This window comes from Vespula vulgaris, chromosome 3 (assembly GCF_905475345.1).
Source record: "Vespula vulgaris chromosome 3, iyVesVulg1.1, whole genome shotgun sequence".
Lineage (NCBI taxonomy): Eukaryota > Metazoa > Arthropoda > Insecta > Hymenoptera > Vespidae > Vespula > Vespula vulgaris.
In genome coordinates this window covers 8,652,622-8,930,935 of record NC_066588.1, presented here as the reverse complement: position 1 = coordinate 8,930,935, position 278,314 = coordinate 8,652,622, and the positions used below count along the sequence as shown (strand labels likewise).

General features: G+C 32.2%; 27 protein-coding genes, 2 long non-coding RNA genes and 1 pseudogene across 60 annotated transcripts in view; 9 read left to right on the top strand and 21 right to left on the bottom strand.

Moving 5' to 3' along the window:
* The first annotated feature begins 7,291 nt into the window (after window positions 1-7,291).
* Window positions 7,292-29,439, top strand: LOC127062643 (putative fatty acyl-CoA reductase CG5065). Of its 5 annotated transcripts, none has more exons than XM_050991238.1 (6): window positions 7,292-7,760; window positions 24,674-25,273; window positions 25,514-25,762; window positions 25,982-26,331; window positions 26,424-27,020; window positions 27,105-29,439. In XM_050991238.1, the coding sequence occupies exons 2-6, from the start codon at window positions 25,061-25,063 to the stop codon at window positions 27,244-27,246; spliced, it is 1,551 nt and encodes a 516-aa protein (XP_050847195.1). In that variant the 5' UTR covers window positions 7,292-7,760; window positions 24,674-25,060; the 3' UTR covers window positions 27,247-29,439. The 5 variants fall into 5 exon arrangements, with proteins under 5 accessions (XP_050847195.1, XP_050847192.1, XP_050847193.1 ...); XM_050991235.1 differs by having other exon boundaries at window positions 7,292-7,791; XM_050991236.1 differs by having other exon boundaries at window positions 7,292-7,817.
* A 142-nt stretch (window positions 29,440-29,581) lies between these two features.
* On the top strand, window positions 29,582-41,116 carry LOC127062640 (protein tramtrack, beta isoform-like). Of its 2 annotated transcripts, XM_050991230.1 has the most exons (7): window positions 29,582-31,044; window positions 31,724-31,867; window positions 31,980-32,232; window positions 32,338-32,487; window positions 37,793-38,064; window positions 38,136-38,486; window positions 38,576-41,116. In XM_050991230.1, the coding sequence occupies exons 2-7, from the start codon at window positions 31,742-31,744 to the stop codon at window positions 39,200-39,202; spliced, it is 1,779 nt and encodes a 592-aa protein (XP_050847187.1). In that variant the 5' UTR covers window positions 29,582-31,044; window positions 31,724-31,741; the 3' UTR covers window positions 39,203-41,116. The 2 variants fall into 2 exon arrangements, with proteins under 2 accessions (XP_050847187.1, XP_050847188.1); XM_050991231.1 differs by lacking the exon at window positions 29,582-31,044 and having other exon boundaries at window positions 31,753-31,867; window positions 31,999-32,232.
* LOC127062646 (uncharacterized) lies at window positions 32,247-37,445 on the bottom strand. Its single transcript, XR_007781176.1, has 2 exons — window positions 37,307-37,445; window positions 32,247-34,639 (listed from the first exon to the last, which is right to left on the bottom strand). It is a non-coding gene; the product is annotated as an uncharacterized LOC127062646 (long non-coding RNA).
* Window positions 41,117-41,412: 296 nt separating the features above from the next.
* LOC127062645 (CUE domain-containing protein 2) lies at window positions 41,413-47,425 on the top strand. Of its 4 annotated transcripts, none has more exons than XM_050991239.1 (5): window positions 41,413-41,725; window positions 42,690-42,779; window positions 42,866-43,202; window positions 43,285-43,458; window positions 43,585-47,425. In XM_050991239.1, exons 2-5 carry the CDS (start codon window positions 42,691-42,693, stop codon window positions 43,843-43,845), a joined length of 861 nt encoding a protein of 286 aa, XP_050847196.1. In that variant the 5' UTR covers window positions 41,413-41,725; window position 42,690; the 3' UTR covers window positions 43,846-47,425. The 4 variants fall into 4 exon arrangements, with proteins under 4 accessions (XP_050847196.1, XP_050847198.1, XP_050847199.1 ...); XM_050991241.1 differs by having other exon boundaries at window positions 41,450-41,514; XM_050991242.1 differs by lacking the exon at window positions 41,413-41,725 and adding an exon at window positions 41,732-42,121.
* Window positions 47,426-48,065: 640 nt separating this feature from the next.
* Window positions 48,066-50,306, bottom strand: LOC127062642 (uncharacterized). Its single transcript, XM_050991233.1, has 5 exons — window positions 50,050-50,306; window positions 49,833-49,974; window positions 49,370-49,748; window positions 49,009-49,293; window positions 48,066-48,932 (listed from the first exon to the last, which is right to left on the bottom strand). Exons 1-5 carry the CDS (start codon window positions 50,113-50,115, stop codon window positions 48,239-48,241), a joined length of 1,566 nt encoding a protein of 521 aa, XP_050847190.1. The 5' UTR covers window positions 50,116-50,306; the 3' UTR covers window positions 48,066-48,238.
* Window positions 50,307-50,642: 336 nt separating this feature from the next.
* Window positions 50,643-56,457, bottom strand: LOC127062639 (probable cyclin-dependent serine/threonine-protein kinase DDB_G0292550). 3 transcript variants are annotated; one of them, XR_007781175.1, is made up of 5 exons: window positions 56,195-56,457; window positions 54,595-55,777; window positions 52,310-54,513; window positions 52,152-52,227; window positions 50,643-52,040 (listed from the first exon to the last, which is right to left on the bottom strand). XR_007781175.1 is itself a non-coding variant. In XM_050991228.1 (5 exons), exons 2-4 carry the CDS (start codon window positions 55,525-55,527, stop codon window positions 52,357-52,359), a joined length of 3,015 nt encoding a protein of 1,004 aa, XP_050847185.1. In that variant the 5' UTR covers window positions 55,528-55,777; window positions 56,195-56,457; the 3' UTR covers window positions 50,643-52,227; window positions 52,310-52,356. The 3 variants fall into 3 exon arrangements, 2 of the variants coding, with proteins under 2 accessions (XP_050847185.1, XP_050847184.1); XM_050991228.1 differs by having other exon boundaries at window positions 50,643-52,227; window positions 52,310-54,239; window positions 54,315-54,513; XM_050991227.1 differs by having other exon boundaries at window positions 50,643-52,227.
* Window positions 56,458-56,547: 90 nt separating this feature from the next.
* On the bottom strand, window positions 56,548-59,957 carry LOC127062641 (DET1 homolog). Its single transcript, XM_050991232.1, has 8 exons — window positions 59,078-59,957; window positions 58,869-59,006; window positions 58,624-58,768; window positions 58,451-58,559; window positions 58,171-58,366; window positions 57,792-58,075; window positions 57,494-57,700; window positions 56,548-57,421 (listed from the first exon to the last, which is right to left on the bottom strand). Exons 1-8 carry the CDS (start codon window positions 59,483-59,485, stop codon window positions 57,238-57,240), a joined length of 1,671 nt encoding a protein of 556 aa, XP_050847189.1. The 5' UTR covers window positions 59,486-59,957; the 3' UTR covers window positions 56,548-57,237.
* A 3,208-nt stretch (window positions 59,958-63,165) lies between these two features.
* LOC127062358 (endoribonuclease LACTB2) lies at window positions 63,166-65,711 on the top strand. 2 transcript variants are annotated; one of them, XM_050990383.1, is made up of 4 exons: window positions 63,166-63,378; window positions 64,029-64,339; window positions 64,463-65,093; window positions 65,165-65,711. In XM_050990383.1, exons 2-4 carry the CDS (start codon window positions 64,197-64,199, stop codon window positions 65,297-65,299), a joined length of 909 nt encoding a protein of 302 aa, XP_050846340.1. In that variant the 5' UTR covers window positions 63,166-63,378; window positions 64,029-64,196; the 3' UTR covers window positions 65,300-65,711. The 2 variants fall into 2 exon arrangements, with proteins under 2 accessions (XP_050846340.1, XP_050846341.1); XM_050990384.1 differs by having other exon boundaries at window positions 63,259-63,276.
* On the bottom strand, window positions 65,389-95,358 carry LOC127062343 (nuclear factor of activated T-cells 5-like). 3 transcript variants are annotated; one of them, XM_050990354.1, is made up of 7 exons: window positions 79,889-81,385; window positions 72,167-72,447; window positions 70,921-71,227; window positions 69,945-70,463; window positions 69,372-69,839; window positions 68,734-69,300; window positions 65,389-68,655 (listed from the first exon to the last, which is right to left on the bottom strand). In XM_050990354.1, the coding sequence occupies exons 1-7, from the start codon at window positions 80,040-80,042 to the stop codon at window positions 66,968-66,970; spliced, it is 3,984 nt and encodes a 1,327-aa protein (XP_050846311.1). In that variant the 5' UTR covers window positions 80,043-81,385; the 3' UTR covers window positions 65,389-66,967. The 3 variants fall into 3 exon arrangements, with proteins under 3 accessions (XP_050846311.1, XP_050846310.1, XP_050846309.1); XM_050990353.1 differs by lacking the exon at window positions 79,889-81,385 and adding an exon at window positions 95,109-95,358 and having other exon boundaries at window positions 65,389-69,300; XM_050990352.1 differs by having other exon boundaries at window positions 65,389-69,300; window positions 79,889-81,383.
* On the bottom strand, window positions 93,682-94,217 carry LOC127062359 (uncharacterized). The gene is made up of 2 exons (XR_007781121.1): window positions 94,118-94,217; window positions 93,682-93,777 (listed from the first exon to the last, which is right to left on the bottom strand). It is a non-coding gene; the product is annotated as an uncharacterized LOC127062359 (long non-coding RNA).
* Window positions 95,359-95,929: 571 nt separating the features above from the next.
* Window positions 95,930-107,666, bottom strand: LOC127062355 (uncharacterized). Of its 3 annotated transcripts, XM_050990376.1 has the most exons (9): window positions 107,481-107,666; window positions 106,068-106,118; window positions 102,769-102,904; window positions 101,803-101,889; window positions 100,522-100,877; window positions 100,064-100,204; window positions 99,805-99,945; window positions 99,381-99,536; window positions 95,930-98,598 (listed from the first exon to the last, which is right to left on the bottom strand). In XM_050990376.1, the coding sequence occupies exons 3-9, from the start codon at window positions 102,842-102,844 to the stop codon at window positions 98,485-98,487; spliced, it is 1,071 nt and encodes a 356-aa protein (XP_050846333.1). In that variant the 5' UTR covers window positions 102,845-102,904; window positions 106,068-106,118; window positions 107,481-107,666; the 3' UTR covers window positions 95,930-98,484. The 3 variants fall into 3 exon arrangements, with proteins under 3 accessions (XP_050846333.1, XP_050846334.1, XP_050846335.1); XM_050990377.1 differs by lacking the exons at window positions 101,803-101,889; window positions 102,769-102,904; XM_050990378.1 differs by lacking the exons at window positions 99,381-99,536; window positions 106,068-106,118; window positions 107,481-107,666 and having other exon boundaries at window positions 102,769-106,055.
* Window positions 107,667-108,590: 924 nt separating this feature from the next.
* On the bottom strand, window positions 108,591-115,331 carry LOC127062342 (transcription elongation factor SPT6-like). Of its 2 annotated transcripts, XM_050990350.1 has the most exons (12): window positions 115,038-115,331; window positions 114,868-114,949; window positions 114,572-114,759; window positions 114,389-114,508; window positions 114,287-114,304; window positions 114,005-114,165; window positions 113,676-113,925; window positions 110,556-113,590; window positions 109,967-110,483; window positions 109,641-109,881; window positions 109,125-109,554; window positions 108,591-109,025 (listed from the first exon to the last, which is right to left on the bottom strand). In XM_050990350.1, the coding sequence occupies exons 1-12, from the start codon at window positions 115,074-115,076 to the stop codon at window positions 108,824-108,826; spliced, it is 5,283 nt and encodes a 1,760-aa protein (XP_050846307.1). In that variant the 5' UTR covers window positions 115,077-115,331; the 3' UTR covers window positions 108,591-108,823. The 2 variants fall into 2 exon arrangements, with proteins under 2 accessions (XP_050846307.1, XP_050846308.1); XM_050990351.1 differs by lacking the exon at window positions 114,287-114,304.
* Window positions 115,332-115,452: 121 nt separating this feature from the next.
* Window positions 115,453-119,110, top strand: LOC127062353 (phosphatidylserine synthase). Of its 3 annotated transcripts, XR_007781120.1 has the most exons (7): window positions 115,456-115,586; window positions 115,969-116,435; window positions 116,526-117,350; window positions 117,542-117,764; window positions 117,870-117,942; window positions 118,313-118,487; window positions 118,631-119,110. XR_007781120.1 is itself a non-coding variant. In XM_050990374.1 (6 exons), exons 2-6 carry the CDS (start codon window positions 116,185-116,187, stop codon window positions 118,366-118,368), a joined length of 1,428 nt encoding a protein of 475 aa, XP_050846331.1. In that variant the 5' UTR covers window positions 115,453-115,586; window positions 116,117-116,184; the 3' UTR covers window positions 118,369-118,572. The 3 variants fall into 3 exon arrangements, 2 of the variants coding, with proteins under 2 accessions (XP_050846331.1, XP_050846329.1); XM_050990374.1 differs by lacking the exon at window positions 118,631-119,110 and having other exon boundaries at window positions 115,453-115,586; window positions 116,117-116,435; window positions 118,313-118,572; XM_050990372.1 differs by lacking the exon at window positions 118,631-119,110 and having other exon boundaries at window positions 118,313-118,572.
* On the bottom strand, window positions 118,560-123,006 carry LOC127062344 (neprilysin-2-like). Of its 2 annotated transcripts, XM_050990357.1 has the most exons (15): window positions 122,772-123,006; window positions 121,667-122,696; window positions 121,477-121,584; window positions 121,314-121,419; window positions 121,050-121,245; window positions 120,832-120,972; window positions 120,675-120,767; window positions 120,422-120,601; window positions 120,223-120,354; window positions 119,995-120,156; window positions 119,748-119,860; window positions 119,482-119,678; window positions 119,187-119,353; window positions 118,953-119,105; window positions 118,560-118,836 (listed from the first exon to the last, which is right to left on the bottom strand). In XM_050990357.1, the coding sequence occupies exons 1-15, from the start codon at window positions 122,982-122,984 to the stop codon at window positions 118,618-118,620; spliced, it is 3,210 nt and encodes a 1,069-aa protein (XP_050846314.1). In that variant the 5' UTR covers window positions 122,985-123,006; the 3' UTR covers window positions 118,560-118,617. The 2 variants fall into 2 exon arrangements, with proteins under 2 accessions (XP_050846314.1, XP_050846312.1); XM_050990355.1 differs by having other exon boundaries at window positions 119,482-119,860.
* A 37-nt stretch (window positions 123,007-123,043) lies between these two features.
* Window positions 123,044-126,969, bottom strand: LOC127062345 (zinc finger protein 341-like). The gene is made up of 10 exons (XM_050990358.1): window positions 126,629-126,969; window positions 126,407-126,508; window positions 126,209-126,283; window positions 125,857-126,130; window positions 125,508-125,778; window positions 125,223-125,417; window positions 124,562-125,125; window positions 124,201-124,470; window positions 123,908-124,120; window positions 123,044-123,833 (listed from the first exon to the last, which is right to left on the bottom strand). The coding sequence occupies exons 2-10, from the start codon at window positions 126,435-126,437 to the stop codon at window positions 123,651-123,653; spliced, it is 2,076 nt and encodes a 691-aa protein (XP_050846315.1). The 5' UTR covers window positions 126,438-126,508; window positions 126,629-126,969; the 3' UTR covers window positions 123,044-123,650.
* A 98-nt stretch (window positions 126,970-127,067) lies between these two features.
* Window positions 127,068-229,887, top strand: LOC127062351 (flotillin-2). Of its 4 annotated transcripts, none has more exons than XM_050990369.1 (9): window positions 127,068-127,385; window positions 148,865-148,919; window positions 219,865-220,161; window positions 220,494-220,726; window positions 220,945-221,064; window positions 221,190-221,404; window positions 222,370-222,553; window positions 222,928-223,074; window positions 223,160-229,887. In XM_050990369.1, exons 2-9 carry the CDS (start codon window positions 148,889-148,891, stop codon window positions 223,187-223,189), a joined length of 1,257 nt encoding a protein of 418 aa, XP_050846326.1. In that variant the 5' UTR covers window positions 127,068-127,385; window positions 148,865-148,888; the 3' UTR covers window positions 223,190-229,887. The 4 variants fall into 4 exon arrangements, with proteins under 4 accessions (XP_050846326.1, XP_050846325.1, XP_050846324.1 ...); XM_050990370.1 differs by lacking the exons at window positions 127,068-127,385; window positions 148,865-148,919 and adding exons at window positions 217,814-217,951; window positions 218,588-218,799; XM_050990368.1 differs by lacking the exon at window positions 148,865-148,919 and having other exon boundaries at window positions 127,069-127,385.
* LOC127062164 (uncharacterized) lies at window positions 128,026-136,668 on the bottom strand. The gene is made up of 6 exons (XM_050989914.1): window positions 136,260-136,668; window positions 135,718-135,838; window positions 132,587-134,746; window positions 131,282-131,326; window positions 130,613-131,192; window positions 128,026-130,177 (listed from the first exon to the last, which is right to left on the bottom strand). Exons 3-6 carry the CDS (start codon window positions 134,450-134,452, stop codon window positions 128,877-128,879), a joined length of 3,792 nt encoding a protein of 1,263 aa, XP_050845871.1. The 5' UTR covers window positions 134,453-134,746; window positions 135,718-135,838; window positions 136,260-136,668; the 3' UTR covers window positions 128,026-128,876.
* Window positions 136,939-140,352, bottom strand: LOC127062350 (glucose dehydrogenase [FAD, quinone]-like). The gene is made up of 3 exons (XM_050990366.1): window positions 140,087-140,352; window positions 139,688-140,001; window positions 136,939-139,488 (listed from the first exon to the last, which is right to left on the bottom strand). The coding sequence occupies exons 1-3, from the start codon at window positions 140,222-140,224 to the stop codon at window positions 138,102-138,104; spliced, it is 1,839 nt and encodes a 612-aa protein (XP_050846323.1). The 5' UTR covers window positions 140,225-140,352; the 3' UTR covers window positions 136,939-138,101.
* LOC127062163 (glucose dehydrogenase [FAD, quinone]-like) lies at window positions 143,028-145,059 on the bottom strand (annotated as a pseudogene).
* LOC127062347 (glucose dehydrogenase [FAD, quinone]-like) lies at window positions 146,701-158,282 on the bottom strand. Of its 2 annotated transcripts, none has more exons than XM_050990361.1 (5): window positions 158,050-158,282; window positions 154,488-154,641; window positions 149,932-150,721; window positions 149,053-149,236; window positions 146,701-148,927 (listed from the first exon to the last, which is right to left on the bottom strand). In XM_050990361.1, the coding sequence occupies exons 3-5, from the start codon at window positions 150,340-150,342 to the stop codon at window positions 147,612-147,614; spliced, it is 1,911 nt and encodes a 636-aa protein (XP_050846318.1). In that variant the 5' UTR covers window positions 150,343-150,721; window positions 154,488-154,641; window positions 158,050-158,282; the 3' UTR covers window positions 146,701-147,611. The 2 variants fall into 2 exon arrangements, with proteins under 2 accessions (XP_050846318.1, XP_050846319.1); XM_050990362.1 differs by lacking the exon at window positions 158,050-158,282 and adding an exon at window positions 154,860-154,891.
* Window positions 162,149-164,286, bottom strand: LOC127062162 (glucose dehydrogenase [FAD, quinone]-like). Its single transcript, XM_050989913.1, has 3 exons — window positions 164,152-164,286; window positions 163,753-164,066; window positions 162,149-163,553 (listed from the first exon to the last, which is right to left on the bottom strand). The coding sequence occupies exons 1-3, from the start codon at window positions 164,284-164,286 to the stop codon at window positions 162,149-162,151; spliced, it is 1,854 nt and encodes a 617-aa protein (XP_050845870.1).
* LOC127062348 (glucose dehydrogenase [FAD, quinone]-like) lies at window positions 171,035-177,829 on the bottom strand. Its single transcript, XM_050990363.1, has 4 exons — window positions 177,609-177,829; window positions 174,789-175,618; window positions 174,011-174,194; window positions 171,035-173,885 (listed from the first exon to the last, which is right to left on the bottom strand). The coding sequence occupies exons 2-4, from the start codon at window positions 175,203-175,205 to the stop codon at window positions 172,591-172,593; spliced, it is 1,896 nt and encodes a 631-aa protein (XP_050846320.1). The 5' UTR covers window positions 175,206-175,618; window positions 177,609-177,829; the 3' UTR covers window positions 171,035-172,590.
* LOC127062346 (glucose dehydrogenase [FAD, quinone]-like) lies at window positions 182,592-189,917 on the bottom strand. 2 transcript variants are annotated; one of them, XM_050990360.1, is made up of 5 exons: window positions 189,717-189,917; window positions 189,621-189,653; window positions 186,094-186,877; window positions 185,392-185,575; window positions 182,592-185,269 (listed from the first exon to the last, which is right to left on the bottom strand). In XM_050990360.1, the coding sequence occupies exons 3-5, from the start codon at window positions 186,505-186,507 to the stop codon at window positions 183,957-183,959; spliced, it is 1,911 nt and encodes a 636-aa protein (XP_050846317.1). In that variant the 5' UTR covers window positions 186,508-186,877; window positions 189,621-189,653; window positions 189,717-189,917; the 3' UTR covers window positions 182,592-183,956. The 2 variants fall into 2 exon arrangements, with proteins under 2 accessions (XP_050846317.1, XP_050846316.1); XM_050990359.1 differs by lacking the exon at window positions 189,621-189,653.
* Window positions 192,425-195,505, bottom strand: LOC127062161 (glucose dehydrogenase [FAD, quinone]-like). Its single transcript, XM_050989912.1, has 3 exons — window positions 194,788-195,505; window positions 193,866-194,049; window positions 192,425-193,740 (listed from the first exon to the last, which is right to left on the bottom strand). Exons 1-3 carry the CDS (start codon window positions 195,202-195,204, stop codon window positions 192,425-192,427), a joined length of 1,917 nt encoding a protein of 638 aa, XP_050845869.1. The 5' UTR covers window positions 195,205-195,505.
* On the bottom strand, window positions 197,718-200,903 carry LOC127062349 (glucose dehydrogenase [FAD, quinone]-like). Its single transcript, XM_050990365.1, has 4 exons — window positions 200,701-200,903; window positions 200,373-200,606; window positions 200,184-200,252; window positions 197,718-200,074 (listed from the first exon to the last, which is right to left on the bottom strand). Exon 4 carries the CDS (start codon window positions 200,016-200,018, stop codon window positions 198,144-198,146), a length of 1,875 nt encoding a protein of 624 aa, XP_050846322.1. The 5' UTR covers window positions 200,019-200,074; window positions 200,184-200,252; window positions 200,373-200,606; window positions 200,701-200,903; the 3' UTR covers window positions 197,718-198,143.
* On the bottom strand, window positions 203,162-221,255 carry LOC127062638 (uncharacterized). The gene is made up of 11 exons (XM_050991226.1): window positions 221,112-221,255; window positions 214,418-214,633; window positions 213,806-213,976; window positions 212,144-213,638; window positions 211,613-211,726; window positions 211,134-211,542; window positions 210,233-211,053; window positions 209,879-210,161; window positions 208,856-209,632; window positions 203,774-203,880; window positions 203,162-203,296 (listed from the first exon to the last, which is right to left on the bottom strand). Exons 2-9 carry the CDS (start codon window positions 214,611-214,613, stop codon window positions 209,255-209,257), a joined length of 3,867 nt encoding a protein of 1,288 aa, XP_050847183.1. The 5' UTR covers window positions 214,614-214,633; window positions 221,112-221,255; the 3' UTR covers window positions 203,162-203,296; window positions 203,774-203,880; window positions 208,856-209,254.
* Window positions 229,888-230,182: 295 nt separating the features above from the next.
* LOC127062356 (E3 ubiquitin-protein ligase Iruka) lies at window positions 230,183-237,019 on the bottom strand. 4 transcript variants are annotated; one of them, XM_050990380.1, is made up of 8 exons: window positions 236,640-237,019; window positions 235,504-235,638; window positions 235,147-235,340; window positions 234,095-234,205; window positions 233,246-233,406; window positions 233,053-233,168; window positions 232,866-232,963; window positions 230,183-232,776 (listed from the first exon to the last, which is right to left on the bottom strand). In XM_050990380.1, the coding sequence occupies exons 1-8, from the start codon at window positions 236,721-236,723 to the stop codon at window positions 232,686-232,688; spliced, it is 990 nt and encodes a 329-aa protein (XP_050846337.1). In that variant the 5' UTR covers window positions 236,724-237,019; the 3' UTR covers window positions 230,183-232,685. The 4 variants fall into 4 exon arrangements, with proteins under 4 accessions (XP_050846337.1, XP_050846336.1, XP_050846339.1 ...); XM_050990379.1 differs by having other exon boundaries at window positions 233,246-233,418; window positions 236,640-237,017; XM_050990382.1 differs by having other exon boundaries at window positions 235,189-235,340; window positions 236,640-237,012.
* Window positions 237,020-239,865: 2,846 nt separating this feature from the next.
* On the top strand, window positions 239,866-246,574 carry LOC127062354 (leucine-rich repeat-containing protein 15-like). Its single transcript, XM_050990375.1, has 2 exons — window positions 239,866-240,876; window positions 243,132-246,574. Exon 2 carries the CDS (start codon window positions 243,144-243,146, stop codon window positions 244,521-244,523), a length of 1,380 nt encoding a protein of 459 aa, XP_050846332.1. The 5' UTR covers window positions 239,866-240,876; window positions 243,132-243,143; the 3' UTR covers window positions 244,524-246,574.
* Window positions 240,831-243,103, top strand: LOC127062352 (leucine-rich repeat-containing protein 70-like). Its single transcript, XM_050990371.1, has 2 exons — window positions 240,831-240,954; window positions 241,358-243,103. The coding sequence occupies exon 2, from the start codon at window positions 241,366-241,368 to the stop codon at window positions 242,842-242,844; it is 1,479 nt and encodes a 492-aa protein (XP_050846328.1). The 5' UTR covers window positions 240,831-240,954; window positions 241,358-241,365; the 3' UTR covers window positions 242,845-243,103.
* Window positions 246,575-262,487: 15,913 nt separating the features above from the next.
* LOC127062856 (alkaline phosphatase-like) overlaps window positions 262,488-278,314 on the top strand; it is a 123,047-nt gene continuing 107,220 nt past the window's right edge. Inside the window, exons 1-2 of one of the 5 annotated variants that reach the window (XM_050991778.1) lie at window positions 262,488-263,401; window positions 263,641-264,874. In XM_050991778.1, the coding sequence (XP_050847735.1) occupies window positions 264,784-264,874 (91 nt within the window). In that variant the 5' untranslated portion in view covers window positions 262,488-263,401; window positions 263,641-264,783. Of the gene's footprint in view, window positions 263,428-263,640; window positions 264,875-278,314 lie in introns of all 5 variants that reach the window. The other 4 variants (XM_050991777.1, XM_050991776.1, XM_050991775.1 and 1 more) reach the window with 4 other exon arrangements.

The following is a 278,314-nucleotide window of genomic DNA, read 5'->3' as shown; positions in this document are numbered from 1 at the left end:
AATCGAATATATCAGCAAAAATAAACAATGTTCAATAACGCGAATAATTAAAATAATAAGTACATTATAGTACATTAAAAATATGCTATATAACAATAATTAATTGTTGTTAATCATTTTCGTTTTCGTCATAAATATAACAAAAAAATTTATATTTACGTATTTATAATGCTTATGTAAACTATTTATATTTTAAAGATTAGCGAGGTCAATTAACTCGTTCTCACTGATTTCAAAATTAACAGACGCAATATTTGATAAAGATTAAATTTTGCAATATATTATATAACAACATTGTTGACTGTCACATCATCCAAATACTGATAAGAGTTTTATTTGTGTAATTTGAATTAAATTAAGAGATAACTTGTAAGAGTATTAAATAATTAAAGAAATATTTATATATGTGGTTAGATATTTTTAATTATCTTTTAATTATCTACAAATATATAAAGATATTATATAAAGTCACAGTGATCTATTTTAGCACAGTTAGTAAGTTTCGATTTTTTAAGCATTTTTCTGACAGTTGTAATAACCTTAAGACTATTTTTATTTCTTTTTTGTATTTATAACAAAATACGCATATAACCTTCAGAATTGTTTCTTATCATCAAATTGTATTTTTTCCTTTTGTCAATTAACTAATGATGGTTTTTAACGAAGTTACAAAAGAATGTGTTAGAAATAAAAAAAAGCTTCGTCGATATATAATTTACAATCGTAACGATAAACGGATTTAAAACTCTTATTTTATCAATTTACGATAAAGAGTTAACGTATTAAAATAATAACTGGTATGAAATATTTTGACTTATAAATTATTGCAATAATTTATTATCGAAATGTAATATTGAACGATATATACCATCCAAGAACGATAATAATCTATCAAGAATAATCAAACGCAATGATTCGCTATAATGTTTATCCATGATAGTCAATAAAGTAAATAGAAAGATGCTATGAATATAAAAAAGCATAAGGTCTTATTTAACGATAAGACGTAATGATTTATTATTATTATAAATTTATAATCATGAATATTCTATTATGTTTTTCATAAGATAAGACGTAGAAAAATCCAATGACAATTAACGATGTGTTGATAATATATATAAGTATATTTCTGTATGTATAAAGAAAAAAAAATAGATAATTACGGTTAATCTCTGTTTGTTTAACAAGTTCGTTTTTAAAAATTTAAGATTTTACATTTATTAATAGACATTTGAAATATGTTTTTTTAACGGATGCTAACTAGTGGAATGTAGTTTACTGAAAGTTCCATCTATACGAGTACGACGAAGGAAGTTATAATGGATTAGAAGAAGAGGAAAATAGGAAGTAGCACAGTGGAACAGTGTTTCTCAACTTCTTTTGATTGTATTTCATCGCATCTTTTCCATTTTACATTTTTTTTTTTCGAAGCTTCGTATTCTATACGTATTACCTTATTATATTTTAATAAATTTTAATGAATACGAATAACTTTATTATTAATCCTCAACACCCGTGTAACTTCGAATTCACATACTTAAGTATACGTAATGCCTGTCCTAATAATAGAACTTACAAGCTTAAAATCCTTGAAATTAGAAATTTAATAAGAAAAATTAGAAATTGAAAGTTAAAAGTTTAATAAGATAGATTTATATGGTTCTAAGTTAGCTGCAAAGTATATGTATAAATATTTTCTTTTTGTCTCGAGATTATTAATGAAGGTCAATATAATTTTTCTTTTTTTTTTTTTTTAATGAATGCTTATGATCTTTTTTACATATTTATATAATTGTGCATATTTACAATTAAAATTATATGCGATATAAAATTGCTACTATGCATATTAATGAAATAAAGAATGTCTTAAGAACTAAAATGATAAAATCAAATTTTCATAACACGATGTAAAAACCAATTATCAGAATTGTCAGACTACATAATATTTTGAAATCGGTTTGATCGGTCGGATAGAATCATTGACCTTCAGCTCGTCAAAATACACAGTACGATTTGTGTGTAGTATAGAATATGAATTAGTACGAATGGTTAGTTAATCGTTAAGATATATGTATGTATGTATTTCTTAAATCCTATTTCATTTTATCATCATAAAATTGTATGTTTATATACGAAGTTTTTAATGATTTTCTTAAGTCTCACTTATTCTTAATATAGTATATAATAATATTATATTATATATATCAGATGTTAAAAATATGACATTACATATTTTTATTTCGTAAACAGCATTTTTGAAAAAAGATTTTCGGATAAAAGTAATCCGATTTCAAGAAGGAAATATTATCGCATTTATTAATTTTTATTTGGTGGAAAATTTTTAAATTTACTTTGGATTTTTATATAGAAACCTACAGTTTTTTTAATAAACATATTCTACATAAAAGAACAAGTAATTAAATTGTCTGAAATATTTTTTTATTCCAAGTCCGAAAAAATCAGTTTATGGAAAATTAAATTATTTAATTTTTAGTAATGAAACATTTAATATACCTATGCATATATTCTTCTTCTTTTAAAATGATTATCACCAACCAAATTATAAATATATAATAAGATATTATTACTCACATTGAACGATAATATACTTTGCCTTTAAACGATAACTATTTGTTAAACATTTCTTCGTACGGCGCTATCTGATCTATTTGGAAAATATAATATTAACATTGGAGATAAATTTTTATTTCTTTTTGTCATAATTTTAACATATTTTATCATAATTGATAAATTATCATAAATATATGTATTATATCACTGTTTTCTGAGAAGAAAAAAAAAAGGAACTAAACTTTGAACGTTTAATAAAAAAATGGACGTTATTATATAGCAAATAGAACACTTTGTGTTGGTTTGATTACTGTTTTAAATAATCGATTATCATTATTCAAATAAATTATCCATTCGAAGAGATAAAAGTTCGAATATACTAGTTAAAATATAAAATCAAGTCATTCTAAATATTTTGATGCACACGTAATAATACATGACAGTTTTCACGAAAAAATATATTCTACCTCCTCTATACAATCGCTCTTAATATTGTTTGTTCATGCATGAATTTTTTTGAATTTTTATAATGTCTTTTTATTAGCCTACTTTTTACAATTATATCACGAAAATCGATCTAGCAAATATATCACTCAATACGACATAATATCCAAACTATATCATATAAAAATAGATAAATTTACAAAATGAAAAAAGAAATTGTAGAGACACTATTATTTTCTTTATTTCATTCTGTAAATTTTAAATTTAAGATATATAACACATCATAATCGTAACATTGACGATATGATTATTATATTTAAAACGTAGAAAATGAATTGTACTGGAATATTTCAAATAAGGCTGTGACACTAATAAAGTGAAAGAGGCATGTATATTCATTTTACAAGGCGCTTTCTCCGTTTTCGCCGACTGTTTGCAGAAGCATTGTTATATCCTTATAACTAGCACGTAATTTTTTAAACATTTGTTCCAATTGATCTTGACAAAAGTTATAGAATATTAACTATCCATGCTATAGATTGTACGATTATGGAGAAAAGAAATAAGAAGAATTAATTTTTTAATTAATTGTATTTACAAGAATTTTCTTAAAATTAGAAATAATACGTCAATCAATCAATAGTATTTAACAAATTTTTGAATATGAATTAAAAATTTTTACATTCATTTATGTCATTTTCAATCCAAAATGATGTATTTTTAAATCATTGTAGCCAGGAAATAATAAAATATTACAATAATAAATAAAATAAGATCGATGACAAATCATTAAAACAAAAATTTAATATATTTCAATCTATGTACAAATATAATCATATTTGTAGACTTCGATTAACGATTTTCTATTATAAATTATGTAACATTGAACTGAAACCTAATATGTAAATTATTCTAATCGTTTCTAATCTTAGTGAGAAAGATCATAATAAATATTAATAAGTCATACTTAAACAGCATAAAGTATAGATATTTGAGTAAACTAGTACAAATGAATATTATTTTTAAGTTGTTATTTACTGGAATAGTAAATTTTTAAACATTTTTATTCAGTATTTTTAAAAAATAATAAGTATTTATAATAAAATCTCAATATGCAATGTAAATAATCAATATTACATTACAATTACAATATCGATTGATACAAAAACTGCCAATATTTTAATAAAAATATTTTAAATTTTAACAACCTGGCGGTATTTTAAATAAATGATCAGTATTTATAATAAATTCAAACGCAACACTAACACAAATAAATAAAAATGCTAATTATAAAGAAATTACATTATCTTTATCGTTGGTAATAAACGTTGCATCTGATTAGTTAAAAATAGCAATGACTTAAACTTTTTGTAATGCGTTCAAGCGACATGTCGATAAAAAAAAAAAAAAAGATAGAAAAATATAAAATAAAAAGAACACTAATTATAGAAAATCGCTCTTTTTATTTATTCATATGTTGAATGCCATCTTTTTTGTTCCTATATTCAATAAGATTCTCTTTTAATTTTTTGTCATACGACAATTTTATATATTTCGCAATGAACACAAAAGAAAGAAGATATTTCAATGATGAAATATATTCTTCGGTGCAAATGAAAAGTTACTTCACAACCAAGGATTATTTACAGTGACGTATCTAGCGTAAACAGAGTCTAGAAATATTCCATATTTTCTTTTCTACGTCATTGTTAAATATGATTTTTCTTTTTTTTTTTTGAGACTGTAGAAAAATTTTTATCGAATCTTTTTAAAATTCATTTTCTTTGATAAAAGAAAAAAAATATTTATTTTTTGGCTATTTTATATTCCTTTTTGAGAATCGACGTGCTCTGGTTGTATAAAGTACGTACTCTACTTGTCCCACTTTAGATACACGTATAATTGTTTGTGAAATATCATTTGTAACTCGCTAGATGTCACTCGCATATCAAACAACTGTTACAAATCAAAAAATCTTACGATTTGATTGCTACTCAATGCGTCAATTTTGTCTTATAAAAATTCATGAAATAAAATTGACAAGTGAACTTTGATTCAAACGTGTCAATGCATTCAAAATGAAGTGAAAGTTAAATCTGTAGAATTTATGTATATGAGATTACAACACTAACAATAAATGTCTAATGAAACTTCTCTCTTACAATTTTATATATTTTTTATTTCATATAAAATTGCATGCTTCTCTCTCTCTCTCTCTCTCTCCCTCTCTCTCTCATCGAAATTAAATCGAAATTAAATCGATAATAATAAATCAAATACATTTTATTTCGTTATTGAAATTACAATCAAATTATAAAAAAAAATTTGAATTTAGAAATAGAAATTGATATTGATCGCGAGTAATGCTAAAAGGTCAAATTGAAACGTTAAATATATCGATAGGAATAATAACCTCCATTTAGTTTGCATTAGATTTCTTCGTAGTAAAGTTAACTATACCGAGAAACAGTCGTAAAACGTATATTTTCAAGATTTCATAAGCGAACGAACTAATACGAACGTTTATATGGCCAAGCAAACGACCGTTTAATCATAGTGATGAGCTAACGACATCGAAGGTCTCCACTTTTCGTTTTCGAGGACTTATGCATGAATGTACAACGCGACGTTTATAACAAAAGCAAAGATCACGGTTCAAAGTTAGTTTCTAAGGATGATGAAAAAGAAAAGAAAGAAAAAAATATATAAAAAAAAATGTGGCCACGCTTAATTGACTCATTAATATATTGGCTATACTATACTAGCTTTCTATACTAGTTAAAGAAAAGTCTCCTTGTAAATGACTCTTTTAAAGAGCGGAAATGTTTCTCAATGTTATTTGCATTTCTTAAATGCCATAAAAAGTCAACACTATCTTAGCGATGAAAAGATCTTATCAATATTTGTTGCTTATAAAGAGTATCTTAACGTCACATAAAATGATATACATCTTTGTAAACGATTCAAATGATATGACGTAATTGTTTTTAATATTTCGTTCTAGATTTGAAACAAAAAAGGGAAAACAAAAAAAAAGAAATGCGAAAAGTGTTTCACTCGTTTATTCAATCAATTTATAAAAAAATCGAATCGACAGTGTAAACGCTATTAAAGAATCTTTTTCAAACTATAATACAAATTAAAAGTACATCTTCATGTTTTATAAATTGATTACACCGCTGTTACTCTCGACGACAGATGCTACGATGGTACTGCCAACCGAAGAGACCAAAATTTTATTGAAATTTAAATATCTTCGAACAAAAATATATACGAATATTTTCAATGTTCTCTGTAAATGTTTATTTATTGTCAAATATAATAAATGGTTTCATAGTATTCTTCGATATTTTATAAAAATTCGTTTTCATTGTGAAAAAATAAAACACTGATAATCTTATTCGACTAGTTACCGGCATTGAGACCAATCACATCGCGACGCTACCTATAAAGTTTAACGCGGGAAATTAATTCGTTTTGTTTTTTTTACAAACAAACGTTTTCTCGAACGAAAAGGGACCGACAATGTAATTTTTTTGTTTTGTTTCTTTTTCTCTTTTCTTTTCTTGCATAATAACCTTTTTTTATAAATAACGAGATCTATTGTTCGTAAAGAAAAAGAAAAGAAAATCTAATGTTTTCTTAATCATAACGATAAAATGGCGACTAGCAAATATTGGATTAAAAATAATTATTAGTTTATATTTTCTTAATGGGTTAAGAAAGAAATTGTGAAATTAATACGAAATGAACATAATTATACGTCTAAGAAACAGTGGAATTAAAATTGTACAAATATTATGGACTATTCGAGGTTACACAATAACATTTTTATTAGCTATGTTTTATTATGATATAAAATAGAACACCGTACCTTTCACAATCGTTAGCAAACATAGAGTACTTATTATACAGGCGAAAAGAAGAAGAAAATAGATGCATTCCGCGGAAACAATGTTGCAATATGATGGTGGTACACCTGACACAAGAAAGCGAAAGATAACAATACGGCAGTGCGGTATAGATAGACGAATATATGGGAACATGGTTGAATAAGAATATACCTATATACGCAAAGAGAAAAAAAAACATAATACGGCAAAAAAAAAAAGGAAAAAGTAATATGGGACAAGAAGAATGTGATTTGTTGTGAAGTATAACGTACAAAACGTTTCTACGAGGAGTCGTGGATGAATATTAATCGATACAAAAATAGACATCTTATCGGTTGATCGGAAATATATTTTCAACTAGAGGTAGATAATAGTAGTTAAAAAATAGAGAGCAAGTCGAACGGTTCGTACGTATCATTGCGTAGTGAGAAAGGATAACGAGAGCGAGTGAGAGAGAAAGAGAAAGAGAGAAAGAGAGAGACAGAGAGTGAGAGATAGACAAAAAAAAAGAAAAATAGAAAGAAAGAAAATAAAAGGAAACAAAATAAGGAAGGAGGAAGAAAAGAAGAAGAAAAGGAAGAAAGAAAGGAAAAAGGAGTGAAAGGGAGGAAGGAAGAAAGAAAGACAGAGAGAAAGAAAGACAGAAAAAAGGAGGAAAGAGAACATTTAAAGCGTAGTAAATTTTCAAGACAGACGATTGGCCGGCCTGCAGGGATTTGGCAGTTGCCCCAAGATGGCGGACTCGGTTGGCGTGCGACGGGCACGAGCTGAAAAGTATCGTGAACGTGAGAAGTTCGCGATCCTGTGTTAAACCGGGGGTGCTAAGGACGCCCATAGAAGGAAGAATATTCGGTGAGCAAGTGGGAACGTTCAGACACGAGAGGTAGGAGGAATATCAGTGACATAAGCGTGAGTCTTCATCGCGCGGCACGGGCCGAAAAGCCGCGCCTATCCATCACACGCACCGTCAAGGTGCGCGCCTGATCTCTCTATCTCTATCTCTTTCTCTTTCTCTCTGTGTTTCTGTCTCTCTTTTTCATTCTATCTCTCTTTCTCTATATTTATTTATCTATCTTTTTCTATCATTATCTTTTTTTCTATCTTTTTATCTTTCTTTATATCTCTTACTTTTTTACATTCCTCTTTCTCTCTCTTTCTCTCTCTGTCTCTCTCTTTCTCCCTCTCTTTGTCTCTCTCTCTCTCTCTCGTTCTGTTCTTTTTATTTAGCACATCCCAGACGTTCTCCCTGCAAACGTCCCGGACGTATTTTTATCCATTACAATATAACAAGAAAAGACTATCCTTCTCTCGTTCTATCCTTTTTATTTGGCACAAACGTTCTCCTTACGGACGTCCCGGACGTATTTTTATCTATTACAGTATAAAAAAAAGAATACACATCACACATGTTTCTCTCTCTCTCTCTCTCTCTCTCTCTCTCTCTCTCTCTCTCTCTCTCTCTCTCTCTCTCTCTCTCTCTCTCTCTCTCGTTTTGGGGTTCCAACCCCTCGGCAATGATGCTTTTTCTTTTTAAATATACAAATGTCTAAAATATTAAAAATGAGATCAACACGACTTAGTCGTTTATGAGATAATATTGTCAGAGACAGAGAGAGAGAGAAAGAGAGAGAGAGAGAGAGAGAAAAGAGCCTTACGTACGTAAGTACTCTTGCTCGATACTCTGCGCAAAGTGAATACGGAAAAGAGACAGACTCATAGAACTTTCTCATTCTGTCGTTTGTTACAACCGTAATGTATTTTAATTCTCCTGTCATATTCGCGTAGGAAATCGTTAAAACAATATACTAGAAGAATTCTATTTTCTTCGGTGCACCGAAACTCATTTTGCCATAATTTAAGCTACGACAACGTTCATAAACGTTTCTTCGTATTCAATAACCGGCAAGAAAGATTCCGGTATTATTTCTTTATCTTTATCACGTTGAGAAAGAAAAAAAAAGAATGATTGAGAGAGATAGCAGACGATCTATTGTCTGTATGTATGCATGCTGATCTACGTATATAATATATATATAATGTGTGTGTATGTGTACTTCTATACATATGTGCACGCTGTATATACATACGCGTTTAACGCTGCTTACCACCTCTTGCCTTCTCTCTGAATCATGTGTGACTTCAGCGACAGATACGGATAAAAAAAGAACTAAAAACGCGTTAGGGAAACATTGTCCCTTCTCTCTCGATTTATTCTAATACTATGTACGTTTTTTCGAGCAGATATCTCGCCGTTTTCTTTGGATGTGTTAAAAAAAGAAAAAAACAATGAAGAAAGAGAAAAAGAAAATAAAAGAACATACAAGTTACAGAAGCTAAACAATAGATACTATCGTATTATTCACTTGTTATTAGATAAGTCTTTATATCTTATTATACAAGGTGTATCAGATAATCGTCGAACTTTAAGTCTGTTCTTGTCACTTTAAGAATAAAAAATATGTGGTATAAACATGATTCTGAAAATGCTTTCTTTATAATTTATAATCATTTTTCATTTATGATAGATATTTAGAACTTTTGAAACAGTTAGAACTTTCATTACGAAAACTACTGAAAATAATTTTCTTTCGTATTAATCCACGCCTCGCATCGGAGTCGATAATAGATTGTCGATGCAGAGTATGCTATTTGATGTAAATAAAAAAATGTTTATCATTTGAAGATGAAACATTTTTCAAGTCTATACATATATGATTTTTTTCATTCTTACTATTAAATAGAATATACTTTTAAAGTGTGGCGATCTATTTATGAAACACTGTGTGTGTATATGTATACGTACCATATATAAACTTTTTTTTATATTTCTAATATATATATATATATTAGGAAACAAATTTTTCTTTTATATTCAATATCCCTTAAAAACATAAAAATCGACTCTTCTCGTATTCGATTAACGTTACATTATTTTTTTGCAACCGTCTATGAAATAATAGTTACATAATAATATACAGGATGTTTCAGATGTATGTATAATTTCTCACTGGTGTATTCAACCCATTAAAATAAGAAAAAAATTCATATAAACGTATGTTCGATATGTTACATTATTTCCGAGATGGAACCATTTTTAAATATTGCATTCTCTCATTTTAATGGATTAAAAAGTGATTTTTATATGAACGATTCCCTAATAAGTAATCGGTCGTAGAAGGCCAATTAATTGATCATCTCGATCATCGGGTTTAAATTTAATAATTTTTTATCTATAGGACCATTTAAAGCATTAAAAAAGTTTATGTAACATAATTTAATATAATTAAAAAGTTAATATATACAATACAATAGTAGATAATTTATTAAGTTGAGATATTCTGACAACGTATTTTGGAGATTGTCAAAAAATAAAAACTGTGCCAAGTTACTTTGAACAAAATCTTAATAATTAGATATCTAGAATCTTGTATTCTTATTGAAATTGATCACTTCAAGCTTTTTTTAACCAGACGACAATTGATGTAATAAAAAAAAAAAAAAAAACCGTATCTCAGAACAAAATCATACGTTTATATGTACTTTTTTCTTTATTTTAGTGTACTGATTCGTATCAATGGAATTATAGCCGCCATATAAATGAAACACCATATATAAAAATAAAGTAATATTAGATATTGTCTATATAACATAAAAAAAAAAGAGATATATTGAAATTACTCAAAGCTATCTTTTAGATAACAACAAATTAAAAACGAAAATAAATAAATAAATAAATAAAATAACAATAAAATGCTTTATGCAAGTTAAATGTTATCACGGACGATAATTCGTTATTTAGATTTTAAATTTTTAACTAGTTAAATTGATAATACATGTATTCTTTATATATTATGCACGTACTAAAATAAGGGGTAGAAATGATCGCTTTTGGTGCATCGATTATATATTGCAATTATAATTTTATCTATAAATACACAAATAATCAAATAATGAAGTTCATTAAACAGATAATAATGGTCATTAGACAATTATGTTCTATACATAATAATATATAGATAATGACAAATAATACAAGCAAATAAATTATTTAATTTTCTTGATACATTTAAGTAAGTAGCGTTCTAAAAATGCTACCTAAGAGACTAAAAGGACGTTGACCAATCATTATATTCAACCATTATATCCAAGCGAATATATATATTTATGTATTAACGTATTTAGCTAACGCTATCAGTGAAATACATTGAATTCACAAATGTACTAGTCTTTCGCACTACAAACAATTTTCTTGAAAACACTACCAAAAGAGATACAAGGCTGAATAACAAATACAATCGTGAAACAATTTTTTTTTTGTTTTCTCCATTCAAGAATTCTTAAATATATTCCTTAAATCGTCCTTGAGAAATACTGGGAGTGAAGAATCACCCCTAGTGACAGTGTGACAGTGACAAGGCGAGGTTAATACTTTCTAATGGCTTTAAGAAATTCTTTAACGCGTTCTTGTAATAATATGTGATTCTAAGTGATGTAATAAGAGACATATCCAATATCTTTTTCTATTTTTATCTTTTTTATTTATTTATTTATTTATTTATTTTTTTTTTGTAAGTAATATCGTTATTATAATAATTTTCTCGATATATACTCTTTTCGTCGGAGTTGTTACGATACTGACAAATTTGACTAGCTGAAATGATCGCCGAGTTTCGTTTCTAGTTTTTGTTGATTTATCGACCTGATCGTCGAGTTTCATCTTCTAGTTTTTGTTGATTTGTCGATCTGGTCGCCGGTAACTAGTCGAGAATGCGCAAACGACGCGAAACTTATTCTCTCGAGCTACGTGTAAAAGTCGTCTTTCAATCAGATATTATTGATCTACATAATAGAATTATTTATTTGTTTTTAATAAATAGAATAAATTAATTTATTATAAAAATATAGAAAACGACGATATTAAATCAACGATATTATCGAAGACAATAAATATAAACAGTTGATTAAGATAAACTCATAATTGTATATATACATATGTATTATTATATCAAAAGTCAAATTTATCGACTATGTTAAAATGATCTAAAAAAAATAACACGTGCAAAATTTGGATAAATATAATCGATAAACTAACTAATAGACATGCGAGATTAAAACTCATACTGAACAATGATATATATTTTTATATATCATTTTACTTTATATTTCATTTTAGCTTACATATATATTTCTATATATCATTGTATATATTTTTAACTATAATATATATTTTTTTACTATAACATATTTTTTTATTTAAAATATTTATTTTTTGAATCAAAATTTATTTATTGCTCATGTTATTCTAAATCATTTCATTTTATATAAAATCTATAGTTTCTATCTTTCTTCGAAGTAACGTGATAAGTAAAAATTACATGGCAATTACATTTTTTTTCTTCCCGAGATAGTATAGTATGATACTAGTATAACCACATGATAGATTCGTGCATACTAAATAAATTGCATGGTATAATATGTATAATGACGAACCATTTTATAGTATCTAATCTTGAAAAAATATTGAAACAAATTACGTGTGTAAAGAATGCAAATATTTGGAATTGTTTTATATATGGACAAAAACGATTATCGAGAAATAAAACAATAAAAAAATAGTCTCGTATAATAATACTTTACTTATCAGCTATATTTATGAATATCAATGAAAAATAGTGTGTAAATGAGTTAACACATTAATATCTACATATTCATAGAGAGTAAAAGAACTATTACACTAAAAAATAACTACAAAAATAAAGACTTGAAATTATCTTTTTCGATTTTCAAAAAAAGAAAGTTATTTTTTTTCCCCATTCTTTTTTCGTATGTAAAATATATTTTCGTTCGATTCAATACGATTTTTTCATAGAAAATAACATTCGTCTAAAAATATCATCAAATTGTCATGTCGTGTCTTCATCTTTTATCTTTCGAATGAATTCTTGATCATCAAGATCTGAAATGCGTATTTCTTTTTCTTCCATATATATATATATATATATATATATATATATATATGTGCGTATGCATAAGGATTGATTTTTGTATGAATTCATTCATTTGATAAGTCATTTGATTCCAAGAACGAATTTTTCCACAAAATTTCTCGATCGATTTAAATGCGCCAATTTGCCAAATTATATCGGAACTTAAAAGAAATAAAAGGAATTCTTTGTTTCTTTTATTTATTTTATTTCCTTTCCCTTTTAAAATTGTAGTATATTGTACCAATCATGGTAAAAAAAAAAAAGTACAAAAAGGAGAATGCAAACATTTCGATCATAAAAGAAAACCAATCATATCTTGCTTTTAATTTCTCTCTCTCTCTCTCTCTCTCTCTCTCTCTCTCTCTCTCTCTCTCTCTCTCTCTAGTATTTTTTTTATTTTTAATATTTTACGAGATAGAGAGAGAAAGAGAGAAGATAAAAATAATTTGTAATATCGAACGAGAATAGTCAATGTTTTTTTTTCTTTCTTCTGTTTTTTTTCTTTTTTTCTTTCTTTCTTTTTTTCTTTCTTTCTTTCTTTTATTTTTTTCCCTCTTAGTGTCCCCAAGGTTTTATTATCCAATGTTGATAAATAAGAGCGAGATGGTACTCATGGGTGAATCAATACGAGATAGGAGCGCGCGTTACTTCTGCATTCGAACGTGCGCGTACGAAGTGTAGCAAAAAGACGAGCTCCGTTTACTTCATGACGAAGTTCATCTTTCGTAATTTCTCCCTACTCTCTACCTCCATCTTTCTTTTTTCTGTTACCTCGATTTGAAATGCATACAAATATAATCACGTGTATTCTTCAGGTTTTTCTTTTTATTTATTTTTTTTTATTTTTTTAACAAACAAAATATTTCACAATTATTATTAGTTCGAAAGGGATTATTTTCATTACAATTTGTATTTTATATATATATATATATTATGTTATATGTTATATATATTTAAAAAAATATAAACATTATTTAAAAATAACAATCATTTTATTATTGTTACAAGTAGTTATATTCTTTTTTTATTATTATTATCTTTTTTTGTTTTTTATTTTCTCTTCTTTCAATACCGAATATAATATATTATTTAATAAAATTAATTGATCACGAGAAAACTTTCTCGAATCATTTTGATAATCACTTACTGATTTCAATGATTCTCCTTTGCCAAAATCGTGAGCTATGAACTCCAGATCATTTTTTATGGATTCGTTGACACATTGACTGTCGGACTAATCTCGACATTGGTAGTCAACCTATGGTAGTCAACATTTAAAAAATAAATGAATTTTATGATAAAGCAAATCTTGAAACAACAACTGCGTCACTTCGTCGAATTATGCTCAACGTATAAATGCCATGACGCGAGCTCTAATTGTGTTAACTGAATGACCAGTAGTGATAATTGACGATTATACGAAACGGAAAGTGAAAGAGCAGGAAACTGAGAACCGTGATCAGGCAAGAAATATATTTTGGAACATTCACCTAAAAGTAGTTTTGTCGATAAGAAGAAATGTATATTTCTGAAATTTTTAAAATTAAATTTATATAATCAATTGATATTGAATAATTATAAATATTTATTAGATTAAGATATATATATATATATATATATATATATATAGATTAGATTAATTAATTAATAACGAAACATCATGTGTGATTTTAAAGATTAAATTTCATTTCAATTATTAAATTAAAGATACTATTTTAATTATTTGAAAATTTAATCGGGTCGTTCTACGAAGATTAATTCGTGAAATATTATTTTGCGTTTTCGTGATTTCGCATTAATCGTAATCATTAACGTTTAGTTTGTGTTGAAGATTTGTATTTCTTTCTCATCTCGTTATCATTTATATTATTTTCAATTAGACTCTAGTGACGTTATCTACATATTCAAGCACACATCCACATGAATAAAAATATAGTGCATATATTTAGAATACATCGTATGTATTCCTTCGATGATTTTTAAATGATGCTCTAATAAACGATTATGTTCACGAATAGACATAGACAGCATATCCAAATTATATTCATATTCTTATACTTTCTCTCTCTCTCTCTCTCTCTCTCTCTCTCTCTCCTTTTTATTATTATTATTATTATTATTATTATCATTATTATTATTATTATTATTATTATTATTATTATTATTATTATTATTATTATTATTACTATTATTATTACTATAAACGATGTTTTTTATGACAGTTTTATTGAATTAACACTCAAGTTTTCAACAAATTCACACAGTCAAGAAATCAGTAAAATAACTTTTTTCAATAATAATAACAACGAAAGTGCAAATTTTTTAAGTAGATATATTATTCAGTGTTAATTTTTGAAAAGTTTCCGATTTCAACTACGACAAACTTACGTTACTTTTTACGATAATTAGTATTGAGTACATTTTTCCGAATAAAATATAATATAAATGCAAATGTAATTTCTGTCAGTACGATGACGTTAATATTTGTATTCGCTTCGTAATAATCGTTGCATCTTGCATATGCAATTTTCTCACGACGTATTTCTTCTCGGGCAATGTCTAAATACGATGCAAATTTAACATTAGTGAAAATTGTTTGCGCGTTATCATCGTTTGTATAGTGTAATTAGTAAATTTGTTAACTATACCTTATGCATATACACGTTATTGTAGTTTCTATCCGATAGATACGTGTAAATGTCTCAAGAAAGAAAAAAGAAAAAGAAAAACATGCTATATAAATAAATATCGTCAAGTTAAATCAATCTTAACATTTCGAAGATGGTAGATTTCATGCAAAGATTTTACCTTAACGTTTATCAAAACACGGACCGTGGTTCAATATTGGTCTCGTTAAATTTTTAATGGAGCGCGGAATAATATTTGCAATCTTCGTCAAAACATGGATATATCAAAACAAAGAAAATAATCATTTTGTAAAAGAATTTCAGAAATTTCTCTTATAATACGAAGTAATTGCAGAATATCGTAGTAATAGCCGTATCTTTAAAAGTAATACCATTTTATTAGATTCTTAAAAATGTTATATTATAATCATTTGAGCCGTAGTACCATTACAAATTAATGTATTTGACCGCACGACATAAAGGTTGAAAAGTGCTGCTCTAATTTACCTGCTCGTGTGTATATATATACATGTATATGTATACATGAGCAGATAGTCATATTTATACTCATATATTTTGATAAATAGTAATTGTAAGGATTGATAGGATCTAATCAAAAAACAATTGTTATTCCATAACAAACAAATTCAAATTCGTAATCTCCAGTAATTTAATATATCGTTCCGGTTATTAATCATTGACAGTACAATTACGTGAAGCCGGTCAATAATCACTGGAAGAGGGAAGCCAACATGTGTGAAAGGGACTGTCAAAGTGTTAAGATTTACTTGAAAACACAAGTGTGACGATCTAAAGGAAAAAAAAAAGTACGAATTCTAACATTTTACAAATATAATATATTTATAAAATAAAAGTATTTTATGAAATATAAAATCTATTTGAAAATATAATGTAGTATATGTATGAATGGAGTATACTTACGTTATTATAATATCATATTACATGAATAAAACATTACTATATATTTCATTTATTATAATAAATAAACGGGACGGAAAGAGACATTCATATTAAATAAAACTAACATCTCCAAATGATAATTCTTTTTATTTTAAATTCACAATTCCATCTAACATATGTATGTGGTTTACATAATAGATCAGATTATATCGAAACGAACTGATGAATCCATATTATAATTCTGAGGACGTCATGCAATCGTGACGTTCGATCCCGATCGAATTTGCCTATAATGCTCTTGCTTATATAAATTATGTATATATTTATAACGGTTCTGATACGAGTGAGATAAAAAAGTAAAGAATATAATAGTTTGTCGTCACAATATAACAAAGGTGCGTGTACCGTATTCTCTCTATCCCGATGTAGTTTTGCTATTAATAGCTTAGAGCAAGACAAATAAAAATAGATCTCGCGGTTGTGGAGCAAGATTATCGGGTAGGAGGCGAAGGTTCGAAGCTGTTCTCGAATTTTTCGATTTCAAGCTGCTTTCTATTTTTTCTTTTGATACGTATGTAAAATTCATATCGAATTAAAACGATAAAAATAGGAAACTTGTGAAAAAACGTGTAAAGGAAAAAATATAATTAAAGTCTCGACAATGTACGAACAAAATTTTGGGCGAAATTATTTTTAAGAGCATGTTTTTAATTCATATATATATATATATATATATATATATATATATATATAATGAAAAAATTAAAAAATATATTCTATTAAAACAAATTTAATATGTATTTTCTATTTGTCAATACGTATACTTAAATTAATTAACCTTTACATAGACAAAGTGAAAGAAGAAGAAGAAGAAAAAGAAAAATAGAGAAGAAAAGTTTCATTACCGATGACGCACGTAAATGACTAAAGTAGTGGGGAAATCTCTTTCCATTCTATCAGCCAACAGGTATAAGGAACTCTACCTGGATCTCAGGTAGTTCAGTTGAGCTTTCGTTGACCGGCATGTCTCTTTCTTTCTCTCTTATAATAAAAGATTAGAAGCGCTCCGAACAACTTTGACTACTCGCTCTATTTGCTTTTCGCTTGGTATCGTAATACTTTCCTTCGGAAGACCAGGAAGTTGTGGAAAAAAAAAGTCTTTACGTAAAGAAGATTTTTTATTAAATATTAAAAATTCAGAGAGAGAGAGAGAGAGAGAGAGAGAGAACAGAAAAAAGATAAAGATAGAAAAGAAAGAAAAATTTTCTTCGGTTGAAGACCATTATCTTGTTCTCAATAAACCAATCCTGAAGATCAATAGAAGTATTCACAGTTGTGCAAGGAAAAGGAGATGGGGTAAGCTAGGATACGTGTTGTGTTGTTACAATAGTTCGTTGGCCTCCGTTTAGTTCTCTTGGTCATTGGTCACGGCATTGATATTGTTAGATCATTGTGTGTCAGGTTTATCGTGTTATGCAATTCTTACTCGTCGTAAAGGAAAATAAAAGAGTTTGAAAGAGTTAAAGAGGAGGATATTTTTTGATGAGATAAAAACGAATCGAATACATTATCTCGCGTATCATAATAGTCGACACTTGTGTGTGTGTTTGTGTGTATATATATATTCTAATTAGCAATAATAATCACTTTTAAAATTCATTTATCTTTTTTTTTTTTCGGCACAATTTCATCGTCGAAAAAGTTTCTTCTTATATTTTCATGATATAATGATAAATATAATGGATGATTATTTGCAAAACTATCCGAGATATTCAAGAATCTTCTGATATCTTTACGTTTCTTATTAAAATCTAAATGAGTGCGTGTATGATGTGTGCGTGCGTCTGTGTATATGTGATGTGCGTATGCGGAGGGGATGAAAATAGAGAGGGTTGATTCTACTCAACTAAATAGCTGGATGAATTGAATTAATAATTGTATCGGATATAAGATCTCTTTCAACAATAATTCAAAATTATTTCCAATATCAAAATAACGATATTTTTAAAAAATACAAATACAAATATACATACACGCATATATCTATAAATATATAGATTTTAATATGAAACATGAAGATTTAAAAGTTTTTAAATAATTTTGGAAATAATTGTTTGTTATTATTCGTTATAATCCAGAATATAAGGAGAAATTCATAATTGGCGCGGTCGTGCTTTAAAAAGAAAAAAAAACAAGTTAAAAAAGAAATTAAAAAAAAAAAGTTAAAAAAGAAATTTACAAAAAAAGTTAAAAGATGGAATCAATGCGATATCGTACGTTCGCGAGTGTCGAATTTCCTCGATCCGAATATATCCGGAACATCGTGATTCGGAATTACCGGAAAGCCATTAAGCGCGACGAATTATTTGATTATTGGAAGTGATTCCAGGTCAGGAGCTATTGCGAATGTGCGCGTGATTCACTTCGCGAGACTTTGAAAGTATAATTTCTTTGTATGTATTAAATTTACGCATTAATTCATGTTACGCTTTAATTATTCATCGATGACAAACTATTTTCAATTATCGATAGAATTTTGTAGATTGTGTTAATTTATGAATTACTCGAAGAAATCATCTTTTATGTTTTTGTTCTGACAGTATGTATAAAAAAATATTTTTTTTTTCTTTTTTCAATTTTGATTAAATATATATGATTTATATCGAATAAATGCGTTGATAATTTGTTTATCTATGATTTTATGATTTTAATAAGAAACTACAATATCATAGATCTTGATTACTTGATTTACCGCTTGTCGTGATCAGTAACATACTCCGAGTTGTATCTTGATACCTTCTCATATATATACCGAGAAACTTTTATCTCGCTTTCTTTTTCTATTATATTATTTTCTATTACGTTATTTTATCCAAGTATCTTGTAGTGCCCTGATATAAACCAGTTTTTATGTAATTCGAATGGAACCGTTTCCGTATAGGTAGGACCGATTTCTCAATTTTTTTTTTCTTCTTTTTTCTTTAATCCGTCACGATTTTCATTTCATTTCTTGTTCTTTTTCTTTTTATTATGATTATCATCATCATCATCATCATCATCATTATCATTATTATTATCATTAAATTATCCACATGCGTTTAATTGTGTTTTTCTACGGAGTTGTTTTTTCCTATTAAAAGCAAACAAAAAGTTACAACAAGATTTTTGTCAGTAACTGATACGCTAACGTGATGATAAGCGGATTTTGACATCATAGAAAACCTCTGTGATCACATAATGGATTATGGAATATGATATCAAATTTTTGCATTGTCTATATTTATTCGGATATATATGTTTCTCGATGTAATCTTTCTGTCACGATGTAGTTAACCGCCAGAAAGTCACTGCTGCATGAGACTCCGTGACATGAACGTAAAGATATTTCGAGTTTCTTTCTTACGGTTTGGAAAATATCTTTAATAATAAAAATTAAAAAAAAAAAAAATGAAAAATCGAAGAACAAATAATACGGTATGGATAAAAGATTAATACATCGACGAAATAGATATTTGTTATTTCAATATTTAAGCGTTATATATCGAGGAACTATAGTCGATTGTAGTAGCGAAAGAGTCGATCTAATCCTTTCATTTGATCTGTCGATTTTGATAATCAAATTTTTCGGGTCTCTAATCTCTATCTATACTATTTTAATTATCTTTATATATTCGAAAATTCATAACTTTGGAAAATCGCGAAAGATATTTAAAGAATAAATCCTATGAAATTGTACGACTATATTCGAATAAGACGATCATATGATTTAAATATTCTTTAATAAAAGAAATCAGACAAATATAGAGTGATAGAAGGGATCAATAGAATGCCTCTCTTTCCTGGTTGTATCTTTCGGAACATCTAGTTGGCTGTATGCCAAAAAACAGATATCTATGTTCGAGCCATCAATAACAAAGATTATGTATATATTTCCAATCCTTAGTAAAGCTATTAGAAATTCAATTTGAAATTATAATTATATTGAAAATATTATACGATAACTAACTTTTATACCTATCAATTAAAACTCAATTCGTCTTATTAGATCGTTATCATATAGTCATGTATCAATGAAATGTTTCAATAATTCTCATGATCCACGTTTGAAGTATATATCAATGAAAAAATATACAAACCAACATGATACTAATCTGGAACAATTGATAGAAACATTAATAGACAAAAGGAGATTTATTATAAATGGATTAATAGAAGAAACTAATTTTTGTTTCTTCTTCTTCTTTTCTTTTTTCTAAAAACGGAAATGAAACGATACAGACGAAGAAGAAAAAAAAATAAAAGAGAGAAATATGTATACAAAAAAAAAAATTAAGAAACATATATGCGTGTGATGGAACAAAGATGGCCTTGACAAAAAATAAAATAAAAGAAAATAAAGCGAAGTGAAGTGAAGTGAAGTGAAGTGAACTAAAATGAAGTAAAATAAAGGGGGAAGGGTAAAAAGAGTCAGTTAGTCGGTCGCTGTCGTTGCACGTCGCGTAACGGGTTTTCATGTAACGAGGTCGACCGACGTTCCTCTCCTCTTTCTTCTTCCATCTATTCCCCCTTTCTTCTCTTCGTGGTAGGGCGGGCGCGCGCGCACAAGTACATTGAAAGGAGGCGGCTTCCGATGACCGCTTCGAGGCCGGAACGCTGACCTAGAATTCCATCAAATCCCTTCCTCTTTCTCTATACCGCAAGTTTCGTTGTAATCCTCTCTTCCAATTTCTTCTTATCCTTTCTATGTAGCTGTTTTTCTCTTTCTCTCTCTCTCTCTCTCTCTTTCTATTTTTTCTATTCCTCTCCCTCTCTCTTTCTCTCTCTCTCTTTCTATTTTTTCTATTCCTCTCTCTCTCTCTCTCTTTCTCTTTCTCGTTCTCTCTCTCTCTCTCTCACTCTCTCGTCCTATCTCTTTCTCTCTTTCTATCTCTTTCTATGTCTCCCCTTCTCTCTCTCTCTTTCTCTCTCTTTCTCTTTCTGTCTCCCCCCCCCCCCACCCCCTCTCTCTCTTTCTCTCTCTTTTCCTCTTTCTCTTTTAGTAGGACGCACGTACAAAATCTTGATTCCGATCATACACTGACTAATACTCGAAACTTTCTGACCTCTTTGAATCTCATTGCTTTGATGAAGAATGAAATAAATTACAATAAATTATAATCGTTTATAATTGAATTTTCTTTTGTGTCTTTTACGTCTATTTAAAAAAAAAAAAAAAAGAAAGAAAAAATTCTTAGTATTGAAATTATATTAATAAGTATTAAAATATATACTTATAATCGGTATAATTATAGTGTAATAAATGTATAGCTTATATTTGAAAAACATAAATAATTTCCTAAGTAAAGTAAACAATTAATTTCCTAAGTTGACAATATATCGACAAATTGAAATCAAACTTACGAAATATAAATGTGTGATAAGTTATATCTATCAAAGTTACATGATCTTTAAAGAGAATGAGATGAGCATCTTCGAACTAGTTGACAGAACCAAGGTTAACAATGATTAAAATCTTTGATATCTCATCACACTAATTACATATGTATTATTACCTATCCATCTTTGAACGTTTTTATTTCGCTTTCATGTTGTTTTTTTTCCTCTCTATTTTGCATATTACTAGTTAATAAATTGCGCTAGAACGAAGCAGAAAAATATAGCAGTAAAGATTCACTTTGACAATGTTTCATCCAGGAAGTACTTCAGTCGTTATGATGCATTAAATTCCAAGATAACCAATTTTGAAAAAGACACAGTATTACATTATGATAACAGACGAGAAAGTTTTAAATTCATATAAAGTATACTAATTTTTGAAAAATGTTCATCTTTGCCTTTTTCTTCTTTTCCCCTTTCTTTCGAAAAAATTAATTTATATATTATATACTCATCGATCAATATTCTTAACAAAGAATATCAAATGGATCATTACATTTATAAAAAAATAGAACACTGTAAAGAAGAAACTTTTTTTTTTCAGTATTGCAATTTAATGCGTGACACACTTAACGAAACGCTTCATGAATGAAAAAGAAAAAGAAATCAAGAAGAGAAAAAAGAAATTTGAAGGTCAATATAGACATGTAATTAGAGAGAGATTGAAAATTCAATAATTCTTTTCAGATCATTTGTTTGACAAAGATAGAATAGTTCGATGTATCTCTTCCCCCCCCCCCCCCCTCTCTCTCTCTCTCTTTCTCTCCTTTTTGTTATTTTAAACACTAGAACTACCGATAATTATTCAGGTATATTAATATATTACAGATAAATTATGAAATATTTCGAATTTTATATATATATATTGATAATGAAAATAAAACGGATAATTTCGAATGATTTTGAACTAAAAATAATTGACCATTTTATTTTTTCTTTTTCCCCCAGTTTTAGTAAGGATCATTGATTAACCCTCTGCAATCCGATTTTTCTAAATATATTTCTAAATATATATAAAATACTTTAAAGTTAGATGGGTAATTAAAATTACGTGGCTATAGAAAGGATTGACAAAAGATAAGAAATAACTTAAAAATATTAAATATTTTATTTACGAAAGGTATATCTCATCTATTTCAGAAAAAAGTAAGAGAAAAGAAGAAAAGGAATTTTTTTTAATCGTTCATATCTAAATATACCTATACAATAAAAAAAATAAATATAACGCTAAAATTAATATAAATACGTATGATGAAATTTTAATAAAAATATTTTTATAAGAACATTTGAAAGTCAATCAATTCGACTGGTTGATAGATCTAATATTAAATCAAAACTCAAGACTTATTCTAATTAATTTTTTTTTTTTTTTTTCTTTAAATGAAAAAAATTAAAAAATGAGATAAAGATGACCCTATAAGAGCCATATCCTATTACAAAGTTCTTCAAACGTGTTCTCGTGATGTACGCGTAACAGATGCTTCCTTTCCAACTGACGAATAATTACATACATACATAGAACGGCGGTATTCCGCCTTCGATGCGTCGCGTGTCTTACGTTCTCTCATCTAATTTTATCTATCAGCGTTCCGTCTATACTTACATCGTCCACTTGTAGTATATATACCTTCTACGTATAACGTTTTCTAATCTTTGAACGTAAAAAAGAAAAAAAAAAAGAAAGAGAAAGTAACAATTTCCAACTTTAATATCTCATACGTTTCATAAACGTCATTCTGTAGAACTATATCTAATTGGATTTATTTTGATAACGATATCATAACAAAGTTTGTCATCTAAAATATACACACACACAGAGAGAGAGAGAGAAGAAAAATTCTTTTTCTCTTTTCCTTATTTTTATTAAAAAAAGCACAAAAAATATATTTCGCATGAAATTATGAATTTCTTTAAAGCGTGAAAAAAGCTGATGAAGTATGTATAAATGAAATAAGTTAATATAATGAGAAATAAAAATATAATTGAAAGAAATAGAAAAATTGTAATATCATCTTCGTTAAATGCCGTTTAATGCTTATGTAACGTTGTCACTATAGAGCGGTCCGATGGATTCCTTTGAATGCTATTGGATACAAGGACGCGAGGGAAGCCCTTTAATGTAGAAAAGTGTGGGAGATCTAAATCTAAAGTAGAGAAGGAAAAGAGAGAGATGGAAAAATAATCAAACGATCGTAGGGTTACATATGTATGTATAAACAATACAAATGCATTAAAAATTATTAAATGCGTATAATAATTAAATGTGATCGAAGATATATATATATATAATCTTGCATCTCTCTGTTTTTCTCACGAGACTACATAAACCCTTAATCAAATACTCGTTATTACTTCTTATATATTTCTCGTTAATACGTTTAGTGATTTTTATCATTACGTAAATATAGAATACTACTATAAGTAAATTAGAAATCTCTTAGAATATATCGTAATTAAAGATTGAGTAAGCAGAACATATAGTGGGATCGTTTTCTCGATAGATTCATATACGTTATCGTTTCTTCGTATTGGTTAATCATCTCTAAGGATACACGTCTTATGAGTAAGATAAAGTTCGCACATAGGAAATCAATTCGGTGATATCTAGGTACTGTCGTTATCTTCTTCGCAAGGAAATAAGATCGTGCGATTAAAAGAAGAAAGAAAGAAAGAAAAGAAAAAGGGAGGAAAAGAAAGAAAGAAAGAAAAAAGGAAGAAAGAGAAAGAGAAGGAAGATAATTAATCCGCTTTTTTTCTAATCTCGTACCAATCTTTTTTGTATTTTTTCTTTCAGGACAAAAGTCGCAGTTGTAAAAGATACGAAATGAGTCGAGTAATCGTGCTCGCTTCTCGTTATCCCTTTGGAAAATCTTGGAAAAGCAAATACGTGTGCCAGCCCGTGCCGCACCACTTACACCTGAGCACGTTTCCTCGTATCTGAAAAAATAATTTGAAAGAAAATCGATGTTAGAATCAACGATAAGGATAAGGTAGAAACAAACGTAAGAGTTATTAGACTCGATTTGTAACGAGAAAAAACGAAAGAATAAATAATAAGAAAGGGAAAAAAGGCAGGATAGACGACGAGAAAAAAAAGAAACAATAAAAAAAAAAGATAAAAGGAAAGAAGGTAAGGAAATAAGAAAGAATCATTGAAGATCACGGGAAAACCGAAAGAGACATGGCCACTATGGCTGGTAGTGATTACACGTCCGTCAAGGATTTCTACAGAGACCGTTCGATTTTTATTACTGGTGGTACCGGTTTCATGGGCAAGGTCCTTGTTGAGAAACTCTTGCGTTCGTGTCCTGGTATAAAAAATATTTATTTGCTTATGAGGCCAAAAAATGGACAAGATGTGCAACAGAGGTTGCAAGAATTACTCGATGTACCGGTAAGATTTTTTGTTTTTCTTCTTCTTCTGTTTTAGTACTCAACGATTTATTGTTTATGGGTTCATTAACATCCTTTGAGATAACTGTCTTTTTATTGGAATCTTAAACGATTTTAAGAAAAGTAACATATAAGAAATTCGTGTCACTCGTTAACGACTCCTTTTAAAAAGTTTATTAAAAAAAAAAAAAGAAAAAAGGATAATAACAATAATAATATCTTTGTTAATTATTTTCAACAGTTGTTCGAGAAGCTACGACGTAATTTCCCTCATGCTCTTTCAAAAATCGTGCCTGTAGCAGGGGATGTTACGGAACAGGAACTCGGCATCTCGGAAGCGGATAGACAGACACTGATACAATGTGTATCGATCGTCTTTCATTCGGCCGCAACCGTAAAATTCGACGAGGCCTTGAAACTTTCGGTCACTATAAATATATTAGGCACCCAACGTCTCATTCAATTGTGCCATAGGATGCACAAACTGGAGGTAAGAACTTTTTTTTTCTGTCTCTCTCTCTTAAAAACAAATGGCGGAAGTATGCTAGTAGAGAGATCTTAAACGAGACGAGATTTTCGATATATTTTCACGTTATTCGAGTGGACGATTCTTAAAGCTAACGATATTTCAACGCGTTCAACGTGAATACGTCAATGAATAACTAACATCCGATGGAAGCAAAATGGCAAAAGAAATTGTTAATTACAGGCTCTCATCCACGTGTCAACGGCGTATTGCAACTGCGATCGGAAGGACATAGCCGAGGAAATATATCCACTTGCTAAGGATCCCGAACAGGTGATCTCATGGACCAAGTCAATGGACGACGAGATGATCGATGAGTTAACACCGAAATTGATCGCGAGTAGACCAAATACTTATACTTTCACTAAAGCTTTGGCGGAAAAGATGCTACAGGGAAAAAGTGGTTCACTACCAGTCGCGATCGTTAGACCTTCGATCGTGTTGTCAGCCTTGAGAGAACCAGTCGCTGGTTGGATAGAAAATTGGAACGGTCCTACTGGGATCATAGCGGCAGCTGGAAAAGGATTCTTCAGGTACGCGTTACGTAGATTAAGCGAATAATTTATGATACTACATTAGCATAGAAACGTGACGACTAATCTTACCTATATGTTTCCATTTGTAGAACGATGTTGTGCCACGAGGATAAAGTAGCCGATCTAATTCCAGTCGATATAGTGATCAATCTAATGATATGCGCTGCATGGAAGACCGCGACGCATCGTACCGGCACCATCACAATTTACAATTGTTGTTCCGGTCAGCAGAATCCTATCACCTGGAAGCAATTCGTCGATTTATCCTTCAAATATAGTCGAATGCATCCAGTGAACAACGCATTTTGGTATCCAGGTGGTCGTTGCCGTAGTTCCATGCTTTTAAACAAAATGTGCGTGACCTTCCAGCACATGCTACCCGCGCACATTTTAGATCTTCTAGCTCGTCTGAAGGGCTCGCGACCGATAATGGTCCGTATACAGGCAAAACTTTGCAAAGCCACTAAATGCTTGGAATACTTTAGTACGAATCAGTGGAACTTCAGGGATTCTAACGTGAGGAGATTAGGGGAACAACTGAGCCTCGAGGATCGGCAGACGTTTATGTTCGACGTCAAACAGATCGATTGGCCATCGTACTTGGAGCAATACATATTGGGAATTAGACAGTTCATTCTGAAACAGAACCCAAACACACTGCCAGCTGCCCGCTCACATATTACAAAGTGAGTAATATAGTCTAGCCTTTAGCGATCTGCTTTGCATTTCGTTAAAGCGGCTAATCTTGATCTCCTCTATGTGTGTTTCAGATTATATTGGCTTCACAAAGCAGTACAGTTTGGAATGCTGTTGATAGTACTACACGTTCTGCTGTTACGTAGCTCTATAACCCGTTCTGCCTCTTATTCGCTCTTGTCTATCATACTCCGCATGTGCCGCATGATTGTTTGACGGCTCAGAACCCCGGCCAACGAATGCAATAAACATAATACAAAGCAGAAGCTGATCATGAAGCATAATTTAAAGGTGCGAATTGTTCTTCGACCATATTGCTCAGCCTCCCCGACGATAAAGCGCTATCTTTACTCCCATAAGTTGGCCTTTTCGACGTTTCTATTCGTTCGTAAATATTAGTAATGACTAGGAATTATTTAATAAAGAATGTCGGTTACCGAGCAATGCAAGAACAGGGTACGAAGTAGGTGAACGTTCCCGCAATATGGTAGTGATATAACAATAATTTTTATGTCGATAAGAAAGTGAGAGATAGTAATATTTACAAAAGGCGTAGGCAAGGTTCATCGTTCTCGGTCGTATTCCACTAATATTTCTTTACTAGAAACTAAACATTATCAATTAAACGTAATAAATATCGATACGCTGTAGACCATTCTTTTTATTATCATTGTTGTTTCGTATCCATCGCCGTTGTTATTATTTTTTATTATTATTATATTATCTTTGTTATTAGTACTACTACTACTGCTGCTACTACTACTATTACTACTACTCTACTACACTACTATACTACTAACACTACTATACTACTACTACTATTACTACCACTACTACTATACTATTACTACTACTATTCTACAACTACTATCACACTACTATTGCTATTACTATTACTACTACTAACATTAATATCGTGCAATCTACCAAATTGTGTAATAACGGTCGACGTACATACGTTCAATTATTTTCAAGTAGATATAATGATAAATACCCCGCTATATACCAAACCTTTAAGCATTAGCGTCGTGAATTAACAAAATTCATTGTTAATGTTGATGTTTTACGGGACAACGTCAATTCTGAAAGAATATCACGTGATAGCAACAACAACAAGAACAACAACGACGACGACGACGACGACATTTACTTCTTATTAAAATAGACACATTTAGAGTAGATTTTCACGCGTAGTAGACTCCGATGTCAACTACAAAAAAAAAAAAGAGCGAAAAAAATAAAAAGAATAGGAATAAAAGAAGCAAACGGCACACGTTATGGTAGATCATACGGGGAACATGCATTCGTCATGTTCTTATATTGTCGGTATCTGACATTTTTTTCTTTTACTCTGTGACGTAAGATACCTAGGTAGATATTTTGCTACATCCATATGACGTAATGTGATAACGCGTCGTAAGGCATCGTCGCTATGATTTAGAATAATTCTTAGAAAGGAAGTCCTTGAGTCCTCCGTAATGCATTGGCGCATACGATGAATTATAACGATATATAAAATGGCGATATACATACATATAGCGAAATGGTAAAAATAACCTACATATACATATGGAAGCTAGAGTATTTCGTCTTTTCGAGAACTGCCAGAGTTTTGCTAAAGAACTTTGGACGAAATTAATGCATTTTATCCAAACAAAAAAAAAAAATAAATAAATAAATAAAAATGAGAGAGAGAAGAGGTTAGAGGGGAAAATAAAAGTAATGGCGGCAGATCGCTTGGAGATGTTCTTTTGAAAAGAATGTGCGCGCTAGGTAGAAATATTCTTTGATATAAAATATCTCTACGTATCTTACAAATTTTATTGTCACGATATTCAACATTCGGTAAACGATGGAAAAAATATGGGCGGAGAAGGGGTACGGTAAAACACAAAAAAATACAAAGGAAGAAAAGAAGATAAAAGAAAAGCAAAATAGAAATTTTGAAGGCATCGGCAACTTTACGTCTATCTTCCATTTATCTACATACATGAATCGTAAAGGGAAGAACAAATAGGATTAATATATTTGTAGTTGAAGTGCAAGCGTAACACAAGTGCGATACACATAAATATTTATTGATTATTGATCTTAATAATTGTACTATGATTATTATTATTATATTATGTCTATTATTATGATTATTTAATAAGAAAATGACGTCTTTCTACTCTGACTGCTTCCCACGTTTCAACGTATACATTAGGTTCATTCATGTCTTGTACTTTCAAATCCATAAAATCGTAATGTAATACTATTTCGCTTTAAATGATACATGGATTTTACTTTTGATTCAGCTTTGCGGTCTATATAAAATTCATTGCTCCGTTAATATTTTCTAACAAGATACGTCGAACGTTGACAAGATCTGTTCGAATTAAAAAAAAAAAAAAAAAAAGAAAAAAAAAGAAAAAAGAAAAGAAAAAAGAAAAAAGAAAATAAAACCGAAAGAAAGAAAGAAAGAAAAAAAGAAAAATCTATTTGTATCATTATTGCGATTTCGTAGGTTGAAATATAAATATGTCGAACGAAAACGCTTTAAAAGAACTTCTAAAAGGAAACGTCTAAAGAATTTATACGGTCAGACATTTTTTAAAGAATTGTTATATATCCACTAATTGCTTTTATGCTCCTATTAAACGAAAATAAAGAATTAAATTAATAGATACGGATATGACGATAATTATGTTAAGCGTTAAAAAAATCATTATAACGTTATCACATTTTTCGACGCAGTATCTAATTTGCCAGGTATTTCTTTCTCTTTTTTTCTAATTTCTTTTTCTTTTTCTTTTTTTTATCATCTCACCTTACGAGCTATGTATTTAAATTAATGAAAGCCCATAGAAATTGTTTTATATTTTTACAATAGTAATCGTAGCTTATCGGTTCTGTGCCACGCGTTGCCTGTGCCTTTAAGATAAGAAAGCTGCGAATATTATTTAATCTCATTATTGAATTTGATTTAATAATCCTTAGAATAAATATAATAATAATAATAAGAATAAGAATAAGAATAATAAGAATAATAATAATAAGAATAATAAAAATATTAATAAAAGAAACAAAAAACAAAGAGAAAGAAAGAAAAGCAATTTGTTATCTAAGACAGAATGGGCTTCCCTTAATTATTATTTTCAAGTTCTTACCGTTGAAATGCTGCCAAGATGCGACAAAAAGGGAAATGCTTGAAACGAATGGAAGGGGGTGGGAAGATTAGAAAGAGGAGATAGATAGGATAGACTCGATCGGAAATATATAAAAAGTTATCTAGCGATGTAAGGTAACGTATAAATAATTAATTAGCCAGCGCCGGGAACGAAGGAAAGGTAGCGCTAACGAAGGTGAACACCTGCACGTCTGTATTGTTATCTGATCACACAAAGCATACAAAGAAAGAACGAAGAGAAAAAAAAACAGCAACAACAAACAATATTTAATATAATTGACGATTTCATTAATATTGTACCGTACTATTATAAATTACGTTGAAAACGATGAAAAAAAAAGGGAGGATTACGATTATCTAAAGACCTATCCAAACTACCTTGTGACTTCCTTCCTTATAAAATTTTTATAACAATGTCATGTTCTTTTTCATCGGGAAATGTCTTGCGATTTTTTGGAATATTGTGAAGAAAGGAAAAAACGGAAATTGCTATATTCTACAAGAATAAGGATTATCTTGTACATTTGACATTGACCAGTACCGTTTATCGATTGGCACGAAACGGGGTGCCATGTTTGCGAGGCGCCACACACGCGGTAGGCCTCTCTTTCATTGCAGGCCAACGGTTCTCGTTGTCCATTCGTGTAACCTAACGTTACATCGGTGCATCTCGTTTAGTCTCATAAACGTCGAAGATAAATGATTTTTTAATCTCGCCGATCTCGACGGTTTCATCATCGAAAAAAATCCGATCGATACACCATACTTATCGGCAGTTCTCGACCCAAACGAAAACTGAGTGCTCTTGAAGCCCATTCGAACAACGAACTTCTCTCTTAATTCACGTAAGCTTGATGTTATTATAAAAAATAAATAAACAATCAAGAAAAAAAATGTTACTGTTCGATTAACAATTTATCGTAGTAAGTTGGTGTATTTGGATATATATTAAAGTTAATGATGTTTTTTCTTTTATCTTTTCTTTTTTATTTATTAATTTTTTTTTTCATTAGCAGCTTGTTGATGTTCGATGATTGTATTCAGTTTTAGTATTATTGTTATTGTTATTGTTGTTATTATTATTATTATTATTATTATACGCATTTTGAAATGAAAATCATCGAATCAAAGATGTACGTGTTAAGTCTTAAAAAAAAAAATATATCGAAGAACGGGTTCTTTGATCACACATGCGTCAAAGTTTGCATCTCTCATACGCTAAGAAATATATTTTTGACGATCTTCCTCGGAAAGCCAGCCGATCATATCAAGTCACGTGCACGCGCGCGCGACCTCAGAAATCGTATCAAAAGCCAACCATCTGTCCATCGAAGTTATTTTAAGACCGTAGAATACGTGGAAATGTTCTCGATGAATTTCATACTGACCGAAACTTTGATTTTCTCACTGCAAATAATGTCATCGTCCAAATTTATTATCTTCTTATAGGGCATTATATGAATAAAAGTAGTCAAACGTTTTCGATACAATTCAACGTTTTTACACCAGCATCTTTCGTTGCAGATAATACGTTTAAAAATAATGTCACGAAAAAAGCAATCGTCTTCGGACGATCGTTCGATGAAAAAAGATCAAGATGACTTGAGTGGTTCCGTGGTAGCCTCACTGGAGCGCGAAAATTTAAACGAGGACGATTCCGTTCCCGAGGTAATTAAAGTTTGATTACAACTATCGTCTGTAAATGAAATAATCTCTTGCGTTATAGATATATTTGGTACGTTTGCTTGCTTTTTTTATACAACTAAAAATTTTTTAACAGATCGTTTTATCGAACAAAGGTGGTCCAAAATTGATTCACAATGGTTACATGTACACGATGCACAAAAAACAGCCACAACATATCCGTTGGAGATGCGTCGGTAGAACGACCTATTGCAGAGGAAGCCTCATAACAACAGAAAATTGTACGAAGCCGCGAATAAGAATGGAACATAATCATAAACCGGATTTCGCAGCTGCTCAAGTAGCAAGAAAACGTTATCTGGCACTTGGGAAACCACGTGTATTGATGAGTGAGTTATTAACGTTTATTTCGTTTAATCATTAGATATATTAAGTTCGTAAGTGTTCCTGTCTGTATGGATATACTATTATTCATAAGATAATGTTCTTGAAAGTGTCGTCTGAAGAAAGAGGAAACATTCATCAACCATTCGATGGGACGGAATCCGTCGCAATCTTATCTAGAAGAAGAACAGACGAAGTCGATAAATGTAAAAACCATGACGATCGTCAGCGATGGGAGAAGCGTACAGCTATACGAAAAAGTAAGTATTCTGATATTACTCGATATTATTCAACAGGAATATATACAAAGACATTCCCTATTTCGAATTTTGTCAATCATCTATCGTACAGTAACGAACAATCCCACGATAGAATCGTATTCGAACATTTTTCAAGTTTACGCGCCACGTAAGACGCGTGGACGTAGTACGAAAGAATCGTTCGTCGTCGTTTGCAAAAGATGGCGTCCCCCACAAAAGTAACCTGCTCGATCTTTAGAAGGCATGCTTTTGATGGGGAGCGGAGGGGCGAAGAATAAAGGGCGAGAAGAGATAGTTGGAGGGAGAAGAGAAAGGATAGGAATGGTGGGAGAGGGTTTAAGAGGAAGCAAGGGTCTAACGAAAAGACAGAGGGTCGGTAGGCGATCGATGAGAAGATACGACGTTGGAATATGAGAATTGGCGCGCGAAGTACCGAAGGAACGCCGGCCGGCTGGCAGATTCGGCTCCAGTCGACTTCGCTCGGTCGTGTTCGGTTCGGTTCGGTTCGATTCGGTTCGATTCGGTTCGGCTCGGTTCGGCTCGACTCGACTCGGTACTTGCGATTGGCCGATGATAGACGAGGCGATCAGCTCGGTTAGTAGGTGAGCGCGCACTCAAGAGACGCGCGACAGGAGGCAACCTAGTAGGCAGCAGAAAACACAGGCTAGCTAGCGAAGAAGGAATCAAGTTAGGTAGCTAGCTAGGCAGGCAGGCAGGCAGGCAGGCTGGCACACACAAGAGAGCGCGAGGCGACACACGGGACGCGGACGGATAATATGCGTCGACGACCGGCGGCGCCGTCGCACATGCGCGCCCCGACGCGCCCCTGTGTTCGTCCACCGATTTCGATTTTAGTCACTCCCGGGTTCGGCTTCGGGGAAAATCGTTCCGCTCTCTCGCTCTCTGCGCGTCCGAGGACACCACCCAAGTGCAGGACGCTCTATTCTCGTTTTACGTATCCACTTATTATCTTTCTATCGGCGATATTACGAGAGTTCAACGACGGTGTCCCGCCTTTTCTCACGCCGGGACGACGATTTTCGCGGTATCCTTGCCCGTCTAATCGTACACATAGTTGCACACACATATATATATATACATACATACATACGTGCATACATCATCTATATATACGTCCATACATATATCCATACATATATTCATAGTATATTCATACGTACATCGATGCATACATACATACATATATATACATAACATATGTATATATATAGATATACAGATAGATAGATAGATAGATAGATAGATAGATAGATAGATAGATAGATAGATAGACACAGATACGTCCATCTTCTTCATTTTAATCTTCTTCCTCTATACTTTTTTCGTCATCATTCTCCTTTACATGTGTAAGCAAGAGAGAACGAATTTTACGCAAACGATTTCGGTCGTATAAATACATATATATATATCTCGTTAGACTCGTAGCTATCGTCGTGCCGCTGCTTACTTGACGCATCGTCGATGGACGCGAGCCGATCTTATGCGGATCGAAAATATGAGGGAGGAGAAAGAGAGAGAAAGAAAAAGAAAAAGAGAAAGAGAAAGACAGACAGACAGACAGGGATAGCAAGCGTACCGATTATAAAAAGAATCGCGCGATTCGACCAAAACTAATCCTGGTGCGTGCTTCTCGTGTTATAGAGAGGAGGAAAATAAGATAGAAAAAGAGAGTCGAGGCGGTATCAAAAAATTCTACATCGTATTGTTCCGAGAAAAATAAAACGCGTCCTCGTGAAAACGCGCACGAGGGTCGATAAAATCGTCGCTGCTACCGAACCGGTGCGCGCACTAGTGATTGAACCGGTCGAACAACGACGTCAGTGCCTTTTTCTCTCCTCCTCCTTCTCCCCTCTCCTCCTCCTCCCCTTCCCCTCCTCTCCTTCTTCTTCTTCTCTTCTTCTTCTTCTTCTTCTTCTTCTTCTTCTTCTTCTTCTTCTTCTTCTTCTTCTTCTTCCTCCTCCTCGAATCCCCGCAGGCCCGCCCGCCCGACATTTGGCTTCGTTTTATCTTCTCTCTCGCGGAAATCTTTTTGTATCTTTCTCCGTTTCGACGAGAACGGACGAGAGCCAAGCGGCAGCGTGGTGTGTGCCGTGTGTCGTCGCAACGGTTGCCATTTTATAGCCGATCGTGACTTTCATTCGTATACGACCCGCGTGGAGGGAGCGAGAGAAAAGAGATAAAAAGATAGAGATAGATAGATAGATAGATAGAGGGAGGGAGAGAGAGAGAGAGAGTAGGTTAGTGCGCGTGGTAGGAAGCGCGAACAAGATAGAACGATGCGAGTGGGTGAGAAGCTGCTTATAGACAAAATGAGTGTGTGAGAGAGAGAGAGAGAGAGAGAGAGAGAGAGAGAGAGAGAGAGAGAAGAAAAAGAAGATCCGCGACAAGGTCTAGCGGGGAGAAGGGAAAATACGTAGCGCGTGCAAATGTGTTCCCCCTTGTACGCCTTAGGACTTCTTCTCGAAATCTTCTTTAAAGCATTTACGTCTATATAACATCTAAAATACACGTAATCTTAGGATAGAATATCGCGTGATACTTTCAAATATCCGAGTAGTACGAGGATGGTCTTTGTTCGAAAGACATCGATTATGGAACTTAACGATATAGCGGGATGGCTATTTCTGATCTACGAGGTTACATATCGGAAAAGAATTCGAAAAGAATTAAAAAAAAAAGTAATATGTTATATAGAAGGATGATAATCTATTCGGTATCTTGTTAAATTCTTGAAAAACTTTCGACTATCTTACGAGTAGTACACGTAACTACTTTAGGTACTACGGTTCGAAGAGAAATCGTTAATACACGTTCTCGTCGCCTTGCTTTCTCGGATGGGGGAAGGGGCTATTAAGGGGTAAAAGACGCGCGTTGCTGCACGCTTTATCGGCTCGCCGAGGACGATTATCGTCGTTGGCGCTTTTTTTAGAAGCCTTCGAAGCGAACGACTTCCACGATAGCTTCGAACGACGCTTCTAACGATCGCGACAAATTTCGACATTTTTCACTTTTTAAAATATCCTATCGTATTAACGACAGATTCCGATGATGTTTTTATTTAACGATTCGTATAATACAGATCTGATTTTAAATTATTTTTTGTTTGATAATAGTTTACAATTTTCGAAGGGAAAAGAAGGACATTTTCGCGTGCGCGTTCGTAACCCGCGAAAATCGTTTTAACCGATCGCTTTACATCTTATCTACGTCATCGCATACATTATGGAAGGTATCGTTTGCTTTCCTTGGACTAATGTACGATATCAATGACACGACTTTGCATATATATATATATATATATACATATATATATATGTATATATGTATGTATGTATTTATGTATGTATGTATATATATGTATATGTATATAGATACATACATATAATATATATATGTGTATGTGTATATGTGTATGTATATATGTACATATAATAGCATTAATTCGTAATTTAGTATGATATCAATAGACAAATATTTGATGAGTAAGTCGATTAAAATATTTCTTATACGTATTACATGTGTTTATTCTTATTTTCTGAATCTGTATAAATTAGAATTATTGTTATTCTAAATGTCAAGGTTTCTCTGAACATTTTGAAGTAGAATAAAAGGTCTAGATTCGATCACTGCCTTGTAGTATGTACGTACATATATATAGCATAAAGTGTAGAACGTATAAAGGGATCCCACACAGTGATTGACCTTGACACCAGATAACAAGGTTATGGAAATTTCTCTTTTCGAAAATTCATTCGCATTATTAAACATTCACATTCGACGACCGATTATGTCTTCGTGTTATAAAAAATAGATAGATAGAGTTTATAGGAACGTATCCAAGATCTTTAAAAGATTTATCGACGAGCATACCGTCTATAAATTCAATAATATTTTAAAAATATTCGTCTGATTTGATCGACAGTCGTCGTTCCGAATGAATTCGCTGGCGCATTGAAATATTCCCTTTATCTTCTTCCTTTATCTTATCTCCGCACACATAATATCAAGGAATAAAGTTACCCTTTCTTGCCGACGTATCGTTCCGAGATTTTTATTCCGCGGGAAGTTGACGACGGTCACGTGACTTCCCTATCGATTTTCAGAAATGTTCTCAATTGTTATAAAGGATAATTATAAAAATCAAATCGATCGAACGTAACGTTCGTTCTCTCTCTTACGTACTAACCAAGAACTAATCCGATTTAAAGATATTCACAAGGATTTGAGCTAGCTATCTCAAGATGAAAATGCAATAAATTGTTAAGGAAATCCATTGGAGAAGAGGGAAAAGAATGCAGAAAGACGCACCTACGGCGATAGCGGATGATCGAAAGAGTGAAAAAGTTTAACCGTTGAAAAAAAGGGAATTGAAAATAAAAAGAAGACTAGGGAGGGTGGTGAGATAATAAAAAAGGGAGAGAGAGAGAGAGAAAGAGAGAGAGAAAGAGAGAGAGGGAGAGAGAGAGCTGCTGGTGACCCAAACGTAGAATAAGAATAATTCAAGACGGCGAGTACCGGTGCAACTACGACAGGTCGGCTTGTATTGGTGGCCGGTACCGCGGACACCACCAAGCTGACCTCGCACAAAATCATCCAAGAGCAAAAATTGACCGGTCGAGGGGGTGGCGGTGGCGGTGGTGGTGGTGGTGGTGATGGTGGTGGTGGTGGTGGTGGTGGTGGTGGTGGTGGAGGTGGTGGTGGTGCTAGCACGAGCTCGAACGACGAGCTCGTTGAGTCTGCCAGAAGACTCGAAGGAATAGCGATGAAGCAGGAACCGGAAGATGAGGAGGACTGTTACCTCGAGGACAATGGAATGCCTGCTGCGTCGCCTGCTTCCTCGCCACCCTCTGCTGCTAGCAGGCACACCAATACGACCCACAGGGTAAGATCGCACTCGCGCAGTCTCCGAGCGATGGCCAATCCCAGCGCAGTTTGGGCTCATTTCGACCTCTGTACGAATGACCCATTGCGTGCCCAGTGCCGTATATGCGGTGCCGTTGTTGTCAGGGGTGGCGCAAATCCTCGACAATGCGGCACCACCAATCTCCATCGGCATCTCAGAGTACACCACGGTGGCAGACTCATCGGCAGACGTTATCACGGTAAACAATAGAACCACCTGCTGCAAAAACTTACCACTGATTTCCGACTATTTCACTTCGTCTATCGTTTATATATGTATATATTGCAATAAAATCTTTGTAGATATTCCTTCTAGCCGTATATCCTAATTACATATACGATACATATATCCTAATTCCTTAATTTTCTTTCTTTTACATAGTTTTACAGTCCAACACACCTGCCTCGCAATCTAACACGACCACCACTAAAACCATCAGAATAGCAGCTCAATCGTTCGTGAGACCACATATTAGGAATATCGCGCCAGCACCATCGCCACAACAACAACAACAGCAACGACAACCAAAGACTCTTGTATTAAAAACTATACCGTTAAAGGTGAAGCAGGTTGCGCCAACGACGATCAAGATGCCACCGAGACAAACTTCACAAAGCGTGCCACAAAATATTGTGCATCAACAACCCACCGAGGTACCCGACAATGGAACGATGTATACGTACGCTGTTTATATCGAACAGATTAAAATGATTCAAAATTTCAGGTTTGTCTAAGGTGGAATAGTTATCACAGTAACATGCAGAATAGTTTCCCATCCCTTCTGGATTCGGAACAATTCGTTGACGTAACCTTAGCTTGCGAAGGACGCTCTCTGAAATGTCACAAAATGATATTATCCTCGTGTAGCGATTATCTGGCAGATTTGTTGCGAGAAAATCCTTGCCAGCATCCTATCATTTTAATGAAAGATCTCAAATTCTGGGAGGTTGAAGCACTGGTCAAATTCATGTATCGCGGTGAAGTTAACGTTGCTCACGACAAATTACCTCAATTATTAAATGCGGCCGAAGCGTTACAGGTTAAAGGATTAGCTGGTCCTAGTCCCTCCTCTCAGGTAACGAATATTTACGCCACAATATGGCAACATAAATATGGGTATTTTCAAGCTATGTAATTAAAACTTCGAATACCATTCGTTTACAGAACTCGAAACCACCGATGCTTATACCTCAAACAAAACCGTTAATATCTCAACCAGTAGTGCCACATATCGTACCAGAAACCAAAGAGAACAAGCCTTCCGCTTCTGGCGTTCCTACTCCTTCTAGTCCCAAACGCGCGCAGAAAAGACAACAATCGGAACCTCCTGAGCCACGGCCATTCACAAAAATTCGCTTACAAAGACCTGCCACGCCAACGTCTCCACCTACGACAGTGAAAACTGAACCCTTGGATATACCTCTGAGTCCCACCGAAATATTCCCGGAAAGTAACGAGGATAACTCCAATCCTGTGAGTTTTGAAAAGCTTATCAGTTTTCACGAGGAAGATGATCCAGGTGGTGATGATCTCAACGATGAAAACAGAGAAATTAATTTCTGCGAGATACCTGGTCCACCGGATTTGAATGATTGCGAAGATCAAATGGAATTTGTACCTACCGACTTTCTAGAACAAGAACAGGATATTGTTGAAGAATCGGAACCAAGTTGTAATAAGGATAGTAAAGATGACTTAAGCGATCGTAGTTCTGTTGATGCTGGGGAAGGTGATGACGAGCGAGATGGAGAAGAAGAAGACCTATGTTCGAAGGAGGACAAGACAGAGTAAAACAATTTTACCTGCTATCGTTAAGATACAACCGAATGACAATTCGATCGAAAGCGAAAAAATAAATACGTTCGAACAGCGTCATTGATTTTCTGCGAATATTATTGTTAATATTGTTATAAAATTTACAGTAAGTCGATTATAATATTTTTCATCTTTTAAATTGACAACATACAAATTCGTACAAAGAAATTTTTCTATGATGACATTATATGGAAAAATATAAACTTTTCTTTTTCTTTCTTTTTTTTTTTTTTTTCTTTTTATTCTTTTTCTTTGACACAACATTTTCGTTATGTATATATATGAAGAAAATTTATGTCGATCATTTGCTCTGAAAAAAAATATATAAGCGTGTTCTATCAATTATCATGATATTTTCAGAATCGAAGTGCATTATAATAATATCTAACGGAAATGATTATTTATTTATTTTTTCTTTTTGTTAGACTTGTTTCAAATCTTGTAATCGGAATTTATGCGTTTTTTGTGTGATCTAAGCGTAATCTAGATATTTTAAGAATTAGAAGGATATAATGATATTCCACTTGCTTCCAAGTTACATATTAAATCATTGTCTCGTTAATGAACGATAAATCAAAGCTATCGATAGCGAAAACCGTTTGACGACTTTAAACGATACGCCAAAGAATCGAGCGTGATAAGATGAAACATTTTTTTTAAATTATAAAGCTTTCGCGCGAGCTAAATCATTATACTTTTCTATTATCATTTATTTTCATTGTTAGCCCTTATCGGTCGTATATTACTTCTGACGTAACTTTGTAACTTTATCAGTCATATTTAACGTGAAAGGTGACAAGACTGAACAAGTAAAAATCTGATTGCCAAATGTACGCTTTTATCCAAAATACTTGCTTTTAGATTTAAACACTTATACTTTAATAGGCAACACGTTCAATAATACTTCAGTGATCATTTCTTTATATATGTTTGAATACTTTATAATACCATATAATAACAGTGATAATATGTAAAATTTATAAAAATTTCGTAGGTTTGAATTCGAAGTAATTTCGAATATCCGTGCAATCTCTATCTAGATAATATTAAAGATAATCTTTTTAACGATTTTTTCCTATAGAATTTCACTTTTCTTTTTTTAAATTTTCAGAAGATAGCGTTTTTTAGCAAATTTTTTGAATGCTGCATTTCTGAATCGAAATCCATATATTAATAATAATTTAGAAACAAGTGTAGGTAAAATTTAGGCAAAAATAATGTGTTTTCAATACGAAACACCGAATAAATTTCGACACGTTAAGAACAAGTTATATACAAAACACTAACATCCGATAAGGGTAACGAATATTTTATTTTTTATATTTAATTACACATAATATACATAGAACATTCTATATAATTATTTATTTTTGAAGATAAGTATTTTCTTCTCTGTTTGATGCACATCGATAAAAACGACATGCTTGGCATTCGATGGAAATGCATTTAAATATTATATGAATTCGTCGAAAATTTATGTATCTTCTTTCGGCGTTAACATTCTATTTGAAAAAGAATCGATGCATTTATACAAATTAGAAATAAATTAAGAATGCATCCGATTATGTGTGAGTAGATTGATCGCATGTCTAAAATATTTTATATTATACCTTCGTTTGAATCTTAGATTCTAGATTGTTGTACACGTTTATTTCACATTTCAAAGATCGTGCATTACCTCTTATTGTAAAAATTCTAATAAATAAGCGAAGAAGATTGTTTTCTTACTCGAAAATAATACAGTATACGTGTTAAAGAGCGGTATCGCGCAAATATTCAATCGATCGCACGATGTCGATTCTATGATTGGAAAGTATATGTACATTGTAATATGTGAAATACTATGTCTTATAAATAAACAGCTATTACAACGTATGGCGAAATAAAGAATTTTTACATTTTTCACTTACCTTCAATGATATCAGAATTGTATGAAATAACATTAATTTTATAAATACGATATTTATTCATTTTAGTTGCATAAACTTCGTAACTGGTTCGATCTATGAACGACCCGAATAATATCGGTCAAAAGAAGTCCTACATTATCTACAGAACAATTTACATTACCGATCTAAACTTATATCGTACGCAAAATACATTACAAGATGGCGTATGGCTGATCCGAATGAGGTATAACCACTTATACCATAAAAATAGTGAATATTTCGCGACCTCAACGGTGAGGTCGCCCTTCTCTACTCGTAACACACACGGAGAAACGAAGCAGAGAAGCGGAAAGAGAAAGAGAAAGAAGAGATAGAGAGAAGTGAAACGAAACTAAACGAGTACTAAGTTACCCCCGCTTTTCTTTAAATCTTAGTGCGCAGCGCGTCGACCATCACGGAACGCAACTATACCTCCCTCTATCCCTTCTTACGTCAAACTGTCAAATCCAAGGAATCTTGTTTGTATACGAAATTTTTATCGAGCCTTTGTGGTTCACATCGCGTCCCGAAGAATACGACAGATCGAACGAACGAGACAAACATAAATCAGGTTCGTACTCGACTCGAGCGTCCTTTATAATGGGATGAAAGGACCTCGGCGTCGAACGAAAGGCTTTTTTCACGCCTTCGCCAAAGTCAAAAAGCTTCAACCGTGATGTGACACCGGCGCTTTTACCATGGACCTGTCGCTTCGTTGTCTTTTCTTTTTTTCCCCCTTAATTATCGTCAACGTTAATCACCATCGTTGTTGTTGTGGATCTTTCAAACGCTAATCTTCTTAATCGTTTAATTAAAAAGTTTCTTCCTTCCTCGTCTACACATACAGAGAAACAAAAAGGAATTCTACCCAAATAGCGTACACTTAATTCAATGTGGACGCGCTCGTTAATTTTTGTTTCTCTTAACCTAACATCAGATCAATGACAGACGATGATAATATTTGAAGGTATACGTCATGTATGTATATACATATATACATGTATGTATGTATATATGTACATACATGACATATATATTTTATAAAAATCACGATGATTCGTGAAGAAAGCGATAATACGATGACCTTTCCTGCTTTTGTATATGTTTGAAAAGTGCAACTCGTGTCATTTATAATAGTAGTTCTTTTACTATGTTACACGTAACCCGAATATTTTCTGCTTTTTCGTCTCTTCCTTTTTACTACGACCTACTTTCTTAATTTTTGTTTTCCGTTTTCTTTTTTCTTTTTAATCTAAAATCATCGTTCATTATTTTCTTTGTGATTCTTTAGAAAATAAAAGTAGTCGCGTCTACGTAAATTTATTTTTCTTTTGAATAAAAAAAAAAAAAAATATCTCGCAAAGATCGTTTGATCAACTATTCAGTTGGGATTAAGAAAATATCCTGCTTCCTTTTTTTATTTGAGATTTTGACATCCACCATATAATTGTATCGAGGTAAAAAATTATTTTGTTTAGTTCACGATAAAAACTCGATGTACGCTATTATGTGTAACAATCTCTTTATATATACAGAATGAGCCGCATAATGGATGAGAAAGAAGAGTTAGTAAAAAAAGCTTTATTTAGCTTTGTAAGGAAACAAGTACCTACTGCACAGCTAAGGTAACTCGATATTGTAGTTAATTAATATCTATTACTTATATATTTGCAAAATATATATCTTGACTTTGGATATTGTCTTTTTTTAGTTTAATCGATGATATTGTACTCAGCTATGTAGTAAGCATGGTAGAAGAAAATGCTATGGAGGAAGAGTTAGATGTAGATGGTCTATGCGAAATGGTTTCTGCTTGTCTTCCTGAATTTTCAACGATCGAAAAAGAAGCTGTATCAAAATGGTTACTCGATGTTGAAAGTAAACTACGCCAGGGAAGTAAGGAAAATGAAAACTGCCAACCTCATGATCCATTGAGTCATATTAGCTTGGCAGCTCTTTTACCACCTGGTACTCAGAGAATGCGAGTTCATCATCTCTCAGAAACAAGCGATGCAGGCAGTGATTCTAGTGGAGAATATTTTTCTGAGGTACATTTATATATAATTTAATTAAAATGATATATAGATACATTTATATTTATAATTTTATCGAAATTTCTTACTTTTTTAGGAATCATCTTGGCACCAAGTCGCACTTCTACAAGAAATGTTTCCAGCAGCAAGCCCGGCTGAAGCTCGACATTGTTTGGCAGTTGCCGGAGGTGATATAGCCAAAGCAGCACAATTAGCTTTGCATCGTCAAGAAGCTGGTCAAAGTATTGTTAGTAATCTCACATTTTTAACGGTATGTATTTTCCGTAAATACATTCGTATATTTGTATTTTCAATATTTTTAATAATCTAACTGCGAATACATATTATTTAATACGTTTACACGAAAAATAAAGAAGGGTACATTTATGTATACTAGCCCAATGGTCGGAATAAAGCTAGGGTAAATGACGAGGAATTGAAGTCACGTATCATCGCCCGGTATAGTTACGTCGATAGGGATGATGACTCTCGCGAGCATCGTCCGGTTGCGCCTAAAACAGAACCAAAGAAGTTAGTGCGCTATCTCGACAATAAAATCGTAAGTGTAAAAGGTGAACGTTATACTGAAGTGCGAAGAGGAGGCGAAGATGAGGAAGGCAACGAAGGCGGTAGAAAACGAGGTCATTGCCGTCCGTAACCAGTCCCTCTGCCTCCACCACCTGACCCACCCCCTTGGAGGCATCTGATTTCTAATTAAGCCTTCGACTTAGATTTCTCCCATCTCGCTTATGTAGTAATACGCGTGATACGTATTGGAAGTATTGGATTTTAACAAATAGCCCGGTGACGTCTCTCTCTCTAATTGATATTATTATATTTTTAAAAATATTTGAGATGGTATATTCTTTTTCTTGACACTGTATCACATGTTATGGAAAATGAACAAATATGTAGTACAAAATAAGTTTATGCTCGAATAATATTATGTATGTACTTATAAACAAATATCTGCGAAATTGTTGAAATCCAATACTTGGTATATGGATACAGATTATGATATTTTTTTGATCGAGCGTACAATGGCCATGAAAAAAATACTTGTATCCATTATTTGGATATGTGGTTGTACAGTTAGTGAAAAATATTCTATTGCAGGTAAAGTGATTAATGATTAGAAAAGACTTATAAGAAAAAAGATTTATCATAGTATATGATATAAACTTAATCTAGCAAATGACGAAATTTTTTGACTCGCAGCTAACGAATATATAATAACATGTTTTATGGAGACGAGTTAACCATGCATTTTCAAAATATTAATTGACAATTATACGTTCCTACATAAGCAACATTTACGTATTGCTTTATATAAAAATTAAAATATTTTTTGACAAAATTAATTTTCTTATGATTGCATTATTTAAAAATAAGCTTCAACCAAGTGAGCTGGCTATTGTAAACTCGGCTTTAGCCCATTTATTCCTACAATGATCTGTCAATGACCTTGTTTGACATTTTACATTTGTGCATACCCTCATTTTAATTGCTTTTTGTGCCGCATATTATTTATTAAATATGTAAGGAACTTTTTGTTTCTTACTAAATTTCTATCAACACGTATCTTCTTGCATTTTTCATTCATCTATAAAATATATACATAAACCTCCGATAATACGAAAATATATAGTTTCTAAGTGTGATTAGTTGCTTCAAAACTAAATACATAGACATCATAAAAAGTTTCTCTTACTGCATGTTCATAGTGCAAAGAAACTTATGCATTAAATTATTCCTATGGTGTTTGCCAAGTAGTGGCAGAATGACATATACAAAACGAATTTCTGATAATTGCACTCTTGATAAAATAAAATATAAAAAAAATAAAATTCTTTTTGGCACATCTATTCAAAGATTAATGAGTAACAGCTATCGTACAGTTATAAAACTAGAACTTGTATGAAGCGTTTTAGTAAAATGTAAACCATTATATAAATAAGATTATAAAGAAAGTCATTGTCCGTTAAATAATCAAAAATCGTCAGTCAAGAATAAAAATGATATAAAAGTAAAAAGCATATTCTTCTGACAGTATCAACAGCATAAAAAGTCTTCTTTATTTGGTTATAGATAATGAACATGTGTATGAAAATGTTTGGTATTATAAATTAATATAAAGTTGTAGATTTCGAATAATAAATTTTAGTATACGTCTTAGGTAGGCAAAAACATATATACTACATATTTAGGCGGGATAAAATTTGCTTACCACGCCATATGATTTACCAGTATTACTATTGTTACTGCTATCATTGCTACTTTTAAAAAATAGTATACACATAACTACTGTTACACTTTTTTGTGTCAAGTAACATGTTGTAATCTATGATAGAAAACCTGATCAAACAGTGTAACCTTTTCATGCTGTTAATGGTGACATGTACTTTGCAATATTATGTTTATATTGCACATATTGACAGCAAACTGATAGAAATATAAAATTGTCATGTCTCATTATTGCTGTCAACTTATGCAAAGATAAATTTTGTATTTCTATAGTTTTTCCATTGTGTATAAAATGATAGCATTAATCAGCTCTAACTTTGATTGTAATACAATTGCAATGTGTACACATTTTATGTGTATATATTTACTTTTATTCTGAAGTATGTTTAATCTTAGTAAATAAGCAATAATATATATTTTCTGCTAACAAAATATCGTTTAGCTGATGTTTTCTTATATAACTTGTATAATTAATATATAATATTAATGCAAGATATAAATTATATGGTAAAATAAAGTCAGCATGCACGTGTAGTTGAACATATTTTGAAGTATATTACTTTTGAGTTCTATTTAGAAATATAGAATTATTTTTTTTTTTAATTCTGCAAGGTTTTACATACTTCATGAAAACGATTATGGAATATATCGTACATGTCTCATAACGGGCCAACCCTTGCCATAGATAATTATAAATTATATATATATATGTGTGTGTGTGTATATATATATATATATATATATATATATATATATATATATATATATATAACATATTACTATATTACTAATTATAATCTCTGCAAACATATTCGCTGTAAACTAAATGTATTCTACTACCTGTGAATTTAAAAATGAATGCTGCTACTGCAATATTTCAGAAAGTATGCACTTTAAGTGGTTATAATATATATATATATATATATATGTATATATATTATATATATTATATATATATTATATATATAGAATATATTAAAAAATATAAATAGAATAAACAATAGAAATAAAGTAGAGTACTTTAGTTTCCTGCGAAATTTCTGTAGATCTCAGCTTCATACAATATATGCATTTTGGACAGTGATTTCTAGATTACAGTACTACATTGTAGAATATAGAAATTTCTTTTTTAATATGTTTATTTTTAATTATGTTGCAACTATTATCTATATTGTTATCCTTTATCGATCACATTGTCATGGCTCAGTTTTGTTTTATTGTCAACTCAATAAATTCAATGATTCCATAGAATTTCAATAAATTTTATAAATCCAATTGATTAACAAATAAAGAAGTAATGTTGCATATATTAATGACATTGAAGGAAACAACAAGATTGATGCCAAGTGCTTAATTAAATAAGATGTTATATCCCGTTAACAACATATAGTAACTTCGGGGCCTTATGAGATGGTTCAAAGGATCGAATTGATATCAATATTTTACTTTTCAATTGAAACAAGTGTTACACGAACTCGTTATTAATGTAAAAAAGATGTGCCCAATGTTGTTTTCTCTTTCGTAATATTCTCTCGAATAACCCACCAAACGAATTAACGTACTTATAAAAATTTATGACATACAATTATACGATTATCATGCATTTTTTCCTAAAAAGAAAATAATCATTAACTCACCGTTTTATAAACGACTGATATAACATATATATTTATTCTTACTTTTATTAGATATTTAATACTTTCATCATTGTTTGAATTGTCAGTATATATTTGAAGACAAGGATAAATTGCACTATTTTATTGTATATTAGTGAAAAAGAAAACTATAGTTTTTTTTAAAGCACAAACAATGTTTCAATTGTTTCTGTCTTGAAACTGGCTCGCAGCATCGCTGTAAGACCTTATTGTATAAAGTATCTTGTAACTAATGTATTCACACATATTATGCTTCGTACATTCAACAAATACGTATACATCAATACAACAATACAATGTCTGAGTGGTTTCTAATAACTTAGTCGTTTAAAATCCTCATTGAATCTTTTTAATTACATTTCAACAATTTTCCTATATTCCTTCCATAAGAAAAGTTTATTATTTCTTTTCTACTATCATAAATCTAAATATATATATATATTTTTTTCCTTATAGAATTTGTGATCATTTATCAATAGAAATTATAAATAAAATATAAAATTATAAATGAAATCATAAATACTTAAAAGCTCGTAACAATTCATGTAGCTTTTTTATCAGATGCATATCTACTTTTCAAATTAATATTTAAGTTAAGTGAAACTTAACCGTTTTTGCAAGATTTCAAATTGATAAAATAAATGTTTTATACATTATAAGTTTTCTATAAAGAAAATTATCGCAGCGCCATCTGTTGTTTGCTAGCAATATTGTCTACTGTAGATAAGTCAGTTCTGAATTACAAATTCAAAAATATATAAATATTAATTATATTTGAATAAAAAAGAAACTAAACATAAATAGCTTGCTTAACAATATTTTCATTATATTAAAGAAAAAATAATTGATCACATTACAACATAAATGGTATCTATTGTCGTCTTGAGTAGAGATTACTGTATATAAAGATTAATACAAAATGAAATCTAATAGGTATTAAATTGGAAATAATTTCATTCATAATGAATTACACAAAAAATAAATTACAAAGTATATAGTGTATTTACAATGGCATATGTAAATCATATAAATCCAATTTATATATCCAGTATTATCTAATGCATTACAAGTGTATATATATATCTATATACACTTTTGTACAGTAAAAATACATTTTTTATTATTATAATAATTTAAAAATAAATAACAATCTTATTCCCAGCCCCATATACCTGTAGTAGATTGTTTAATAGTATCTCTATTTTCCCTTCTAACTCTAGTTACTGCACTAGCTTCACCTTTCACTAGAATCTTTCTAGAAAGGCCCTTCTTTTCTCTTTTTTCTAAAGATTGCTTTGTTCTTTTTTTTATTACATCCGGTGATATAGTAGCAGCTGTAGAAATACTTCTGATACTCCTTATATCACTAAATTCATTGCCATCAATAGAATCAGTCTCTAATGTGTCAGTACAATTTGAAGAAGAAACAGTATTTATAGCCACAGTTTCAATTTCGCATGGTATATCAGGTTTATTTTCTATTAATTTATTTTTTTGATCTGTATTATCATTATCTTTATTGTCATTTATTTTGACCCGTCTAATTTCGATACTTGTATCAATTTCTTCTTTTAGAGATTCAACATTTTCATCTTTTTGTTTATATCTTAATAAAGGTACGTCTTCTTGCATCAATTGTTCCACTTGTGATCGTAAATTATCTATTTCATTTTCGATATTTGATTCTTGAACATTATTATCATCATCATCATCATCATCATCATCATCATCATCATATGTTTCGTCATTTTCATCCTTATCAAAACCCATTTCTATTAATAAATCTTTCTCCATTTGTTTTGTAAGACCACTAGCTTTAATTTCTATATCAACACAATCTTCTCGTCTAAAAATAGGTTGAACATTGCTGTTAATAACATAATATAAAATGTATGTTTAAAATAAAAATTTATTTAACTTACAAAATATCTTTGAAGGTAGGATAGAGCTCACTTTCATATCCAAATCTTCTTTTAAAGAAATCACGAATACAATTGACATCCCTTTCAAAATAAAGCTCCGCATTTACATGTTCGGTGGAAATCATTTGTGGAAAATCAATAATGATTGGTTTACCATCATTTGTTATCATAACATTAAATTCATTAAAATCACCATGAATAACACCATAATTTCCAAGTGTGACAATTAAATTCATCAATTCATCGTACAATGCTTCCACATCATTTACTTCATAAACACCACATCTATATATTGAAATTTAATGTGTTATAATAAAATTAAATACAAATAATAAATTCAATTCTTAGTGTAAAAACTTACAAAGGTCCACCTTCAACCAGCTCCATAACAACACAATGTCGATTAAAATCAATTGGTTTTGGTACTGGAAATCCTCTATCCGTAAGTGCTTTCATATAAGCAAACTCTCTTGTTGCTGATATTCGAGATAGATACAACCAGGATGCAGATTTTCTGTGCTGATGGTAATCTCTTTTTCCTTTGATATTTCGGAAGCATGTTCTACCTAATCTATGTAACTTTAAGCAGACTGGATTTCCTTCTTCGTCTGCAACTACATAAATGTTTGATTCTTTTCCAACACCTATCTGGTTGCCAAAAGAACCAACAATACCTCTTTGTGCCAACACTTTTAAGGCTAAATAATCATAACCAGCATTTGTTAAACGATAACCATCATCTAAAATAATATATTATTTATAATTTATTATATATATATAATAAAACAATACTATTTAAAAATAAATCTTCATATATAACATACAATGTTTTCCTCTTTCATAACTGAGTAATCGATGTTTACACAATTCCTTTAACAATTTATGAACACCACCATAACGCAAATTTGCTATCTGTGCAGCAAGTGAAGCTGGTACGAGTTCATGATTTTTCATACCCATCTCAATCTGAAAATTCCATGATTATTCATATACACGTGTTTTATACTATACTGTTTGTTTTTTTCTTTTTTTTATACTTACAGCCGTCAATACACGGAAATCTTCCCGCGTCAAATAACGTAACATCGTAACATTTAACTTTCCCATGATGATTTAATTCTAAAAAATATAACAACGAACGATCTCTTGGATGTTTCCTTATATTATCTGTTTAATATCATTCAAAACTTTTTTTATTTAATGAGTACCAATAACTCTTACTACACAACCATGTTGTGAAAATAACTTCGTACGTACGTCCACATTTTTACCTATTTTTTCAATCATGAATCATATAATGTTAATATAGAGTGTGCACATGATATTTGATCAACAACAAACTCAACACTGGATAAATCTTTTTACATCTATTATTTAGAACCAATAGCAAGCGTGCATAAAGTAACCAATCAGTAATCACTACTGATCCAATGAACGTAATTCGCCATATTAGTTTTTACGATTCTTTACGCGCGAATTATAGCTGCGATTCAAAAGTTTCTTGTGAATATGCAGAAATATTTAAAATTGTTCATAAAATAATATAAATTAATCTATGTAATAAATTTTATGTTCTTATCTTCCAATACTTCTCTTATTAATTGATTTAATTTAATTTAAATTCTTAATAAATATTGCCTTTATGTTATTTTATTTTTTTTTTCTTTTTTTTTTTATATAAATATACAAAATACTTCGTTACAAACATGCAGAATATACATACTGAATATACTAGATTAAGATGTAATGGTAAACAATATCACAAGCTATGGTACAAGCTTTCGCGTGGATAATAGTTTTAACCTTTTAACTTATAGTAATACAAGAAAATTTAATTTCTTTTGTGCAACCGATCATCAAACGTAAATACTGTATTTTATATTGATGAAACTTAAACATTTTTATTTATTATAGCATTTTAATGTTTTCTGTAAAACTTTTTAAAGAGAGAGAAAAAGAAAGAGAGTTTAATAAGGAACATAGTTATATTTGAGATGTAATTCTTAGATCTAAACGATACTTACTAAAGTTAAGCATTATATACATATCACATTTATACTAGGATTTACATATCTTCAATATTTTAAAAGTGGAATTCCCAACATAGAAACAGATATGTACATATGCCTGATATTTTAATGCAAGTGTATTACGTAAGTAATATATGATAAGTCAAAATGCACCTTGATTCGTAGTCCAATCATACGTAAAAAAATAACTAGTTTATGTAAAAATACTAAATAAACGACATAAAATAAAAACATAGTATTTATAAATTATCTACCAAATGTAACAGGCTTTAGGTAATGATACGTGGAAGTTAACTTAACAATGTGTTACTATTTTGTAACAAACATATATCAAATATAAACTAAACTTCTTATATGAAACGATTTCGATTATATTGCCGTGTAACTTTTTCAATATATCTTGACACCATCATCCTTGGTAATACTAATTAGCAATTTTTAAACATTCAGCATAAAGCTGTGTTAGTCTTATTATTATCATTATCATCTCACAACTTATATGTATTTTCCTTTATAATGTGTTGTAATGAGAAAGCCAATAATGATATCACTTTACATCATAAAGTTAGTTGTTACTTCTTCTTTTATAATCTATCATAACTAAAGTGCAGAAAAATTGGCCCAAGATGATGATCAATCATTCTACACTAAATGTAGTTTTAATAAACATTAACCAACACCTTTTGGAATAACTTTCGTATTGATTAATGTCTTAAGATAATTACTTAATGTTATTAAGGTATTACAAGAAATAATTGGCCTAATTTAAACATCCTCAATTATTTCATCATTGATGTTAGTTTTTAAAGTAATAATTTGGTTAATATATCACTGTTAGAATAGGATTACTTTTATAGAATTTACATTTACGAATACTGTTAACAATAATGTATAAAAAATTAATATGAAAATTGTATTGTATCATAGATTCGTTTTTAACAAAGATTCTTCTCATTTGTTGGTGCATTCAGCTTTAAATCAGCGATTTTTCTTATAAGAATACTGTTAACATTAAATTATGTTTATAAAAAAATAAGAGAGCAAATACATTAATGCCAACAAAAGGCTGTACTGTATGTTTTACTGGAAATACTGAAAATAAAAATGCCTTACATGAATGAATATAGATCCATCCTTAGAATATTGCCACTAAAAAAAATGTGGACTCTTCGGTTGCAATTAATTAAATCTAAAAAAGATATGAATTAGTAAATATTCTAGTTAATGTATTAATTAACGTATGAACGTATTAACGTATTAACAATAAATACCTTGTTTGTTTTCTCTGTTTTTTTTTAATTATATCTCCATTTATAATTTATACATAATCAGATCTATCTATATCAGTCTCATTGCTATTAATTTCAATATGTAAATCTTCTAAGGAATCAACTTTTTCATTTTCTCCAAATATAGATCCTTCATCTGATAATTCTAGGTCATTGTTTATTATTTTATGTTTTTTGCGATCTCGTTCTTTTTTATGAGATTTTTTTATTGAAGTCGTTTGCAACAGTCTAATATAATTTTTTACCATTAAACAGTTAGGCGGAGTCTTATTAGATGAGGTAGTATCATTTGTTAGGATATTTTTTCTATCTTTAACATTAATATTTTGATTGTAACTTTGGGGATTTTTATAAATTGTAATTCTAGAACTTTCCCCACTATTATTACTACCATTGCTCAATATGTTTGTTGAAGTATTATCAGCTAAACTTGATTTATTATCATTTGGTTTAGAAACTATTGTTGAAGTTCTATGATCTATGACCTGTAAAAATTCGTAATCATTTTTCTTTAAAAGTAATTTTTCTTGTTCTAAAATAAGGCTTCTATGCAATCCATTTCCACGTTTATCCTTTTTATGAGATTTTTTTATGGAATTAATGTTAGGAAGTAATTCTATTGTAGACATATTTTTGGGCGTTGATCTTCCATTTTGATCTTGAGTATCAGGCTGCTGTTGTTCCTCCACTGAATTACTTTTTTCATTATTCGCAATCTTACCATCATTATTTGTTTTCAATAGATCAGTATTATGCGCTGGTAATACTGTACAACCAAGATGTCTTAGAGTTGGCGTTATACATCGAGATGCATCAATATTCATTATCTCTTCTTCAAATGAATCATTTTTATCTGACTGTACATCATGTAAACAATCAGATTTCAAACCAGTTTTTAATAATGGTTTTCTTTTCTTTATCGGTGTACAAATTTTGAATTCCTCTGTACTTCCATCTTCACTTTGTGTTGATTTAGAATTGCACAATAAATGTAATAAATCATCATCTGATAAATTGGACAATATTTTTCTTTTACTCGGAGACAGTTTATTGTTAAATTTGATATTATCTAAATGTAAATTAGACATAGTACCATCACTGTTAATAGACTTGTTTTTTATTTTTCGTTGATCTTTCTTATTGACGTCATTGTGCATTTCACGTTGCACATTGTTATAATCTGCATCTTTACTTAACAATTTTTGACGTCGCATAAATTCTGAAACAATTTTATTATGCTTGTCTTTTTTATGTGATTTCTTAACTGAACTAAAGTTTGACAATAACAACCTGCTAGAATTAACGTTTTCAGGTGTACTTGCACGAACATTAATTTCTGTATCGATACAGTTCTCACTTATTAGAATATTATTATCGTTTTGATCATCTTTTGATACTTCTGAATGCTTATTTTTAGTAGTATCCAATTTTTCTTCTTTAAGTTTATTTTCAAGACTTCTAGGTAAAAAAAGCTTCTTCCTATTTTCATCTTTAATCTTCTTATGAGATTTTTTAATTGATTCAGTTTGAATATGTTGTAAAAAATTTATATGATTTTCTGGAGTGATTACTTTTACCGAAGATATAGAATTTGTTTCAAGTGCATTTGGTGTTACCGATCTGCTTTTCTCATTGGCATTACTAGTACTTGGTAGAGGATTCTGGGAAATTATGTTACATGTTTGTTCTTCAAGGCAAGAACTAGATTTTGCATCCATATTACTGACATTATCCATAATCTGATCGTTTACAGTTTCATTTGAACTATTTATCAATTCGCAACAACCAATACTATTTACTGATACATTGTTACTATTTGAGTCACAATCTACATTATCTTCATTTTTATTAAGATTAAAATCAGTATCGTGTAGATTATTTTCTTCATGTATATTTCCTTGTTCTATGGATTCTATGGAATAATCAAAAATAGATCCTGAGTCAGAAAGTTCATCACCTGAATGAAACATTGATATTTTTTTCTTACTTTTATCTTTTTTATGAGATTGCTTAATAGAATTTGTATCACAGACAGACACAATACTTTTTTCAGCCATTGGTGGAGTTAAAGGTCTTTTTTCTGTTTGTAAGTCATCAAATTGTTCAACCATGAAAGGATCTGTTAATTTTTGTAATACGTTTGCATGCTTTGTAGATAAATTATCTGTTTGTCGTAAAGATCTTTCCTATGTAAGAAGGAATATAAAAATACTTGTATAGTATGTTAGTAAAAATACAAATTCATTAAAACAAAAAAATATTCTTACCTTTTTATGACTCTTCTTTATGGCACTCATACTTTCAGGAACAATGGAAATTGTATTTTCAGGTGTACGTGGCCTTTCATCATCGTCGTTAGAAAAATCAGCATACAAATTTCTTGGTGTGCTGATATTGCAGCGAGTATTAAAATTTAATGCTTTTCTATCTTTATTGAAAGAATGTGGAATAGGCGAACTACTCATTTGTACAATATCATCAATTTTTTCTTTAAGACTAAGACGTAAAGATGGAGAAGATATATCCATATCTGGAGATGAAACATACATCCTTTTCTTGGGTGTAATATAATTCAATAACTTTTTAGTCTTTGTATTTCGCTGAGAAGGAGTTTGATTTTGATTTTCGTCCATAGAATCAAATGATGTAAGTAATATACTACTGGTACTAGAATCACTTGGACTTGTGTCAAAATTCAAAGTTTTATTAATTTTAGGCGAAGATGAAGTCAAATTGAAATTTATATTATCTCGTGAAATTCTGAGATTGGAAAATTTCTTTGGACTTGGAGTTAAGTTAAAATTTAATGTCTTTTTTATTTTCTTTCTTTGATTGTAGAAAGGGCTACAATTAAAATTTAGTGCTCTCATTATCTTAGCCGATCTTGTTAAATATTTATCATTATCAAAAGAACTATTTCCAGAACTAGAATTAGGAGATTTAAACAAACGATCATTTTTAGTATTATCAAAACTTAATGATCTATTTATTTTATAACGAATGAAATTTCTATTTCTTCGTGGTACTGATTTACTAAGTATTCTTGGTGATGTATATGCTCTCTTAACAAAATATCTATTATCATTTGATGGACTCACATCTACAATGAATTTTTGTTCTTTTCTTTCATTACTCAAATTATGTTCTTCTGTACAATCATTTTCGTTTTCCGTTGTACTTGTCATTTGATTATTGAACATAATCTTATCCGTCTTTTTTTAGCAAAAGTATAAAACATGCACGTATACACGTTTTTAAGAAAGCTTTTTTTATCTTTGTATTATATCAAGTTTTGAATGATCAGTTAATAAAAATAATAATTAATAACTGGAAGATAAACATAATACTAAACTTCAATAAACTAAGTAATTAAATTCTAATAAACAATGTTAACTTTTTATCATAACTGTTCTTTAAGAGTATGTTTCAAATTGTATTCCAGCAGGATATCTGTAAAAAAAAAAAAAAAAACATAATAAATAAACAAAGGATATTGACGATAATTTGTCATGGTCTTAAGTTTCTTGTTGAAAATAATACAATAATATAATTTTCCTTAGAATATAAATAAGTCTAGGATCGAGTGTAATAAAACTACACGAAGGATGCAACATCTTTGTAAAATAAGGTCTGCATTCTCACATAAGAACGCAGCATTGACCAAGCGTGCTAATTAGGACGCTTTCATTGATAACTATAATGGATGATTTTATACGTCAAACGACGTCATCTTTATAACAGTAAAATTTAGAAAGTATCATTTTCATATAACGAAATATAAATATATATTAGAACATTAAAGAAAAAAGATGCAAAGAAGAAGCTTGCAGGTTTGAACAAGTAGAAAGATGTACACGCTTTACTTACGTTTTCGAATATACATGGACGCTAGAACCAGGTTATCTTGTCCTAATGTCGTACTCGAAGATAAGTTTCTTTTTTTCCCTTTCTTTGTCTTTTCTTACCAATACTGCCGATTATACTATGAAATATAATATGAATAATATCCAAACACCATTGCACGGCCGTGGCTCACGTTACATCCTTTTTTTTTATGACTACGACACGTAGCTTGTAGTTCTTTGGCGTGGGTTATAGGTGGTGCTGCAAGGAACTCGAAGGAGCTACAGGTTGTTATAACAATGGCGGTCGAAAGGAATGTAAGATTTTCGTGGCCAATTATGGCTCGATCATCAGTTGAATATCAAATCAATCTAACATTTCTTTTTTTACTTTGTTTTTATATAACTCCCTATCTTTCTTCCTTTTTCTTCTTCAAGAGTTGATTTTTAAATATATTTAATACATAAAATATGATTTTTACAAATTATCCGTCACATCATTAATTATAAATTATTTTACAAATATATTTTTTTTTTTTTAATTTACATTCGTATAATGTAAACTTATCCTTATATCGAGAAATTATTGGACAATGAAGCAAATTACATTATAAACGTTAATAAGAATACAATTTGTATAAAGCTAAAATTCTTCAAAAGTTTATTGTTAAAAGAATTAATTTCTTTTTTTTATAACTCATTCCTCGTTATCGATATTTTGTATTTTATAATAATGTTAGAAATGTTTTTATAATCTTCCGAATAAAATATTATGGCAAGAATTATTTTACATCATCCTGTTTATGTACAATAAAAGAGACAATCGTGACTCTTTAAATAACGATAATATTAAATATTGAGTCCGTATTATTTGTACAAAAAATCTAGGTATAAAGAATTTTCTATTTACATTTATATCTTGCCATATATCAATATAGATATGATATTTTTGTTCTTGCATAGAAAAGTATTTTATATACTATCAAATTATTTTAAGTAGCTTGCTATAACAGAGCAACAATGTCTTGAAAATAGAAACTTTTTTGATATAATATTGTTATACATCATTCAGATATGCCTTATATGGAAACTGACGATGTATTCAGCATTGGTACGTTGGACTGATATAGCAAATGGATCTGTTGGATGAAAAATAAACGCTACTAATCTTCTTGCTGCAGTTGGCGCTGTACGACCAAACATTCCTGCATACATTTTGAATTTTAGAAGACCAGAATCACGTGCATAAAAGCTATAAAAAATAAAAAATTGCCTGTTAAATTATAATCAAAGCAACGTAAGATAAACTTAAATACCAATGTACCGAATTGGATGTTCTCCAGAAGCTTTAGGTCGTTCCATCATAGATACCCATTTATCATCATAACAGAACAAAGACAGATCAAGGTATGGAGAACTTGAATAAGATTGAGCACAAATTGGTAATTGTGCAAGTAACCTTTTTGTTGCTTCAGTAATTCCACCATATCTGGCACTGACTATTGTCTGTTTGAACCTCTGTTGCATTAATCTACAGCATTCATTAAATTGTTAGCGAATATATTTTAAATATTAAGGTAATTTTTGTGTCTTTTTTTTTTATGTAGAAGAAAATGTAATACCGTGCATAAATATTATTTGACGGAGAACACATGTATTGGCAATCTGTACTCATTCTAGCATTTCTAAAAAAATCACTGAAATTTTCAAATTGGGTCAGTAATTGAGTAGATGCATTATCATATACCGCCAAAATTTTAGCAGTCTCCATATTATATACAACGAGAAGAGCTGGTTGTGCATTTGGTTCGTTTGCTTGAAGAGTCGCAACTTCTTCGCTAGCAAATCTTATAAGTATATGATTTGCATCTAATAATTGCATCTTCCACATTCTCAATGCGTTCAACTGAAATATTATATTAGAATATAAATACCAATAAAAGCATGTTACTTGATTATATGATTATGTTCTATTACGATATATATTATGATCTAACATACCTGATCAAAATATTGATAAAATCGTCTCAATTCATATGGGTCATTAGTTGTATCGCTTATATATTCTGCCCTCCTATATAAAAATACTAATAATTTGTGTTTAAGGCTGTTTATTCTGGTATCCCTAAATGATCTATAATTTACACCACGCCATGCACCAAATGAAAATAAATAAGCTTCATCTCCCATACAAAACCTATTTTTAAATGGTTGATATTTATTTAATAACTATTTTTTTATGCTTAGAAGAAAAGATATAATTAAATCATTGTAATCTTACCTTCCTATTAATTTGATATATATAAACATTCCATTAAGAATTTTAAATACATGTATAGTTTGGTGTTGCACAGATAACACAGCCAAAATATCTTTGTATAAATACAGACCTAAAATTTAATGTAAATTACTTATTTAATATTCCTCTGTAATAGAATTATTTTATATAAATACCTTGATTGTGTGATAAATATATTTTATCAACTTTGAAATGTCTAGTGTGACATAATTTTCCATCTCGTATATCAACCAAGTGTAGAGTATAATCCTCAAGTGGAGATCTTGGATTAGGTGTCAATGCCTCGTTATTTGAATAAATCTTAAAAAACAGTAATGCATTATTAAAATAATCTTTACCGAATGAGACATTCCAAATGTAATGATAATTACACATTTGCATTGTATACTTCTATACATACTTGATAAAAATGAGGCCTGAGTTCATCAGGAATATGTGCTGCAGAACCAACAATAACATAACGACAATCATCTGTAAATAAACTACATTCTCTATTTAATTGTTGGTTGCATTGAACTACATTAATTGTCCATTTAGCCTATAATTATTTTAAAGATTGTTTAGATCAAACTACATCAAACTTAACACATAAAATTACAAGATAAATACCTTGAAAAATCGACTGAAAACATTGCATCTTATATTAATATTAACATCATCATTTTTATGTCCTATGTATTCACCTTCAATGTCGGCTAAAAGATCTGCTGCAGCAGATGCTCCACGATATTCGTATACTTCTATAGATGTTTGATCTGCACTAAAAGCAATCAAATATTTTCCATCTGGACTGAATTTCCTGAGAAAACATGGGGGTTTTTCCACGTTCATAATTGTAAAATTTGGAAATACATTTTGATAAAATTGTCTAGCACTATGAACATGAGTTCCTGGATATGGACAGCCAAATGTTTCTCTTCTTCTAAGACGTACAACAACATTCTGTGGTCCGAATTTTCGTGGTTTAATAGGAAAAGGTTCTGTCACAAATTCGATTTTACCATCTCTTTCGGCCATTCTATACAATTCCAAAAAGTATACATAACACGTGGATATACAAAATAAAAATATGTTTGTTTACAAACAAAGTTTGCAACATGTACGTATGATTTGTATTCAATACAAGTATAAAGTTTCAATCCATGATAAAAATTAATGATAAAATATTTAATATCTTTTCATCATCCTTTCTCATTATGGCGTAATAACAAGATACAACCTATAAGCATTACGAACACATATAGGTTAATGTTTTGCAAACAAAATCTATCTCAACGTTCGTAGTTGAGTAGTAATATAACATTCACTTTCTTCTGTTTTAACAAATAATTTCAGCCGTTTGTTGTTTTCAATTTTATATTTATAACAAGATAAAATTAGTTTTCTTTAAGAATCAAATACCATTTCCGTTACCCTATAAACAGCAATATTTTTCGTTTAACTGACAATACTCAAGTTCTTATGGGACTTCAATGTTTCAAAGTTCTACGAATAGTTACCGCCGTGTTGGTAGGTGGCTATAATAAATTTTTTAAAACTTCAGAAAATCTAATAGATTATTTAAGTGATCAAGGATCGAATCCTACTGGGAAATAAAGTTTTTTTTTTATTTTCGATCAAATTCACTTTGTGGAAAGATTTTCATTTTATATTAAAAAATTTTTAATTAATATTGAAAATGGAAAAAATATGTATATGAACAAAAAAGATTTGTAATGTCTAAATATTTACAATTTATTTTGGAAAGTTATATAAATAATAATATAGAGCTATTTAATAAATGTATAATTTTTCATAGATAGATAAATAAGTAGATAAATAAATAAATCAAAATATGCATGTACATAAAATATAATAAAATATTAAATAGTTTAATAAAATATTCTGAATCTAATACATAAATAGAATCAATTTTGTTTCAGCGATTTTATTATAGAGTATACTGTAGCATCGATAAAAATAATTTATCATTATCGATAATTCAGTTTTGATTAAGGCTATTTACTATCTTTCGTTTGTAGTATATACGACTTCAGCGACAGTTATGGATAAAATATGAACTACAAAAGCAATAGGGAAATATTGTCGTCACTATGCGCCTATTGTGTCACTGGTATATAAGTTGCGTAAGTCATTTCGAACTTTAACAATTCAATTAGAGAGAGGAATTTTTATATTACAGTGAAACAGTAAATGATAGTACATCCGATGAAAACAAGATAAAACCATACGTCCATATTATACTTCTTTAAACAAATGGTTAAAGCGTAATTAGTCCTCAATTATTTAGGCCAAAATACATAAGAAATAAAATATCATATGTAAAAGATAATAGTAGAAACAAAACCACTGATGCATATCTTGAAACTTCAAATATGTGGATATGATGACGAATATAAGTAGAATAAAAAGTAAAGTATTTAATCTGAGAGACGTAAATAAAAGTAAATATAAAAACAAATAAAAATCAATAAGAATAATAAAGAAATTAGAATTTTTCAGTACGTTCATCTTTGTAAGAAATTAAAAAATTTCACTGTATTAATCTGCTTATCTATCGAAGTATAATTAACAATATAGAATGTAAGTACTATAATGTTTAGTTGAAATCAGAAAGAATAAGTTTTGGTATTAAGATAAGCAGCTATTCGTCCAGTGTTACTTATTTCGTAAATAATACCGACATAGGTCTCACCATGAGAAGGTTATTGCATTATGGGAGATCCATGATGATCCAGTGACCCTACTTTAAAATTCGCGTTCTCAATTTTCTCATCGAAATTATGAACAATAAAACGAAGTTCATGATAGGAATTTTAATCGCTTCCGTGAACATTCACGCTTGTGTCCGCCGACACGTGCGTGAGTGTTCTCCCTATTTTACTTGCATGGAAGAAAAAAAATATACCTTCTCTGCATATAATGCGGAAAGGTCCCATAAATTTCCGTTTAAAAATCTAATCCCATGATGACGAATCAAGCCTTTAAATGATATTATATATTTTATGAATCTACGCCAAGATATACCGAATCCTCGCTGACCATTTACTACATCGACGATTCATCTCTGGATGATTCGTCCCTCAATGATCTAGACTGGAATAGAAAAATATTAAAAGAAGAAGAGAAGAAGAGAAAGAGAAAAAGAAAAAACGAAGATGAGAATAAAAGAAAGCGAAGACGGAAAGAGCAAAAAGAGAGAAAGAAAAGAAAAAAAAAAGCCAAAATAAGAGTACCAAAATCGAATTCGATTGTTGTGTACTGAAAGAAGGAGACTCGTTTTAGATCCCTGATAAAAATCGTACTTAAGAGCTTTACATAATATTGAAAGAGAGGCCCACATCTAAAGGCTCATTTATAAAAAATAATTAATAAGAATAAATAAAAATAAAAAGGAAATATGTAGCTTTGATTGAAAGCATAAATTCGATAAAAAAGTTTTCTGTTCTTTTCTTTAACAAATTACTTTAGAATTCTATTATATTCAATTTATTTATCTGTTGAAATATAATCAGCAATGTAAAATGTGAGTACTTCAATGTTTAGAATTAGACTGAAAAGATTTTTGAAAAGTTTTGAAATATGCAATCATTTATTCGGTAGTACTTGCATATCGTAAGATTTCGATGGATTGCAAGTACTATCAATTTAGATATCATTAGATGAAGGTTGCTGCATCAACAGCAAATTTATTTATGGCTTTCCGTACAAAAATCTACACCGATATGTATTCAACATGGTTAATTTTAAATCGATAATATGTGTATCAATCGATAGTATATGAATCGATAATATATGTATATGATCTTTGTAATGTTGCTAAGAATGTTGTAATATTTAAATAGTAATTAATTAAAATTCATATTTCTCGTACATTGTTCGAATGTTAGTAAAATAACCTGATTTATTAATTATTCTCTTCTGAGTTCGTGATTTATGTTTGACGAAAGATAAAATTGAATTTATTCTATATTGATCGTGTCTTACGATCGTTGTAATGTTGCTAACAACGTTCTATTTCTGAAATATTAGTAAAATAATCTTATTTATTAATTATCGAAATTTAATACGCAACTCCGAGTTTAAAATTTAACTATATTGAAATATTAAAGTAAAATTATTTTATATTTAAGCGCGTTTCGAGTTATAATACAATGTTTAGGAGAAATGTATTATTATTTAAATATTAATTTATCATATTCCGTGTATATTACAGATTGTTTAAGTAATTATAAAATTACCAAAAGTATTAATTTTTAATCTTATCTTTTTGAAAGAAGAGAACTTGAATATTTATTTGTCGGAATGCAAAGAAAACTAATCTGATAACTATCAAAGTTTGCAAAAAGTTCGTTTTTGTTGATATTTGATAAAGACAACGACAGGGAGTTTAAAATTTAATAGTATTGAAATAATAAATTGAAATTATTTTATGTTTAAAGTGTCTATATATAATGGTGTGTTGTTTAAACGAATATTATACTTTGTACATTATATATTATCAGCGAAGATTGGATATATCGTATACAATGTATCGTAGAGGGGTTCGTTTCGTTATCATGGAATTAAATTTTTATATGGAAGTTTATGGAATATTTCCGTATTATATACAGAGATAGAATGTCTCTTTTCTTTCGTATTAATACGATAACGAGAACAACCGTGCGCATGTTGGTAAGCACAGACGTGGGTGTGTGAGCGTAATTAAGTTTTATAATTCGAAAGTGATGGACTTCGTTTTATTGTTCGAAATTCCGAAAGCAGATAATAATAGTGATCAAAAGTTTCGATGTTGTCTTCCAGTTAACGTAGGAACCTAAATTCTTAATAAATAACATATCATTTCGGTACAACAAATTTTAGAGTAGAATCACCATTAGCCTGTGAGTCTCTACAGCAACCTTCTCGTGGTGAGATTCAGCTCGGTATTACTTGAGATATATTGAAATCTAAATCTAGATTATATAACGTGATTACTACTAGATAAATGGTTGCATATTCCAGTGCATTTTCAAAATCTTTTCTTTCTATTTCTAACTATATATAAAGTACTTCTTACATTGTCAATCATATTTTAATACTTAAATAGATTGGATATAGAATTCTAAAATAATTTCTTAGAGAAACCCACAAAGAACTTTCAATTTCTTTATTATTCCTATTTATTTCTTATTTATCCTTATTTACGCTTCTCAGATTTTTTATATTTTATTTATGTTCGCTATCATATCCAAATATTTCAGAATTCAAGATATATATCAATGATCTTCTTTCTACTTTTGTTGTTATTATCTTTTATATGATATATTTTATTGTATGATATCTCATTGCAAGCAATATTGTGCTAATGGTTGCTTAAATACTCTTTAACTATTTTTATAAGTAATTAATAAGAAACAAAACATAACAAGTTTATATAGTTAACAAACACTTTTCAATTGATTTATCCTAAGAAAAGTACAATCTAGCATATGATATTTTCTAACTTTTGTCAGATTCATTACTATTTCTATTATATACCTAGTATAAAATTTTTGTTACACACTAATTCGATTTTTAGGTTATGAATGAATAGGTTATATAATTTATTCAACTTAACACCGATGAAATAGGCATTTAGTGGGCAAACAATATTTCCCTACTACGCTTGTAGTTCATATTTTGTCCAAATTTGTCGCTGAAATCATATATGACATAGCAAAACATTAAACAATCTTGATGCAATTGAATGCGAAAAAGAATGACGACGCGGTTAACATCTTTGCCTTTAGTATCTAAAATTTCAAATAAAATCATTCGGATTCTTGGCTGTAATCCTGGTCCTATGACACTTCAAGGCACAAATACATATCTTGTTGGTACAGGAACAAGGTGAATATTGATAGTAATTGCTAGAATATGTTGATACATTTATGTTCACTATCATATGATGAGAAAGAAAGAAACATATAATAATTTAATATTGTATTGCTATATTATAATATTTAATTTTAGGCGTGCATTAATTGATACAGGAGACACAGAAACATCAGCCGAGTATATTAAATTATTGAAAAATGTACTTGTAGAAGAAAATGCTACGATCGAGCATGTGATAGTCACACACTGGCATCACGATCATATCGGTGGTATAAATTCTGTTCAAGAATTATTGACAACAAAGTCTAATAGCAATCCACCAATAATATGGAAATTACCTACATATGAAGCACTTCAAGCAACACCCGATCTTTTAAAACAATGTAAATCATTAAAAGATGAACAAATAATTGAAGTAGAAGGAGCAAAAATACAAGTGAAACATACACCTGGACATACAACGGATCATGCATGTCTATTATTAAAGGATGAACATAGTTTGTTTAGTGGCGATTGCATCTTGGGTGAAGGCACCGCTGTATTTGAAGATTTATATGATTATATGATTTCTTTACAAAAAATTTTGAATATAAAACCATCTGTAATTTATCCTGGACATGGCCCTATAATAGAAGATCCTATTCCACGTATTGAGTATTATATTCAGCATCGAAAACAAAGGGAAGAACAAATTGTAAATGTTTTAAAAGAAAATAGCAATTCTAGTTTCATGTCAGAAATGGATATTGTACAAATTATATATAAGGTGATAATATAATAATGTAATTTCATTAATTACAAGTATGTACTATCAGTATACATTATCTATATTTTTAGGACACTCCAAAAAACCTTTGGCCTGCAGCAGCACATAATGTAATGCATCATTTACAAAAATTACTAAAAGAAACAAAAGTAATAGGCAAAGAGGGTGAATGGAAAATTTCAGAAAACATAAAGTTCAATGCATAATAATACAAGCTTTTAATTATAAATATTGTGAATAATGAACTATCTGTAATATAAAATTTGTATATATGTATTAAGAAAACTCCATCGAGCAATGCTGTGAAACATTTATTCAACTTATAGAAGTAACAATAATACATACTCATGGGCATTCTTTCAGATGGCAAATCTTTAACACTTGATGTGCGTACACAGTGTACAGTATATATTACAAATAAGTTTCAGTGACAAAGTACATACCACATAGTATAATGATTTCTTTTTTATAATTTTGCCATTTGGCTATTTTGCGAGTAAGATGCATCCTGCATCTTGATCGTGAATGCACATACGTGACCATGGACATTATATCGGCACATTTAGATGATTGATATAAAATATATGTTTTGCTACAAAGATATATCACGACAATAAATGTTTCAATATTTTCGTTATAAAATTCGCATTTATAGTACTAGATAATCTTGGCGAGTATTCGTACTCATAGTACTTATAGCACCCCTTATTAAGAACAAAAGGGAATATATCCCAATATAATTCGATGTTACGCATGCATTTATGTTCGCATCTACATACGTACATATAAGTGCGCATATGTGTACATGTATATGTAGACTTCGTTAAATCTTCAATAAGTTCACTTGACCCCGTATCTGGCCGTCCATTCGTCTCTTTGGGTAAATGTAAAAAATATATATTTATATATATGTGTGTGTGTTTATATGTGTGTGTGTGTGTGTGTTTCTTTTTTTTATTTATATATATATATCACGATATATATATAACATATATACCTCTAGCTATTACTCTCCATATTGACATATATAATATATAATCTCTCTGTCATTTTATTCATCAATAATATAGTCAACGTAATCACATAATTATATCATCAGTACTAATTAACAACAAAAAAAATCAATTATTAAACAACGTGTAACGTAAAAAATATATTATACTTAATATTTAATTGGAACGAAGTCAGATAACAAATGATCCATTTTTTATAATGAAATCAAGTCAGAAAAGGAAAAAGTAGAATCAAATGATGTTTCTCGGAATCATATGTTAAAATACGATAAGCTTAAATTGGCTACACTCAATTCCATGACTGTGCACAGAGATTTCATTTTGAGTGGGGTCAGTACATGATCGATCACATAGAATATAATATACTTACGACAATTTTTCTTTCTTTCTTTTGTATCACTTCTATGAAAGAAAGACCAATTCGAGATATTTCGTAAGAATAAAGGCACCTGGATGCGCAGACATTGATATAGATAAATTAATGAATTATCACATTTGACAACTCGTAGAAAAGAATATAACGAAACCCTAATTGTCGCGCGGTATGCGCCCGTCTCACTTAACACATACATGCACATTTCGATTGTTCCGGAGTTGCAACGGATTTCGTTCATACTTAAATAATAATAATAATAATAATAATAATAATAATAATAATAATAATATAATAATAATAAAAAAAATCGACTTCATTCCTATCACACGCAAACTCGTAAAGGATATCGTGGCACAAAAATCGCTGGTACTGCATTTAAAGTAAACGATTTCAACGAACGTTTCATCGAACGTCTTGACGAGTCTTCACGATGCATTTATTAAACAGATCGAATATATTCTTTGTATGATAAGAAAGTGGCAGTACTACATCAAAAAGCCACCCTGAGGATCGAAACAGCTATGATTAATGTAATTGAGAAGTTCGTGTTCTGACATGGAAGTGAGTTCCTGAGGTAGCATGTTTCCCACATCTTCAGGCTTTCTCACGGAAGAACCAGCAGCGCTTGGTGCTGCATTTGGTATGGATGCATTGACGTTCTGTCTATTAGGAGTAACAGGTAAAGCAACAGGTGGCGATTTGCTAGTGACTTGCTCGACTATGTTACTTTGTCCAGGAGGTGACTTAGGTAAAATCCCTTCCATGGCACTGTTCATTAGTTGAGCGCTTTGAGTGGCCACGCTGTTTAATATATTTTTCGTAGCAATGATGGCGTGCGCCGTAGTCGTCGTGATTGGTCGATTATTGATAATATCTTTCGTAGCATTCGTAATGACGTTGTTGATTGCTTGCTCAGCCGCAGTCGTTAGTCTTTGCTGCGAAGGTTCTTGAGCAGCACCGCTAGCCAAGGCAGAACTCGCTTCTGCCACGAATCCTGCTGGCTGATTCAACATCGATCCAATGTCTTGTTGAACAGCTTGCTGCATAGCTTGTGCCGCTTGAGCCTGCTGTACAGCTTGCTGAACAGCTTGTACCTGTTGAACTACTTCTTGAGTTGCTTGCTGTACAGCTTGTTGTACGACTTCTTGCGTAGCTTGCTGTACAGCTTGCTGAACCGCAGGTACCTGTACTTGTTGCACCGCTTGAACTTGCTGCACCGCTTGTTGAACGACTTGTGCGTGCTGCACAACTTGCTGTACTACTTGTTGCTGTGCTTGTTGTACGGCTTGTACCGCCTGCTGTTGTACCTGAGCTACCACCTGTTCTACCTGCTGTTGTGCGTGTGCGACAACTTGCTCAACCTGTTGTACCTGCTGTTGTATCACCACAACTTCCTGTTGAGTCAGAGCTTGCATCTGTTGAATATGATCGGCCGTTGTAGCTATTGTTTCATTCGCAACTTGAAGCGCGTTATGTGATTGAACCGTTGAGTTAGGCGTTCCATTCGCAGTTACCGACGATTCCTGTATCGTAACCGGTGGCAAAAGTGCAGCGTTAATCGTTGTGAGTAAGCTCTCATTGGATGGAGACTCTTGAACTGACGCGGAAGACGAGACAGCGTTTGCACCAGTTGCTGCCATTGGTTGCACCGACTGTGAAACTGATTGTGGCATCAAAGCTTCGAGAAGCATCGTCTTCACTGGGATTGGTGGACTCGTTCTAGTTCCTTGCTGCGGACTGGAAATGGCATCGTCGACATGATTCATCATGCTTGTAGAATTCGGATTTACTGATTGCAAAGGTGACACAATTTGATGAGATTCTGCAGCGGAATTCACTAGCACGTCCAATTTTACAGCTGCAGCTTGCGCGGAAGGTACCAAGAGACCAGTTTGAGATTGTTGAGCCGCTTGTCGACTAGAAGTGATTATAGAAGCTCGTTGTTGCATAGCATCTACAAAATTACTTTCAGCATTCTCTTGTTCTTTCACCGTAGACACGGTAGATTCGATGTGACTCAAATATTCCTCCACGCTGTGACCGCTTTGAGCTGGTAACGGTTGTCCCACGGAGGAAGCAGCGAAGCTAGATAACGCATTGTAGTCGGACTGATGATGCTTCATACGGAGGTCGACGACACCGGCACCCTGAATACTGCCATTAGAAGTGCTTTCTGCCGTCAATATCGAATTAGTATCTTTGTTGATGTGATGTGGACTGAGAACTTTGACTTGAGACGACTCATGCATACCTCCGAATGTATTCTGATGAGTAGACACCATAGTTAGAGGATGTTGGTTACGCATTAGGTCCACGACACCAAGAAGACTCACAGCTTCTTGTACCGGAGAACCGTTTGCAGGTACAGTTACTGATCTGATGATATTGGACTGGGCGGCTTCTCTGGAATTCTCATTAACGAGTTGTTGCAAAGGACTTGTTCCCGTTGGGCCATTCGCCGTAGGTGTTGGTATACTTTGCATACTGTTATCACTGAGCATGCTGTTCTCGCTGTTCTCATCCAATACTTCTGTTTTTAAATTATCCGGAAGAATTAGTTGAAGATTCGAAGAGGAGCGCCGATTTAAAAGAGGATTCGCTATTAAGGATGGAGGTGGCATCATTACATCGGCCGAGGAATTCTGACAGTTTGGCGACTGAGAGGTCCACATCATTACTGGTGTTACTTGAGATTGCGTTGCTGCTGGGGGAGGACTCGGGTCGCTTTTAAGAGCTTCTGGAGGTTGATTCGGTGCTTGTTGAGATTGCATCGTTGTCAAGAAATTTGATGTTGCTGTGGCGGCAGACTGTACCAAAGCTGTGGAGCAACGAACGTCGTTAGTAATCTGCAAAAACGTTAAGCGATATCATCGGTTTTTGATCACTCACTGTTGGCGGGGACACCGGTTGTCAAGGTTACTGCCGAAGGAGACGACGATAGAGCAGCAGTCTCACCGTTGGTCGTAGCGAGTGGTGGTGTTATAGATTCGACTTTACTCATCGATGGTTCGGAAGAAGTGGATGCAGCCGTGTAGAAAAAGGTGTGTGGTTCGCTCGTTTTTCCCGAAGATACCGCATAGAGTTTCACGCTCACAGTTTCCGAAGGAGCCAAGTCTTGGCGTCTATAAGCCGGCACAACGCATACCAAATGAGTTTGCTGAAGGAATTCTTTATCAGGCAAGACGGCACATTCCCAGTGAGGCTCCAAATTGCTCGACATATCGTTGTTATCCAATTGAAAGACTATACGAGTGTCTTTCAGGAAATTCTTTCCCAGGATAAATAATTCTAATCCTCCGGTACACGGACAGGAAGTTAATGATTTTTTGCAAATTTCAGGAATACCTGGTGGTTGAGCTAAAAGATCAAATCTTCCTTTAATTGTCGTTCGTGTTACTGAACTTTGTTAACACCTCTTACTTTTTGCATATATAATATCATTTACCATTTTTGGATACTCACTGCAAACTATAGGGTGCGAACAAACTTGCAACGTTTCCGTAATACCATCAGAGTTAGTAATTGTCGTCCGGAAGACCATACGACATCTCGTGGATTTTTTCTTGCTTCGTCCTTGAAGTACACCTGCTTCTTGTGGAAATCTGTGTTCTACGTCAACGTTACGTTCCTTTAAGATACCAACGCAATCGCAGGTGACAAGCATATCCTTTGAAGGATCCATATCCACTTCGATTACGATCGTGCCATCGATTTTCCTCTCGATACAAGGCGTCGAATTTTTACCGCTAACTCGACAGGCTTGATAAAACATGTGCGGTGCCACTCTGCCAAGATCTGTGCCGATAAAGACTTGAAGGGTTGTCGGTTTGTCGTAACCGATCAAACGTACGATAGGAAATCCGTTTCCTGTGCGATCTTTCACCGCTCCTCTCGAACCTTCCGTTTGATAGCGCGCACGGTGTTGTTGTTCAGGCTGACAAATGATCTGTAATTGTACCTTTCCATCTATAGATGTGGTAGCTGAAAAATCGTAGAAAGTCCTTCTTGATGAAACGTTCTTTTTCGAAAGATCCGACGTCGACGTTCGTACGTTCGATGCCTACGTTTCTCTCTTTTTTTTTTCTCTTTTCAAATTTCTAACAATAGCTCGCACGATGTACATTGGATATCGCGCTTGATATCAAACAAAGGTATACGAATGTTTTCCTTCGACCGAAGAATGCCGGTTCCTGAACATAGAACGATAAGGTATCTCGGTAGTAAAAAATCACGAGATTAACTATTTCGCCGAAGATAAATCAGCGAGGCAACAGTTTCGTTCCAACGTGACAAGATTTAAGTCCTATTATCGAAGGATAATAATTCGATTATTCGACGTTAAAATCGTAAGCATCGTAAGAGCGAACGTTGCGCGTCGTTTAGAAAATTTTCGAACTATCCTAGAAGAATTTAGAAAAGTCTACAAAGGAAAACGTACAAAGTTGCGAGGTGAGGGTGACGGGGCCTTGATGGGTTATCGGTGAGCGTTTACCCAAAACACCCATGGCTGGACGAGGTTTCGTAACACCGATGACCCTGCCTACGGTGCCAGCAGTTCCGTTTCCTGTTCTACTAGCTGAGATCGCCGTAAGACCGATGCCATTGCTCGTACCTCTATTCGAAGTTTTTCCTTCGGGATTGCCAGAATGAGGGACCTCAGGAAAAGAGAAATTTGCGTCCTCGGATTCGAGCTTTATATCCATTTTTCTTCTCTTCGAGTCCTCTTCACCGACGCCGTTCCACGCCTGTTAATCCAACCAACGAATTCTCATTAATATCACGATACAATAAATATTAACCATTAACTTTTGCGCAATCGAAAGATTAGGAGAAGGAACCGATGATCTTAGAACTTTAGGAAAGCCTTGATCTTTCGATCCTTCACGAGATATATAGACACGACCCATATGTGTCCACCGAGCTAACAAGCAAAGGCAAATTGATCGTCATGAAACTCGCATGAGTGTTCGTGCATCGTGCTCGGTTCAATCTAACGAATCAGAGCATCCATTGTGCGGGTTCAACCACCGTCGAGCCGTACCGTATCATCGTCCAGTGACGATGTCAGCAAACGGACACGTTGATACCATGCTAGTATTTACCGGTGGTGCAATCAAGGATGAACATTCGAAGTGAACTTTAGAGGCTTCGTTCCCCGGCTTCTTCGAGTTCTAGCGATAGAACTTTAGAAGAGCAATGTTATTTTCATTTCTGATGGCCCGAGACGATCGCAAAACATTTTCATGTCCTCGACATGATACTCTCGATAGATCCGTTAATAACCACGATCGATAGCTTCTGCTTCGCGCGATCTCACTCCTATCGGAGAGCGCAAAAGATCACGAAGAACGCGCTACGAGCGAACATAAACATCTTTGGTCATGGAGAATACTCGCTCACGTACAATCACCGACGATGATATTCCGATAAGACGCAAATGTATCGCCACTTTACACTGATAATCGTTGATAACAATGCAGCCGTTGCTCCGCGGAGAATTTTATCGGCTGATGGATAACCCCCGGCTCACGTATATATAAATAAACAATATCTTCAGCTCGGATGCAAGTATTACAATTCTGCGCTACCGTACGACAAATTTTTCGATTGGAAGTTTCGTTAACTTTTTAAATTCGCGTTTACCTTATTGTTACGATCTATAATTCAAATAAAATTTAACAAACGTTAGCGGTGTTGAGCTGTTGTTGTCGTTCTTCGAAACCAAGACCAGAATCGTTCGAATTGTCGCAAGCGTCTTGCGCCGAGCTGGTTGCTCTTGCTTCGTGATCATCCGAATTTTGAGCGGTGCCACCGCTCAAAGGAATCGACGATTGCTGCTGTTGCTGCTGCTCTCGTTGCTGGTGAACCGCTCTCCTGTTGATTGAGTGCGTTCGATTATTAGGTGCCGCGGAACTCCTTAATATGGATCCTGTCACCGTGGACGATGAGCCTCCTGCATTGCTACCTGAAACACCAAATGTGGAAACGTAACAAAGATGTCTACTTTCCTACCAATTGTTCGTTCGAGAACGTACAGCTTATCTAAATCAGTATATATCTTCTTAATATACTCCGTCCGATTTATGTAAGTGAATTTGCTCTAGAAATACTGTATTGACTGTTTTCTTATGAAAACCAGCTACGCATTATTGTTTGAAGTTTTTCTTTAGCATTAAGTTTTCCTGTTTTTTTTTTTTTTCTGACGCAGTCTACGCATGTAAAACGATTGCGAGGAAAATCGCAGTGTTTAAGGCATTAAAAAGAGGAATGAAAAAATGAGAAACGAGAATTATTTTCGTAGGCTTGCGAGACATCGTTGTCGATAATGTCGCGTTTTAAAGAAATTTTTACGAATTTTCGGTAATGTTTGTTCACGGTTCGTACACATGTTAGATTACTATCATTTGCTCGATTAAAGTCCAAAGATCGAAATATTCTATAACTGTGGAGGGGGAGGAAGGAAAAGAAGAAGAAGAAGAAGAAAAAGAAGAAGAAGAAGAAGAAGAAGAAAAAGAAGCAGAAGAAGAAAAAGAAGAAAAAGAAGAAGAAGTAGTAGAAGTAGTAGAAGAAGAAGAAAAAAAAGAAAAAAGATAGATGATGAGATATCTAGGACAATGTAGAAACAGGACAAGCGAGAAGAAAGATGACGACGTTGACGCTGATAATCCTGATGAAAATGATGACTAGGGAAAATAAAAAATTATTTCTGACGAGAAAGAAAAAAAAAAGAATTACGAAGATGAGAAAACACGAGGAGAAAGATTGCGCGAAGAACAGGACAATAACGACGAAGAAGAAAGAAAACAAAAACAAAAAAAAAAAAGAAAACAAGAAAGAAAATGAAAAAGAAAAAAGGCAAAAAAAGAAGAAAAATGAAGGAAGAGTAGAATAGGATGGCAGAGGAAAGCAATGTCGGATGATCTAAGTATAGAACGTCGACTGCCGGACGGAATAATTGCGTAGGGGTAAAGTTGCAATCGCGAACGCAACTGGTGGTGCTGGAGAAACTGGGGGTTTCGATCCACCCCGCTTCATGTGTTCTTTCTCTCTCTCTCTCTCTCTCTCTCTCTCTCTCTCTCTCTCTCTCTCTCTCTCTCTCTCTCTCTCTCTCTCGTAGAGCGTGGAAGAATATGGAGGGGTGAGTACGGCGACTAATGGGCGCTTGCACACACTTGCAAGATGCATCAGTGTGAACGTCGAGGAAAATCACGGGACGATGTCAACGACCCGCGCACGACCCTACATTTCCAATCTCATTGCGCTTCACTTTTCTCCACCCATTACCTCCTCCTTCAGCCTCCCTCTCGCGAGTCTCGCGGATCCTGCAAGTGTTATTTGTCGTAGCGGTATCGATCATACGCCGAGAACGTCGCTTCATTTTTCTCGACATCAAAGCATCTTTCTTTCTCTCTCTCCCTCTCTCTCTCTCGGCTTTTCTTTTTTTTGTTTTGTTTTGTGATCAACAGTCTCTGACAACTCGATTAGTTTTTTATCCGTTTAATTTGATCTAACAATTAGTCAGGATCGTAGTTAAAAGTTAATTCTTTTGAAGTACTTATATAATACAAATTTAATTATTAATGAAATTCCTTTGGTCCCTTCGTTCCTTTATATTCTTCTTCCATTTTTTCATCTTTCGCTATTAATTCGATTAATGAAGATTCTATTTTAAAATCCCACGCTCTCTCGTAATCGAAAAGATAATTTAGTCAATCTTTGAAGACCCTTTTTAATCAGTCTGCTTAACGTACGACCATCGTTTTATTGTCATCTGTGGCGACGTCTTTCGAGATGCTTATTTGCCTCGCGCGTTCGATCGCAATAACGAAAAGAATCCTTCTTCTCGTTTTTCGTTCATTGATCGACTCTGCTTTTAATCTACACGGTATATATGACGTGCTAGTTAATTAAGTTGATGATGTAGAGACAATAAAGATAAGAAGGATCAACAGAATTTCAGTTTTGATTGACATCACGTTGAAAGAGAAAGGAAGAGAAAGACAGATACACAGAGAGTTACCGAATCAAACGTGGATGTCTGTTCTAACATGCCTCAAGATACATATATATCGTCGAATATATGCAATAAAGATAATAAAGATAATAAAGATTGTACAATTTTTCGCGTTAACAGAATGCAATTATTCGATAGATCGCATCTCGTGAAAATTTCGCAAAGATATTTACGTCGATGGATAATTGCATTTAAATAAATTTATACGCTCTGAAAATAACGATCGAAGCCGGTACGATGGAAGGGTACTGGCAATAGGTTGCATGCAACTTGGCTGGAATATGAATTGGGCTTTCCTTCTTTCTCTTATTCTTCTTTTTCTTAGGTCAAACTCGGTTAGTATTTGCGTCTCCTTGATCGTCCTCGGTAGACCCAGGAGAAGCAGAAGCCCGAGCATGCATTTGTGAGCGTTTTCTCTCTCTGTTTCTCTCTCTCTCTCTCTCTCTCTCTCTCTCTCTCTCTCTCTCTCTCGCTCTCTCTCGATAACAGGATCGATAAACATCGTTACTATTACATTGTAAACAGAGCAGCTCGCGCTAACTATGACGCCTCTCGAGTCTCAAGGATATTGTTACCTGTTCTTTGCTGGATCGATGCGCTCGATCCTTATCGAATCGAAAGCGTTTCCGTACCACGAGTTAAGACGGCCGTTAAAAGGACCGCATGGCGAACCTTTCCCGATCAAATCCGTGAAAAATTCCACGCTTCTAAGCTTTATCTAGCAACGATTATGCTCCTTTGTCTGCTCTATCAATCGGATGATTTGTCGAATTTTACAAAAATACATAGAATATCACTTCCTTTCTTCCTTTTAATATTTTTCTTTTTTCTTCTTTCTTTTTATCCCCTAGGAATCACCCAACTATAATTCGTATTCATTCGTAGTCGTTCACGAAGTCTGGCAAATTTGAATATGACTTTATCTGTTTATAAAATCAAGATAAGATAGCAACCTTTCTGATCGCTTCAAATTTTGCTATAGATACACGGTACATTGACCCAATGCATTTCGAAGGTAAAGACGCTAATAAAAGACGGTGCTAAAATTCGAGATCGAGAAAAGCAAACATAACTTCTTGACGAGAAGATAACTTGACGAGAATTTTACATGTCAATTAGATACTATTTAAAAGAGAGAAAGAAAGAGAAAGAGAAAGAGACAGACAGACAGAGAGACAAACACATTCTATTACAGACAGATAGAGAGAGAGAGAGAGAGAGAGAGAGAGAGAGAGAGACTTACAATAAATTCCATTTGTTAACCTCCGTCTTATATTATTAGTATTGTTAACATTAATTAATAATAACATATTAAAATACACAAGTGTTGTTTCATTCATTCGTTATATTCATACAATTTTATTGATAATAGCTGATAAAAGCCGCGTGAGAATTAGGCACTTCTCTCTTTCTCTTTTTCTCTTTTTCTCTTTTTCTCTCCCTTTTCCTCGTTTCTCTTTCGGCTCCTAAACTATTGCGAAAGAAGTTCGCGTGGCACGATGACAGTCTGTGTACACTTAATGACATCGCTGATAGCCTACTTAAGAGCTCGAGATAACACAGAAGGATCCGTACGCGGGCATGATGGTGCACAGTGCTTCTGTTCGAGGCTATACGAATTTTCGTTTGGCGATGATCTACCCCGACGATCGTTGCTCGCTCGTGCGTTGATAAGCGTATTCGATTCATCGACGGGTTACTCGAGAACATTGATAACAGGATAAACGATTTGCCAAATGTAAACGCGTTTAATCATCTAATACGAATAGATGAATTAATTTGAATATTTTTAACTCATTATTTCGAATGAAATGAAATATTCCGAATGAATAAAAATTAACGTAACACGAAGTTGAGTAATTAATAATAATCGAACAAATATAACGCGACTGAAGAATGTCGAAGAAAACAAAATTAAACTGTATCACTGAACGATTATCACTATACTAGATATCCAGGTAACGTAATCAACGATACGTACGATCTGTGAAGTTTTTTAAATCAATCGATCGGATAGATCTTCTTTTTCTTCTTCTTCTTCTTGCAAATTCGAACGATTCGCGAAGAACGACCGTGATCTGTCGTAACGATGAGACATACATACTTATCGCAGATAGCTCATCTTATCGACGATTCTCTCTCTCTCTCTCTCTCTCTCTCCCTCTCTCTCTCTCTCTCTTACTTTCTCTCCCTCTTTTTTAATGAAAAAAAAAAAAAAAAAAAAGAAAAAACGAATGTTATACTTACTCGCAGTAGAACTAAACTCGCGATAGTGTTCGACCAATTGAGTCAATGTAATTGATAGCCTAACATGCGGGTGTGCGTACGTACGTACTGTATATCTATTAATGTGGACATAACACGTCGACGAAATGGAAGTCGAGCGCGCGTCTTTTCGACGACGCACATGCTCAAAACACGTGCGCGAGCGTGGCACGAGATTTTAATCGAACGAATCGAAATTCGAGAGTACGGGGGCCAAGTGAAAGGAGGAGCAAGTAAAGAGATCCACTCATTGGTCAATCCGGTTTAACCAAAGATAAGTTTATCTTATGCTCTTTCTCATTTTTTCTTGAATACTAGTTTTACCTTAATAGCAGATAATAAGAAAGAGATAGCGAGAAAGAGGGAGAGAGAGAGAGAGAGAAAAATAGGGATAACTATTTTATATTCATATACGTATCAATTGCCTAGATCTAACGAATCTTATTACTGATACGATCACGTGGTCTTTGATCGAGAATATTTAATTAAACACACACAAAAAAATAAAAAACAAAAAAAAGAAAATAAAAAACAAGAAAGAAACAAGAAAAGAACAGACGGATATCTAAGAAACGGAGTTAAAAGTCGATAATCGATAGCTCGACGAAGGTCTCCTTCGAATCGATGACAACTCAAGTTCGTTGCATCTACGACATAGAATATAAAAAGATAAAAAGAAGCAGGCTGAGAGAGATTGCTCACATTCTTGGAAGAATTTGATCAACGTAATAACGTAATTGCGTTCCTGATATTATTTAATGAGATATCCAGAAAGAGAGAGAGAGAGAAAGAGAGAGAGATGCACTCGCAAAGATCTCCTGAATCTCACCAGCAGTCAAACTTTTGCTTAGAAATTAACGAAGAACAAGTATTCACAAAATGTTTAATCTTTTATTTATGAAGAGCAAATTAAAAGCGTCTGACTCGTTCATGTTTGGTATGCAAGAAATGCAAGAAATGAAAGTACGTTCGATGATTCACTTTCGATCGATCGAAATATATTATTAATTTGATACTTCGATGCATTCGCTATCGATCTAATAAAAAACGATGAAATTTAATATAGAAAAGCGAGTCGATGATTACTTCCAAGTGAAATAATTATTTTTTGTTCGATGCTTTTCGACTGAAATAATTCTGATGAAATATAGTATATTTCCGCGTTTTCATAAAATCAATAAATACAAAGGTGTCCGTAATAGCAATAGTTATTATGATACAAAAATAACCAATAAAAAAACAAACATTTATCGAAAAATTATATATATGTATATATGCGCTATGTAATACACACACACACAAATTTTATTCCGACTAACATAATCGTTTAACGCACGTGTTTAACCGCGAGACATCAAGGTCAACAGAATAGAAGCTGGAAAAGAAGCTACATTTTTGGACTTTCTCCTTGATTCCGGCCAAAGATACACAACGATAACGACGATGACAACGACGACGAAGAAGACGGCGAAGAAGACGACAACGGTGGCGAGTACTTACGACACAAGTTGCCGATGTAAAATCACGCCTTTCGTCCGTCAAATTAACGATCTATGTTAATTCGGCAGGCATTTTGAGACGATAGGAGAGGAACCAGTTTGCTCTGTTCTTTCAGCAAATATCGACAATGCGTTTGCCAAGAAGATGGTCTTTTAAATTCTTATTTTTTCTGCCTCCTCCCCTCTATCTCTATCTTTTTCACAGGCGAGTTCGATCTGAAAATAAATAATTTATCTGTTTTTTTCTCGGTCAAATGGATCGCAGTCTCGGCGAAAGAATGTTCGCGGCCTTTTTTTTCCTCTCTTTTTTTTTTTTTGCTACACGAACGAAGACGACGAAAGGAAACGGTTCGAGAGGGGATGAGGGGTAAAGGAGAAAAAGAAACGTGATGCTTTCCAATAATCGCTAGGATGACGGCGTTAATCGCGAATAGGACGAAAGTGCATCGGCGTATAATGACGAGTCATGAATTCCCTAGCACGTTGTAAGCGTAACGATTCATATACAGGTTTATCCCGTATATATATATGAATATGTACATACATAAATATATATACATATATACACATACATACATATAAAAATATATGTATATAAACACACGTAGAGTGTATGGATGGCAACGTGATTAACACGTAACAACATAATCGAAGTTTAAAAGCGTATACTCGATCTTCCGGAAGTTACGGAAAAAGTCTCCTTGATTTGTTTCCTCCGTCGAAGGAAGTTCACCGGTTTCTTAGTTTCTTGGATTGAACGTATACTATCTGACAAGGCCAGAATGAATCATTCTACGAACTCAGTACGAAGAATATGGAGAAGTGTGTAAGGGGGAGGAGAGCTGATGATTTATTATTGGAGCAAAAGAATCGAATGTAATCTCTCTCTCTCTCTCTCTCTCTCTCTCTCTCTCTCTCTGTCTCTGTCTCTGTCTCTCTCTATCTCGTGCAATAAGCGTAGGTTATCTTTTAAAAGCGAAAATTGATTTTACTCGATCGTCGTGAGTAACGAAGGTGGTAAACCACGAAGCTCGGTTTTAAGCTCACGACAACAATAATCGCGGAAAGATAATAAAGAAAAATAATTAAGTCAGGATATTGACCTCGTCTCGTCCTCGCGTACTTCGATATTATAAGACATCGAACATTTCGGGACTCTCCCCTTTCTCTCCCGTCCCGAACATGAGCAGATAAAAAGAGTAAATTAAGTAACAAAAAAAAAAGAAAAAAAAGAACAGATAGAAAATTATCTTATCTTCTCTTCTTATTCTACAATCTGGCGCGAAAACTTATAAAGAGTATTATGAAGAATAATAATTAGTACAGATAGTAATTCGAGAAAAGAAAAAAAAGAAAAAAAAGGAGAAAAGAGATAAAAAACAAAATGAATGAGATTTTCTTTTTTCGTTTTTCTTTTTCATCTTGTTTTTCCCGTTTTGCGCAATGAAGGTAACTGAAAATGTAGTCAGAAATCTCGATGAAGAAGACTCGTGCTTATTCGTGCTTATTATAGAGAAAGCGATAGAACAGGATTTCGATGAGTCGTACGCAAAAGAGGCGCAAACGTACAGATGTTTGTTTTGATTCATTTTGTTTTCCTTGTTCTTTAGAGTTCGAGGAAATATTACCGTGAAAATAAAGATCCGTCGGTGATATGAACTTGATGGGAATCGGACGGGCAAGTTGCAATAGCATCCCCACGTGCTCGTGACAAGGACTCGTCGAGGTGCCGCTGCCGGTCCTCCGAAGTTCTTGCCTTCTTTTTTCGAGATCGGGTGCCATCAGAGCACCTCGAAAAGAAATTTCAAACAGCAGTCCTCGCTGCCAATAACGTATCACCGGATCGATCGATCGATCGTAAAAAAATCTTTCTTCTTCACCGTCCTCTATGATCCTTCCTTTTCTCTCCAATTCCAGACGATTCGTCACACAGAGAAACTATTAAAAACTCGGGATATATCGTTCGATATATCGAGCCGCGGACACTCACTAGTCATCATTGTTGTTTTGTACGTAAAAGTGGAACGAGAAAAAAAAAGTAAGAGAGATAAGGAAGGAAACAGCAGATGAAAATATCACGGTCGCACACTTTTCACTCTTAATATCCCGTGATTCTATTATCAATGAGTTAAACAAAAGATATTAGAATGAACAATAATAAAGAATAGAAAGAAGACGGAAATAAGTGAAGGACGATAAACGCTCAACGAAAAGATCCTTACACGTCGAGTTTCGTGCTCGTACTGCCGCGCTTCGTTTAGAGTCAAAGCCGGCGGCGAGCGTGGTGGCGACTCTGAGCGATGCGAGTAAATAATCCCCACTCTTTCCTATTTTCCATCTTCTCTTCGCCCCACTACGTCCCTAGACGTCGCCGATGTCGGTGTCGGCGTCGTCATCGTCATCGCAATCGTCTACGTTTTACCCTTCTCCTTCTTTCCCCTCTCGTCGTCCTAACGATCTCACATTCAAACTCCCGCCGAAAGCAAAGAACTCTTTACGCTTCCGATCTTTACTCGCGGAAATAATTGGAACGAGACAAGTATCGTGGATAAGAATTTTTGGCCCGTTTAACGAACGACTTTAGCGTTTACACGATTTCAAATGTGTGACCGCTTATTATCTGTACATGCAATTAGAGGAAGTCTATATATGTATTTTAACTCCGATGAAATGCGTAAACTGGGTATACGATTGTGTATGTACATGTATATATACGTGTATATATATATATATATTTTTTTTTTTCTCTGTCTCTGCTTTTTTCGTTTTTAATTTATTTGAAGAACGACTTGTTCGATTTTACTGCGCAGATCATTGAGACTTGGATCAATGCCTAGTGAAATGTTTATGAGAATGGGCTATTATGTTTCTTTGGTCTATATCGAAAGTTCGTATAAAGCTCGTAAATATACATTACTTGTAATTTGCTAGCGAAGAATCTAATGTTCGTCTTCTTTTTTCTTTTTTCCTTTTATCGAGCGAGCGTGTTTGATTCTACTATTCGCTAGTATGTATCCTCCGACACACACACACACACACACATATTAGAACAATAGGTACGTTGTAAAATATTTAAGAGACAAACAAATTTGAAATTTTGTGATATATATATACACGCGCGCGCGCACACACACATATATATGTACATATTGTATATAAATACATGTTTTCTTAAAACAAATCGTCCTCGATCTTATTAAGTCTAATCTCTTTCTAACAAACGTAACTGAACACGCGTTTGAAGCATGAAACGTTGAAGAAATCTTTCGAAAGATATCATTAACTTCCCAATTCCTTCGAGGATTTATTATTATCAATGCGGATGAATCACGATTCAATTTCCTAAAAAAAAAACATAAAAGAAGGACCTTTCGAGAAAGACGTCACTTTTGTACGCGTTATCACCAGGAGACTGTTGCTGTGTAATAAGTAAAAGTGATCGTTAGAGATGGCACTAACATCAAAACTCAATTGATAACGTTCCCCGGAGGCATCGTTGCATTTTATCGTGCGTCAACAACGCTCTGTGCTTTTATCGTTTCAGAACGGGTTATTCTTTAAGAAATGTATCCTTTATTGTTACTGTTATTAATGTAAATCCGTAAAAAAAAGAAAAAAATTGCAAAGAAATTTGAAATTTCTAGAAACGACGCATTGTCGGAGAGAAACCCTCATCATGGACTTTGAACGACGTTGTGACGTCGAGACACCCAGAAAAGGTCCAAAAGGTCAAAGTTGATTTGTTCTACTATCCGCGATTAATAATAATAACGATAATGCAAAGAGAGAGCGAAACAGAGAAAAAGAGAAAGAGAGAAAAAGAGAAAGAGAGAGAGGCAGAGAGAAAGAAAAATGGCGTCCAGACAAGGCCGAGTCCTCGCTCGGACATTCCGGTAATTGCGATATATTTGTTATAAGAAGCACGGTCACTGCCCTTTGAACCGATCGGCCCGTGTATGCCTGACTGTTTGCGTGTGGGTGGGTGGGTGGACTAGCGTTCTATTAATAATACCCTCGAGACTTGTCGTTTCACCATTGAAAAGCGTGCCTCTGTTTTCAGTAAGGCGTTAATCATTGGTCAAACTCATCCTTGAGATTGGGATGTGTGAATTACAAACTGTCTCGCACTAATATTTAACAAGTATGACGCGTGCGCGTGCATGTGTGTGTATGTGTGTGTATAACTTACGTTGATGAGTGTACGTAGCTACGTACGCACATATACGTTTAAGCAAGACCCAATCGATGATATTTGGAGTAATGTTAATTTCGTTATATCTTTCATCATTCGACTAATAACGAATATTACCGATGAGATTTACGATTTATAATTAAATGTAAAAACATTTATACGTATGCACTTTTATTCTTTTTTCTTCTTTGCGGTTATCACCGTCGGGATAGATATTTTTTAATAACGATTATGAGTAAGAAAAGAATTATCGTTCTACGCCACGAAATCTGTTAATTATAATTAGTCTAGTTTCTGTCGCAAAACTCGGTTCGATAATAATTATCATTGTTATGATATATTATTATTATCATTATTATGAGCTTAAACAATTATTCGAATAAATGCCCGTTTCCTCGATAACGATGATAACTTCTTTCGATATAAGGTATTATTTCCCACGTACGCCTAATTAAAACATTCGATAACGTGAATTTACGTCTGATTCTTCTTCGTTACTGTCGCGTTTATGATTTACATTAATTCATTGGATTTCGAATGGATTTGGTTAACTCTATCGCTATTCTCGATTAAATATAACTTGTAAGTTGTCTGTTTTTGCTTTAACGATCGAGGAGAATTCATCGTCGACCTTCGTCAATGCACTCTCGATTCCAATTCCAAGTTCGCTTGTAGCTTCTCAAGGACGGTCACGAAATCCTTCTACCATTTCGTGAGTTTACGATGACAGGCATTATCGGAAATGACGGTACAATGAGAAAAGGAGAGGACCGTTTTGCTTGAGAAAACAGGGGTCTAAGCGTGATTAGATAATCGAGACTCGAACGATCAATTAACGAACGTCTCGAGGATTTCCTGAAAATCTTCGAGAAACTTTTGCAACGACATGTGTGTTTGAGGATAGTATAAGAAGAAGAAGGAGGAGGAGAAAGAGGAGAAGAAGAAGGGGGAGGGGAAAAATCGGAAAAAAATAAGAGAGAGAGAGGGAGAGAGAGAGAATTATGCGTTCATCGTCAAGTAACGGTACAAGCGAATTTATTAAAAGATTTATTTTCTTAAGCACTCGCTCGTCATCGTCGCCGCCTATTTTACCTAAGAAAACGTTTCGTTGAAAACGACGACGAACGAATATAAAAAAGAAGATAAAGTAATTAGCATTAACCAATAATTACCAAACGATGATATCGCTCGTCGTCGTCGGCATAAGGATCGATTTACAAATATCGAGCTAAATAAAACTCGAACGATATTAGTGTTGCTAGTACCACCGTTAATGTAAATTCAACTCAACGGTCTCATTGATATCGTTAATTATAATACGCAAACACAAACGTAATGACGCTTATTACGATCCTAACGATAGATTGTCTAGAGTTAGCAATTAATTTCTTCTTATCTTTCTTTCCTCGTTTTGAAAATTTTTAAACGAAGGAAAGAAAAGAAATCGAAGGGAAATCACAAACATCGTGACCGGCAAATCGAACTTCTTCGAATCGAACTTGGCCACGACGTTACGTAGCGTTTTTTATAAGCGTTCTGAGTGAGACTGAATCCAATGATTAAGCCTACAATCCGATCGTTAGAAGCGATTAGAGTAATTAGACCAGATGCTGCTGTTGACCAACGTTTACTTGACGCACAACATAATGCGATCGTTTGAATCGTCCTATCGCACGTCTGATCTTCTTTGTAATGACAAAAAAAAGACTAAGGCAATATAGAATACATACGTAGAAACTTCATGTTTTTTTTTTAACTAAATAAAGAAACAAATACATAAATGTTTATTGAAATATGTTTATATAATAAACGAACGAAAAGCAGAGGAATATAAATACAAGCGAAGTATAATAAATAGATGATAAAAAAATAATTAATTATATAAATATATAAACAAACGAGAAACAGTGCGTAATGTATATGTGTATCGTAATAGATGCGGAAAGATAAGTATAATAATGATCGTAAGTAAAAAGGCGTGATGATAAGATGCCAAATGATTTGTAGAGAAAAACGTATCGGTCAAAAGAGAGAAAGAGATAAAAATAAAGATAAAAAAATGGGGAAATCAAGATCGAGCAGAAAAAAATAAAACGGAATATAACGACGCATTCTGGTTCGTTCAAAGAAACAAATTAATGAAAATCGACGCGCTTACGAATCGACAAAGAGAAATTCAACAAACAATGATTCATTGTCAGTCTGAAAATTACATCAAGTTTTACTTTTTATCTCTTTTTCTCGCCATGTTAAATTCTAACGTTCACATAGATATTTTTCGAAACTTATCGCAAATCAAAGAAAGGAAAAAGGTTGCTCGTAAAAGAAAATTGAGTCTATTGTTAGAAAAAGGGTATATACTTTAAAATGTTATTTCGAAAAAGAATAAAATTTTCATTGTTTCCAATGGAAAATAAAATGAAACAATGGAAACAATGAAACCAATTTTTCTTAAAAATACAATACCATGTCCTTTAAACGTGTTCTGAGCATACAGGTTATAATTTGAAGGTAATATTTGTTTCCCTTTTCCCTTTTTTATGAGTCTTAAAATATATTGATTTATGTGCCTTTTCCCAATAAATGTAAAATCGTAAAAATCCGACCCTTTTTTATTTCATTAAATATAATTAATCATCGAGTTACAATCTTTTTATATGTTATTTAAATAATATATAACATATAAAATTAAATAGAAAAATGAACAAAAAATTAAATCTTTTAAGTGAATCTTATTCTATAAATCGAAATGAATAATTCTCATTACTTCCAATTCGTTCCATAAAGTTATATTCATCATCTTCTTTCCTTGAAAAAAAAATAAAAATAAATTAAATAAATAAATAAATAAATAGATAAATAAATAAATAAATCGTACAAAAGCATAATCGCTAAGTGAATTTTCATAGTTGCTCGACACTACGTAATATCTCCTTTATATGTTATATATGATATTATAACATACACGCACACACAGATACACGCACCTAAATCGATTTACAATATTTTACGTAGGCTTATATGCTCTTTTTCCATTAATGAGTCCAATTATTCTCATATAAAATCAAAGAGAAAATATTTTGAGTCATTCATATGTCAAACGTAGTCACCAGAATGAAATTCTATATATGTATCGCATGCGTGCGTATGTGTGTGTGGTTTGTGTCAAGAAGATAGTTGAAAATTTTCTCATATAGTTATTATTAAAATATCGAAAAGATTATGTTTGATATTTATTAAAAGTCACATTTAAATGCTACGTTAATTTTATTTCCTAACGATTGGGAGCAAAAATCATCTGCAAAATTATTCGATAGAAAACCTTTAAATAGTATCTAGAAATAATAAATATCTTATAGAAAATTCTCATTCGAATAATCTATGAGCGAGAAACTTAGAAATAATCTAGGAAGGATTTACGAGAGTGATTGATATCGTTTAAACGAAATATAATGTCAGTTCTACGATTGGAAACGATCCAAATACGATTTAGAAACGAAAGCATAAGTTTAAAAATTATTCGAACGAACCAAAAGATCGTACACAAGTGGAACTGGTAAGCGTCGTTACAACAACACAAACGTCTGCGTCTAGTTTTGTTTCTCTCCTCCCTTCTTTCTTTCTTTCTCCCTCCCTCTCCCTCTCTCATTCTCTCTCCTTGCTTCTCTTTATTTCTCGCGAAAGCATCAACAGCAGAAAGATCGCGAGTCTTGTATGGATCGTTAAACGCAAATCTCGTTTCTTGCCATCGTACGATGACCCGTCGTGCTTATTTATCATCGAGCTCTATGGCATGTAACTATATATTGTTTCTACGACACGTATTACATCCAACTATTATCCATCCTTTCTTTTCTTTCTTTTTTCTTTTATATTTAGCTTTCAACAAATTTTCGATTAGTATCACGAACGATCGTATGCAGAGCGAATTCATTTAATAATAAAAGTTCTGGTAATAATATACCGAAAAAATTCGTTCGTAATAAATCTGACCGAGGACGAGTCTTCTTATTTATTCACTTTCCAAGCGATTGACCTTTGCTTTGCTATAAACGTTATTTAAAGTATAACAATAGAAGATAGACATCACGGTAGCCTCGAAATAGTAACCTCTCTTGGATTTAACGCGTAAATAACATAGAAAAGAAAAAGAGAGAGATAGATAGAGAGAGAGAGAGAGAGAGAGAGAGAGAGAGAGAAAGGAAAGAAGAAAGCAAGAGAGAAAGACAGAGAAGGAGAGAGAGAGAGAGAGAGAGAGAGAGATAAAGATAACAAGGGTCATTTATTTGTCACGAAGCACAGTCCAACTTTCTTGGAAAACATCTTTGAATTCAGGAAATACATATGATCCGATCTATGACTCATGGATTCTTTAAAAAGAAGTAGTAAGTCGTCGATATTTATATATACGCGTTTTCTGTTAAGAAATGTTTACATTTCGTGTAACTGTAACCGTTTAGGTAGGTACTGATCAATATTAAAAAATAGTTTTGTAATTCGGAATTATCAAAGAAACGTGTGTGTGTATATTTTCACACTTATTCAATAATACATATAGTTTATCGATTCCTTAACGACCAACCATTGTTATCGGTGATAGCTAATGGGCCAATAAATAACTGTACGATCTTCTGTTAGCTTTTTTCTGTTTTGTTTTTATTTTTCTTACAATACTGTAATACTATCTTGTATATTATTTTGTAGATCACATGTTTTTACCTCTTTTTTTTTTTTATCTCTATTAATCATACTCGATGAATGATTCGAGATATGTCCAAAGTATCTTATATTTTATCTTTAATATATATTTTTTCGTTAAACGAGTGTTGATATTTGATTCAAAATTTGTTGAAAAATTTCGAGTAATAACCACGCATCAATTTTTATGTTACTTTATAAGCGCATGATTTTTTGCCAAGTGACCTGAAAAAGATTCGTCACTCCCTAAAATATAAGCATATAACCTTGAATAATATATATTTAAATTATGTTGATGAAGCAGATGGAGCAAAATGGAAAGTTGCTTCCAACGTTGTAAAGAGACTCACGATCGATATCAAAAGCGATCGGTCGTTGAGCTCCACTATTCCGAGATGAGAAGTCGCACTTTCTTGGACACAACTAGACTTTATCGGTGGGTAGACGGCCTGCTATCAACCGTGGTTCTCACAACTACAAAAGTCATTGATGATAACGTGAAACCCTCGATAGACATACTTACAAAGCATCGAGAAACTTCTAACTCCGTATTTGCAGATTGAATTTCAAATTACACGCACTTTCCATCGAACATTTATCTTATATCAAAATTCTTTCTTTTTTAATTATTTTTAATCGCGACAGTAAGAAGTTCCTTATTTTTGATAATAACAAAAATTGTAACAGGCGATTATCAACGAAACTACTTGAGATATCAAAAATTGTTTGAGATTTATGTGTTTCATATCAAAATCTATATGTGTGCGTAAGTGCGTACGTGCGTACATTCGTTCGTGCGTGTGCGTGTGCGTTTGTGTGTACGCTTTACTGTCTAAACAAGTGGATGGATCGACTTGAAATTTATATCAAAAATCAAAATATATTTCTATAAAGATCCAAAGTATGTAGTTTCGTTTGAATTTGACTTGAATTTTTCAAATGAGTACTTGAAAAGAATTTATATATATATATATATATATATATATATATATATATATAATTATTGTACATATATAATTATGTATATATATATTATAGATATATTAAATATATTATTAACTATCAATTAATTATGAGCTACAGCAATTGTACTTATTAACAAAAATGAAAGAATAAAAAAATAAAAAAAATAAAAAAACCGACGACGACGACGACGACAATGACGACAAAAATAACGCTTTGTTGCTGAAGATTCAGAGAACAGAAATCTCTAGCTAATTTTTGATTCATTCATTCATCTCTCTTCTTTTATCTATCGTGACGAATACTTCATGATTCGTTAGGATTCAATTTCGTTATTGCATATTCTTTAAATATATCGCGGAGATCGTAATAGTAATTAATATGAAGAATTGATTAAATATCTCCCATTAAACATTTTATTGCTCCTATTTAAAGATCAGCTTATTTAACGATTTTAATTTAAAAATGATAAAATGTCTTCATGACTATTACTCTTATTTTTTTCTCAGAAGATCTTATTCAATCTTATGAACTTATGCGCGTGCTTACACAGGTTATCGCTTAGACCAGTAGCAACGAATCATTGTAAACATGGCTTAACGTCCCACTTAATATCCAAGTCACGTGCCTACTTAATAAAATATATCTGGTTCTAAGAAAAAATGTCGCACGTCGAAATTACCAAAAATTTCAATTTACGCATTAATCGAGCTATATAATATAGAATTTGTCTATTTATAAAAAAAAAAGTAACACAAAAAGAAGTTTTATATGTTTCAAAAAATAATATTATTTGATCGCAGAGCTTAATAACAAGAGATTAATTGGTGTTAATAACTTCAATATGACAATATCTTAAAAGTGAAAATATTCGACGTTTTTCCTTATAGCAATAAATATAACATCGTAGAGACTGATTTTCTTCGGTTCCAAAGTACCGTCGCGGATAAGAATAACACAGTACCTACTTGTTGTTGACAATTTTATCATTTTACGAACTAGATGTTACGAGCGTGTACCAGATTTTCGTAACAAATAAGAACGATTGTTGTTGTCAAATAATATTGTTACATTATTATAATTCACATCAATTAACAAGGATTATTTGCTAAACAATTTTTTCGTCAAAAAAAAAAAAAAGAAAGAAAAAAAGATTGCATTATCAATATTTTTTTTCTTTACTTTCTATACTGTATATACGTATAAATACAATATGCAAATATTGTATGTACATGTATTTATATGTATGAATACATGTATATATAATATGTATATTTCCATATTGTATGTAGATATCTATATATACGATGCATAATAAGAAAATTAGAAAAAAAAATATTAGAAAAGAGTATCGTTAAAAAAGTAGCTCATTGAAATACTTTCTTCTTCGATACTAATAATCAACTCTTTTATCTTTTAATTTATATTATATTTATCTGTTTTAATATCTATTTTATCTATTTAAAAGAATAAACACGATCGTTCTATTCAGTTATACGAAGAAATATTATCGAACGAATGAACTTTTGAATATTTTTCGTCATTTATCAGTACGAAGCTAAATCATTAGATATCGATCGACGATGGCACTTTAAAAAAATTAGTGTTGGTTTCTAATTTGTCTAGACATCAGAAAAATATATGATAAAATCGAACGCTTGTGAAAGAAACGTATTGTTGTCTCGTGGAATTTAAAATTAATCTTCCCCTTCGTAATAATTTCATAATCTTTTGCAAAGTTATCTGCTTATAAACGCCGATCGAATAATAACGACGCGATATCGTTCATAGACTGTATGACGAGTTTGATGTTAATTAGTTATCGATCGAGGTGGACAGGTGTATCTACATGCATATATATTCGCAAGGTTGACTCGTCGCAAGAAAATGAAAAAAAAAAAAAATGTGGGGTCAGGATGCGAGGAAAGGGAGGGCGATAAAAGGGAATGAAAAAAGTAACGAAATGTTTTTCATTATGTAAAAAATGTTATTACGTATCGTTATTCAAGGTGTAACAGAACTTCGAGAATAAATTTTTCATATTAAAAAAGAAAAAAAGAAAAAAAATAATTTTATCAACATGAATCCGCAAAAGACGTAATTTTTAAGTTAAAGCATTCAAATATGATCTCTTTCATTTACTTTCATAAAATATTCAAAACTATACCGAAATATTCTCCTGCTTGAATATAAGGTACATGCTTGTTGTTTCATTAGGTATCAAACACGCTTCGAAATTCTTCTTTTAAATTTAGACATTATTGGAGTTTTATGTATCGTGTGTTTGTATGTATGTATGTGTTTGTGTGTTATTCATTCTACTGTGTTTATGAGACAGTGTGAGTACATAAATTAACGTATTCACGCAAATGCACCTTATTTATGGTTTGACAAATGGCAATGCACTCAAATTATACTTGAAAGTATAAATAACTTGAAAAGGAAGCATTTTCGCATCTATGTTGATAGAATCTTTTTCTTTTCTTTTCTTCTTTTCTTTTTTTTCTACGTATAAGGAATCCATTTCTGAAGTTTCGTCGCGTAATTTTGTTAAGTCCAATATTATCTACGTCTGTGAACGAATGCATAAACGGAAGTATTCGTTGAGAGCCACTGTTTCGTAAATAAACCTGGTTATCTCTGTGGCATCGCAAAATATAACCAAGTTCAAAGAGACTACGCCGTGTTACGATCAGGTGTAGCACCATCTTCAGTCAATAGCAATCTCAAACTTAAACCAGCGACGAGCATTACTACTGAGTTATGCTTTATGAATATAAAAACTATTCGCGATGATCGAGGATCGTAAGAGAAAAAAAAAAGAGAAAAGAATAAAAAAAAAAAAGAAAGAAAGAAAAAAGGATTGGCGTACGTGTGCGCAATGCTGAACAATCATTAATGATCAGTCTTTATTCCACCTTGATGTTTTATTTTAAAGAAAAAATTAGTTGACGATGTCCGAGTGAAGAAGGGGGAAAAGGGAGCAAAATTCGTCTTACGTCATTCTACTAGATTCTGGTCACTGGTGTAACGCGTGATGTTGAGACATCACATCGACTATAAATTAACGTTTATCGACCTAGCCCAGGTACACTTAAAAGCAAATTTCGTAACGTCTCCTAGCTAGAAGAATTCCAATTCGTCTTTCAGTATCGATGCTCAATTACGACACACGTTCGATGACTTGAAACTTCCGACTCCTGATAGTCCCTACGAGCTTCTTTTAAAAATTGTAAATTAAAATAAAAGAACGAGACCAAAATCGATTTAATATATAATATCAAATCGAATCAATTTAACAATTTTTATTATTCTAATATTGATTTAAATTATATATATATATAAATATATATATAATAAATATATATATAAATTATATATATATATATATATATATATATATATATATATATATAAGGCGTGCTTGTTGAAGTTGTCGAAATAAATTAATATAATACGTAATTTCAATCATAATCGCATTTTATAAAACGATCTATCATCACCTGTAATGAAATAAACAAACAGTTAAAAATTGTTTGTCTTGGTAGATATTACGTAAAATATTAATACACGTGCACGATTTGAGAAACGTGTTAAGGCAGAATCTCTTCTCAGCCGTTATCATTACCTCGCATTTTTCCGTTCCAATTATATACACAATCCAAAGTCTCTCATTAATCATAATTAATAATGAAAAATTAACCATAGGCCAAGGTCTTGATTTATCTTTCGTGAGCTTTCCAACAATGTCTGAATATTCGAAAACGTATGACGTATATGTCACTTACGAAACCAACAAAGGCTATAAATTGCTAATATATGTTGATGTTTACATATCCTCAAACGATTTTGATGACGTTGCAAATGGATGAAGCGTGAATTAAAAACTGTTATATCATTCACGTGATAGAGTGTGGCGCGTGCTATTTCAATAATAATAACATCAAAATGTTGAACATTCATAGGATTATGCGGTGTGCGTCGACAAATGTAAACTCGTAGACGTCATTTGGTTCGAACGAAACAAGTGAGACCACTTGTATTTCTTTACGATTTAACCAAAGTCAAGACTAAGATCGATTAAAATGCATCCTGCGAACGGAACAAAGGGAGATTTGAAGAACGAGCAATTTTTTTTTCGAAGACAAAACGGACTTAAACTGGTTCTTCTCCCGTTGTGCTGATTTTTCAACGCAGATTGTTTTGGCGTTTAATATCCATAAATGTATGCTTCTATATATACATATATTGGTATATATATATATAGAGAGAGAGATAAATATATATATGCATGTAGATGTTGGAGATCGTAAAGAAAGATCCAAAGGCAAGGATTATAGAAATTCATTCATAGAATTCATAGAAAGCATTGCGTAGTCGTCGCGAAGGTAACTTCAACGATCTAACTTGTTAAGATTCGTCTTAGATTGATGATGATTGAGTCTATATTGCAAAGGCCTTGAATCGTCTCAACACCCAACCAACATTATCGCCGTCATCGTCAAACTCAAATTTTCTGGCCTCGCGAGAGAAAATTTATCACAGTAAAAATTTATTAGAAACGTAATCGTCGTTCGAGATGACACGAATAAGGCTTACCGATTGGCTTCCATCGATAAGAATTTGCGATAATGCTGGTACTTCATTTGACCACTCGAATTTTTATCAGGAACATAAGTGTCTTGCTGACGATACGCACGATCGTAGTTCACTATTTGACATAGATTTTTTTCGTTGATGTAAATATCAATGTACTTGTATACATTGATACATATATATATATATATATATATATATATATATTTCTTTTTCTTTTTTTTTAAATACTCTAAGAAGAATTAAAATGTGTAATACCAATTATTATTGTGATCATAGAAAAAGGAGGAAAAAATTAGAGAAAAATAAGAAGAAATAGATGTAAAGAATAATGAAAATACATATCGCGAAGAATTCGAATTCCAAAAAAAGGAAGAAAAAATAAAGATCAACTTGATTCGTTGTCCTTTCTATCAGGTTAAAAACATCGATCGGCGTCTTTATCGTCATGACAACGTATGTGTGTACATATAGGATCGCCCATCGGCCCGATGTAAGGCGATCCAACACGTTCTACAATGTATCGCACGTGGCAATTCGCGTTGGTGGGGCTATAAGGGTACCGGGTAGAGGAAAACGAAAGTCTGTCAGAGAAGGAGAAGAGCGCCGGCGCACACATCGTTCCTCTATTTGTTATCTCTCATCCCCTCCTTCTTAATCTATTCTTATCGTAGCATGCCAAGAATGCACTTTCACGGTTTCGCCAACACGCAACCCGAAGCGTCGTCTGACCTCCACGATCCTGGCCTATCCGGCAAGATCCAAATCTTCCTTGTAAATGTTTATGCGAACACATCTTAATAAAATTTTACGTTACTACGTTTTAAAATTTATAAGTGACGTAACCTGTTGAAATAAGAAATCTTTCTTTTAAATATTTCTCATCTTGTATTTCATGATATCAATCATATATATTTTATTACTTCATATTTATTGTCGTCGAGTTAAATTAAAAAAAAAACAGATGCAAGATTAAACAAATAATTGAAACAATTTTAATACGTTTTCGTACGATACAAAATCAAATGTTCGCGGTCTTTGACAATTGACTACTCCATCGCCATGTTTCTGTTGAAAAAAAAAAGCAGGTTAGCAACGACTTATTCTGCGATGAAACGAATAAACGGGTGAATGATTTATCCATAAAATAGAACGTTATTTCATATATAAAGTAAGGGGAATATATGCGGCACGATTGCATTGATGATAATTGTGGTTTCGAAGCGTCAACAATACCGCCAATCGAAGGAAGGAGCGAAGTTCAAATCCGTCGATAATCACGTGCTTGCTCGTCTTTTTACATGCGTGTGCGTGTACGTATATGAAAAGACAAGATGAGAACACATAACCTCCAAAATGTAGTCGCGTATATAAAAAGGCAGCACCGTTTATGTGTACCATTACTCACACGTATTCGATTCACATAACCTCGAAAATCGCAATGGTAGAGAGAGATAGATGGATAGATAGAGAGAGGAAGAGAGAGGGAAAGAGAGAAAGAGAGAAAGAGAGAGATAGAGAGAGAGGAAGACGTCATCGTTGCCGTTTTCGGATTACTAGATGCGAAACGGAGTCGCGTTACTTTCTCAAAACAAACATTCAAATTCAAAGAGAACGCGACGTACATGGATACGTACGGCAACTCGAACTTGTATTTTCATTGTAAATAGACACATCGTTCCGATCGAATAGCGAATCAACGAATACGCATCTACAAATATAAAACGGAAGAGTGTGTATGAGTGCACGCACCCATACACGCGCGATTTCTATCGCGAAAACGCGCGTGACGCGATTAGTTAGCATCAGTTGGCACGCACTCGAAGATAGCACACGGTTCATTTTCAAAATATAGAGAAACTGAAACGATTTTTCGTCCTTTATTAAAAACAGAGAGAAAAAGAGATCCTACAAAACGTATAAATATACACAACGTTACAAGGTTACGATCTCGTTCTCTGTTTCTCTCTCCTTATGTTGTCATACCATTACGTTGCTTTCTGTCTGTTTCTCTCTCTCTCTCTCTCTCTCTCTCTCTCTCTCTCTCTCTCTCTCTCTCTCTCTGTCTTCCTCCATCTTTCTTAGCGCGCTCATGTCGTCTCTTTCATCTCAGATCTGTTTTCCCCTTTGCATTCTTTCACGGTCCTTCGAATTCTTCGGAGATCTCATCGCGATAACTAACTACCGCGAGTATCTCGACGTCGATCGTAGATAAAAGTGTGAGTTCCGTACGATCATCAGATCGTTAGACGACGTTCGGCCATGTTTTGTTGAATAGAGGATGGAAAACGAACTGGAGGGAGCAAGGTACGCAGCAGGGCTATCTCGTCGTGCGCCGGCCGAACCATTTCGCGGATTTTCTCTCTCTCTCTCTCAGTAGCCAAAAAGCAACGACTTACCGGCCGCGGCTTTGGTGCTTTTCTTCCCATGATGCCTCCGGTTCTTCCTATCCCATAAGCGACCCTTCACCAACATCGTACACTCGGTTAAACGCAATTTTTCTCGCTCCTACTCTCGCGTCTACGCATTATTATTCACCCGCGGCGGCAGCCATTTGCCCTCTACCTTCTCTCGCATCCTAAAGCCTCTGCCCCGTCGTTTCGTTTAGCCTTTGGCTTTCGGCCATTCCACCATCTGTGACGTCAGCCAGGAACGTTTTAGGAAATGCTCGAACCCCATTCTTATAACCTATGAAAATATCGTTAAATGTTCCGTCGGAAATTGTTCTTTCGAAAAAGAGAACGAAAAGAAAATAAAAGGTTGAAAGAACCTTTCAACATTGTTGAATTTGTGACTGTCGAACGTCTCGCAACAATAGTAAAGGTTATTTTTTTTTTCTTACCTTTCATCTATTTCCGAGTATGATCAGAGTAGTAAAAATAGAGTCTACATGTTTGTTGTAACTATTTTATCGACGGATGATAGCACGTGCCTTCGTTGACTCGAATCAACGTAGACGCTTGCGTCGTAACGTATCCGTTGACTCCGATAGACATAAATAGTATTTTCTTTTTTTCCAGCTCGTCTAGAATGAATCATTTTCATGCAGAAATCTATATAAGGAATGGAGCTGGGTGCACGATCTTTCAGAACGTAAAATTAGAATTTAAATGATAAATTTCTTGTTAATTGATTATAAACGGAGAAAAGAAAGCTCAACGTTGATTGTTTTGATAGGAAAAGATGACAAGGTATAGGAAATAAATTTAATATACATATGTTGCGTGTAGGTACGGCCTTTTACTTCACACAACCAGGATTTCTTCCGAACACATATTAATCTTCGACACAAATGAAATTAATTTCAAAGGCAGCCAATTGCACAAAAAATGCCTTTCAATGATTTTGAATTTTTATATGATCGAGCATTTTATTCTTTTTTTTTTTTTTGTTCTTTTCTTTCAAATTTCTCGCATCTTAACTTGCTTCTGTCGTTGTGCCACTAAGAGACAATACCAAAGCTCACATGAAACCATACACACATTGTATAACTATATATATATCATCGCGTAGAAATCTATATAGGTCTATATATATATATATAATCTATATATTTATATATATATACTTTTTTATTTACGTATTATAACGAAAAATTAAACGAAAAAGAAACAAATTAAGAAAAAATCGTAACGTACGCACACGTGCAAATATTATCGAATTACATTACGCCAAAAGATTGCAATAACTACATATGTAAAAATAAAGGTCACTTGTTTCTTGCTTCTTCGGAAGGAAAATATAGCCAGGATTGTACGAACGTCGAGAATGTGTTGCTTCCTTCGGTCTGTCGCGCGGAACAAATGATAATATTCGACATCTTTAAAATAAAAAATACTCGCGTATAAAAATTTTCACTCTTCGCCATCCGCTCGTATTTATTCTCTGTACCACATATATATATATCGTAAATCGCTCGTCGCAAAAAATCCTTTGTAAATTTTTCTAATTCCGTAACAGACATTTCAAAGTTTTACGAAAGACCACTCGCGAAAATGGTATGAAGGACGAAAGAAATAATTAAGAGCGAATGAATGCAATTAAATTTCATTATCACTTTTGCAAATGTGTTTGTTTTGTACCCGTGCAATTTTTGTAACAATACCGTGACCAGAGCTGTGATTAAACTTTACGTTACGATTTCTTTTTTTATTTTTGTCTCTTCGAAATCGTTAACAAACTATTATATAAAAAAGAAAAAGAAAATATATAATATATATAAATATATATGAAGAAAATGCAATAGCCCTTTGAAGAATGTTGTTCCAGATCAAATAAATCTTTCGTATTACTATTAAAGGAGATTTTTTTTTTTTTTAAAAAAAACCCTTCCAGCGATGATATATAACACGAAAGATATAAACCCTCTAGCCACGGTATTTATACGAGCATAGAGGAATCTCTTTCTTTCACTCTGACTCTTCGTTTTTTTTCCCTTCCTCTTTTCTTTTTCACTCATTCTCTCGCGCACTCTCTCACTTTGCCACTACACATTTTGACAAATAATTAGGTCATCACAGAAGCATCATATTATCATATTCAATTAGACTATATATTTGTGAATGTTGTCGTTCTGTTAGCGCAGTAATATTACAATGATCGAGTATAAAATGGTTTCAAGTTTTTCAAGCCTAGTATAAAGCACTGTTATAATATATATATATATGTTATAAATGTGCTTATATGTCGGCACATACCACATATGTACGTCAATATATATGGTATGTGAACACACATATGGCCGCAATTATCACTTAATATCTAACTATAGCGGTAATAATTATCTATTATTTATTCTAAAAACGAAGTTAAAAACGAAAGAAAAAGCTGCGTGTGCTGAGAATGAAAGCTCCGATGACGTTACGAATATAAACGTTGAATTATTTCAGTCGTTAGAGATAACAGCCAATGTGATTATCACGCATGTAATTTCTAATCATTAATCGGTAAAAAAATAATCGTTAAGGCTAGAAAACATTAATAAACGTCTAGTAACAATAGCATAACCATAAAAAAAAAAAAAAACAAAATATACTCTTAAGACGTAGCGAAATAAAAAGAATTACGTCAAATACTCTGCGCGTGGTTAGTTTTGTTGTATTGTTTTTTTGTTTTTTATTTTCTCGATTGTGCAAGCAAAAAAGTGACCTAATACATTGTAACACATAATTCTATTCAAGATAAGATCTGTTTGTAAAACTCATAAAATAATAATATTTAGATTATAGAACAACATCGTAGAAAGATAGAAGGCAGTGTTTTATGCACGTATCGATAAGGAAATAAAAGAAAAAACACAAAAACAATTAACGCAAAGTCTAAGCCGCCTTGTTGGCTAAAAATTTTTATTTATTAATTGAATAATTAAAGATGACAAATAAGATTATATCTTTCATTTGTTTTAAGTTATTTAATATCGTAATGCGATAATAAAAATGAATTCTATGAAAGGATCGCAAAAAAGAATTAATATTTAATCTAAATATTATTATTGAATAAAATTAAATTAGATAATAATTGCAAGGTAAATTAAAAGTAACTGTATTAAATATTAATTTCGATTGCGGTCCTTTCTCGTTTGTAGAGTTCATTCTTATTAGTAATTACGACACTAAGTAAGAACAAAGAAATGAAGTTTGTCATCTTGAGAAACTCATTGAATAAATAAAAATATTCAGTCGACAAAACGGCGCGCCAGCGAACAATTCTTTCTGCGAGTACACGCAGGGAGGCTTATCAAAGAGAAGGCTTAGACTTTGAAAAATAAAAATTAATTTAGCCAGAACTGGCAGTTTCGTTTTCGACGGGCAGGATATTTTGATCCTCCCCTTTTCCTTTCTGTCCGTCCATAGCAGCTTTCTTCTGCCTGACGATTTCTGCGCGTTTCTCCTGTAGAAAAAGAAAAAGAATAAAACGAGCGTGACTATTGTACACATTATTAACGTAACAATTAAAAATGTTTATTTTTCCTAACTAGTCTAATGTTTATATATCATGCTATCTACAATCAAGACAAACGTACACTTTATGTACGTTTGCTATCTTACGTAGGATATTAACATTGATTTATTGAACGAGGACGAAAACTTTTCGAACGAACGATAATGAAACGTCCTCTTTCAATAAGTAATATCAAATCAGTATCTGTACAAGATGGCTGAATGCTATAAAAAAAAATCGATTATCCGCTTATCGATGTCTCTCGATAATCTCGGACGTTCTCGTGCATAAGTTTTTAGAAATGTATATTTATGTATATGTACGTAGGGTACGTATATATGCATCGCACATGTGATTTACAAATGCATGGCCATGCTGAAAAAAGAAAAAGAAAATGATAAGTACGCGTCATGTATACAGAATAGTAACGGCTCAAATCTGCAACATAATGTGTCGAAGCGCTGCGACATTCCCTAAAAAAAAAAAAAAAAGAAAAGAAAAAAAAGAAGAGACAGAAAAAAAAATAGAAAAGAAAGAGCGAGAGAAAAAAGAATAGTAATCCAAAAAAAATGATTAAATCGCTGTCTTATGACCTGTACGAAGACTTCTGTCATTTTTACTAAACGAATAAATACCAAACATAAGGTATATAATAATAAGCCGTCATTTATCACAGGGGGAGGACGATACACGATGAGAATAGAAAATCAAGAAAGAGGGAGGGAAATTACATGCTCGCGAATAGCCTGCACACGGCGTTGAATCTCTCGCTGTCGGTTTAGCTCCGCAGTGGATACCCTCTTGTCAAATTCGAATTTTTTCACCAGAAGATCTCTCGTGGCACACTCATCCACCATCTGACGTACTTTCGCTATCTTCACGGTATTCTAAATGACCATGTCAAATCCCTTTAAAGGGTCTGTATCATAAAAAGTTGGGATAGATACGAGGAAGGATTTCTACCGAACGAAAGTTGGACATTACTTTAATGGCAAATCAGAAAAGAGAGATGCATGCCGTTCTTGTTGTTTGTTTGTTTGTTTGTTGTTGTTATTATTAGATTAGAAATCCTTCCAGGATAAGCTCGAAACTAAACTATAGCTTTTTAATACGAAATAATATTATCACGATAGGTAAATTAGTCGTATAACTCACGTAATTACGTAATTTTTCCTTTTGTTCGCGTTCCAAACTTTCTCGGCGTTCACGAGCTTGGTCAAGCTTGCCTTGAATCTGAGATTCCAATTGTTGTACACGTTCGGTCATACCTTGACGTACACGAGCGGCTTGTTCCTCCTAGAATTATGAACGAGTTATCGTGATCTGCATGAAACTTGATGGGACAAAGAGTTGTCTTACTAATTAATATCTGACTTTTTGTAAATTTGTTTAATACAATGATCATAATACTGACATGCTCCTTAAGGCGATCCAACATCCTTTTAATATTCTCGTCGCGTTGAGCAGCAGCAGTCTTGAGTTTTTCTTCGACAGCGCATCGTACTTCTTCAGTCTGCTGTTCAAGACTCAGACGAGACTTCTCTACACTCTCCAACTATTATTAAAGAAAAAGAATTAATAAATTGTCAAACATTTCTTACATAAATATTTCCAATTCGTAAAAGTTAATTCTTTGCGACAAAAGTACGAAATATTCCTCTGTGACGAAGTACTTTGACCGTTCTACTTTTAATTAAAATTAACATAAACGTGAATTTTCCAAAAATAAATTTCTCAAGAGTATTTAAGTAAAATTAATTTGATGAATTTTATAGAAAAGTAATTGATCAATATGTACGTGAAAATAATCTTGATTAACGAATGTTAAAAAAAAAGTATTACAAGCGCGAAAAATTGAAATTATTAACTTACATGCTCCTTCAATTTATTCTTAAGTTCTGCGATATGAGCTTCTCGCTTTTCTTCGGTGTTGTTCATCTTTGCGTCCAAGGATTCGCGAGTAGCAGCTATGAATGCGGCGCTGAGTTCATCCTTCTTACGAGCAACCTCTTCGATCTTGCTGAGTTTCGCGGAAAGAGCTGCGATCTTATGAGATTCCAAGGTGAATCTTCTTTGCTCTGCTTCCCTCAGCTTATCCTCGATAGGGATCTGTTGAGTCGGCCCGGTGTGGGGTGGTGACGGTGCTCTCTTTGGTGCCGTTGGCTCTGCCAAGATTACCTCATAGCAAATACCACCCTTCGATTTCTCTTGGCATCGTATTTCGGTCGCTATAATAATGAGCGAAAGAAAATTTCAGATCGATCGTTTCTCTCGTTAAAATTTAACCTTATGCAAGAACCGTGCCAAGGATGTCTTTCCTTCTCGTTTTATACAAAAAGAAAAAGAAAAAAAAAAGATGGCCGACCACGGATCAGGAATAGGAGAAAAAGGAGAAAAAGGAGAAGGAATAGGAGGAGGAAGAGGAGGAGGAGAGGTAAGAGAGGGGAGAAAAAGGCTCTAACACAGAAAAGTAGTTACGGAAGTATGACTCAGACGCACGAGAAGGAAGGATCGATCAGAGGACGGCGTACGATTGTCTCTAGGCGCCGCGACGTCTAGCGTCGACACACGCACCACCTCTCTTCTCCTCCAACCATTTTCTCTCTCTCTCTCTCTCTTTCTTTTTCTTTTTCTCCCAACCACCCCATATATCTCCTAGGAGACTATTTCTACGTGCAATTCTCCGGCGACATTGCGGCGACATAATCGTATCGCCTGGGTCATTGCACCTGATCGATATCGTTAATTAGCCGTTTTTGCTTGGATTTATCTTTTCGGCGACGTGAAAACGGCCAATTAAAAGATAATTTTTAGAGACTGTCATTGGAAAGGCAATCTCTATTTCGAAAATTTGTATAACAAAGCAATCCCGACATCGATCGCATTATTTTGGAGTATGAAGCAAACGAAAAGAGAATGTCCTTCCACCCTCTGGTTTTGGCGGACAGCCAAACGTTACCCGTAAAGATAAAATATTCACGGGGGCAGTATTCATTAGCCGTGCAACACGATGTTTGATTTTTTATGAAGTGAGAGTTGTGCGTAACGAGTTTCCAGGATTTGACGATACGTTGATAGTTGATGATTTACTTGAGGAAAAAAAAATTATGTTGAAATGTGTGATTAGTAATGACTGCAGTACGATGTACTTACTAATAAACTTCACTTTCTTCGGTTGCTTGGTTCGCGCCCCTTTTCCAGTGGGCTTCTTGAAGGGCGCATTACCCTTCCTTTGTCCCGCTTCAAAAATTGACAACAATCGATAAGACCATTGAGAAAGTGATCGTCGAGTTATTACGTTTTCGAGTAAATAATAATAGTAATAATAATAATAACAAAATATCATTGGGATATATCAAATTGTAATTATCGGGAAATCGATGCAATTTTTTGAAGCATCGGGCAACTTCGTTAGCCATCTTGGGCCGCACCCTCGTCACTTTCGGGACAAGCGCGTGTAAAAGCACGTGCGCAGGGATTTTCCCTTTGATATCTGGATTTTATTTTGATAAGATCAGCTATAATAAATCGAGTAACTCTGCTGCTAAGTTCAAGAATAGATCATATCAAAAGTTAACGTTCGATTTGAAACAATGAAAGTTTTACGAGGGAACTATCTCTGCGTATCAATAGTTCAATCCTTTTATTATTAATAAACAGAAGGGAGAAAAAAGAGCGTTCGATAAAGAATTCAAAATGGTTCTAAAGTAAGAACGTAAGAAATCCTCCGGAGGTTGGTACACGAAGGTACACTTAAGAGGTACTAGTTGGTTAAGGAAAATTGATCGCTGCAGGTACCTAGATACCTGGGATAATACTACCGAAATATTGATCAGCTTGGACTGCGGTAGGAAAGAATCTTTCACCACGTTCTTCCGTGATTAAGAATCGAATAAGCAAACTGAAATGATAACTCAAAAAAGTAGTTATAACATAACATCAAATTACACCTGGCAGTCAAGTGAATAAACAGGTTCTTGAACGATAAAAATAGAAATCACAGAGTCACAAGCTATCTTAGTAAAATAAAAAAGATCTCCACCGATCGAAATTGTACATTCCCAATAATTGTGTATACGACGAAGATAATGAAAAATCTTTAGGCAAGCGGACACTCACCTACGATATCCAAAGGTGCTTTGCAGCTGTGACAGAAGCACTGCAGCATCGAGTCGCGCACTAGCCCGATAAGCATGTTTCTGGTGTTCCTTTCTCAGCTGTGTCTTCTAAAGTCACCGGAGGGTTGCGTATGTTTCTTGATGAAAAGAAACGGAAGAAGAAAGGGGAGAAAAATAGAAAGAAAGAAATATAGGTGTAGATAAGCGGATAGACAAAAAAGAAAGAAAAGGAAAAGTAATGGACAGACAGAGAAAGAGAGAGAGAGAGAAAAAGAGAGAAAAAGAGAGAAAGAGTTAGAGGACACGTCGGACCAGCGTAGCGGATCGCCGGAAGTGGCTCCAAACTCGTATCTGGGGCGGTGGCTGGAGGGCGACTGATCCGACACGGTGCGCCACGACGCCCGGCGTCGCTCAATATCCACCCACCTTGGCGTTCTGCGCCCCATCAACCACCCCGCTCAGAGAAGCCCAACCTATACCCGAGCAGCAACCAACCCCTCCATCGGTGAAGAACGACGCCTCTGCGTCGGGGCTACCAACGGGTCTCCGACGTACCGGCTTCTACATGCCTATATTATGGATCCAGCCTAGCCGGTCGCTAGGCACGTGTGTGGAAGGACTACGTGCGCCCGTAAAATACCATCTGTCTGACCAACCCCTCTCTCTATTACGCTATTGCCTACTGTGAGAGTCACCCAAGTACCACAGTAGAATTCGTACGCAATTTTTTCACCCTTCCTCTCGTCCCCTACTCCGTAAAACCCATCCCCTCCCTTCAACCCTCTTCTTCTCTCCTTCATCAACTTGTTCGCGCACGCTTTCGAAAAGATTTCTAGAGGGGCTTCGTATTTGGCAGTGAACTGTCAACCCTCTTTTCCTTCTTCCTTTTTGGTTTTCTTCTTCTTTTTCGATAAATTTTTCTTCCGTATGACAACATTTGGGCGTTGTCCTTTTCTTTTTCTTTTTTTTTTTGTTTTCTTGGAAACACGAAGAGGATTTGAATTTTTAATCAAATTAACGATAATTGGATTTGAAAACAAAGGGAAGAACGCAACGATTGATCGTTGGATTATTTGGAAAAAGTCGATTCGTTAATTTCGTAAGAATTTATTGCTATTCCAAAGGGATGAATTTGAACTCGGAGAAATTTTAGAACCCGAGCTCGTACTTTCCCGACTACGTATAAAAAGAGAGTAACATATTTACGATAACTGCTACCGTGACGGTAGTAAACTTGTCTCTCAACTTGTACGTTTATGTATACGTATGCATACACACACGTGCGCACACGCGCATCACACACAAACCACACACACACACACACGTCATATAAAAGTTATAGGATATATATAACAGTCGTTGCGTGTAAATCAATTTACCGAAACATTTACGCGAAGAGTATTTACCTACATTATAAAATATTTTCTGTTCTCAATTAGATTAGCCTACTTCAGCATTTATATTAAATTAGTTCGAATTATCAGAGTTCTTTCGAATGAAGTAAAGCTACAAAAAAATAGGTTAGGCTTATAAAACTACTTCACTTTTTGTTTGTTCGTTTGCTTGCTTTTCCATTCGACGATATTCAATAGATCGATCGAATTATGTAAGCAAAATGGAGTTAGGCGGATCATGCAATCATGAGAAGTTATTCGCGAATGTCGTGTTCGTCGTTTCAACAAAAACTCCCAAAAACGATTAAGAACAATGTAATAAAAACGATAGAAAGTATATACAAACAACGACAGCAACAACAACATCAACAACGGACTAGGACATTTTCTTTAATGAATAGCGTCGTTAGCGTTTAATTGGATTCCACAAAGCAATGAACCGTTGAAAAACTTGGGAGAGCAGTCGGAGCAAGAAAAGGAAAAGAGAGACGCGTCTTGTCGTACAGTAAGGTTACACATTTTTATCATGCTGACTCGTTCTCAAATGGAAGGAAACTTACAAGTTTGTTCGCATGACAAGACCAGAGGCCCTATTGTTTTCGATAGAAATAAAAGACATTCTTGATTATTCTAACATATTCGAGTTTAATAGATTTACGGATCTTAAAAAACGAAGTTAAAAGATTCATATAATAATTTGTAATAAAACATGATATCAAAGGAACCATTTGATAGATTGAAGAATATAAAAACGGTACTCTTTCTGAATGTTAAGTGCCTAACTATCTAACTCGACTTTGTCACGTTCAGAACATAATGCCGGATATCTCATTCGTTTTTTCCTTAGTCTTTATTTCTGGTTCCTACGATCGATACGCGTCTCACTTTCAGCAGCTGAGACCCCTCGAAAGAGACGTGCCAGAACTGCAGCACTCGTCTTGAATTCCATTTAATGCGACCGATATATACCTCGTCCTCGAAATCAATTCGATATTCTGTTCTAAGGTTGAAAAAAAAAGTCATCATTTCTTTTATTCGTGAACGAATATTTCATTTCGTTTCTTCGTCTTCTATTCCTCCTTTGATTTTAGATTTTTAGATCGGGATCAAAGATATGAAAGGTCAGCTACGAAGATAACTTTGGTTCTTCGTAGTATCATCAATGTGTCCGTTAATAATATCGCCGAAGGTGACTGGGAAAGCAAGTAGTTGATAACGAATCGATAAAGGTTAACGACATTTTGTGTGGTCCATTCTGACTGAAGGATGAGAACCCCTGAAAAGCAAGCAAGCAAGCAAACAGAGACAGGCATAGGCCAACTCGTACAGCCACTGCAGTCGACTCGTACTGCAGTTGCCACGATAAAACGTAGCCTGCACTCCTCCGAGGACACCAATAGAGGGCTCTGACCTTCTCCCCCTCTCTCCTTGCAGCGACTATCCACGCAGTGTTTTCTGCAGTCTTTAGGGTGTGTTCCTACCGTCACCTAAATTGTCTGATTCTAATTAAGGATCCTTAGTCAGAAAAGTCGCCACGCATCGACGACTCACTGGAAACTCGTTGCGCATCATTGCATAGCCTTTTTTCTGTTTTTCTTTTCTTAAAACCTTCCCTCTCTTTCTCGATAAAAAGGGAATCGCTAATTATATTCTCTCGATAATTTGTTTTCGCGATAAAATCGATGACATCGCTCGTAATACCAATTAAAACTTCATTAACGCGAATAGAAGATGTTATTGCTCGAGAAAAAAAACGTTTTACATGAACACGTCGACGATGGATCGAATAAAATCGTATTATTAGCTCGATAAAATTTGATAGATCGATAAAATAAAGGAGATTGAGACAATGAGATAGTAACGTGAAATATCTTATTTTCGTTATTATTGTTATTATTCGACTTACATTCGTTGGTGATAGGTGATTCTGCTGCGGTGGCCATAGCTAGATGTTTACCTGTAATGTAAAATTGTATTGGTTGATTAGATATCGATTGTGAACGAATAGGAAGTCACGTTATTAAAACATGTCCGTCGGACTACTCTATACTACCTGCAGCTTCGTATATTCTTTTTTTTTCTTTTTTCTTTTTCCTTTACCCTCGCTAGTTCACCTACACACATACATATTCATATGCGCATATACTACGCACAGATACATAGAAAAACATAAACCTACATATACATAAACGACACATGTACAAACATAATAAGATTTGTGCCTGTCCTTCATCGTGTTATACCGACGCCATCGAGGTCTCCAGCTCTTCAACGTGTGAAAACCCGAAGGCGAACAAAGAGATTGGCTTGAGAAATAAAGACGCTATATGTTGTACTGCCTGCTCGCTTCGATGCACTTTCTGTGTAATGCTTTTTTTTTTTTTTATTACCCTTTATCGTGTTACTCAAGGAGTCTCTTTGTTCAAAGATTATGTATGTACATACATTTATATATTTAAAGATAAAATTCAAAACAGATATTCGATCAATTGTTTCCTATTAATTCCATTGATAATCGATTCGTTTCCAATTGACTTGAAATCTTTTCCGCAATTAATAGAATAATGTCATGTATATGATTTCGAAAAGAATGATCGATAGCTATGATCGAAAACAAAACTTTAAAGGGAATGGTTGTTTCTTTTATGGACAGATTAGTAAGTGCGTACTTGAACTTGAGTATATAATGTTTAATGGCGTCTGTCTTTTTAAAAGAGTACAAGAAAGAAAAGAAAATGAGAAGGACATCCTTTCTTTGGAAGGTATAGAAAAAAAAAAAAGAAAGAAAGAAAGAAAGTCATGACCGTGTCTAATACGCATGATCGCAACGGGAAACGTGCCGCAGTGTTACGGTACAAATCGAACGAAAGGAACACTGCAGTCGCGTATCAACATTACGAAAGAATCGATCGTTTCCTCGGAAGATAAAAAAGCTAGAAATCCAGTGAGAACTCTTTCTTTGTTCAGTCGACGCGGCAAATACGTTCGCTGCTAAGCGTTTCAGTAAAATGTAATACAAAGAGCTTCGTGCAACCCCTCGTTACATCGTCCGTCTCTCTTTCTCTCATTTCTCTTAATACTTATCATGACTCTTCTTATAAATTATATAAAGTAAACCGATCGTGTTATTAACGTTTACATTCAAAACAAGAATATCGTTGTAAGATTTGTACGTAGTTGTTCGAAGGAAAAAGTGAACGATATTAATTAGGAAGGAAGTAAAGGAATCAACGAATCTCTTTGTCTTAAATGATCGCGTAACTACGACGCCACTGTCGTTCTTTAAACTTCGTGGACTATTTTATTTCTTTCGACTTACCTTTTGAAATTATTATTTCAACGGTAACGATGAATTAGGATGAAAAGCTCGTTTCGTCGAGATAATTGTAATTTTTTTGACAAGGAAAAATAAAGAAGAAATTGCACGCACTCTCGTCAATAATGCACTGTGATCTGAACGTTCGTCCGTCTCCGCTGGCTGCTTTTATCGTAACGTGCCTGTGTCCCACTGTTGCCCTCCGATTCGCTACACGTACGAACACACACGCGGTTACCGATGAAAGCTCTGAAAATACGAACGACCCCGATTGGTCAATGTCCGCGATCCTAACGCCACCGGGAACGACACCACTTAACACTCGTACTCTCATTGGCTCGTTTGAATTTCGAATGATATGTTAAACGTATAAACTTGACACGCGGTAAACACTTCGACGGACGTTGTTCCTACGCGCGAAATGATTTCTGTCTCTCAATGATGATTGATGTATTCAAAAACTCAGCAGGAGATAATTCTCTAAGTTCTTGCTCTTTGATTGTCAAAACGTATCGTTTTTGACGACTTTTTTTCGCGTATAATACATGCGCATTGACGTAGTTTTTTTTTCTTCTTTTTTTTTATTCATACTCGAAGAGTTCAATATCTGTTTTTGTTAAACAAATTTCTCCACAAGCTGTTGCGCGTTAAAACATTTGAAAAGTATTTCCTTTCTTTTTTTTTCTCTTAAACTATCATATATTACGTTTGATAACCATTTTGAAATCTACATTTTATCTACATTTTTCTAACGACCCCATCACGTTTATACTAGAAGATAATAAAAACTATTGTATCTTCTCGTGGCAGTTAACGGTTGAATCTCAAAAAAAAATTCATTCCGGATGAATCATGTCTGCGCCTCTTGTAACGAATGCTTGAACGCGTGGGAAGTAGTGACCGTTGTGTGTCTCTATACAGGCTTAAAAAATGTGCTCCCGAATATGGAGAAGAGGTAGAAAACTGGTTTCGATGATTTTCCATGAAGACAACGTTCTTTCCGTTTTATATCTTGAAGTACTTTCATAATAAATAAAGCATTACATACACACGAATTAGAATTAAAGTAAAATTTTAATCAAAATGAAGAAGTAGTTGAGAAATAATTACCACTTATGATTAAAATCTTTTTTATTATATAGTATATTTTACGAGTATACACACACACATACACACACATGCGCGCGCAAACACACGCACGCATACACACATATATACATATATATTTATGCACATCATCAGCCATTATACAAAATACACGAAAAATGTATGAAGATCTATATCAATTATACATATTAATCATTCATTAATCCATGCTTTAATTTAATCTTAACTATATTCGCGGGTTAACTTTCGTCGTATAAAGGAGTACCATCTCCACTAAGAGACATACTTCGTGGACTAGAATTAGTAAATGGTGTGCCTCGTGGTGATTTATAGGATGGCGTGCGATTAGACGGAGTTCTATTTCTTGGAGTTGTCCTTCCAGTGGAATCTTCATAATTTCTTGGTGTTTTCCTAGATTCCTCATACCTTGGAGTACTGGCACTGTTAAAATAAGAAATGAAAAAAATTATAATGAGATTTTAATGAGAGAATTTTGTTATAATTAAAGATCTTATAAGATCATAAATAGCAATGACTTACGTTCCCCGTGGAGTGGATTGTTTTAAACGAGCCCATGCTTCTGCCGCTTTACTCCAATCCATGGCATCCCCAGATGAGGGCGTAGACATAGATGGAGTAGGTCTATGAGATCGCATTGATCTCTGATTTACAGATGGCATCGATGATGATACTGGATGTAAGAATTGACCTTGATGATGATTTGGTGTCTGTTGCGTGTGATGTGGAGTATGATGGGGTGTTTGATATGGAGTCATGAATGGAGTTTGTCCAGAAGGAGTATAAGGTGTATTTGGATACGTATGCATTCCACCATAAGCTGTAGTACTTGTTGCTCCTGGAGTATGTGGTGGGTAATGATGCGGTGTCTGATTTGCTACTTGCGATAGAGAATGCAACATGTGATGTGGTAAATTTTGTGCTACCCTTTGTATTGCATCTTGACTCATTCCTGAAACATAACATGTATACGAATAAAGTTTATATTCTTATACAAATAACAATAATAGTAATAATGACTAATGAACAAAAAAGTACCTGTAACTGCTCCAGGTGTAGCATGATAAGATGTTTTGGAAGTCAAAGCACCGTGTGGAGTGCCTGGTGTTAATTGGCCAGGTATTGGATCTCTAAAATGTTCTTTGAACCAACGGAATAAATCGTTTACTCTACTAAATATTTGTCCTCTAAATTTAAAGCCGTCTGGTGAAACGCTAACGTATTCATGACGGCATCGAATCCTAGGTAAATATGAAAGGAGAAACTTTCCTGGATAATTCTAAAATGTAAAATGTAAAATGTAAAATGTAAAGTTACTGAAACGTTTATGATTTATCATGTAACACTTTTCGCATTGATGCTACCTTAGCTGCAGATATGATATATGGAATTCCACCCGGATTTTGTTTCTTTTGCTCTTTCAATATTTCTTCGGCTTTATCTTTTACACCTTCGACGTCTGTTTTATAATATTTAAAATCTAATAATTCCGAAGCATATGCAGCCATTGGATTGACGTGTCTAGCAATTATTTCATCCAAGTCTTCAAATTCTTCGTTGCCTATCCATAAACTATGTCCCAAGGAAAATGCGTTTTCTTTGCCTTCTTCTCTTACATCAATATGTTGATAAATATTATCTGTTACTTTCCACGTCACAGTTAAGTGATCAGCACCTTTACTACTTGGTCTTATTATGCCTTCTCCTTGTTTCATATTTTGCATTAACTTTTCCGATTCCGCGAAACTAATATTGTGGAAAGACGGATGTATAATAACACGCTTTACGTACGTTTGCCGTTGCTTTATTTTCTTAGCATCCTCTTCTATTTTTACATCTTTATCGTGCGCTTCTGTATCATAATAAATATCTCTTTGAGGCCTAAAAGCAAATACAGCAAATTCATTAAATCATTAAATTTTTAATAAAGAGCCATTAAATCTAACATCTTACCTCCATTCGTGATTTTTGTCCGCGAGATCGCTACTTTTGCTCGTACATTCCACACTAAAGCGTTCTACTTCGATTTTGATAATACGGCAGTGAATTACTTGGCCTATGCTTACCCTTTCTTCAGGATTAGCAACATGTTTATCAGATAAATTTTTAATATGAATATAGCCAGATACTCCATTGTCTAATCTTAATCTTACACCTGTAGCCTTTCCTGGACAAGCTCCTGCATCAAAATGATTCCATACTTCTGAAAGCTCAGGAAAATCATTTTTAAGACAGAATGGACACTGCCATAAACCAGTTTCATCATTCCTGACTGGATTGGCTTGATCTAATTGTTCTCCTTGTGGTTTTCTATGACTTATACCAACCACTGTTGCTAACACCAATTTACCTATATAGAATGTTTCAGGTGTTTCTTTAGTTAATATATCAAACAATTTTTCTGGACTTGGAGATTGATATAGTAAACGTAAATCTTTATATCTAGAGTTTAACTCAGCTCTAATGTCATACAATGTAACACATTTATTGCCAAAACCTTGCCTTTCTAATTCTTCCGCAAATGCATCCAAGTCTAAATCTTTCAATCTTTCCGGTGATTCTAGAATTTCTTCTAAAGCTCCAGCTGGATTCGCATCCTCATCATCATATTCCAAAGCATCTACTGCCATTTTTCTTGCCCATTCATATGTTTCAGGATGCACTCTTGAACCATCTAATACTTCTACGTACGCTTCTGTACTGTCGCCCAAACTATTTGTGTCAATTTTTATAAAACCAGCACAATTGATAAATACTTTAGGGCCCATATGATAGGCTGTTACAAGCTGTGTTCTATTTTCTAATCTTTGATTAGTTTGTTTCAATATTTTTACCAACGCTTGCCCTTTTCTAGGACCGAAGCCACATATAAATTGAACTAGATTTCCCGAATAAGCTTGTTGTACTGTTTTATTAACATCAACGCCAACTTCATTTACTCTATTCACAAATTCTAAATACAAATTTTCTAGAAGCTCTTCCTTAAGAAGCTGATCTTGCAACGGATGATATTTGAGACATAATATTTCTTCATCTGCAGTACATAATTGAGAAAATTCTACTAAAGGATCTTGCATTCTTCTTGCTAGAGATATAGCTTGTCGCAACAATTCTGGGTAATCTCTAAATTCAGATATACCTTTGTTACTATTGGAATAAATTTTAGCAAGTTCATTTTCACATATCTCAACTTGGATACCGGGAAATTGTTCATCCTCCATTAGATTCGAAATACATTCCTTCACATCGGACGCTATCATTAATGCTTCCCTTGATTCACCACCTATGACAACCACATGAGGTTTTTTTGTTGCAATAAAATTTTTAAGTGCTAATAAATCAGCCTCTTTCATGACTTTTTCATCTTCCCTAAAACTATTTTTTCTCTTCAACAAATGTGGTAATCTTACATAATCTGTACATTCACCATCGGCAGAAACTATGCATGTAAAAGCAGCTTGAGAATAATCAGGTACATAAGCTAAACCCATCACTCGAAGACCTTTACTCGTGTCCCATTCTTCATCTTCTTCTTCAGGGAATTCACAAAAGTATGGAGCTACTTTAATCCAATTATACATTTTACGACAACATGCTCTCATTACACATTCTTTTGCTTCTGCAATAAGATTCGTTCTCAATTCCTTTTTTAAATGTGATATTACCATACGATTAAGTGCCATTTCTACACTGCCAACTCTTAAAATATTCCAATCTTGAACATTTTTGCTGAATTCATCTCTATAATAAAGCTGCTTCATTTCATCAACATAATTGTTTGTTGTATTTCCTTCTATTGTGTCACTCAGCGAAATATCAATAAGTTTATCTGCTTCAGCTATAATCAATTTTAAAAACTGATCTCCGATAAGATCTCGCACTGGTTTGTCTTTAAGATACTTCATGGAATATATAGGATGATTCTCATCTATTTCTTTAATACCTTTCTTTGTAGGTCGCACTGATATTTTTGCTCTTTCCATATACATTTCTCTGACACATTTACGTACTAATGGCTCGCGTGCTAACTGCATTGCAACCATTAATTGTGCAGCTTTGAGAACTTCATCTGGAGTTTTGAATCTTAAGCTACAAAAATCATTTGCAACTGTAGTGGGTTCTGTAGGCTCTTGATCTACTTCGTGACGTTGGTAATTATCACGAAGATTTTCTGCAAAATGTTCGGGAGTAAGACCAAATTTTTTGGCAAGTGCATCTAAGCCTGCTTTTCTACAGGTGGAATAAGGTCCGCTTCTCACTGCTTGTTTTAATGTTTCGTCTGGTTCTTCTTCCTCTTCTACTGCTTCTATATCTTCTTCTGGTGGATTTTCACCGTTCTCTTCTGCTTCAGCAATTTCTTGTTTTCTCTTTTGGATCCTAGCTTCACGACGAGCTTCTCTTTCTTTTTGGCGTACAACTTCCTGCATAGCTGGTATCTCATGGCTATAATAAAGCATGAAATGTTGATAAACATCATTTAATTCTTCACTTGTCTGAATATTTTTAAGACGTTCAATGTCATCATCTTTTATTATTCTCACATTATCAGGCAATGGAGCATCAGGGTTTTTCATAATTTCATCCAACTGATAATTTCTCATCTTCTTAAATAATTTTAATAAATTCTCCTTTCGTTGACGTAATTGGCACCATTTGGCATCAAATTTATATACTTTCCATAAATCATTGATATTTAATTCTGGAAAAACATATTCTTTTCTATAAAATGAAATGAAAGGAACTTCAAAATGTTGGTTGCGCATAAAATCTAAAGCTTTTTTAATTTTTCCAATAGTTTGTGGCCCTTTCTTGGCTCTTTCTTTGGCTTCTTCATTTAAGTGAGCATCTTGAATAGAAATGGTAGGTCGGCAAAATGCTTGTTTATATATCCATTCTGCCTCAAGATCTAATTCGTCAGAACCTTCAGCTACAGGTATAACAGGAACAGAGCGAAGCTGCATTCTTTCGGGAATATCTGTATTACGAATCTAGAATAATAAATTTGAAAATAATAATTAGTATCGTATTAAAATATTTAACACAAAACACAAAGTATCTCAACTATGTAAGTACCTCATTATCCAAGTCTGTAAAATGACCTCTCTTCAGCTCACTTGGCTCATATATTTCGAAAATACTCTTCCTTGTGCTTTTGTTGTTAAATTGTTTCTTTGATCTTCTTGGTCTTTCATCGGCGTCATCATCCAAGTATTCATCATCTTCTTCTTCCTCTTCCTCTTCTTCGTAATCTTCTTCTCCAAATTTACCAAACTCATCAAAATCAAAATCTACTCCAAAAATATCTTGTGCCTCTTGTAATGCACTGTTTACAATATAAATAAATTAATACTTTGTTGTGTGTATATAATGCAATGTGTGATATATATGATTTTAATACTTACGCATCTGAGAATATAGGTTTCTTTTTCATACGTTTTTCTGCTAGAGATCTTCCATCCTCGTCGACGATAAAATCATTCATGTCATCATCTCCTTCACTTCCTTCCTCCTCAAGAGTCTCCACTTCTGGTCTATGACTACGTTCACTTCGTCGTTCTTCTTCCTGTACAATAAAATATATTAGATGCGAGTAAAGAGAATTTCTTTCAACGAATTTAATTATAATTCTGCTATGTATATTTTTCGGATTTAATATTCATTGCATGCAATTAAAAAATACATACCACAAAGACATCCCTTTCCTTATAGATGCGGATAAATAAATTATATATAATGATATAGAACAGTTTCAAACTATAAAAGAAAATAAATTATTTAGAACTTACATCACCAGAGCCTTCAAATAGCTCTGTGGCAATAGCGTCTCGTTCTTCGTCTGGTTCCTTTTCCTGTTCATCTTCTGATTCTTCATCTTGTATTCTTCTTAGACGTTTAAATCTACGTTTCTAAATTGAATAAAGATTTGTCTTAATATATTATTTTTCTAGAAAGGATTATGTTCTACTTACTCTTTCAAGTTTGACACCCAAATTTTCTTCTATCAAATCATAATCTTCTTCCTCCAGTCGATCATCAAAATCTTCATCATCGCTCTTCTTTCTTTTTTTTGTACCACCTGAAGTATCACTATCCTCCGCATCACTCTCTTCTTCTATTGGATTATCATCAATCAAATCTGCTACTTCTTCTCCGTCATCTGAACGACAAAAACTAATTTATTGACTACGATCAATTTTAGACAAGTAGCAAAAAAAAGATGACAAGGTTAGCTGAGAATAATTGTAAATAGTAAATTTTCACTGACCATCATCTTCTTCGTCACTTTCTTCAACTGCCTTTATTTTTTTGAGCTTTTTTTTCTCATTTTGATCAAGTGCTTCTTCCTCCTAAAAGAATATAAGGTTAACTCTACAATGCAGAACGATGTCATAATACGATACGTCACAATGCGTGACAACATATCAAAACATTAACCTCGCTTTCTTCCGCTTCAGACTCTAAAAAGTCTGCCATTTTTAAAGAAAAGGTATCTCAAAAATCTATTGCAGATTTAAGACAAAGTCAAAAAGAACTTTCGAAGAAGCTATAGGGTTTTCGTCTTCTACTGCGCCGGTTTATTAATGCACTTAGAGGTCACGTGGTTACGAAATGTGAATATTTCATTGACAATGAGTAAAGTTTTAGTTTGTTTCTATATTTTTATTTAAAAAGATATAAAAACAAATTAATATAAAAATATAAATTAAAACGTAACATTTAAAAAAAATTCTTCGCACAGAACTTCGAATAGGATAGAAAAATGAATGAGAGAAAATACATTCTCTTTAGGAAGCGATAGCCACAGATGTCGCGATATTTACTCTTGGGGATTTTCAAGTAATTTGCTCCTATAAAATCATGAAATATCAAAGGAAGTGGGGAGAATTGTTCCCTACTTTCCTGCGGTAAGGGTCAGTACAATCTTTAAGGTTATATTGAGTTACATTGTCACCGTTACGGTCGTGTATCTGTATTCCCGACAAGGTATTTTTCCATTTATTATTGTCTTAAAAATGAATTTTACACGGCTTATGTTATTGTAATGCATGCACATTTTTATAGATTGTTTATATGAAATATAAAAACAAGATTTTTTACACAATAATTGATCGATCATACATCACCCATTGAATATGCAAATGAAAATAATTCAAATCAATTTATACTTAGAACTATTACGAAAACAAAGAGTTAGAAATTGTTTATGATATTTTTTATGAGAATAAACATTCCTATCAATAGCGTTAATTCTATTCGGTCATACATACATATATATATATATTATTATATATTGCATTTTATTATATAGATTTATTTATTTAATTTGTCAATATTATGCATTTCAATCGATTTATTAAATCCTCAGGTATAACAAGCTCATCATCTGCCATCTGTTGTTAAATAATATGAATCACTTGGAAATGATTTTCGTTTGATGTCGCTAATGTCATTTTCCTTCTTTTATATATGCTTATCTCATAAGCTAACTAAATATTACGTGAAATTGTGGATAGAAACATTGGAGAATTACGTGTGAGATGGTCAAAGTACAAGTTTAAAAAACGACCGTTATTTATTAAAGATGAGTTGTAACAAAGATCGAGACAATGACAACTTGTTGAAAAAATTAAGAACCGAAGAAAATGAGGTTGCAAAATGCAAAAGTGGCGCAGACAATAATGAAGGGCACAAATTACGACAGGGAACTGATAGTTTTCCAAATATTAATGAAAGACCAGTCGACGATATATCTATTGAATTCTTTTATAAACCACACACTATTACGCTACTTCTTATTTCAATAGCTGCCGTAATTTATTCAGCTTTTACAAGGTATTTACCAGGAATGACAATAATATTTCATTACGTAGATGCATGTGTAATCGTAATTTAAAAAGTAACAATAAAATCATTCCTATGTAGGAATACCAACAATGTGGAAGACAACATGTGGGCTGGCATGTTGTGCGTTATCTTTTTCTTCCTTATTATATCAGTGCTTACATTTCCAAATGGACCATTTACAAGACCACATCCAGTTGTTTGGAGAATCGTTTTTGGTTGCAGTGTACTTTATTTGATGGGTTTACTCTTTATGTTATTTCAAAATTATGATACTGTTAGAAAAATTCTTGTGTGGGTGGATCCTGGTTTAGCATCTTTTCACATAGACATGGACAAGGAATATGGTGTTAATTGCTCAGACGTTACGATAGAAAAAATATGGAATCACTTGGATGTGTTTGCACTTGCTCACTTTTTGGGCTGGGCCTTTAAAGCTATTCTTATACGTCATCTTGGTATTCTTTGGGCTATTAGCGTTATGTGGGAAGTAACAGAAATAGCATTCGCGCATTTACTACCAAATTTTATTGAATGTTGGTGGGATGCTTTTATACTTGATGTTTTGGTATGTAATGGCCTTGGAATTTGGGTTGGATTAAAGATATGTTCTATCTTGGAAATGAGAGAGTATAAATGGGTCAGTATAAGGGACATAGAAAGTACTACTGGCAAATTAAAAAGAGCAGTTCTTCAATTTACTCCTGGTAGTTGGACTTCCGTAAGATGGTTAGATCCAACGTGCACTCATATGCGATTCGTAGCTCTTTGCCAGCTAGTTATTTTCTGGCAAGTTTCTGAGCTGAATACATTCTTCCTGAAACATGTATATGAATTCCCACCTTCTCATCCGTTCGTCATAACACGATTGGTATTGATTGGAGTGATCGTTGCTCCATCAGTTAGGTGAGAGAATTTTTAAATAGATTAACGTTAAGCAAATTTTTTGAAATTATATTTTTTAATGCATAACCTAAGCTTGATATTAAAGATGCATGCATGTGCCTTTAATTTTATACTTGTCTTCGAAGCAAGAATTCAGTATATTACTGCAGACCATGAAAAGAAATATTACTGCTTTTTTTTTTTATTTATAGGCAATATTATATGTATGTAACTGATCCATCATGCAGTAGAGTAGGGACTCAGTGTTGGGTATATGGTGCCATTATGGTAACAGAGGCATTACTTTGTATCCGTCATGGTGCAGCACTGTTTGAACGGACACAAGCCTTAAACATACTCCTTTGGCTTCTTTGTCAGTCTCTAGTTTCTGTGTTATGCGTCTATGGCTGTGTTTTGTGGCATCAGTACTTTGAGGTACGTAGTATGATTATTAACTATAATTCCTTAGTAATCATTCAACTAACTGAATTAATGTAATGTGTGTTTTGTGCAACCTTTACATGATGCTTGCTGTTTTAGACGGATAAGAAAACTGTTAAAAAGCAATCTGTGATCAAACTACACGAGAGCCGCTTGGATGTAACTTGTAGTGGTATGTGTTAATGCTGCATCATTCTAAAATAAAAGTGCTGTCTATGAAAATGTTACTTAAACATTGGTTGTAAATGTTTGATTTGTATTTATCAAATATAGTATGCAAACGTTGTATAAACTATGCAAAAGATTTTCAGGTTCCAAAATGTTCTGTGAAAGTTATATTTCTTTTTTAACATTTTTATGTTTAACACTTGTATTAAAGAAATAACTAATTCATTCAACTGTGGTAAATTATTATAAATTATATATATTGGATATACAATAAAAAGAATGTTTATTAATATCATTTTTATCGTGTCTGTTCAAGCATTAAGAACTTATTTTAAATTCATATGTTTAAAATAATTTTATGTTTTCTGTTTTAGGGGATATGGCACACCACACACAATCTGTGGATTCGATGGATAAAAAAGGACAGTGAAACGGTACCTTGTAATAATTAACCAAATTAATGGTTAATTTATCATACTATGCAACTTTCTAGTCGTTCAGAAGCGTACGAATGAATTTGTAAGCTTAGCAAAATAGGACTGGATGTATGTACGTACGTTTTAATTGTTATGAGCGTATGAATGAGTGTTTTGAAAAAAATCTTGTTCCTGAGAATAAATGCAAAACATTGTTATTAGTAGTATTTTATCTTAAAAGATAATTTTTCTTTGTGTTATAATCATTTGGAATAGATTTCGAAATCTTTTGATTCTTCGAGATATGGAAAGACATCACAAGTACTACTGGGGACAATTTGTGATCCTTCAGAACAATTCCATGTTTCGCCCAGTAAGTTATTGTTAGATGCAGAAACGAAGACACGGATACGGCTAGGTAATTCTTCATTTTCATGAAGAGAGATATAAGATGTTGTCAATAACGATTTCGTACAATACATCTGTAAAATCCATTATAAATATTTTTGGATTTCAGAGAATATTGCTGTTATAGCAGCTCTATTTTGAGAAAGAGATAATAATTAGCAATAATTTAAATTTAACTGTGAAAAGGTACCTGAGCATAAGTAAGGTAGAATGATTGATTTATATTTGGTTTTAGCCACGGAAGATAATGTTTTGAAAACGGTTGTAGCCTCTCAAAAGTATCATATGTTAATCTAAGTCCCATGATTTCGGATAAACGTTCGTTTAATGTCAATTCTGAAATCTAAAGTAGATTTATATGAGAGCAGTATCTAAAAAAAATAATATGTGTGCCATGCAATCTGTGATGGTGGTTATATATTACCTTAAAAAATATTTTCTGAGAAGTAAGTGGTAGTATCATGTTCATCTTTTCTTTGTAAATATTGTCCTCGTGGCAGGATATATAATCTCCAAAAATTGTATTTTCAATACCATTTTTGCTTAACAGAGAACAGGTAGTGTTTCGAGTCTGATTCCAATAGTGTATACCTTGGGTTTAACAAATGCTGCCATTATTTAATAATAAAAAAATGTTTTAAGGCCTTTTAATGCTACTAGTTAAAAAGCTATACTATTGATTATTTTATATGCAAATTAAACTTATATAACTATATTACCATTTGCATCAAAATGATGAGAAATCTGACGCGCTATTAAATTGCCAATTGTCGCCCATGTTAAATAACTAAATGAATTTTCATCATTTGATATAAACACGTCACCATAATCAATTGCACCAAAAGGTATAATAATAAGATTCAAACTATAAACTGCAACGCCTTTCGATTGAAAAGGTGTAGCATAGTGTGTCCAACTGCAATGTAATATATCAAAATAAAAAATCTCATTGATATAAGTAAAATAAGTATCTACATATACGTACATTTGTTTTGATGTACCAGGAATTATCGCTAATGATATTACAGAATATATTGATAATCTATATCTTCTCATCAAATTTAAAGAGTTTTCCAAGTAATTGTTAGATAGATCCAACTAAAATTAAACATTATTTTAAGAATATAAAAAAATAATATAATTTATGCAATTAATAAGATTATTTGTAGCATGTCATTTATATTTGGGAATGCAATTCTTTGATCTCATGTCTATTAGAATCTCTTACATACCTTATCTTTTTCTTCATATTGAAAGTATTGAACTTCCGGAACAGAGAGCTTAAGATCGTTTAACTTTGACAGCAATGCTTGACGTTGTTCACCTGTTACCCATGTTCTCTTTTCTATTTTTAATTTTAGAGTTTCTTTTAGCTCATCGAAGAGTTTTCTTACCTAAGCATTGAAGCAATGTTATTATACTCCGAGTGTAATTTATATTATATTTTATTATATTCTTACCGTACGATTCATAAATGTAATTTCTTTATCAGACAGTGAAGACATATACAAATTAGAGGCTTCAGACCTTAACAGATTTATACTAACTTTAAGGCAATGATGTTTCAGATCTTGATATTTTGTTATTATTAACTACAAAAAATAATTAATATATTAATTAAAATAAAACTCTCTTAATGTTTTAATTATAGACACATACTTCATGATAAAGTTTTTGTGCATATAAACCTAAAACAGCATTGTAAAAATGTATTGGTTTTTTCTTCCAAAAAAGTTCTAAATTTTGTAAACCTTCTATTAATTCTTCATAAAAATAAACTTGGAATTTTGCATCTACATTTTTGGATATTAATGAGGTTGTTAAATTATACCAATTTATCTGTAAATATGTTTAGATAAATTTTCATTATCAGAATAGATAAAATTAATATGTAACTAAATATGATCCTTACAAACGTAGTTGTTTTATTTAACTGATCTATTGACACTTCACTATAATTCTTCATTAAATATGCTTTACGAATTTCATTTTTAGATGGAAATACCTGCCAAAACGAGAAAGTTAGTGGATTATATTCATAAAAATATTAAAAAAACAGTTTTACTTACAGAAAAGAATTTTTGCACTATCTCGTTATCAATATTAAACGCTGTAATGCTCACTTGTTGTGGCATGCTATCTGAATTATTAAAAACTCCAAGTACCTTTAAAGCTTCAGTTATAGAACTTATAAATCTTGTATTATTTTGCTTTAAAGAAGTATATGAAACATATTGTTTTAATTTATATAACTTTCATAAAATCTTAATATATTTTCATTTCATACCTTACATGTTGTATAGTCTTCATAAATATCTTCAAGATCAACAAATTCTTTTTGTATTTCAACTTCACTTGCATAACAAAAATTATCTGCCTCTTCACTATCAAATAGGTTTTTATGAAGCACAGGTCCTACTTTGATAGTGTATGAAGTTGGATTGTTTTCATCAAGATCCACAGCCACGTCAAATAATAAAGGGCTTAACACGAATAAAGGAATTAATGTGTCACATAGAATAGATCTTTCATAGCATTACACTAAACTCACCTATAGCTTTTTAATAATTCAGCGTACAAATTCGTAAAATCTCCATGATTCTTAAATTCTTCGTAACTCGTATAAAATTTTCCTATTTTATTTATTGCTTCATTTGCTGGAAGATATTTCTTTGTATTTAACAATATTAATCGCATTAAAATTGATTACTTACCTATCACTATTCTTTCATTTATATTTATATTTTCATATTTCATACAACTGTTGTAGTATTTAGTAAATAGAGAAGGTTCATCTCTATCATCATCTTTCAACATTTGTTCTGTAAGTATTTGGTAATTTTTAGAAAATTTTGTCAACTATTTGGAACATGATTATATAATTTTAAAATCAGAATTACACACTAGCTATTCTATGATATGCCTTGTTTGCCAAATTTAGATCTATGATTTGTGGATCTGCTATCATTCCACCACAAGCATATTCATAAAAATCCTCACATGGATCAGCAGAATGATTCATATAGGATAATATCCTAGCAGCTATTTGTTTGCATTGTCCTGAATTACATATATTATCTTCAGTGATATTTGTAGTAATAACATTTGACTCTGTGTTGGATGTTATAAGTGTACTTTTTTCTGTTACAAATTCTTTTGTTATTATTGTTTCCTTTGTAAAGGTACTTTCTATTTGTGGAAGTGTAAGTGTAATAGAATCTGTTAATTCTGATATAAATTCAGTAGGTTTATAAGTTGTTGTTGATAAGAATTGATCAGTAAAATTATTTATTAAAGAAGAATTGCTTTTTTCAGTGATATCTGTTATAGTAGATAGTTCAGATGTATTTAAATAGAAAAAAGGTGCAGTTGTTGTTACATTATTTAGTCCTGCTGTAATAGTATTTGTATTATCCTTAGAACTAATTTGATCAGATAAAGAACTATTAAAAACAAATGCATTATCTGTAGAAATAGTAGAGTATTCGGTAGATGCTTGGTTATTAGCTTCAGTTTTATCAATACTTTCTTTTGTTATTTCTACAATTACTGTTGAAGTCGTTGTAAAACTATTTTTTCGTTTGTTTTCAGAAACTTCATTTTCGAACAAGGTTGTATCAGTAATATTGTTATAATGAACCTTTGGCTGCTCTGTAGAGTCTATTCTTGTAACAGTTGTATTAATTTGATTTTGTGAATTTGTTGATTTTGTATTATTATTCATAGTATTTATAAAATCTGATAGAGTTCTTGAAGTATTTATTTCTAAAGATTCTTGCGTTGTTGTTTTGTTTTCGGAATAACGATCAAAGTAATGAGACGTCTTTTCATTATTAGGTACATATATTTCTGTAATAATATCATGTGGTGTGGTGGTTGTGGTTCTAGTTGTAGTTGTAATACCTTCTGATTTTTTATATCCATTGCCATATTGCTGTATGTTATCATCGTTGTTTCATAAATATTATATTTTAAGAAATTACAAATTTTTAATATTTATTATACTTACGTGTCCCATTAAATGTTTATCATCAACCTTAGTTGAGGAAGGTGAAGATGAGAAAGTGCTAGACTTTTTCCATAATAAACTTGCAATAAGAACGAAGGAGAATAATATAAAAAACACAAATAACGTAGCTACGCAATTTCTAAAAGACTGATCTCTTTGTGCTATTTTACGGCCTTCTTGATTTGCAATTTGATACGATCCACGTGAAGGCATCTTGCTTTTGATAAAATTTTCACTAAAAGTTGTCTTCTTCGATACTGATTATTTGTGAATTTAAAAATGCAACGCAAAGAATATTTATTCGATTACATAGATATCTATTATTATCCGTATAATCACAAAAGAAACAAAATACTTTGATCCTATGTGTAAAATATTGATAGGACATGTACAATCTGAATCGTAGCAGTACGGGTCTCTTCGCCCAAATTGATTGTAACGAATATATTTTCTCGACGGTTGGTTTTAACTGGAAAGGCTTGCGGTTTTGATAACCACATCCTTCCAAATACAATCGTAGTATTAAAGATAGGCAGGATTCACGTCACACACGTGAGATTGCTTCCTTGATTAGTTCCTCACTAATGAGATAAAATATATATCGTTATTTCTATGCATCGACATTTTTTTTCTATTCAATTTTAATATCGCTGGTTCAAAAGGCAATAATTAAAATATTTAACATAGAGAAATATAAGTTACTTATGTTGTTAATATTTATAATACAATTATCACAGATATGTAAACTACAAAATATCGTACGCTATTGTAAAATGCAACCTGTAGTTTTTCAATGATCCCATTGCACGTACTATGACAATAACTTATTTATATTCTAGGCTATATAATTTAAATAGGATTAAAAAATATATTTAAAAACTATTCGCCCGCTTGATGCATCGTATATATATCGCTGTTGCGTTTTATTTCACTTTCGGTCGAATCGGATCGTATAAGTGCTTCGATTGTCGAACCAATATCTCTCGAAATCTGATTGCTTCCTATTTTTTTAATGCTCGAGTCATCTTTCGAATCATTTGATTTTAACATTTCCGAGGTAATCTGTAATTAAGTGAATTTGAAAATTATACTTAATTGTTTAGGAAAAATAATTTTTGTAGAGAATCTGTTATTACTTTTCTTTGTATTTCATCAGCCTTAAATTTCTCTAATTTCTCCTTATCTGCGACTCCAATAGCAGTCTTTGATGACATTTGTCTCTTTGGAGTAGGTTTCCTTGGCTTGAATGAACCAGATGCTTTTTTAGGCAACTGGGAACTTGTATGTTTTTTAGTCTCAATCGACTGATCACAATTGTGAGTAATTAATTGATCCTTAGTTTTAAATGCCTAAACATTATCATATGGCATAAGTTAGTAATTATAATTTTCAACATTTATATAAACTAATTATACAGACTAATACTCACGTGCGAACATATATCACATTTTAAACTATGTTTGTTCATTTCATGATGTTTGAGCGCTTGCGCTCGATGAAAATTACGATTACAGTGACTGCAACTGAAGCGTTTAATATTACTGTGCGTGAGAAGATGTCTTTTCAATTTGTCCGGACGTGAAAATTCACTCATGCAACCCAAGTATCCTCTAAATGGACATTTTAATCTTTTCGTTAAGTCGTGAATCAGCATATGACGACCAAGTCGATCCTTTCGTTTAAATCTAGCTGGACAATGCTAATATTAAAAGATACATTGAAATAAGTTTGTTACATATTAAAACTTGTTAATACAATTATTACAAGTGTGAAATAAAGTATACACGTACTGGACACAAAAAAGGTGTTTCCTCGCTATGAATTAATTTGTGATTGGCTAAATATTGCTCTGTCTTAAAGGCTTTACCACAATCTTCACACGCAAATCGAGCAGATGAAGCATGTGTTTTTAAATGCCGTCTTAGAAATCTTTCAATCAAGAAACTCTTTCCACAATGCAAACAAGCATAGTCATGTGTGGTGGTTTCTGTATGATGTTGTAAAGCTTCTAAATTAGAAAATGATGATTTGCATATAGAACAACAATAATATTTTTCTGTCGTTTTTTGTTTTTGGACGGAATGAGCATATTGATGGAGTCCTAAGTCTGATAAAGTATTAAACACTTCACCGCAAACATGACAACGATATTCCGACCGTTTGTGACTACGAGTGTGCTCCAAAAAATCTTCCAGCTCGGCAAACATCATACTACAACTACTTTGCACACATTTGTACACTTTCAGTGCTAGATGAGAAACTATGAGATGGCCCTTCAGAGCTTTGTACGAATCAAATATTTCTTTACAGAACTGACAGTGATAGGTACGATCTATACTTCCATCCGGTGGAACCTATCAAATATTACTAATTAATTGCAAATATAATATCTAATAAAATTATAAATTTATATTATGAATAATAATAATTTACAAGTAGTAATAACAATACCTCAGGTGGTAGCGAGTGTATGGCAGTGCCAGGCCACACTTTGTGCGATGACATATGTTTCTTTACATTAGACTTTTGTGCAAATGCTCTTCCACACACTACGCATTGATAAGGTTTTTCTCCTGTATGAGACCGTTCGTGTTGTTGCCAGTAAAATTTTTTTGCAAACTGCTTACTACAATAACCACATTTATACTGTAATAATACAAGTAAATTTTTGAATAAAAATATAAAATATGTAAATAAATTAATATATTTAAAAAAGAGAATGATAAAAATGTGTACTTTTAAATTTTGTGCTTGTTCCACATTTTCCAATTCTATGGATACTGTGTCAGGCGATAATGTTTTACAATTTATTGAATTAATCAAATTTTCTTCTTGAGAGATATCACTTTGTAAAATCTGGGATATTTCCTTTGATTCATTTTTCATAGATTCATTTTCTCCTATGATTCCAGAATTTGTAAAGGTATCAAGACCTTCGGAACTTAATATAATTGGAACACTAAATGTAGAATCTGTTGTAAAATAATTTCCATTTTCTTGATCCATACTAGAAAAGAAACATTATAAAAGATTTGTATCAATTTTTAAGAAAATTGACATCAAAAGTAGGCAAAATCTAATTTACCTAAACAACATATCAGTTTCTTCGAGTATAATAGACCCTCCAAGTTGATCCGTTCTTACAAATGTTTCTTGAGGATTATATTGCGATTCATCTTGACTAGTATCTTCAGCACGTATAATGTGACTCTCGTCATTTACTAAAAATTGACTCAAATCTACCGTTTGTTCTTGCGTCTTTTGATGTGTCCTTTTATGTAGAACGAACATATGAAGCGACGTGAATTGACTTTTACATTTTCCACATTGAAATATATCTTCTTCATCTTGATCTATTGCTGAAAAGAGAAGACTTAAGCTTATACTTTCTTGAATTCACTGAAATATGCTTAGTGAACGTAACGTTCTATGCATACCTGATTGTTCTACTTCGGTAATAAGATTTTGAGATTCTATTAAAGATTGTACAGAAGGGCTATCGAGTGAAACACCTACGAAGGGATACGAAACGACGTTAGTAGCAAATTTATTCTTTTCTTCTTGTAAATTATCATACTATCCTCTTGAGTCTTTATTGGTTAACCCCACCTACTGAAAACACTCGCAAGTTTTACCTGTCAGAGCGTCGAAAATAGATTGTGCCATATTTCACTGTAAATTTAATGCTTCATTTTAAAGGAAAAGCAACAATCAGAGTGGTTCATGAGTGGTCTAATCTGTCAAAAAAAGGCAAACATCCAGTTGAAAACATATCGAAAATTCCTATGCTGTGACAGCGTTGTTGCTGCCTAAGGCAGTGTATGGTAATCGATATGTCGACCACAACAACGATCTACCTTTTAAATCGACTATACATATAATATCAATGTGATCGCGCGGTATGAATTACCTCCTACAAATTCTGTTTGTTTTTAATTAGTAAGAATATTTTTAAAAAAGGACAATAGCGATGATCAAAACTAAAACCATGACTCATTTTGTCATATATTTAACAATTCGTTTAAGAATTTTTGCTCGTAGCGTTGTCTTTAAAAAATAGATTAAATTAAAAGAAAAATATTAATGTTTTATGAAGTTATGAAATAAAAATTATAATTAAGTATAATCGTTGATATATAGATTCGTGGATTATGATTATTTTTTCCTTATTTAATATTAATGGATGTACAAGGTTACATTGAAAAATCGATAATCGCGTGATAATCTTGTGATAATCGAAAGAGGAGAGCTTTTAAAAGCTAACAGTAGATGGCGTTTTGTATGACATTGGCAACACTGCGTAGTTAAGAGGCTTGAAAAAGCTACAAATAATTTTGGGTAGTGGCTTTGCGAGCTTCCCGTAACGTTGTAACCTTAATAGTTCTCATTTAGATTAAATCGTGTTTAATAGTCGTTATTAATGAGTCAACTGTGTCCTCCGAAAGAGTCTTAGCACGTATTTATTGTTTAAACGCGATAAAAGTGTCTATATTATACGAATTAGTGGTGTTCCATCGCAGTGCCGGTTTGTTATTGCATCTACTTAGAAAGAAGATTGTTAGGCAATGGGAAACATTCACACTTGTGGTCCAAACGAAGCCCTCGTTGTATCAGGTACATCTTGCATTTTTTATTTAATATTTATATTACTTCAAGCAATGCGGAATGTTGATTTAGGACTGCTATGCTTGAATCTTGACTGAGATACGATGAAATTGAATGACATTTCATATTAATTTATATTATTTAATTGCTAAAAGATTCACGCATGCAAAATTTATTTCTTCATATTTTATTATATCAAAAAAATATTTCTAAGCTATATAGTATTCATATGTTCGGTTTAATATCGATAACTTATATTTGTGAAATCAATTTCTAAATGACTGTCGTTAAAAGGATTGAATGTTGCTACATCTATAAGGTTATTGTCTATATAATATAATCTAGTAGTATTAGTAATTATATAAATATTTGATAAAAAAGAAAAAGAAATTACTGACTATAATTTTAAATTTAGAATGGTAAATGAGTTGTATTGATTATAGGCTTATTAAGACGATTGTGAAATTAAGTATCTAATAAAACACTAAACGAATAGGCTAATCGTATAATTCTAGACTACTTGAGCCAAGAAATATAAGTATTACATTTATATCTTCTATTTTCAAAAAAGAAGTAAAAAGCTTAAATCAAATATAATTTAAATAATTATTGGATAAGAACATAAAAGAACTTTATTATAGTATATATGTGTATACGTGTGTAAATATATATGTATATATGTATATGTATATATATATGTATGTATGTATGTATATATGTATGTATATACACACATTACAACACATTTTAGTTATAATTAGTCATAATTATTTTATTTTATAATTAAATGAAATTGTAAAACATATTAATAAAACATATTTCATTCGTGAATTTAGTTCGCCACTAGAAGTCTCTTACTTCAACGTTGGATATTTATGGGAATGAATCATCTTATTGAATGAGATTGAAATACATGTGTTCATCGTCTTTCTCTCCATTAACGAGACATTTTCTTTAACACTAGTACAATTTTATATTTTTACATTTATTTTTAAAAAAGTTTATGAGAATAAAATTATATTTCGCATTTTTTTTTCTTTTTTTTTTCCCCTGAACGTATCATAATATTCATCGCATTATATGTTAGTATATGGCATAGTTAATATATAATATAGTATATGTTAGTATATATAACGAGTTAGTATATACGTGAGGAAGAAATCATTTTCTTATTTGCTTCGAGTCTCTTGTTATTGCGAATAAAACATTCGACGAATCCATTATGCGAATTATCGCGTTGGGGATTGTCGATGACGTCGGATATTTCACATTTTATTAGATTGCTCACGATATGTATATGTATGTATGTAACAAGTAAAATTCTGCATTTATTTATTAATCGTGCATTCGTGTGTTACGTATTCGATCGTCCTCGCGTGAGCTCAAGGACACGGTAGGTCATAAACGAGAAACAATTATACTATGAACGCGCTTGACCAATGTAATCATCGACGTAGTATTTGTTTCGAGTTTACAATGTGTGTTAGTCGAACGAATGAACTACTTATTTCCTGTTGCGTCTATCGACCAATCTTGTTTGATCATATCAGCAGCTTTTTCACCGATCATGAAGATACCTACATTTACGTGGCCGATCGGTATACTAGGCATAATAGATGCGTCTACTACTCTGAGATTTTTTATACCATAAACTCTTAAACGAGGATCAACGACAGCATAGGGATCCGTTTTGGGTCCCATTTTGACGGTTCCTATTTCGTGATTCATCATAGATGGTAAATATTTGATCGCACATCGCCAATAATCGTCGCTATTAAACTCGTAAAGTTCGCAGCCGGGTATTTTAATGTCGTGTAATCGACTATTGTACGCAAGGAAAGGTTCCGTTTTAGATACGTTGATGGCATGTTTTATACCTTCAAGTAGGATTTCGATATCGGCAGGATGAGAAAAGAAATTAGGCTCTAACTTCGGTGGTACGAAGGGATCTTTCGATGTCAGAGTAAGCCGACCGACACTTTTTGGACTTTGAATTATCGGCCAGATTGACCAGGCTTCTCTATTTTCGATCGGTTTATAAACCGCGTTATAAAGCTCGTCCGTAATTCGTAGACCCTTTCTAATGCTTATACCGTTGTCCGAGTGTAACGAGCCTGATATGAAAAGTAGTTCGATGTCCGGCTTTTCAGATGGAGCATATTTCGTTCTTATGAATGCCAAAGCTTCGGCACCACCAGGTATAGAGATGTAACCGCTTCTTTTAAACACATAGTCCCATAACACGTGCGGATTGAACAATTTACTTTGCAATACAGACAAAGGTTGATCTATTAGAAAGGTTAGACCGAGGAAACCAATATGTTCGTACATGTTATATCCGACTTTGGAATCTTGAATCACTTCGATTTCCAGCTCTTGGAGGTGTTCCTTCGGTCCTATACCCGAGAGCATAAGTAGTTTGGCAGAATCGATCGTACCCGCGGATAAAAGCACTTCTTTCGTACTGAATACGAGTTTTTTCTTGTTATTTTTGATATATTCGACGCCGTAAGCTCGGCGATCCCCATCAATAAGAACTTTTGTCACTCTCGCGCCAGTTACGATGTCCAAGTTATGTCGTTTCACTCTGAGATAAGCTTTCGAAGCGCTGTAACGTGCCCCGTTGTCCATGTTGAGTTGTACATATGAATAACCTATTCGTTTTTCGCCATTGTGGTCGATAACATCGTAACCGAGACTTTTGCCAGCCTCAAGAAATGCCGTGGATAACTTGGTATGAAAAGGAACGTGTTCAACGCACAAATATCCATCCTTTCCGTGATATGACGAATTGACGATATCTGTAACGCATTTAAATTTTATTTAAATTACGATATTTCTTACTTTATAGTTTTTCTTTCAAACGTTTTTATAAATATTCTCGAGTAATGTGTAGGTGAGATCTCGAAAGAGACAAATTTCAAGATATTAGTCGAACGAAGGAAGGATGATGATTCGGTTAGTCTGGCTAACGTTCAGGCTCTAGTGAATAGACGAGAAGGGTGAGTAATCGAAACGTGACCACTCTCGTTGGAGGGTTAAGACACCCCTATTCTAGGGTGACTGAGGTCCAAGCGATCCAACGAACTAAAATATTTTACGTGAGTTTTCCATTTGAATATCGTTCGCTCTATTACATTTCGTTTGTTTATGATATTTGTTATTGTTTAAATTATTTGAATATAAGACAGATACATAGAAACGAGATAAAGTAAATGGGTTTGATCTAGACTTACTAGGGATTTTGAATCTTTCGCTCTTTATGTAATATGGTAAAATCTCTTCGTAAGACCAGCCTTCGTTGCCCAAGGCCGCCCAGTAATCGTAATCTAACTTGTCGCCACGTGTAAGAATCATATAATTAATTGTGCTGGTTCCACCGAGTGATTTTCCACGCGGCCAGGCACACTGTCGATCGATCATTCCAAAACAGGTATTTTCTTGAGGTTCCACTTTGTAACCCCAATTATAGTCCGTTAGTTGGAGTATATTAACTAATACAGGAATCTGCTGTATCAAGTTTTCCCGATAACCTGCTTCCAATAATAAGATCTTCCAATTTTTATTTTCTGATAAACGATTAGCGAGAACCGAACCTCCGGAGCCTGCTCCGACTATAATAAAATCATATTCCTCCCATCTAGGGTAATATATCGTCCTGATTTCTTTATCCTGGTAATTATATTCTCTTAAAAGATCGAACAATGTCGCACTTCTTATCTCGGATATCAAAGAAAATAATAGCAATGATAATATAACGATTATTCGTAACATTATGTCGAAAAGTTTCGAATCGATTATATGAAAGAACATACACTATATAAGAGAACTTTGTTTGAATTTTCACTTAACCTTCGAACACATTGACGACGAAATTCAAAATAAAAACGTTATCACTTTTATACCTCCAGATGTTCTTGCGATGCTTTCACGACTATGACTGATTTAAACTGGGTTTAATTTTATTATAGAAATTCACTTTCTCGAAATGCTCACGTAACCACACGTAGCTACAATTTTTTATCTTTTTTATGCTCTTTTTCTTATGACGGATTAAAGTTGATTATTTAAAATTTAAAATAATTCAAATCAGATTCTATTAATTTTTTTTTTTTCGAAGGATCTTTTAATTCATTTTATTTATTTTTTTTTCGGCGTATACTGTGCTCCCATTAATTTCAATTTCTATAAGCAACCTTTAAAAAAAGAAATTGTTTGCTTTGTGTTCGGAACAATTAAAAAAGTCAAAAGGAAGAAAATAACTCTGTGTCTGTGTGTGTGTGTGTGTGTGTGTGTGCGCGTGTGCGTATGCGTGCACGCGCGTGTGTATATAGAGAGGAGTATATATGTAAGAGAAAATAACAAGATACTCAATCTTACGTAATAGAAATACAAGAACCCTGAATGCTCGGTCTTTCTCAACACGTAATTATTGAGTACTGCTTTCCACTCTCTTTATTTTTCTTTTTATAACAAAGTCAGCTTCTTTCTTTTTTTTAAAACGTGTCGATAATTCAAATTTTCGCTGATGAAACACAAAAGTTGACAGTTTTTGTTGAAAACAAAATTTTCTTAAACGATTATCTGGTCTTTACGATTGCCTTATTTCTTACATTTTTTTACATCTTTTGCTGATATTATGTTTTCATTATTGCGTATCATACTTTTTAGCGATAAGGAAGGAATATATACATATATTTATACGCATTACAATATTTACAAGTAATCTTATACTTAAACAAAAAAACAGTGAAAATTAAGAGAAATAGAAGAAAATAGGAATAATACACAATTCGTTAGATTAGGCTAAGCGTTATTAGAATTTTATGGCACACGGAGATAATTATACCTGAGTCGTGTATACTTCTAATCCCACTGTCTCTCGTCGTACAATAGATATCAATTGTACACATAGTTTCTGGTTTGTTTTTTTCTGCTCGTCTCAGTTTCTCTAATTCGTACTTTCAAACGTATCGAAAACGTATCGTAACAATATCTTTGGTAATTGTTTTCTTTTGCTTCACCTTTTACGTACTATCAGTTAACAGATATTTATGAAAATATTGTAGGATTCATAAAAAAATTGTTAATCGGAACTCCAACCCAGATCTTCCGCTTTTTAACTATTGAACTATCCAGGCTCTTCGGTCAATCTTTTCACAAATGCCTACTTATATTAAACGGAGAAGCTCGTTCACACATTATTTTTTGGTTGGATAAGATAACCAATCGCTCTTGATGAGGTCTGCACCTTTTTCACCGATCATGATAGCTGGTGCATTGGTATTGCCACTACAAATCGTCGGCATTATAGAGGTATCGATGACTCTAATATTTTGGATACCATAAACCCTTAATCTAGAATCCACAACTGCTGTAGGGTCATTTTGAGGACCCATTTTCGTTGTACCGACCGGATGATAAATAGTCATGGAAATGTGACGAATGTGACACTCCCAGTAGGCATCCGAGGCGAATTTAAGATGTCGACAACCAGGTATTTTCAATCGATGTAACCTAGTACCAAACTGTTTGAAAACTTTCGCTTCGGCGAGTTTAACAGCTATTTTCGCACCTTCGACGAGAGTGGCTATGTCTAACGGATCGTCAAAGTAGTTAGCGTCAATTATTGGACTGTGAAAGGGATTAGAGCTTCTTAGTCTAACCGTACCACGTGATCTGGGTCTGAGGAGAAGAGGTATGAAAGTGAAGGCATCCTTGTTTGCAATCGGATCGTAAACAGTGTCGTAAACTTCGTCTTTTATTCCCAATACCTTTTTGATTTGTACGCCACCGTCCGAGTTAAGAGACGCCGGCGCCATGTGGATTTGAATGTCAGGATAATCGATAGACCTATTGGCAAATTTTGTGTTGATAAAAGCGTATCCCTCGATACCACCGAGAGTCGTCATAGGTCCTTTTCCATTGGCTGCGTAATGCATAGTCACTGGTGCGCCATAGAAACGTTTTTGAACTATGGCTACCGGTTTATCGACAAGGAAAGTAAGACCGCCCATTCCTACGTGATCTTGAAGGTTTTCACCGACTCGGAGATCTTTAAGAAGAGGTATACCAACTTGGCGAAGATGTTCCTTTGGTCCAATACCGGAGAGCATAAGAATTTGAGGGCTATTTATAGCACCTGCCGATAGAATTACTTCCTTGCGAGCTCGAACGTATTGCTTATGACCATTTCTCACGAATTCCACGCCGATCGCTCTCATAGTGAAAGGATTAATAACGATTTTCGTCACGTGTGAATTCATAGCCGTGTGAAAGTTCCTGCGTAACCTTATAGGACGAAGAAAAGCTTTTGCCGTGGAACACCTGCTGCCTCTTCGAATAGTTCCTTGTGGTATCATAAAACCGGTTTGAAATTCCCCGTTTATATCTCTCAAATCGTAACCTAGTTCGACACCAGATTGCAAGAATGCCACAGCGAGAGGTGTGATCCATGGTGATTCTTGAACGGTCAAGTAACCACCCGTTGAATGATACGGATTGTTTCGAAGATAAGGATTCCTATTGTCTTCGGACTTTTTGAAATAATAAAGCGCTTCTTTGTAACCCCAGCCAGGATTACCCAAGCCTTCCCAATAATCGTAGTCGCGTCTATTACCTCTGACGTAAAGCATGTAATTTAAAACGCTCGATCCTCCGAGAACCTTCCCTCGTGGCCAATTACAACGGCCACTTTTCATCGCGAGGCAAGCTCTTCCCGTAGCTTCGATCTTGTACTTCCAATCTAACTTAGTTAACTGTAGATAGGCAGCTAACGAGGGGACATCTGTTATTTCGTTCTCGTCCGGTCCAGCTTCCAGTAATAAAACGTTCCAATTTGAAATTTCAGAGAGTCTGTTGGCTACGACAGCACCTGCCGATCCTCCACCAATTACAATAAAATCGTATTCAGGATTTAGAGGGTATCTATCGATAGGTCGACTTTCTGGATCCAGCTGATCATATTGATAGTAAGACAGAGCAGCTATAAGAAGTGGCACCAACCAAAGACCAGTTCCTACTAAGCCCAAAGCACCTTTTAAAGCCGTCGTTATGACTATCGTGCTGAACACCATCCTTTTCGCCACTTTTTGATAATGATTATTTTGAATAAACCGGCTGCTGGTTTCTACTTTATCTCTCTCTTTCTCCCTTTCTTCTTTTTATTTTTCGATGCAAGCAAGAGCCGACCTACTTTTTTGCTTCTTTCGAAATGACTTTTATACAGACTTCGTCATAAATCGATATCCGGCGGTCGGCTACAATAAGTGTTTTCAACTCTGCGCACTAGAAATGGGTGGTCGACATCGGCTCTTTTCATTCTGAGCTGGCTATCGCTAGCCGTACTTCCATGGAAATTCTCGATCTTTCTGAGGAAAACAAAAAGGAAACAAAAAATATAGTGTACGTGTCTGCGCGTGTGTGTCTGTGTGTGTATATGTATATATGTCGTTTCTGTCAACAGACATTACAATGTTTATTTTATATAAAACTCGACGTGATATCATAACAGTGTTACGAAAAGTGACGAAAGAAAGTTTTGCCCAGTGATTTTTATATTGGAAACACGTGCGAATCGACAGGATCATTTTGTTTCTCTTTCTCATTCGTTTCGTTTAAAGGAAAGGAGATGTTGCGATCGCATAACGGGGAAAGGTGAAAGCGCTTCGCTAACATAAACCTCGTTTGTGTTCGTTTTCTTCTATGAGAGCCATGGTTACGTTACACATCTTTGAATTTCTTTATTTAGATGAAAGATAACGTAGAACTTTCTTGTCAGTTCATTACCGGCTTAGATCTTCGCAACCAGGATGTACAGTTTTTATCAAGGTGCGAATCAAATTTATTAGCTATTATACTTTCTCGCCTCTACCGGAATTCAAATAATATCGGAAGTACGATACGAAAGGATCGAGAATTCTTAGACAAAACGTGAATTTCGCGTGTTGTTAGCGCAAAACGTAACGCTGTAACTTTCTTTACTTTTCCTTCTCAAATAATTTGTTAGCCGGAAGTAGAGGTTTATTACATGCGAGTTCCGGGATAATCATTACCGTTCCTTTCATGTTCCTCTTGATGCACCTATTGCGACGAATTATTTTCAATGATGTGTTTTCTCTCTCTCTCTCTCTCTATTTTATTGTTATTATTATTATTATTTTTTTTAATCACGAGACACTTTCTTCCTGAGACTGATATTGAAAACGAAAGGAAAAGGAAGTATGTATGTAATATAGGTAAAGGAACAGTTCGAGATATTTTGCGTGATGAATGACTAATTAAACAAAAATGATCTTATTAGAATATGGTTAAATATAACGTTGTTGTGTATATCACTTACCGTTAAAGCATTCGTTAACGTTCCTCTATCGCTAGAATACATTTGTTGGAATTGTCATGACAACGTGTCATTATTATTATTTTTCTCTTCGATTGTCGAACTCACGGTATAATAAACTCATCTGTAAAGAGATATATATATCGTATATACTAAAATTATCTTCGTTTCTTAGTTAGCTGAAGAATGATCTAAAAGTGAGAGTGCGAATGTCCTTCGAGAATATGAAATTGAAAAAATTCCATGGCTTGTGTAATTCCTGTAGATGAATAAAGATGTCCTAAATATTCAATGTGAAAAGATAAAATTAATTATAAGACCGTGCGTGTAAAAACTGACAACGTCCTCGTGTTAGTTAAACCTGTTCTACGATAGTTTTATATTTCAAAATGAGGACACTCGGTAGAATGTCGAGAAAAAAAATAATCGAAAATAATAAATTCACGGATGGCTAGCTGAATCGATTAGATGAATATCTAATGACCCATTGTAAATTTTTGCATTCGGTTTCTTAATCATTCATTAATATTAAATATGTTGGTTACCTGTCAATTATCTTATTCGATGATAAATTAATAGGTTAAGAGATAAGCCTAATAAATCCAGATCTTCAGTGGTAAAATTCTCTTCTTTCTTGAAAAACTTCAACGAGACTGACTCACAAAAATATTTTGAGCAAGGTTTAAGCCGGTTGGAGATGATCGCTATAAGTGACCACGAAGATACCTGTAATGACAGTCAAGAGAACGATACGGCACTATACCGTAGTTCCTACTCCTTCTACCATCTCTCCACCCCTTCCTATGGATTTCCTCTTGTCCTCCTCTAAGACCAAACGCTTACACTTTGGCAGTGAAAGTGTTCCTTTACTATATGCTCACCTATCTTTTCCGGCGAATGTATACCTACGCTTAATATTGTATCTATGTGTGTATATATGTATGCATGCACGCACGTATGTATGTATATGTATGTATGTATCTATTTGTACATTCTCCAAGATTATCATTGCTTTAATGTTAGGATAGATTGCGCCAATAAATCTCTGTTACTTCCGTTATACCCGTATTTAACAAGAACAGAAATTTTAGTTTTATGTTGGACTCGGATTTTATCGGGATTGTTTATTTACAGAGAAAATCAATCATACTGCCAGAGATATAGAGAGATTTAATTTATTCTAACTTCGTAATAGTTACGCATAAAATAACTCAATGACTAGTACAAAGTACGATTACAACATATTTGCTTTAATTAATATAAACTGGTTCAATGCTGATACTTGTATAGGTCTCGTTCTACTCGTAAACGTGCTTGTTTATTTTGTTTTTTCTTTCCTGTTTCCATGAAAGGTGCCATTAAAGATAATTTATTTTCTAATTATGTTTACGAACAATTGTAACTAGCGAGTTGTTTTCTAACGGTTGTTTTTTTTTCTGCTTAAATATTTATTTAATCGAGTGATTTTCTCGTTTCTATGTACGTACGTACGTTCTTTGTTCGGAAAAATGAAGTATTTTCGTGCATTTATTTCCAAATATTTTTGGATGTCTCGTTCGATATTTTTGAAGAGAATTAAGAAACGTGTGAATCCAACTGCAGGTTTTCACATAAATATCCGGTCTAACACGTTTCCTTTTGTGTATACATTTCATGTGTTTTAGTGTTTAGCCAGCGATAGTGTACGACAACTCGATAAGGCTTCTGCTTTCACTGTTCTCGCACGTTCTGCGTAAGAATTTGTGAAATTTATAAAGCGCGATATACATATTATCACGCATTTATCTTTCTTTTTGTTATTAATATATACATATTTTATCTATGTAGTTAATGATTACCAAGTACAACTGATTTATGTTCATCGTTTTATTAAGAAAATTGAATGAGAAGCAAAAACTAATCGCATGAGAGAAGTTTCAGCGGGAAAGGCATAAAGATAGTAACGAAACATTCGGATCTAAAGATAATAATCTTGATATCATTCTTTTCGTAAAAGTGTATTGCGTGGAGAAAATTTAACGAGAAAGTTGTATTACCATTTGTTTTACTAATAGGTTTACACATGGATGAGTTTCTATAGTTGTACATTGGTTTGAATTTTTCTGAGACGGTAGTTAACATTTGAACTTTCAGTAACACTTATTATTATATCTCTTACTTCTGAATAAAATCGTATCTAAGAGTTTCGAAATGGCACGTTCCATTTATCTCATAGAAGAACAAAACAAGTTTATCAAGCTAAATACGTTCGAATCTCTAATTGCAAAATATCCCTGAGTTTGTCATGACAATGTAAAAATATATAATTAAACTAGTATAAATAATAATTCTAATTGATAAAATTATTAACTTTAAGCGAAATAAAAATATTTACACAGTTCTTTCTTTTAATACCTCCAGTCATTTTTAATAATGTCACTTGCTTTTTCGCCGATCATGATAACTGGTGCATTAGTATTTCCATTAACAATGGTAGGCATTATAGAGGCATCAGCGACTCGTAAACCTTTTACACCGTATACTCTTAATTTTGGATCCACGACAGCTGTTAGATCGTTTCTTGGTCCCATTTTACACGTACCCACTGGATGATACATGGTGAAGGTAAATTGTCGTATGGCGCATTCCCAATATTCGTTCGTGGCGAAAGGAAATCTTTGACAACCCGGTAGTTTAATAGAATATGGTCTCGAATTAAATCTTCGAAAGGCACTTGTGTTTGAAACAGCCATAGCAATTTGTATACCGTCTATTAGGATGTCTACATCTTCTTTATGTGCGAAATAATTCGGAATAATATCAGGATGAATCAGAGGATTCCTGCTCTTTAGGCGAATCCATCCGGAACTTTTGGGTTTCAATAAAAGTGGTAATATCGTCCAACTATCAGTATTTTTCAATGGTTTAAACACCGTATTGTAAACGCTATCTCTTAATCCGATAAACTTGCTTACTGATTCACCATCGGAATTGATGGAACTTGGAAGAAAGTGAAACTGAATGTCCGGATAAACGCCAGAAGGATCAGCGTATTTAGAATTGATGAAGGCCAAGGCTTCGATTCCTGGAGTAGTCAAGGGCCCTTTGTTGTTTATTGCATAATTCAGTATTATTGGTAGTGTCTGTAGACGGTCCCTTTTTAAAGTAATTGGTTCGTCAACCGTAAAGCTCAATCCACCGAGACCAACATGGTCTTGAAGATTGTCACCTACTCGAAGATCTGACAATACCGGTATACCAAGTTCCTCGAGATGTTCTTTCGGTCCTATGCCTGAGAGCATCAGCAGTTGCGGTGAATTGATCGCTCCAGCCGACAGAATGATCTCTCTTCTTACTCTAACTGTTTGTTTTAAACCATCGCGTAGAAATTCTATTCCCGTGGCTCGTTTGTCGGCATTGAAGAGCACTTTCAGTACTTGAGCTTTCATAGCTATGTGCAAATTCGGCCTGTTTTTCACTGGCCATAAAAAAGCTTTAGCTGTCGAGCAACGACTTCCTCTGCGGATCGTACCCTGCATAATCATGAAACCAGTCTGACTTTCACCATTGATATCACGATTTTCATAACCGAGTTCTTGTCCAGCTTGTAAAAAGGCGATCGATAATGGTGATCTCCACGGTGGTTCCTGTACTGTTAAGTAGCCTCCTGTTTTATGGTAAGGTGATTTCTGCAAATAAGGGTTCCTGTTATCCTCAGACTTGAGAAAGTAAGGAAGAACTTCCTCGTAACTCCAGCCGGTGTTACCCATTCTTGCCCATTTGTCGTAATCCAATCTAAAATAGAATTAGTTGCTGTTAGTAGTAATAATCGACGTGTAATAACGCGAGAGGAAATTGTCAGGAGGTTTCTCGTTTCTCACTTTTTCACTATATATAGGTATAGGTATTAGATATTCACATATTAGATATACTATTAGACGTACATACGTATGTATGTAGGACGGAACGCGTCACGTAGGTAAAAAAGAATTACCTGTTGCCGCGCACGTATACCATGGCATTCAGGACACTGCTGCCACCCAAAACCTTTCCGCGTGGCCAATTGCACCTGTCTCCTACCATTGCAAGACAATAAGACGATGTCATTGATGGCGTGGTTTGATATTTCCAATCTAATTCTGATAATTGACCGTAGCCCGCGAAAATTGGTATATCAGAAATTTCGTTTTCATTGTCACCAGCCTCTATTAACAATATGCTCCAATTGGACACCTCGGATAACCTTGAGGCTATCACCGCTCCAGCACTTCCACCTCCCACCACGATGAAGTCGTACATTCTTTTTATCTGGAGAATTTATTACCGAAAATGATTTACATCTTATTCATGTTTAGAAAAAATGATGATCAAGAAAATTGAAATAATAATTTACCTCGCGAATATTTTCAGGAGGAGATTCAGGATCCATTTTGTCGTATCTGTATAACGATAGTCCGATTGCCACAAGTGGAATTAAACCGACTCCTACGGCGGATGTCGTAGTAATTAAGGAAACCAAACCTATTGTCATTTCCTAGATTTATTCACCTTGATTTTTCTAACACAATATGGTCGTAGTCCGTTTGTAATTCTTCGAAAATAATTATTTACACACTATCACTGTATGTTTCACCAAGTATATTGCTATCCGAAATTTTATAATTTTTAAATCACGGACACTTTCTTTAGTTCATATATTATGTTATAAGAAAGAACTTGTTTAAAACACGTACGTACTTTTCTCTTAAATATACCGGCAAAATGTATTGAGACTAACAGTAGTGCAGAGAGTTTCAATGTCGGCGGTGTGTTGAATACTGAGAGTGAAATCTTGTTAGATTCTCGTCCGTCGAGTACTAGGTGAGGACGATCGTATAGCTAGAAAGAAAGAGTGTTGAAATGTATTATCAATTTTTTCAGAGTGAAACGAATTTCTATTTGACTCTCTACTCTTATATTTTGTATTACTTTAAAGAAACTCAGAATATGCAAATGTGTCGGAATATTAGGTTTTTTATTAAAATTGTGTAAACTTAACTTTTGAAAGAATGGAAAGAATTAGCTCACTATTCATTGTTCAAATGAATTACAATCGAATCGATTGATGAATAGTGGGGGATAAAATATTGGTTCACATGTGCAACGTATATTTTTGGTGCATACGAATACTCTTTCGTTGACGTCACGGAAGAGAATCCATTCTCGGATACTTTCACCTTTATGTGATGTATGTGTTGTATACTTTTTCGTGCGTCTTCTTTGAGCTATTTGTGAAAGTGGTCTTAAATTACTTGAGTAAATAGTACTAGTTTAATTATTTTTATTTAGTTTTCGTTAATAATTTCAATAAAAAAAAAAGAAAAAGACTATTTTTAATTTGCTTTTAAATATTAATTTCAATGATAGTAGTAGTAGTAGTAGTAGTAGTAGTAGTAGTAGTAGTAGTAGTAGTAGTAGTAGTAGTAGTAATAATAATAATAATAATAATAATAATAATAATAATAATAATAATAATAATAATATAATAATAATAACAATAACAATAACAATAATAATAATAATAATATATAAAAAAAGGATAAGAAAAGTTGTTACATTCAAGTTACATTTCACTTCAAGACAATGTTCCAGTGCCTTCTTTCGGTGCTCTACTTTTCCTTCGAGCGTAAGAAGAAAGGCTGGTTCGGCTGATTCTAACTAGTTCTATATTGGTCTTATTTGATTTTACGTAGAAAAATATTTTTATTTTATTATCTTTTTTGCACTTTGAGCACTTATGTCGCACATATCGTAAAGAAAAATGCATTTCTCTCTATCGAGATGAGCGCTGCATTTTAATGTCTTGAAGAAGTGGAATCTCTCTTACATACACTCTCTCTTTCTTCCTCGTTCTGATGTAGAATTAATATTCCTTACGAAGAACAGCATCGTGTTCAAAGACTTATAGTACGATATCTCTTGTTTCTTTTTTCCTTTTTTTTTTCTAATAATGAATGAATACAATTATAAACGTAAAAAAAAAAATATTGATGAAACAATATTCTTCAATTTTATTTAAAAATTTAAATATGTCCCATCACAGAAATTTATTTTATCGACATTATCGCGGTCAAGAAGAGTGAGTGAACTAAGAAGAGATTTCACCTGTAGACTTTATCAATAGATTTTGCTTGGAGAAGGTGTTCTATTCTCAAGAAAGTTATTCATGTAAAATTACATTGAAAATGTAAGTGAGTAGAAAGCTACAATGTCCTTAATCTTAAACGCTTTTTCAATCGATACTATAAAAAACACTTAAAAAAAGGAAGTTCCTTTATTGAAGTAATAATATTAATATAAGCTATAAGAATGTGTTTTCGCAATAGAAAATGAATCCGAATTGTCTCGATATTATTGTTATATTTTCGTTTATAAATTCGTAATAAAAACAACGTGCATATTTTATTTGCATATTGCTAGACACTATTTTAATTATCTATAAAAAATTATATTTTCACAATAGCAAATCTTATCGATTTAGACGTTTGAGAAAAATTCGATTGAATTGTTTTCATAAAAACTATGACAGATAATATAGTTTGATTTTTTTTTTAATTTATTAGCTATTTATTATTTACAAAAGAGACATACTTAAGTTTTTTTTTTACTTTTGTTCCTTTATTGTGTAGTATTTGACGTTGAAAACCTCTACTTTCCGTATCTACTTTCAGTATCTACTTTCCGCAACAGTGCTTCTTAACGGCGAGAAAGATTATAGGTCGTAAGTTGAAAAAAATTTCAAACGGATTCTTTATTTGTAGGAATGTTACTATTGGAATGACTAGAATCAAAAAGTAGAGCATTCTGGAATATTTAGTACCGATTTTTATTAAATTTTTCTAGAGTTTAGTGATACTTAAAATAAAAAATTTTAGAGATATCAAGCTGTAATAATAGTATATAGAATATTTTTGATTATCTTCCTTATCTATGCTACATATCTGAAATATGAAATTTTTTGTGTGGAATAAGAAAAAAAAACACAGTATTAATGATTATGAATCCGATAATTCATTGTTAAACTTTGATTCGAATGAACAGCAATCTATATTATTTGCTCGACATCGACTTTATATCTCATCGTTTTATTTCTCATTTGAATATAATCATATCTAAGAATTTCATTTGATTTATTTCGCAGAGAAACAAGACAAGTGTATTAAGTTTAATAGATTCAAATCTCTATTTGCGAAATAACCTTGACTTTATCATAGTAATATATATTAACAATATATATTATATTATGTATAATTCAGTTAATATAGATTAAAAGGAGAATTAAAATTTTTTACAAAGTTCTTTTTTTTTGTTTAATATCTCCAGTCATTTTTAATAATGTCACTTGCTTTTTCGCCGATCATGATAACTGGTGCATTAGTATTTCCATTAACAATGGTAGGCATTATAGAGGCATCAGCGACTCGTAAACCTTTTACACCGTATACTCTTAATTTTGGATCCACGACAGCTGTTGGATCGTTTCTTGGTCCCATTTTACACGTACCCACTGGATGATACACGGTGAAGGTAAATTGTCGTATGGCGCATTCCCAATATTCGTTCGTGGCGAAAGGAAATCTTTGACAACCCGGTAGTTTAATAGAATATGGTCTCGAATTAAATCTTCGAAAGGCACTTGTGTTTGAAACAGCCATAGCAATTTGTATACCGTCTATTAGGATGTCTACATCTTCTTTATGTGCGAAATAATTCGGAATAATATCAGGATGAATCAGAGGATTCCTGCTCTTTAGGCGAATCCATCCGGAACTTTTGGGTTTCAATAAATGTGGTAATATCGTCCAACTATCAGTATTTTTCAATGGTTTAAACACCGTATTGTAAACGCTATCTCTTAATCCGATAAACTTGCTTACTGATTCACCATCGGAATTGATGGAACTTGGAAGAAAGTGAAACTGAATGTCCGGATAAACGCCAGAAGGATCAGCGTATTTAGAATTGATGAAGGCCAAGGCTTCGATTCCTGGAGTAGTCAAGGGCCCTTTGTTGTTTATTGTATAATTCAGTAATATTGGTAGTATCTGTAGACGATTCCTTTTTAAAATAATTGGTTCGTCAACCGTAAAGCTTAATCCACCAATATACCCGAAGATTAGATAGTACCGTTATACCGAGTTCCTCAAGTTGTTCTTTCAGTCCTATGCCTGAGAGCAAAGGTGGTTTAGCAAATAGCAGATTAACAATTGCGGTAAATTGATCGCTCCAGCTGACAGAATGATCTCTCTTCTTACTCTAACTGTTTGTTTTAAACCATCGCTTAGGAACTCCATTCCTGTGGCTTCTTTGTCGGTATTGAAGAGCACTTTCCATACTTGAGCGTTCAAAGCTATATGCAAATTCTTTCTCTTTTTCACTAGCCGCAAGAAAGCTTCCACGATCTTTAACGACTTCCTTTGTAGATCGTACTTTGTATGATTATGAAGTCAGTCTGACTTTCACAAATGATATCATGATTTTCATAATATAGTTCTTATTCAGCTTGCAAAAAGGCGATCGATAATGGCGACCTTCACGGTGGTTCCTATATCGTTAAATAACCTCCCATTAAGGTGATTTCTACGAATAAGGGTTCCTGTTATTCCCAGACTTAAGAAAGTAAGGAGAAACTTTCTCGTAACTCCAATTAGTGTTATCCAACCTTGCACGTTTGTCGTAATTTAATCTAAAATAAAATTACTTGGAATTATTGATATCGAACAATGTATGATAACACAAGAAGTTATTGTAACGAGCTTTCTCGCATCTTACGTTCGTCATAGCATTTTAGTACACGTGCTAGATATACATATCATAGATATATACCATTAGATATAAGTTCGTATCTATGTAAGTGCATAACACGTTACGTAGGAAAGAATTACCTGTTGCCTCGCATATATATCATGGTATTCAGGATCTTACTACTATCTAGAACCTTTTCGTGTGGTTGATTATATTTGTTTCCTATCATTGGGATATCGATAATAAGTCGATTTTGTTGACGGTATAGTTTTATATTTTCAATCTAATTCCGATAATTCTTTGAAATTTAAGAGCAGCGGTATTTCTAAAATTATATTCTCATTTTTCCTGGCATCTATTCACAATACGCTTCAGTCGGATACCTCGAATAATCTCGAGGCTATCATCGCCTCAGCACTTCCACCATCCTCAACGATGAATTCTGTATGTAATTTAACTGAGCAATTTATTATCAAAAATGATTTACATTTCATTCATGTTTAGAAAAAAAGATGATTAGAATAGTCGACATAATAATTTACCTCGCGAGTAATTTTCTTTCGGAAGAGATTTAGAATTCATCTTTTTGTATCTGCATAACGATAGTCGGATTGGCACAAGTGGATTTCAAGCTGATATCGTTAAAATTAAAGAAATCAAGCTTATTCACATTTTCTAAGTTTATTTATGTTAATTTTTAAAACACACTATCGTCGTATCTTATCTATAATTTTTCGAAGAAGATTATTTATGTAGCATCACTGTTTGTTACATCCAGTATTTTACATTTTATCAAAATTTTGCATCTTTAAAATTCTTCGGTTTAAATTTTGTTGATGTTGTAACAAAGAATTTATTTAAACTTTGTGTATACTGTTTACTTAGATTAGCAAAATGCAGCAACTTGAGTGTAGTGTTTTTTCGATATCGTATATTGAAATAAGAATGATTTCTGGGTCGGTTCTCGATCGCCATGTATTAAATAATAATTTTTGTATATTTAAAAAGAAGTAGTATCTGAATTTCTTTTGTAATTATTGTAATTACATCATTAATATTATTTTGACTAGCTAGAACTTTTCTAGAACGAGACGAGTTCATTGTTCATTGTCAACAAGAATTTTTAGTGTACAAAACAAGTATTTCAATTGGACCGATTGTTGAATAGCGGGAACTTAAAGAACTTGAAGTCACATATCTGATTTTTTATTTTTGAGCATACAAATTTTATTCAGCAGATTTCATTAAAATCATGCGAATTTATAAAAATTCTCGGATATTTTTAATTTTATACGATGTTTAGTTGTGTCGATAAGTAGCTAAGGACCAGTATTATATATAGAAATTGAAGAATGGATTGATTTTTTAATTAATCCTAATTTTAGAATAATTCTTTTGTTTAGAAGTAGAAAGCATTAATAAAAGTTGTTTTGCTTATTTTGCCGTTTATGCACGCATTATTTTTTTTTTTCTTTTAAAGTACTACAAATTCTTTTCTAAGTTTTAAGTTTAGACTTCGTATTTTTATTAGTATGTTTATATTGCTGCGTTAAAAACTGTCATTGTTATCTTTATTTTCTGCTAAAAAAGAAAATAAATTTTATAAAATGTAAAGAAAAGAATGTTTTCTTTATGACGGAGAATGAAAATTGCCTTGAATTTATCGCAATATTTTTCTCTCGAGATTCATGATAAAAACAACTCGCATATTTTATTTTCATATTGATAAACACGATTTTAATTATGAAGCATAATATTATCTTTTTATATTAGCAAATAAAGTTATCTTATATCTCTAGACACTTGCATACACATTCAATCTAATGAATTTTCTTTTTTTTTTTTTTTTTCATAAAAACTATGGTAGATAATGCGGTTTGATTTTATTTTAATTTATTAAGTTATTTACCATTTCCAAAGAAGATATGTTTATTTTCTTATTTTTGCTTCTTTATAATAGAACAGATGACACTGAAAATAGTCATTTTTTCGTACCTCTTAATGGAGAAAAAAATTATAGATCATAGGTCGAGAAAAATTTTAAACAGATTTTTTATTAGTAGGAATGTTGCTATTAGAATGACTAGAATCAAAAATTGATGTTTTCTGCAAAGTTTAGTATCGATTTTCAATCGAAATTTTTTTACAATTTTCTGATTATTAAAATAAGACATTTTCAAAATAAAAGACTTTTGCATCAAGATGTAATAGTAATATATCACGTATTTTTGATAGCGTCCAAAATTTATTTGGACATGTATTGAATTAATAAAAGAACTTTCAAAAATGGAAATTTCAAGTGTTGAAACTGTACGATCAAATCGATTGAAAAATTGTATGTTTTCCTTTGAAGAAGAAGTGAGAAAGAGAAACTGAGTTATGAAGGGTTGTTTACGAATCGTAAATACTGTAAAATAGTATGATAATGAGGTACTTATAATGTACATTTCATGGAGTATAACCAATAAGTATAGTAGAAGATGAGACAAAAAAACTTAAAAAAAATTAACATCGAAGACCCAGACATAGTAAAATTACATAATCAATAAAATGGTATTACCTCATCGTGTTCCGTCTATTAAATTTGATAATCATAAATGTTTGGCTTTTATATAAGAAGTGATTGTCTATTATATAATGTTTGAAGCAAACGTCGATTCCATCTAGCCATCTAGGTTTTAAAACACAAATTGCTTTTTATTTAAGTCAAGGACGAAAAGAAGGTATAGTGAAAGAACATTTTATGTTATATTCAGTAAAAGAAAGATTAGAAAGAAAGGAAATTGGGTTATAAATGGTTCAAGTGAGACATTATCAATCCACGAATGTCACTCTTTTTACATTAAATTGTTTTCAATGTTCGTAAATAGCAATGGAATTTACAACACAATATTATTTATTATTATGTAAATGCATAATTACTTTGCTTAAGAAAATAAAATGATTTAATGAATCGTTTGATTAAATACATTTTATTTGTATAAAATATCGTTTTAAAGATAGAAAAAGAAATAGGAAACGTAAACCTTAAAAAACTTTCTATCTATTCTCGTAGTTCATTCTCGTAGTCATTTTATGCGCCGTAATAATAATGATATATATTTTACTTTCGTTCGATGAACTGTAATAATTGCTTAATGTTCATCGAAAGAAGCTGCAATAGTCTTATTGCTTCTTTTTTGTCTATAAAACCAATCTTTTTTTATGAGATCTGAACCCTTTTCACCTATCATTATCACAGGTGCATTAATATTGCCATTAGTGATCGTGGGCATGATCGAAGCATCGATCACTCGAAGTCCTTCTACTCCATATACTTTTAAAGAGGGATCTACGACGGCCATTGGGTCGGATCGTGGACCCATTTTCGCAGTACAGCTCAGGTGATAAATAGTCATCGTGAATTGACGAATTACACATTCCCAATACTCGTCTGTGAACATCGGATGATGTTTACAATTTGGATATGGCTTACTGTGAAATCTTGCTCCTAATCTTCTCAAACTACTTGTTTCAGCAAATGCAATTGCTGCTTTGACTCCTTCTCGCAATACTCTCATGTCATCAGGATTCGTCAAATAATTGTGATACATCAACGGATAATCTAGCGGGTTTTTTGACTTTAATTTTATATAACCACGAGATTTAGGTCTGAGGATCATTGGAATAATGTTGAAACTGTTATGATTAATGATATCGCCGTAGACTTCATCATAAAAATCTTCCGTTAGGCAGAAAGCAGTTTCCGCTATATCAGGTGCGTTATTAATCGTGGCAGAGGTAATCATAAATTCTATGTCAGGCCAATCATCGGTTTGATTGGCGTTTTTGGAGGATAGAAAACCTACTAGTTCCAGACCAATGCTCGAAGTTAGAGGGCCTTTTCTGTTAATTATATATTCCAATATAGTTTTTAAGTTCATAAAAGCAGATGTCTTCAAACTGGTATTGTAGTCGACGAGGAAGACTAGACCACCAAATCCTATATGATCTTGAAGGTTCTGTCCTACACCAGGTGAATCCTGGATCACTGGAATACCAAGTTCTTCCAGATGATCCCTAGCACCGATTCCAGATAGCATCAATAATTGAGGAGTGTTTATGGCACCTGCCGAAAGTATAACTTCTTTCTTTGCAAATACGGTCTCGACACGACCATTCCTAATGAATTCTACGCCGTAGGCTTTTTTCGTACTTGGATCTATGAGAACACGCGTAACATGGCTCCATAATGATAAGTGAAAATTCTTTCGAAATTGAATGGGTCGTATAAATGCCTTGGCTGTGCTGCACCTTGTAGCTCTGCGCATTGTATATTGAAAAAATGCAAAACCTGTTTGTTTTTCGCCATTTATATCCCTGATATTATAACCCAGTTCTTTTGCAGCTTGAAGATAAACTGGAGCCAGAGATGTTTTATACGAAGAGTCTTCAACGGTTAGGTAACCACCTGCAAAAACCTGTTTTTTATAAAATTGAATAGTTGATTTAACATCACCGGTAATGTCTTGTTATCTCAAAACATTAATCATATGAATCCTCCGAATTTCATGAATGATTAACATCGTAGCTTACCTGTGCTATGATATTTGGTGTTTCGCGCCAAATATGGGTTTCTTTGATCCTGTGACTTTTTAAAGTATGGGAGTACATCGTCGTATCCCCATCCTGGATTACCAAAGCTTTCCCATTGATCGAAATCACGACGGTTTCCGCGGATATAAAGCATTGTATTAAGTACGCTTGAACCACCTAATACCTAGAATCAATCGAATAAAGTAATAGTATAATAATTTTAAGTAATCTTAGGAGAGTGAGCTGAAAGGTTTTAATAACTTGTGATTGCATTTGTTATTAATACATTAGCGTAATTCTAGGTCATTTCAAACTATATCGCTGAAGATCGACAACGTAGTCCTGCACGAATTAAAAATCTATGTTCATTTAAATAACAGAGCCCGAAGGATTTAGGAATAAATGTTTACGAATCGTACGCGGTGTTCAAGTAGCGATATAATTCTTAGGATTTAACAAGAACCTTTTGTTTGATTAATAATTGAATTAACAGCATATGTATCGCAATATGATTTATAGGCGTTAGAAAATTATACATAATAGGTTTAATGCAAATTCAGTGCTTTCATATATTATCAGTTATTTGCTATTTTTTTTTATTCCGTATGAATGTTACTTTATATTAGCAATTACTTTATATTAGCAATCCGTTTATTTATTTTTTCTTGAAAACGATCTTATCTACGAAAGAATTTGTAAAATTTTCCTCGTCAGTAAAGAATTACTTTCTACTTAATCTGATTGTATCTTTCACTTTTGATTAACACTTTTTTACAATGCAATGTAATCTAACATACCAAAAATAGTAGTTATGAAATAATTGTCATTTTTGTCGATCTCTTTAACTATCTTACGTCAGAGGTAAATCAAAAAGCTCACCTTTCCACGGGGCCAACAACAACGGTTATCTTTCATTGCTTGGCAAGCAGTATTTTGCGCTTGAGTTTTATATTGCCAATTCAATTTAGTGTTCTGTAAGTATATGGAGAAAGCTGGTATATCCGTAATCTCATTTTCATGACCACCCGCTTCTAAAAGAAGTACATTCCATTCTGAATTCTCTGTTAGTCTGTTAGCAACAACGCTACCAGCTGAACCACCACCGATTACTATGAAATCGTATTCCTTTAATAGATTTTTCATGACCGGAGGTTGATTTATGGGATTTATTAGGTAATAATTGAAGTAAATTAAGACAGATATTAAAACTGGTATGATACTTATTTTTTTGGAAGCAATCGTATTCATTTGTATCGCAGTTGTTGGATTTGCCACAAGATTCGCCATCATCGATCTTGACTTTTAATTAGCTAGGTCTTGTTTTTCTTCTTCAATTATAGCAAAACTGAGATGCAGTAATATTTTTTAGCGAAGAATTTTCAATGAAACCATATACATCTTTTAATGGTTAATTATCCTTTGCTTTTTCCAATACGTGTGGTGAAGCTTGAGTAATCTCACAAATAGGATTACTACGGTAATCGATTTTTCTATTGGATTTTTTTGGAATTTATTTTTATCTTGGACTATTTGAAATTATTTTTTATTATTATATATTTTTCAAATATTTGAGATAATATTTTATTTAGTGACGATGTTTTCATTGATTTGTTTCTTTACTATTCGTAGAATACCGTAACGCATTTGTAACAGGCCGATAAAGTAAAATCTGAAACACAGAAATTCGACAAATTATGAACCATTGTGGATATTTATGGTTTTTTCTTCTAAGTAAACTATTTATATCTATACTATTTTTGTTATCTATATCTATATATTGTTTTTGTTTGTTACGCATTTTAAATTTAACGTTATCCGAAACACTTTTTTCCATAATTCTGGATTTTCCGGATTTTAAAAGTTCTCTTTGTTTTCCTAGATTTAAAAAATTCAATGCATTAAATTTTGTATCAAGCATAAACAAAGATATATATCGTTTATTATGATAATATATAACATATATGATTTTGACCTTTTTAATTAAATAAATAAAATATAAATACATTACTCAGATACATTATTCAATAGTTGTTCGGTAATAAAAATATATTGTTTATTATTATTTACAAGTAATTAAATAGAAATAAAAAGTATCATTATCTTTGAAAATGTTGTTTTACCTATTCTGGATGAAAAATAATAACAAAACATATTTGCCTTGTAATCATTAACGGTGGAATAATATATTATATTGTTGCTATTCTATGTTGAATACTGTAACATTTGCAACAAGTTGAAAAATGAAAATTGGAATATCGAAGTTCAAAAACTTATAAAACTTTGTGAATATTCGTAATATTTTCTTCGAAATAAAATATTAGTTTTATTTCGTATGTGTAAGATTTTATTAAAGGAACACAAAACCTATTGGATTTTAAATACCTATTGGATTATAAATTGATTTTTTTCAGTGTATCAACTTTTGTATCAGTGCAAAAACCTTGTTACTATAATGGTGAAAGATAATCATCGTCGAAATGAGTTTCGATTGAATCGATTGGCGAACAGATGATATGAGAGAAGGGTTCGGGATCATTATATGATACTTTACTTTTGAGTTTATGTATCAAAAGTAATGACTTTCATTGACATCTATAAAAGAAAATTCATTCTCTGACATTCTTAGTCTCATGTGACATACAGTTGTGCCGATAAATAAACTAAGGATCAATATCGTACATAAAAATTAAAGAAATGAATGGTATAAGACGAATGAACAGGGTCAATCATTTTTAGTGGGGTAATAGAATGAAGAAATGAATATATGGAAACAAAAAGATATGGAAATAAATTTTTAAAGGTAAAAAAAAAAACAATATTTAATATGACAACAAAGTTATCATATTAAATAAGTTATTCATTAAATAAGTTATCATATTATATAAGTTCATTTATTATATTCTCATTTAATAAGTTATCATATTGAATAAGTTTACTTGTTCTAATTCGAGTAAAATATATATTAATATATTGTATGATTATCATTTGCGAATATAATAGGTCTTAGACGAATTGATATATATATATATATATATATATATATATATATATATATATATATGTATGTATATCGTGGATTAATTTTCTAATTACATCTAGATTAATATTCTTTCATTCATTATAGAAAGCATTAATAAAAGTTGTTCTTTTTTATGTTGTTTGTAGTCACATTTCAAAAATATATTATTCAAATTCGGTGTTGTTTCCAATATGTTTAGGTAGTTCTCTTAAAAACTGTCATTGTTATCTTCGCTTTATGCTGAGGACCACCGTTTTGTTAGAAGACTTGCTGGAATTGTCTTAATACAGAACATCATAATATTTAGTCATTGTGAAATTTTATGTTTTAATATAAATGTTTAAATGGCGTACTTTTTATTTTCCAATGTTATCTAGTTATTCACGCTATTACACTTTTTTTAGTCGATGATATTCACTTTATCTTGATCGTTCTAAGAACAATTAGTAACGCAGATCATAGTAAATCACCGTAATAGATATATTAACAAACTATTAGTCATTATTATTTCTAAGTAGATAATAGATATTGATCTAAGTATCATAAATGCTTCAATTTCTTTGCAAAGAAAATAATAATGGTTGTTAATAAAAATATCAACCGTTACACTTTTATTATATTTCTTATCGACAATAAAATGCTGTATTTTATTATGCTTTTAATAATGACGTACTTCTAAATTAACCTATTTCAAAACTACTTTGAAAATTTTTTATAAATTTCTTTGAAAATCTCTTGGAGATTTTACTTTGGAGATGACAATTTGATATCAAGGAAGTTATCCATACGAGATTATATTGGAAATCTTATGAAATGAAAATCTCTAGTGTCCTTGATCTTAACTCTTTTTCTGTTTATATTGAAAAAATTGAAAAAGGAAGATAATTTGAGTGATATAACAGTAATGCATGTTACAAGATTATGCAATAGCGAATTTATACAAATTGCTTTAGAACTATCACAATATTTCTTTTTTAAATTCATAATGAAAGAACGTTCTAAGAAATATGCATTTTAAATTAGTTAATATTATAAAAATAGATACATAAAATAAATTTTTTTCATCTTATTATTATATAAGAAAAAGATCTCTTAAAAAGACGTAAATCTCTGTAATATTAAATTAGTTTTAGCAAAGATTTATGATATATGACAGTATTGTCCTTTTCATTACGAATGCTTACGTCGGAGAAAATTTGTTTCGAAAAAGAAAAAAAAAACGCCTTTAGCGATTTTTATTCTTCGCGTCGTTTTTTCTTGTTCTTCAGGATGGAATACACTAAAAACATAAAAGCAATATTTCATTTTTTTCAATAACGTTTTATAACATTTTTCTTACTATTTTCCCTTACTGCATGTGAATGCGTTCGAGTGTGAAAATATCATAGATACCTATTACGCTTTTTAATTGCTCGAAATAGTAGTATGCTGCTAATCTTTATATTATTTTTACATAGGTAATGCAATAGTTAATAGATGTTACATATAGAAAGTTTATTTTGTAGATAGTGAAGTAAAATTTCATGAAAAGATTTTTATTCTAATCATTAACATTTTAACATCGCACATTTCGGTCAGAAACTCTCGATAATTAATTCGGCTCTTCTCTGTTATAGTATTAACTCATTTTTTACTCATTATCAGATAATCTTTCATTCGAAATTTTCTGACTTTTGTGTAGATGTGTTTTTTTATAAATGCTTTTTTATAAATTTTTTATTTCATAACTCTACTGAACGTAAATACCGGATATAGGTCTTCGCTCAACAGTTCTAAAATTAATTAATCAATTAGTAGTATAGTACTGTTACAGAGAGTAAAAAAGTCGATTAATCTTGCCGGTTGGTAAATCTTGCCGACAAATGTTGTCGATATGCTCTTAGGTATTATGAAACTATTCATAACACCATGCGGTTTTTCAATCTCATATCCATTTTTATCTATATTTTTCAAATCTTCATTGAATTTTTTTGCCAAAGTCTAACGTAACACTTTATTATTATTGTAAAGCAACGCTTCATAAATAAAGAGTTTGTTTACAATGATTTGTAGTATCGGTATTTTAAGGGAGACTACTTATTGTTTTACAATTACTTTTACTCGATAAATTACGATTATTTCTTGTAATTATGATCTCTCCAATAATTTTAATAGTTCATGCAACAGATGTTAACAAATTCTCTTAGAACTTTTCTAACTCATTGTTGCACTGTCGAATTTGATTATCCTCGATATTCTAATGCCATGTGGTATTTTTCTTTAACTCCTGTTCCGATTAGATAGAATAACCAGGACGAAAGAATTACTGACGAAAAAAGCGTGCCAAGTTAGACACATGCACAAGACTCTATCAGTTCGTGTGACGAAGGAGTTGAGAATAAGCAACTTTTATTAAACGAGCTCTGATACTACTCACCTGTTAAGTTATACAACTTGCATATCAATGCAACATGTTATTGCCAAGTTGATTTCCACAACTCGTAAGGATTACACCGAGATGCAACGATAGGACAGCTTTCTGTTTGCTGAATGACTCTCTTATGATATATCGATACTAGCGATGCAGAACACTGTTAGAGAGAAAAAGATAAGAAATGCAAATATTGACAATGAAGTGTTAAATTGCGCATCCGACACAGTGATTATAAAGAAAGAAACATTATAATGATAATTTAGAATGAATCAAGTTGACTTGAGATACTCTAGAATGATTGAACGTGAATATTTCGATGATTAATTTGACACTTTTTAGAATGGATTAGAGAACGCAATGATCAGTTCCACAGACCGGTTTAGACTCATGAGTCCTGAGTTTGGACTCTATTTATGGGGAAGAAGAGATGGGCTTGGCCTTTTTTGTGGATGTCGTTTTTCGACATCGGATGTTAAAGATATATGTTTTGATCATGAATGAACGATTCAGTGTGTAAAGAATTCTAATTCATCAATATGAAGGTTATATTGGAGATTGTGATTATCTAGAAAAGTGAAAGTAAATCAATTCTCTGATTTAAAATTGTATGCGAAAATAAGGCTGATAAATTAAGATACAAGTATGATTATAGTACATAATTATAGCATAGATAGTTCTGTTGTGATCGTTTTAATATATTGCTGCTTATCATTAGATGTTATTGTTATCTTTCTTCTTCGAGAATTTCTTATTTTCCTTTGCATTCTATCTTTCTTATATATTTATACACTCCCTGATTATGCATCGGAATGAGTCATTCTCAACGTGTGATGCTACACGCTTGTCAAGCCTGGAACGCAGTATAATGTTGTGCTGTAGATCTATCTATTATTTTTTACGCACGTCAGCTGATTTTGAGTGCAGTATAATCTAATACTTTATGTGTCACTCTATTTTCGTGTCTGCTAATTTTAGATGCAGTATAGATTTCAAGGTGTCATTCTGCATGTGCATTTCCTAATTATGGATGCAGTATTGTCTGACGTTTCACGTGTCACTCTGTTGATCTTAATATGACAGTCAATTCACTAAGTTCAATAATAATTCGTTAAATTCGACAAATTATTTGCCAGAAGTTCGGCCGTCTATTTATTTCTTCCTTGTGTACAGGAGGAAATTTATACTGTTTTGTATGTAAAGGTTTCTCGTCAGTTGTAATGATCTGATTTACTAACAACTTTGTACTGCAGATAAAAATAATCCGAGCTTATTGACAATAATTTTCTTATACTTTATTTTCCTTCCTAATTTAGATGTCCAAGGAGTAACAACGATTTTATTTTTACAGTTCTATCCTTATTTTTTATTTTATCAGATTGAGATCCTTCCTCAATATGTTTTTTCAGACTACGGACTATGGAAACAGATTTCACAGATGTTATTTGTTGCTGAGTTTCGGTTATAGAAATTCCGGATTTAAGATCAGTAGACACTAGGCTGTTCAGATTTCGGATTTCGGATATAGAAATCTCAAATTTATAATTGGTGCAGAGTAAAGGCGAAGGATGAACAATATCGTAATCTGAATTAGTGGTACTTATTGTTTTAAAATATGCTCGCTCTTGTTTATCCCTTGTGTATATTACTAATAATAATCGAGTCTTAGAATATAACCTTCTTCTATCTCGAGATTTTCTATCTTACATTGAAAAGTGGTATGTTAGGACGTAAGGACGTAAACTTATTGCCGATTAATAAAAGGAATTTCCCGTCCAGAATTTCCCGTCGAGTTCTTCCTTTGTTTAATTTATGCTTGCACTGACTCTCTTCAGAAATTCACTATCCAGAATTTCATTTTGTTCTATCGGAAATATTAAATGCACTATATGAAAAGGTATAAATCTACCAGAAATATTAACAATAATAGAATCATTGATATATACATGACTATTTGTAATTTCATTATTTTTTATGGTTTCTTCACCATCGATTATCTCTTTTGACTTTATAACATTTGATTTTACTAAATTTAATTCTGAACCAGTACCAGCCATAAGAGTAACAAATTTACTAAAGTTTCATGCATTCGTGATTATAGAGACTTGTGATTTCATCATCGATTTATAATGACTTATAGTGACGTATCGGGGTTTGTCTAGAGTAGGATGAGTTATCTTGAGACGAATTATCCGCTCGCTTATGGCGTCTCTCGAATCTCTTTTTTTTTGCTTATGGCGATTATAATATTTTCTTTTCCAACATTCGAATTTTGTATGAGCTACCTTTTTACAATAATGTCAAATTGTTTCCCATTTTGAACTAGTAGAAGTCTCTGATCTATTCTGTTAGAGTTTGAATTAGGATCGGATCCTCGAGATGAATTGTCTATTCACGAAGATCTCCTATCTTCTTGTGGCAGTATGGCCGCGATACTTGAATATGAGACTCTCTATCGTTCTTTCGAACATTGCGCAGAAACGTGCCCTAATTTAATGTGCCCACAAGTATTACACGTCAAGCTATTCGTTGTTATATCACGTATTGCTACGGCATTTCCTTGTGTGAGTGTTTTGGCTCTTTCAATATCGCGTTCTGCTTTATAACCTATACGAATAAATGCAGACGATGCGGACGCAAGATAGTAATAGTCTTCTAACTTCAAGGGAAGTCTGAGTTCTGATGGTAAGCTGTTTTTGAAATACTCGAGAACTTCTGCTTCAATCCTTTGTCGTTCTATTGCTGATATCTTATCCGATTTTCTAACTTCTTCCTTTATAATGGCCTGTTCCAAGTTTCTTATGCGATCAATATAGTTCAATATGTGTTCATTAGCTTTCTTACATGCATCGCATAAAAGACCTCTATAATAACTAACTGATTTGGATAGTTGGTAGACCGCTTTTAAAAGATCTATCAATTGTTCAACTGTTGTCACATTTTTCTCTTTCATTACCCGATAGATATTCAGAAAATTTTTTTTTAACACGTTGACGTCTCTCCTCAAAGTTACGAGATCGAAATTAGGCTTTAGAAGAACATCGATTTCCTTTTTGATCTAAGTTTCATCTAATACAATACAATCATCTTACAAATTCTTTTCTTCTTCGCGACGAATAAGTGTCTGCTTACGATCATCTAATTTTGCACGTTTTTCAAGCAAATTCTAATTGTTTCAATTGGTCCCTTAGATTCATTACTTCACTCATGCAAAGCTGCATTCTATCCTCTCGCGCTATCACTTTCTTCTCGTATGCTCTAACTTCTTTTGTAAGAAGATTATCAGGAATAGCTGCGTTTCTTGAAGTTATCATTATTGTCTATTTAGAAGGATATCTTATTGATCTCATCGCTGCCACAAAAATTGTATGTTATGTCACGGATTGTGTCTACGTAACTTAATTATTTGTCTCTTTTTGGTCAGTGCAAAATTTTATGCGAGAGTAAGATTAATTAATTGAAAGAAAAGAATGATTCTCAGAACATAATTATGGAAAGGTCCACGGATTGGTAGTTCTGGTGTAATTGTTTTATTATATTATTGTTTATCATTAGAAATTAGCGTTACCTGTCCTAGAGAACTTTTCTTATTCCCTTGCATCAGTAAACTCCTTCCTTGATCGATTGATGTTGAAGTGGTGGTTAAAGGAAAAATACTTTGTTAAGGATGGTTTTCACTACTACATTCAGATAACAATAATTGTATATATAATTAATCAAAACAACTATTACTCTTTTTATATTCACTATATATATTAAAAAAAGAACATAATTCTCTAAATGTTTCCTTTCCGAAATTAACATATTACAATTTAATGATTATGATTATGATTACAAAAATAATATTATCAATGCGTATCTCGTACTATTATTTACACTGATATATGATTAAATAAAATAAAGTAATTATTCTAACAGAATTTGAATACAAAAACTGACACAAAGACTTTAGCAGAATTCAGATACAGAAATTGCGATCTTACTGCATGCGAGTTAATTAATACTTATTAATATACTAACTTTTTTTCTTATATATTTCTGTATTCGCTGGCGACGTATCGGAATGGAATATACCCCAATTGTTTTGCTACACGCACTGCCTTGCACACACGTCTGCGACCTTGAGTGCAGTTCTTATGTTTGTTATATGCGTGTCAGCTGACGCTAGTACAAAACAGCTGATATGATATATGTCTGATGTTCTATATATTATTTTACTGGCCTTAGTATGACAACCAATTCGTTAAGTTCAATAATAATGCACTATATGATTAATAAATTTGTGATTATAATAAATAGTCTGTAATATATAAGGTATTACTAAATTGAACAAAATTAATTATAATGTATTAGTCGGTTATTACAGAATGAAATTTATGCGATTAGAGATGCTAACTTGAATACAATGCATACTATAACTCTTACAATGGTTTCTAAAATTAAATATACAAAATTACACGGCAACGTGATATTCTGAATAAATGTTACGTTGGAGAAGACAGTTTGATACCAAGAAAGTTATTCATACCAGATTACATTGGATTTCTAATGAAATAGAAATCTGCTCTATGTCTTTGATATGAAGCATTTTCGATTGGTATTCTGGAAAGATTGAAAAAGAATGTAAAATAAAATAAATAATAAATGTTACCAGAATATATTTTCATAATAGCGAATTTATACAAATTGCTTTGGAACTACCGCAATATTTTTTTTTTTTAATTCATAATGAAAGAACGTTCTAAGAAATATGCATTTTAAATTAGTTAATATTATAAAAATAGATACATAAAATAAATTTTTTTCATCTTATTATTATATAAGAAAAAGATCTCTTAAAAATACATAAATCTCTGTAATATTAAATTAGTTTTAGCAAAGATTTATGATATATGACAGTATTGTCCTTTTCATTACGAATGCTTACGTCGGAGAAAATTTGTTTCGAAAAAGAAAAAAAAAACGCCTTTAGCGATTTTTATTCTTCGCGTCGTTTTTTCTTGTTCTTCCGGATGGAATACACTAAAAACATAAAAGCAATATTTCATTTTTTTCAATAACGTTTTATAACATTTTTCTTACTATTTTCCCTTACTGCATGTGAATGCGTTCGAGTGTGAAAATATCATAGATACCTATTACGCTTTTTAATTGCTCGAAATAGTAGTATGCTGCTAATCTTTATATTATTTTTACATAGGTAATGCAATAGTTAATAGATGTTACATATAGAAAGTTTATTTTGTAGATAGTGAAGTAAAATTTCATGAAAAGATTTTTATTCTAATCATTAACATTTTAACATCGCACATTTCGGTCAGAAACTCTCGATAATTAATTCGGCTCTTCTCTGTTATAGTATTAACTCATTTTTTACTCATTATCAGATAATCTTTCATTCGAAATTTTCTGACTTTTGTGTAGATGTGTTTTTTTATAAATGCTTTTTTATAAATTTTTTATTTCATAATTCTACTGAACGTAAATACCGGATATAGGTCTTCGCTCAACAGTTCTAAAATTAATTAATCAATTAGTAGTATAGTACTGTTACAGAGAGTAAAAAAGTCGATTAATCTTGCCGGTTGGTAAATCTTGCCGACAAATGTTGTCGATATGCTCTTAGGTATTATGAAACTATTCATAACACCATGCGGTTTTTCAATCTCATATCCATTTTTATCTATATTTTTCAAATCTTCATTGAGTTTTTTTGCCAAAGTCTAACGTAACACTTTATTATTATTGTAAAGCAACGCTTCATAAATAAAGAGTTTGTTTACAATGATTTGTAGTATCGGTATTTTATGGGAGACTACTTATTGTTTTAAAATTACTTTTACTCGATAAATTACGATTATTTCTTGTAATTATGATCTCTCCAATAATTTTAATAGTTCATGCAACAGATGTTAACAAATTCTCTTAGAACTTTTCTAACTCATTGTTGCATTATCGAATTTGATTATCCTCGATATTCTAATGCCACGTGGTATTTTTCTTTAACTCCTGTTCCGATTAGATAGAATCACCAGGACGAAAGAATTACTGACGAAAAAAGCGTGCCAAGTTAACTTCTGTCGTATCTTTTTTCCAATTAGCCGACAATTCGGGAAAGATACGTTATAGAGACACGATTGACGACTCTGTCAATTCGTTTGACGAAGGAGTTGAGAATAAGCAACTTTTATTAAACGCGCTCTGATATTACTCACCTCTTAAGTTATACAATTTGCACATCAATGCAACATTTTATTGCCAAGTTGACTTCCACAACTCGTAATAATTACACCGAGATGCAATGATAAAACAGCATTCTGTTTGCTAAATGACTCTCTTATGATATATTGGTAATAACGATGCAGAACTCTATTGGAAAGGAAAAGATAAGAAATGCAAATATTGGCAATCAAATTCGCGAATCCAACACAGTGATTATAAAGAAATAAACATTGTAATGATAATTTAGAATAACTGAGATTTGACTTTATCGTAAATATTTCAATAATTAATTTCATATGTTTTATAATCGATTAGAAATCGTGGTGCTCATTTTTACAGACTGATTCACGAGTTCTCGGTCTGTGGCTTATTTATGGAGTGGAGACGATAGGTGATTTGGTTTTTTCCAGTATATCGTTTTTCGTCACTGGAGGACGATCTGAAGGATATACGTTTCGATCGAAGGGGACGAGCGAACCAGTTTGTAAAGAACTCGAATTAATTGATGCGCAAGTTTTTATTGGAAATTTGTGATGGCTAGAAAGATAAGAGCGAATCATTTCTCTAATTGATTCAAATGAAAAATATGCAAAGAAATTTTGCAGTTTATTGATCAATCTTTTTTGATAAGAGGAAAGAAATTATTGCAAGAAAGGGTGTTGTCTTCAAAGGTAAATAATTGTACAGATTATTGTATGTAAAATATGTTATCTGTATGTGTAAATGTTATATTCCATTGTCATTTCAAAGTTACAAATCGTTTGTTTTATAATGGAATATTAAAAAATTGTTAGTTTATATCGCGTTTTTTAACGAAATAAATTGGATTATAAATGGCATGCAGATAGAATAAGATATTATGAATTTTTTGCTGTCATCCTTCTAACGTTGAATTTCTTTCGGCTTCGGCAGCGACGGATGGCGGTATAAAATAATATTTATTTGTATAAATATACAATTAATTTTTCTTGGATAACTAAATGATGTAACTAGTCTTATGATCGATCATATATTATCTATATAGAATATCATCTTTATAATAGAAAAAAAAAGTAGAAAATAAGAAACTTAAAATAATCTGTAAAAAATCCGTAAAGCCATCTACTTGTTCTCCCAAATATTTTATACAATCCTGTAATAAAAAGATATAAAATATTCATATTCGTTTTTGAAGACACGGTTGTTTTTTTCTCCTTTTTATATTCAATCTTTTTTTATGAAATCAGAGTCTTCGTTTATCATCATTAGCACATATTCAATATACGTTTAAAAAGTGTCAATAAAGATTAAGATCTTATTGTACGTTTTTTCAAGTGTACGATTTTATGTTGTTTAACGCTTTTCCTTTAAAAAATTATATTTGTTTAAATGTTTAGCCAACAATAATCCATGATAATTCCGATACGTTTTTGTTTTCATTATTTTCATACGTCTTGCGCAAGATTTTACAAAGTATTTTTTTTTTTAAATCTCCAGTCTTCTTTAATAATGTCGCTTGCTTTTTCGCCAATCATGATAACTGGTGCATTAGTATTTCCATTAACAATGGTAGGCATTATAGAAGCATCAACAACTCGTAAACCCTTTACACCGTATACTCTTAATTTTGGATCCACGACAGCTGTTGGATCGTTTCTTGGTCCCATTTTACACGTACCCACTGGGTGATACATGGTGAAGGTAAATTGTCGTAAAGCGCACTCCCAATATTCGTTCGTGGCGAAAGGAAATTTTTGACAGGCTGGTAGTTTAACAGAATATGGTTTCGAACCAAATCTTTGTAAGGCACTTGTGTTTGAAAGAGCCATAGCAATTTGTATACCATCTATTAGGACGTCCATATCTTCTTTGTGAGCGAAATAATTCGGAATAATATCAGGATGAATCAGAGGATTCTTGCTCTTTAGGCGAATCCATCCGGAACTTTTGGGTTTCAATAAAAGTGGTATTATCATCCAACTATCAACATTTTTTAGTGGTTTAAACACCATATTGTAAACGCTATCTTTTAATCCGAGAAACTTGCTTACTGATTCATCATCGGAATTGATGGAACTTAGAACAAGGTGAAACTGAATGTCCGGATAAATGCCAGAAGGATCAGCGTATTTAGAATTGACGAAGGCCAAGGCTTCGATTCCTGGAGTAGTCAAGGGCCCTGTGTTATTTATTGCATAATTTAATAATGTTGGTAGTGTCTGTAGACGGTCCCTTTTTAAAGTAATTGGTTCGTCCACCGTAAAGCTTAATCCACCGAGACCAACATGGTCTTGAAGATTGTCACCTACTCGAAGATCTGACAATACCGGTATATCAAGTTCTTCGAGATGTTCTTTAGGTCCTATGCCTGAGAGCATTAGCAGTTGCGGTGAATTGATCGCTCCAGCCGACAGAATGATCTCTCTTCTTACTCTAACTGTTTGTTTTAAACCATCGCGTAGAAATTTTATTCCCGTGGCTCGTTTGTCGGCATTGAAGAGCACTTTCAGTACTTGAGCTTTCATAGCTATGTGCAAATTCGGCCTGTTCTTCACTGGCCGCAAAAAAGCTTTAGCTGTCGAGCAACGACTTCCTCCGCGGATCGTACCCTGCATAATCATGAAACCAGTCTGATTTTCACCATTGATATCACGATTTTCATAACCGAGTTCTTGTCCAGCTTGTACAAAGGCGATCGATAATGGTGATCTCCACGGTGGTTCCTGTACTGTTAAGTAGCCTCCTGTTTTATGGTAAGGTGATTTCTGCAAATAAGGGTTCCTGTTATCCTCAGACTTGAGAAAGTAAGGAAGAACTTCCTCGTAACTCCAGCCGGTGTTACCCATTCTTGCCCATTTGTCGTAATCCAATCTAAAATAGAATTAGTTGCTGTTAATAGTAATAATCGACGTGTAATAACGCGAGAGGAAATTATCAGGAGGTTTCTCGTTTCTCACTTTTTCACTATATATAGGTATAGGTATTAGATATACACATATTAGATATACTATTAAACGTACATACGTATGTATGTAGGAAGGAACGCGTCACGTAGGTAAAAAAGAATTACCTGTTGCCGCGCACGTATACCATGGCATTCAGAACACTGCTGCCACCCAAAACCTTTCCGCGTGGCCAATTGCACCTATTTCCTTCCATTGCAAGACAATAAGCCGATGTCATTGATGGTTTGGTTTGATATTTCCAATCTAGTTCCGTTAATTGATTGTAGGTCATTAGAAGTGGCATATCCGAAATTATATTCCCATTATCTCCGGCATCTAGCAATAATACGCTCCAGTTGGACACCTCGGATAATCTTGAAGCAACCACCGCTCCAGCACTTCCACCTCCCACAACGATGAAGTCGTATATCGGATTTAACTGAAGGAATTATTAGTAAAGATAATTTATATTTCATTCATATTTAGAAGAAAAGATGATCAGAAAAGTCGAAATAATAATTTACCTCGCGAGTATTTCTCAAGGAAAATTCAAAATCCATCTCGTTATATTTTAATGGGGATGTTCTGATTACCATAAATGGAATCAAGCCGACAGTTATAGCTGATGTTAAAATTAAAGCAATTAAATTTTCTATCATTTTTTGACTTGTTTGATCTTTTAATCACAGTATCTTCTTATTCTGTTGATACTTCTTGAATGTTTATCTAGGCATTATTACTGTATACTCCATTGAATTCTTTACTATCCGAGTTTTATATCTTCTTAATTAGACACACTTTTCTCTGTTTAGATAGTGTTTATGTTGTAACAAAGAATGTGTTTGAGATTTGTGATTACTTAGATGTATCAACAAAATGGCACAAATTGACAGTTATCCTGTTTCAGTGCTGGTATGATGAATAGTGAGAGTAAATTGTAATTGAATTTTCATGTGCTGTATATTAGCTGATGATGTTGGCACTGCTAAAAGAAATTTATTATTAATCGTATCAACAAATTTTTATCTAATGACTAAATTATGACTGAATAATCTTATGACTAAATAAATTATCTAATAACTTTTTATTCTTTAACTATCTTTTATTTTATATTTTTATTTCTATTTTTTATTTTATACGTGAAGGAATTGTGGAGGAATATTAATTTAAGATCATCATTAACGTTATGCGGATTTGACGAATGAAAACAGTTAATTCACTGTTAATTGTCGGAAAGAATTCGAATTGGATCGATTGCTAAATAATTCGAGAAAGAGCTTGGTGTAACGTATGTGACTTTTAGAGCATACAAATTAAAAACGATTACTTTTATTGATCTCACCAAAAAAGAATCTATTTTCGAGCATTTTCAACTTTAAGCTAACGATAATATCGGTAAATAAGCTAGCGATCGATATCATAATAACTACTTGTGATTATAATCGTTCTTAGACGATTTGATATATACTGTGGATTAATTTTTTAATTACATCTAGATTATTATTCTTTCATTCATTGTAGAAAGCATTAATAAAGTTTGTAGTAATATTTCTGTTTAAATAGTACCAAAAATATATTATTTAAATTCGGTGTTGTTTCCAACATGTTTAGGTAGTTCTCTCCAAAAATGTCATTGTTATTTTCGCTTTATGCTGAGGATTATAGTTTTGTTAAAAGACTTGCCCGAATTGTTTTAATATAAAACATCGAAATATTTAATCATTGTGAAATATTATGTTTTAATATAAATGTTTAAATGGCGTACTTTTTATTTTCCAATGTTATCTAGTTATTTACGCTATTACAGTTTTTTTAGTCAATGATATTCACTTTATCTTAATCGTTCTAAGAACAATTAGTAACGCAGATCATAGTAAATCACCGTAATAGACATATTAACAAACTATTAGTCGTTATTATTTCTAAGTAAATGATAGATGTTGATAAAAGTATCGTAAATGCTTCAATTACTTTGCAAAGAAAATATTATCGGTTGTTCATAAAAATATCAACAGTTACACTTTCATTATATTTTTTACCGATAATAAAATATCGTATTTTTAAATTACCATATTTGCTACTTTGAAAATTCCTTGGCATAAAAAATGCTACCGATAATTACAGATTACGATTATTGGTCTCATTCTATACTGTCATTATTGTTATAACCCACAAATGGCTTTTTCATTATTTTTTAAACGATTAATAATTTATGTTGTGTATTACGTGAAATATAATTTATATTGTATATTAATTTACTTATTGATTGTGCGTTCTATAGTATTCTTTTTCGTGTATTTTCTACGAGGTAAACATTATCTTGTAATAATCGCGTAAATAGAACTCTATATTTTCAAAGCGTTCTCGTTATTTCCAAACACTAATGCATTCAATGCATTTTCGTTATTTCCATACTAAACATTGTTATTAAATTCAATAATAAAGCTTGAAAAAAAGAAGGAGAGAGGAATGAAAAAGACATTTCGTTTGAGTTATACTTGACTTGAAATTTCAGTGCCGTCTTTTGGTATTCTACTTTTTCTTCTAACGTAGAAAGAAACTACGTTGTTTCGATCGTTTCCAATTGGTTTTGTATTGGTCTTGTTTGATTTTTACGTAAAATAGTTGTATGTTATTGCTTCTTTTGTATTGTTATTTTACACGTGAAAACAAAAATGTATTTTTGTTCATTGAGACATGTGCCACATTTTAATTAGAAAAGAAACGAAGGCTGTCATATATCTCTTATATAAATTCTTTCTTTCTTTCTCGTTGTGATATAGAATTAACATCTCTCACAGAATTTCATCGTTCGTGCTTAACAAATTGTAATATATTTCTTTGTTTCGTTATATAAACTTTTTATATAAAAATGTTTGAAAATCGTTATAAACGACAACAGAAAGAGATAAAATAATATTTTTCCATTTTATTTATACATTCCGTTATGTTTTGTAATACATATTAATTTTATGCATGTAGGGAATGTTATGGACAGAACGTGAGTGAAGTAAGAACGTATTTTATCCGTAGATTTTATCGGTGAGTTTGTTGAAAATGGTAGAACGGCTTTAAGAAAGTTATCCATGAAAGATAACAGTAGAAATTTCCTCGAATATTAAGTTGACGCATCGTTCATCTTAAGTATATTTTCAATCAATATTCCATCGATATAAAACGTTGAAAAAGGATAGTATTTTTGTTGAAACAATAATACTGGTGTATATTACAAGAATATGTTTTTACAATTGATACGAATTGCTTTGAAATTATTGCAATAATTTGTTTTTAAATTTCATAATAAAAAAAAGTTCGAAGAACATACGCAATATGTTAATTAATTAATTAATATTATAAATTAAATTAATAATTATTAATTAATAACTTAAATGAATGAATATTATAAATGTAAATATATAAAATCATATAATTATTAATATATAAATTAATTATTATTTTTAATTACTATAAATCTATTTTTATTCTAATTATTATTATCTAGACTTCATTTTTTTGTCTTCTTTAGAAAGATCTCTCAAAGATATGTAAATGATTTATGAGTTTCATCAGAAATTTGTAATATATGACATTATAATCGTGCAATTACGAAAAGTCATATATTAAAGAAGATTAGTCTTAAAAAAATTCCTTTAGAGTTTATAAAGTGTCTCATTTACACTTGTTAAAAACTTACCTTATCTTTTTCTCTTAGTTCTCGCAGTAACGTACAAAGGAATAAAGTTATAACTCGAAATATTGCCTTTTGTTCCTTTTTATTTGTACAAAGTGATTTTTTTCCTTATAGGATACACTGAAAACATAAAAATAGTTATTACAATTTTTCAAATTTTGTTTTATAAGATTTTTTCTTACTATTCTCTCTTATAATATATGAATGCATTCGAGTGTAAAAAAATCATAGATACCTGTTACGCTTTTTAATTGCTCGAAATAATAGTATGCTGCTAATATTTACATTATTTTTACATAGATAATGCAATAATTAGTAGATGTTACATATAGAAAGTTTATTTTGTAGATAGTGAAGTAAAATTTTATGGAAAGATTTTTATTCTAATCATAAGCATTTTAACATCGCACATTTCGTTCAAAAATTCTCGACAATTGATCGCCCCTTCTTTCTCATAATAATAACCTATTGTTTGCTCATTGTTGTCATTCTCTCATTCCAAGTTTTCTATGAAATATAGTTTTTTTTTTTTTTATATTATATAATTTCGTATACTTATTAGCTCATTCGTATACTTATTAGCTCTATTGAATGTATATAACGGATATAGATCTTCATTAATATGTAATAGTATTAAAATTTATTAATCAGTTAGTAGTACATTATTACAAACAGAAAAAAAGTCGATTAATAGGATCTCAATCGATAAATTTTGCCGACAAATGATATCAATGTGTTATCAGGAGTCATCAAACCATTCTTAATATCATGCGATCTTTCAATCCCATACGTATTTTTATCTATATTTTTTAAATCTTAATTGTTTTTAGAATTGATTTTTTGTTATATCAAGGAATTTGTTTATAATTATTTGTTGTTTTACGCAAGAGTACTTATTGTTTTAAACTAACTTTTAAACGATAAATAGTAATTACTTCGAAAAGATCGTTCCTTTTATTTTTTTGTTTCAACCAATTAAAAAAGGATCCCCGTAATAATTATAATGGTTAACAAATTTAATAACAAAGAAAAGACAAGGATTCTTTCAGGACTTTTTCTGTTCATTGTCGCATTATCATTACTGAACACGATTACCCTCGAGATTAACAACTCATTATGATGGCAAGAGTACATGGTGCTTTTCTATAACTCGTGTTCCGATTAGATTGCAAGGACGAAAGAATTATTGATGAGAAAAGTGTGCCAAGTTAACTTTTGTCGTATCTTTCTTTCAATCAGCCGAAAGTTCGGAAGAGATAAGTTATAGAGATACGATTAACGACTCCATCAGTTCATAGGACGAAGAAATTGAGAATAAGCAACTTTTATTAAACGAGCTCTGATATTACTTACCTGTTACGTTATACGATTTGCAGATCAATGCAACCGTTTATTGTCAAGTTAAGTTCCACAACTCGTAATGACTACACCGAGAAGTAACAGTAAGACATCCTTCTGTTTGCTAAATGATTCTCTTATGATATATCGGTAATAGCGATGCAGAACACTATTGCAAATATTAGCAATCAAATGTTAAATTGCAAATCCGATACAATGATTATAAAGAAAGAAATATTATAATGATAATTTAGAATAACTGAGGTTCGGACTTAACCGTGATTATTTGGATAATTAATTTAGTACGTTTTATAATAGATTAGAAATCGTGATGATCAGTTCCACAGACCGATTTAGACTCATAAGTTCTCGGCTTGAAACCTATTTATGAGTAGAACGCGATGGACAGTTTGATTTCTTCCGATATGACATTTATCGTCATTGGAGAACGCTCTAAAAGATATATGTTTTAGCGAATGAATGTGTAAATATTGATCGATGGATAGATTATTATTAAAGATATCGATAATTGAGAAGGTTAGAGTGCAGATGAATGTGTTAATAGATACACGTGTAATATAAGTGTATTTCTTGCGCTGTAAATCGTATATCTTTACTTTAAAGCAATTATGAAATCAAAATGTGGTTATAAATTAAGAAAGAAAAGAAGTAAGGGTGTTGAAATTTTATGACCAAATAATAGAAAAATTATACGTTCTCTTCTCTTAAAGAGATGAAAAAAGAAAGAAATTTAGGATTCTATGCAAATTTAGGTGCTGTGATTGTAAAGAAAAATGGTATATATCGCTAAAATATAAATATGATTAATAATATGACTGAAAATATAAAAAGAAATTGTCGAAAAATGATTTACTATTAACTCGTGTTTAGAAAAAAAATGATGGTCAGAAAAATCGGTATCGATAAGATAAACAGAGAAATGCCTTTTTTCGTTGCTTTATTTTTCCTCCGAGCGTAAAAAGGAACTATTCTGATTCGATCGAATCCAATTAATTTTGCATTAATCTTGTTTGGTTTTAGATTGCAAAATACTTGTAGGTTATTTTCTCCTTTGCATAGTTTTATTGCATGTAGAAACAAAGATGCATTTCTCTTTATCGAGATAGGTGCTGCATTTTAATAGGCATCGGGAAGAAAGGAATGCTGTCGAATATCTCTTATATAAACTTTCTTTTTCTTCCACGTTCCGACGTAGAATTGATATTCCTCATGCAAAACTGCATCGATCGTGTTTAATCAGTTTATATATATATATATATATATATATATATATATATATATATATATTCTTAATCAACTATAATAATTGCTTAAAAATAACTAAATTAAAAAATATTATTTTATTTCTTTTTTCTTGTCTATAATTGTTTAAAATAGTTATTATACAAAACAAAACGAAGATATATATATATATATATATATATATATATATATATATATCTTCATTTCGATACGTTTCGCGAGCGTGTATCTTTATATTTTTTATTTTATTTATTATTATATATTTTTATATATCTTTATGTATCGAAGTTTCATACATATATATATATATATCTTCGTTTCATTTTGTATAATAACTATTTTAAACAATTGTAAACAAGAAAAAAGAAATAAAATAATATTTTTTAATTTCATTTGTAAACTTTATTATGTTCCGTAATAGATATTAATCTTATCAATATTATCGTATCCAAAGAAATTCAGTTGAGTAAGAATATATTTGATCTGCAGACTTTATCGATAGGTTTCAGCTGGAGAAAGTAGTCCAGTTCCAAGAAAGTTATTCATTCAAGATCACATGGTTAAAATAATCTGATAGAATACTGTCGTGTCCTTGATCTTAAGAGAAGGACATGGCTAAGATATGTAAATGGCCATGATATTAAAATACTTTTATTCGAAATTTGCTTTATTGTTTTTTAGTTTTTGCAATAAGGTACAACGAAATAAAGCTGCAACAAACAAAAGATACTTCATTTTCTTTTCTTTTTTTTTTGTATAAACTGATTTTCTTCCTAATGTGATGTATCAAAAATATAAAAGCAGTGTTTAATTTTCGTAAATAACGTTGTATGTGATTTTTTCTTACTATTCTCTCTTATAACGTGTAAATAAGTTAGTACATTAAAAAATTGCAGATATCTGTTGCGCTTTTTACTTGCTTGACATAGTAGTATTCTTTATTATTTCTACATAGGTACTGCAATAATTACACGTGGAAAATTTATTTTGTAGATAGTATAAATAAAAGATTTTTATTCTAATCAGTAATGCTTTAAAAATTGTCTATTTCACTGAAAAACCATCGCATCTATTCTCTCACATAGTGACAATCGCTTTTCGTTCATTTTCAGTCATTCTTTCATTCGAAATTTTCTATAACACATCTTTTTTTATTTTTTTTATTTTTTTTTATATAAAATTCCGTCGATTTTACTATATCTCATAGTTCTATTTAACGTAGGCAATGTTCTCTTTAAGCTAAGTGCTTGCACTTACGTGCTCACAAAGATTCATGCAATCTTTTCCAGCGATTCATTTCTTTCGACATCTTACTTATTGTTAATCCTAATATTTGAAGTTTAGTTAAATTGTTTAATCTTATAATTGTGTGTTCAATCTTATAATAAAGATTGATAATAAATATTTTGTCATTTGAAGGATTCACGATCTAATATTGACAGTATTGACATATTGCGGAATCTTTGAATATTCTATGTTCACATAAATGGTAGATTTGCTCAGATAGATAAGAAATTATAGGAAACTTTAGTTCTAAGGTTATCCAAAATTGTGTCGAAAATTTTATTTCACAAAATTTATTTAGACAATTGTGAGGTATTAATTTATTGTGAGGTATTAATTTAGTGATAGATCTTAAGAGTATCAAAATTCAAAGTATTGCAACTGTATTTTTCAAATAGATTGAAAAATTATACATTTTGATGAAGAAGTTAAAAAGAAAAACAGTTAAGAGGAACGTTATCTAAATATGAATGATGTGACTGTAAAGTGAGTAAAAAAATATGATGATAAGACTATAAACTGGTTAGATATATATTATGGAGCACAGCCAACAAGTATATTGAAGAGATGGGACAAAAAGATTTAGGAAAGTATTGATCTTGAAAGCCCAAATATAGTGACGTTATAGAACGAATTTACGGATGAGATAAACTTAGTCGACTGATTAATTGCATTGTATCGGATAAAAATTCGTTCAAAAAGGTGGTATCGTTACATATTGTTTAGTCTAATATTGAGTTTAAAAATGATTTTTTAAAAGATAAGATTACCTATTATATAATGAACAGTTACCAAAATTTTTAAAACAAAAGTTGATTCTTGTTTGTATCAAAAACGAAAACAATCTAAAAAGAGAGGATGTCCCATCTCATATTTTATAGATGAAAAATTATTTTTAAGAAAAAAGAGAGAGAGAGAGAGAGAGAGAGAGAAGAGGACCAACTACAGTTTTCCGTTGTAAAATCCCAAGATGTAATAAATGTTAATTCTAAATGGAAAACACGCAAACAAATTCGGTTGTAGAGTTTTTAAAGATGAAATAAGAAGGAATCAATCTGTAACAATAATCGCAAATTGCGCTTCTTACATTTCATTATTTTCGATATTGGTAAATATCAACACATCACAGAAAAATATGTATCGTCTCTAATAATATAAGTAAGAAAATTTCCTTACGATAACTAAATAATATAACTAGTTTTTTGATTAAACACATATTATCTGTATAGAACATCATCCTTACAACAGAAAAATAAATAGGAAACATAAATCTTTAAAGCTTTCTACCTATTTCTACTAATCATTTTACACAACGGAATAACAAAAATATATATTTTACTTTCATTCGATAAACTATCTAAAATGTTTAATATTCATTGAAAAAAATTCAGATAGTCCCATTACTTCTCTTTCGTCTGGACATCCAATCCTTTTTTATAAGATCCGAACCCTTTTCACCTATCATTACCACAGCTGCATTGATATTACCATTAGTGATCGTAGGCATGATCGATGCATCGATCACTCGAAGTCCTTCTACTCCATATACTCTTAAAGAAGGATCTACGACTGCCATTGGATCGGATCGTGGACCCATTTTCGCAGTACAGCTCATGTGATAAATCGTCATCGTATATTGACGAATTACACATTCCCAATACTCGTCCGTGAACATAGGAAGATGTTTACAATTTGGCAATGGCTTACTGTGAAATCTTGCTCCGAATCTTTTCAAACTACTTGTTTCAGCAAATGCAATTGCTGCTTTGACTCCTTCTCGCAATACTCTCACGTCATCAGGATTCGTCAAATAATTGTGATACATCAACGGATAATCCAGCGGGTTTTTCGACTTTAATTTTACATAACCACGAGATTTAGGTCTGAGCATCATTGGGAAAATGCTGAAACCATCACGATTAATGATATCTCCAAATATTTCATTGTAAAATTCGGTGGTTATGCCATGGGCGGTTACTGCTTGTTTTCCACCGGAATTAATCGAGGTAGAAGTAATCATAAATTCTATATCTGGCCAATCATCGCTTTGGTTGGCATATTTCGTGGATAAAAAGCCTACTACTTCGAGACCAATGCTCGAAGTTAGAGGACCATTTTCGGTAATTGCATATCTCAATGCTGTGTTTACGTTCATCAACCGAGTGAACACCAAGCTGATCTCGTGGTCAATTAGAAAGACTAGACCACCGACGGCTATATGATCTTGAAGGTTCTGTCCTACACCAGGTGAATCTTGGATCACTGGAATACCGAGATCTTCCAGATGATTCCTAGCACCGATTCCAGATAGCATCAATAATTGAGGAGTGTTTATGGCACCTGCCGAAAGTACAACTTCTTTCTTTGCAAATACGGTCTCGACACGACCATTCCTAATGAATTCTACGCCGTAGGCTTTTTTCGTGCTTGGATCTATGAGAACACGCGTAACATGGCTCCATAATGATAAGTGAAAATTCTTTCGAAATTGAATGGGTCGTATAAATGCCTTGGCTGCGCTGCACCTTGTAGCTCTGCGCATTGTATATTGAAAAAATGCAAAGCCCGTTTGTTGTTCACCATTTACATCCACGATATCATAACCCATTTCTTCTGCAGCTTGAAGAAAAGCTGGACCCAGAGGCGTATTATAGGGACAGTCTTGAACGGTCAAATAACCACCTGTAAAAGATATTTTTACGTGAATTTGAACAAATATTTCAATTTCACTAGTAATGTCTTGTTATCTAAAAATATGAATCACTGGATTGCTTCAAATCTCATGAATGGTTAATATCGTAACTTACCTGTGTTATGGTATTTCACGTTTCGCGCCAAATATGGATTTCTTTGGTCCTGTGACTTTTTGAAGTATGGGAGCACTTCTTCGTATCTCCAGCCAGGATTACCAAAGCTTTCCCATTGATCGAAGTCTCGCCTATTCCCACGAATATACAGCATGGTATTAAGTACGCTTGAACCTCCTAATACCTAAAATCAATCGGATAAGATAATAAGTTTAATATAACGTAATATATATAATAGTATAATATAACATATAATAATATAATATAACGTAAATAGTTTTTACGAGAATAAGCCGAAAGTTTGTAATGGTCTGTGATTGCATCGATATATATATATTGTATTTTATTAACGTAACTTTGTCCATCATAAACGTCCCGCTTCATTACTTAATAAATCAATTAATAATTAATTTATTTAAATTTAATTATTTATTATAAATAGGAGTTATCAGTATTAGAAAATTATACTTATGTATTTATTCAGGTATTCTCAATTATTCATTGTCTTTTTTTTTTTTAAATTCCGTAAACTTGTTATATCAGTAACAACCATCCGTTTATTTTCCTTCAAAAACGATCTTATATAGGAATGAGTTCGTAATATTTACCTCGTCGGTTTACTTTCTCTCCGACCCGATTATGTCTTACGTATACTTGACACTCTTTACATTTCAACTCCTGGCTAACCTGACATTCTAGCAATCTTCATTATGAAATAATTGTCATTGTTGTCGATCTCCTTAACTATCTTACGTCGCAGGTAAATCAAAGAAGTTACCTTTCCTCGGGTCCAACAACTACGATGATCATTCATTGCTTGGCAAGCACTATCTTGTGGTTGAGCTCTATACTTCCAATCTAATTTGCTTTTGTGTAAATAGAGAGACAAAATCGGTACATCCGTAATCTCGGTTTCCTGACCACCCGCTTCTAAAAGCAATACACTCCATTTTGGATTTTCTGTTAGCCTATTAACAACAACGCTACCAGCTGAACCGCCACCGATCACTATGAAATCATATTCCTTTAATAAATTCTTCGTGACTTGAGGTTGATTTTCGGGATCCATTAGATGATAATTGAAGTAAGTTAAAGCAGATATTAGAATCGGTATGATACTTAATTTTCCGATACCGAGCGCAATCGCATTCGTTTGTATCGCGGCTGTTGCCGTTGCCACAAGGTTCGTCATCATTGATCTTGACTTTTAATTAGCTAGTTCTTGTTTTTCTTCTGTGATCAAAGAGAAACTCTTCATATACAGTAATATCGATCAGTCAAGGACGTTTAGTGAAACCATATACAACTTTTAATAGTTCTCCTTCTGATTTATAAGTTTGAATAATCAAGCTTGAGTAATCAAACAAGATTGTTACGTAAATCACTATACTCTCATATTAGATTTTTTTTATACTCTCATATTAGAAGTTATCTTCATTTTTGATAATCTTCAATGATTTTTTCAGGACTATATATTTCTCAAGTATTAGAGAAACATTTCGCCATTATATTCAATGACGACATCTTCATTGATTTCTTTTTTTCCATAATAACAATATTCTTTGTAAGATATTGTAACTAACTTGCGGTAAGATGATAAGATAAAATCTGGAACATTGAAATTCAACAAATTAGAAATGTATTACAGTTTAGATTATTTTTTTCTAAGTGAAATATTACTTTTGTTTGTTTCTTAAGTTTATATTTAACGTGGTCCAAAACGTCCTTTTTCCGTAATTCTGTTTTGTTTTTTTTTTTATTTAAAAAATTCTTCATTCTTTTTTCAATGTATTTAATTTTGTATCACGCATAAACAAATATGAGTATCATGATGCTTTAATGGTAACATAGTTAATTCGTGTAGTTACTTGATTATGATAACATAAAGCATGCATCATTGTGATTTATTTAATAAAATAAATAAAATATAAATGATATATTTCACTTCATCTTTCTTCAACAGGGAAATCTGTAATATTTACTCTTAACATTTAACATTAAATTCTGCTGCCATACTTATTGGGTTTATTTGACATTTATCTATTCTATAAATCTACATTCGGATTTATTTAAAAATAATTGTTCATTAATTCTAATAACAGTTTCTATTTTTAATGAATTTTTCCCACATTTTTGAAACAGATGCCTAGTTAGAATTATTGACTTTTTTTACTTTTCTTATGAAAACTAATGAACACAAAAATTTTTCTGTATCTCTTTCAGAAAATGCTCGTCTTTTTCTTTTTGAAAAAAAATTCTTTACTTTTTGATCATAAATATGAAAGATTTTAATTTTTCGTTTCGTACATTTCGCGAATATATAAAATTTCTATTAATACTATTTCATTTTTATACAACGTACAAGTTTTGAAATGTATTTGATTTTTTTTTTTAGATTTTATTTGAACTATGCGGATATTTTTTTGAAATACTTCCAAGATTCTATCGAAATAAAAAGTTTATTCTATGAGAGGTCAAAATGATCTATTGCGCTGTATGTATAGTGCATATATATACACAAAAAATAAGAAAAAAAGATGAAAACCATTTTATAACATTAATCATTTATATTCTTCAATGAATATTACAAAATAATTCTGAAAGTCAGATAGATTAAAGTGGAGTAGTTACTAGAGCGAATAACAAATTATTTTGATCCTCGTGATGGATCTTTTGTAATCTTTTTTAAAAGTACATCTTTTTTAAATATATATTCTTAAACTCGACAGATTTATGCGAAAAAATATTGCGAAGTGAAATTACATAGAAATGTAGAACATATCTTATTGCTTTGTACATTCTAGATTATTATGATATTGATCACATCATAAATGATTATCGATATAATCAATAAAATGTTCTATGAATTTTTTTTACAGGACTTTTTTTAATATGTTCTCTATGCCTGTACGTATTCAAATTTATTCTTTACATTATTTGAATGTAATCAGTTACGTTATGTATAATCAGTTTGAAACATCAAAATGTTAGAATACTGTCAGCTAAATATTACTTCATTTTAAGTTTTGTTGAAAACGATTGTCATCGGTATCTACTGATATATTGTAAGTTGGTAATTTAAATGCAAGACATTCTTTACTGATATAAAAAATTTCCATACTGTTGTACTCATTGTTAACTTTTTGTAAAAACTTAAAAAAAATATTTCTCTCTCTCTTTTTTTTTCATTATAAGCGTATTCAGACAAATAATTTTTCTTGTTAAAGTTATTGAATATATTTGTAACGAATTGGGAAATGAGTAAACAAATTTACGAAGAAAGAACATAATTTTAAGGACATTTTTCAGACTATATGAATTAAAACGAATATCAATGAAATAAAATTAGGTTTAGAGAGACACAATGCATAAATATCGACGAAGTTTTCCAATTTCTTGACTTGAATGTTTCCAAGTCAGATAGGAAATTTTAAACTTAATTTGTAAGTTCGCAGTCAGAGCTGATAAACAAAATGCAATGTTATTTCGGAACGCCAAAGTATTGCATAATTTCTTTAAGTGAACGTAAGCGGTGACCGATGTAATGTAGTATAATAGATTCGACGATGTGCTTTTACTTTCGAAAAAGAATACTCACCAGTAAAACGTTTGCTTTCTGTTATAACTATCGCTTAAAAGTTTGAACACAACACTGCTTTCCCAAAATGTTTTCGTTAGGAAAAATAATCACAATTTTCATCATTTATCGATGTAGTACTACATTGTTTATCCGTAATTGTAAATCATTTAATTGTAAACGTGATATTTATTAGTGAAGTTTCAAATATATATAGATTCAAAGACGGATCGGGCAGTTCACTGTGGCAGAGAAAGCGATAGACTGAAAGTTCTCATGTGGCGATGAAACGTATAAACCTTGACTACCACTACCTTAATATGACGAAATGCCACCGTTTTTAAATTCTTTCGTAGTCGACCTATCATGAACCTTCTAGTACCTGTTTATTTTTATTTCCTACCCTCCAGTTGCTTATAAGAACTTAGGCTTGCTATGCTAATTATGATATAGATCAAGGTACACAAGTATTCATAAAAATATTTTATTATATATCTTTTTTTTCCTTTCTTTCTTTCTTTCTTTCTTTCTTTCTTTCTTTCTTTCTTTCTTTCTTTCTTTCTTTCATTCTTTCTTTCTTTCTTTCTTTCTATAAAGTTTTAATTTTAACACGTTTGCAATGATTTCATAACAGTCCTGGAGTATTCTTTGCTGGTAAAAATTTCACGATAATGACATTTGCTCACTTAAGTGAAAAGAAAGTCTCTATTCTATTTATGGTATTTTATAAGATTTCGTCAATGTTCGTAAATTTAAATTTTAGGTCAAGCGAGATATTTTTTGTCTTACCGTTGCACTGTCAAAACCTTATAGTTTATCGATATTTATAACAAATTTTTTTTAGAACTTGTTGTGGTTATTATAAGAATTAATGATTTAGATCTGTTTAGAAATTACGATCTCGATAGAACTATCTAATCGATTTTGCAAAATCGTTATGTATATTATTATACGTTACGTATAATGATAAAAAGGACTGTTAAAAACGGAATAAATTAAAATGATCGTCCGTAATAAATATCATCTTTTATATGTTCATGCAATGTAGGTTAATATAAATCTTATTAGTTTGCTCTATTTATATCATTAATCGATTTCCATCGTGTCAATGTATAGTTTGTTTTTTACATATTTCTTAGGAGTAATTTCACTTTCACAATTCATTTCGAAATCAATAAACATATGTACTCACATTTGATCTAAGCGATCGTTTTTGTTCTTTGCTCTTAACCTCTTTCATCAGGGATTACAAATTATTATTAGTTATATACTACTTCGTAGGAACATTTGTTAATATTTAAACAATTTAACATAAATACATATTTTACTCGATGGAATACATAGTCAGAAAATTAGCATACGTTCATAATTATAATTTATATTAAAGTAATACAGATATATACTCCTTGATTAACATTATTTTGACATTTTTTTTTATTAAGTGAGTTATTGTTGAAAATTAGGATAAAGTCAGGCAATTGTAAAACAAACAATTTATTGAATGAATTTTATTTAACACACATCCATAATACGTATACTTACAATTGTAAACATCTTTCTTTTTTATCCCCTATATGTATAAATTAATGAAAATATTTTTTATCTCAATAATATATAGTATTCGATGCATACAAATTTTCATTATAAAGATATCAAAACCAATGTTTATATAAAACCTGTGGGAGCGCCTATGAATGAGCAACCATACATACTCCGATGATATTTTAAAGGCTCAATCCATAATCAGCGAAATAATATTTATACAGACGAATACAATATTATTTTTATTTATAATGATCTCATATACGAGAAAGCGATTTGAATATTTTGATCATTGCGACAAAAACGATTTCTTTTTCTACGTTATAAAAGCAAAAAAAGCTTTCTTTTAAAGAAGCATCGAAGTTTATAAAAACTTGAAGTCTATTTTACGATTGTCTTTATATCCGAAGCTCATCCTTATCGAGCCAATCTTTTTTTATTATATCTGCTCTCCTTTCGGCTATTATCATCGTAGATATGTTTGTATTTCGATTCATAATTTACGTCATTATAAAAACTTCGATAACTCTCAATCTATGCAAACATTATACCTTCAGACATAGGTCGATGATTGTTGAATTTTAACTGTTGCAACTGTATAGTAAAGTATTTCTGCTTTATTATTTAAAATACAATCTCAATATTTCGTGAGATCGGGCGTATTATTACAATAATTCAGTATATTGTAATGATATAAGATTCTTCTATTATTTTGGAAAATCTTGGTCTTCACCAATGACATAACAAAAATCGAGAGACTTCAGAAGAATCTTTTTGTCCGATTGATCGGCAAAATAATCTGCATAGATAACTTTATTAGTAGAATCGGTGCTACGTAATTTAATTTTACCAGGACTCTTTAGTTTCAACAAAGCCGGGTACATAAAGACGACGTCTGTCTTTATAATAACTTTACTTTAAACGTTGAAGATCTTCAAAAGCATTTGATGTTTATATATTTGTTATCTAAGTACGTGAGTAAAGAAAGTCTCGATTTCAGTATATTTCGATTGTGGAAGAATTAAGTTAAGAAATGCAAGTAGATCGACATCACCGATCATGCCCAATTCACCGGATTCTTTCATCGGAAATCATATTTGTTGTTCGCCATTTATATCCACGATATTATATCCCATTTCTTGTGCAGCTTGAAGATAAGTTGGACTTAGAGGCGTATTAAATGGAGAATCTTGAACGGTCAAGTAACCTCTTATAAAAAGCATTTTTTCATAGAATTGAATGGATGTTTCAATACCACTGGTAATGTCTTGTTATCTTAAAAAAATAATCACTTGAATCCTCCGAATTTCATGAATAATCAACATAACTTACCTGTACTATGGTATGTGGTATTTTGCGCCAAAAATGGGTTTCTTTGGTCCTGTGACTTTTTAAAGTATGGAAGTACATCGTCGTATTCCCAACCAGGATTACCAAAGCTTTCCCATTGATCGAAATCACGATGACTCCCACGAATATAAAGCATAGTATTAAGTACGCTCGAACCACCTAATATCTAAAATCAATCAAATAAAATAATAATTTAATAATTTAAAGTAGTGTTTACAAGAACTAGTAAAAAGATTTTGGTAACTTGTGATTGCATCTGTTATTAATATATTCGTTTCCGATAATACGATTCTATATCAATTTAAGATCTATACTCATTGAAATAGCAGAATCCAGAGAATTTTAGGAATATATGTTTACAAATCGTGCACGGTAGCGATCTAGGATCTAACATGAATGTTTTGTTTGATCAAGAACATATGTATAGCAATAAAAATTATAGACATTAGAAGATTATACATAATAATGCAACTTCATTGAATCCATGTATCTGCAATTGTCTATTGATAATTTATTCTTTGTTGGTGATATCTATATTCTTGATATGATTAATTATCTCATACGCATGGAAGTATCATTTATGCATATATATGAATGGTACTTTATATTGACAACTATCCATTTATTTTCCTTTAAAAACGATCTTATATACAAAACAGGTTTCTGAATATTCCTTGTCATTAAGGATTACTTTCTCTGATTTGAATGTGTCTTTTTCTGTATTTCATACTTTTGCTCTTACAACGCACTGTAACCTGACATACCAGCCATATAATTGGAAAGTAATTGTTACTGTTGTCGAACTCTTCAACGATCTTACGTCACAGGTAAATCAATAGCTCACTTTTCCACGATGCCAAGAACAACGATTATCTTTCATTGCTTGACAAGCATTATTTTGCGCTTGAGTCCTATATTTTGCAATCCAATTTACTTTTTTGTAAGTGTCCAGAAAAAACCGATACGTCCGATATCTCTATTTCGTGATCACCTGCTTCTAAAATCAATATACTCTATTTTGAATTTTCTGTTAGCCTGTTAACAATAACGCTACCAGTTGAAATTTACCGATCACTATGAAATCATATTCCTTTAATCAATTTTTCGTGACTTGAGGTTGATTTTCGCGATCCATTAAATTTTGTTGAAATCGGTATCCACTGACATATTGCAAACTAATAATTTAAATGCAAGACATTCTTTATTTATATAAAAAATTTCTATGTATTTATTTTCGTAATAAAAATTTCTGTTATACTTATTTTTGTAATTTTTTGTACATGCTTTAAAAAATTTTTCTTTTCTTTTCATTATAACCACATTCTAATAAATAATTTTTCTTGTTAAAGTTATTAAATATATTTTTAACGAATTTGGAAATGAGCAAACAAAATTGCGAAAAATGCATAATTGTAAAGACGATTTTCAAATTGTTGTGAATGAAAACGAGTATCAAATATATAAAATTAGATTTAGAACGAAATGTGCATAAACATACGATAGACTGAAGCTATTTATATGACGATAGAAAATATAAATGTTGAGTGAACATTACAACTGTTGTTAAAATCTATCAAGGTCAATCTGTCACAAAGACCTTTAATACCCAATTGTTCAAATTCTAATACAACTCTATGGAAAGACGGCAAAATAAATTCTATAAAAGAAGATCGCATATAATGAATATGGTATTTTTTCAATTAATACGGATGGATGTCAATCTTATAAGTTTGCAGTGTTTAAATCATTAATTAATTTCCAACATTCAGATCAATATAAAATTTTTTTTAACCAATATATTCATTTTGATGTTACTTTCGAAATTAATCAGCACATGTACTCACATTCTTGCATATCGATCATTTCTGTTTTTTGTTCTTTATCTATTTTATCAGGAATTATATATTGATATTATTAGTTTTATATTGCGTAAGAACATCTGTTAATATTTAAACAATGAAACATAAATACATATTTACTTAATAAAATGCATAATAAAAAATCAGCATTCGTTAATGATTATAATATATACTAATAAAATGCATATATTATACTAATTGATACACATTATTTTTACGGTTTTTTATTGCGTCATCGTAAAAAATGAAAAAATTATGCATTTAACAAGAAACAGTTTATTATATGAATTTTTTATAATTTTACCATAACATATCTACAATTTTAAATTGTATCTAGTATTTATTAGTTTATAAACCAATGAAAGTATTTTCTACTTCATTTGTAATATAATAATATTTAATGTCCCAAACTTTTCTACCAACCCAGACGCAACCCAGACGCAACCCAGACGCAACCCAAACTTTTCTACGAAATAGTCAAAAAAATAAAACTACTCCATTGAAATTTTGAAAATTTATTTTGAGACATAACATTTATATAATCCTACATAATATAACTTATACTTATACTAAACCCCAATATCAGAAACCTATTTGAATATTTTTAAGCATCCCAATAAATACGATATATTTCTTCTTCTATGTTATAAAAGCAAAGAAGCTTTCTATTAAAACAGCATCCTGGTTTATAAAAATTTAAAGTTCGCTATCCAAGTGTCAGTTATTTTATTTCTAAACTTCATCCTTTCCGAACCAGTCCTTTATTATCGTATCTGCTCTCTTCTCGGCTATCATGAATATTGGTGCGTTTGTATTTCCACTGATAATTTGCGGCATTATAGAAGCATCGACGACTGTTAATCCCTGTATGCCTTGTACTTAGAGATGAAGATCGATGACTATTGTAAGACCACCAGAAGGACCTACTTTTACCGAATGGTAAAATGATCCTGTTCTGTTACTTAAGTTGCAATTCCAATATTCCATGGTGTCGGGTTCAGTGTAATGACAATCGGGTATATCGTAATGACGTATGGTTATTCCATGGTTTTGTAAAGTCTTGATCATCATTAACAATTTAACAAAATCGAGAGACTTCAAAAGAATCTTTCTGTCCGATTGATCGAATCTTTCTGTCCGATTGATCGGCAAAATTATCTGCGTAAATTTTAACTTGATCGGCAGGGTTGGTGCTCGTAATTTAATTTTACCAGGAATCTTTGTTATCAATAAAGCCGGGTACATAAAGACTGTCTCCATAATAACTTTACTTTAAACGTTGAAGGCCTTCAAAAGCACTTAATGTTTATATATTTGTTGCCTAAAAACGTGAGTAAAGAAAATCTCGACTTCAGTATATTTCGATTGTGCAAAGATTAGGTTAAGAAATGCAAGTAGATTGACATCACCGATCGTGTCCAATTTACCGGTTCCTTTCATCGGATTATCATAATGAATACTCATTATATGGATCATCTTAAGCATAGAAAAAGAAATACGAATATAAACCTTCAAAAAGCAAATTTTTAGTAACTTCTATTAATTTTCGTAATTATTTTCCATTGTGTAATAAAAATATGGCTTTTACTTTCGTTCCAAGAACTATAGTAATTGGTTACTATTCATTACAAAAAGCTGCATTAGTCTTACGGCTTCTTTTTTGTCTATATAACCAATCTTTTTTTATGAGATCTGAACCCTTTTCACCTATCATTATTACAGGTGCATTGATATTGCTACTAACGATCGCGGGCATGATCGAAGCATCGATCACTCGAAGACCTTCTACTCCATATACTTTTAAAGAGGGATCTACGACGGCCATTGGGTCGGATCGTGGACCCATTTTCGCAGTGCAGCACATGTGATAAATAGTCATCGTGAATTGACGAATCGCACATTCCCAATACTCGTCCGTGAACATAGGAAGATGTTTACAATTTGGAAATGGCTTAGTGTGGAATCTTGTTCCAAATTTTTTCAGACTATTTGTTTTAGCAAATGCAATTGCTGCTTTGATTCCTTCTCGCAATACTCTCACGTCATCAGGATTCGTCAAATAATTATGATATATCAACGGATAATCGAGTGGATTTTTCGACTTTAATTTTATATAACCTTGAGATTTGGGTCTGAGGATCATCGGAAAGATACTGAAACTATCTTTATTAGTAATCTCACCGTAGACTTCGTTATAAAAATCATCTCTTAGACCCATAGCATGTATCAGTTGTTCTCCTGCGGTAGTAATAGCGGAAGAGGTAATCATGAACTCTATATCAGGCCAATCATCCGATTGATTAGCATATTTAGTAGATACAAAGCCTATTACTTCGAGACCATAGCTCGAAGTTAGAGGACCGTCCTCGTTAATTGCATATCTCAATATAACGTTTAAGTCAATCAAGCGTTTAGTTACCACACTAATTTCTTTGTCAATAAGAAAGATTAGACCACCAAATCCTATATGATCTTGAAGGTTCTGTCCTACACCAGGTGAATCCTGGATCACTGGAATACCAAGTTCTTTCAGATGATCCCTAGCACCGATTCCAGATAGCATCAATAATTGAGGAGTGTTTATGGCACCTGCCGAAAGTATAACTTCTTTCTTCGCAAATACGGTCTCAACACGACAATTCCTAATGAACTCTACGCCGTAAGCTTTTTTGGTGCGTGGATTTATGAGAATACGCGTAACATTGGTCCATAACGATAGATGAAATTTCTTGCGATTTTTAATTGGTCGTATAAATGCCTTGGCTGCGCTGCACCTAGTACCTTTACGCATTGTATATTGACAGAATGTAAATCCCGTTTGTTGTTCGCCATTTATATCCACGATATTATATCCCATTTCTTGTGCAGCTTGAAGATAAGCTGGACCCAGAGGCGTAGTATACGTAGAATCTTGAACGGTCAAATAACCTCCTGTAAAATGCATTTTTTCATGGAATTGAATGGATGTTTCAATACCATTGGTAATGTCTTGTTATTTTAAAAAAATAATCACTTGAATCCTCCGAATTTCATGAATAATCAACATAACTTACCTGTACTATGGTATGTGGTATTTTGCGCCAAAAATGGGTTTCTTTGGTCCTGTGACTTTTTAAAATATGGGAGTACATCGTCGTATCCCCAACCAGGATTACCAAAGCTTTCCCATTGATCGTAGTCACGACGATTTCCACGAACATAAAGCATAGCATTAAGTACACTTGAACCACCTAATACCTACGGTCAATCGAATAAAATAATAATATAATAATTTTAAGTAATCTTTAGCTGTTGAAGCCAAAAGGTGTTAGTGACTTGTGCTTGCATTTGTTATTAATACATTCGCGCCTGATAACCTGATCCTAGGTCATTTCAAACTTTTTTTATCGCTAAAGATCGAAAACGTAGTCAATTCAAAATTTATGTTTATTTAAATAGCAATAGTACCCGAAGGATTTTAAGAACAAATGTTTACAAATCGTGTTCGGCGTTCAGGTAGCAATCTAATTCTAAAGATCCAACGTGAATGTTTTGTTTGAATAATAATATACGCTGATTTTTTTTTTTTTTTCAATTAATATACGCTGAAATTAGATACGCTGATAGTATCTTTCGTATTTTTGACACTTTTAGTCTTACAACGCACTGTATTCCGACATACCAACAATATAAATAATTATAAAATATTTATCATTGCTATTAAACTCTCTACCAGATTCTTCAATCTTTCGTCAAAGCTTAATCGAAGAATTTACCTTTCCACGCGGCCAACAACAACGATTATCTTCCATTGCTTGGCAAGCACTATCTTGTGCTTGAGGCCTATATTTCCAATCCAATTTGCTTTTTTGTAAGTATGAAGACAAAGCTGGTATTTCCGAGATTTCGATTTCTTTGCCACCTGCTTCTAAAAGAAGTACACTCCATTCTGGATTCTCTGTTAATCTGTTAACGACAACGCTACCTGCTGAACCGCCTCCGACCACTATGAAATCGTATTCTTTTAATAATTTTTTCGTGACTCGAGGTTGATTTTCGGGATTTACTAGATCATAATTCAGATAAGTTAAGACAGATATTAGAATCGGTATGATACTTAGTTTTCCGATACCGATCGCAATCATATTCGCTTGTATCGCAACTTTTGCAGTTGTCACAAAGTCCATCATTATTGATCTTTTTATTAATTAAATCTTGTTTTTTTCTTCAGTTGTAGCAGAACTGAGATGCAATAATAATGATTTCTGAGTCAAGAACTTTCAATGAAACAACATATGTCTTTCAATGGTTAATAATCCTTCGCTTTTATCATTATGTGTAATATGTCTTACAATCAGAATTAATACGCAAGTTGATTATTCTATTGGATTTTTTTGAAGTTATTTTGATCCTATTTCAGATCATTTTTTTACCATTTTTTACCATATATTTTTCAAATATTCGAGACAACCCTGTTCAATAACTACGTTTTCATCGATTTACTGTTTTACTCTTCGTAGGCTTCCATAACACATCAGTAGCACGCTGACAAAGTAAAATCTGAAATACAGAAATTCGACAAATTATGAACCTTTGTAAGTATTTTTTGTAGAATATTTTCATCTAAGTAAGGTACTACTTTTCTTTGCTACGCATTTCAAATTTAACGTTGTCGAAAACACCCTTTTTTCGTATTTTTGAATTTTTCAAATTTAAACAATTCTTTATTCTTCCAAATTAAAAAAATCCAATATACAAAATTTAGTATCTAGTATGAACGTTATATAACGTTATCATTCATTTTGATAACATATAACAAACATCATTGTGACTTATTTAAATGAATAAGTAAAATATAAATGATATATTTCTTAATGTGTATCCGGTAATGAAAAAATATCCCTTATTATCGTTTGCAAGTAATTTAATTAAACAAAGATGAAAAATATCATTATCTATGAGGATGTTTAATTTGTAAATGAGAAGTAATGTATATGTCGACTATTAATTATCCGAAATATTCGAACGATGTATATATTAACCATTCCATTATCATATCACATTATCTTGTAAGAATTAAGAAGAACATTAAGATAGTCCGTTATTTCGTAAGAATTAAAAAAAAAAAGTCGTTATTTTTAGAATTAGGGAATTATTAATCAGAACTGTGAATTAATGTTTCAACATTATCAGAACTATAGAAGATATTTTTTAAAGATATTTTTTACAGAATCGTATATTTGTAGCGGTATAGCAGAGACATGTTTGTTACATGTAATGTCGAATATTATTCTTTACGAGTATTATTTTGCGCAATATTCTTTGATATTGAATTTGATATTGAAATGCATTTACGGACTAACGAGATACATGACTTTATGTTTGGTTGAAAATAAATGCAAAGACATTAGTCCTGATTTTTTTTTAGAATCATCCTGTTACATTTTTATATTCATTTATGAGTTTATCTAAGCTAACTGAAATAAGAAACCTACATGTAACATTTTATCCTCTTATTTCATTATTTGTTCGGGAACTTTTTATTGCGGTAATTTAAATCTACATATTACCAAATTTAAAATATTATCAAAAATTCGTAAAGTTTATGTTTGATATATTAAACTTTCTCAGTATATTTTCTAATCATTTCTGTCCGTATTTTCAATTCCTGGTTTATAACTTTTTACTATTTTTTTAAATATGTTCTTTATTATTTTCAAAAAATTTATTTTACACTTCTGACACTGATACAAATTTATATGTTTGGCTGTTTATATATTCGTCTGACTCTTTTCACTTTTCTTATTAGAAGGACTAAACTAAAGAATTTTACGAATTTTATCTAATTCAAATCTCTATTTAATTAAATTTATAGTTATTTATATTACTTATATTTAATTAAAAATGCATTTATTTGAATTTATTTAATTTATTTGAACTATAAAGAAATTTTATGAGATATTTGTGAAATTATATCGAAATAAAAAACTTTGCTATATTTTATATGAGGAACAAATGATCTATTTCGGTATATGTAGGTATATATAGTGCATATAAATTTTATATAAAAAACAAGAAAAAAAGATGAAATTTTATAAAATTAATCATTTATATTCCTCAATAGATATCACAAAATAATTCTGAAAGTCTGATAAATTAAAGTCGAGTAGTTACTAAAGCGAATAATAAATCATTTTAATCCTCTGATGCATCTTTTATTAAACATAGGTAAATGTACTTTAAATAAATATTCTTAAACTTGACGGATTCATTGCTGAGATTTAATTGTTTAGGGCAAATGTCATAAATTTTATATTTTTGATAGCGACGTCAGTATGAACAAATAGGAGATTAATTTAGAACTATAGTAAATAATAATATTTTTATCTCTCAGATTCTAAGTCCTCTAAAAAGTTATGAGATTTCCGCAAGAAGTGGACTTACATGGAAATGTGGAATATATTTTTCTGTTTTGTTCATTCCAAATTATTTTGATTTATTTTATTTTAAACACACCGTAAATGATTATCAATAAAATAATCTATAATAATAAAATATTCTATGAATTTCATGGGACTTTTTTTTTTAATATGTTCGTAATATCTACACGTATTCAAATTTATTCTTTACATTATTTGAATATAATCAGCGTGAAACATCGTCAAAATACTATTAGCTAAATGTCACTTCTCTGTAAATTCAGTTGGATATGTTTCTTATCGACTTATCCAGTGATATATTGCAAGCTAGTGATTTAAATGCAAAACGTTCTTTATTTATATAAAAAATTTCTGTACTTTTGTACTTACTTTTCTAACTTTTTGTAATTATTTAAAAAAGTGTTTCATTATAAGTGACACTTGAACAAATTTTTTCATTCTAAGCACATTCAAGTTTAAGTTATTTGATATATTTTCTTGTTAAAGTTATTTAATGTATTTGTAACGAATTTAGAAAACAGCAAAAAAAAATTTTGAACAAAAGGACATAACTTTAAGGACATTTTTCAGACGTCCTTTATCACTGAAAACAAATATCAAAGAAATAAAATTAGATTTAGAAGGAAATATGCATAAATATCGACGAAGTTTTTGAATTATCTGATTTGAATGTTTCCGTATCAGTTAAAAAATTTAAAACCTAACTTGTGAGTACGTAGTTAGAGCTAGTAAACGTCATGCAATATAATTTCAGAAAGTCGATGGCTTCTTTAATTTTTTTAAGTTAACATTAAGTGATAGTCGGTGTAATTTTGTATAATGGAATCGACGGTTTCTTATTTTTCTCAAAAAGGAATACTCACTTGAATTAAATGTCTGAGTTATGAAGTAAAAATCTGTGATACAAAGATCGATTAGAAATTGGATATTAGAAATTAGAATACAATTCGAATGCTTACCCAAAATATCTTCCTTAGAAAAAAATATTACTATTTCTACTATTTTTCGAAATAATAAATCATTTAAACACTCTTCATCTGCAACAATAAATCAATTAATTTCGAAAATAATATTTATTATATATAGAGTATCTTATATGTTCCGTTTGGGTAGTTCACTATACGAGACAAAACGGTAGACTAAAGCTAGCAATACGGAGATGGAACATATAAATATTGATTATCACCTTGATGAAACAGAACGACTGCGCAGCGATCTTAAAATCCTTCAAGGTCAATTTATTACAGTGATTTTTAATATTCAGTTATACGGATTTTAGGACAATTCTATGGAAAAACTTTAAAAATGAATTAAATAGTAATAATAAATTAAAATAGTTAAAATAAATTGTATAAAAGAAGATTATAATAAATATAGTACTTTTTTATGTAATATGGATCCATGTAAATCTTGTAAGTTATTAATTAATTTTCATCATTCAGATAAACGTAAAATTCTTTTTAAGCAATAAATTCACTTTTACAGTTACTTTCGAAATCACTGAGCACATATATCCGCATTTTTGCGTATCGATCATTTCTCACTCTTTGTTCTTTATCTATTTTATCGGGAATAAATTAGTTTCATACTACATAAGAACATCTGTTAATACAGTGTAAATCTACGAAACAATGAAATATAAATACGTATTTTACTTTTTACTTGATGGAATGTAAAATAAAGCAATCAACATTCGCTAATAATCATAATATACACCAAATGCATGTATTGATATACATTAAATTGATATACATTATTTTTGCGGTGTTTTATTAAGTGTGTTATCGTAAAAGATGATAAAATTATGCATTTAACGTTTATTGTATGAATTTTATATAATTCTATACGCATATCTACAATTCTAAAAAATCTTTTTTTTCTATCTACTATTTATTAGTATATAAACTAATGAAAATATTTTCTACTTCATTTTTAACATAATAATATTTAATGTCTCAAACTTTCTACGAAATAGACAAAAACATGAAACTACTCCAATGAAATTTTGAAAATTTATCTTGAGATATAATATTTATATAATCCTACATAATATTACTTATATTTATACTAAACCCCAATACCAGAAACCTATTTGAATATTCTTAATCATCCCAATAAATACGATATATTTCTTCTTCTATATTATAAAAGCAAAGTAGCTTTCTATTAAAACAGCATCCTGATTTATAAAAATTTAAAGTTCGCTATCCAAATGTCAGTTAGTTTATTTTTAAACTTCATCCTTTCCGAACCAGTCCTTTTTTTATCGTATCTGCTCTCTTCTCGGCTATCATGAATATTGGTGCGTTTGTATTTCCACTGATAATTTGCGGCATTATAGAAGCGTCGACGACTGTTAATCCCTGTATGCCTTGTACTTAGAGATGAAGATCGATGACTATTGTAAGACCACCAGAAGGACCTACTTTTACCGAATGGTAAAATGATCCTGCTCTGTTACTTAAGTTGCAATTCCAATATTCCATGGTGTCGGGTTCAGTGTAATGACAATCGGGTATATCGTAATGACGTATGGTTATTCCATGGTTTTGTAAAGTCTTGATCATCATTAACAATTTAACAAAATCGACAGACTTCAAAAGAATCTTTCTGTCCGATTGATCGGCAAAATTATCTGCGTAAATCATAACTTGATCGGCAGAGTTGATACTCGTAATTTAATTTTACCAGGCTAAGTTTCACCAAAGCCGGGCATATAAAGACGACGTCTATCTTCATAATAACTTTACTCATGTTCTCGATTAGTTTGTTTAAAACGTGGAAGGCTTTCAAAAGCACTTGATGTTTATACATCCGTCGTCTTGGTATATGAGTAAAAAGAATCTCTGTTTCGGTATATTTTGGTTACGTTAAAAAATGTAAGTAGATCGACATCATCGATCGTAGCCAATTCATCAGTTTCTTTCAGCAAATAATCATAAGCAATGTTCATTAACGGGTGATAGTGGTGTCTTCGTGTGATTAATGTATGCCAGTTGAATTCCTAACTATATTACGTGATCCTGAAGATTTTTTCCAATGAATAAATCAGTCTTCAAAGATATTCTCATCTTACGTAAATGATTCGCTGGTCATATTCCAGAAAACATTAAAATCTGAGGAATTGCGATAGTGTCAGCTGATAAAATTATTTCTTTTGATGCTGTTACGTCGACTCATTCACCATTTTTCAAGGTCACCATAAACTCAGTAATTCAATTATTGTTCATAAGTACAGATAAGTACTTCATAAGGTACCCTGGTGGACATCATTAAATAGAATTTCTTTTTATTCTTTATCCACTAACAAAATACTTTCGCTGCGTTCATTCGTAACAATAACATCGCTCTAAAGTTTTTTTTATATAAGAAAGGCAGACCGAATTCTCTAAAATAATGGTGCATTACATTTTTACATTGGAATGTTTGGTATGTCTATAACAAGATGCGATGAATTCATTCAGTATTACGAGATAGTGGTACCATTCGTTCTATTCAGCAGATATTATCTATATAAAGTGACATCTTAATCACAAATAAAAAAAGACGAAACAGAAATCTTCAAAAAGCATGCTTTTAGAAACTTTTATTAATTTTTTTAATTATTTTATATTACGTAATAAATAAATATGGATTTTACTTTCGTCCGATGAACTATAATAATTACTTAATGTTCATCGAAAGAAGCTGCAATAGTCTTATTGCTTCTTTTTTGTCTATAAAACCAATCTTCTTTTATGAGATCTGAACCCTTTTCACCTATCATTATTACAGGTGCATTGATGTTGCTACTAACGATCGTGGGCATGATCGAAGCATCGATCACTCGAAGTCCTTCTACTCCATATACTTTTAAAGAGGGATCTACGACGGCCATTGGGTCGGATCGTGGACCCATTTTCGCAGTGCAGCACATGTGATAAATAGTCATCGTGAATTGACGAATCGCACATTCCCAATACTCGTCTGTGAACATCGGATGATGTTTACAATTTGGAAATGGCTTACTGTGAAATCTTGCTCCTAATCTTCTCAAACTACTTGTTTCAGCAAATGCAATTGCTGCTTTAACTCCTTCTCGCAATACTCTCACGTCATCAGGATTCGTCAAATAATTATGATATATCAACGGATAATCGAGTGGATTTTTTGACTTTAATTTTATATAACCTTGAGATTTGGGTCTGAGGAGCATCGGAAAGATATTGAAATTACTTTGATCAGTAATCGCTCCATAGACTTCATCATAAAAATCGTCTGTTAGACCCATAACTTTCCTTACTTGTTTTCCTCCAGTAGTAATACTGCTAGAGCAAACCATGAACTCTATATCAGGCCAATCATCCGTTTGATTGGCGTATTTGGTGGATAGGAAACCTATTACTTCCAGACCAACGCTCGAAGTTAGAGGACCATCCTCGGTAATTGCATATCTCAATGCAGCGTTTATATTTATCACGTGATTGTACTTATAGCTGATCTCGTTATCAATGAGGAAGATTAGACCACCAAGTGCTATATGATCTTGAAGGTTCTGTCCTACACCAGGTGAATCCTGGATCACTGGAATACCAAGATCTTCAAGGTGATTCCTAGCTCCGATTCCAGATAGCATCAATAATTGAGGAGTGTTTATGGCACCTGCCGAAAGTATAACTTCTTTCTTTGCAAATACGGTCTCAACACGACCATTCCTAATGAATTCTACGCCGTAGGCTTTTTTCGTACTTGGATCTATGAGAATACGCGTAACATAACTCCATAGTGATAAGTGAAAATTCTTTCGAAATTGAATGGGTCGTATAAATGCTTTGGCCGCACTACATCTAGTACCCCTACGCATTGTATATTGAAGGAATGCGAAGCCCGTTTGTTGTTCGCCATTTACATCCACTATATCATAACCCATTTCTTCTGCAGCTTGAAGATATGCTGGACCCAGAGGCGTATTATACGGAGAATCTTGAACGGTCAAGTAACCTCCTAGAGAAACCATTTTTTCATGAAACTAAATGTATAATTCAACATAACTTGTAATTTCTTGTTGTCTTATAAAATTAATCACTCGAATCCACCAAATTCCATGAATGATCAACATCGTAACTTACCTGTGCTATGGTATTTTTTGTTTCGCGCCAAATATGGGTTTCTTTGATCCTGTGACTTTTTAAAGTATGGGAGTATATCTTCGTATCCCCAACCAGGATTACCAAGGCTTTCCCATTGATCGTAGTCATGACGATTCCCACGAATATAAATCATAGTATTAAGTACGCTCGAACCACCTAATACCTAGAATCAATAGAATAAAATAATAATTTAATAATTTAGAGCAGTGTTTACGAGAGCCAGTAAAAAGGTTTTCATGACTTTCGATAGCATCTGTTATTAATATATTGTAATGTTGCCGATAATGTAGTCTTATGCATTCCAAATTCTATCGGTGAGCTCCGATAACGTAGTCCTACATAAATTCAATACCTATGTTCAATTAAATAACAGAATCCGGAGGATTTTAGGTATAGATGTTTAGAAATCGTATCCGCTGTTCAAATGGCTATCTAATTCGAAGGATACAAGATTAATCTTTTATTCGGTTAATAAATTAATTAATAAAATATATTTTTAATTACTTTATCGTAATTTGATTTATAGTTTATTTTATATAATTTGATATTAGATTTATAGGTATTAGAAAATTACACAGAATACGTTTAATGCAAATTCATTGCATTCATGCGTTTTGTACTATCTAATACTCTTTTTTATCCGGTATGAATGCTGTTTTATATTAACAAACATCCGTTTTTTTTCCCCTTTAAAAACGAATTTATCTACAAATTTATAAAATTATCATTGTCAATAAAGAATTACTTTCTCTCTGGTCTAATAGTGTTTTTCGTATACTCGACACTATTTGCCTTACAACGTATTGTAATTGAACATACCGACGATACAAATTACAAAATAATTATTCTTGCTGCTGATTTCTTCAATGATCTTACTTCACAAATAAATCAAAGAGCGTACCTTTCCACGAGGCCAACGGCAACGGTTATCTTTCATTGCTTGGCAAGCATTATCCTGTGCTTGAGGCTTATATTTCCAATCCAGTTTGCTGTTTTGCAAGAAAAAAGAAAAAATTGGTATGTCTGTGATCTCGTTTTCTTTACCACCTGCTTCTAAAAGAAGCACATTCCATTCTGGATTCTCTGTTAATCTGTTAACGACAACGCTACCTGCTGAACCTCCACCGACCACTATAAAATCATATTCTTTTAATAATTTTTTCGTGACTTGAGGTTGATTTTCAGGATCTACTAAATTATAGTTCAAATAAGTTAAGGCAGATACTATAATCGGTATGATACTTAGTTTTCCGATACCGATCGGAATCGCATTCGCTTGTATTGCAGTTCTTGCAGTTGTCGCAAGGTCCATCATCATTGATCTTTTAATTAGCTAAATCTTGTTTTTTTCTTCAATTGTAGCAGGACTGAGATGCAATAATAATGATCTCTCAGTTAAGAACTTTCAATGAAACAATATATATCTTTCAATGGTTAATAATCCTTCGCTTTTATCAATATGTGTAATATGTCTTACAATCAGAATTACTACGCAAATTGATTATTCTATTGGATTTTTTTGAAGTTATTTTGATCCTATTTCAGATCATTTTTTTACCATTTTTTACCATATACTTTTCAAATATTTGAGACATTGTTCAATGACTACATTTTCATCGATTTACTTTTTTACTCTTCATAAGTTATCGTAACAAACCAGTAACACGCGAATGAAATAAAATCTGAAACACAAATTCGAAAAATTATGAAGTTTTGAAAGTATTTTTTGTAGAGTATTTTCTTCTAAGCACTATTTGTCTTTACTACGCATTTTTCATTTAACCTTATTGGAAACATCCTTTTTTCATATTTTTAAATTTTTCGAATTAAAAAAATTCTTCATTCTCCCGGATTTTAAAAATTCAATAGATAAAATTTGGTATCAAACATATTTATTGTTAATATTGCGAAGCAAAATTGCATGGAAATGTGGAATATATCGTACAGTTTTGTACGTTCCAAATTATTTTGATTTATTTTATTTTAACCACATCGTAAATGATTATCAATAAAATAATCTATAATAATAAAATAATTTATGAATTTTACAGGACTTTTTTTGTAAATATGTTTGTAATATCTACACGTATTCAAATTTATTCTTTACTTTATGTAAATATAATCGCCGTAAAATATCGTCAAAATGCTATCACCGAAATATCACTTCGTTGTAAATTCTGTTTGAAACTTCCATCGTTATCAGCATCCAGTAATATATTACAAACTAGTAATTTAAATGCAAAACGTTCTTTATTTATATAAAAAATTTCCGTACTTTTGTACTTATTTTTGTAATTTTTTGTAATTGCTTAAAAAAGTGTTTCATTATAAGTGACACTTGAACAAGTTTTTTCATTATAAGCACAATTAAGTTTGTTTAAGTTATTTGATATATTTTCTTGTTAAACTTATTTAATGTATTTGTAACGAATTTGGAAAACAGCAAAAAAAATTTGAACAAAAGGACATAACTTTAAGGAAGTTTTTCAGACGTCCTTTATCAATGAAACCAAATATCAAAGAAATAAAATTAGATTTAGAAGGAAATATGCATAAATATCGACGAAGTTTTTGAATTATCTGATTTGAATGTTTCCGTATCAGTTAAAAAATTTAAAACCTAACTTGTGAGTACGTAGTTAGAGCTAGTAAATATCATGCAATATAATTTCAGAAAGTCGATGGCTTCCTTGATTTTTTTAAGTTAACATTAAGTAACAATCGGTGTAATTTTGTATAAGTTTCTTATTTTTCTCAAAAAGGAATACTCACGAAAAAAATGTCTGCGATGCAAAGATCGGTTAGAAATTGGAAATTAGAAATTAAAACACAATTCGAATGCTTGCACAAAATTTCTTCGTTAGAGAAAAATATTACTATTTCCACTATTTATCACAACAATAAATTATTTAGACAATATTCATCCGCAACAATAAATCAATTATTTTCGAAAATGATATTTTTTAGTAGAGTATTTCACGTTCTGTTCAGGTAATTGACTGTATGAGATAAAATGATATACTGAAGTTATTTATGTAACGGTGGAAAGTATAAATGTTGAGTACGTTACCTTGATATAATATAGTGACGGTAGATGGTTTTTAAAATCCTTCAAGGTGAAACATACACAGTAGCCTTTAATACGAGTTTATTTCTTTTTTCCTTTCAACCCTCTGGTTATCTGCTATAATCGGTTTGCTTACCGAATTCATTGTAATGTAGATCAAGGAGTACAAGTATTCATAATTACTTTTTATTTGTTGTATGTATTTTTTTATTATGCTACGTTATTTTAAATTCATTTACAAGTATATTTAAATATATTAATACATATATATTTATATAATATGTATATATATATTTAATTATATTAATACATATATATTTATATAATATGTATATATATATTTAATATATATTTAAATCATTTATTAATTTCCATATAGTCAAGTCGATATAATATTTTTTTTAACTAGCATATTCAGTTTTTTTGTTACTGTTTAAATCAATGAGCAAACATAACCATATTCTATCAATAATTTGTTTTTTTTTTTTCTTTATCTGTTTAATCTGAATTATAAATTATTATTATTAGTTTTATATTACGTAAAAACAACTGTCCATACTTAAACAATTTAACATAAATACACATTTTATTTGATAAAATGCATAATAAAAAAATTAGCTTTCATCAATGATTATAATATATATCGATATAATGTATGTATTATACTAATTTAAATACGTTATTTTTATGGTTTTTTATTAAGTATGTCATAAAAGGATAAACAAAATTTTATTAATATGTCATAACTAGGATAAAATCATACGTATCGAAAGAAACGGTTTATTGTAGAAATGTTATACACATTCTATACGCATATCTATAATTCTAAATATCTTTCTTTTCTATCTACTATTTATTAGTATATAAAGTAATGAAAATATTTTCTACTACATTTCTAAAGTGATAATATTTAATTGTCAAACGTTTTCTACGAAATAAGTAAACAAAGACACTCCTATGAAATTTTGAAAATCTAATTTGGGACATAATATTTACATAATCCAACATAATATTACTTATATCTATATTGAACCCAAATACCAGAAAGCGATTTGAATATTTTTAATCATCGCAGTAAATACGATATATTTCTTCTTCTATGTTATAAAAGCAAGTAAGCTTCCTATTAAAGAAGCATCCTGGTTTATAAGAACTTAAAGTTTACTTTACGACTGTCAGTTACTTTACTTCTAAAGCTCATCCTTTCCAAGCCAGTCCTTTTTGATCATATCTGCTCCTTTCTCAGCTATCATTAACGTTGGTGCGTTTGTATTTCCACTGATAATTTGCGGCATTATAGAAGCATCGACAACTCTTAGTCTCTGAATGCCATGTACTTTGAGACGAGGATCGACGACTGCTGTAGAATCACCAGTAGGGCCCATTTTAGCTGTACCAACCGGATGATAGAATGTTGCTGCTGTGTTACTTAAATTGCAATCCCAATATTCCATAGTATCTGGTTCAGTATTACGACAATTGGGTATATCGTAGTGACGTAAGTTTATTCCATTGTTTTGGAAAGTTTTAGTCTTTACTAACGACTTAACAAAATCGAGAGACTTCAGAAGAATCTTTCTGTCCGATTGATCGGCAAAATAATTCGCATAGATCTTAACTTGATCGGCAGGATCGGAGCTACGTAATTTAATTTCACCCGTGCTCTTTGGTCTCAACAAAGCCGGGCATATAAAGACGATGTCTGTCTCCATAACAATTTTACTCATGTTCTCGATTAGTTCGTCTAAAACGTCAAAGGCTTTCAAAAGCACTTGGAGTTTATCTAGCTGCCATCTTGGTACGTGAGTAAAGAGAATCTCTATTTCGGGATATTTCGATTGTGGATCAGTTAGGTTAAGAAACGCAATTAGCTCGACACCACCGATCGTGCTCAATTCACCAGATCCTTTCATCAGATAATCATAAGCTATGTCCATTATATGCGATGGTGATGGTGGTGAGTTCGTGTGATTAATGTATGCCAGTTGAATTCCTAACCATATTACGTGATCCTGAAGATTTTTTCCAACGGGTAAATCAGTCACCAGAGGTATTCCTATTTCATTTAGATGATTTGCTGGTCCAATTCCAGAAAGCATTAAAATCTGAGGAGTTGCGATAGTGCCAGCTGATAAAATTATTTCTTTTGATGCCATCACGTCGACTTGCTCGCCATTTTTTAAGCTCACTCTAACCCCAGCAGCTTGATTATCGTTCATAAGGATCTTGTCTACCCTGGCGGACTTCATCACGTAGAGATTCTTTCTATCCTTTATCGGTGAAAGAAACGCTTTTGCTGCGTTTACTCGACGAGACATATCAATAGTTCCCAAAGCCTTCGCATACCCTATATAATCTTCTTCGTAAAACGCTTCAAGAATTGGTACACCAAGTTCGCGAGCAGCGTTTGTAAAGATCTCTTGTATGTTTGTTTCGGAATAATTGTAACTTCTAATATTCATAGGACCACCCTTAGCGCAATGTTTGTCTCCCCACTTATCTATGTACTCTTGAGGACAATCGACCGATTTTTTAAAATATGGTAACACTTTCTCGTAACTCCAACCTTCGTTACCAAGATGTTCCCATTCATCGTAATCTCGATCATTTCCACGAACGTATAACATTGCATTTATCACACTGCTACCGCCTAGAGCCTTTCCTTTACCCCATTTGCAATTTTTGTTTTTCATACTTTGACAAAATCCTTCCTGCGATTCGATATCATAACTATAATCTTCTTCGGATCCTTGAATCATCAAAATCGCTCCAGGAACGTTTGATAATACCGATGGATCTTCGCCAGCTTCGATCAGCAATACATCCCAATTGTTTATCTCTGTTAATCTGTTTGCTAAAACCGATCCAGCGGTACCACCTCCTACTATCACGAAATCAAATTCCCTTTTCGAATTTATAATCTCATTCGTACGATCTTTCGGGTATTCATTATTAACGTTCAGAGAGCATTGAGCAATGAGCAGCGTTCTTAACAGTTGCGTGAATAAAAAATTAGAAGATCCTTGCGCCGCAGATGCAGAAGTTGCAGAAAGACAAAATTCCATTTTCTTTTTTTGAAGATTTTTCGTCTATTCCTCAACTCGATTCCACGAGCTTTAATCTAAAAAATATTGCACAGAAAGTATGAAATGTTGAAGGCAATTTTTTATTATTTATTGTCTTTTCTTTTTTTTTAGAAAAGCAAGAATTCTATTGATCGTGACACTCACTTGTCTCGCGAACTTATCCTTCAATGTTGCTTCACTTTCTCTGTCTATCCTTTGACGAAATTGATTTAGCTAATTGTAAGAATAACAATCCAAACAGTGGCAATTAGAATACGTCAGTAGATAATGTAAATTCAAATCATTATTGCAAATGTAAGCCCATGAAATAAATAATAAATCACTGTTACTTACCGATATTTCCTCGCTCAACAACCGCCAACAAATGCCTGATCGTATGCAGATGCTGGTTCATGAATCTTGGTGATATTCCCCCACTTTGATTTAAAGATCAATTTACCATTATCCGATTTTCTGGTCACTTGATCTTCCAGATTCTTTATTCTAATTTTTTTCTCATTGGAGCGTATCCTTTTACCTGTCCGACTATTTAACCACACCTTTCCTATACCAGATTATGCATCATATCTTTGACAAACAATATCAAATTACAGTTATATAGTATTTATTTTATACGATATTCAATTATATCAATTTCATTATATCGATCAAATATACATACATACTCAGAAACAGAAACACATACACGTATATATAGGTATATATATGTTTTTATATAGAATGTATATATATAGTATATTCTATGTTGTCCAATACAATCGCTCTCTATTATTAGCAACAAAATGTTTCTTGAAATGTTTTCTTATTTACAAAAAATCTTCCTTTAATACCTCGACCTTATCGATACTTGCCAAAATATATATATATATATATATATATATATATATATATATATATATATATATATATATACAATATAACATATGTATCTCTCATTACGTCACTCTATTTTTTTTCCTCTAACATCACGCATATTGAAATATTGTTTACTATATATAATGTCTATATTTAAATTAGTATATATAGATATGGAAAATTGTTAGAGTATAAAATAAAACTCATAGATAGAGAAAAAAAAGTAATCGTTTATTAAGAAATTTTGTGAAAAAATCACGTGTAAATTAATTATGTGATTACCACGAATTGATAATCATATTGGATGCCTTTTCAGCTACCATCATTATAGCAGCGATCGGATTAGCATTGGGTAAATATGGAAATATGGAAGGATCGGCAACACGAATGTTTGGTACACCATGTACTCGTAATTGCGGATCGACGACGGCATCAGCATCGGTTGCTGGTCCCATTTTGCAGGTACCGGCTTGATGATTTTCGGGTCCAGTCTTAGCTCGTATATAACACTCCCAATATGCGTCCGTGCCGAAGTGATATCTTGAAAACATTTTGATGTTATTGTCAGTACGTTTGTTTTAATAATTATAAAAAAAATTATAAAAAAAAAAGAACTAAAAACGAACAAATAATAGACTTACTCTGTACAAAGAGGATGATGCAATGTTTCTAATTGAAGATCCCATTTCTTCATGGTCGGGGTATCTATGAGCTTAAGTACTTTTCTTACACCTTCGATCAAAACTTTCATATCTTTTTCATGGGTAAAGTAATCAGGATACATTAGAGGCAGATCTAAAGGATTGGCACTACGCAATTCTAAAGTACCACGACTTTCGGGAATTACGACGGTCGGTCTAGCGACGATCTTTCTTCTATTCGGGCAAGGTCCTTTGATACCATTCGTACATTCGTTTGGCAATCCTGTTTTCGGGCAGTACGAACTGAAGCCGTCGAAGAATACTTGCAAATCAGGTATACCAGGAATAGTATAATTACTTTCAAGGAAAGCAGTGACCTGAGTTAATCCAGTGCTAGCCAGATCACCAGTTCTAGATTCAAGATATTCGTTCACGGATTGCATAGTCATAGTCTCTACCGAAGTATCTCTAATACTCATTGGTACAGCAATGGATACGTGATTGATAAAATACCGTCCTACTGGTAGATCCTTATAGGTTTTAATACCAAATTTAGTTAATTGCTCTCTCGGTCCAATACCGGAATTTAGAAGTATCTGCGGCGATCCCATGGCACCAGCCGTCAAAATAACTTCCTTGTTACATTTGATGATTCTCCTTTGACCATGTTTGTCGATCAGTTCGACACCGTATGCCTTCATATCGTAATCGTTGATCAAAACTCTCAATACTTGAGCATTAGTCAGAACTCTTAGATTATTTCTATTGTATACAGGTCTTAAATAGGCTTTAGGGGTTGATGCTCTTAATCCTTTCTCCACTGTCATTGGTGCTACCATGAAACCAGTTTGGGTATACTCCTTCAAACCGTACGTTCTGTAACCTAATTCTGCAGCTGATTCCAAAAGTACACTAACAAATTGTGGTCTATGAGAATAATGTTGAATCTTCACTGGACCATTAGGTACAGTACGAGCGTGTGAACTCAACATCGATGGATCGACTGGATCCTCTACACGTTGGAAATAGTGTTCGATTTCATCATAGGACCATCCAACGTTACCCTCGCGTGCCCATTTATTAAAGATCTCTGGATGACCACGATAATACATCATTCCGTGCATACCACCGGTACCTGACATCATTCTTCCTCTAGGTACATTACACTTTCCACCAGTATCTGAAATTTCGAATAAAAATTCAACGAATTTCGTTCGATATTAGAAGAATCGGATGATAATGATAGATTGTTCTACCTAAGCAGGCTGTTGGATGTGGTCTCGTTGGTTCCGTTTTATATTTCCAATCTAGTGACGATTGAATAGCGTTCCAAGCTAATCCTGGAATAGCCGTCATGGTTGGTTCTTCGGGACCAGCTTCGATCAGTAAAACTCTATTCCAAGCATTGTCACTTAATCTTCTGGCAATAATAGGTCCGGCTACACCTGCACCAACGACGATGAAGTCGTACCTACGTAAACATACGTTTCGTCATAAATGTCTTTGCCAAAATGTTTGATCTTCGAATTCGTTGTTCAGATCATTTATTTACCATTCGTTCGGTATATCGTCTCTACCCAATCGACGGCAAGGATCAGCTATGTCGCATCTTGACATCATTAAATTCTGAACTAAAGTCATGAAAGCAGATTGGCCTCCGCAAACCGAGTCCATGTATTTTGTATCTTCGAAACTGCAGCCGCAACATCCTGTTGTGTTTGATATAATGAAGCTGTCGTAATTTATGCCCAGTTGATTAAGCTGAAAGAAACGACACCGTGTTAATGTTCCGTTGGATGTACGATCCGTTACAAATTAAATTATTTTTTTTTTTTTCATGAAATAAAAAGAGAAATAAAGAAAAAAGATACAACAAACAGAAAAATCTCATTAGGAGTATTAGTTAATCAGATATGGAAAGTATGTGACATGTTATGTACTTAACATTTCCATATTCCATAATCAGTGATAAAATAATTATTTTAATACGATTTGGAAATTTCTAATTGACTATACTATTTTTTGCTTTTTCTTTGTTGCATATCGTCTCATCAATAACGTAACGTCAGAATACATCCGTTATTTCGTTTGGTCAGTATTGAAAAAAAGATTTTAATATTAGTAATAATCTTAATCCATATTAGAATTTTGAGGTCGTATCATTTGATTTGATCGTCGAAATAACGGTGTGCCTTCCTACGTGACGTTTTTATCATGACGATTAATATTTATACTCACCATCGTTGGATTGACTTGCCTAGCGAATGCATACTGCACCAAAAGCAGGAGAAAATCGAGTAAACGCATTTTAAAAATCCGTATCATTGTACGTCACCCAAGATCATCTGTAAATTATCGAATTTACTTTTTATTAAACTAGTCTACGTTTTTTTTTCTTTCTCTTTCCTTTTCTTTTCTTTCTTTTTTTTTATTTTCTATCCGCTCACGTTTATCATACATTTATTCTGCACGATTAACGACGATAACCACGTTTTGATCAAATATAGATCATTTTGTTTTTCTCCAATTTTCGGGCCATTAATTATTGAAATTAAATTAATGATCTATTACATATGGTATTATAAAACATCATTAGATTCGATAGAGGATAACGATAGATTTAGATAGATACATAATATTAAGAAGACTTTCTTACTGATAACGACTTATGAATGTCAACGTATGCCATCGTATACCAACGATGTTTAATAACTATTCACTGTTAATTAAACACCAACGTTCTCTCCACCACGGTACTTACGATCGCGACAGATTTTCCATTCGGTTGCGCGCGTGTAATTTATCATTTCAGAGGATTTGTGAATAAAAGTGAAAATGATGGTCCATGCACTAGCGAGAAACCGTATGAACTGAAACAACGAAAACATAGAGAGAAAGAGAGAAAGAGAGAGAAAGAGAGAGAGAGAGAGAGAGAGAGAGAAAGAGAGAGAGAGAGAGAGAGAGAGAGAAAGAGAGAGAGAGATCAATACCATCGAGAACGTTCTAACACTCGTTATTGTAGCACCAAAGATAGAAAGTAAACGTTATTCTCATTCCTCTTACTTTCCTTTTATTTTTTACTTAATCGGCACTCTTTATTGCTTGCGATGGAAGAGGAAATTACGAGGCATCGATTATCTTCGATTTCCCTCAATTCTTTCCTTAAATACCGTTGTAGATAATGTGTAGAGAGTTGGTAAATGTTAAATATGATATGTCGTTACATAAAGAACGGTAAATCTGTAACAGGGATCGGATAGATAGATATAGTGGTTCTGCAGAACGTCAATAGAACGGCTAGGGTAGGGTGCAGTGGCCTCACGGCCACAGACTATAAGAGAACCAAAACGATAGATGCCTTTCTATACAAATAAGCAACATGCATGAGAGAGAAGGAAAGAGAGTTAGAGAGAGAGAAAGAGAAAGAGAGAGAAAGAGAGAAAGAGAGATACGTAATACATCGGAAGTCTTTCCGATAATGCTCGTCAAGAATCGTCTAACTAAATATAATCCAACTCGCAATACGTAACCTTCTCTTGAAATTACACGAAATATAAGAAGAAAATCGTGACAGGCATTTGAACGGACATATAAGTAACTCTCGACTAAAACGGAAGAGCCCTGACAGAATTTTAACAGATATTGATTATCGTATGTCTTATTCGTTGTAACGGAATAAAATTTTCATTATTATAAGCTTGTGATGATAAATTATTGATATTTTATAATTTTGAATATGACTATGCTCTTATTAATAATGAGTATTTACACTTTAGCGGTTTTTAGCGGTGACAATCTATCCATTATAATACATTTGATTGCTCCTGATAAGATACATTAGACGATTAAAAATGATAAATATTGAATGTTAATATTGTAATAATAAAATAATCATGACGGTCAGTATTACTTCTCCTTATATTATTGTAACATAATTCATCATAGAAATTTAGTTTTTGTCAAATTATTATATTTGTTAATTTTTAACTTAAAACTGATTAGTTGATTGATACTCGAAAGAATAATTTTCATTTATATCACGAATACATGTATATATATGTTCTTTACCCGTAGTTTCATTGTTTAATCGAAAATACCGTTAATAATGTTTTTTAATTGTCGCACAATTTTACTTCACACTATTATTTTATTATTTGTCTTATTGAAAATTATCTCTACGGTTAATCTAAATTATCTCTTCGATTTATGATAATTAATTTGTAAATTCTGGGGTGGTGATCATTGACAGTAGCCGTTAACGTGTTCATGTCCACGAGACAAATGTAAATTTGCTAATCGCGTGATTACGATTGTACGGAATAATCGCGAACTTAGTTCGACTTGATGTAACACGATGATTAGATAAAGAAACAAGTCACTTATCACGTACTTCCTCGGACTTGGACTAATATCATATTTGATTCGATCGAAAAGTAACACAAAAAGACAGTGAGCATGAAAATTGTATTGTACGATTTCTTCTTCTCCCTCTTATTTTTTTTCTTCTTTTCTTCTTTTTTCGTCTTTGAAATACCATAAGATCCCACGCAAGTTGGACTAGATAATCAGCGACATTTAGATTGAAATACCGAATGGCGCGGGGGCGCACGCGGGCGCACGAACGAAATCGAGTTTGGTACTGAAGGCAACCTCCGATTGATCGTACTCTTACTATTGGTCCGTTAAATACGTTTTACATAAGATAAATGCGTGTACGATCATTTCCCATTGCAACTGGTTACTACGAACACGGTGAACTCGAGTGTATGTACGTTGGTGGTAAACGCTACTGGACGAGTTTACTTCCGAGGACGAGGAAAGAAATTCGAGATTTTCATAAAAGCAAGTGGCGTTCAAAATCGATTGGATGAATATTAATTAAATTGATTAGTGATAAGTACGGTAGGAAGAGAGAGAGAGAGAGAGAGAGAGAGAGAGAGAGAGAAGGATAGTAAAATTGAAAGAGAAAGAAAGATAGAGAGATTGAGAGAGAGAAAAAGAGAGAAAAAGAAGAAAAAAGAAAGAGAGAGAGAGAGAGAGAGAGAGAGAGAGAGAGAGGAGAGAGAAAGATCGTTACCTGATGAAATTCAGTGGAACGTAGCGCGGCTGATGGTGAAGTATCGACTCAAGCTTGCCGGCTCGCAAACATTTTGGAAGCATTTGGAGCGTCGACGAGAACAAAGAAGAAACTAAAGGGGGAACGAACGGTGACTCGAGTCGAAAGGCGCGCGGCTACGAGTCAATGGTGGCTCCTGGACGGTCAACAGGAAGGTTGCTAATCGACTCAACGACCAAAAATATCAAGTAGACGCGAACAGAGGACGCAGACATTAAGACTCGTTCGTTTCCTCGGGGAAGATCGTTTGGCAAGAGGCAAACGTTGTTAGCCGCATATCGGTTAACCCGTCAGCCAAGCCAACCGACGAAGCTAGACGCACTAATTAAGAAGCCTCCTTCTTCTCTTCTTTCCACTCCTCGACCTCCTCTCTTTCGAGGGCCAAAGAAATCCCTCGTGTCTGACGGCGGTGAAACATCCGTGACGTGACGTCATCTCGTTTCCACTGCGTTCAGTCGAGTCTATTCGGTCCAAGAAGGATGCAACGTCGACGAAAGTCATTCCGTCGACGAAGAAAGCTGAACAACGATATAACCATGTGTGTGTGTGTATATATATATATATATATATATATCCCTTTGCATTGCAAGATGACGATTGACTTTTCTCTATAACTCTCGAGTCACCTCTAACTTGATGTTTCATTTATTTAATAAAACAAATCAGTATTTAAAAATTGCTTTTAAACTATATATGTATATATACGTGAAGCTATGAATTGGTCAAGAACAAACTAGGAAAATAATTATAGTGCAAAGGTGTGTGTTTGTATTCTGTTTCGTTGTCCAGCTTTCTTCGTCGACAAATGACATCCGTTAACGTTGCATCCTGCTTGAATCAAATAGACTTGTGTATACAAGGTGTCCGTTCATAGACATCAGAGCAAATATCTCATAACTGGTTGGTTATATTAAACAAAATTTTATTGAATAAAATTTGCACGGCTCTGAATCAACTATAAAGTGCATGTAAACATTCTTTTTTCTTTTTACTTGTAATTTTTTCGAGATATGAAGATCGATGTAGTTTTTTTCTCTTTTTTCTTTTGTGTGTTTTAAATCGATATCTTTAATATTTCTTTTTCCCATTATTTATATAACAGCGATCATTGGCAATCAAAATGATATATAATAAAAAGTTTTCACTATGTATTGTTTATAAGATAATCGACATCGTAACGATGAATTAAAACATTCATACTGTTCTGTGATCGATACTCAATATTGTATAAATATATTATTTACAAATCGAATAATCGTGTATTTGAGGAGTTGAAGATCAGTCGGAAAGTCAGGTTCTATTCGATATAATCGACTTCAAAATATTATACAGTCCGACGATTGTTTTTCAAGTTGTCGTGTAGAAAAGCAATTATGTACTTTAATATTTAGGATGCCGATTAATTCGTAAACAATGGGTAATAAAAGTTTTTCACTTGATATGACTTTAATTACAAATGACTACTACTATAAAAATATGCATAAAAATATTGTAAGTATCCATAAAAAAATAAAAAAGAAAAAAAAAAGAAAACGCGTTCACCTTCATGAACGAAAAAAATCACTAGTATAAAAATAACATTCTTTTTACACGAACTTCGCTGTAACTGATCTAGGTTGCACAAATTTTTACTATTCTTATACTTAAATCGATCGCGAGAAATTTGCTTGGACATCTATTAACGAACACCCTGTATATACATTTACACGTACGTGAACCGATTCTCCATGGGTAATAACAAGAAATAACGAACTATTACGATCATCCTGCCTAATGTACGAATCTTTCAACGAATCGAGAAATCTTTTTGATTACACACGTGCCAAAATTTTAATAAACCTTTTCGAGTTTGCGAAAGAAAACAAAATAAAAGAAGAAGAAAAAAAAAGAAAAGAAAAGAAAAAAAAAAGAAAAAAAAGCAAAAGAGAAGACTTCTCTTTCGATTATGTAAGCCAGTATTTCGCTATACGACTCTATAACGATTCGCAACGCACAAAAATGGTGAATCACTGTTTTTCTCTCTCACTCTTCCTATTTTTTTTTTCTTTCACTTTTCGCTTTACCTATCGTAAGATATATGATTTCACTTGTATTCGAAGAAAATTAAGAGGTACGGCTCGTTGCGAGAATCAACCACCGATACGATCTGATTATTTCTATCCGCTTAATTGTTAACACGATTTCGTAGGATTATAAGATCTTACCAAGTTCTTGAAGAGTTGATCAAATCAGGTTGATTCGAGCTCCAGTGAACGAATAGAGCTTCAAATGGTTCTGTCTTTTAGTATAAAGGGAGATGAAAGGTAGTTATTGTAGTAGAAATCATGTGGCACACTTGAGTATACATACGGGAAGATGTATTGACAAAGCATCTGAGCAAACGAAAACTATCGAAATGTAGAAATATTCGATCAATTATAAGCACATTCGAAATTAATCTTATTATTTTAATTTGCACATGTGCGTAATGCGAAAATAACTCGGTAATGTAACAAGATATATATACATATTTATTTAATTATTTCAAATAATTTTTAGAAGATATGATAAGATCTAGTTTACCGGTAAAAATAGTACATTGAATAATTCGTTGATTTTGCTTATCATGAATGACCTCGGCTCATCCAATCCTCCTTTATCATATCGGCACCTTTTTCCGCAATCATTATCGTGGGTGCGTTAGTATTTCCAGAGATTATGTTCGGCATAATAGATCCATCGATCACACGAAGACCTTGAATACCATGTACCTTTAATCGAGAATCAACTACACCCATGGGATCCTTGGCAGGTGCCATCTTGCATGTACCAATTGGATGATAGATAGTCATTGTGTAATGGCGTGCATGACATCGCCAATAATCGTCCGATAAAAATTGAAATATTGAACAAGCCGGTATTTTATTTGGATTTACTCGAGCATTGACATTTTGCATTGTTGCCGTTTGACTTATCTTATGTATAAACTTTGCGCCTTCTATCTGTGATAGAGAAAACATTTCATAAATGTCAAATTAATATTTATCGTATATTTAAGAAAAGTCCGTTGAAAAAGTTTAACTGATCGATTGAGGTATTAGTTTAACAATCAATTAATATTAAATATTAATTTGATATCAAAACGATACGTTCGTTGATATTTTGTTCTAATTTTCTAAGTTTTAATAATAACTATTAACTTATGTTAATGTATTAACATTAGGAAATAGGAAAGTACGGATCTTTACCAGAACTTCAAGATCGCGAAGATCGTTGAAGTAATTGGGTACAATGATAGGGTGATCTTCAGGATTCTTCGTTCTTAATTTGATATAACCTCTGCTACGAGGTCTCAAGAGAATTGGTATAATAGAGTAAGAATCCTGATAATTGATATTTTTGAAAACTTTTTCATAAAAATCATCCCTAAGACCAAATATCTTTTTACTGAATCTTCCACCGTCCAAATTCATAGAAGCCGCTGAGAAAAATAGCTGAATATCTGGATAATCTGCGGAGACATTCGAGTATCTGCAAATGAACGGTATTTTTTATAAAAATAATCCTGAGAAGAAATGTCTGTAAAAAAAGGATTCACTTACTTGGTATTAATAAAAGCCATTGCTTCGCATTCGGCTGCCGTATATAAAGGACCACTTTTTTTCTTAGCAAACTGTTTTAGCGATTTAAGGGAAATAAGTTTTGGCAATACGTAAGTGAACTGTTTGAATTTGTATTTTTCTGGTGGATCGACCAAGTAAACGATACCTCCTATCGCTACGTGATCTTGAAGGTTCGAACCAACACCCGGCGTGTCTTGGATCAATGGTATATCTAATTCCTTAAGATGATCCATTGGCCCAATCCCCGACAGCATCAGCAATTGTGGTGACTGTATGGTACCCGCAGATAAAACAACTTCGAAATTCGCACGAACGGTGTATGTTTTTTCATTATTCCGAAACATTACGCCGTAAGCTGTCTTTGAATTTTCTTTTATAAGAATTTTCTCGACAATCGAATGCGTACATATATGAAGATTTTTTCTTTTCGATGCCTTCCGAAGGAAAGCTTTCGAAGTACTGCAACGAAGACCGTCCCTGATTGTTGCATGAGAATACGTGAATCCCGTTTGATTCGATCCATTTATGTCACCTATTCTATAACCTATCTCTTTGCCAGCTGCTAACAAATAATCCGTAACAGGAGTTTGAAATTTGAAATGTTCGATGGTCATCTCTCCGTTAGTCCCATGATAAACGGGATCTAAACCTTCGATTTTGTTGCCCTCCGATTTTTTAAAATATGGCAGAACACTCTCGTAATCCCAACCAGGATTACCTTGATCTTTCCAATTATCGTAATCCTTTTTGTTGCCACGTACATAGAGCATAGCGTTTATCACACTACTGCCACCTAATACCTTTTAATATAATAACATCCTTTGACAATTTATTCGAACAAAATTCTATAGATATTAGATATCAGTTTCTAAGATTTCACCTTTCCTCGTGGCCAGTTACATTGCCTATTGTTCATCCCCAGGCAATAATACGATGACGGTTCCGTCTTAAATTGCCAATCTATCGGACTGACTTGATAAGTCGGAAAAATAATGGGGATATCCGATAACATCGGCTCGATTCCACCAGCTTCCAATAAAAGCACTGTCCAATTTTCGTTTTCCGAAAGACGATTCGCAATAACTGATCCCGCTGATCCACCACCGATCACCACAAAGTCATAATTATCCGAAAGTTTTTTTGGTAACAACGTATTTATCTGATTATCGTGATCGACGATGTCCGGGCGATATAACAACACAAAGATTTTTAATATAATTAGAAAACTCTTTTCCAGCTTATAAAACAGTTCGATTTGTAAGGGAGACAATTTTCTGATTCTGATCATTCTTAACGAATGAAATTTTTCTTTATTTTAAAAATGGAATATCAACGATCGATGTTTTCTCTTCGTGATACAAGGAAAAAATGTAGTTCTCGAGAGCCACATGCCTACATAATACACATAAATTGACCTCGATGTTCTCTTTATTCGTCGTGTCAGCAATTTTACTGTTTCGAATGAAATCAGTACTGATGTAAAACATCGATATTTATGCACTTAATATCATATATTTATTTCATATATTATTCTATATCTTTACATACTTTTTACAATTATTCATTTTACTAGAATACGTCATGGAATGACGTATTTGAAAATAATGTTATATTAATATTCTTACGAGATACAATAATATACATAAATTACAATTTATGTCAAATACATAGTCATTGTATAAAAAGTCCCTTACGTCGAAATGATGTCAAACTCTTTTGATATTCTGCAAGATGTTCAATAAATAGTAATTGAAAAAACAATAAAATTATATTCAATTATTAATATAAAATATCACTCGTTTTTAATGTAGAATTATTTAAAAAAGTCTTGATATCACTTTTCGTAGAAACTTTACGTTTTCTTTTTTTGCCGTGTACGTGCCTTAGCGTTAATTCTTTTTCTTTAACCAGTGCTGCTTAATCATGTCAGAACCCTTCTCGCCGATCATTATCGTTGGAGCATTGGTATTACCGCTGACAATGTTGGGCATGATGGAAGCGTCGATAACACGAAGGCCATTTACTCCATAAACTCGAAGCTCATGATCGACCACTGCATCTCGATCCCAATAAGGTCCCATTTTGCAAGTACCAACAGGATGATAAACCGTATGAGTATAATACCTAATCATACATTCCCAATGTTGATCGGTATACTGCGGTATATCCTTGCAATTGGGAAACGGTTTCGAATAAAGTTCACTACCGAATCTTTCGAAAGCTTGAGTTTTGCTGAGTGCAATAGCGATCTTGGTGCCTTCGACAAGCGTCGCTAGATCCTCGGGTTCTTTGAAATAATTAGCATAGATCAACGGATGATCAAAGGGATTTTTGCTTCTTAGCTTGATGATACCTCTGCTCTTAGGTCTTAAAAGCATCGGTAGTACGCTCCAAACGTCCTTCTCACTGATCGGACTGAAAACTGCATCGTAAAAGCTCTTCTTCACTCCATCGATCTTTCGTAATTGTCTACCGCCATCAGAATTTATCGAACCTGACGCGAAGTGTAGCTCGATATCTGGAAAATCTTCCGTGGCATTGGCATACTTCGTATTAATGAAGGCTAATCCTTCAACACCACCTAGAACGGTCAAAGGACCATCACCTAAGAGTGCGTATTGTACGACAGCTTGCACGTTGTGAAGTCTCTTTTCGACCATAGAAATTTCACTGTTCACTCGGAAAGTGAGACCACCTAAGCCAACGTGATCTTGTAAATTGTGGCCTACTTTTAGATCTTGTATCACCGGAATACCGTGCGCCATCAAGTCTTTTCTTGGTCCTAAACCTGATAACATCAGGAGCTGAGGGGAATTGATGGATCCACCAGACACGATCACCTCTTTTTTAGTATGTATGCGAAAGACCTTGCCACCTTTGATAAATTCCACTCCGTACGTTCTCTTCGAATTGGGATCGATCAGTATCTTGGTAACGTGTGAGTTCAATGAAACATGCAAGTTTTTACGAAGTCTCACAGAACGAAGGAAAGCCTTTGACGAGGAGCATCGACTACCACGTCTTATGGTACCCTGTGCGACCATGAAACCAGTCTGATATTCGCCATTTATGTCACGATTTTCATAGCCCATCTCTTGACCAGCTTGAACGAAGGCAGCCGCCAACGGTGTGTGCCATGGTGCTTCTTGGACCGTCAGATAACCACCCTTCGAATGATACGGTGTACGAGTCAAATATGGATTTTGATTGTCTTCGGACTTCTTGAAATAATAAAGTACTTCTTTCGAATTCCAACCAGGATTACCCTGTTGCTCCCACAAGTCATAGTCTTTTTTATTCCCACGAAGATAGAGCATGTAGTTTAGAACGCTGCTACCACCGATCACTTTACCACGTGGCCAGTTGCAACGTTCGTTTTCCATTGCTGAAACGATTGCAATACTTTCATTGGTATTCGATGTAGCAAGACTCGACAGATTTCTAACTCTTTCAAATGAAAACTTTCGACGCGGACTCTATACGATCACATTACGTTGTATGTTAGTAAAAGAAAAAGAAAAAAGTATCAAGACCTAATTCAGTAATACTTACCCAAGCAATAAGTACCCTGAGCTTCCGTCTTATACTGCCAATCGAGTTGAGTGAGTTGAAGATAACCAGCAAGAAGAGGTACGTCCGATATTTCTGTCTCCTGACCGCCAGCTTCTAGGAGTAGCACGTTCCAGTTGTTGATTTCGCTTAAACGATTCGCTACAACGGCACCTGAAGAAGGATATACATAGTAGAAAATTGTCGACAATTTTCATCGTTCTAGATCTAGTCGTTATTTAGTCGACTATTGAATAGTCTTATTAATACGTAATGTAAAGGGGAAAAAAAAAACTGTTATGTGTGCTCCTTCGAAACATGAAATATTAATCATAATCCTACTTGGAAAAGTTTATCTGAATTTTTCTGAATATAATTAAATACTGTATACGATTTCCATCTCTTTTGATAATGTCATTGAAATATATTCATTAATTATTCAAATTTAAGAGAAATGGAATGAGAAATTTGTCGTAGTCAAGGCAGTTGATATTGCAATTTCATAAAATAATACGATCTTAAACGTACGTTTAACATCGTTCGATTGTATCGAATAGTCGAGAAGTAAGAAGATCTCTCATTAATTTAATAATTATTTTGACGATAGGTAGGTACCTGCTGATCCACCACCAACTATGATGAAATCGTAAGATCTTAATAATTCTTCAGAAGGAACATCAATAGGTGGTGCCTCGTTGTCTAGAACTTCGTAATGGAAATAAAGTAGTGTGGCGGTTAAAACTGAAAAAAACCACGATAATCCACTGCTTGACGTGGGAAAGCCTCCAATTAATGCATTTTCAGGTCCCATTATGATTTATTTTATAGCTTCTGTAAAGTAAAATTAACTTTATTGAATAAAACACGAAGTATTTTTCTTTTCTCTTTTCTTTTTTATAAAAAAGATACAATGGAGCGTATAATTTACAATAAACCGAAAGCATTTCCAGGACTCTCTAAAGACACGTTGTTCCTGTAGAATCAATACCGATATACTGAATATCATCGTGTCATCGTTTAAAGATTCAACTGACTCGAAACACCATGGAGTATGCCGTTGGGAATAACAATGAAGAAGGAAACTTTCGACTGTTAAGTAATTCAGTGTCAATGCAAAGTTCCGACAATTTTCTAGACGTCACATAGATGAAACGTCGACAGAGTTTTTAATTCCTATTATTTTTTACTCTCACTATCAAGAGTCTATGGGTTAAGGTCATTAATTCGTAAAAAATTCGAGTTACACAAAAACAAAAAAGAAGAGAAAAAGAAGAACCTTTTAGAAGATATTTCCACTTGATGACATAATTCTTCTATATACCATCATCGCACAGGTTATTGTTCCGAATTAGATCGCAATTCTTTGTTTTCCCTATATAATACCACAATGCGATGTCTTTGAGTGGTTTCCCTGTTCGTTTTCTCGATAGTTTTCTAGGTTTCTGTGCCGCCACTTGTACGATTCTAATTCCAAGATTATTTAAGCGTATTAATAATGGATATTCTAGATTAGTTTGCGAGGAACGAATCGAGGATTTACAAAAACAATGTTTTGTACCTTTAGAACGAGAAACTTCTTCACGGTATAACGCATAAGTCTTTTTTCATGTTTCATTACATCAACGATTACTCACTTAGCACACACTCACGCACTTTGGAGAGATATTATTTCGATGCTTAACAAAAATAATATACACTGTTATCGCACAATCGAATTACGTTGAGAAATTACGGTTAAATAACTAACCGTATTCGTGTAAAATTTTGTAATAACTTATTTTTCCACGCGAGAATTCGTATTCTCTAGGTCGAAGTAAAGAACAAAAGGATATAGATTTTAGGAATAAGAGACGATCGAACGAAGCCGAAGGGCAGCTTCGTAAGAATGACCATGACCTTACTACAGACACGACTATCAGCATGCTGGATCCATTGAGATCCTATTCCAGAGTCATACGGTTACCTTCGAAGCGAACGGGTTTCGAAGCTACGTGCTTCTCGCATAACGGTCATCGACTTCCCTCTCTGCCTTTCTCCGTCACATTTCTCTATTTTTTTTTTTTGTTTCTTTTTCTCTCTATTTTTCCTCTCTCTTTCTCGAATTCTCTTTTGAGCCTTTTCCTTCTCATTCTCAAAAATAACAGAAATATTGGATCAATCCTAAATCTATATATAATATAAAGAATAATTATATAAGATGATTGTTATCCTCGTCGTCGTGTCATTATCATTATCATTATCGTTATTATATATCTTAATTTTGTCGGAAAAAAATAAATTAATGATACGACAATGATAATAAGTCTATTAAGAAAACAATTACGTTTATCAACTTGTTAAAGGAGAATTATTAACGGAAGCGAATTTCCTTCTTCCTTTTTTAAAATATTCTTTTTTTTCTTCTCTTTTTTTCTTATTTTTAAAAATAGTTCTACGATATCTAGTGAAAATATATTCTTTGTCGCGATAATTGATTCAAAAGTGTTCAATCCATTTTTGCAAGAGGAATGGATTGAATGTTCGTGAAATATGGTGTAAAAGTTTCATTCGATCAAATGCGTTACGTGACACATCTCACGCAAACGAAGGACGATCGCGAGCTAATGTTCGGGGAATCGTGTTCTTGACGTCACGAGCCAATGGTCTCATCGTGAAGAACGGTGTGGCCTCTCTACCAAACGACCTACTTTTAGTTGTGACAAGTGCAGGGAAGTGAGACGTGCTTTACGAGGCATCAGAGAATCGAGTCTCCTAGTTACAATATTGCCTCATCGGCAATTAATAATAATAATTATAATAATAATAATAATAATAATAATAATAATAATAATAATAATAATAATTACAATAATAATAATTACAATAATAATAATAATAATAATAATAATAATTATTATTATTATTATTATTATTATTATTATTATTATTATTATTATTATTATAACAATTTATCAATGAATAATTTAGTCTTAAGTCCAACTTCTTCTCTTTACTCGAAGAATAAAGTTACTTTTTCTTTATATCCAAAGATATTGAAAAGAAAAGATCCATTTATAGAAAAAAATAAATAATAAATGTTTACAGTTTATTTTCTATTATCCAAAATTAAGTTAAAATTAAATTAAAATAATATTAACTAAAAGAAAGAGTGAAAATAAAAGATTTTTCGTACTCTAATATCTGCAGGTTGGAAATAGATCAAGCATGTCGCCTCAAGACTTGCCTATGTATTTAACTTTTATGATAGCCGATTAAATAGTTTGATCAATTAAAAGTGATGTATAGTTATTTATATAGTTATTGCTATATAATTCTAGTACGAAATGAATTTTATAGAAGCCTAATACTTTTATAGTATATATGCCGTTTGATTTGTATTCTAAAAGCTCGTTACGATGTACATTCATTATTCTACGACGAGTTGAATGCAATTAAAAACTCATGACTTTGCGGATTTCTATGTAAAATAATTCATTATATTTCAGCAATTAAAAAGTTGCTTTGAAAATATTGCCAATGCGCAGCTGATTTTAGAACGAGGGAACAGTTGCTGATGATATAGACCAGCGTTTCTCAATCTTTTTGTTGTTGTACGACTCAACATATTTATTTGCAATACTATCGCAATCGAAATATTTACAATATAAAATTTTTAAAAACCTGATGGTTTAGGGCCACTGTATATTATTTTAAAGACACAGCTTAAAATAAGTCAGTTACTCCGTTATCATCGCAAACCCGCAAGAAACATCATACGAAAACTCTTTGGAAATCTTTTATAAAATTAATTACTTTATTCGCTTTGATGTGAGATAGGAACAGTAATTTCGTGGCCAATAGATTGAGAACCTCTGATATAGACCATGCATATTCAAACTTGTCGACGTGCACTGGTGATTTTCCAGTTGCTTCCAGCTAGTCGTAGAGTAGTGAGAGTAGCGAGTAACAGTATTTTTAGAATCAAATTAAACAACATGCCACTAGATATCGAAATGTTCATTAGCGAGATTGAGAAACGATCAGCAATATATAATACAAAATTAAAAGAATATTCTGATAAGAATTTAAAAAAAAAATTATGGATAGAATTGTGTGAGAAATTTGTTGAAAATTGGGATGATCTAAGTACTTCAGATAAGGAGGAGAAGAGTAAGTTCTTTTTTCTTTTTTTTTTTTTATCATCGAGTAGGTTTAATTTCGTCCAACACGTTATGTAAGTAATTATATCTTTCATACTCTATAAAAGTCTGCGTAGGCTCATATACGTGCCTTGAGATTACATTAAATTTTGAACAACATTATATTTTCTCGTATTTCCGTAGAATGCATTTCAGTGGCAAAATGAAATAATTTGCTAAATATATTCTCTGACGTCAAGACCTCAAATTTTGCCTCTTGTTCTAATAGGAGCAATACTCTCTAAAGGATATTAATAAAGTGTGTCTTCGAAACAAATTGCATCATATTTCTAATATAATTACAAAGAATGCAGTATCTTTTTTCAATACTCTCGCAAAATTCATTATTAGGTATTAGATGTTGGTATGAAATATTTGCAAATTGTTAGTTAATATACGAAATGAGCGGACTCTTTCGTATATTATCTCTTCTGTAGTTAAAAATATTAATTTTTTGTAGTTACAATCATTGAAATTTGTTTATTGATAAGTTTCTACAGAAATATAATAAGGCAAGGCATATTCTAAAAGAATATATGCCTCGTTCTCAAATATCAATGGTATTGACCATAAATTTGTATTATTACAATGTTAATTTTATTCACAGATAAGCAGTTACAAAAAAAGTGGAAAAATTTAAGAACATGCTTCAAAAGAGAATACGATGAACAAAAAAATGAGGCGTATGGGTCAGGAGGAAAAAAGAGACATAAATATTTATATTTCGATCAATTATTATTCCTGCGTGATTTTATCGAGAATAGAAAAATATCGAACAACTCTGAGTCTACGATCAGCAATAGAAATGACGTTGAAAATGTAATTGAAGAAACGGAGGATATAAGTCATATTTCTCCTGTTATTTCATTAAAACCTATTGCCAATGTAATTAAACGAAAGAAAATTTCTAACAATACGTTTGAAGAATCATTATTGCAAATGTTAAGAGAGAAGAATGACGAGGAAAAGGAAATAGACGAAGACAAATATTTCCTTTTGTCATTGCTTCCATCGTTTAGAAAACTTAATGAGGAACAGAAATTTATTGCTCGCATAGAGATAATGAATGTTATGAGGCGTGTGCGTTTACCAGGATATCACCGTACTCAAACTGATTCCAATTTAATCTCTTCTGATAGGAATATTTCTTGAATGTCTACGTCATAGTATTTTTTGTTTGTTTCTATACTAGGATAATAAGATGTTGAAGATGTAGTTAGTCCAATACTGACAAATAAAAAGTATAGAGAAGATCTCTCTTCCGTTTTGACGTTTAATTATCTAAATTATTATATGTATGTTTTCAATAAATAAATGTTTAACTTTCGAAAATAATATTATTATCTACCTGTTAAAGTTAGTCAGAAAATTATTTCTTCGACGGCATAGTTAACCGTAACGTAATATTTTTATATAAGATTCTAGGGTCCAATAAAAAACTTATCAAAACTTTCAACACTCATTCGAAAATAATTAAAGAACTTTTTATGTTCGCTCACTTAAGTCGTTGAACAGTTTATAAAATTGCCCATTACAAAGTTTACGAGTTACTGTTACGGATAGACTCAAAATAATCTTTTTCTTTTTTGCTTTTCAAAATGAGAGCACAAACACATGCGATTTCTGTGAAATCCATTTCGTGTTAGTGCAGTATAGAGACTATTTAATCGTTCAGTGCGTTCGTACCAGAAGAAAAGAGCAACGTTTGAACGATCAAACTATATAATCGTCCAATATAAATGTAATCAGTGCGTGAAACCTAACATCGCCATTCGAATGAAAAATATCAAGAGAAATTAGATCGGTCTCAATTTAATGATATTCCATAACGTTATTATCATGATGATGTATAGATTCTATCATTGTGATTTTTATATTCCACAGGAGGATGCTGCGGATCAATGAAAAAGAAGACAATAGTCGGCGGTTACGTTTTCACTTGGTGGTTCGTCACAGATGTCCAGCGATTGTCGCTCGAAGTAATGACATTAAATCCAGTTTGCGAGAACGTCGAGACTGCCCAAGGTGTACCACTGACCGTCACCGGAGTGGCCCAGTGCAAGATCATGAAGGCCGACGAACTTTTACATACTGCCAGCGAACAATTTCTCGGAAAGAGTGTCCACGAAATAAAATCAACTATATTATCCACTCTCGAGGGCCATTTACGTGCAATTTTAGGTAAGAATTAACTTCTATGATCATATTTATCGACATTTTCCGTGGCTTTATCTCATAATGCTAGAAATATAATAAATTCGTTGCCGCGTATCGTGAAAATGGGTCGTGTTTAGCCACGGAACGAAAGAACAAACGTCACGGGGTTATTGACCGACTGTACAAAGGATGATCAAAGAGTTTACTCGAGGGGAATCCGCTGTGACGTATCTTTGGGCTACCATTTTTTTCGTGTTTTTTGTTTTATTTTTCTTTTCTTTCTTTTTCTTCGTCTTTTTCTTTTCCCTGAATCTTTCTTTTCAATCATAAAACTGACGAAAGATTTTTATTTTCAGGTACGCTCTCGGTCGAGGAGGTTTACAAAGATCGCGATCAATTTGCTGCACTCGTACGAGAAGTCGCAGCACCTGATGTCGGCCGTATGGGTATAGAGATCCTCTCATTCACGATAAAGGACGTTTACGATGACGTTCAATACTTGGCGTCACTCGGAAAAGCTCAAACTGCAGCAGTTAAACGTGATGCTGACGTTGGCGTCGCTGAAGCTAATCGTGACGCTGGAATACGCGTACGTTTCTCTTTTTTTATTTATTTCTTTTTTTTTGTTTTTAAGAAAGAGATAAAGAATATTCATCTAACTTCATCAATATTCTTTATTCTTTTTAACAGAACTCTTTTCGAAGAAAAAGTTTTGCTTTTCAAAATATATGCTCGCTTCTATGTATTATTCAGCGAATTGGTAAATATGCTTAAGCAATAAAGATCGTAAAATTTGCTTGTTCGCAGGAAGCCGAGTGCGAGAAAGCGGCTATGGACATTAAGTACAACACCGACACGAAGATTGAAGATAACGCGAGGCTCTTCCAATTGCAAAAGGCTCATTTCGATCAGGAGGTCAATACTGCTGTAAGTGAAACCATATGTAATCATTTTTATAACGTATTAATACGTACCTATAAATTATGTTTCTTTTTCTTCCTTTCTTTCCCCTTTTTTTTATTATTTCTTTTTGTTGTTTTACTCTTCTGTAGAAAGCCGAAGCCCAGCTCGCTTACGAATTACAAGCCGCAAAAATAAGGCAACGAATACGAAACGAAGAAATACAGATAGAAATCGTCGAGAGGCGTAAACAGATCGAAGTAGAGGAACAGGAGGTACGTCGAAAGGAACACGAACTTCAAAGTACTGTGCGATTACCAGCTGAAGCAGAACATTATAAAATTGGAAAAGTGGCTGAAGGAAAAAGGTGAAACTCATATCTTCACTTTTCTTTATCTGAATATAGTGCTAAAGGCATATATTATTGGATATCGTTTGCGCATATTAAAAACGAGAGATAATATTCATACATTTATAAGAAAAAAGTTAAAGTTATTCTTTATAATATTTTAAGAATTTATATAAAACTGTATGGATTAAGTCAAAAAATTGAAAAAAATTATTTTATGATTTATTTTATATTACGATTATTTATTATATTTTACATAATTTAGAAAGGTAACTTAGAACAAAAAATATTAAAAATTTATCATTAAGTGACATTGCATAATTTGTTGCATTTTCATAGTTTAAAAGTGAGTCACATGCTTCCGGGTTATTTTCTTTTTTTTTTAAATGTCTAATTTGTATGATTATTCATTCGATTACTTACAAAAAAAAAATTATAAAGAAAAAATATAATAGGTCTATCATTGCACATTTCGTTAATTTTCCATCAATATTTTCATATTTTCAAAATATTACAAAAATAAAATACCGTTATTAAAGAAAAAGAAGAGGAAGAAAAAATCGCTAACATTAATCTAAATCGTTTTAATATGATTATAATTACAAAATTAATAAATAAATACCATTGTTAAACCACTTTTTTGTGGATAAAATAAAAATATAGATCATTTTCAAGATTCCTGAATAATATTGAAAATAATCTAATTCGTCTAAAATATCAAAATAACACATTGTTTTTTTTTTTTATTTGTACAATACTCGTAAAGATTTATAATTACAAAAAAGATTTATCATTACATTATAACATCTAGTATTGTGGAAAATATTTTGTTATATAATGAAAAAATATGTTTTATTAAATACAAACGCAGTTTTCGATTTTTCAATACGAAACATATATGACTTAATTTATTGTAATAATTATTGGCAGACACACACGCACATATATCATATACCATGTGTAATATATTTTTAAATGAACAGAACGCAAACGGTGAGCGCAGCTAAAGCCGAAGCCGAGAGGATTCGATTGATCGGAGAAGCCGAAGCTCAAGCTTTGGAAGCCGTTGGAATATCGGAAGCTGAGCGTATGCGAATGAAAGCTGTAATCTACAAGAAATATGGCGAGGCGGCGATACTCAATATTGCTTTGAACGCCCTGCCGAAGGTAAAGAGACGGATCTTTTATATATATATATATAGACACACACACACATTATATATGTACATCAAAACTCGACTTCCGCTGTATAAACTTTTGTAGAAAGTTTTGTCATTCTTTTCTTACTTTTTCTTTTTACGTACGTTGCTTCAAAACTTCAATTTTATATAGGAATAGTTGAAAATCTCATGTGAAATATTTCACTTTGTTATGAGATAAAAACTTTTGCAAAAGTTTTGTAATTTTCCAATTTTGTCATTTGTCGTTGGCATGTTTTTGCAAGCTTGTATTCGATTTTGTCAAATGAAATAATCCAAATGAAGTATAATTTACTTCAATACGATTGAATTTTTTCTAATCGTTTCTTCTCCTGTTCGTAGATCGCTGCCGAAGTTGCAGCACCGTTAGCAAGAACGGAAGAGATAGTTCTGTTAGGTGGAAATGATACGACGAGCGGTGAAATCACACGTTTGGTAGGTCAAGTACCTCCAGCAGTTCAAGCCTTGACAGGTGTCGATCTTTCAAAGGTAAAATGTTTGTTGTACATGTAATTCAAGCTAACGTTTACGTAATACTACCTGTTGCATTTATCGTTTATTTCTTTTTCTTTAGGTTTTAGGAAAAATACCAGGTGCGAAGTAAGACATCGCGTCTGAGGAAAGATCACACCGACCAGGCGAATAATTCGCCAGAATTTCTTTATTTTGGAACAAAATCTATACTGCCAAAGACTTCTCTGCTAAACTCCATTATTTACCGACGGTATTTCACTTTTTCCTGTTTCCCGAATCACTCTACCTCACGTTCAAATGGAACGAAGTCGAATAGAAAAAGAGAGAGATAGAGAAAGAGATAGAAAAAGAGATAGAGAGAGAGAGAGAGAAAGAGAGAAAGAGAGAGAGAATAATACATTTCAATTTATGTTCTATAAAGATGCGTTGATTAAAAATCGATCGTATTATCGACAAATTATCTTTAATTTTTACGGACAGTGAACATGCAACGCACAGTTAATACTTTTGTTTTCCTTTTGTTTTCCTCATTCTTATTTTATTGTTGTTGTTGTTGTTGTTTTTCTGTTTTCTTTTCTTCTTTTTTTTGTCTTTTTTTTTTATAAATCTTCTGATGGAAAAAATATTATATTTCTCTTATTGTATAGAATCCGACTTATTCAATCGCACTCGCATATCTCGCGTTTCTTCCTTCCACAAACACAAATCTACTTGTTGTTTTTCTTTTCTCTTGTATCTTTTTTCATTTTTTAATTCCATAACAGACGCGCACGTATGTATGTATCAATTTAGGTAAGAAAACTCTTGAAAGGAGATCGATCGAAATTTGTAAACGTTGTTAAATCTAAATGATTCAACGACGTGTAATACACAATAAAACGTCCCGAGACGCGGCGAATACGAAAAATTTATTCTCATTCGCCGTTCGGATATTTTAGTAATTATAAAATTGACTAGCCACTGATATTACGAAGTAGCGATCGAAGGTAACGTCATTAATAAGTTTACGAGTCTATTGTGATTGAAATTTTCGATCATTGTGTTCAACCTATGGTATATGAATAAAATTAAATCAAAGAAAAGAGAAAGGAGAAAGAGAAAGCGTAGAAACGCGTATGGGATAAGATTATGTCGGATACTTTTCTTAGACATTTGTATATACTTATTTAAGCGATCGTATGTATGTATGTACATGCGTACAGAGTGATCCATTTAAAGCTAAGATTTATCGTAAAATAAACATTTTGGAAACTTCGACGAACGATAAAAAAAAAAGAACGAATTAAGTAAGGAAGGAAAGAGAAAGAAAAAGTCAAAGATAAATGGAGAGAAAGAAAGAAGTATGTATATAACTTTGATTTCTCTATCATTAGATTTCAATCGTCGAACTGATTCCATTATCTCGTAATGTACATGGCTTTAAATGAAACACTTTGTACGATAGTGTTAACCCAGGTCTCCGTTTACGAAATAGGAGATACTTTGTTCTAATTCGTCGCGTTAAAAAATCTACACTGCATGCTCTTGTACTACGTATCGGAACTAATACGGCTTTTCAAATGGATAATAACATATTCCGAGCAGAAGAGTGCCAATCTGTACATACCGATATGATCTTAATGGTGAGAAAATTAGAAAGGATAATGAGAGACACACTGATCGAAACTAGGATCTGATATTTTTCACACAGAGAGAATGGATCATTAGATCTTTCTCGAATACATCGTATGTATTTTACATGTACATACATTTTTGAAAGGGAAGTTGGGAGTCGTAAGATTGTCAGCCATGAATAAGTCTTCCCAAAATAGAAGAAACCAAATAGAAAATGCAACAAAACAAAAAAATAGCGCGTTTACGGCAGTACAAAAGAAAAAAATAAATAAAAAGAAATAATAAAGTAAAATAAAACCATAGTGTCACTTCTAGTGGCACTGGAATTAATTAAGCGATAAAATCGTATTAGCGACCAAAGAAGACGAAAGGACGTAAATTCGTTGAAAATAATCAAATTATACATTCTCTTCGAACATCGTATAGCCTGTATAAAAAAAAAGCAAAAAATAACAAAAAAAAAACACAAAAAAAGGAAAAAAAAAAACAAAAAAAAAAGATATTTTTTAGCGAATAATTAGCGCGACCGTTCCGATGCATAGTAAAATACGAGCCAAAAATTCGCTTCACCCAATATATATATATATATATAATATTATATATTACATATAATATTATTATATTAATATGTAATATTAATATATATAATAATATATTAATATATAGTATTAATGTATATAATATATAGATAATATATATAATATTATATATATTATACACACACACACACACACACAAATATATATATATACACATATACACTTAGCTTGAAAAATTCTTCGAGTTGAGAATAATAAGTTCTCGCGTGTAAGACATACATACACATACACAGACATATACACACTCACGAGGTGTCTTTAAAAAGATAATTTTAAATAAAGGATTAAAATTGGATCTTAAAAAGTGTTCGATTGTATCATCGAACGTCCGATCGACGGTGAGAATCTTTATTCGATCAATTCCGTCAAAGAGGATACTCAAGTTTGAATAGCTTAAAGTGATTCGACGATAGCTTATTTATGTTAAAAATAATATCATCAAAGTTTCAATCGTCGCTTTCAAGATCGCTCTAACTAACAATAAGTGGATTCCATTGTGACAATTTTGAATAATCTTTATTTTTCATTCTATATTATTTTTAAATTGATCACGTGATAGTATTCATATTAATCTTTTACATTTTTTCAATTCATTTGTTTTTTAATCTTTTCATTAGCTTTTTAACCCTTTCGATACAGTGAAATTAAATCATAAACTTGTTCTTTTCGATAAACAATATTAAAAATCTATGAGGACAAAATACAAAATTCAAAAACAAGAAAAACAAGTGATTATATGCAGTCGAAAAAAGTGCTTATATATCTAAAATAACTAATACATTTTTAAATGAGAATCTATCTATATAGGAGGGCTATCTATTGAATGTATGTATATGAAAAATGTAATATATATATATATATATATATGTCCATAGTAACGAAAGGGTTAATGGATATAACGCCAACTTAAATGGTTGAATCATTTTTACTTCGCAATTGAAAAAGGTAATACATTCGATTTAATCTTTGAAAATAACGATTGTACACAAAATGGTATTTATATATTATATTATACATAATTAAACACGGACTCGTTCGAGCCTAGCTAAGCCAATTATTTACGTTTAACACTATAAAATCTGCATTAACAATGCAGTATTTTAGCAATTAGTTTTAAGATATTAATTTCGTCGTTTTATATCGATGTACTACTCTCGTTGTTAGTAAAACGGTCTTATTACTACTAATCCGTCTAATCCGATAATATATAGTCATTATTATTATTATTTTTATTATTTTTTTTTCTTTGTATCATTGTAACTAACAGAAAGCATTAAGAATCGCATGTATTTGATAAACAAACCGTTTTTATTATACTCCAAATGTAAATTCCAAGCAAGATTGTATATTTTAAATTTATTAGAGAAAATTGTTTTAATATTAATATCATTATTATTACTATTATTACTATTATTATTATTATTACTATTACTATTATTACTATTATTATTATTATTATTATTATTATTATTATTATTATTATTATTATTAGTATTATTATTATTATTATTATTATTATTATTATTATTATTAGTATTATTATTATTATTATTATTACTATTATTATACATTCCGCTTGATTTATTTTCATGCACTTTTATTCTTGGATGATGATAATGATGATGATGATGATGATGATGATGATGATGATGATGATGATGATGATGATGATGATGATGATGATGATGATGATGATGATGATGATGATGATGATGATGATGATGATGATGATGATGATGATGATGATGATGATGATGATGATGATGATTATGATTATGATAATGATAATGATGATGATAACGATAACGACGACGACGATGATTTAATGACACAATAATTATAATTTTCTGTATAAAACAAGATAAGACATATAGGATGAGCGTGCGATTTATCATCTGACTGTTTCTTTTCTTTATCTCCTGTAAGATCCGCTATATAGGATCTTGCTGTATATCGAAGAGGGATTTTTTACATTCTCTTTGCAATGACCCATCAAAAAAATTAACAGGCAAACAATTGATATTATTTGGACGCACAATTTTTTTTCTAGTTCTTTGATTCATGTTCCATCCTCGTTTGAATAGACGATAACAAAACAGATGGTATAATCTCATGCTCGATGTATACATACCTTCGCCGTCTTCGATATACATACGTATATACGTAACGTACACGTTAGATTTCGAAAGACTAAGGATCTTCGTTATGTCAGCGAATTTACATCCATTTTATGATTTTTTTCGAGAGTTTTCTATTTTCTAATACAAGAGGATTCGATAATCGTTGGTCTAAAAAATTGTTCTAAAACAGTATCTTCTATATATTCTTCTAAATATCGATTGTATTATATCGTACATGGTCTCATTACAGAAATTCGAACCTTTGAATCTCAAACCTATGTAATGGTTGCCTTAAAATATTTTACATTTGATAAAATCCTTTTATGATACATAGTGAATTTGTCATATATATAGCTTAATATGTATGCATGTACAGGATGATTATAAATTGAGCCAGTTAATTATCTTATTTGTTATAAACAATAGAAAGTAAATTTATCAAGAAAAGTTTCACGATTTCATGTGTGAAATATTTTAAAAGTACGAAATAGCAGATTCAATTTTCGCTTAAACCGAAAGTTTTATGATTTTTACCGTTTTTTAGGGAACATTCTCATTTTTCTAATTAATTAGATATTTTATTCGATTATCTTTAAAAAATTATTAAACAAATAAAAGCATAAAGTTATGAATTAACGAGATATTAGCGTGTATAATTATATGAACAATAGTATATACTTTTAGATGTAAAGAATCTTAAGAGGTCATGAAAAAATGAAAAATACACAAAACAATCTTATAATAAGTTTAATTATTACCTAATTAAAGCTATTAATTGAAAACACAAAGTTTAAAATTAATTTATAATAATGAACAAAATGATAGCTTACTTAATTCAATAAATGTCCAAAGTGTGCACCATTACCTTATATGCACAATTAACATCTTTTAATCTTATTTCTTTGTTCATATGTTTTCTAACATTTCAGCTGTTATTTGATTAACAGCATTCATAACTTTTATTTGTAATTCTCTTTAATTTGTAACTGTTTTGACATTATATCTCATCTTTTATAAATTGTCACATAAGAAGATTTAATAGTATTAGATCAGGTGATCTTATGGTCATCTATCAAATTGTGACATATACGATCAATTTCATTATATTTAATGTTACTGTTTCTGTCTACATAACATACTTCAGACGTTAATATCTCGTTCAATATTAACTTCAAGTCTATATCTTTTTAATAATTTGTTAAACATAATTAATTAAAATATCTGATTAATTAAAAATATAATATATTCCATAAAAAGAAACTAAGAACCCATTGAACTTTAGGTTTAACCGAAAATAAGATTTTTTTTTTTTATTTCGTATTCCTAAAATATTTAATATATAAAATCATGAAACTTTTGTTAACATATATATTCTTTCTTCTATTGCTCTTAACAAAGGAGATATTCAACTGACCCTTCATTTCTAATTAATTAATCTGTACATGTAGGTATATATAATTTTAAAAAGATGTTAAGAGAGACAAAGAGAGAGAGAAGAAAAAACTATACTAAATTTTTATGCATTGTATCGAAGGTCCTTAGTCGTAAGATATATATTGTAATTAAAGTCCACCATTGTAATTACTTAGAATATGCACTTTGATATACATACGTGTTGGAATTGTCCATTATTGCATAAACAAGCGCATACATCGATGTTTATGTCGTGTGCAAACAAATCGAATCTCAAGCAAACATCAATTTCTACGTGAATGCTTATATTATTATTATTTTTTTTTTTATTATTATTTTTATTATTATTTTTATTATTATTATTATTAACTATTATTACTATCATCATCATTCTTATTCTTGTTCTTATTATTATTCGTATATTTCTACTTTTTATTATTATTATTATTATTATTATTACTATTATTATTTGTATTATTATTAGATGCATCCAATCGTCGTACGAACGCACGCACGTTCACTTGCCATTTTTTCTTGTATGAAAAAAGAAAAAGAAGAAAATCTGAAAAAGAAACCAAAAAAAAAAGAAAAGAAAAAAAAAGAAAAAAAAAAGAATTCCGGTGTGAATCGTTTGCAGAATTTTTCATAAGCAAAGCGCAAGAATAAGCGCGCGATTTCTCGCAACTAGACATTACCTGTGAATACGACCAAAAATAAATTAAAAAAGAAAAAGAAAAAGAAAAAAAGGGAAAGAAAAAGAAGAAAGAGAGAGAAGCTTAGACGAAAGGGGAGGATACTGAGATCTAGTTAGAAATTCAAAATTTACCAAAGTGTTTAGGATGAATTAAACTAGTCTTTTGTAAACTACAAACACAAAATAATATATAATATATTAATATATATTATATATATACATACATATATATATATATATATTTTCAGAATTATGTGCTAGAAATGTCTGAACGCGTAGATAGAAGACAATATAATAACTGTGTCACGTTCTACTCTAATTGAAAGTAATGAAATACGCAATGTGAATTAGCGCATATTTTTAATAAATGGATCGTAAAATAAACAAGTCCATCGCGTATATGATATGCATACCTTTTAACGATGAAAGAAATTGGTTGTAAGAGGAATTACTCCATTCTAAATTTATTCGATTCAATTGATATCCTTTTTGATTGTTTTTTTTTTTTTTATCTTTAAGACCATTCTGTTTGTGGGTATTGTGTCTATTGAAAGATCTCGTTAATAGCGTATCAATGACGAATTCATTAACGAGTCCGTCAGTAGACATATTTATGTACATAAATATTTTATACGAATAATTCCAAAATAATTTGAGGTTATGTGAGTATCGATAAAAGTATGTTTTCCTAATATACTTTTTATTTTATTCACGAATAAATATAACATTTCTTTGTATTCTAACAATTTACAGAATCATTAGCTATAAAGCAATCTATTGGTCGTGTGATAATTGAATATGCAGAATTTTTATATTAAATGAATTCTTGCAATCGTAATTTACTTATATATGAAATAAAATTATCTGGCATTAGTAACGCATCATACATTTACAAATTGATATCCCTTCATGTTTCAGTTTTTCCTTCTCTTTATTTAAAGCAATGACAGTAAATAAATAGCCGAGGAAAATCTTTATGATAGATGACAAAATTAAACTTAAAAACAATGTATCTTTCGGTACAACAGAACATACAATAATATGTCATTGGCTTTGACATCATCCTCCACGTAGCAATAGATAAAGAAAAAAAAATGAAATCAGAGTGCTTGCAACTCATATCAAATTACTTATTGTATTTGCATGATATCAATCGATTAATCGATTGATACATGTATTTTCAAGTAAAATCGTTAACAATCACTCTCAACTATGTAACATTATTAAATCGCAAAACGATGAATATCCTTTTCAATCGATGAATATCTCTTTTAAAAGAGATCTTAAAACTAAAAATTGCAGACTGTATAATTTCTGTTAATATAAACAAATGAATATTTTGCTTTGCCAGTAATGATATATAATAATTATTAAGGTCCAAACATCAATAATCATTCATTTTTGTTTTGTTTTTCAATAGTCTTACAAAAGTCGTTTTCTCTAAAAATTTTTTCGAGAAAATCTATCCACACCTTCAACGGATATCAACGATTCTGTTTTTCATTTTGTCAACACATCTAATAGAAGAATTACATTGTGAAATAATATTTTATTTATTAAACCATATTTTGTGATATATCGAGCTTATAAAACGAATATTGTATACTTTTCCCTTGATTTTATTATAAAAACATTGATCTATACACCGGACACGTAATGATCATACTACATTATCATTCAGAAGAAACATGGCTGTAACCGTTGTATGCAGGCTGAAAATGAGCATTTGCAAATTCGTATCACATAGGACACTAACTTCGATCACAAATATAGACATCTATGTTATTAATTACATACAACTTCTAAGTACGCATCCACATTGTGTTAAATATCATAAATATATGTATATGTGTGTATATATTTATATATATATATACGCGCGCTTGTTGTGTGTGTATGTGTATATGTAAGTGTGTAGTAATATGTAATGCTTAGTAACTGTACACTACACATTTGTGACTCATGTTTTTTAAACTTCAATTTAGTTTTACCTTACGTTTTATAAAAGTTTCAGTTAGTAATTATTTATGTGTTCATTATGTCAAGTTAAAATTATAATTCCAAATACTGGCAAAGCAATTCCTGGTCTTTGTATTGCGTAATAGATTATTTTATCATATGTCTTTTGCTCTCTACTATTCCCCAACGTTATTCTTCACGCAACTAAAGTAAATTTTATGTATCTATTAGAGTTGCACGATAGTGACCTTCTTTATTAATTATTCTACACCAATTGTTCTGTTGTTTTGTCGTAATGAAATTGAGTCGTACATACCATGCCTAGTAATTAGTATCGCACAGTTAGGCACAACCCCATTGAAAAATATACATACTGCAAATTATTTAATATTCTTGATAACTTAGTGATGTAGCATAACTCTCTGGTGTAGAAGGATTTAAATGATCCGATTAATCTTACGATCTATGTTGGAAACTAGTAGATTGTAGCGTTTTGCATAATACTTCGTTCATATTGTCATAACTGACTGTTCTCACGCAAAAAGCATTGAATTCGATACTTTTCTTTAGAATGAAATCATAATTATCAAGGCTATAAAAGCGCATAATAAAATGCGTTAAGCTTTTTCTCGTGTAGTTTTCATGCTAAATAAGAAAACTGTTTAGTTTTATCATAATGTCCTACGTGGTTTCACTATTAATTCTATAAAGTGAAAACTTAATGGAGATAATCATACCGTTTTTTGTGTAATTAATTTTCTATATCTCAATTATGATACAAATTTTATCACATATTTACTAGTACATACGATTAAATCAGTAATAGCGTATTTCTTACAAGCTGTGTTGGACTCACTTGTAAAAACTGCATGATCTGTACTCTTTCATCGTACCTTTAAATATTCTTCATTATCATATCAAAGTATATGTCATAACTTTGCTATTGTTACATTATAGAAACTATAGTATATGTGTGTGCATCAGTTGTTAAGAAGTTTGTTTTGAACTTATATTCAGAAAAATTTTAAGGGGTGCATAATATTTCTGCCGGATTATAACTTATAATTTAGATTAATTTTTTCATTCAAAATTAGGAAACTTTGTAGACACGTGTTTAATATAATTTAAGCATGACCGAAGTTATTAATGCTCAAAGTTGTTTTGTAGTACGGAAAATGATATTTTTTTCTACATTATCAGGAAAACATCAAGATTTGATAAATAATCTCACATTTCATTAGAAGAATCACTGTTGGAGGTACTTCCAGTCGACGACGAAGTGGAGGATGATCTGCTACTGTTTGATTCATTAGCAGCCCTATAGAATGTGAATGATAAACATACATCGTAAATAATAATTATACGAATAAACCGAGTGCATCCAATTTTATTGAATCGTTACCATACCTAAAGAGAGCAGCTAAACTTGGTCTAACAGTATCTTGATTTGCTTCTGCAGTACTTTGATCGCCTAAACTTTGTCTGCAAATCGGGCATGTTCCATGCTACGAGAAAAAAAAAGTAATATACATGAAATAATATCACTCAACAATATCAGATAAATAATTTGAAATGTATGTTGTTGGATGCTTACAAGTTCAAGCCAAGGTACAATGCAAGGTGTATGATAAAAATGTTGACAAGGTAGCTGTCTAACAGGTTCAGCTAATTTGAAATCTTCCCAACAAACGGAGCATTGCAATTTGCTATCTGTATATGAAAATGCATTGTAGTAAAATTAAACATGATTTCATATAACTTACATTTTGCAATAAAATATCACTTACCAACTTGACTTTGCGTTACTGTTGTCTTAGGTATTGCATCAATTTGTTTTTGTGGTAATGGCGGTGGTCCAGTTCCGTCCATTTGATTCAATAACTGTGTGACAATAGCATCCAATCCATCCCGACCCCAAACATAATCTCCAGGGTTTCCCAAGAACAGTCTAATATTGAATCTATATTATTCGATTTTATTTTAGTAATATTAATATAAAATAAAAAGACAATAGCTTACGTTTTGAGCGATTGACATTATGATTGAAATAATCTGGAATTTTACAAATATTAAGGCAAAATTAAAATCTAACTTGTGATCTTATGAGGACAAGCACATAAATGATATCACAAATATCTTCAAAAATTTTGATTAGTACTTCTTTTATAAAAATATATAAACACCTGTGTTAAATTAATAATAATAATTAAAAATTTTTAAATAACCAGTTATTTATAATTCATGTATGATACCTTACAGTGCTTTATGTTCTCAATATTTTGATTTTCAACACGACTAACTGAAATTACAAGACCACAATTCTGGCAATGTAGAGAAATAGATATTAAAATAATTCTTTATTAAATTCATATATTCATATAATTATATTATATCTCAGATAATATATAGTAAAAATAACAAATGGTAAATAAATAACACTAGAATGTTTTAAATGACATTTTAAAGAAGCGAGTATAGGAAATGGAATGTCTATTAAAGAATCGAACAAATTGACATGCAAAAATGTTAGAATATAGATAGTGGGGCACCATGTATTAAATAAAAAATGAAAAATGTTTTGATGTTTCATGATAAGCAACTATAATATTAAAAATGTATTTGGTAGTACTACGTACACAGGTGGTTGTCCATCTTGTGTAACTGGATGGCCTAGACCAGCTCCTGACAGGTTAAGTATGAAGTCTTGAATAAAATTTTCAATAGGTATTGCTTCTTGTCTTCCACGACTGCTGACACAAATATATATATTAAATAATTAACTATTGCATAATATTAACCTCGGAAAAAAAAATTTTATGTTGAGATTGAATATATCAGTATACACAGAATTGCATTGTAAAACTTAACACGACATAAAGCACAGAGTGTGTAAACTCTTTGGAAAATAATTAAGTTGTCTATTTTTTCTATTTTCTTTTTACATTTCTATTTTCAATAAGTATATATATATATATATTATGCATTTCTAAGTTGTTTGGCTCATTTGTGTACATTCAAATACAGCATAGCTCAGCATGGCAAGATCCCGCGAAATTTGGTACAATACAATACAGCACAGCACCCACATACACACATACATACACTATTATTACCACTATAAAAGTATTTATTATTGATGACTCTGGCATTTCTATTAATTTATTTTTCAAATATTTGTAAACTCTAGCATAAATTATGAAATTATTATAGCTGTGCCGAATAAACCAAACACACAATTAGTGTACTAGTGATGACAAGATATAATGTTGCCTCAAGCATGCTTCAATCTACTAACTAAAGTAATGTATTATTTTTATTTATATAATTAAAATGTTTGTGAGATATAAGCAACATATATTTAGAAATACTTTCTAAAAGCAGCTCTTGATTTTTTTGATGCAATTGTGAGTCAAAAAATAAAAAATAAATTTGTAATGAAACAGCTGGCGATAGGTGAGTGCATAAGGTTGTATGATTAATCATAACTAATTAACATTAAAAAATAACCTAATTAGTTTACATTTGTATTGTAATATTCTTTGATCATAATTTGAAATTTACACAATTATTCGTTTGATCAATTGAACGAAACATTTGGAAACGAAATAGTTTTTTAATAAGCTGATTAATCTATTGCGAGATTAATCATACAGGCCTTGTAGGGTCATCATGTCAGTAAATGGAATACCGATGGCGCAGAAGCCCAGTGCGGGAAGGAAGTGCAGTGTACCTGCCGGAGCGACGAGTATCTGGTGTATTGCGTGACCAGCTAACTCGTCTTCTGCCTTCTAACGTATTGCTTCTGTTACCTGCACGTGGTTGCATATTGAGGGTAGGAGATTCCAATATCATTTCTACAAAATCACGATCAGTAGGGTAGCGCTGGAATAATTAAGAAAGGAAATTACACAATACCGTATATAATTCTTCAGAATCCTTTAATACCTGGTTTATTTTTTATTTTCTTACTGAAGTTATTTTATTTCTTTAATTTACTACAATCTTCAAAATAATTTAAACAAGGAACTAAGTCATACAGACTCACATTATAGCCTGGAATATCAATAATATCAATATCGCTTAGATCTTCGCCACTTATATCCATCCCAGAACCATTGTCGTTGGTTCCAACCTCCAATTCTTCTATAAATCCACATGAACATCTTGGACAAGTGTAGTCCTACCCAATATTTGAGAAAACTCAAGTTAGCAAAACTTGCAGATTATAATTGCAAACAATGCACTTGACTAAAACTATAGCATATATTATAGACGCCAAGAAGTACATCTAAAATCAAATTATCACTTGTGTAAGTATCAAGAACAAAATAGTCTTTGTATTTTAAATAATTAGTTTGTTATATAGAAAACTTACATAGATGTTTATTTTCCATGAACATAGTTATATACATATAACTATTTTCAATGACAAGAGAGAGAGAGTCTAAAGTATAAATACTCATATATATAGTATTGTACTGATAGTATATGTATTTTAAAAAGAGCTTTATCTATAGTTCATTGATAAAGTTATAAGTAAATGTACATTATATTTTAAAACTTTATTCATATTGTTCGTATTAATAATAAAAAGATCGTTATTTATCGATATACTTATTTCCATTCATTTTTTCATAATATCATTTAGTATCTAGGACAAGGAAGGACAAGCAAAATAAAATATTAAAACTGTCATTTATTATAATGAAAATATTGTCAATTCGAGCGACAGTTTGTGAAATAAAAATTATACGTAGTATAGGAAACGAGTATATTATTATTGTAAGTATGGACGCACGGACTGATTCGAAAATTTACATAAACGTTTTACGCTGCATGATAATAGGGACCATTAGCGTCGAAAAAAGTATCTAACGACGCATAGATTTTTGCCTTTTAATCCGATGTTATACCTGCGTTTTAATAACGTGACTAAACGTACACGTATTTATCTTTGAGGAAGGGAAAGAGTTTATTTTCGTGCCAAAGGAAGGCTCTTGAAGATTATTAAAGTACGAGCATCGAAGAACATGGCATTGTTTCCGATAGAGGGGTCAGGGGATAGGAATTTCACACATGGTTATACTGACAACTTGCAGATTGATGTTGTACTTTCGCTGGCCGTATTTTAGATGCGCATACGAATTACAACGACTACAAGCAACATTAGAGCATACTTACGGGTTGCAAACACTCAATTTCATCGATGCATTTATGGCAATAAAAACGGGACACCGGAGTCCCGTCCACAACGGCTTCAGCCATGTTTTACGTGTCCTTCTCTCTCTTCTTCCCTACTTCCTAAAGTGCGTAGTCTGACTCATATAGCAGAAGTAGATGGCATAAACTACACGTAACTTCGAGATACTACGTTCCTTCGCCGAGGATGGCTGGCGCGTGTGCAGTAGTCGTATGTATTATTATTAGATGGCGTCATTTTGTCTCGATATATTACGCAATAATATATCTTTAAAGATATTTACTCCACGAAAATTGAAAGGTCATGTTTTGTAACCGATAGACTGACGTTAGACTTACCCATTATCGTCGTCGTCGTCGTCGTTATACGATTACGACGACATCATTTTTCATTGTCCTTTTACAAGTTCGTCCTTATCAATTGAAGGTAATCGTTTCTGACTAAAGATGTACCTATACCAATTGCAACGACTTTAATCGAATACGTTAGCATATCAAATTCTTCTTCTCTAAAGATTATTTCTATTGGTCGATTCAAAATGGAAAGAAACCAATCCAATCAGAAGTTGTATAGCTGAATTAATACTGGTTGTCGTTTGTTTTACCTTCTCCTATCTTATAAAGGAACGTCATCTTTGAACGACGTTCTTTTTTCTTTTTAATTTTTCTTTTTCTTTTTCTAAGCAGAGAGATGTTGTACGCGTAAAGAAATTCTTCATGTTTTTTTTTTTTTTTTTTTTTTTTTTATAATTAATCGTGATTATAACAGTGACGAGAACATCAAGAAAGATTTGTATAATCTCTGTTTGTTGAGAATTCGGCAATCTCATCGTACGGCCAGTGCCGTATGTAACGGTTGGTAACGATATCCTGATCAGACGATTTCACGCTTTTGTTCTATATTTTATTTGTTTTTATTTTGTTTTCTTGTTTTTGTTTTTTTTTTCTATTTATTTACGTATATTCTCCTAATGAATATTTAGTATGAAATAAAATAATTTTTCTTGCCCTCTTCTAATATCTTTTGTTTTTAGATTCTTTTTTTTTTCTTGAGAACGAGACAGAATACGAGCTAGAAGCATGACTGTCAACAAAGTGTTTCAGTAAAGTAATGTAGATGGCTCTTGCGGAGGGATTTTGTTATCTGTTTTACCTGCATAATTATATTTTACGAGTTAAATCAAAATTTAAGGTTATAAAAGAAAGTTTATCTATAATAAGATCTATAGGGAATATTTCTTAACATTTATTGCGGTGAAAAGTTAATTGTAAATAAATATTAGATCGATTCCGTTCGAAAATATATCATACAATTATCAACCGAGTCGCGTCAAACTTATCTCTTTATTTATCACATCGTGGATTTGTCGATAAGTATATATATTTTTTTAATTTTTTTTCTCTCATATCTTATTTATAATACTTTACTGTCGTCTATATTCTTAGAAATATCTTTTTTACACTAGAAACGAATGTAAGTTTCACGATTCATTTTAAAGTTTTAATATTTATTAATATACCGATATTATGGATATTATCAAAAATATTTTTAAGCTAAGATTATTTTTAAGGTTAAGATTCGTTTTCTAGATAGGAATGACAATGCAAGTATTGTATTATGTAGATATCAACGAATGGTTTATATTACGTTTCAGTAACGAAATTTGTCGAAAAAAAAAGGTACAACAAAAATGACGATTCTTTTTTGCTATTTTAGCGAACTGAATTAAGTGAAAAGCAGAGATAAAAGTGTATGTATGTATATCTATACAATATCGAAACGCAGCCATTGTAGAAAAACATACAATTTTTGCAAAAATTATATAATAAAGCGAACATTATATAATGAATGCACAGATTATCAACGCATTAAAAAATATGAACATATGTAGATATTCTGAGAGTATCCATTAATTAACTAAAGTACATACAAATTATGTCGGTGTTTATTTAGTATTATAAAACTTGATTGTATTTTATTTAATTTTATTGTTTACAGATAGGAATATAATGATATTAATAAGATAATGTAACGAGTAAAATATTTTATTTAGTTTAACAATCAGTAATATAAAAGACTTATTTTATGTTTGTAATTTTTCAAAAATATTTACTATTTTTATCTCATCGTGAGATTTGACATAATCGCCTTTTATGATCCGATGAAAAGTTTAGGCTGAAATATTAGCTATACAGTTAATAATAATATTAGCTGATTGAGGCACGAGTGATTGATTATAATTAATTAATAGAAGAGCATCGAGCGATCATAAGTAATTTTACTTCAGAGGTTTATTCGTAAATAGTTTTCTATTTTTTCACTTATTTATTAAATCAGGATAGGATTCTTTTGTTTTATACGCGTATATAATTATTTGCACTTTAACGTTGGTATTCATGAATATTTACGATTTTTGATAAATAAACGAGCAAGGAAATGTTATAGATATTTTAACCGCGGTATCATTACAAACAAATTTATTATCTTTTTTACGACGAAAAAAAAATTGAAAAACGATGCTCTACATTATGATTGTTACCATTCGATAAACAGTAACTTCAGGAATAAAATGTTATCTATTTGGGCAAACTTCATGCTGCGGTTGTCGTATCACGAAGATATCAAAAATCTAAAAAAAAAAAAATGATAAGACGCTTACTTTACCGATATGTTTTCAAACGGACATCTACGTACGTTCTTGGAATAGTCGTAACAAGCATGTTCTTTGAACGAACTTATGATTATCTCTGCGAGTCCATTTTTCAGTGGATAAATGATGGGGTGAGTGATATAAATGTTTTATAAATTTTCTCTTTTTTTGTTTTCGTCGAAGAATATCAGTGATATCTTATCCATAATATGTACTAAAAACAGCAATTAGACGAAATATTTGAGGATAGATAAAGATACGATACAAAATTTATAGTTACGTTTCTTAATAGTTCAATAATAATTTTTCTTTAAATAAATGAAACAATTAACTCTAACTATGAATTTTATATTTATACATAGTTAATATTCAGTTAGTTTTTTTTTTAGTCGTTGTATACTAAGAATCAAATAATTATTGGAAAATAAATTTTTTCAGAGACTATGGATACATATAAAACATCAATATGAAAATCCTCCTTTAGTTGAAAATGTGGAAAATAAGGAATTGTCCCCTGGTTTAAAGGATAATTCGAAAAAAAAAGTTTCCATCGAAAAATAGACCGACTCAGTTTAATGAGCAATTTTTTTGCCGTGTTTTATCGATATAAGTAGTCTGCTCATATAGAAATTTACTATTAAAAAAAAATCCATGTGGTTTCGAATAGCGTTATATTTGTAATCATAAATAGCATAATAATCGGTTGGCTTTGTTTTAATTTTAAATAATTACAATTTAAATATTATTAAAATATGATGCTAAGAGCCATATGCTGGTTTTGTAGAATATTATTATTTATATAGTACATTTGTCTCTAAAAATATCTCACATTCTTTTACTTAAAACAAAAAGGAAAAAAATTCAAGTCGAAATGTAATGTAATCGGATCAAAATTGTTTATTATTATTCGCATATCGCACATAAATAGATCGTTTTATATGTTTACGAATTTTAGATTAATTTTGACCAATTAATAAGTAACATTAAAATAAGTATGTGAGATATATATCATTCAGAAATGTATATTTTAGTATAAAAATATGCCAATGTGTTTAAGTAAATCTGATATCGTATTATTTCCTTCGAGATATACACAGTGAAGATTAATTAAAGGCGGAAGAAAGATTCCTTTATAAATAGAAGTATATATTATTATTGTATTATCAAGAGACAGTGTAAATTTGGCTAAAATGTATTATAGTAAGATTAGTGATAAATAAATAATAATAGGAACAGAATGATGGTTTATTAACAATATTTTAATTAAAATATATCTTAATACTTTTTTTTTTATAAAGAATATTAAGCTTCGTGGATCAATGCAATCGAAAATATATAATCCATTTAAAAAGATACAGTTAATCTTTGTATATCTTTTATCTGTTCTCTTTATTATTGTATCTTATATTATTGTAGTAAGCAAAATTTTTTCATATCTTTAAAAAGCATGGAGATAATCAAGGCGATAAAAGTTATTATCCCACCTTATATTAGCCATTATTGTAGTATCTTACCTTTGATTCACTATCAGATGTTGATATTGTGTCGATACAAGTAGTTGAAAAGAAGTGAGTTTTACGTAAGGTCTAAAATCGTTAAAATCATCTAAGATCATATAAATATACTTGTTTATCAGAATTATATAGGTAAATATATCAAACAAATTCATAATTAGCTATATTGAATTAATAGATAATTATAAAAATAAATTGTTTATTCTAAGATCATGGTAAACGTATCGCTATTGAACGTATTTTGGAATTATTTCTCGTAAATACATACAATGATATCTTAGAAATATTCGTACATTCTTTTGAATTAAATAATTTTTTACTTTATACCGAATGATGATCCTCGGAATTTTTAATAGGCACGGAAAAAATTAATGTGCTATACGAAGCGTATTTGAAACTTAATATAAAAATATTTAAGATTTGGTAGAAATGTTGAATCTATAAAATGTAGATTCAAGCATTTATTCAACTGTTGAATAATTTCGTCGAAGTAACAACTAACATTCTTTAAAAATACGTACGATTAATGTTCCAGTAAACATCATGAGAAAGCGAACAGTATATGTTACATTTTGCACTTTAATTCATCTGACATTATTCGCAATTGGATCATTGGAGACTAGTTACTATAATCGATTAGTTTTGGAAAGCAATGGAATGTATAGGAGAGATATAAGGCAGGAAAAAAAAATAGCATTGCATTTAAATATGGAAGATTCAGATACGGAGGAATATATCTTGGAAACAGATTGCGAAAAATTCGACGTATTGCTCAATTTTTCACGTATGATTATAAAAGTATTAGGAAAAAACTTCATTAATACGCCGTTGATTACATGTTTGAACTTTGAAGGAAATCATATAGAATCAGTCGAATCTGGTGCATTCAATAATGTACCAGCTTTGCAATATCTAAATATAGGAAAGAACTCCATTTCTTCTTTATTTTCCTTTAACGGTCATGATAATTTAAAAACATTGATACTGGCACATCAGTCGGGATGGGAATATTATGAGAGAAATTTGGAAATTATCGGAGAATATCCCGAACTTCGTTATTTAGATTTAAGCGGTAATAAAATATCGTCGATCAATTGGCCAACAAATTATCAGGACTCGTATAATCAAATTAATAAAAAATCTGCATTTCCTAAATTAAAATATTTAGATTTATCTTATAATAATCTTCATGAATTTCATGTTTTCTATGATAAGTCTTTCTTATTCAACCGAAACATAGCGCATCTTAATTTAAGTTTTAATTATTTTATCAATGTCGATCTGCGTTTTTTTACAAATTTAATTGAATTAAGATTAGATAATAATAACTTAGTGGCTATCAATGAATTTTGTTCTAGAGGATATGTATGTATAAGTGAAATGCCAAGGTTGAAATATTTTTCTATATCCAATAACAAAATAAACAGTTTAAGTCGATACGTATTTATAAATATACCTGAATTAATTACTTTGGACCTTTCGAATAACGAATTAAAGGATATTTCAGCAGAACTCTTTTATAATTTAAATTCATTAGAGAACTTGTATTTAAATAATAACAAATTATCTTCAATTTATAGTGTAATTTGGTTGCCAAGATTATCCGTTTTATCGATAGCTCATAATGAAATCCAGGAAATAGATCCTGAAGAAATATTCAACGCGCATGCTTTAAAAAAATTGTACCTAGATCATAATGCAATTGAAAATATTCATGAAAGTACATTTTCTAAATTGGAATCATTAGAGGAATTATATTTAGACAATAATAATTTAGCTAAATTTCCAACCGAGTGGGATAACAATTTAAGAAATCTACATTATCTCAATTTGTCTAATAACAAATTTTTATCTTTGGAATCTTTGTCGCTAAGCGCATCTTTGCCAGTAATAAGAATAGACTTGATAAACAATAACCTCATTCATGTAAAAGCTGAAGTATTGCGAAATTTACCAGAAAATGCAACCATATACTTAATGCCGCCATCAGAGAACAATGAATTATCTAATAAAAATTTATAGATTACTAAAATATTAACTAATTTTATTTTTCCGAGTTCATATGTATATTTATTTACAACTCTTAAATATAGTATAATCTGATAAATATAATAAAAATAAACATAGTCTGATTGTATTAATCTGAGACGAATAAAAAGATAATGTACCATTGATACGAATTATCTTTTCAATTAGTTTTTAATAACTTTTGAATGTTATTAGTTTCTTTTTTCATTGTATTTAAACACGATTCCGTTCCGATAAAAAAGCGCTAATATGATTAATTAGAAATTATTTTTCATTCACAGATTGTATTCATAATGTGGCATTCAAGTACGTTTATTATCCATGTGGTTGTTATTAGCATGGGATTCATTCAGGGTATGTTTGCTACGACGATATCGTTTCGGTCGGAAAAATTCGAAGAAGATCTCAGTTTCAATTTTGAAGAACCGATGGACAAGTGCGACAATCCGAAACATGAAATTGTAAAACTTGCTAACATGGGGTTACGAGTAGTGAGAGACAACTTCGTCGAAAGCGTTAATGTGCGATCTATCAATCTCGAGAACAACGATATCGTTGATATCTCACCGGATGCCTTCAAAGGTGTTCCAAATTTATCCTGTCTCAATTTTCGACGGAATAATCGATCGAATATATTGAATAACTTTATAAAATCTTTTAACCATTCTTCGTTAACAAAATTAAATTTGGCTGAAACTATATCTTCGTCTCTCGTCTCCGACAAATCACAGAAAGACTATTCACACGGAGATAATAGGAATACACCATCTAAAAGTGCCCTTTCTTATGTTACGCATTTGGATATTAGCAAAAATAATTTAATATCTTTACCAAATTATGTCGTATCTTTATTTCCTCATTTGACGCATCTTTACTTGTCGGATAATAAATTGGACTTATATTGGCAACTTACTGTACCTGCGACAACACAGGTTTTATATCTTGAAAGAAATAGCAATAGTATTCAATGGTCGTCTTTACCAAGAAATATATCCGCCTTATTTCTTAATGAAAATTATATACAATATAATTCTTACTATGAAAATCCTAATCTTAAAGTATTGTCTATTCGTAAATGTAGAAATATTAAATCATTGATTTCTAATCTCGATCGATATAAAAATCTCGTTGATTTGGATATATCATCAAACAACATAGATTTTATTAGTGAATGGGATTTTAGTAAATTGAAATCTTTACAACGTTTTTCTTTAGATCAAAATTCTCTTTCTTCCTTATCTTTCTTGATTCATTTGTCTTCTCTCACAGATTTGTCTATATCATATAATAATCTAACCAATATCACGTCGAATATTTTCTCGAATATTACAAATTTGAAGAGACTAAATTTGTGTGGAAATCATATCACTATAATTTCGAAGAGTGCTTTCATGACCTTGAAAAAATTAGAAAAACTTGATCTGGCGGAAAATAACTTGACTACTCTTCCTGTTACATGGATGAATAGCTTGACAGAACTGCGCTATCTTAATTTAAAATCGAATTTCTTTACTAGCATCGACAGTATGTCAATATATGGTTACTCAAATCTAAATCACTTATTTGTGCAGAACAATAGTTTTATACAGATTGAAATAAAGAGTTTAGAGAAATTACCCTCAACTGTTGTTGTTCATGTGTCATCGATTAATAATTTTACGTGTACAATATAAATGCGATTTGCTATTTTGAAAATTATTAATTACTAGAAATCACATAATGTATATATTTTTGTGAACATTTATAATATTGTATGCTTCATGAAATATTATTTACTACGAATAATTTGTATTCTCATGATTAATCATATAAATATTAATTTAATTATTAATTTGATGATTCAATAAAAGTAATGTGAAAGGATTCAAATTATTCGTAATATGATTAGGAAAAAAATGAAATAGAATTGATTGTTTTGAAAGTATGTTTAAACACCTATATAAATTGTCAACATTTCATCGATATATTAGCTATCAAGTACATGATAACACAATAGCTTTTTTTAGTTTCTCCGTTCGGTGCAAGTTCGCTTCTTGTTCAAATCGTGAAACGCGAACGAACGAACACTCTTCATGATTTTTTGGTTTTTATTTTAGCCATACAAACACTCGATTTCTTTATTGCTTTATGCACGATTAAGATTAAAATGACAACGATTATTAGAATTTATCACGATTGAAGTTTCCATTTGAAAGCAGTTTATTTTAACGTTGTAGAAACATCTGTGTAACGTTTGATCAACAGTACATTTCTATGAAACAATTAATGAAACGTAAGATCGGAATTAATTTATTTCAATGTTGTATCAACGTCTGTGTGACATTTTTACGAACGTTTATCGTCGTCGAGCTCAATATTATTATGTACGTATACAGTACATGCGTGTGCAAGCAACTGAGAAAGTATTTGTTTGCTTACTTTAACATTGAAAGCACGAATTTTTTCATTAAATTGGATATATTATTAGATACAATTTACATAAATCAATAATATTCACAAATTTAATCAATCTATTCCATGTGTTTGTATGTATGTGTGCAGAACTTGTGTGATACACACGAGAGAACTTTTTTGTACGCATATTTTGTGATCGAATATACGAATTTTTCCAAAAAATGATATTGGTTAATGCTTTTTAGAATTTATATAAGTTAGCCGAAAGATCTGTGTACATTCAACAATCTTCGTTTGGTGAAATCTAGATCGGTATTACTTGTCGTCCATTGAAATCTAATCGAAAATGATGAAACGCAAGTACTATTGGACGAATGGATGTATGATGAATTGTATTTCAATAATATATTTTTTTTAATTGTATTTAAATATCTACATACATTATACATTAGTAATTATTCTTCAGCATATAGATACATAGACCAGATAAAAATATATAAAATAATTTAATCGAATTAATTTTCTATTTTACTAATATAGATATAATCTCTTTCAGTTTTCCAAGAAGAAACTAGGAGAACTATGTACGTTAGAAATAATATTTAAAACGTAACCGTACTGCTCGCAGATGCAATTGCTCCGTTTGTTGTTAAATATATATAACGAGGGTCTCCATAAGGAGAAAAAAAATAGCGTTATTAATATAGATAACAGTTTTATAATTTCTCCACCAGTTGCCACAACTGACATGCAACAAAACACAAAGTAGTCGTACGATATAACGTACATCTATGATATAACATTTTATTACAGATATATTTATATATGTATGTTTATGTATACGTTATACTGTTTGGAGATTTAGGAAGTACCTACAAAAATGTATATAAATAATTGAAGGACGATCAAGAGATCATTTTTGTTGCATTACGTTTTTCTATTGGTTTCTATTAATGTGTTACGTAGTTCTCGTTTGTATAAGTATTTTTCCAGACGTGTCCAAATCTGTTGTTGCTTCGTTAATTCCGATTTGTCAAGATCATGCTAAACGAATTTTTACCAATAATAAAAGTAGACTTAATAAACAATAATTTAATTCATATGAACGCTGAAGTATTGCGAAATTTATCGAAAAATGTGACCATATACTTGATTCCACGATCAGAGAATACTAAATTATCTAATAAGAATTCATAGATTATTAAAATATTAATTAATTTTATTTCCCGGAGTTCATTTGTATACCTATTTATGTGTTTTGAGTATAGAGTATAGTCCGATTGTATTACGAAATGAAATAAATAAAAAGATAAGGCATCGTTCATACGAATTACGTCTTCAATTAGTTTTTAATAACGTTATTACATTTCTTTTCATTATATTTAAACACGATTTTGTTCCGATAAAAAAGCACTAATATGACTAATTAGAAATTTCTTTTCATTCATAGATTGTATTTATAATATGAAATTAAAATATGTTTATTATCCGTGTGGCTGTTATTAGTATGGGAATCATTTACGGTATATTTGCTACGATGATATCGTTTAGGCCGAAGAAATTCGAAGATCTCAGACTCAACTTTGAAGAACAGATGGACAAGTGTGACGATCCAAAACATGAAATTGTAAAACTTGCTAACATAGGATTACAAGTTGTGAGAGACAAGTTTGTTGTGAAAGCGTAAACGTTTGATCTATCAACCTAGAGGACGACGATATCGTTGATATCTTTCCGGATGCTTTCAAAGCTGTTTCAAATTTGTTCTGTCTCAATTTTCGACGGTATAATCGATCGAATACATTGAGTAGCTTTCTAAAATCTGTTAATCATTCTTCGTTAACAAATTTAAATTTGGATGATACTATGTCAAAAGAAAAATATTAGTAGGATATTAGCAAAAATAATTTAATATATTTACCGTTCATATTTGAAATTTTTATTTCCTCATTTGACGCACCTTTACTTGTTGGATAATAAAATTGGACATTCTCTACCAGCAATCTATTATACCTGCGACAACACAGGTTTTATATCTTGAAAGAAATAACAATAGTATTTTATGGTCGTTTTTATCACAAAATATGTCCGCTTTATTTCTTAATGAGAATAATATACAATATAATTTTTACTATGAAAATCCTAATCTTAAAGTATTGTCTATTCGTAAATGTAGAAATATTGAATCATTGATTTCTAATCTCAATCGATATAAAAATCTCGTTGATTTGTATATATCATCGAACAACATAAATTTTATTAGTGGACAGAGTTTTAACAAATTGAAATCTTTACAATGTTTTTCTTTAGATCAAAATTCTCTTTTTTTTCGTATCTTTCTTGACTCATTTGTCTTTTCTCACAGATTTGTCTATATCATATAATAATCTAATCAATATCACGTCGGATATTGTCGCGAATCTTAAAAATTTGAAGAGACTAAATTTGCATGGAAATCGTATCGTTATAATTTCAGAGTGCTTTCATGAACTTGAGAAAGTTAGAAAAACTTGATCTTGCAGATAATCGTATGATCATACTTGCTGTTCGATGGTTGAATAATTCGAGGACTACGTTATCTTAATCTATAATCAAATCTGTTTATTAACCTCGATAGCATATTTGTATATAGTTTTCCTAGTCGGAATAATTTATTTGTTGGGGGCATAAATAGCGAGCTTTGTGGAATTATATTCAACTGTTGTTTATTTGTCATCATTGTTAGTTAATGTTTAAAGTTTATAACGTAATTCACATGTTTACGTGTATAGCATAAATATGATTTATTTAAAAATTATTTATTAATAGAAATCGCATAATCCATATTATTGTTAACATTTATTATATTATTTATAATATTGTGTGCTCAATAAAATATTATAAACAATTAATAAATTATATTCTAATGTTCCCGTAATTATATTCTTATTAATTTCATTATTGATTATATCGTTTTTATTTTGTTATATTGTTTATTATATGTATGTATAGAAAATGTTAAACTAAGAAGGTCGATAATTACAGTATTCTACATTATCTGATGAAGGTTAGCTTTGCGAGTTATTCAAAGAGTAATATTTGACTCATCGTGGAATATTTCATTGTTCTGTCGGTAACATCTAAATTAAGTAAATACTTTTTTAAATATGCATTACTTACATTAATCGACAGTCGATAAATTGTACATTCCCTTGAAAAATCATTCGATTATTTATACTCATAAAATCAAATTGTATCCCAATAATATCAGTCTTTCTGAACATTACGTTTATTTTTATTCAGCAAAAATTTATATACTTTGTAATCTATTTTTTTAAATTCACTACAGAATATTAAAAATAAGACATAATAAATAAAAGAAATAATTAACGAAGATACGAAGATACAAACGCGCGTCGAAGATAGACACTTATAAGAGTACAATTCTATTTTTCTTTACTTATCTTTTCCTCTTTGATCTGCGATCTAAATTTCGATGGCTCTGAAAATCGTCGTTTAAGCGAAAAATCATCGTATAGTGCTAACCGAACGTGTTGACACAGTCGAGATGTAATTATGCGGAAAATGAAAATGCGGATATTCGTCCGGGAAGACAGTATGAATTTCATTTTGTGTTTATGTGTACATGCTATGTGCGTGTGTGTAATACCTATCTACACACACAAACACAGAGAGAGAGAGAGAGAGAGAGAGAGAGAGAGAGAACACGACAAAGGTAACATCTTTGAAACTTTTCGCGAAAGCGTCAGTTTGTAATACTATGTGTAGCGCGTTTGTTAAACATGGTTGGCGTGGTTGTGGGATACCGGTGGAGCGGTAGGGTGGAAGAAAGGGGTTATGAACGGTGCTCGGTATTAAGGATGAAGGGAGATTATAGTACATAAAAACACTTGTTCGCGCTCATCGTTTATTGTCCCGTTCATTTCTTTCTATATATATTATAATCGTACTTCTCTCGTATTTACGTTTGCGTTCTCGTGCCTCATTTTATGTAAATACGGTATTACGCCGAAAAACATTATTTTCTTTTGCGTTTATCGAAGATATTACATGGTTTTATTCTTACATGACGAATAATCAACGACGCCACGGATTTCATAAAATCATTCGCAAAATTTGTTATCAACGTTAGTTTTAACTTTATTTCTCTCCTCTCTCTCTCTCTCTCTCTCTCTCTCTCTCTCTCTCTCTCTCTCTCTCTCTCTCTCTCTCTCTTTTACATTACAGTTCATATGACATCATTATTTCCATTTGTAGATCTTGTATTTAGTTTGTTATACGTCATATCATTGTTTACTTTCGAAAATAGTTCTCTCTTATAGTAATCCATAAAGACATTGATATATTTTCTCTCCTTTCTTCTCAGTCAATTCTCTCTCTCTCTCTCTCTCTCTCCTTTTGCTCTTTTTCTTTTCTTTTTCATTTCTTTTTTCTTTTCTTTAATATTTCCAGAGGATATTTTAGCTTTTTCGTGTAACGAAATACGAGAATGAGAACGGCTTGGAATACTAAATTATGATTTTATCATTCTCGCATATGTATCTTCTTATCGTCAATATTTGTATTGTGACAGCTGCGTACCGTCTTCGATATTCTAATATAACATACAAAGAAATACATCTAAGTCAGCTTTGAAAGCTATCATAGAAACTGAAAGGATAAAAACAAATACAACTTTCCATTGCTTTAAAAATATTTGTTATTGGTAGATCGTATAAATTTATTTCTCTAGTGATAGTTTTTGGAAAATTAAGTGTGTTATTCAGTCTTTATTTACTCTCCCTTTCTCTCTTTCTTTCTTTATGTCTCTCTTTTGTTCGTGACGTGTATAATCAATAATGCTACATGGAAATAGATATTTTTGAACACCATTTTCTACAAGTTTATCATTGAATCGTTTTTAAATATAACGTAATTATTTCATCTTGTTAATAACTTTGAGATCACGATTTTTCAATTATTCCTGATAGAATATAGGAATTATAACATATTACGTTGATAATTCAAATTAGAAAATATTATGTATCATTAGAAAGAAATTTCAATTTTCAAGTTCCTGTAAATATGCAATTCCTTCGCACAAAGATGCTCAAATATGTTGCATACCATAAGGAGCTTAAAAAAATTCTTTTACCGACAGTTAATACTCCTGATCGTAATTATCAACGAAGTATTGAGAGTTGCCTGTATATAAGGCGTGACGAGCTGAAATGCTCTAATAATACAAAATACAATAATATTATATAACAGATCGATAGATGGCTAAAAGGATTTTTTTTATTTACCGAACGAATCGGACGTTTTGCGGAAATGGATAGGAGCGAAAAGAGGGAGAAATAGAAGAAGAAGAAGAAGAAGAAGAAAAAAAAATAAAGATCATTCCGATGGGCCGGGTTGAGTGACAGATTTGTTCATTATCTCGAAGCGTTTGCGTTGTGTTACTGTGTGCGTTTGTGTTAGGTACTCAAAGATAGGTGCAAACGTGGCAAACAGTTCCGGCGTTTTATGCGGTCCCTTCCGGTATGCCGGCTTGAAAAGCGACAGAAAATTGCATACCTCGTTTCACGATGGTGGACAGACACGGTGAACTATTCGCAGTGGTATAGCAGAGCCATTCCCCTTCCAACCCCTTCAGTCTCTTCGTCCTGCTCTCACAATCCATCCTCCACCCTCTAACCACCCCCTAACGGTTGCCCGGAGTTACGTTTCATTCATCATTCTAGGGCAGCGCGCAGTTTGCGGATTCTGCATTCGTTTCCGGTCCCACCCAGTGGCACTTCATTCTTACGGGTTTGTGCTAGATACTGAGAGAGAAAAAGAGAAAGATTGAGAGAGAGAGAGAGAGAGAGAGAGAGAGAGAGAGAGAGAGAGAGAGAAGGGGAGGGGTAACTCAACTCAGATAGTAGGACATAGCATTAGAAACGTACATCCATGTTCTCTCACCTTTTACCTTTTGGAGTTCTTCCGTCTTCTCACTTTTCCCATTACCTTCATTCTTATTATTCGACTTTGTCAAGCAGATCATCGGATACGATTATTCGGAGTTAGTTAATTCATAATGTGATATATCTATTTACATGTATATACGCATGTGTATCTATTACGTTCAACGTTATAATATATGCTTATCGTACACTTTGTAATTGTTCGTAATTGTTAGATAATGTAGGATAGTTAGGATATTTAACATATACGTAAGATAATTTCTATCTACAATTACTTCGTGAAACGAGAGAGTCACGTTTTTCAACTTAATGTACCGTACTTTTTCCCGTCGAAGCTAAGAGTTACAGTTGATTTTACTCGATCACGTCGGAAGAGCGTTTAGCAGACTGCTAAAATGAAATCGTTAATTCTCGAGAACGTTACGTCGTTGTACGAACAACCTTCCTAGCGATACTATTTCGAAGCAATCATTCGTTACGGATTATGCGTCATTGTTAGACGGGCGAGATTATGCATAAAAGGCGTTGAATAAATTGCGTAATAAAGAAGGAAAAGAACGTGAAAGTATAGAACGTGTAGAAATATTGTAAGAAAAGGAACGTTAAGAATTATTAGCGAGGCTCGGTCGTGCTATTTTTCTACGTTGACGAATTGCCCAAGGTATTGGATTACATTGTCTGCCATCTCTCTCTTTCCCTCTCTCTCTCTCTCTCTCTCTCTCTCTCTACTTTTAACACCAACATAAGGAGAGACGTGTGCGAGTGAATCAGTTGAACGCAAACTGCTTTTCTACGGAATTTAAAGGTAGTTCTGGTCGTTGTCTCGGGGGAAAATTAAATGTCGATTGGAAATTCGTCGGTGTGCATCGACTATCGAACGATCGAGAGATAGAGATAGAGAGATAGAGAGAGAGAGGTAGAGAGATAGAGATAGACAAAGAGACAGAGACAGAACAGAGATAGAGACAGAGACAGAGAGAGAGAGAGAGAGGGAGAGGGAGAGGGAGAGAGAAGGATAGGTGATTGAATGGCTCGGCTTGTTCTCGTTCACCATCTTGAATTACAGGTGTCTGGAAGCGGCAGGTCCATTCTATCATTGCGATGAAGTACTCCACCAGCGTGGGACTCTTCTCTTGTCCCCTTCTCGATTCAACCCCCATCACCACAACCACCACCTAAACTACTCCCTTCTCTCTCTCTCTCTCTCTCTCTCCCTCCACCCCCTCTTTCTCTCTCTCTCGGACTCAACTTATCGTCGTGCACTTAATTAATCACGCGGTATCACTGAGTCCTGTGCAAAATCCTGTCGCGGTTTCCGCCCTTTTTATACTCGCCATAGGACACCAGGAATGAGATCGCATGCGACACCAGTGTTAAATTCCCACGTGAACCCGCTCGAAGTGTATTTACGTTATACCACCCTCTAGTGTTACACACTTTTTTCTTTCCTTTTCTCGCCGATCGCAATAAATTATTTCTATCGTAGCCTCTGTGTAGTGTCGCGTCGCAGCTTGTGCGTGTCCTTGCCCTCTTGTTCCCTTTTTTTGTATTTTTTTTTCTTTTTTTTTTATGTTTATTTTTCCCTCTACCCTTCCCCTCCTCTCTCTTATCGTTCCCCGATACGACGACCGACGATTTTTTTTCATTCTTCTAACTCGTAATTTCTTTTTCAAAGGAGGAGAAGAAGAACGTTGAGAGTTTCTTTTGAGTTACGAGCAGAAGATATAATATCTCTTTCCGGTGATTAACAATCGAGAAAATAGAACGCATTAACGAGTGGGGCATACTGCTACGGATGTTTACATTATTTCATTGTCGTAAGGCATATTTTCTCGATCGCGTGTCCGATCAATCTTCGCGAATTCAACGTATATGTTATAAGCACACGTGTACGAAAGTACGTATGTATATCTGTGAAAAAATACCAATGACTCTAACGATATCATCTATTTTTAAATTTGCGACGAACGATACGTTTGAACGAAAATTGTGAAAATTATCTATAGATAATCCAGATGATAATACAGTTACCAGAGATACTTAGATACTTTAGTAACGATATACTACTATCTAATATATCGTAATGTCGAGAAAGGAAGGGATAGAAGGGGAGGAGAGAAGGTGGGAAGTCATTCGTTTGGCATCAAGTTTGACGTCACGTTTGGTCTACACGTTCTATACGTTTTACACGTTCTACATCTTATCTGTCTTTCCATTAATATTGGACGTCGAAAGAAAATGGAACGGAAGTGCGTGGCGACGAGTTCTTGCAAGAGATCATTTTAAACTCGACGTGTCTAATTTTGGAATTTAAGAGAGGTTCCTATCTCCCCTTCTTTCTCGTCCTTGCTAGTATGTATTAATATTCCACGGTTATTCATACATGTTCATGTACGTATGTATACATATATATATATATATATATATATATATATATATATATGTGCAAGTAAGAACTCGATCGCGATTTTGACCTGTTTTTAGCTCTCTACGCGTAGTACCTTATGGTTATTCAGTAGACGAGCTGGTCGTTACTTTAGAATATAGGATCACGATACAACGAGAGTGCTCGCATGATATCTAAGAGTATATATCGTATGTTAGTATATCTGTATAGTAGTATCATCTGTATGATATTCGGTACTTTTACTTTATTTCTTTATTTTAACTCCGAGAAACGCGTTCGATTTACCTTTCGATTGGTATTTCTATCTTTCTCTTCTTCCCTTTCTCTCTATCTCTGTCCGTGTCTCTTTCTCTCTTTGTTTGTTTGTTTGTTTGTTTGTTTCTTTCTATCTCTATCTTTCTTTCAATATTTAATTGTTTTAATAAATTACTTTCAAAATAGTAAAGTTCCTAGATAACATTAATCGTTGGTGGAAACGTTTTGGTTATATGTTTTGTGCATCTAATTATAAAATTATCTTCCAATTAAATCCTTCCTCATTTATTCCGTGTCGTTATTTTGGAATGGAATAAACACGCAATCAAGCGAACAAACAACGAATAAATATATATTATTATATCTCGAATATAATTCTGTTCTATTTTGTTGCAAGACTAAAGACTCGTTCATCAGAATTCCCATTTAATTGAATAAACGAATATTTTCCATTCTGTAAAAGAAAAAAGAAAAAAAAAAGAATAACAATCAAAATAAAAACAAAAAAGAAGATAGATCCTCCTGTTATAAATTTTTAAATAATCCTCGATAGATTGTTCGTTCATTATTTTGCGAAGAGGAAACTTTGATCTTTCTTTTGTTTTATTTATTTGAAACGAGAAGTTTCGGATTTCCTCTAATTAATTTAATGGAAAATGGAAAGGAAGAAAATTGAAAAAAATATATATGTTGCTTTTTGGATCGGTAGTTCACTTTTATTCTTTTTCCTTTTGTTTTTTTTTCTTTTTTTTGGAAGTAAACAAAAATTATTGGAATTTTTTCGGATGTACTATGGACGAGGTTAACGCTTAACAAAAATAAAAGTTACTTTATTGTCAACTTTTGTACATTCACAAATATACACACATATATATATATACACACACACACATTATATATATACACCTATACTATGTATATATTAATCTATAAGTATGCCCGTTTTATGAATATTTGCATGTGTATATTTATATGTACGTAGTGTGTCGCATATCGGTTAGAATATTAGTGCGTGAAGCTGCAGGAAGTCCCTGTTACTGAATTTAACATCTCCAAATTGCATCCGGTGTCCGGATACAAATATCTCTTTTCTGCATATAAATACTACACTTGAGCATCAACGACGTTTTGCCGTGCACGTGGCACAACAAAACTCTTCTTCCTCCTTAATCTTCATTTATCCTTTCTCCTTTTGCATTTTACAGTACGAGGTATAAGCGTTTCGAAACGAGATAACAAATATAGAAGATGCGATGAAAGTGAAGGGACGTTAACTTTTCGACAATTTTCTTCGGTCTCCTTTAAATATTTCAATTATCATTTTTGGTTTCACACGAAACTTCATATTTGCTTTTTAAATATTTCTTGTTTTTCTGTTTTTTCTTTCTCCATATATCTTTTCTCCTTTTTCTTTTTCCTTTTTCCTTTCTCCCTTCGTTTTTTCACCGTGCTCGTTAAACCTTTACAATGTTGTGCATTATGCATTATAATAACACTTGGATGTAATGCACTCATATATCTGTACTCTTTTCATTCATATTTTATATTTTCGCTACAAAATTAATAGTTACTTTATATCCAGGAGTTAATGTTTACTAAGTATAAGTTATGGTATAATGTAGTGTAGAGAATAGTTAGCCACTGGCGTAATTTATTACCTTTTCTAATATATGTTAGATATAAGGTTTAGTACGGATATATTATTCTAAATTATATTTTATCATATTTACAATGATTTTCTTTTTCCGTTTATTTTTTCTTTTCTTTCTTTTTTTTTAAGACACGATTATAGTAAGTTAATGAATATTAAACATTTCATTATTAAACAATTCATTTTTATAAATTTTATATTAAACAGTTCATTTTTGAGAAAAAAGGAAAAGAAAAGAAACAGCAGATTAGAAAATTTACAAAAATTTTTTCACTTTTTCTTTCTTTTTTATATTCTTATTTTCTTTTATTTTTCGACGTTCGACGTTTGCGAAAAACGGAAAATAAGAAAAAGAATTCAATCTTTTCGCATGATCGTAAGAAACGACATAGCTTGAGAATTTGTCGATGAAATTTCGGTTTTATTTGTGATACAGACGAAATTTTATGTCATTTAATAACTGTCATATTTTATTAGATCTTTACGATGTTCGGTGCTTCGTATTTTGTAGTAAAGTCGATCGATATTGGACGGATGGTTCGTGAAAGGAAAACTGAGCCCGTCGGTATCGAGTGTGTCGTGTTACATTGGTCTTTTCATTATCAAATTAATTGCCATCATATTCGCTTTACAAGGATTTTCATTCATTTGCTTAACGTGCCGAACTAAACTCATAAGTACATTGCTTTTAGCATGATTGAATGATAAACAACGATGTATCTTTGATAAAAGAAAATTATTGTTAAAAGTATATTTATGTAAAAGGAAAAAGAAATGATAAGAAAAAACATTTTTTTCGATCTTAGAAAACAACGATGAGAATTCTTTCGTTCGATTTTCCGCAGTCATTTCGAAAAGGTTTCGCTGCTATCGAGCTACTCTCCTTAAAGTAGCTATCGCTTAGCGTCACCGATAGGACTTTTATCAGTGCCGCGTTCGAACTTACAGGAGTAGATTACTCGATCGTTCATGTGGAGAGAGAAAGACAGAGAAAGAGAGAGAGAGAGAGAGAGAGAGAGAGAGAGAGAGAGAGAGAGAGAGAGAGAGAGAAGGAAGAAAGGAAAAGAGATGGAGATAGAGATAGGTGCATAAAAAGTACCACCAATGAAGAGAAAGAGAGAGAGAGAGAGAGAGAGAGAGAGAGAGAGAGAGGAGAGAAATATAAAAAGAGAGAGATCGTTGGACTGTAAACTCTAGAGCCATTCGTGTTCCTTCTCCTGTTCGATTTCTCTGTTTGTCAGAAACGTCGAGATTCAACGTCGTTCGTATAAACGAAAAAATGTCCACTCTCGTATGAATTATGAAGCTGTCGTGTACAGGGAAAGAAAATTGGAAGTGAAGGTTGGTAGTTGTTGGTTCTATCTATGCATATCTCTATTTACGCATATTTGTGTATGTATGTGTGTGTGTGTGTGTGTGTGTGTATGTGGGAGTGTTCGTATAGGTGGATCCAGATTGCAGATGTTCAGAGATAACGTAGAACATTTTGGACGTTAGCGTCGTAACGTTTCTATTTTATCGCATTAATTCTCAGCGTTGCACGTTCGTGTTTCATAATACCGACGGTAACCATCCATCCGGTTGTTATCAGCCGTCCAATTTTATCGTGAACATTTTATGTTGAGTTTACAATGCCGTTAAGGCAACCGTATCGTGTTCGCGGACATTTATCGCAATGTCATCGATAAGTGAATAAGCTTCATGAGTCTTGTTTCATTTTACATGAATGAAAATCGAATTATCGATACTTCATTGTCGTAATTAAAAATTATTTTTATTAATCAATAATTCTGATCATCGTTGAAATATTGGATGGAAACGATCTAATCCCTTTTTCATTGTATCGCTTTATTATTTTTTTCTTTTTTTTTCATTTTGATAGAATGAACAATTACTGTCGAAGCAGTTGTTATATATTATTACTTTAGATCGATCACGTTGATAATATTCGAAGCATTCATTTTCTTGTAGTGGGATCTATACAAAGTTTCTTAAACGAGAGAGAATATCAGATACTCGAGGAGAATAGTGTAGGAATTAGATAATAGCTGTTGGAGAGTTTGGAGGCAAACGAAGATGTGGAAGCGACTACGAGTCAAGAGCGAATAGGTGAATTCCATGGCTGCAGATGACGGCAGTGCATTCGGAGACATCAAATTAGTTGACTGAGTCAATATATTTGTACGTGTGTATGTGAGAGAGAATATGGATACGTAACTCCGAGGATGAAATAAATTTCAATTTTAGAATCTCTTTCTGGTCTGTAATTATATATGCAAATTTAGAGAAAGCGTGCCTGGACATATGCAACACTCCATAATTAAACGTATAATTGTGATTACGATTGTCATTTATATGTAGGTAAAAATATTTTTTGTGCCCCTAATGATAGGCAACGTATTTACACATGCGTGCTATGAGAGGTTGCATAAATTACAGGGGCTTAACAAGTTAATACATTTTCTATTCGTATAAATGGTCACGAACTGTTAATTATTAATTATGTCGAATCGAGGATAGAAGGAATGATTTGATTTCTTATTTTTCGTTTTTTTTGTTTCTTGTATTTTTTTTTTTTAATATTTCTTTTTCAGAGGCAACGATATCGAAGCGATACGATATTAATCATTATGATGGTATTCGAGAACAAGCATAATGCAGAAAGGATCAAAAGGGTTTAACAACCATATGACGTCTCGATTGTAATGACAATAAACCGAATCGATATTGCGACGTTAATTACCGTTATCAGCGTATTTGCAGTTTCAATATGCGTTCGAGAGTGTGGCTATCGTAGAGTGCATAGACAGAGAGAGAGAGAGAGAGAGAGAGAGAGAGAGAGAGAGAGAGAGAGAAAGAGGAAAAGAAATGGTAACCCGTATTACTACTCTCGCAACAACCATTTTTTTCTTTCTTCTATTTTGTCTTTTTTTTATTATTTTTTTCTTCTTCGTTTTTTTAATTTCTACAGAGATAGGGGTATTCAATCGGACAACGTATTCGCAAATATCGCGCTATGGGATGATGGTTTTTAATTTATTTCGTGCGAATGCATATAGCTGAAAATAAATATATCTTCTTCCGCGTATTTGTTCCAGTGGTTGTATGTCGCTTGGTAGCGGCTTTCTCAATCGATGACAAAGAATAACCGATGCAATCCAATTGTCGATGCACTGTGTGTATATATATATATATATATATATATGCATGTACATATATACATATATATATATGTACATATATTGTATCTCTGTCGTTCGTCATAGATAGCAGGACAGATTTTATTTTCAATAATGAATGACGAGAACGTGACGTCGGTATATATATATGTACGAAGAATACAGAGCATACGCGAAACATCAATAACAACCAACAACAATAACAAGAAACGTCCCTATTTCATCGGGAAAAAGATCTTAATTTTTTATAAGTTTTGAAGTTAGGTGTGTTCATACACATATTTACATATATATGTATTTTTGGATTATTATTTCATTCTTTCGTCAGAAAATTAATTTTTACTTTAATATATATATATATATATATATATATATGTATATATATATATATGTATGTATGTATGCATGTATGTATATATACGATGGTTAATGTTAGTTAAGTATAAGTTATATCCATTATTAATTATATACTATTATACTTATCATTAATAAAATATAATTATCCCATAAGTTATACGCGTTAAAAAATTTTTACTTTCTTTTTTGCTTTTCCTCTCTCTCTCCCTTTTTTCTTCTGTTTTAAAACACGGGAAAGAATATCAGATTATAAAAAGATTAAATAATTTAAATAACAATCGCTATATCAATGTCTATAATTATACGTGACAATTTATCATTTGTTTTCGCGTTGTCGTCGATTTTCGAGAATAACGCTGGCAACCGATCTCTTCGGTTCATCGATTCTCTACTAGTAGGGATCGACGATGCGTAACGATCATGCGCTCTGTTTGTTGTTTGCGCCTTCGGTCAGAGGAGTTCGCAGTTTAGTTGAGAAGGAGACCTCGGTTTCGCTCGAGTTACGCTGTCGTTCGGGAAGAAATCACTTTCCCGACTACGTCTGCTTCTATGTTGAACTATCGATCTTATTTGGATCACTTTCCGGAAGGATAACGATGATCCCAGAGCTTGAAAGTGTATCGAAGTCGATTATTACTTCGAAAGAGAGAGAGAGAGAGAGAGAGAGAGAGAGAGAGAGAGAGAGAGAGAGAGAGAGAGAGAGAGAGAGAAAGAGATAGAGAGGAAGAGAGAGAGAGAGATAGAGAGATCACGTTCTAGTCGCCATCTTCGTTGAGATATATTTCCTGTACGTTTTGCGAGAGGAAACGTGAACGCAACGGTACGATTAATCAACGACGGGCATGAAAATATAAAGGATATATATATATATAGATATATATTGAAATAGAGAAAGAGATAAAAATAGAAAGAACAAGAAAGAAAGAGAACGCCGCTTGCAATATCAGTTTTAATCAAAGCGCATAGGAAATTTTTGGTGAAAATCCCGGTAAATGTATTCATTGACACTGCATTTGAAGCAGCATCCCGCGGTGGCTCATTAAATTTCCATAGTTTCTTCTATCGTCTCGAGCTCTTCTCTTCTCTCCTCTTTACCACTCTCCTTCCCCCTCACACCACATTTTTATCCATCGTTCATACTTTATTTCAACGTTCTTACCTTTCGTATCGAACGTTTTACGTTCGATAGCTTTGAAAGCTACTTTGCCACGTCAACGTTTAAGCGTCTAATGACGGTCGAAGTTAAGCGAGGAACGTTTAGACCGAGTGATCTTCTTTTTCTTCATTTTCTTCTTCTATTTCTTTGTCTGTGCTCTTACGCATTAGACGAGTACCCTGTATATCCGGAATTATACGAGTTTTCATCCTCTTTCTCTTTCTCCCTTTCTCTTTTTTATTTACTCTCTTTTTCTTTCTTTCTCTCTTTCTCTCTCTTTCTCCCTCTCTCTCTCTTTTTTGTTCTGTATTCTCCTACTCGTAACTGTGCACCGTCGCGTTCCAAAGACATTCTTTTTGCTGACCGGTGTGGCGAAGACACGCGAAAAGATTGAACGTGGTTGATGTCGGTCCGTAGGTTGGACCAATGGGAGAAGAGTTACCGTGTTCCATGACTCGAAGCGATAGCACTACTAGCCGTTGCTTAATGTCCCTCGTCCGATGGGAATCGTTATTTTCTACTTACCAGTGCATTCCACGTAGCAAGTATTAAGTACCGCTTTGACACCGACGAAATCTATCACAATGACTACTGACGCGTTCCTTCGTGAAATTCTTTCTATGTAACGCGCATAAGCATATATTGTTTTTTTTTTCTTCTTTTTCCTTTTACGCTTGTTTCAGTAGAGATGGATCATTTGATATATTCAAATGAAATACGTTTCTTGGTTGATATAATTAATTGTTGCACTCGCTCGGCGCGTATTTAACTGAAGATATTATTTTTATTCGTAGAAACGTGAATCTACGAACTCGTTAGAAAATATCCTATACATTTTTTCTTTCCTTCTTCTTCTTTTTTTTTTTTTTTTTTATTTAGCAGTAGGAGATCCAGCAAACAAACGTCACAAACGTGAGGTATTCGATCGGTCAAACACATCCGATGGAAACCGAATGATTTCACGTACAAGTGGTGCTTTCAACTTCCGGAAGGTTGCGGTACGCGAGGCTCGATAGCGAACTCGCCGATGTTGCAGTTGACTTCAGTGAGCTCTGTTTGTCGAGAACAAACTGCCACGAGTCCGCGCGATGACCAATCAAGCTAAACTTTTTAATTACGATCGTCCTTGTTTCGTGCACCAACGGGAGACGGATCAGCTTCGATGCATACAGACTATTTTATCCTCTCGATCTGTACTCGTTTAATCCAACGTATGTACATGTGACAGTATGTATCCTGCCTATTCAGATCATGAAAATTAAAAAGTTGTAACTTGTATATTATTTTGACATAAGTGAGATAAAAAAGAAAGGAAGGTTTATAAACTACCGTTCACACTCTCTATTTTCAAGGATTTTTATTTTTATCGTTAAACGGTAAAGGCAATAGGTCGAGTTGAATATATTGCGAATAAAAAAGTCCAGTTTGAGTATTCTCACAGAGACAGTGTTTTATTAAATTTTTGATGATTTTTATTATTTTTGACAACACAAAAGAACCTTTCAGGACAAAGTATTCACGGTTCGAAGATAGAGAGAGATAAAATTATATGGAAACGCTTTTTGCGCGAAATATATCTTTTTTAAATAAAACCGAATATTATTCTGTAAATACATTATACGGTCAAAGTAATATCTTTGAAATTTTCCCTTTCGAAGCAAGTAAATTTATATCGAACGATTGTTTCTCTACATCATGGAAGACAATAAAAATATCCCAATTTTATATTCTAATTAAATGGGATATCCTGTATATCCTGAAAAAAGAAAAAAGAAAAAAAAAGCAGAAAAGAAGAAGAAAAAAAGCATTCAACTCCAACTTTGGATTACAGTTATCAAAGTTAGTATTAAAGCCGATCATGTCGCCGTGAAATCATAAAAATATTTAACACATCATAAAAAAACTATAACGGCTCTATCATTTCTTCCCCTTTTCGATTTGCAAGGACGACGCGTTTAGTGGTCGTAGGAGCGGAGTGGCGATCGAGATGTGGTCGAAAAAGAGGAGATAAGTAGTAAACAGCAGTTTCGGTCGGACAGGAATAGCGCGACGGCGCGACGCTTCGGCGCAACTGGACGAATGAGTGTGGGAGGGAAGGAGAGTAAAAGAGAGAGAGAGAGAGAGAGAGAAAGAGAGAGAGAAAGCTATAGATAGGGAAAGAGTAAAAGAGAGAAAGAGAGAGTGCATGTACATGTTTGTGTGAGTAAGCGAGAGATAGAAAGAGGGAAAGAGAAAAAGAGAAAGAGTGTATATATGTGTGTTTGTCGAGAGCGAAAGAGAGAGAGAGAGAGAGAGAGAGAGGGCGAGAGTGAGTGGAAGAAAGAGGAGAGTAGGGCGGCGGGTTGAATCGAGGTTGCTATCGGGCAGCACAGTGAGTCGCGCGATCCGTTCATTCGGGCTCGCACGGCTCGCATCGTCGCAGCTCGGGTACGTGCTGCTGCTGCTACTACTGCTGCTGCTGTTGCTGCTGCTGTTGCTGCTGACGCTGACGCTGCCACTACCGCTGCTGCTCTTCTTCAAAGAGCTTCTTTGCCGAAGCACTACGTCTCACTCTGCTCGTCTTATTGCCTTTTTCTTGAACTTTTTCCCTTGTTTCTTTTTCTTTTTCTCCTTTACCTGTCTTCTCTTTATTTTTATTTCTCTTTCGTACTACGTGTTATTCAGAAAACGAGATTTCTCAATATGACGGTCAACTCGCCGTTAAGAATTCTTTTCCTCACGCATGGACGAGTGTTCTCCATTTAGGAAAGTGGACGGACATTACTTGAAAAGTTTCAATAAACGAATTCGTTAGACTCGTGTCGTTCTTGATCGTTTTTCAAATATGTGGTGTTCATGTTTAACACCTGGACGAGCAGTTTGAATGATCGGAAAGTGTATAACAATATTTGGAAACTTCATCGATAGTATGAAAGTCGATTAGTTGGTGTTTGTTCGATGTGATACGATATCTATAATTCATGTTGATATACGCATGGACCGAGTGTTCTTCAGATTACAAAGTGATTCTAACAATTCAGATTAACGAATTATCTACTTGGTTTTTCTTCTTTTTCTCCTTTTTTTTCTTTTTTCTGATAAGAACCATCGAGTGCGGTACGCTTTTGGATAAACTCGAAGAGGTTCGATTAGTTTGTTTTCCCGCTCAGAGGCGGGAGCCGTGCATCGAAGAGGCTAACGAAGAAGCGACAGGCAGCGATACACTTCGTGCGTGTGCGTGTGCGTGTTGATCTGTATGTGTGTGAGCGCGCGCGCGACTATCTGCTCATAGCTTTGCTCACAGTGTCTTATTAGTGCACTTTCCACTCTCTCTCTCTCTCTCTCTCTCTCTCTCTCTCTCTCTCCCTCTCTCTCTCTTACTTCTCTGTCTGTCTCTATCTCTGTCTGTCTGTCTGTCTCTCTCTTTCTCTCGCTCTCTCTTTCAACAGTGTCGCTCGGATTTTCAGTGATGTAGCTGTGTTATTCGTCGGCTGTTTGCAACTTCTCGAATTTCGTGCAGCACGAGTTCGCGATATGAATTACTTTTGAAAATTTGACCTGGTACAAACTTTTATCCGATTAACGAGTTTATCTACGGTCAGAGAATTTAACGAAGTTTAAGTTTTTAAGGTGGAGAATGGACATCGAGATGATCGGTGTATGTTGGTGCTCGTTGTTGATAATAACGTTGATAATGTATTGATAATATTGCACGATAACGAATCAAATTCGCGGGATGATTCGCGGTTTCGTTATTATCTGATACATAGAAAAGCCAACAACGAGCTATTGGGATATTTACGTTAACGTCATTCGCGGTCCTATCGGTGTACCGTATCCTTCGTGTGTGTGCGGTGTGATCGGTGTGACGGGGCACGTGGCCAATATGACTCTCAAAGGTCACATTATCGTTAGCGATATTTAGACCGTTGGATCTAATGGGCCAACGTTTAACAGGCTATAGCCAGCTAACGTGCGTCCATTTAATAAACACACCCAGTTCGTATGCGTCTGTTGCACAACACAGGATCGGGTTACTACGGTGTTCATCCCTTTCATCCTCATCGTTGCAAAGTTCGTCGTTGATCATTCCCGCACATGGTACCACCATCCATTCGCTGCTCATTCGTTTCTGTCTCCATCGGTCTTCCGTGGAAGTGCCGTGAAATACGAAGAAGCATGAACTCGAGCAGAATGTTCACTTCTCTGGGACCAACTAATTCGCATCCCGCCATTGATGATTACAGCGAGTTAGTCGATTTAAGAGGTCGACTGTGCGACGAATATTTTGGATTAAAATTAAAGGGATTTCTCACGAAGACAGTGTATGTACGTGCAGTGCCAGATGTTAGTTAAGTGATATTTGTGCCGAGAGATAGAGAGAAATATATACACACACACATTATATATATATATACATATATATATATACACACACACACATACTCAATACACATAGAATAACGTGTATACTGTATCAGTGTGTCGAGGACAGTCGGATCTTCCTCGTAATTTCCGTGTCCCTGGTCAGCCCTAATCTGGTTTCGGCGTTATTTGCTAAAGGGGGAATGAAGGACAATACGTAGGGACTGGCCCTTCTCGTTTTGGAGATGTGCCGCTATCTACTGCACACCACCCTCGCCCTCCCCCTCGTACTCTTGGCGATTCATGCGATCACCGTTGTACGAGCTGGCGAACAAGGTAACTATTATTGACGTGAATGATGCGAACCAAAATAAGACCGATGTCTTCCTTTCCATTTTCTTCTTATTCACCGTCATTTCTTGATCTCTTATATACCCATGTTCCTTCACTTTATCGGTGTATCACTTGATGTCCCTTAAGATAGCTATTCTTGGTCCCTTCGAGCTGTCCCAGGTTATCCCAAGAGGTTCCTATCCCATATTCTTTTTGAAATATGACTTTTCTCTTCCATACGAATTCGTTTTACTTATTCGGATTTTCTCATCACGTGTCTTTAGTAAAGAAAGTGCACTCTTTCATGTACGTACACATGTATACATACATTAGCAATGATTCACCTAACGAATCCTCGTTAGCTCGAACTCTTGGAACCCATGAATTCACGTGAGTTAACACGAGTAGAAGAACCAGTACCGGTTTCTTTCTCGCCAATTCCCATGCATTAGCCTTTACCGTTCTTCTCGTCCAAGCTTTTACGAGTTTTCGTGAAAGCTAGCAGAGTTTTCTGAAAGCCTTGATTCTTCTTTCAAACCACGTATTTTTATTTTTAGTTAGGATCACCTTCTCATCGTTCGACGTTCAACTACATAGTGAAACGTTTCGATATTGATCGGACAATATCGGGAATGTTCGATATTGGATTTCATTATGAAATAACATCAAGGCATTTTATCGACAGAAAAATATCTTAGGAATTCATTTTTTCGTGTTGCTTTTCTATTTACTCTATTATAATTTTTATATTTATTGCCAGCCAGGGATAACCGCAATTCGCGACGGTCCAGTCCTTTGTAATGAAGCAGTTGATTCGTTTTATTTATTAATCGCCACTGGGTGTAAAGAAAGAGAGAGAGAGAGAAAGAGAGAACTAATAATAAAGTACGCGTTGTGAGTGTTGATTAACTGCAAACTTTTTATATGTAATACAAATGCTTTGTTTCATAGGTTAAAATGAAAAGCGGTAAAATATCGTATATTTGAAAGAATAGATAAAACTTACATTTCTATCGTATTTTCAGCATGTGGTTTTTATAGTTTTTCGTTTAAAAAGAGATTTGCTTATTCTTTTTATCATTCGAAAGAAGAACAAAATGAAGCTTATAGAGTTTCAGTACGTACATTTGATATTGGAAAATATGGTGAGATAAATCGTATTTTAAGGGAAAATGGAGAGAGAGAGAGAGAGAGAGAGAGAGAGAGAGAGAGAGAGAGAGAATAGAATATAATAGAATTTGTTTACATATATATACACTAAAAAGTTCTTCTTTATCGTAAATAATGTAAAAAAGAAAACAAAATATAATTCGCAAGAAGAAAATATAAAAAATAATTCTCTCATAAGAAAACGAAAAGAAAAAGAAAAAACAAACTTTAAAATTCTCTACGGTTTTTTACCGACAAAGAATTAATGAAGGCCCATCGTGAAGTCGCTGAAGTGAAGTAACTCTTAAGAAATTTATGAACTATAGCGTATTTTACTATCGAACATTTTTTATATATTTTGCATTTTATATAATACTCTCTCTCTCTCTCTCTCTCTCTCTCTATAACATATATACAGAATGATTTTTTAATTACAACGATGCGATGAACTTAAAGCTGGAGGAAAGTTTTATAAATTTTCCCACGATCTTTCTAGTCAAATATTTTCTATATTCTCTTTTGTAATTTATACGATAACACGTTGTAAGTTCAATATTCGTTTACATATTCGAGATATCGAAGAGATAATCGAAACTTATGCATATATTTGTTGTTGAGATTAGAGACGTGCAAACTTTTCCTCAGACGAGAAATAATCGTCTTCTGAAGCCTTCTGTCCAGATTGAAAGAACGATCGAGAAATTATTTGTCGATGTACCATATATTTTGACAAAGTCTTTGTTCGTTATCAAATATTTTCATCAGTTTTTCGTCGTCAGTAATAAATGTCAAAGCTTATTGCCTGTTTCCATTTGAAACGGTAAAGTTCAAAGAAAAATATGAAACACGTTTATAGCAAATGTTGTACAAATAATGTAATTTTGAAATCGAAACAAAACCCAAATGTTACTCGGTACATATTGCTACTTTACGGAGAAAATGTTTTTTGCAGGTTGTTGAAAATGTTTTGCAATATGCAGCAACAAGAGCTGATAAAAAGTTGCTCATGAGGAATAGGGTGGTGAAGGGAGAGGGGACAATGTTTCTTTAGGGATATATTTGCAATAAAATATTATTCCATTCGATTGTAATGATTCGAGTATGTTTATTTCTCAAGTGTTATCAGACGTTTTCATTCAAACGAACGATACGCCTACACATTCGTCATATAAAAAGAAAACATAGTAACGACAGTAAACGATTTCTGAGAGTACTGGTACGATACGAATGAAAATCGTTCCGTAATAAAAAAAAACAAAACAAAAAGTGTTGATAAGAGACAATTGATTCCAAAAATTAATTTCGTATTTTCTGGCTTGGATAATGTGCTCGATCGACTTTTCTTTTTTCTTTCGTTCAAGATGTATAAATCTCTTTTTTCTTTTTCATGAATACCTTCAGATTTATCTCGAGTTCGATGTTCTTCTGGTCACTTTTTACTATCTAACCATCGTCATCATTTGTGCATTACGTAAGAGACAATAGAATCCTTTGTTCTTGATCCTCCCAATAGAGCAGAGCTTCTACCTCCTTCTCCATCGTCAACATTGTCGTTTGCCTTCCTTTGAACATCTCGCAGCGGTAAAGTTTGAACGAGATGTTAACTTTATCAGGGGTATTCCAAGTTGAGAACACGAAACTATGCTCCCATGAGAAAGAGAGAGAGAGAGAGAGAGAGAGAGAGAGAGAGAAGAGGAGAGAGAGAGAGAGAGAGAGAGAGAGAGAGAGAGAGAGAGAGAGTGCAGAATTTTTTCTTCTACACCGTCAAGCATATTTAATTTCCATTATACTTTTTTCTTGCTATCTATGATTCTCAAAGATTTTCCTTGGAACAGTTCCAGACATCTTATTTAGAAATCTCCTCAGTTAGAAAGTAACAAAAAATAGAAACGAGACAGACTCTACTTACACTTAGCATTTTTTATTCTATTCATCTAGCAGATACGTAGCTTCGAGGATAATTCTGACACCTATATTATATATATATATATATATATATTCTTAACAGTGCAAAAGTTAGTTATTTCATTTAAAAAGGCTCGGGAACCTACTAAATTTTAGAAGAAGTTTCCTGTGAGAATAATAGAAATTAAAGTAATTGGGTTCTGCCGTTTTATCGTCAGAGATTACAGGCTAAACTTTCTTAAACGCTTTAAATGTTAATCGTCCTTGTAGAAACTAGTAATTTCAAATGTAATAATTCGGAGAAATGTTGTTAATGTGATCGTTGCAATGTCGAAATTGGAAGGTCAAATTTTTCGTGACCTAAAAAAGAGAAGAAAAAGAAAACACGAAAGAAAAAGGAAAAAAAAATAACAAAGGAGAAAAGAAAATTCCTTGATGGTTGAATGATATTTGAAACAAAAGGATAGAAAAAAAATGTAGTCGATGAGGGATTGAAAGCGATCGTTGTCTCGTTTCAACGTAGAAAAGTGGGTTCTCATGACGTTGCTATCTTCCTTCGTGGCTTGTAATTGTACACAATCACGCGGAGAGCATCGCAACGTCAGATACGGGCGTGCCCGTATTACCTTATATCTTATGAGATTCAACGTTGATTACCTCGACTATGGCCTCGTACAAAATCCGAACTGTATACCGTTTCCAGTAATCTTCTACGATCTTGAGAGCCCACTCCATGGTACCCGCTTTATATCCGACGTGCTTTCGTGCATAGAAACCTTACTGACTTATCGCCTTTTTAACATGGATCTTTTGCCTCGATGATTTTCAAAAAAGATTTAAATTTAGTACGAGAGTGTAGTAGAAGTTTCCAATTTTATTCGATCGAATTAAAAATAAGTAAGGAGGAGAGTGCGAGGAAAAAAATAAATGATCCTTTTAACCAAAATTTGATTCGATATTCGTTAGGAATAATTTTCTATCAATTCTATTAATTTCCGAACGATAAGCTCTTTCTTGCAAATGTTGGCAAAGCTCTTACGGATTTATTATTAAAAAAATGAAGAAGTGTTAACATTTTGTATATATAAACTACTAGAATGTTAGTTAGTACTTGTAACGTACGTATTCGTTTGATAAGTTTCAAGAACATCTTGCAAGAACGGTACACTCACCGTGGCAGCTGTCCAGGCCAATTGTATTAAACTAACTTAAATGGTAACAATGGCGACGTTTTGGTCACTACTTATTTACTTACTACTCCGCTTAGACCGGTTAATTGTATTACATAATTTCAAGGGAGATAAATAGTCAATAGGATATTTATAATTCATAAATATTTCATACGTTTAATTGGCCGACATATTTGATGATGATAATACACTTCATTACATCTCGAATTGATGCGTTATATTTTTTTTAATTCGAAACATAGGTATGCATATTATATATGTTCTCTTAATTAAATTGTAACATCGGAAAAGAGTCGTGTCCTGTTTGGTGCCAAATGAAAAGGCATCGTACATTTTTCATTTTATTCGAGCCGTTGGTCGGTGTTGGCGACAGCCTGCAGCATCACTAACGTTGAGAAGAATGAATTGCAATAAGCTTTGTTGTCTCTCGGATCCTTTCCCCTTAATCTCATTTCTCCGTTTTCCTTTCCCCATCCTTCCATAACCCATCCCACCCCTATCCCATCTCTCCCACATCCTCGTTTTTTCTTCTATTTTCTATTTTTTTTTATTCCCCCGTTTTTTATTTCACCTCGGTTTTACTTTGATAAGATATATTCGGTCATAATCGTTGATAATAAATAATATTTAGTTTTCATTATTCATCTTTTTTTTCGCCTATTTCGATTTAAATAAGTTTCATATTTCATAAAAAAAAAAGAAAAAGGGAAACGATAATGCAACGAACTATTCCACATATATTTTTATAACCTGGTTTCTTTTTTTATTTTCCTTTTTTTCTTTCGTTCTCCAGCGATGGCAATTACAGTAAATCAAACACTTGTCATACAAAAAAAAAAAAAGAGAGAAAAGAGAGGAAAAAAGAGAAAAATGAGTTTTCTTATAAATCCGTGATATATTTATTATTAATTCGACGAAAGAATCGTCTCGCTAGAAACATGCGTCGAGGAAATGTGAAGATTAAATAGGGACAAAACAAAACGAAGAAACAAACTATTAATAAAAAATAAATTACAAAAAAAAAATATATATATAAAAAATAAAAAGAAAGTGACACTTCAAGCGGTCATGCCTAAAAGGGAGTTTAATTACAAGCGAACCACTTGGGTTAGAGAGTTTTTTTTCCAAGTGCGTTAGCTTTTGCCCATTAAAATACGCGATAACGGTGGGATGGAGGTTAAAAACAAAAACAAAACAAGAAAAATAGAAAAAACAGCAGCAGCAACAGCAACATGCAGTAGTAGGTAAAACGAACGTACCAAACGTTATTAGTATTCGCGTTGTACCATCGTCGTCACGTTTTCCACGATTCCAGTGTTTTTCTTTTACGTGAGCGTCGACCGTTAAGGTTTCTTCGGAAATCGCAAAGTCGTTATGCGTGCATTGGTTTTAATCTTTTTCCGACATCTTTCTTCTTCTCTCGTATTCTTTATAACAAAAGAATAAAAAAAAGAAAAGAACTATAAGAACGAAATATTCGCGTATTTTTCTTTTCTCTTTTTCTTTTACTTCTTTATATTTATCGTGAGAGAGAGAGAAAGTGTGTGTATATATATACATACATACATACATATATATATATATATGTATGGATATGTATATATAAGTATGTATGTATATGTAAACGTAATCGAGATAAAAAAAACGTGAAGAAAAATGGACACGAATTGTTCAATCGTATTTTACTTTCTAATCGTGTAGCAATCAATGCTGACGTCTTTGAGATAATCACGGGAGTATCAGACAATTACGCACCTGCGCTAGTTTCGTGCTGAGGACAGCATTTCTAGGCTTAATGCTTGACGATCTAACGATAATTGACATTACTGTTTAGAACTAAATTAACAAACGATCTATGAACAATGAATCTTTGTTGATTTGTCAATGTGATCGAGAATCGATATGCTATCGAAGAAATTGAATACTAGATCGAATACATTTTACATTAAAAATATTTGAAATAGATTTGTTTGTTTGTTCGTTAAATGTTAACAATTGTTCTTATTAACTTTTCTATGTTTTTCGTATAAATTACATCGAAATTGGTTTTGCCAAAGATAATTTCATATAAATTAATGTTACTAAAATGCAGAATTTGAACTCTCTCTCTCTCTCTCTTTCTCTCTTTCTCTCTTTCTCTCTCTGTTAATTGAATTTTCATTTCGGATGGAATTTCAAACGTATGATTTTTGGAATATGTATTTCAATTGTAACAGTTAAAGCTTCCTGCTTTGACCTGTCATCAGCAGGGTTAGTAATCTCTGGTCTTCTAAAAGCGAACATTAATATTGATGAATGATTAATAAAAGGAAAATAGAAATAAAAGAACTTTTAGAAAATCGTTATAATTAATTTCTTTCGTCGAATATCAATGAAAACTGAAAGAATAATACAATAAGCGACGTATGACTGTATGAGATTCATTAAGTTTCTGGTATTGTAAGCAATATCGTTCGATACGTACGAGGGTTAGTCAAAGTTTGTAAATTTTCGTCGTTTCGTTCTTTTGATCAGCGAGCCAATTATTTTCCCTTCCAGTTCACCCTTCCACTCTTCTAACACGGGTATTACGCAATCCTTCTTTCCGCACCCCTCCCACGACTTAATTACTCATCGTGCTAACTCTTGCTTCGTGAGCATACCTACGTACGTACATACATACATACATATATACATATATACAAATATATGTACGTACATACATACATACATACATACATACCAATCAGTAGAAGAAGTTCGAAGCTCTTTCTCTCTCTCTCTCTCTCTCTCTCTTTATATATATATATATATATATATATATATATATATATATGGGTGAGAAATATATATGTATAGATATATAGAAAGAGGGAGAGAGAGAGAGAGAGAGAGAGAGAGAGAGAGAGAAAATAACGTTGTCGAAATTTCGATTTAACTTTGAAACTTTATAATTTTATAATCGAGCGACGTTGTAAAAGAGCTACTACGATATATACATATATGTATCGATAGTTTCGTGTTATATCATCTTGTTCGAGAAGGTGGAAATCTTAAATTAGAAACTTCACGTTTCGTGTAACATTGAAAATTTCTAATATACCTAAGTGCTCATGCACTTGTTCATTGTGGATAATAATAGATCATTACCCGAGGCATGGATAGACGGAATAGGTATATCGAAAATTCAATGCTTTAATCCTTACTATATATACGTGACATGGAATGGCTCACGGGCCTTCTTTAATCTCGGATCAGTCAGGATCACATTGATAGATCTTTTATATGAGGTCGATATTGCCGGTTATAGATATAATGATCGTCGTATAACTTCCGAAAAGAATTTTCCAAGTTTTGAACGATGAATATTCATTCCTCGTGTTCCATTTTATAAGTGTGTCATCATCGTTGTCATCATCGTATTCATTCGTTCCCCTTTCCGCACAAATAGTTCGGTCGGTAGAATAATGAAAAATTTAATCTTTGATTAAAATTACATAGAGCTTATTACGCGTAACGAAGTTGGGAGTACGCGAAGTGGTTATCAAACATGCACGGAGGAAGAGAATTTTAAACTCGGAAAATTGTTTCTACGTGCAAATTTGATGAAAAAAAAGAAAAGGAAAAAGGAAAAGACTAAAGAAACAAAAGGAAATATTTATGAAAGGGTTAAGTCAATGTACAGTTTTGTTCGTTCAGTGGGTTGCGTTTCGGTTTAACTTATAAATCAGAGCTACGAAAACACTTTCGAAAAAATGCAGGTTGTGCATTTTTTAGTTGTGTGTAAGATTTTACAGGACAGTCGTAGATACGAACGGTGAGATTCGATCGGTAGGCCGATTTATGGGCCATTTGTGTACGTCGTTCGTCATCGAGAATCAACGTTTATCGGTCCTGCCGATATCTCGACTTTTATCTTTACTTTTGAACGGAAAAATGTCGACTTTGTGCGCGGAGTGTCAGAAAGAGAGAGAGAGAGAGAGAGAGAGAGCGAGAGAGAGAGAGAGAGAGAGAGAGAGAGAGAGAAAGGAGTGGTTTGATGGTGGATAAAAAGTATGCCATCTCACTTGCCTATCGATAATTTTTTCCGACAGCATCTATCGAATATCCGTTACCGATTTATTTTGCGATTCAATTATGAAATATCGAGTGAACCATCGGTTCGCTTTTCTTTAAAGCCGTTTATTCGTTCGATAAAGTTTGACAAAAATAAAAAGGAAAAAAGGAATAAATAAAAAGGAAATTACGAAAATAAAAGGAAAGGAAAAGTTTGACGAATTTTAGCGAAGTGCCAGAAAAGCAAAAAGTAAAAAGAGAAAAAAGAAAAGATGGGGAGGAAATAGAAGGGGAAGAAGAAGCAAAAAAAAAAGAAAGAAAGAAAGAAAGAAAGAAAGAAAGAAAAGAAAAGAAAAGAAAAAATAAAGAAAAAGAAAAGATAAGAAAAGGAAGGAAAGGAAAATAAAAAAAACACACAAAGTAAGCGTTAGGAAACGCGGAAAAATCCAACTCCGCGGTGAGCGCGTTTATTTAAAAAGGAATACGTGCTATTTTATAGAACGGCGAGTTAAATAGAGGAAAATAAGCCACAATTGGGAGGTTTTTATTTTTTCTCTTCCTTTCGTATTCACTCGGAAAGTTTCTTTCATCTTTCAAAATTCCCTTTAGCCCGAAGACGCGAAGTTCGTAGAGTAAAAACTGAATCGAGCGGGGTCGCCTATTTCGCGAATGCATTTTCCATCATTTCGTGGTGTTATCGGATTTCGCGGGATACGCTCTTTCGCACGTAGGCTTTTATCCACGAACGTTGCGTAAATTTTTCGGTCGCGAGGAGAATATAAATCTTCTATATTTGATGTCGCGTGTCTTTGGGAAACTCTCTCTATCTCTCTCTATCTTTCTCTCTTTCTTTTCAACAAGGGAATAATTTCGTTCTACCCTTTCTTTTCTAAAAGAGAAAGAGAATTCGAAGATGAGATGGGTTATATAATATTTTATGAAAAATTTTCGAAAGCAGCTATATCTCTTTTTCCTCTTTTCCTTCTTTTCGCCTTACAAATTATTTTTCTACAATTTTTCGTTGATCGCTTTACCGTTTGATCATATTAATTATTTTGCTTTCACAGAATATAATAAACTTTTAAATATTTTTTAGTAGTTGTTTGCAAACAAAATCGGTTAAATTAATAACTTTCGAAACTGGAGTATATGCATTTGATGTGTGTGCGTGATTGTGTTGATATATATATATATATATATGTGTGTAAGTACTACGTACCATAGCCAGTGATTTTGAAGTGAGAGACTTTCGCACTCTCAACTTTGTTAATAGTTTTTCACCGTAATACCACCGGCTTATCGGTTATCAGGGCTTGTCGTTAAATGGACTTTCATCGACCTTCTCTCTCTCTCTCTCTCTCTCTCTCTGTCTCTCTGTCTCTCTCTCTCTCTCTCTCTCTCTCTCTCTCTCTCCTCCCGAGAATAACGTAGCGTAAATCGTCCTGTCTTCCGAAAGATATAAATCCTATTTATCTCAGCTAGCATTTAAGGCTTTCCTTTAGAGAAAAGCTCTCTTACTCCCTCTCTCTCTCTTCTTTACTCTCGTTTCTCTTTCTGCATTTTGTAGCATTCTAGGAGTAGATACTGAAAGGTATTGTGATTCAATGTTTTCAACGGCTTTGTAACAACCCCTGACGTATTTCTCACGCACGTTTCGTTTCTCTTGTTACATACTGAGAGTCCAGAAAATAATGGCAACAACAATAGCAACAACAAGGAACCGGATTATTTCTCCGTGTTTTCTTACGTGTCGGTCACGTTCTTAGTTTATAGACCAGCTTCACACTCAAACACGTCCCATTCTCTTCAACTGACTTATCAGAAGTTGTAAAGCTCAGTTTAGCAAGGACTCAGGAAGGACTACTATTCCAGGCCCGTTAGCTTCCTGGACTTTTATCGACTTGGTCGAACGACCGTTGTCCACTTAAATCAAAAGCTCTTATTGTGTCTCGCGCTTTTTATTTCCTCGCACTTTTTATTTCTCGCGCTCTTTTTGAGCCGACGCTTATATCCCTTTGGGATCGTAAATATCCCGGGATCTCTTGCCCGACAGTATACTTCTCTTAGGCTAAATATATCTTGAAAAATAACGTTATAACCCTTTCTCCGTTAATATCAAATTATTTCCAAATAATTATCTGTGAATTTATTTTCCATGGGATTTGTCGATATATTTATTTCGATTTTAAATCGATTTGTCAATGCAATATTTTACAATTTTTTGTTTTGATTTAAAGACGACACGCACATGCGTCAGTAATTACGATAGTAAACTTGTAAATAAAAAATCTACACAAATTTGTATATTTGTATTATTTATTAATTTGTATCGTATATCGTACTACATTATCGAACAATGAGAATTATACTATATAATATTTTCGTGATCGTTACGGTGATCTCATAATCATGTACATGGTTGTACATGAGATCTTAATATTATTTCGTTAAATCCATATAAAGAGATTATTTTGTCGTAAAAGATCGTAGAAATATCATTTGAAAATTGTCTGCGAATTAACGCAAACGTATCTCAAATCTCAGTAACGATATCACGGATTTGTCGAATGCGACCTTGTTGGCATCAAATGTTCAATTTGATCTATATCGTGTAAGTCTAGCGTCACGAATGATGATTTTCTCTAGAAATTAATTGCCCTGAAAATAAGGATTAGAAGCGAATGGGTGGTGTTTGCTAGCACCAGGCTCGCACGCTTATTTCAGTTAACAAGCTTCTGTTTCCGTCATTACTCACTATCGTTTCGTGATGTTCATTGAATTTGACGACCAATACTGTACGTTACGAAGTATTATATTCAGCGGAGTATAACATTCACTTATCGTAACCTTGTTAAGAAGCCATTAAAATTAATAAAATCTCGTGAGCTTTAACATTCTGCTTCTCTTTATTAAATGAACTTTCGTGATTTCTCTCTCTCTCTCTCTCTCTCTCTCTCTCTCTCTTTTCTTTTTATTCTTTTTGTAGTTCATGGGGCTTAAAGTACCTAGATAAAAAATTACCAGGATAAGAAGATATCTGTTGGAATAATGTATGTATATGCCGTAAGATAGAATTAAATCCATGTAAAGAGATTATGAAAGTATAAATTATAAATTGTAAGAGACAATCCTCTCTTTAAAGGTACCTTTCCTTTCCTTCTTTTTCTATTAGCTTTTCTTTTGAAGAAAAGAAATAGAAAGAACATTTATCGCTCCGTTTCATCATATGTTTGTATCTATGTATCCATTTATCAATGACGAATCGTCGAAGAGCATCCGTTGCAATAAATTTTCTGCGGACGTCCATCTTTTTCATCTCCAGGACTATGCGCGTTTAATGTAACATAACTTCCGATTTAGAACGGGCATAATTTTGTGGATTTATGAGGCGCGCTATGAGACTCCTCCTGTAATTTCTCCGAGTGAGATATACGTTGCATATACTTACACTACGTGTATCACGTAAACACAAACACACACACACACACAATGCTCGCGTACGCACGCACGCACATGTATACACGTGCGTTTTTAACGAGATAGAAGAGTGTATAATTTTCGTGAGTTTCATTATTTTACATATCCGATCGCGATCCTTCGCGTGTAAAGCGAGTACGAGCGGCACGTTAATCCATGCCCGTTGAATTCCAATTAGAATATATCGGTTTTTCCTTTCTTTTTGCAGAGGAGCAGATGTTAGTATACGCGTGTGTATACGCGTGCGCATGCGTATATGTGTTGATAACATATTTGTTGGTGAACATATTGTATATCAAAACCAAAGAATTATTTACGACTTCGAGGGACGTAACTGCGAGAGATTCATACATACATATATGTATTCATACATATACATACACACACGCGAACACACACGCATATATATATGTAGCATACGTACCTATACATGCGTACATATGTTCGTTAAATCCGTTTCATGCTCGGTCGAATATTTCGAATTTAAAGCGACGATATCTTGAATAGCTATGCGAATATCGCTATCTCGTCCGGTCAGATACTACGAAGTACGCGCCTATGGATGCTCGCTTAAGTGGAAAATGGTAATAGGACGGTAAAAGAGTGCGGTTCGGGGCGTTGCCGCGTTTTAAACTCGATGAGTCGCGGTTATTTTGCATTGTAGATTCCAATTGTCCAACGGCGACCACGGGGAAACGGAAAAATCTCTCGCGGTAAGGGCGGAACGGTTTTTCTTTTTTTTTCCCCTCTTTCTCTCTCTCTCTCTTTTTTTTCTTTCTTTCTTTCTCTCTTTTTTTTTTATTTTGCCTTTCCTTTCTTTTATTCGGTATCGTTCTGTTCGCTACCTGGAAACTTCATTCCGAACGTGGCCGAACTCGGAAAATTAAATTAGTTGAGATTCGACGGTTTCGTTTACGTTTGGTTATTCATAGCTGGAACAACGAAGGATCATCTGTCTCTTTCGAAATCGTTTACTTTTTCATGATCAGTCAAATAATTTATAGCTTCGTGCAACGAAGAATCGTTTGGTTTCTTTTCTTTTCTTTTCTTTTCTTTTTTTCTTTACTCTCCTCCTTTTTTGTTTTTCTAATAAGTCGAAAAAATGGACCGTCGTCTGCTTTTTTTCTCTTTTCTTTCTTTCTTTCTTTCTTTCGATGTAACTTTTTTTCATAAGTAATTTAGTTATTCATCGACAAATTGCCAGTTCATCCTTGAAAAAGCGAAATATCTTTTTATTGTGACAGGAAGTATCTATATAATTGTTTGGTTTATTTTCTTTTCTTTTTTTTTTCTTCTTCTTTCTTGCTTCTCTAATAATTCCAAAAAATGGGCCATCGTCTGCTTTCTTTTCCTCTCTTTCTTTTTTTCAATATAACTTTTTTCATAAGTAACTTAGTTATTCATCGACAAATTGCCAGTCCATCCTTGAAAAACCGAAATATCCTTTTACTGTGACAGGAAGTACGAGTTAGTCGATTCCCCTTGGGATAGCCGGGAGCTGTTTCCAGGATTTCGAAAACGCTTGGAGAATATCGGTCCAAAATCGAACACGTTCGCGAGACTTCCGTTAGCGAGATCTTAAATCGAAATCCCCGAATGGGTTTGCTCGGATAGAGGTAGAAAGGTGGATAGGTACTTTCGATAAACAAGCTTTATTTCGAAAGTGAGTAGCCTTCGTTTAACCGTT

Coding starts and splice junctions, on each gene's coding strand:
- LOC127062349 (XM_050990365.1), bottom strand. CDS start 200,018: ATGGAATTTTGTCTTTCTGCAACTTCTGCATCTGCGGCGCAAGGATCT.
- LOC127062162 (XM_050989913.1), bottom strand. CDS start 164,286: ATGATAGAAAATTTAATTGCTTTAATTTTAACATCAGCTATAACTGTC. Junction 164,067..164,151: donor CCTTGAGAAATACTCGCGAG/GTAAATTATTAT, acceptor TAATTCCTTCAG/TTAAATCCGATATACGACTT. Junction 163,554..163,752: donor GTATACGTGCGCGGCAACAG/GTAATTCTTTTT, acceptor ATTCTATTTTAG/ATTGGATTACGACAAATGGG.
- LOC127062645 (XM_050991239.1), top strand. CDS start 42,691: ATGAGCCGCATAATGGATGAGAAAGAAGAGTTAGTAAAAAAAGCTTTA. Junction 42,780..42,865: donor GTACCTACTGCACAGCTAAG/GTAACTCGATAT, acceptor GTCTTTTTTTAG/TTTAATCGATGATATTGTAC. Junction 43,203..43,284: donor GTGGAGAATATTTTTCTGAG/GTACATTTATAT, acceptor TTACTTTTTTAG/GAATCATCTTGGCACCAAGT.
- LOC127062345 (XM_050990358.1), bottom strand. CDS start 126,437: ATGGCACAATCTATTTTCGACGCTCTGACAG. Junction 126,131..126,208: donor TACCGAAGTAGAACAATCAG/GTATGCATAGAA, acceptor TTCTCTTTTCAG/CAATAGATCAAGATGAAGAA. Junction 125,779..125,856: donor GAAACTGATATGTTGTTTAG/GTAAATTAGATT, acceptor TTTCTTTTCTAG/TATGGATCAAGAAAATGGAA.
- LOC127062354 (XM_050990375.1), top strand. CDS start 243,144: ATGTGGCATTCAAGTACGTTTATTATCCATGTGGTTGTTATTAGCATG.
- LOC127062352 (XM_050990371.1), top strand. CDS start 241,366: ATGAGAAAGCGAACAGTATATGTTACATTTTGCACTTTAATTCATCTG.
- LOC127062643 (XM_050991238.1), top strand. CDS start 25,061: ATGGCCACTATGGCTGGTAGTGATTACACGTCCGTCAAGGATTTCTAC. Junction 26,332..26,423: donor GCTGGAAAAGGATTCTTCAG/GTACGCGTTACG, acceptor TTCCATTTGTAG/AACGATGTTGTGCCACGAGG. Junction 27,021..27,104: donor GCCCGCTCACATATTACAAA/GTGAGTAATATA, acceptor TGTGTGTTTCAG/ATTATATTGGCTTCACAAAG.
- LOC127062638 (XM_050991226.1), bottom strand. CDS start 214,613: ATGGGACCTGAAAATGCATTAATTGGAGGCTTTCCCACGTCAAGCAGT. Junction 211,543..211,612: donor GAGAACTACATTTTTTCCTT/GTATCACGAAGA, acceptor TCATTCGTTAAG/AATGATCAGAATCAGAAAAT. Junction 209,633..209,878: donor TTCGCGATCTTGAAGTTCTG/GTAAAGATCCGT, acceptor TCTCTATCACAG/ATAGAAGGCGCAAAGTTTAT.
- LOC127062342 (XM_050990350.1), bottom strand. CDS start 115,076: ATGGCAGACTTTTTAGAGTCTGAAGCGGAAGAAAGCGAG. Junction 114,760..114,867: donor AAGTGACGAAGAAGATGATG/GTCAGTGAAAAT, acceptor TTTGTCGTTCAG/ATGACGGAGAAGAAGTAGCA. Junction 109,555..109,640: donor TACACCTGGAGCAGTTACAG/GTACTTTTTTGT, acceptor GTTATGTTTCAG/GAATGAGTCAAGATGCAATA.
- LOC127062344 (XM_050990355.1), bottom strand. CDS start 122,984: ATGCCTTCACGTGGATCGTATCAAATTGCAAATCAAGAAGGCCGTAAA. Junction 121,420..121,476: donor AAATGAAAGAATAGTGATAG/GTAAGTAATCAA, acceptor AATATCTTCCAG/CAAATGAAGCAATAAATAAA. Junction 119,106..119,186: donor CTCAGAAAATATTTTTTAAG/GTAATATATAAC, acceptor AATCTACTTTAG/ATTTCAGAATTGACATTAAA.
- LOC127062346 (XM_050990360.1), bottom strand. CDS start 186,507: ATGATGGACTTTGTGACAACTGCAAAAGTTGCGATACAAGCGAATATG. Junction 185,576..186,093: donor GTTGTTGGCCGCGTGGAAAG/GTAAATTCTTCG, acceptor GATTGACCGTAG/GTATTAGGTGGTTCAAGTGT. Junction 185,270..185,391: donor TACCACATACCATAGTACAG/GTAAGTTATGTT, acceptor TGCATTTTACAG/GAGGTTATTTGACCGTTCAA.
- LOC127062350 (XM_050990366.1), bottom strand. CDS start 140,224: ATGACAATAGGTTTGGTTTCCTTAATTACTACGACATCCGCCGTAGGA. Junction 140,002..140,086: donor CTCCTGAAAATATTCGCGAG/GTAAATTATTAT, acceptor TAAATTCTCCAG/ATAAAAAGAATGTACGACTT. Junction 139,489..139,687: donor GTATACGTGCGCGGCAACAG/GTAATTCTTTTT, acceptor ATTCTATTTTAG/ATTGGATTACGACAAATGGG.
- LOC127062356 (XM_050990379.1), bottom strand. CDS start 236,723: ATGGCTGAAGCCGTTGTGGACGGGACTCCGGTGTCCCGTTTTTATTGC. Junction 233,419..234,094: donor CAAGATGGACAACCACCTGT/GTACGTAGTACT, acceptor CGAATAATATAG/ATTCAATATTAGACTGTTCT. Junction 232,777..232,865: donor AGTTTAGCTGCTCTCTTTAG/GTATGGTAACGA, acceptor CACATTCTATAG/GGCTGCTAATGAATCAAACA.
- LOC127062353 (XM_050990374.1), top strand. CDS start 116,185: ATGAGTTGTAACAAAGATCGAGACAATGACAACTTGTTGAAAAAATTA. Junction 116,436..116,525: donor ATTTATTCAGCTTTTACAAG/GTATTTACCAGG, acceptor ATTCCTATGTAG/GAATACCAACAATGTGGAAG. Junction 117,351..117,541: donor ATCGTTGCTCCATCAGTTAG/GTGAGAGAATTT, acceptor TTTTATTTATAG/GCAATATTATATGTATGTAA.
- LOC127062642 (XM_050991233.1), bottom strand. CDS start 50,115: ATGGGAAAGTTAAATGTTACGATGTTACGTTATTTGACGCGGGAAGAT. Junction 49,975..50,049: donor ATTTCCGTGTATTGACGGCT/GTAAGTATAAAA, acceptor TGGAATTTTCAG/ATTGAGATGGGTATGAAAAA. Junction 48,933..49,008: donor CCTACCTTCAAAGATATTTT/GTAAGTTAAATA, acceptor ACCTATTTTTAG/ACGAGAAGATTGTGTTGATA.
- LOC127062161 (XM_050989912.1), bottom strand. CDS start 195,204: ATGATGATGGACCTTGCGACAACTGCAAGAACTGCAATACAAGCGAAT. Junction 194,050..194,787: donor GCCGTTGGCCTCGTGGAAAG/GTACGCTCTTTG, acceptor TATTGATTCTAG/GTATTAGGTGGTTCGAGCGT. Junction 193,741..193,865: donor CAAAAAATACCATAGCACAG/GTAAGTTACGAT, acceptor TGGTTTCTCTAG/GAGGTTACTTGACCGTTCAA.
- LOC127062641 (XM_050991232.1), bottom strand. CDS start 59,485: ATGGCCGAAAGAGATGGTAAAATCGAATTTGTGACAGAACCTTTTCCT. Junction 59,007..59,077: donor TTTTCAGTCGATTTTTCAAG/GTATTTATCTTG, acceptor AAATAATTATAG/GCTAAATGGACAATTAATGT. Junction 58,769..58,868: donor TCAGGCCTCATTTTTATCAA/GTATGTATAGAA, acceptor CTGTTTTTTAAG/ATTTATTCAAATAACGAGGC.
- LOC127062347 (XM_050990361.1), bottom strand. CDS start 150,342: ATGATGGCGAATCTTGTGGCAAATCCAACAACTGCGATACAAATGAAT. Junction 149,237..149,931: donor GTTGTTGGCCCCGTGGAAAG/GTGAGCTTTTTG, acceptor GATTGATTCTAG/GTATTAGGTGGTTCAAGCGT. Junction 148,928..149,052: donor CACCAAATATCATAGCACAG/GTAAGCTACGAT, acceptor AGGTTTTTGCAG/GTGGTTACCTAACCGTTGAA.
- LOC127062355 (XM_050990376.1), bottom strand. CDS start 102,844: ATGCTTATCGGGCTAGTGCGCGACTCGATGCTGCAGTGCTTCTGTCAC. Junction 99,946..100,063: donor TGGATCGCCTTAAGGAGCAT/GTCAGTATTATG, acceptor TCATAATTCTAG/GAGGAACAAGCCGCTCGTGT. Junction 99,537..99,804: donor AGGAAAAATTACGTAATTAC/GTGAGTTATACG, acceptor ATGGTCATTTAG/AATACCGTGAAGATAGCGAA.
- LOC127062640 (XM_050991230.1), top strand. CDS start 31,742: ATGTCACGAAAAAAGCAATCGTCTTCGGACGATCGTTCGATGAAAAAA. Junction 31,868..31,979: donor AGGACGATTCCGTTCCCGAG/GTAATTAAAGTT, acceptor ATTTTTTAACAG/ATCGTTTTATCGAACAAAGG. Junction 32,488..37,792: donor GCGTACAGCTATACGAAAAA/GTAAGTATTCTG, acceptor TCTTTTACATAG/TTTTACAGTCCAACACACCT.
- LOC127062343 (XM_050990352.1), bottom strand. CDS start 80,042: ATGGCACCCGATCTCGAAAAAAGAAGGCAAGAACTTCGGAGGACCGGC. Junction 70,464..70,920: donor CACCCTCACCTCGCAACTTT/GTACGTTTTCCT, acceptor ACGATTTTTCAG/CTACCACATCTATAGATGGA. Junction 69,301..69,371: donor AACCGGTGTCCCCGCCAACA/GTGAGTGATCAA, acceptor GTTGCTCCACAG/CTTTGGTACAGTCTGCCGCC.
- LOC127062358 (XM_050990383.1), top strand. CDS start 64,197: ATGCGAAAAAGAATGACGACGCGGTTAACATCTTTGCCTTTAGTATCT. Junction 64,340..64,462: donor CTTGTTGGTACAGGAACAAG/GTGAATATTGAT, acceptor ATTTAATTTTAG/GCGTGCATTAATTGATACAG. Junction 65,094..65,164: donor TTGTACAAATTATATATAAG/GTGATAATATAA, acceptor CTATATTTTTAG/GACACTCCAAAAAACCTTTG.
- LOC127062164 (XM_050989914.1), bottom strand. CDS start 134,452: ATGGTGTTCAGCACGATAGTCATAACGACGGCTTTAAAAGGTGCTTTG. Junction 131,327..132,586: donor ATTGGTTATCTTATCCAACC/AAAAAATAATGT, acceptor AATTAAACCCAG/TTTAAATCAGTCATAGTCGT. Junction 130,178..130,612: donor CGAAAGATTCAAAATCCCTA/GTAAGTCTAGAT, acceptor AATGCGTTACAG/ATATCGTCAATTCGTCATAT.
- LOC127062351 (XM_050990367.1), top strand. CDS start 217,666: ATGCATATTCAAACTTGTCGACGTGCACTGGTGATTTTCCAGTTGCTT. Junction 217,952..219,864: donor TTCAGATAAGGAGGAGAAGA/GTAAGTTCTTTT, acceptor TATATTCCACAG/GAGGATGCTGCGGATCAATG. Junction 221,065..221,189: donor ATCAGGAGGTCAATACTGCT/GTAAGTGAAACC, acceptor ACTCTTCTGTAG/AAAGCCGAAGCCCAGCTCGC.
- LOC127062348 (XM_050990363.1), bottom strand. CDS start 175,205: ATGATGACGAACCTTGTGGCAACGGCAACAGCCGCGATACAAACGAAT. Junction 174,195..174,788: donor GTTGTTGGACCCGAGGAAAG/GTAACTTCTTTG, acceptor GATTGATTTTAG/GTATTAGGAGGTTCAAGCGT. Junction 173,886..174,010: donor CGTGAAATACCATAACACAG/GTAAGTTACGAT, acceptor TATCTTTTACAG/GTGGTTATTTGACCGTTCAA.
- LOC127062639 (XM_050991227.1), bottom strand. CDS start 55,527: ATGTTCAATAATCAAATGACAAGTACAACGGAAAACGAAAATGATTGT. Junction 54,514..54,594: donor TAAAGAAGAGTCATAAAAAG/GTAAGAATATTT, acceptor CTTCTTACATAG/GAAAGATCTTTACGACAAAC.